Genomic DNA, 288,358 nt, shown 5'->3' on the forward strand with positions numbered 1-288,358 from the left:
AACAGAAAAAGAAAAAAGACCGACATCACATGAAAAAAGCACAAAACGTACAAGGAGCAAACAGAGATGCGTCCGGACGTCACTCGGACGTGCGCACAGACCCATTGACTTTCATTTGGTCGGTGCTGCGTGTTGCATGCTGAAAACGGACATGCTTCCGTGCAAAACGGAGACACAAACGTAGCACGCACACGGACACACGGACGTTATGAAATAATGCACGTGTTTCCTCAAGCATTGCATAACATTGGTGCACGTTTGGCCGTGTCTCCGGTATATACAGAAACGGACCAAACACGTACGTGTATCACGGACGTGTGAAGGGGGCCTAAAACAGATTATTTAGGAGTTTGGCAGAGCTTGGATTGGTAGAATACCCCCAATATTTGCAATAAGTTGCATTATTACCTGTAAGGTACATTTACAGGAAATAATGCAACATTTTCCAACTTTTTTACTTTCACAGTTGATTATCTCTGAACTGTGAAGTCAGTTGTTTCAAGAAATAGTACCAATCAATTTAGCTTCAATCCATAGCTAAGATGAATGAAAGAGATCCTTAGTCCTATATTCTAATCTCATACGAATCATTCATAGTTTCTGAGTTATCAAGGTCAATCACTTACATGGTGCTATAACACTAAATGCCCCCGTACATCAAATAAGTAAAGCCTTTTGAACTTGGTATCTAAATTTCCTGCTTCTAGTCAAGTGGGAGGTGCTGGATCCTGCAAAAGTCAAGCTTCAGCTACTGTAATCATGAGCATTGGAATTTGATTGAACACCATTCAACATCACTCTGCTTTGGTTTGAATTCTCCCATTAATCAAACCACAGTAGACATGATTATGGGTACTAAAGCTTGACTAGTCCAAGATCTAGCCCACCACACGTTTATGAAAGTCATTAATTTACATAGCAATGATGATGATTGGTTATGGAACATATTTCTTTGCTGGTTTATTATAGTTTTCCATTGCATTTCCTAAATTACCTTTATTTTTGGCCAATTGTTTTTATAGTCATACAGTTATAAAGGTCCATAAGTTCAAGCTTTCTCCACCAGTTATATATTCTCTATCACTAGAATACTTTAACCCAGAATGCCAAAAGTTCATATTGCCTTGGATCTGTGTTGTATCTGTCAAGTTTGCTGCCATTTCCATGCTAATTCAGCTGACAACTGGTTTTGACACAAGTAGGCCAATATTTGTATTGATGGCATAGCTATGACTCATTGTATGTGTTATTGTAATTTATTTATTCTGTGTGTTATTGCATTTCCAAAATTGAAAACAGTTTAATATTTATGTATGTTTTTGAATATTGGACCTTAAAAGACCCTAATTGATACATTGGTATAAAAAGGTAACACTCGAATGTTAATGTTTACATCTTCATGCTATATAATTTTGGAAAGTCAATTGCCATGGTTCCTATCATGAGATAATGTAAACAATATAATTAAAATTGTCATTAAAAAGTCTTATCTTAAACTTTGTATCTCTTATTCCTTCCCAAATTTCTATAAATTGCATGGCTAAACAATACAACCTTTTATATTTTTAAAAATCTTCTAAAAATCAGCTAGGTCCTGTTTTCATGGTGCTGACATTTATGCAATTCTTGTTACTTGTAATAATACCATAAAGTCATCTAAATAGAGAACATTTTAAGAATTTATCAAGCCATAATACACTTTGGGCTCTACAAAACTCACCTGTGTATCGCTGCTCATCGGTAATGCTTCTTTTAAACTTTCACTTCCCAGTCCAGAGTCATCCGCATCGATGAGGTTGTCAACGGGGACATTTTGATTTGGTTGGGTAACAACAAAGTCACTTTCAGATGGATCCAATGCCACACAGAGATTGTACGAATACGGGAGAGGTAATGTTCCATCACTATACATAGATAGCATCCTGGGATCAACTGGGGGATACAAATTTGTGCTCAAAGATCCAAAAGCCAATGAAGACTTGGACTTTCTACATTTTGAAATAACTACCAGTATTAAAGTTATAATGAACAACAATGAAATGAGAGACAGGGCAATTAATAAATACAACTGCAGACTATTTTGGGCAGAGTCATCACCAATATCACTGATAGGGTTGAGTTTAGGAACGACTTGTTGGAAATTGTCTGCAACAATGAGACTGAGAGTGACAGTGGCTGAGAGAGCTGGATCTCCATTGTCTTTTACCATTATAATAACTTTGTGCCTTAATATGTCCTTCTCTTGAAAAACATGGGCAGTTCTGATTTCTCCAGTGTGGTCATTGATAATAAAGTGAGATGGTTCTGAGGCTTGCATGAAATGATAGGAAAGCCAAGAATTATGTCCGGAGTCAGAATCAACTGCAACCACCTTAGTTATTAAAGAACCTGGTTCAGAAGCAAAAGGCACCATCTCAAAAATAGCTGTACCGCCAGTATCTACAGTTGGGTACAAGATCCTTGGTACATTGTCATTCTGATCTACTATACGGATTAGTAGTGTTGTATTACTGCTCAGAGGAGGGGATCCACCATCATAAGCTGTCACTTGAATTACAAATTCTTTTAGCTGCTCATAGTCAAATGTTCTCTGTGCATAGACAACTCCACTTTCTATATTAATGGAAAGATAGGATGAAAATGAAAGGTTTTCTGTACTGGAGGTAGAAATGGAGTAAATTATTTTAGCATTATCTCCGGTATCGGGATCGGATGCTTGTACAGTATATATTGAGGCTCCTGGTAAATTGTTCTCAGGTACATAGGTGACAAATTTGGGTTTAAGAAACATTGGTGGATTGTCATTAACATCTGAGATCTCCAATGTGAGGGTCCTTTTACTAGACAGCGGTGGAGATCCTCTGTCTGTAGCTACAATTGAAATATTATAAGAAGACATTCGCTCTCTGTCCATTTCGCTCGAAGTGACAATTCTATAGTAGCTGTCATCTGATAAGACAAAACTGAATGATGATTCTTCTATAAGTTTGCAGTCCACTTCTCCATTTTCCCCAGAATCTTGGTCATGAACTTCGATTAGCGCCACCACTGTACCTGGTGCAGCGTCCTCAGGTATAGGAGTAGATAATGATGTGATGGATATCTCTGGTGGATTATCATTTACATCCATAACTTCGATCAATACTTTACAATGTGCCACCAGACCTCCTCCATCCTTTGCTTGCAAGGACAGTTCATAATTTCTAACTAATTCAAAATCCAACTTATTGTTTGTTATAATGTTGCCACTTATAGGATGAATACTGAATGCTCCTGTATAATGTATATTGCCAGAGGTTTTACTGAAGGAATATGTAATTTCTGAATACAGACCTTCATCTTTATCATTTGCACCTATGGTAACTATAGTAGTATTTACCGGAATGTCCTCATTTACACTGACTTTATATACTGACTGTGTGAATATTGGGAAATTATCATTAACATCAGTGACAATGATCCTTATTAAGGCAGTTCCAGATCTCACAGGTTTGCCTCCATCCAGAGCTGTTAGTATGAGCTCATGGTGACTCTGTGTCTCTCTGTCTAATGGTTTCTCTAGAATGAGCTCTAGAAATGTACTTCCATCTGGATTTCTGTCCTCACTCAGAGTAAAATACTGATTATCACTGAGCTTATATGTCTGTACAGAATTAGAACCAATATCTGGATCTTCTGCATTTTGCAAAACAAATCTGGTCCCTGCTGATGTTAATTCAATTGTTTCCAATGTGAAAACATCAGGGACAAATAATGGAGCATTATCATTTATATCCTGAATTTCTACTCTAACCCTGAAAACAGTTAAAGGATTTTCAACCACAGCATCAAATGTTAAGTAGCAAGTGGCTTTTGCCCCACACAATGTCTCTCTGTCCATCCTGTCCTTAACATAGAGATTCCCATTATCTAAACTAACATAGAAATATTTCTCTGCTGATCTGGATACAATCTTTAGTTTTCTAGAAGAGAGCTGTTTAATATCTAATCCAAGGTCATCTGCAATATTTGCAATAACAGAGTCTTTCCTCATTTCTTCTACAATGGAATAATGAATCTGACCAGAGACTGAATGACATAGACAGGACAATAAGGTAAATATTACTTGCCATCTGAGTCCTTTGTCTTCATGTTTATGAGATTCCAAAACAGTCATTGCAGCATTTAAAATATCCTAGAAATTGTAAAGCTGCTAACAACAATAATCCACTGTCCAAGAGAAATATCCGGGATGAATCTTGTCTTTTTACTGAGAATATTGATATTAAGAAAGGTTAATTTGCTCAGGAGAGACAGAAGAAAATGGAGGTTCTTCCTCTTGCAGATATGGAGTGTATGAGAGTGATGAATATCCCTGTGTATTTCCAGTTCTTCACTTTTCTCGATACTGGTTAAACAGCGGCGCTGTGAGGTAGAACTGAGGAACTGCATGCTTGGATTTTATTTATATGTATAGTATATAAAAAGGGTTTACAATCACGTTATACAATCTATCATGTTTACCTACATGTCTATCTGTCTGTCCATCCATCCGTCCGTCTGTCTAATCATTGCATTTATATTGTAATTAGTATATATATATATATATATATATATATATATATATATATATATATATATATATATAGTAATTAGTTACAAAAAGGTTTTGTTAATTAGAAAATATTAAGTGGAATGACATTAAACATATGTGCTATTCTTTAAAATAGATTAACACTTTTTGTGCATGACAGCAAAGAATAGGTTTTCTTTATTAATACAGCCCAGTTGATTTTCCCTATTGAGGGCGTCCACTTCCAATCAGTCCCAGTTAACAATAATTTTAATTTTGATGGAAAATGCCCATCTATGAGTTATGTAAATGGGAATAAATTTATTTTGCATGTAGTGTGTTATTTCCTCTTCTGTTGCTGCATTAAAAAGGGGTTGCCAAGATGACTTTTAACTTTTACATTCTTTTCACATTTTGCTGAGAAATTCAGTATATAAAGTAGCCATTTTATAACTAAATTCTATATGTAGCATGTCTTTATTTATTAATGATATTTATAAAAGGCTATGCAAGGGAAGCAGTATTAGTTAAAGGGGTTGTACGTCTTTAATCATTTTTTTCAAAGAGGTAGTCTGTGCTCAATCACCAGGATTTTCGTATATAAACTAAAGCTGATTCTACTGTATACATACCTTTAGTTGTCAGCTCGGATGTATAGTTTTTTAAACACAAGCATGTAAAGTTTGGAAAATGTACAGACAGCTGTTTGATTGGCAGAAGCTGCTGAGTATCTGATAGCTGAGGTGGGTTTTGATAGTAATTCCCACCCCCCTGCCTGTTGTTCTTCCCCCTATCTTTTATTTATGCTAATTCTATTATAGAAGCTTTTTACTACTGGTTGTAGCTAAATCAAAGTGGCTAGAAGGACCTTGCTGATGTCATACGCATGTGACCAGGAGGGGCGGGGCCTCAGCTAAGATAGCTGATACCAGGAAGCAACATTATTTTTCTGTTGGCTTAAGCACCGTCCCTTCTGGAAACAAGGATATGATGCCAGTAAGGTCATTCTAGCCACTTTGATTTACCACAACCATTTAGTAAAAGCTTTTATAATGGAATTAGCATAAATACAAAGATAGGGAAAGTAACAACAGGTAAGGGGGCGGTAATCAAAACCCATCCCAGCTATTAGCTGATCGGCAGCTGCTGCCAATCAAAAAGCTGTACATTTCACAAACATTACTTGCTTGTATTTCAAAACCTATACATCCTAGCTGACAGCTAAAGGTATGTATAGAATCAGCATGATAGTGTGATGCCACTGGACTATCAGGTCGTCACAGGGTATTGCACAATCTGCGCTCCCATGCAGTATCCACCTCCTTCTTGATTTTGGGTCCCCAATCAAATGGTGTTACCTACATCAGCTAATCAAACCCTAGATACACCCCGCACCACACCCACCAAACACACCAGTGGACGGTTTGAGTGGAATAGAGTCACCCACCTGGGAGGGTTGGAGAAGGGAGGTGAGGGGTGTCAGTTGGAGAGTTCAGTATGAGAGGTGAAAGTGAGAGGAGGTCAGGAGCAGGGCTACTGGGAAACAATCTAGGTAGCAGACGATGGTCTGGCCCTAGAGTAGCTGGACCCCCGGTCACAGGGGGTCATGGCAAGGGGCACAGATTTGTCGAGGAGGACAGCCGGCGGCCTTGCACCATCACTGGGCTGAGACCAAGGCACAACGGGGTACGTGGACACTAGGTAGGGGAGTAGCTTCAGGCAACCTGATAATTTCCCCGAGGAGAACGGAGTCTTCAAGAGGCGTTCCCACATGCTCCAAAATCGGGGTACTAGCACAACGAGGGGGATAGGACTTTCCACTCAAAACGGTCCAGAAAATCCCAAGTGTGAACCCTGAGAGCAAGCCTTCACACTTAGCCATAGTGGGGAGCGGGACCCGGCAAGTTTCACACTATCGAAACCATCAAAGAAGTAAACTGAGTGCCAGGAGGCAGGTCACGGATCACCAGGCAGCACCATTTGGGACAGGACCTGAGCTAAGCTCCCCTCAGCAGCAGTGGTGTCCAGAGACTTGCTTGACCAGTTTCCAGTGTCAGCTTAATGGACTGAGTGAGTACCACAGTGACCCCCTTGCATCCGACGGCACTCCCCTACCATCACCAAGCCCCGGGGTATTCCCCCCTATCCATAGAGGGTCACAACACCTGACTGTCCCATTCCATCATCCCCGGGTACTCCCAACTGCAGCGGTGGTACAACTAAATTACCACATACCACGGGTAGCGTCACGAACTTTGAAAAATCCCTTGTACATATACCCCCTTCATTTGAGAGGCCGCACGACCCCCGGGTCCGGAGACCGTCGAGCCACTGTGAACCCGGATTTGAGCAGCTCAGCTGCTGGCACGAGGGCAGCACAATAGCGCCAGTATATCACTGGCTTTAGGTATATAGGAAAATCCTGGTGATTGGTGTGCTTTAATATTGATGACCTACCCTTTTAATATCTCATCAATAATACAGCAGTGTGGGTCCAAGACTTTACACCTCCTCTGATCAGCTTCAATAGTGTCTGGATTTAATCAGTTTACAGAGCCAGAAACAGCTCAGTGTTGCAGCTTTGCTTTTTTTCAATCCCGTAGGTAAATCTAAGTAATTTATGAGAGTATAAAGCGAAAATAAACTTATATAACCCTAATTGTTTTAAAAGTGATAATATATGGGTATTAGAAAAGTTTAAAAAAAATGAGAGACAAGTGCACATAGAGTGATACAGTACTGGGTAGAGATTGTTAGGGGGAAGTGAGGGGGTGGTTACCTGACCAGGTTGCTCAAGTCACAACCCAATTAAATGCAAATAGAGAATACAGCTGCTACTATTAGAAATAAAGTGAACAGATGTAGCTTATTTCTAACATCACTTTATTTCTAACATTACATTTTATTTACTCTATTTTTCCATTTGTTAATCATTTGTTTCCCAGCATAAGCATTAGTACATGATCAGCACCATACTTATTGAGTGCAGGGTGAGACACTTATCCAAACATCACCTGCAGGTAACTTTACATTTGAGTTTTCTCACAATGGATAGTGTGGTAGTCTCTAAATACTATTTTATTATCCCTTGCTTTCATTTGACAGGTGCTCACGTGGACCCTGTCCACTACCTGCAGCATCCTCATGATTCACGTTCTCCAGTTAATTAAATACATTTATTTGAATTTATTTATCCAATGTCACCTTTCTGTCCCTTTTTTGAGCACCAGTGTTTCACTTATATAGAAATAGCAGTCACATTTTGGCTTTGGTGCCTGACTGGGCCAAAAACACTATATGCTACATAGGAAGATACCAGAATTATAACTCGCACCTGGTTGCTTTATTACAGGTTTGTGTTATGTGGTGTTCGGGTTTCAACTTGCTGGGTGTCATTGCGGCGTCGGACTCTCTTCACACCGCAGAGCCTGACAAGCAACCTGAGATCTCTTAGTTGTTCAGCCTGACCTGGGCATGGGCTGTTTTTAGCTTCACTACTCTCCAGTCCTGCAGGAGGTAATTCCTGCTGGCATGTGAACTGTTGCTTGGAGCTCAGGCTGTTAATGACCACTCACAGCCACCTTCAGCTTTTATAAGACATTGGATTCAGTTGCTCATTGCTGAATATAGCTCCAGCATTGCTTCAGCGATAATGGTCCTATTGTAGTGATCCAGAGCCTGGTCATCTGTCGCGAAGTGATGAAATATACTGTTGTTAGTTACTTTCCTCAGTGTGTTTTATTTCAACCTGGGTTCGTATTGTCTCTCCCTTGTGGCTGATTGCAGTGTTCTTGTGTTTTGGTTCTCCCCCTGTCTGTGTTATTTTTGGGATTTGCTTCTCCAGTCCTGGCCCTCTCCTAGGGTGGGGGAGGGGGATTAGATTAGGATTCAGAGAGGAGTTAGCATTACCATGGCAGCCCAGGCCTAGCTACCATCAAGCTTACCTCTGGGATAAGAGATAGAGCAGGGTCCCTAGATTGAGGGCAAGTGTAGAGGTCATTTTCCCTGTGACAGTTTGACAGTTAGGCCCAGAAGCATCAAGTGACTGAAAATACTGTACGTTCTATTTTATTCAATCAGAAGATCCATGATTATGTCTTCCATTTTAATTTGCATATGGTTAATAGTTAATATAGAGAGTTAATAAACAAGAGGCACTCCCAGATAAATTGAAAACATGATTTTTTTTAAGGTACCTACCACACAGCGGCAAATACCACTTATTACAGATGGCCAGTAATGATGCTTAATCATTAGCATACCAACAGCTATCCCTGACTTGTGAAGCCAGAGCCAGATATCTTGTAAATTTGTTAATTTTATGTGTTAGTTACTGACGAAGGTCATACATTGAACGAAACTGCTCTGAATATGAAATAATAAAAAAATTCACGTTTTTCAATTTATCTGGGAGTGCCTTGTGCTTATTAACTGGAAACAGAGTTACAGCCATGCAGAGACCTTGCTCTAATCCCCCAATCCCTTTTACCATCACTTTGAAGGACCAGATTTGGGTCCCAATAGACTTATATTGGGACCAGCATCCGGCCAGATATCTGAGATTAATTCTGGGCCCGATCCATTTTTTTTTTACCAGGTTGGACTCACCAATCCTGGATATCTGCAAGTCCGCCCATCAGAAATAATAACACAAAATAGTGAGAAGAAAAAAATCTAGAAAATCACTGTTAGTCTAATAACTATACAATCAGTGAGGCATTAATGGGTCACCAATGCCTCTAGAATTTACATGTATAGATAGGTGAGTTTTTTAAATTTTGAATTATCTGAATTTTCCCTCAAATATCAATTTGGGGTGAATAAAGCCAGTAATTGCTCTCTTACTCTCCTATAAAATTTGTCCTAGGAGAAAAAGGGTACAGAAAAAGAAAGAGATTAAAATAGTGTTTTACAGACTGAGACTATCACTCCCATTTTTGCTACTAGTACTCCACCATCAAATTATTCCTTTATATCTCTAGGTGCAAAAAGATGGTCGCTCTGACCTCCGCCAATTCTGTCATAAGTTGTTGTAGATACCAACACATTAAAGGGCATGTGCTTCATACCTTGAAAGTCAACTCCATTTTCACTGGAGTCTTTATCATAATATTGCTTGCAATCTATTACAGAATCAGATTTTAAACCCTCAGTAACTGGTCAGGAAAATGAGGTGACAGATATCTTGGGAATAATGATTTACCAACTTTGTCAAATTTTCTTGCTCAATTCAACTTTACTACTTAACTCTCCAGCAACCCAACTACATGCTGCAAGCCATTTGGTCCTCTTTTTCCACTGTCACGCTCTGAATCTCTGCCATCTTTACTATAAGCGAGGGTTTACTCCTGATTACTATGCATTGTAAGGCTGTGCCACAAGTCATGACATTACAATGTTTCAGCCCTTAAGAAAGTTGTGATAAAAAGTAAAACTGGGAGCGCATGTGAAGAGTCTCAAGGTTAGCGGTGAGACCATTAATTAAAACTGGTCACCTGATGTGGTTGTGTAGCCCTCGCACAACCACGGTAAAAGACGAGAGTAAATTGTTCCACTGCCAGGGAGTTTGTCCGTGAGAACCTTCCAGGGAAACGGATTCTTGTGTGACTGATCTAGCAGCGGGTAAGTGGAGGGAGTAGGTGTCAATGGTCCTGGTTCTGAGTTAGCCTCCGTTCAAGCAGCTCTTGCCGTGAACCCCCAAAGGGGGAGAAAGTTAAATCAATAAAAGTGAATCACGGTCTAATAGAGCTCTAAGGAGGCCATAAGAATGTAATAATTTAGTAAATTTTATTTATTTTTCTCAAAGCCACAACGCGTTTCGATATACACAATATCTTCATCAGGTGTATATATCCACATGACAAAGATATTGTGTATATCGAAATGCGTTGTGGCTTTGAGAAAAGTAATTAAAATTTACTAAATTATTCCAACCTTATGGCCTCCTTAGCGCTCCATTAGACCGTGATTCCCTTTTATTGACAAGAAAGTTGTAACATCCAAGGCATGATTGTAGCCAGAAGTCCTGTCTTAGAGTGAAAAACATATGTGGCATGCGAAGGAGGAAAGGAAATGAGTGGTCAGCGGGCAGTGAGCTGCAGGGTTAACCAGAGAGGTGAGTGATGAGGTGGATATAAGGTTTATTTTAACATTTTCTTGCCTTAAATGACTATGATTTTGGCGACCTCGTATTTTTTAAAATTAAAAATCTAATTGCAAAGTGCATAACTTCACCATGGAACCATGAATTTTAGGAAATTCGACTGAAACTTCATCCTCTGTGCATCAAACCACTCATCTTTATTGAGGAACATTGTCATTCACATCTATCTAGAAGTTCCACTATTACATTGGAATTGATAATTATGTCTTCTTGCATGTACATTGATCATAAAGTATTCTACCCTCAAAATGTTTTGATTTTCTTTATCTCTATTGTCGTTGGATGAAGAGTATTGTCAATTATAATAAATATTCCCTAAGGTTTTGCTGAAATAATACATGATTTATTCATTGATATCATCCTCTTAGTTGGTTGTGTTTATGAAAATTATTGTAGAATTTATTGCAATATTCTCATTTACACTTATTTTATACATTTCTTGAGTGAATATAGAAAAATATCAATATCATCAACAATAATGATTCTTTTTTAGGTAATGCCTTATCAGATAAGATTTCCTCCAGCCATTGGTTTAAGAAATATTGCATGAATGTGTTGTTTTTTTGTTTAGAGGTTAAAATAAGACAGATCAAAACCCCTCAAAACTAAATTTAATAGAATCCAAAATTTTCAGAAAATTCATAAATAAAACCTGTAGAGTCTCAAAACTTCACATATTGGACATAACTTAATGATAAAGAACTTTTGTAAAATAAATTTGTATAAAAATGTTTTATTATTATATTGTTTTAGCAGAATTTATTTGTACAATTAATACCATTTATCATTAAATCTCAGTGCGTCCATTTTACACATAGAGACTAGCGATGATCGAATACCTCAAATATTCGGCTTCGCAAATATGTGTCGAATAAATCGCCACTATTCGCTAATATTTGATGTGCAATGTAAGTCTATGGGAAACCCCGAATAACAACTATTCGTAACTATTCGGGCTTCCCATAGACTTACATTGCACACCGAATATTCGCATAGCAGCGACCTATTCTGAAAATATTCGTGAAGCCGAATATTTGAGGTATTCGATCATCCCTAATAGAGACCTTTCTAGTTTTTACACAGTTTAATACATTAAAGTTTAACATACACAACAGTAACAAGACTCAAGATTAAGTCTCTACCAGGCAAAGATTTCAAAGCAGACAGGGTTTTGAAGACGTGCTGCTTAAATTCTTTAGAAGGAGCAACAAGAAAGGGGCAATATGAAGACCGTAGACGAAGTTTCCAGCCAAGGAAACTTCATGCAAGAGGAGAAGGACATCTCATGCTTACTTTCCTTCAAAATCAGAAGATGATCAGCAGTGCCATCAGCTCAGAACATTCAGCAACCACGGGACCCAGTTACATCCATCTACTGTTTGGAAATGTCTGGCAATTGGAAGAATTGTGGCAAAACCATACCTTCGTCATGGACACAAGACCAAGTGACTCAACTATGCACAAAAGCAAAGGAAATCAGGTGTAGAAAAATGGGAGTGGGTGCTCTGGACTGATGAGTTAAATTTTAAAATACTCTGTTGTAATAAAAAATACAGATTGTTTGCCAAATGCCTGGAGAGCGGTAAGACAATGAGTGTATCTAGAAGAAGTCATGCTGCTTAAAAGGCAAAGATGTGGTCACACTAAATATTGACCTGATTTTGTTCTCTCTTTATTTTATTTGATAAAAGCTATTAACACTTCTATTTTAAAAGCTTTCTTAATTTGCAGAATTTTTTTCACCTGCCTAAAACTTTGCCAAAATGCTGTATATATATATATATATATATATATATATATATATATATATATATATATATATATATATACATATATACAGTTAGGTCCAGAAATATTTGGACAGTGACACAATTTTCGCGAGTTGGGCTCTGCATGCCACCACATTGGATTTGAAATGAAACCTCTACAACAGAATTAAAGTGCAGATTGTAATGTTTAATTTGAAGGTTTGAACAAAAATATCTGATAGAAATTGTAGGAATTGTACACATTTCTTTACAAACACTCCACATTTTAGGAGGTCAAAAGTAATTGGACAAATAAACCAAACCCAAACAAAATATTTTTATTTTCAATATTTTGTTGTGAATCCTTTGGAGGCAATCACTGCCTTAAGTCTGGAACCCATGGACATCACCAAACGCTGGGTTTCCTCCTTCTTAATGCTTTTCCAGGCCTTTACAGCCACAGCCTTCAGGTCTTGCTTGTTTGTGGGTCTTTCCGTCTTAAGTCTGGATTTGAGCAAGTGAAATGCATGCTCAATTGGGTTAAGATCTGGTGATTGACTTGGCCATTGCAGAATGTTCCACTTTTTTGCACTCATGAACTCCTGGGTAGCTTTGGCTGTATGCTTGGGGTCATTGTCCATCTGTACTATGAAGCGCCGTCCGATCAACTTTGCGGCATTTGGCTGAATCTGGGCTGAAAGTATATCCCGGTACACTTCAGAATTCACCCGGCTACTCTTGTCTGCTGTTATGTTATCAATAAACACAAGTGACCCAGTGCCATGGAAAGCCATGCATGCCCATGCCATCACGTTGCCTCCACCATGTTTTACAGAGGATGTGGTGTGCCTTGGATCATGTGCCGTTCCCTTTCTTCTCCAAACTTTTTTCTTCCCATCATTCTGGTACAGGTTGATCTTTGTCTTATCTGTCCATAGAATACATTTCCAGAACTGAGCTGGCTTCATGAGGTGTTTTTCAGCAAATTTAACTCTGGCCTGTCTATTTTTGGAATTGATGAATGGTTTGCATCTAGATGTGAACCCTTTGTATTTACTTTCATGGAGTCTTCTCTTTACTGTTGACTTAGGGAAAGATACACCTACTTCACTGAGAGTGTTCTGGACTTCAGTTGATGTTGTGAACGGGTTCTTCTTCACCAAAGAAAGTATGCGGCGATCATCCACCACTGTTGTCATCCGTGGACGCCCAGGCCTTTTTGAGTTCCCAAGCTCACCAGTCAATTCCTTTTTTCTCAGAATGTACCCGACTGTTGATTTTGCTACTCCAAGCATGTCTGCTATCTCTCTGATGGATTTTTTCTTTTTTTCAGCCTCAGGATGTTCTGCTTCACCTCAGTTGAGAGTTCCTTAGACCGCATGTTGTCTGGTCACAGCAACAGCTTCCAAATGCAAAACCACACACCTGTAATCAACCCCAGACCTTTTAACTACTTCATTGATTACAGGTTAACGAGGGAGACGCCTTCAGTGTTAATTGCAGCCCTTAGAGTCCCTTGTCCAATTACTTTTGGTCCCTTGAAAAAGAGGAGGCTATGCATTACAGAGCTATGATTCCTAAACCCTTTCTTCGATTTGGATGTGAAAACTCTCATATTGCAGCTGGGAGTGTGCACTTTCAGCCCATATTATATATATAATTGTATTTCTGAACATGTTTTTGTAAACAGCTAAAATAACAAAACTTGTGTCACTGTCCAAATATTTTTGGACCTAACTGTATATATGTATATATATAGATATATAAATATATTAATTACTAATAGTCTTGTTTTTGCATCTCATTTGTGTTTTCTATATTTCCCAGGTAATAAGACACACATATATAAATGTAAAGTGAAAACCCAAGCTTCAAAGTTTATTAATGAAAACAAGAACTTCTCCAGGAATAACACAAAATTCAGGCCACTGGATTTCTCCGGGAGTTATGTCCTTCATTCAGTTATTGCAGAATTTCCAGAAAAAACATAATTACAAAATAATTTGGGTAGTATCACTGTTTTTTGCAACAGTTTTACAATAATTTATTTACATATAAAAATTCAGGAAAATTATATTGTGTAAATGTACCAATATGAACCAAATCCTGATGTTGTATAAGGAGATATTTCCATATTGAGCCACAATAAGAAATGAATGCTTGGCATATGATTTCATTTTGTGCCACCACCTCACCCAACATTATAGGGGTATTCCTATCTTCAAGATCCTTTAATTAGATATATAGTAAAGTTTTCCTGATTAGTTACGTTGTTTACCTAATGTGCTGGACATTACAGTAGCTTAAGTATCCATGGTTACAACCTTTAGCAACTAACAAACTAACTGTCACTATATGAGTGATCATTACCATGAATACCTAAGCTGCAATACCTGAACATGAGGTGAGAAACAAGTCTATATGAAGAGAACTATACTACATTTCTAATTGGAAGTATTTGCTAATATAATTATTATACCTGCCACATATTGGGATAGGATCTTGGAGCTTGGACAAACCCTTTAAGGAAAGGACTTTAATATTTGACTAATCAATTCTACATTTATTCTACAGCCAAAAAGGTTGCATTCACATGCATCTGCTGCAACTCACCCGAATCACAATGTTGGATCAAAACTTTAGTCATTTTCAAATTTTGAAATTGTATGCCCAGAAATTTGAGAGTTATGTCACACAAAATAGTTACTAAATTACATTTTCCACATGTCTACTTTACACCAATATAATTTTTTAGACAAAATTATTTTTTGTTAAGAAAGTTAGAAGGTTCAAAGTTTATCAGTAATTTCTCATTTTTCCAACAAAATTTACAAAACCATTTTTTTTAGGGACTACATCATATTTGAAGTGACTTTGAGAGGCCTATGTGACACAAAATACCTAAAATGACACCATTCCGAAAACTACACACCTCACACTGCTCAAAGCCACATCCAAGAAGTTTAATAACTCTTTAGGTTCTTCACAGGAACCAAAGCAATGTGGAAGGAAAGAATGAAAATTTTCCTTTTTTACACAAAAATGTTACTTTAGCCATAAAAGTTTTCATTTTCACAAGTGTATCAGGAAAAATGCACCATAAAATGTATTGTGCAATTTGTCCTGAGTAAGCCTATACCTCATATGTGGTAGAAAATATTTCAATTACAAATGTTTTGTTATACACGTTTATATTTTCTTTCTGTGTATTGGAACAACACAAAAAAGAATTGAGAAAACATTTGACATAATTTCACATAAAACCGCCAAAATGAGCAGGACAAAATTGTTGGCACTCTCAACATATTATTTAGTTGCACACCCTTTGCAATAAATAACTGCAATCAATCACTTCCTTCAACTATCAACAAGCTTCTTACACCTCTCAAGTGGAATTTTGGACTCTTCTTGATAAACTGCTCCAGGCTTTTCATATTTGAAGGTGCCTTCTCCCATCAGCAATTTTAAGATCTCTCCATAGTTGTTCAATGGGATTTAGATCCGGACTCATTGCTAGTCCCTTCAGAACTCTCCAGGACTTTGTTTCCATTAATTTCTTAGTGCTTCATGAAGTATGTTTGGGGTCCTTGTCTTGCTGGAAGATTCATGACCTAGGATGCAAAGACAGCTTTCTGACACTGGGTTCTTCATAGTGACCTAAAACACTTTGGTAATCTTTTGATTTCATGATGTCTTGCACACAGTCAAGGCACCCAGTGCTATAGGCATCAACATAACCTCAAAACATGTTTGAACAGCCACCATATTTCACTGTTGGTACTGTTTTTTTTGTAGGCCTCAATCCATTTATTTAGTTTACTTGCTTATTTAGCACCATTAAATCCACAGTGCTTTACAGAAATCACCATCACTGTCCCCACTGGGGATCAGAACCTACATTTCTTATTAGTCTGGCTTTGGAGTGTGGGAGGAAACTGAAGTAACCAGCAGAAACCCAAGCAAATATGGAGAGAATATACAAACTCCTTGAAGATGTTATCCTTGGTGTGACTCAAGACACCAGCACAGCAAACCAACAGTGCTAAGCACTGAGCCACCATGTTGCCCTCTATGCGCACACTAGGCCTGAATAACATCTTAAAAAGAAATGTATTTTTTTACCAACCATACCAACTAATATGTGTTCGGCTTTGATTTCATAACTCGTTTTGGAAGAATGAAAGCTGCAATGTGATTGGTTGCTATCACTGGTTTGATAAATCAGGGTAAATAAACATAGCAGTCAATTAAATTATAGTGGTAGTAAGTATAGTAGTAAGATAAAAAATATGGCATATAAAATCCTGTAGAGACCCAACTAATTTCAGAATGCTATTCAGTGTCTATCTACCAATCTATCTATCTAAAAACCACCAAAAAACTGAGCTGTGACAAATGTTCAATAAACATGCAACATTACAAGCATGTGAATTGCAGCCTCAAGACTAGAAAAAAAACAAGGAGAAAATTGTAGAAAAAATACCCTGACTATAAATAAATAAATTGCAAGTGCTTAATAAACAGGGTACTTAGTATATAGATTTTTGCAAAAAGGTAAGAAGCTGTCTCACCCCGTCACGGTGTACCCAATCTATCTATCTATCTATCTATCTATCTATCTGCCTATCTATTTGTTTCATATCTCTCAATTCTATCAAGCATTGTTACATTTACCATAACTGATAGTAACGAGAATTCATAAATTCATGATAAAAACACTTAAGGCTGCTTTACACGCAGCGACATCGCTAGCAATGTTGCTAGCGAAAGCACCTTCCCCCGTTGTTTGTGTGTCACGGGCAAATCGCTGCCCGTGACAAACAATCTCGCTCGTACAAATCACACTTACCTTCCTAGCGACGTCGCTGTGGGCAGCGAACAACCTCTTTTTTAAGGGGGAGGTTCGTGCGCCGTCACAGCGATGTCACACAGTGAGCCACCAATAGAAGTGGAGGGGCGGAGACCAGCCACATAAACGACATGCCCACCTCGTTGCCGAAGGACGCAGGAATGCTGTTGTTCGTCGTTCTCGGGGTGTCAAACGTAGCGATGTGTGCTGCCTCAGGAACGACGAACAACCTGCATCCAGCGCGAGCAATGACATTTTGAAAATGAACGACGTGTCAAGGATGAATGATTAGGTGAGTATTTCTGATCGTTAGCGGTCGTTCATTGGTGTCACACGCAACGACGACGTCGCTAATGAGGCCGAGTGTGCGTCACAAATTCCGTGACCCCAGCAATATCTCATTAACGATGTCGCTGCGTGTAAAGAGGCCTTTAGGCTTATAAAAGCAATTCAGAAAACACAACTCTGATAGATCAGTGGTGACATACTTTAGTTTATTTTTATAAGGTTGATTAGATTTTGACTCCTAATTTAAAAATAGAATAGACATAGGCCTTATCATTATTCCATTGAATTCTAAGAAAAACTTGATTATAGACTCCCCCTAATTTCCAGTAGAAGACAACTATCCAAAACCAAAATGACAATTTTTCACCTGTCGTCTTTAGTAGACTCTTAACCAAAAGAATTATGTTTATTGTCACAAATCTGGATAAATAAATATATAAAATAAATACTTAATAATAAATAATACAATTATTTTGACATCTCATTGGTTTCACTATAAACATACTTTATCTTTTATTATTTTTTATCAGATTATCTTTTTATTAAACATTATTTACATACAAATTTTAGATTCTATTTTATTTTTAGTATGTGACCAAATTAAACTTATATCCTACATTAAACAAAATCTTTGAAAAATTTCACTATATCATCGATTAAATTAAGGAAAATCTTTCCTACTTTGGTTCTTTTTACAAAGTACTAATAATGGCCAAACCTGACCACCATAGTACAAGAGTATTTTCCAGGAGTCTATGTTCTGACATAAAAGTGCACCCTAATATAACAGTGAAACAATCGAGGAGAGGACAACCATATATAAAAATTGGGTATATTTTTAAGATATGTTTTTTTGCCACTTTTAAACTATATACATATCCGCATATGGATGACATATAGAGGAATGATTTCTTTTTTGTTTTGCATTGACACTTAAATTAGTAATGTATGTAAAAGTAAGAATACACACTATTAAAATTAATTTAAATATAATGTGGAAATATTTTATAATATAATTTATAAAAAAGTACCTGATCAGTTGGTGATGGTTCATTTAGGCTTTTAGCTCTAAGTCCCGAATCATCAGCATCAATAGATTGTAAACAGGGACATTTTGTTGTGGTTTAACATGAGCAAAGTCATGTTCTGTTGAATCCAAGGCTACACAAACATTATATGAATAGGGAAGGGGTAAACTTCCATCACTATACATGGAGAGCATCCCGGAATCAACTTGAGGATATAGGTTTGTACTTACTGCTCGAAATGTTTGTAAAGATTTAGATCCTTTACACTTTGATGTGATAACTATCATGACAGTGGAGATAAATACCAAGGAAATCAATGACAGTGCAATCACTAGATATAACTGTAAACTTGATTGGGTGTCTTCATTTTCAGCAGGGTTACTGTGTTTTGGTGCAACTTGTTGAATATTATTTGCCACAAAAAGATTTAAGGTAACAGTAGCTGATAGACAAGGATCTCCATTGTCTTTTACCATCACCAGAACCTTGTGCTTCATTGCATCCTTTTCTTGAAATGCCTTGGATGTTCTGATTTCTCCTGTGTGCTCACCGGTAATAAAATATGGCTCTGACATATGAATGAAATGGTAAGAGAGACATGATTTATGTCAAGAGTCTGCATCCACTGCAAGCACTTTTGTTAGTAATGATTTTGGTTTAGATGTGATGGAGACCATTTCATATACATCTATCCCTCTGTTTTCTACTGATGGGTATAAAAATGTTGCACTATTATCATTCTGATCAATTATATGAATAATCAAGTTGCATTATTTTCCAATGAGGGAGATCCATTGTCTTTTGCATTTACTTCCATTTGAAACCCCTTATTCTGCTCATAATCAAATGATCGTTGGATGTAAAAGTACTCCCGTCTCTATATTAATGGAAAAATAAGATGACATAGATGGATCTGTATTTTTGGCTGAAATTGTATAAATAATTTTTGCATTGTCCCCTGTATCACGATCTATAGCTTTTACGCTGTATATAGATGCTCCAGGTAAATTGTTCTCTGGAATGTATGCAATGTATGTAGACTTAATAAACATTGGCCGGTTATCATTTACATCTGAAATCTCCAATCTTATTGTCCTTTTATTGGATAAAGAAAGAGATCCCTGGTCGGTTGCCATGATTGTGATGTTATACTGGTCCTGCTGCTCTTTGTCTAGAGATATACTTGTAGTTAATTTATAATAATTGTCAGATGACAACTTCAAATTGAAAGGTACAATTTCAATAATTTCACAGTCAATCTCGCCATTGACTCCGGTATCTTGGTCATGTACTTCAATCAGAGGTATCATTGTCCCTGGCTTGGCATCTTCAGAAATTGGAGATTGTCACAAATTAATAACTATCTCTGGGATATTGTCATTTATATCTCTAACTTCTATTAATACCTCACAGTGAGTTACAAAAACTCCATCCTTTGCATGCACAGATAATTCATAAATTTTTGTCACTTCAAAATCCAAATTTCCATTTGTTTTAATATCTCCATTTATAGGGTTAATTATAAATATACCAGTATGATGGATGTTATCTGCAGTTTTACTGAAGGAATATGTAATTTGAGTATTGAAACCTTCATCGTTAACTGTGGCATTAACATTGACTATAGTAGTGTTGATAGGTATATCTTCTTGTACGCTGACTTTGTAAATCTCAGTTCCAAACGGGAAATTATCATTAGCATCAATAACGATAACACTTATTAAAATGGTTCCAGATCTCATAGGAGTCCCTCCATCCACAGCTGTTAAAGTTAAAATGTGGGTTTTTTTCTATCTTTCGATCTAAGGGTTTCTCCAAAACCAGTTCTGGAAATTTACTGCCATCTGCTCTTATCCTTTCCCCTAATATGAAATACTGATTATCACTGAGTCTATATGTCTGCTCTGAATTAACACCAGTATCTGGATTTTCTGCATTTTGTAAAGCAAATTTGGTTCCTGGTAAAGTTGATTCTATAATTTCTATATAAAATATCTCAAGGTAAAATCTGGGGGAATTGCCATTAATATCCTGAATTTCAACTTTGATTTTAAATATATTAAAAGGATTTTCAATCACAGCATCAAATGTTAAGTGGCAGGAAGTTTCTGTCCCACAAATTGTCTCTCTGTCAATCCTGTCCTTGATAAACAGATTTCCAGTTGCCAGACTTATATAGAAATATCTCTCTGTAGCTCTGGATACAATCCTCAGTTATTTAGAAGAGAGCTGCTTAATATCTAATCAAAGGTCATCTGCAATATTTGCTATAACAGAGTCTTTCCTCATTTCTTCTACAATGCAATAATGAATCTGACCAGAGATTGAAGGTCAAAGCCAAGAAAATAAGATAGAAAATGTTACTTGCCATATGAGTCCATGGTTTGTCTGTCGACGAAGATTCATTTCTGTCAGCTTTTGTATTATCCAAAAGGTTTAATTTCAATAATTCATATAAAACCCTGAATAAATAGCAAAGGAATGTTGTGTTTTGCTGAAGAGAATATCCAGAAAATGGCTGTCTGTTTTTGCAGATCTGCTGTTTGTGATATCTGAAAGCACCAAGGATTTTCATGCCTTGTATTATTCTTCTTATTGGTCAAATAGCAGCGCTCAGAGGTAAAAATTAGGAACTACAATTGTGAGAATTTATTTTGAAAATATTGTTGAATTCTAATTTAAACAAATGTATGTCTGCTCTTATTAAAATGTTTTTAACATATATCATATTGCTTTCGATGACTAAAAACAGTTTTACTCATAACTGTATATTTATGTAAAGTATTGTTTTCAATTTGTTATATCTTTGACTTCTGCAATTTGTAATTTGTTTTAAAATTTAAAATGACAAACTAATTGTAACTCTGAAGCAGCTATAAAAATTAAAGTTAATGGAAAATATAGAGATTTAGATAGTAAAATTATTATTATTATTTATTATTATAGCGCCATTTATTCCATGGCGCTTTACAAGTGAGATAAGTATGAAAGTAGCTTACTAAAGATTTTAAATGAACAAAATATAAACACAATATATCACTCATTTTATTGCCTTGAAAACATATATTTTCACTAAGCATTTTAAATAATATTCTTGATTTTTTTTATAATAAAATGTGTTTATAAAGCAGAAACCTTTTTATAAGGATTTTTTCATAGTCAAAGTAATACTTTATATCAAGGGCCCAATAAAGTTATGCTTTAATTGAATTGAGGATTGAACATTTATGATTGATTTTAAAAATATGTATCTCTGTAATAGCTTTACATATATATATACTGTATATATATATATATATATATATATATATATATATATATATATATATATATAAAATTGTGCATATTAAGTAGATATACATTCCAATAGTCAAACATATATTTTCAAGGGTTCAAGTCAATTAAAGCATTAACTTTATTGGTCACTTTCTGTAAACTGTTATCCCTAGTATATGTGTAACAAATGAATTAATCTTTTGAAATTTTAACTTTGCCAGCCTTGCAATTTGTCCTAAAAAATAGATTTGTGGTGAATATATTCTCCATGAATATCAATACTGCAAAGCATCTAATTACTCAGAAAAGCCATGTATAACATTCAGAAGTGTACTAAGATCGTATTAGACCCATTTTGAGCCAATTAATGTAAAAACAGCCTTAGCAATGTCAAAGTGATCTCATCTTTTTTTGGCTTGAAGAAAATGGATGATAACCGATGATAACCAGCAGCCTATTTAACAACACAATGCACAATGCAAGAGACTTGGTAGACTATTTAAGTTGCAAATCTGCAACAGACCTTTACATATCGGTGGCATGTACTCGTGTAATATTGTGCTACTACAACAAGCCCCTGATGAAGGCTTTCATGCTGAAACACGTGTAGGGACGGACGACAGCACCAGCAGGAGGAGATGCCACTAGGTAACTTATCAATAGATCTAGTTTATTTATACCTTTAAATATTCTTCTGTCTATCTGCAATTTGTACTCTTTGTCCTGCTCTAATCCTGACAGAGTTTCTCAATGTACATTTGTGCTTTATACTTTAATACTCTCACTTAACCTCTGGCAGCATGGAGTAGGGCTATATACATTTTGTATAGCCAAGTCTTTCATTGTATTTCTACTCCCTGCTGTTTTTTGCTGGTCACTTGTTAGTCACCTTGCTTTTAAATCCTTTTAATTAACCTCAATAAAATTTATATTTTACTGACTATTTGCTTTGTATTTTGGTCATTTCAACAAGGAGATGTGCAGAAAAAATTAGATACACAGTTCTTATTACATTTCTTGATTATGGATATTTTTCTTTTGTCTTAAAAAAAAGAATGACTTGCCCAATCCAAACTAGGAAGAACTCTTTCTGTGAGAAGCAAGTCTTGTGTTCTTCATATATCAGTAGCAAAATTAGGACACAAGAAAATTTACCAGTTCACCACGTGGAAGTTTTCCAATTTTGTTTTTATTTTTTTCCTCCCCTTCTTCAAAGAGGCATAACTTTTTTTATCTTTCTGTCAACGAAGCCATAGGACTTGTTTTTTTACAAGACAAATTGTACTTTTAAATGAAATTATTCATTTTACCACATAATGTACTAGAAAACCGTATAAAAAAATCAAAGTGCAAAGAAATTGCAAAGGAAGTGCAATTCCACAATTGTTGTTTTTTTTTTATTTACCATGTTCACTATTTTGCAAAATTTAGCTGGCAGTGTGATTCTCCATGTAGGAACAAGCTCGTACGTACCAAACATACTGTATACAGTTTTCTTTTATTCAATGTTGAAAAAAAATCAGAAATTAATCCCCCTAAAATGGCGCATTTTCTGAGATCCTTAACGTTCTCAAGTTTATGGATCTTGGGCTGTGTGATAGCTGATTGTTTGTGCCCTTAGCTAATGTTTTTTATAACCTCTTATTGCATTTCATTGCAATGTTGCGGCAGCCAAAAAACAAAATTCTGCACTTCATAATATACGTGTATTTTTTATTTTTAGAATTTTATTTTCAATGGGGCAAAAGGTGTGTTATTTGAAGTTATGTTTTTTGTTTTTTTTTTCAGATTTTGTAAAATCTTTTCCCCTTTTTAATGTATTAACTAGTTTTCTTAGGGGAGATGAAGCTGAGATTTGCCGATTGCTTGTGCCATACAAATCAGGGCATCAGCACTGCTATTGTACAGCACAAATTCTGTCTCCCTTTTCTCAGCTGGCATTCACAGAAACTACATCATAACAGAAACAGAGGTCATCAGTTGACCCCCGGCTCTCATGACACTCCATCGACACCCTTGCCATCATATCACAGAACCACCAATTGTGGCAGGGAAAGGTGCTCTTCCCACCGGCGAATGTAAAGTTCCGCTGTCTGTCAGAGATTGACAGTGGGATTTAACTAATTAAGAGTCACATATCTGCTGATCAGATCAGCTGACAAGTGCAAGAACAGAACCAAACAAACAAAAACAAAGTAATCAGACATCCTCAATGCAAAAAATGATGTTTATTCATAAAAAAGGTGAAAGGGTGGGAACAGTGTAACATACACCAGTAGTCAAAGAAGAGCGCTCAATTCCCAGATGATTGAATAACAAAAACATATATGCATCATAAATCTATAATAAATATATTGCACAAAGTATAGTAAAAATACATACGATGCATACACATGCAATAACATCCTATATAGCAGGAAAAATCATCCCACCAGTACAGCCAAAAATTATTTCAACCACTAAGGCAAAAATCCAATGTTGATTGAAATAACAAAATGTGATAGTATAAGACAAATATATTGAGGATCTGATTCTCACTTGGGCTCCAAATGAAAAATTAAAAAAGTTTTAATTTGTGGGTGAAATAGAAAGAGAGTCGAGAATTATTTTCAAGGATTATCTCTAAAGTCTACATCCACTGTAACCACCTTAGTTATTAGAGAATCTGGTTTACATGCATGGTTAAAAGGTTTGGTTGTAATAATTTGGTACTAATTCTTTGATGAAAATATTAAATTATAGGTTCCACTTTCCATGACCTGGTGGATCAAAGTCCTAGATTTTTCTTAGGATTCAGAATTTATTATGTACTTTATTGCAGTATCTAAAGATTGTAAAGTTGGTGTGAATATATTTGCACAACTCAGTCCTTTGGCAATGACACAAATCTTTGTGTGCTGCACCAAAGCCATGAGAACCACTTCTTACCTGATGACATTAGCCTGCTTTGATTAACCTGCTTGGTACATCCATGTGTCAGGAATCAATTTGCAATAACTCTAAAATATTGTACTTTTTTAATTTACCTTTTTTGGTTTAATACATAGGAATTGAATACAGTGTTTTGCTAAGGAAAACTGCCTAATAAAGGTCATACAGGTAAAATATATCTTTGTACCATGTTAAGGTCCAGTCACACTAAGCAACTTACCAGCGATCCCAACAACGATAGGGATCGCTGGTAAGTTGCTAGGAGGTTGCTGGTGAGATGTCACACTGCGACGCTCCAGCGATCCCACCAGCAACCTGACCTGGCAGGGATCGCTGGAGCGTCGCTACACGAGTTGCTGGTGAGCTCACCAGCAACCAGTGACCAGCCCCCAGCGCCACGTGGCAGATGCTGCGCTTGGTAACTAAGGTAAATATCGGGTAACCAACCCGATATTTACCTTGGTTACCAGTGCACGCAGCTACACGTGCAGAGAGCAGGGAGCAGCGCACACTGAGCGCTGGCTCCCTGCTCTCCTAGTTACAGCACACATCGGGTTAATTACCTGATGTGTACTGCAGCTAAATGTGCACAGAGCAGGGAGCAGCGCACAATGCTTAGCGCTGGCTCCCTGCTCTCCTAGTTACAGCACACATCGGGTTAATTACCTGATGTGTACTGCAGCTAAATGTGCATGCACAGAGCAGGGAGCAGCGCACAATGCTTAGCGCTGGCTCCCTGCTCTCCTAGCTACAGCACACATCGGGTTAATTAACCCGATGTGTCCTGCAGCTACATGTGCACAGAGCAGGAGCCGGCACTGACAGTGAGAGCGGCGGAGGCTGGTAACAAAGGTAAATATCGGGTAACCAAGGACAGGGCTTCTTGGTTACCCGATGTTTACATTGGTTACCAGCCTCCGCAGAAGCCGGCTCCTGCTGCCTGCACATTTAGTTGTTGCTGTCTCGCTGTCACACACAGCGATCTGTGCTTCACAGCAGGACAGCAACAACTAAAAAATGGCCCAGGACATTCAGCAACAACCAACGACCTCACAGCAGGGGCCAGGTTGTTGCTGGATGTCACACACAGCGACATCACTAGCAACATCGCTGCTACGTCACAAAAGTTGTTCGTTAGCAGCGATGTTGCTAGCGATGTTGCTTAGTGTGACGGGGCCTTTAGCCAGTAGAGATAAAAAATTGTTTAAAAGAACTGAAGTCCTCAGTGGTTGATACCTTTTAATGGCTAACTGAAAAGATTGTAATAATAGCAAGCTTTCGAGACTACTCAGGTCTCTTCATCAGGCATGGTATAACACAAAATCTGAAGGGTCACATATTTATACACAACAGGACATAGAATAGTGTCTTCTATTCTATGTCCTGTTGTGTATAAATATGTGACCCTTCAGATTTTGTGTTATACCACGCCTGATAAAGAGACTTGAGTAGTCTCGAAAGCTTGCTATTATTACCATCTTTTCAGTTAGCCATTAAAAGGTATCAACCACTGAGGACTTCAGTTCTTTTAAACATTTTTTTAATAAAGGTCATGTAATCCTTTGTCTTTAGTTTGCAGAAAAAAGAGAAAATAGTAGAATTTCAATTTGGAATTCTTTTTATTGATCAAACAGTGACATCCAAAGTAAAATATAATTAAAATCCCTAGAAATGTGAACAACCCAGTCCATTGGCAATGACACAAAAATCTGTGTGCTGCATTAAAGCCATGAGAAACTCTTCTTACCTGATGACATTAGTGGCACTACGTTTGATTAGCCAGCTTGGTATATATATGTGTGTCACAAATCAATTTGCAACAACTTGCAACTTTGTCTTTTTTGGTAATACAGGATTTGAGTGTAAGGTTTTGCTAAAGAAAGCAACCTAATAAAAGTCATGTAATCCTTTGTCTTTAGTTTGCAAAAAAAAAGATAATACTAGAATTTGAATTTGGAATTCATTTTTTTGATCAAACAGTTACATCCAGAGTAAAACAAAATAAATCCCTAGAAATGATTTTCAGAATTGTACCTGTATCAGTTAGATATTCTAATCTCAACTGATATTTTTATGAATGTTTATAATAATGATAGTAATAATAGTAATATTAATAATAATAATAACAATAATTGTACATTTTTTCTTTGCTTTTCTGGTTAAATAATAGGAATTGAAAATAGAGTTTTGTTAAAGAAAACAACCTAATTATCATCACGTAATCTTTTGCAATTAGTTTGCAGAAAAAGGAAAATATTATAATTAGAATTTGAAATTATTTTTATTGATCAGTGACATCCAAAAAACAACAAAATAACTAAAATCCCTCGAAATTATTTTCAGAATTTTACCTCTATCATTTACATATTCTAATACTAAACTCATACTTTTATGAATGTTTATATTAACATTTTAATAATATTAAAATGCAAAATCTTAAAAATATTAAAATTATAAATAATTATTATTATTATTATTACTATTATTATTATTATTATTATTATTATTATTATTATTATATAAAATAAAATAGTTATAAGCAAAAAAGGATACTCATCAATTATATAAGAAAATTATAATTATAATAAAAATATTATTTTATGAATGTTTATATTTTAAACATTTTAGTAATATTAAAATGCAAAATGTTAAAAATATCAAAAATTATAAAATAATAATTACATAGTATTTAATAATAATAATAATAATAATAATAATAATAATAATAATAATAATAATAATAATAATAAATAGTTAAAAGTAATAAATTATACTCATCAATTATATAAGAAAAGTATAATTATAATAAAAATATTATTGTAAATAGAAAAATGCTGTAAATTGATGATAGGTAGATAAATAGATTGATAAGTCTTTTGGAAGAAATAAAAATACTTTTTAAAGTCAAAGTTCATGATAATTTCTGAAAAATCTGCTGTAAGATTCTAATTAAATAAACAAAAAGTTTTACTCCATCATTTTGATAATGTGAGTATTTCTGCTCTTCATTCCATTGACATCTATTTATATAAAACAACAAAGAAAACATGGAATTTGAATATGAATTTGGTAAAATCATTCATGGCCTCCAGAATAAGTGATACATTTTGCAGCCTTCCTTGAATGAAAGCAACTTCTAAATAAAGTCTGCACATTAAAAATCAGTTTTCTAAATTAGATAAATCTTAAAATATTGTTTACTTTAGAAGCTATGATAAAATCTATGTATAAAATAATTGAAATACTATGTCCCAAGAATGACAAAAGTATTTTAGGAGTGATACCTTTATAGGACAAAATACTTTTGTCATTCTTGGGATATCGTATTTAAATTGATTTTTCTGGCTAACACGGTACCATAATATTACCCTGTATTGCACATGTATAAAATAAAAAAGCTAAATAAATATGGTAGGATATATTGAGTTTTTCAAAGGATCATTTATTTTCTGCTAAAATAGAATCAATTTTAAAAACATAAAATGATAGTCCTGATGAATTACAGTCTATATCTTTTTCCGATGTTATGTACTTGGTAATGTGGAGCTGGAAAGTGACATTTTATATCATATGAAGAAAACAGATTAATACAATCTGAGAGCGCTGCTGTAGACTGATTGCCAACTTCAAGTGATAACATTAATTTTTATAAGCAAATGGATTTCAAGAACGGTTTGTCCCCTTCATCAAGTTACAACATTCAAAGCACGATTGCCAACTTATGAACTAGTGAGAAATGACACAATAGAAATTTCTCAAACATTTAACCATTTCATACAATATTATACTTAACTAATGCCAAAGAGGTGTCCCAGCCAGGGTGTTGCAAGTTATATTGAACACATAAACAAAAGATACTAATAAAAATGTACTCAACATTACTAATCAAAAAGTATGTATACATAATGAAATCCTGAATATCCACAATTAAAAAATAAAACCAAAAACAGTTAGATTTTTCTTGTGCTTTCTATACAATCATTTAAACTCTCTGATGCCAAAGTAGATAAGTGAAAGATCCAGAATAATTCACTATTACTAAGCTTTTGGAATCTGACAGATTTTTTCCCCAATATATGCTCCAGCAAAATTAGCCTCAGAATAACTGAGGTTTTTTTGTGTTCATAATAAAAGTGTCTGGAAAGACAATGGTTCATTATTCCATCTTAGATATTTTTTCCTATGCTTATTCATACTTTTGTGAACCAATTGTGTAGTGTGGCCTACATATTGTAGGTTAAAACTGGATTATAAAAGGTATAACACATATGGTGTATTGCAATTTAAAAAAACTCATTAAAGAAGTATTTTTTGCCAGTAGCCTTTGAAAAGAAAAACCTAGGACCATGTTTTAACTGCTTCTTCAGCCTTAGAGCTCATGGTCCTTGTGGCAGCTGATATTTATATCATACTGGTTGTGTGTCACACAACCATACAAAGTGAGCAGCTTCCTTTTTTCACCTTTCACTTCCAATTGAAACCCAGACTTTAAAATATTTATGAGACCACCAAAGTCTCAAAAAGGGCAAAAAGTCTACAATTAATCAATGTACAGTGGATCTTCAAATGATGAAAACATTCAATATTATAAAGTCATCCATGATAATACAATAATGGCTTCCTTTGCTGCTCATTATCCCATATGATCCTGGATGCCCCTATGCATGATTGTAGTAAGGTCATGATGTTGTGACATTATGAAGTCTGAGACCTAATGCCACAACCAGGCCCTGGACATCTCTGTGCATGCATGTCAAAAAGTCACGCCGTATCTTGTGACATCACAGTGTTGTGAATTTCTGAATCACATGCACAGAAACTTCTTAGGCCTACTGTGGCTTAAAGTCCAAGCTTAGCACTAAGAAGCCGAAGGAATAGCAAGATGTAGTAAGTACAATTGATGTGTAGAATTCAAATTTAGAGCAGAACTAATGGAACTGTGGCAAAATGCAAAAATACTGTAGTAAAAACATAAAATGAAATACTAAAAATATATACAAATTTAATTTTTCTGGTTTTTGCTATATGAAAAATATAGTAAGTTAGGTTAATACAATGAAGCCTAAACTGACATTAATTAAAATCACACACAATATTTCTATATATTGCTCTATATCCTGCTTATATGGTTTACATTTCTCAAGACAGAGCTTCCAAATTATTAAAATTTAGCTTAAACTCTATACCACCAACATACTGTGTATGTTAGGGATCTAAATGCTTAAGAACTCTAGCTTATACTGTAAGACTTCTTTTTGAACCTAAACAAAAAAAATGTTGTTTTTTTATCTTTCCTCTTTGCTCAATATATACTGAGATGAACAGCTTTCAATAAAACTGGAAATATTTTTAATATTTTTATTTATGTGTTGCTACCCTACTGAGGGTTTTGCTACCATGTCACAATAATATATTGAATTTTTGTCATAGCATGTTGGAAATTTTAAAATTTGTTTAAAGTTAAGGAGGACATGTCTGTAGTTAGATGCTAAATGAACACACTTCAATGCCATTGCTGGAAGTCAATAATTAATTCCTAGAGTCTGAATTAATATGAATATACATAAGAACATGTTGACTTATTATTTTTATAACTTCAGTTGAATCCAAGGGAACAACAAAAATAGTGTTAGTAAGGAATTTACAAAGTCAGATTACTATGCTGGTAGTAAATATATAACTTTACGATTTAATATATGTCGAGCTTTTGAAATGTTATATTTTGATATAAGGGCAATCGTTTTAAAAATTACAAACAGCAAAAATATCAATTCAAGGCCTACAATGAGATTTAGTTGTAAATTTAAAACATTGTACATTTTCAATATGATATTAAGTTTTGGAACTACTGGATTATAATTTCCAATAAGTTGTAAGGTTACAGAAGCTGAGAGAGAAGAGTGTCCATTGTCTATCATCATCATCATCATCATCATGATCATCATCATCATCACAACTTAGTCATCCTTTAATTCTTCTCTTCAAATATATCGAGGTTCTGAATTTCACTGGTGCACTTAATGACTAAGTAAGAAAGTTCTAATGTGTGGATGAAATAGAAATGGAGCCAAGATTTATTTTCAAAATGTATCTCTAAAGTCTATATCCACTGTAACCACCTTAGTTATTAGAGAACCTGGTTTATATGCATGGTTAAGAAGTTTCTTATAATGTTGAGACTACATGTTTTCTTTCTGTCTAGACTTCTTGTTGTAATAATTCTGTACTAACTCTTCAATGAAAATATTAAATTATAAAGTCCATTTTCCATGACCTGGTGGATCAAAGTCCTAGATTTATCTGAGGATTCAGATTTTAATAAGTACTTTATTGCAGTATCTATTGTAAAGTTGGTGTGAATATATTTGCACAACTCAGTCCATTGGCAATGACACAAATCTTTGTGTGCTGCACCAAAGCCATGAGAACCATGTATTACCTGATGACATTAGCCTGCTTTGATTAACCTGCTTGGTACATCCATGTGTCAGGAATCAATTTACAATAACTAAAATATTGTACTTTTTTAATTTGCCTTTTTTTGTTTAATACATAGGAATTGAATACAGTGTTTTGCTAAAGAAAACTGCCTAATAAAGGTCATGTAATCCTTTGTCTTTAGTTTGCAGAAAAAAAAGAAAATAGTAGAATTTCAATTTGGAATTCTTTTTATTGATCAAACAGTGACATCCAAAGTAAAATATAATTAAAATCCCTAGAAATTATTTTCAGATTTTTACCTGTATCTGATATTCTAATTCTAAACATACCTTTATGGCTGATAATTATAACGATAATAATAATATCATTACTTTTCTATATCTGTGTAAAACGTTTACATCTGGACTGAAGAAAAATATAAAATGAAATAGTTAGAAGAAAAAAAATATATACTTATCAATTATATAAGAAAAGTGTAATTATAATAACAAATATTATTGTAAATTTAAAAATGTAAATTGATGATTTATAGATAAATAGATTCATATGTATTTTGGAAGAAATAAAAATACCTTTTATTTCTAAGTTTATGAAAATCTGCTGAGAGATTCTAATTAAATAAACAACAAGTTTTACTCTATAATTTTGATAATGTAAAGATTTCTACTCTTCATTGCATTGGCAGCTATTTATAAAAAAATGAAAAAATCATGGAATTTGAATATGAATTTGGTAAAATCATTCATGGCCTCCAGAACAAGTGATACATTTTGCAGTTTTCCTTGACTTTGGCTAATAAATGCCGGTCCTAAAGATAGGACTATTGTAATTACTTAAACTTTGTACATTAAAAATCAGTTTTCTAAATTAGAAAAATCTTAAAATATTGTTCATTTTAGAAGCTGTGGTAAAATGTATTTAAGCATAAAATAAAAAATACCCAAATAAACATGGTAGGATATATTGAGATTTTAAAAGGATAATTTATTTTCTGCTCAATAAAATAAATTTTAAAAACATAAAATGCTAATCCTGTTGAATTAAAACCTATATCTCTTTCCAATGTTATGTAATTGGGAATGTGGAGCTGGAAATGGATACTTTATATAATAAGAAGAAAACAGATTAATACAATCTGAGGGTGCTGCTGTAGACTGAGGTCTGCCAACTTCAAGTGATATTATTTTTTCATAATCAAACAAGTTCAAAGCATGATTGTCAACTTATGAACTAGTCAAAGTTGGCACTACAGAAGTCTCTCAAACACTTAACCATTTCATTCAATTTTCCACTAAATTAATGCCAGGGAGGGGTTCCAACCAAGGTGTTACAAGTTATATTGAACACATAGAAAAAACATGCTTTTACAAATGCAGTCAACATTACAAATAAAATCCTAAATGTCTGCAATTGAAAAATAAATACAAAAACATTTATCTTTGTCATGTGCTTTCTATACATTCATTTAAACCATCTGGTGTCAAGTATATAATTGAAAGATCCAGAATAAATCACCATTAATAAGTTTTTGGAATCTGTCTGTTTTTTTTCCCTGATATATGCTCTAGCAAAGTTAGCTTCAGACTATAGAGGCTTTTTTTGGTGTTCATAATAAAAGTGTCTGGAAAGGCCATGGTTCATTATTCCATTCCTGATGTTTAACACCTATTCTAATTTATCTGGTATGCACCAATTGTGTAGTGCTGCTTACATATTGTAAGTTACAACCAACATTTCCTTTTCTCTGGCTTCAGGCAAATTCGCACATGGAAAACTCCTTTCCTCGTTCTTTGCATTATATAGCATTAGCTGTCTTAATACAGTTCTTAGCTCTGTGTGACATTCCATAGTGACATTCCATATAATGAACCCTTTGGATAATCCATTATCCTTATACAGCACATCAGAAGTTATAATTTAGAGCCAACTTGATATTGATTATGACACAAAATGTATAACTATCACATCTTATAAATCATATTACCCTTTCTACATGCCCTGCTATGCCAATTCAAATATTACATTCTCCTCTTAATTAAGCTTCCTGATTGTACTTGTTTGCTCAATATTTCCTTGATCATCTAGTTCATTTTACAATTTTCAAAATATATTTAAGAATTAAAATATGAAAATATTCATACAATTCATCATCCCCTTTATATACCTGACTGCAAAAAAAATCCTACCATGGAATCTATATAGTCTACAATGTTTTAATTTTAAGCCATGTGCCACTTCTAAACTTGCAAGTATTTTTCTGATATGAATGGTTAACTTTTATATTCTGTAAATTAGGAAGGTCATAATAGTTATCTAGGAAGGGATCCACCATATGAAACTCTTAACTTTGACAATTATTACCAGTGGCAATGATAGTGATTTCAGAAATGCGTGCATTTTAATCCACTTTTGGGCCAAAAACAATACACACAGAGGCATAGTTATCAAAACAGTATAAGTTTTAGTGAAAGGTTAGAAAAGGCAAAATGTGCCATATTTATTAAATTGGCTAATGCTTTTTGATAAATATGTTTAATTTTAAGATTGAATAATCCTACAAATAGAAATCATGTATGATCAAAGTCGGTCTAAAAATTGTTAACTTATTTAGCCTTAAGTATAATAGAGATTCCATAAAGATCATAAATATTCCTATAAATAGAAATTACTCTTTACATCATGAATAAGAAAACCAATTTATTTATTAAAACATCAATAAAAAATGGGGAAAGATTCTACAGAAATTAATTCCGGTGACAAATGTTTATGTTCTCAGGTCTACTTAGACCCCAGAGAATAATATGACACATTCTATTCACATAAACAAATGTGATGATATTTGAATTTTTAGGCCAAATTTGAATGATTCATCAATCATCCTTAGTGCTAGAATTTATTATCATAGAAGTTCAACTGGTTGATTCTTAACTGAATTTTGTAAGGTACTCTATTCTCTATGAATGGCAAAAAAGAATATCTTAATTCTAAAATGGAGAAAATATTTTTTTCTGCTGTAATAACTATTCCAAATTTTAAAAAAGTAAATAGTTGGGTTTCTTCTTTTTGGAAGACAAAAATGTTAATAGAATGATAGTAGCAAAATAAAGATAATACCTAAACGTTAAATGAACTTCATCACAAAATGACCCATTGTTTAAATTATATTTTCATAACAAATGTGGACTTACAAAAAATGATAATAATTTTTTAAAATTTTTCATATCCCTTTTTATAGTTGAAAAACAACACAGAACAAACCTGTTGCCATTTTCACACTGAACACAAGCCTAATATTCGACACATACTTTCTGTTCTTTTCAGCAGCCTCATGGAAATAAGCAGAAATGGGTTAACTCAGACCTTATGGAGCGGTATTTCAGTTTTAACTGCTCATGCCATAAACTAGGCAAAGTTCATTGTGAAAAGAAGAATAGGTAAATTGTGACTATCATCTATTGTGAACAGTTAGTGTCAAGGTTGGGAATTTTAGGGAAACCACAAATGGGGTCTCTCAGAGTCACAGAGGCTGATTTCAAATCGATCTGCGCAGATATAAATGAATCAGACAACAATGATCACGCCAAGACGTATTCATTGTTTGAGCAAAATAAGCTTCTGGCTCATGTATTGAAAATCTCATGATTATACAGTCTAACATTTGACCTTGAAACGAAAACAAGGAGTAAGAGATAAAGCCCCAGCTTCACATCCCAGCTGGTGAGAACCAACATGTTATGAATACAATCAGTGTGTTATGAATACTTCTTTGTTCATTGTACATTTTGGCTTATTTATCTTGGTTAACACTTTCCTGAGCGCACATCTTAAAATCATATTATGGCATGCGATTGTCATACAGACATACAGATAATTATACAATGACATCTGTGCTTTAATTATATACACACACACAGATTATCTTATTACATCTGGACAAACGGCCTACAGCCTAGGCCTTACCCCCACAGTAGCAATGAGGGAAGTTTTTGATACTTAGTAATAGATTTCTATATAATTCTCACATCTTGTCAGGCCCAATACAGCTTATTTTTGTGCCACTTCACTGGTTTAATTGCATAAGCCCTCTTGCAATGTCATGATGTTTGTTAACCCATGATGGCATGAATTTGTGAGGACATGCCAGAGGCAACCATGAGCTCATTAATGTGTGAATGTTTCTACTTGACTAGATTCAGTCAAGTTTTTTTTACATACTTTCTTAGACAAATATGAGAATTTTTTTGAGAAAAAAAATTGATTATATTTTAGGTGCATAACTGATATAGAGTATAAGTTATGAAACAGTTGTGAAAAGTATCGAACAAGCAAAATGTAGAAACTTAAAGCATTATTAAAAGTGATTTTTGAAAGGTATATAGAAATATAATGAATGAAATAATTATAAGTTACAGAATATGGATATATTTAGATGTTTTATAACACTAAAACCATGATTCATTTTTTAGATAACTGCCTGTTTCCAAAGCTAACAATGTTAAAATAATTCTACTGTATAATACAAATTTTTCCAATCCCTGAAGAAGCTGCCAAAAAAATGCATGGATTTTTTCATTATGAGACAGATTTTTCTTAATAAACAATGTTACAATTTTTTCACTAAAATGAAACTATTATACAGTTTAAATCAATTAATTATAACAAATAATATGCTAGAACCTTATTAAAAGGTAAAACCATAAAAAATCATACCTGCTCAGACGTTGAAAAATCATCTTTTAAACTTTCAGTTCCTTGTTCTGTATTTTCAGCATCAATCAGGTTTTCCACAGGAACATTTCCACTTGGATTCATGTATGTAAAGTCACCATCAGCAGGATCTAGCGCCACACACATATTATATGAGTAAGGTAAAGGTAACGATCCATCACTGTACATGGAGAATGTCCTGGGATCAATTGGAGGATACAGATTTGTAGCGAGAGAAGAGAAGGCTGGTAATGGTTTTGGCTGCTTACATTTGGATATAATCGCCACCATCACAGTTATTATAAAGAGCAAGGAAATAAGTGCAAGTCCAACCACTAAGTATAATTGTAATTTGTTTTGAGTTTCTTCTTCTTTCAGTTTGTTGCTGAGCTTAGGAACAAGCTGCTGAAAATCATTAGCAATAACAAAACTTAAGGTGGCTGTAGCAGAGAGTGCGGGATGTCCATTGTCCTTCACCATCACTACAACCTTATAATTCAATGTGTCCTTTTCGAGAAAGATGCGTGATGTTCTGATCTCCCCTGTGCGCTCAGTTATCACAAAATGATTTTGGTCTGACAGTTGTATAAAATGATAAGAGAGCCAGGAATTATGTCCAGAGTCTGCATCCACCACCACCACTTTAGTTATTAAAGAGCCAGGCTCAGAAACAAAAGGCACCATCTCAAACACAATTGACCCACCAGTATCTGGGGATGGGTATAAGATCTTTGGTGCATTATCATTTTAGTCCACTATATGGATAAATAATGTAACATTGCTGCTCAGAGAGGGGGATCCATTGTCTGAGGCTGTGACTTCTATTAGAAACTCCTTGTTCTGTTCAAAATCAAATGATCTTTGAGCATAAAGAACTCCAGTCTCTATATTGATGGAGAGATAGGACGTCGTTGATGGAGATTCTGTAATGGTGTTAGAAATTGAGTAAATTATTTTAGCATTATCTCCAGTGTCAGGATCTGAGGCTTGTATACTGAATATTGAAGCTCCTGGCAGATTGTTCTCTGGCACATAAGCTGCATAAGTAGATTTAGCAAATGTAGGTGGGTTGTCATTGATATCTAATATATCTAATGTGAGAACTCGTGTACTGGAAAGAGGTGGAGATCCCCTATCTGTAGCTATAATAGTGATATTGAAAGAAAGGGATTTTTCTCTGTCAATTGCAGTTTTTAAGACAATTTTGTAATAATTGTCTAATGATAACAAATTAAAGGGGACATTTTCAATAATTTGACAGTCAACATCTGCATTATCTCCAGAATCTTGGTCATGAATCTCAATCAGAGCAATCATTGTTCCAGGTGCAGAATCCTCAGGAATTGGAGAAGATAATGAGGTGATGGATATCTCAGGAGCATTGTCATTTACATCTATGACCTCCACCAGAACCTTACAATGAGCTACAAGGCCTCCTCCATCCTTGGCTTGTACAGACAATTCATAATTCTTTGCAATATCAAAATTCATATTTTCATTGATCTTTACTTCACCAGTAGTTGAATTTATGCTAAATTTCCCCATGTGATGGATGTTTCCAGATGTTTTCATAAATGAATATGTGATCTGTGCATTGATTCCTTCATCATTGTCTGTGGCATTTAATATGATCACTGTAGAATTAACTGGGATGTTTTCCTTTAGGCTGACTTTATACATATCTTGACTAAATATAGGGGCATTGTCATTAGCATCAATAACAATGATCTTTAATATTGTTGTACCAGACCGGATAGGATTTCCTCCATCCAAGGCTGTTAGTATTAATCTATGAATGTCTTGTTTTTCTCGATCTAATGGTTTCTCTAGTACAAGCTCTGGATATTTACTCCCATCTGTTCTGATATTCTCAGTGAGTGTAAAATACTGATTATCACTGAGCTTGTATGTCTGCACTGAATTACTACCAATGTCTGGATCTTCTGCACTTTGTAAAGCAAATCTTGCTCCTGGTGATGTCAATTCAACTATTTCTAAGGCAATTGTATTATGATAAAACTGTGGAGAATTATCATTTATATCCTGAATTTCAACTGTAACCTTAAAAATATTTAATGGATTTGCAACCACAGCATCGAACATTAAATGACAGGTAGTTTCTGCTCCACACAATGTCTCTCTGTCTATTCTATCTTTGATATGGAGATTTCCATTATCTAATTTGACATAAAAATATTTTTCAGAAGCTCTGGATACAATCCTCAGTTTTCTAGATGAGAGCTGCTTAATATCTAATCCAAGGTCATCTGCAACATTTGCTATAACAGAGTCTTTCCTCATTTCTTCTACAATGGAATAATGAATCTGACCAGAGACTGAATGACACAGCCAAGAAAATAATATAGAAATGGTTACTTGCCATCTGATTCCTGTGTAATCATGTATAGGAGGTTCCATCTTGTCCTTTTATTCTCCTAAAATATCCAGCAAGGTTTGGAATCCAATGTAAATATTAAACCGAGAAATGTTCATAATATCTGTTCATTTTCTTCTTTTTAATGTATCCTCCTTCTTTCTGTGTCCAGGAGAATCCAGACATTTGTGTGTGGTTCTTTCTGCAGATCAGCAATGAATGTGGCAGGAGAAAATAACATTGGATTTCCAGTTCTGCATTTTATTTCTTAGTGGTTAAACAGCGGCGCTCAGAGGTGAAAATATAAAATTGCAGTGTTCTTCATTTATTTTTTCTTTATAAACTCAAAATTATCAAAATACTTTTTAATGACTTTCTTGAGCAATGTTTTAATGATTTTGATGTGTTTTATTCCTAAGCAGATAAAATAGTTTTATAAAATCTTTAAACAAAGAGCAATATGCTGTATATTGTTTGTCCTTTTTATTAATAAAGAGCAACAAATATGTCAAAAAGGGACAACAAAACAAAGTATACTACACATTTTTAAATGCATAAGGTAAAATGTTACAGGTTGATAGTAAATTTCAAAATAACACGTGCTTGCCTAAACAATCATGTAACCTAATAGAATAGGAGAATATGCAAGAGTAAAGGCATTTAAAGGGAACCTGTCACCAGATTTGGGGACTATAAGCTGTGGCCACCAGCACTGAGCTCTTATGCACAGCATTCTAGAATACTGTATATAAGTGACCAGGCCCCACTGTATAACGTAAACAATGCTTTTGTAATACTCACCTAGGGGGTGCTTTGGTTAGATGGGTGTCGCTACTCTCCTCCTCTCCCCAGTCCAGAACCTCCTCTCTGCTGCAATCTCCATCCTCCTTCTATCCAGCCCAGGCCAGCATTACGGCCCTGTGCAGGCGCACTTTCATCTGCCCTTCTGAGGGCAGATCAAAGTACTGTAATGCTCAGGTGTGAGGAAAGGTTAAAGATCTCCTGCACATGCACTCTACAATACTCAGGGCAGATCAAAGTGTACCTGCGCAGAATCTCAATGCCGGCTAGTGTGCATGATATAGGATGCGTCATGCACAATGGCCTCAGAAGAAGGAAAACAGCAATCGCTGCAGAGATAGAGAAGGTGCTGGACCAGAGAGAGAAGGTGCCGGACCAGAGAGCAACAACACCCATCAGAACGGACTGCCCCCTAGGTGAGTATTATAAAAACGATTTTACATTATACAGTACGGCCTGGGTTCTTATATACAGAATTCTAGAATGCTGTATATAAGAGCTCAGTAGTGGTAGCTGCTGCTTATAGTCACCAAATTTGATGTCAAGTTGCCTTTAAACACCAAAGAGTTTTCCAAAGATAAAATATGCATATCTTTAATGGGTTAACATATCAGAGTCTGGCAGTAATCTGGTTGGTTTCTGTGTTGAGACTCCTAACAGAGGCTCCATGGACCTTTTTGATTTGCATATTTCCCAGGGAGCAATGTACCTAGGATTTCACTGTCTTGAGCACCCTCGCTGGCTGCTGGCAGTGTTTTCTCTGGCTGGTCTCCCCGAGATCAGTGATTGTTTTGTTTTGTATCTGGCTGGTTTCTGTGTTGAGACTCCTAACAGAGGCTCCACAGACCTTTTTGATTTGCATATTTCCCAGGGGGCAATGTACCTAGGATTTCACTGTCTTGAGCGCCCGCGCTGGCTGCCGGCAGTGTTTTCTCTGGCTGGTCTCCCCGAGATCAGTGATTGTTTTGTTTTGCATCTGGCTGGTTTCTGTGTTGAGACTCCTAACAGAGGCTCCACGGACCTTTTTGATTTTCATATTTCCCAGGGGGCAATGTACCTAGGATTTCACTGTCTTGAGCGCCCGCGCTGGCTGCCGGCAGTGTTTTCTCTGGCTGGTCTCCCCGAGATCAGTGATTGTTTTGTTTTGCATCTGGCTGGTTTCTGTGTTGAGACTCCTAACAGAGGCTCCACGGACCTTTTTGATTTTCATATTTCCCAGGGGGCAATGTACCTAGGATTTCACTGTCTTGAGCGCCCTCGCTGGCTGCTGGCAGGGTTTTCTCTGGCTGGTCTCCCCGAGATCAGTGATTGTTTTGTTTTGTTGGTCTACTAGGCATTGCTCCCACCCAGCCAGAATCCTACTCCACACTGATGAGGGGCAATACCCCGAAACAGCTGTCTGTGGATGGATACCTGGCCTTGGTATTTCCCTTGTCATATCTTTAAACTTGTCAAAAAGTTGGATATTGACTAAAAGGGCCACTTAATATGGTGGTTATGGTGGTCCCCTAAAAAGAGTCACCCCTTGGCTGGGCCCTTCCCGGAGGGATATCTGGCTGGTTTCTGTGTTGAGACTCTTAACAGAGGCTCCACGGACCTTTTTCATTTGCATATTTCCCAGGGGGCAATGTACCTAGGATTTCACTGTCTTGAGCGCCCGCGCTGGCTGCCGGCAGTGTTTTCTCTGGCTGGTCTCCCCGAGATCAGTGATTGTTTTGTTTTGCATCTGGCTGGTTTCTGTGTTGAGACTCCTAACAGAGGCTCCACGGACCTTTTTGATTTTCATATTTCCCAGGGGGCAATGTACCTAGGATTTCACTGTCTTGAGCGCCCTCGCTGGCTGCTGGCAGGGTTTTCTCTGGCTGGTCTCCCCGAGATCAGTGATTGTTTTGTTTTGTTGGTCTACTAGGCATTGCTCCCACCCAGCCAGAATCCTACTCCACACTGATGAGGGGCAATACCCCGAAACAGCTGTCTGTGGATGGATACCTGGCCTTGGTATTTCCCTTGTCATATCTTTAAACTTGTCAAAAAGTTGGATATTGACTAAAAGGGCCACTTAATATGGTGGTTATGGTGGTCCCCTAAAAAGAGTCACTCCTTGGCTGGGCCCTTCCCGGAGAGATATCTGGCTGGTTTCTGTGTTGAGACTCCTAACAGAGGCTCCACGGACCTTTTTGATTTAAACACCAAAGAGTTTTCCAAAGATAAAATATGCATATCTTTAATGAGTTAACATGTCAGAGTCTGGCAGTAGTAATACAGAATGTGAAATAAGGCTATGGCTTTAGATACTTAAGCACTGGATAACATTTCTATATTCATAGTATGAAAACTTTGGATGGTGCTGCTAATCATTGGAACCATCTAAAGAAATATGAGAAAACAGAGGCATTGTAGTCCCCAGTTTTCCAGCCCACCGTCTAATGGAAGAATAATGAGTAAACTCAACATGATAAAGGAACAAGTACCCACTAAGATTTTTATATGAAAGCTGAAAAAAAACAGCCTGTAGCAAAAAGGAATTACAGTGACAAGCTAAAGATTAATGTGGGCATCACACAAGACGATCTTTCGTGGGACGCATCGTCGGGGTCACGGTTTTCGTGACGCACATCCGGCATCATACACGATATTGTCTCGTGTGACACCTCCGAGCGACACAGTAACGCTCACAAATCGTGAGTCGTGTACTCGTCGTTTACTTTAAAAAATCATTTATTTTTACTGGTGCAGGTTGCTCATCGTTCCCGTGGCAGCACACGTCGCTCCGTGTGACACCACGGGAACGATGAACAGCAGCTTACCTGCGTCACGCGGCTCCTGCCGGCTATGCGGAAGGAAGGAGGTGGGTGGGATGTTTACATCCCGCTCATCTACGCCCCTCCGCTTCTATTGGCCGGCAGCTGTGTGATGTCGCTGTGACGCCGAACGTTGCTCCCCCTTCAGGAAGAGGATGTTCGTCGTCCACCGCAAGGTCGCTCAGCAGGTAAGTACGTGTGACGGTGATTGAACGACTTTGTGCGACATGGGCAGCGATTTACCCATGATGCACAAACAACGGTGTCGGGTACGATCGCTCATGCAATCGCACGATAGATCGTACCATGTGAAGCCCGCTTAACAGTTTTAAACTTTTGACTTTCAGGCTCCATATCACACCAGTCATGACAGCTTTGAGCGTGAGACAATCTTAATTTTTTAGACAATCATCTTGCCTGTTTCATACAAACATTTGACTTGCGACTATTATCAGATGATTAGTTATGCTGATTCAGTTGTAAGAATATGAAATTTAGTCTGTCTATCCATTCCTAAGCCAAGAGGTGGACATCCAGGCAAAATATAAGATTCAACAAGTGGGCTCATCACAAGGTCTATTAGATCTGGCCACAAAAACACGGTTGTAGAGGTGGCTCTTAGTATTCATAATAGTGATGTCACAGATATCCATGCAAGTACTGTACTATGCACATTAAACAAGTCAGGAATGGTAGCCTGAAAAAAGGTGAAGAAGCCTCGACTTCAATATCATCATAAGAAGCGTCGACTCACGTTTTCAAAGAAGTAGGAGAGGTGGATAGTAGAAGATTGGAAAGAGGTGATTTGTAGCAATGAGACAAAAGTCAATAAACTGAGCTCTGATGGGGCAAATGGGCCTGGAAGAAAGAAATGAAAAAAGGGCTAACAGATTGAGAAATTGAAGGAACTGTCAAGTTCAGTGGAGGAAGTCTGAAGATATGTTGTTGTTTCACAGCCAAAGTTGTTGAATACTTGACCAGGATTAATGTAGTTCACAAATCACAATGCTGAGATATTTGCAAGTATCCTACAAGAGGAGTTACTTCATACACTCAAGTACTATGGGTATGAAAAGGGTAACATATTGTTCCAGCAGGATAATGATCTGAACCATTTGTCAAGATTGGCGAAGAAATGGTTCAAAAACAATTAAGTAAAGGTGCTGGATTGGTCCCCACAGTCCCAGTACTTAAAACCAATTAAACACTTGTGGCTAGAGAGAAAGAAAAAGATGTATACATATCCAAGTGAGTAAACCAGTATGCACCAACATTGGGACCATATCGAAAAGATCTGGGATCCGTTTCAGTCAAGCTTTGCTTGAATCTGATCGAAAACATGACCAGAAGGATTTAGTGTTGAAAGCCAAAGGAAATATACAAAATACTAACAAAATAATACCAAGACATCAAAGAAAAATTGTCAACAGTACATTATCAAGGAGGATGAAAACACAGCCAAATATTTATCACAAGCTCAGAGCCAGCACGCCAATCTTACTGCAAAATAATTAGTGACTTCAACATTGTAGAGTTATGGTAAAAATCAGCAATTATGAATATCCAAGCAACAGTTTTTAGATAAATTTTAGTATTAAAAAAAACAAAGAAAGTTGCTTTACGAACTTGTGTACTAGTACTCATGGGGCTTTGCCCACTGCAGGTGACAGTTATGGGCTACTGAATTGCAGGTCTAGTAGTTAGCACCATATGAAATGAAAATTAAATTAAAGTGAGGAATTGATTGTATCACATAAATAATAGCTAAGAATAAGGACAGATCCAGTAATGTTTCAGAACCAAGAATCACGTATTTTGTTTTGTGTACCTAGTAATGATTAAGCTTTTATCTGTTTCCATACCATTATTACCTTACAAATGGAACTTATATTGGAAGATGATCTATACAAGATTTATCACTTGGTTGACTAGACTAAATCTGTCTATTTTCCAATTTTTGCCCATTGGTAAGTAACCAGTCACAAAATTTCATGAAATAATCATTTTCATCCTGTTTGGGAAGCCAAACAGTTCTATACACATAAGTTAAATTCTAGAAGTGTTTGCTGAACTTCTTCTACCACATTAGAAAGTGTGCTGCATAAATCCGAAAAAAAAAACTATTTTAAAACTTGTAAAATAATGTTAATCAATAATCCGTTTTAAGAACTATAGGTGATACACCAGATTGAGATTTATTCGATAAAAGAAGACCAATTTATTCGGTACATAGTCACATAAAATTCAATATTTTCATGACCCTGACAGATAAAGTTAATGCTTGCTGGGAATCCTCCCCTCAGAGGTTTTGTTCCCATTTTTGGTAGAAATAAAAAAAAACTACCATTTCACATAACACAAAAACGTAACTGTATATTTTTTTTTTATAAAATTGTGTTCAATGTTAGAGGATGTACTCCAAATTTTAGAGGATGTCCTAATAATACTCAAGTACTCTCTAACCCATTCTTTTTGCACTGCAACTTCTCTACACATTTTTCACTAAAAGGAGAATCGAGGAAGAAGCTGTTCTATCCTGAAATGCTATTTACAAACCGAATCTATGGCAATATGCAAAAACATAGCTTTAAATGCTATGTAGTTACATTACCAAACCAGCGTCTACAAGGAAAAAAATGAAGTAACATCCTCCCTGCAGCCGCTTGCTTCCAGTCATCGCAGGAGTGCAGAGAGTTTTAATCGACACCACATATAGTGAGTGCAGCTTTAATGTAAGTTGAAGAGAAAATAAAACTACTTTCTTCCTAAAACCACTGCTCTAGTAAGCCAGCCACACAGGACGTAAATGCTAATTACCTGTATTTTACCATTATATCAGCAGGTAAATAGCATTGTTGGATGTGACAGGCTCCCTTTAAAGAATTTGAAACACTTCTCAGTTTGAAAACTGAAAAAAAGATACACATATAACTAACAATATGCATGTCTATGGTTATAAAACAATTATTTCCAAAATACATCTCTCATTATTAAAATAATAAACTTTCAGACACTGTAGTTCAAAGCAAAACATTTGAATTTTCTAAAATGCGAGCATTCATTTTTATTTTTCTAGAAAAAGGTATAAAGAATTGTGCAGTCTTAATGCTACTAATCAATATTAATGTTTTTTTAAAAAAGTTGTCACTTATTAGGCTAATAATTTTAGGACTCAACGGACTGAATTAAACCAAGAATCAACCTTCAGAAATATTTGTAATTTAAATTGATAATCAGAAAATACATATGTTAGTTATTGACTCCAATGTCATGCCTAAATGTCAGATGTTTAGAGTTTCATTTTCCTGGAAACCCATTACCATAATAGAAATGAATCTTGTAATTTTTAAAGTTACAATATACTTTATAGAATAATCCACTTAGCATATAATGGTATAAACTATTACCTGGTCTGTGCTTAGATCAAGCACAGTTCCTTGTTCTGTATTTTCAGCATCAATCAGATTTTCCACAGGAACATTCCCACTTGGATTCATGTAAGTAAAGTCACCATCAGAAGGATCTAGCGCCACACACATATTATATGAGTATGGTAAAGGTAACGATCCATCACTGTACATGGAGAATGTCCTGGGATCAATTGGAGGATACAGATTTGTAGCGAGAGAAGAGAAGGCTGGTAATGGTTTTGGCTGCTTACATTTGGATATAATCGCCACCATCACAGTTATTATAAAGAGCAAGGAAATAAGTGCAAGTCCAACCACTAAGTATAATTGTAAGTTGCTTTGAGTTTCTTCATCTTTCAGTTTGTTGCTGAGCTTAGGAACAACCTGCTGAAAGTCATCTGCAATAATAAGACTTAAGGTGGCTGTAGCAGAGAGCGCAGGATGTCCATTATCCTTCACCATCACTACAACCTTGTATTTTAACATGTCTGTTTCCTGAAAAATGTGTGATGTTCTGATCTCCCCTGTACGCTCATTTATCACAAAAAAAAATTGGTCTGATACTTGAATAAAGTGATAAGAGAGCCAGGAATTATGTCCAGAGTCTGCATCCACAGCTATCACTTTAGTTATTAAAGAGCCAAGCTCAGAAACAAAAGGTACCATCTCAAACACACCTGACCCACCAGTATCTGGTAATGGGTATAAGATCTTTGGTGCATTATCATTCTGGTCCATTATATGGATAAATAATGTAACATTGCTGCTCAGAGAGGGGGATCCATTGTCTGAGGCTGTAACTTCTATTAGAAACTCCTTGTTCTGTTCATAATCAAATGATCTTTGAGCATAAAGAACTCCGGTCTCTATATTGATGGAGAGATAAGACGTTATTGATGGAGATTCTGTAATGGTGCTGGAAATGAAGTAAATTATTTTAGCATTATCTCCAGTGTCAGGATCTGAGGCTTGTATACTGAATATTGAAGCTCCTGGTAGATTGTTCTCTGGTACATAAGCCACATAAGAAGATTTAGAAAATATTGGTGGGTTGTCATTGACATCAGATACATCCAATGTGAGAAGTCGTGTACTGGAAAGAGGTGGAGATCCCCTATCTGTAGCTATAATAGTGATATTATAACAAGATGCCTTTCCTCTGTCTATAACGGTTTGTAAAACAAGTCTATAATAAGTGTCTGATGACAATAGATCAAAGTGACCATTTTCAAGAATTTGGCAGTCAACATCTGCATTATCTCCAGAATCTTGGTCATGGACTTCAATCAGAGCGATCATTGTTCCAGGTGCAGAATCCTCAGGAACTGGAGAAGATAATGAGATGATGGATATCTCAGGAGCATTGTCATTTACATCTATGACGTCCACCAGAACGTTACAATTAGAGATGAGCGAACCGGTCGCGGTTCGGCTCGAGGCGGTTCGCCGAACGGGGGGTCTGGCTCGAGTTCGGCTCGTCGAACGTTCGACGAACCGAACTAGAACCAATAGGCTATAATGGGAGGCAATCACAAACACATAAAAATGCATTATAAATGTACACAAACAGTTAATAAACATTGCCATAACACTTACCGGTCCTCGCGATCCCTTCTGCACTCTGTCTCCTGCCGCTATTCCATCCGATGATCGCTGAATCCTCCCGGTGACCTGCACTGCCAGCAGAGAAGCAGGACCTATCGTGACGTCAAAATAGCCATGTGACCAGTCACGTGGCTATTATCTCATTGGCTACAGACTGGTCACATGACTATGACACGTCATGTAGGACCTGCGAGTGCATCTCTCCGGTACACGGTGCACATATGTGTATCGCCGTGTACCGGCGACATGCTCTAGCACACGGTCGACTCCCCGTTCCGTTAGGGACCGGCTGACACAGCCGGTCATTAACGGAGATCACCGTTGCCATAGCAACGCAGTTAGCGGTGACGTCACCGCTAACCGCGGCTCCGAGAGCACCGTTGCTATGGTAACGCGTCTGTCAGCGTTACCGCTAGCAGCCAGCAGTGATCACTCACGGAGTGAAGGCTGCACGCTGCTTCCCGATTGTAGTGAGCATTGTAGTTAGGATGGAGGTTCCCCAGCCCCAAGTGATGAGCTGGTGAATCTCATCCTTCCTCACTACAATCGTCACTACTACTACACTAGAAAGAAAGAAGACAGAAGAGCAGGATCGTGGAGGGCTGACAGGGGTAATAAAGATGGAGTCTCTAATGTGTCTGTGTATTTATTTCTATTAAAGTATTTTTTCTCTGTGTGGTGTCTTTTTTTAACCCTTTATTGGAGATTCTTAATGGCCGGGTCAAACGTGCCTGACATTAAGAATCTCTGGCTTAATACTGGCTGGTAAAACAAAGCCAGTATTAACTCATGATTACCCAACAAGCCACCCGGCTCCAGGGCTGTTGGAAGAGTTGGATACAGCGCCAGATGATGGCGCTTCTATGAGAGCGCCATTTTCTGGGACGGCTGCGGACTGAAATCCGCAGCAGAGGCGCCCACAAACCTCGGGCTAACCTGTGCTGCGGATTCCAATCCCCAGCTGCCTAGTTGTACCCGGCTGGACACAAAAATAGGGCGAAGCCCACGTCATTTGTTTTTTAATTATTTCATGAAATAAGTGAAATAATTAAAAAAAACGGGCTTCCCTATATTTTTGGTTCCCAGCCGGGTACAAATAGGCAACTGGGGGTTGGAGGCAGCCCGTGGCTGCCAGCTGTACCTGGCTAGCATACAAAAATATGGCGAAGCCCACGTCATTTTTTTGGTGGGCAAAAAACTTCTGCATACAGTCCTGGATGGAGTATGCTGAGCCTTGTAGTTCTGCAGCTGCTGTCTGCTCTTCTCCATACAGACAGACAGCAGCTGCAGAACTATAAGGCTCAGCATACTCCATCCAGGACTGTATGCAGAAGTTTTTTGCCCCCTGAAAAAATTATGTGGCTTCGCCATATTTTTGTATGCTAGCCAGGTACAGCAGGCAGGTACGGCTGCCCCCAACCCCCAGTTGCCTATTTGTACCCGGCTGGGAACCAAAAATAAAGGGAAGCCCTTTTTTTATTATTTCATGAATTTCATGAAATAATTAGAAAACAAATGACGTAGGCTTTGCCCCATTTTTGTGTCCAGCCAGGTACAACTAGGCAGCTGGGGATTGGAATCCGCACCACCGGTTGGCCTGAGCTTTCTGGGCCCCACTGCTGCGAATTGCAGTCTGCAGCCACCTCAGAAAATGGCATTTTCATAGAAGCGCCATCTTCTGGCGCTGTATCCAACTCTTCCAGCACCTGCCTGCTATACCTGGCTAGCATACAAAAATATGGCGAAGCTCACGTCCTTTTTTTGTAGCTTTTTGGCAAAAAAAAAAAAAAAAAATGCTTCCCTGGATTTTCCATTGCCAGTGAAGGTAACACCAAGCAGTGGGGGTTAGCAGCCAGTAGCTGCTTGGATTACCCTTAGCTAGCAATACAAAAAATGCAGTGGGAGCTAACATATATTTTTTTTAATTATTTATTTAAATAACTAAAAATAAAATGGGCTTCCCTGTATTTTGATTGCTGGACATCACAGTGCTGTAAAAATAAATCTTTAAAAAAATGACGTAGCGCTCCGCGGTATTTTTGATTCTCAGCGCAGATAAAGCAGACAGCTATGGGTTGCCACCCCCATCTGCCTGCCGTTACCTTGGTTGGCAATCAAAATACAGGGAAGCCCATTAATTTTTTCTATTTAAAAAATAGTTAAAAAAAAAAAATTACGTTGGGTCCCCCCATTTTTGATAGCCAGCTAGGGTAAAGCAGACGGCTGTAGCCTGAAAACCACAGCTGGCAGCTTTACCGTGGTTGGGGATCCAATGTGGAGGTCCCCTCAGGCTCTTTTTTATAATTATTTTATAAATATTAATAATTACACAATAAAAGTAGGGGACCCCCCAAATTGGATCACCAGCCAAGGTAAAGCGGACAGCTGTGGTCTGGTATTCTCAGGGTGGGAAGGTCCATAGTTATTGGGCCTTCACAGCCTAAAAATAGCAGGCCGCAGGCACCCCAGACGTGGCGCATCCACTAGATGCGCCAATCCTGGCGCTTCACCCCAGCTCATCCCGTGCCCTGGTGCAGTGGCAAACGGGGTAATAAATCGGGTTGATACTAGCTGTAAAGTCACCTGAGATCAAGCCCAGCAGTTTGTGATGTCATGGCGTCTATTAGATACCCAACATCATAAACTGTCAGTACTAACAAAAACAAAAAATCGACAAAAGAAATTTATTTGAAAAAACAGTCCCAAAACATTTCCTCTTTCACCAATTTATTGTAAGAAAAAAAATAAAGGGGTCCCACGACGACTCTGGACCGTCTAGAATATGGGGGGGGAGACACTCAGGGAACGTATCCCCCATTTTCTAGGAGTGCGGACCCTTCATGTGAGGAGTGTGGGTGCAATGAATCTGCACTCACTCTCCCCGGGTCCACAGCAGCAGAGTCCATGTCGTAATGGTTGCTACCAAAGCTGCAATGCCCTGCTCATGAGGTAAGGGCATGCCTAATCAGGAGAACTACTGTAGAGGAAGCTCTGCTCACTGGTATATAGGTGCTCAGAGGTAATAATAGATAAAATTAGTGAGTAACCTCGGCACTCTATATCTCCCAGACTAAGTCAGTAAGTCACAATGGATAGTAATGCAAAATCACTCTTTATTGGTCCGTATTAAGAAAATTTTTTTTTCATAAGCATATATGTTTTTGTCCAAAACAAGTTACAAATGACGTTTCGGCCTGAGCCTTCGTCAGATTGGACTTATCTGCATGTAATCATGAAAAATGACAATAATCAGTATCACATAAGAGTGAGAGAACAATAACATAAACTCGAACAATGTAGAGGTACAATTGGGATGCAGCAAAAAAATTGCAACACAGCAAGAAATGAAACACATGATACAAATGTCATAATACAGTACAAGGACAATATAGTAATGACAAATATGGGGTCAGAGTAGACTTAGACAGCTCTGGTACGAAAGAGATGTCAATCATAAAGTAACATGTGCAGTAGGTGTAGAGCTACACTATGCATGGCAGAGCTAATGGGTAGACCGACCATAGAAAAAGTAGAGAAAAAGTGGAGAAAAAGTGGAGAATAAGTGGAACATAAGAGGAGAAAAAGTGGAGAAAAAGTGGAGAAAAAAGTGGAGAAAAAGTGGAGAAAAAGTGGAGAAAAAGTGGAGAAAAAGTGGAGATTAAGAGGAGAAAAAGTGGAGAAAAAAGTGGAGAAAAAAGTGGAGAAAAAGTGGAGCATAAGAGGAGAAAAAGTGGAGAAAAAGTGGAGAAAAAAGTGGAGAAAAAGTGGAGCATAAGAGGAGAAAAAGTGGAGATTAAGAGGAGAAAAAGTGGAGAAAAAGTGGAGAAAAAGTGGAGCATAAGAGGAGAAAAAGTGGAGAAAAAAGTGAAGAAAAAGTGGAGAAAAAGTGGAGCATAAGAGGAGAAAAAGTGGAGAAAAAGAGGAGAAAAAGTGGAGAAAAAGTGGAGAAAAAGTGGAGCATAAGAGGAGAAAAAGTGGAGAAAAAGTGGAGAAAAAGTGGAGAAAAAGTGGAGCATAAGAGGAGAAAAAGTGGAGAAAAAAGTGAAGAAAAAGTGGAGAAAAAGTGGAGCATAAGAGGAGAAAAAGTGGAGAAAAAGTGGAGAAAAAGTGGAGAAAAAGTGGAGAAAAAAGTGAAGAAAAAGTGGAGAAAAAGTGGAGCATAAGAGGAGAAAAAGTGGAGAAAAAGAGGAGAAAAAGTGGAGAAAAAGTGGAGAAAAAGTGGAGCATAAGAGGAGAAAAAGTGGAGAAAAAGTGGAGAAAAAGTGGAGAAAAAGTGGAGCATAAGAGGAGAAAAAGTGGAGAAAAAGTGGAGCATAAGAGGAGAAAAAGTGGAGAAAAAAGTGAAGAAAAAGTGGAGAAAAAGTGGAGCATAAGAGGAGAAAAAGTGGAGAAAAAGAGGAGAAAAAGTGGAGAAAAAGTGGAGAAAAAGTGGAGCATAAGAGGAGAAAAAGTGGAGAAAAAGTGGAGAAAAAGTGGAGAAAAAGTGGAGCATAAGAGGAGAAAAAGTGGAGAAAAAAGTGAAGAAAAAGTGGAGAAAAAGTGGAGCATAAGAGGAGAAAAAGTGGAGAAAAAGTGGAGAAAAAGTGGAGAAAAAGTGGAGAAAAAGTGGAGCATAAGAGGAGAAAAAGTGGAGAAAAAGTGGAGCATAAGAGGAGAAAAAGTGGAGAAAAAAGTGAAGAAAAAGTGGAGAAAAAGTGGAGCATAAGAGGAGAAAAAGTGGAGAAAAAGAGGAGAAAAAGTGGAGAAAAAGTGGAGAAAAAGTGGAGCATAAGAGGAGAAAAAGTGGAGAAAAAGTGGAGAAAAAGTGGAGAAAAAGTGGAGCATAAGAGGAGAAAAAGTGGAGAAAAAAGTGAAGAAAAAGTGGAGAAAAAGTGGAGCATAAGAGGAGAAAAAGTGGAGAAAAAGTGGAGAAAAAGTGGAGAAAAAGTGGAGAAAAAGTGGAGCATAAGAGGAGAAAAAGTGGAGAAAAAAGTGGAGAAAAAGTGGAGCATAAGAGGAGAAAAAGTGGAGAAAAAGAGGAGAAAAAGTGGAGAAAAAGTGGAGAAAAAGTGGAGCATAAGAGGAGAAAAAGTGGAGAAAAAGTGGAGAAAAAGTGGAGAAAAAGTGGAGCATAAGAGGAGAAAAAGTGGAGAAAAAAGTGAAGAAAAAGTGGAGAAAAAGTGGAGCATAAGAGGAGAAAAAGTGGAGAAAAAGTGGAGAAAAAGTGGAGAAAAAGTGGAGAAAAAGTGGAGCATAAGAGGAGAAAAAGTGGAGAAAAAAGTGAAGAAAAAGTGGAGAAAAAGTGGAGCATAAGAGGAGAAAAAGTGGAGAAAAAGTGGAGAAAAAGTGGAGAAAAAGTGGAGAAAAAGTGGAGCATAAGAGGAGAAAAAGTGGAGAAAAAAGTGGAGAAAAAGTGGAGAAAAAGTGGAGAAAAAGTGGAGCATAAGTGGAGAAAAAGTGGAGAAAAAGTGGAGAAAAAGTGGAGAAAAAGTGGAGCATAAGAGGAGAAAAAGTGGAGAAAAAAGTGGAGAGAACGTGGAGAAAAAGTGGAGAAAAAGTGGAGCATAAGAGGAGAAAAAGTGGAGAAAAAGTGGAGAAAAAGTGGAGCATAAGAGGAGAAAAAGTGGAGAAAAAAGTGGAGAAAAAGTGGAGAAAAAGTGGAGAAAAAGTGGAGCATAAGAGGAGAAAAAGTGGAGATTAAGAGGAGAAAAAGTGGAGAAAAAGTGGAGAAAAAGTGGAGAAAAAGTGGAGAAAAAGTGGAGAAAAAGTGGAGAAAAAAATGGAGAAAAAGTGGAGAAAAAGTGGAGAGAAAGTGGAGAAAAAAATGGAGAAAAAGTGGAACACCCTTTGGTACCTTTCATGTGGCACTAAGGGGTGCTTAGCTTTGTATTTAGCCAAAAAAATGAAAAAAAAATGACATAGGGTTCCCCCTAGTTTTGTAGCCAGCTAGGGTAAAGCAGACGGCTGCAGCCTGCAGACCACAGCTGGCAACCTCACCTTGGCTGGTAATCCAAAACTGAGGGCACCCCACGCTGTTATTTTAAATTAAATAAATAATTAAAAAAAAAAACACGTAGGGGTCCCCCAAAATTGGATCACCAGCCAAGGTAAAGCAGACAGCTGGGGCCTGATATTCTCAGACTAGGGAGGTCCATGGTTATTGGAATCTCCCCAGCCTAAAAATAGCAGGCCGCAGCCGCCCCAGAAGTGGCGCATCCATTAGATGCGCCAATCCTGGTGCTTCGCCCCAGCTCATCCCGCGCCCTGGTGCGGTGGCAAACGGGGTAATATTTGGGGTTAATACCAGATGTGTAATGTCACCTGGCATCAAGCCCTGGGGTTGGTGAGGTCAGGCGTCTATCAGATACCCGACATCACCAACCCAGTCAGTAATAAAAAAAAATAGACGACAAACACATTTTTATTTGAAAAAACACTCCCCAAAACATTCCCTCTTTAACCAATTTATTAGATTGAAAAACAAATCCAGGTCTGGTGTAATCCAAGGGGTTGCCATGACGATCCACACTGTCCCAGTCAATGAAGAGCAGGATGTTCCCCATTGACTGGGAGAGCAGTGCAGTGACCTGAGCTAACATCAATGGGTCAGCCCAGGTCACTGCAGGGGGGTGACAAGTGCTGCTGTCAGCGAGGTACATTACCTGCGCTGATCTCCAGCACACTGACAGCCCCTGTCACTGAGGTCAATGACCGGCGCCTTCACAGCAAGTATCGCGAGAGGTCCGTGACGTCACCGCTAGTCAGTCTCGGGTCGGAAGCGATAGGTGATGTGACAAGCGGCGGCCATGGAGGACAGTGACAGCGCTGAGGTCTGGATGGCGGGACTTCATCACCGCAGGTAAGCCGAGCGAGCGAGCGAGCGAGCGAGCGGGCGGGCGGGGGGGGATGGGGGGGGATGGGGGGGGGGATGTGTGTGTGTGTGTGTGTTTGTGTATGTATGTGTACATGCCGCGGGCAGGAGGGGGCGGAGCGAGCTGAGCGGGAAAGTGTGGGCTTCCTGCACGTAACTAAGATAAACATCGGGTTACTAACCAAAGCGCTTTGCTTGGATACCCGATGTTTATCTTGGTTACCAGCTTGTGGCAGGCTGCCAGCGATGGCTCCTGCACACTGTAGCTGTAAAAAGCCCTGCTTTTTGCTGCTAGAACCGTTCTCGAACGTATCTAGAACTATCGAGCTTTTGCAAAAAGCTCGAGTTCTAGTTCGATCTAGAACATGCCCCAAAATCACTCGAGCCGCGAACTGGAGAACCACGAACCACGAACCGCGCTCAACTCTAGTTACAATGTGCTACAAGGCCTCCTCCATCCTTGGCTTGTACAGACAATTCATAACTTTCATTGACTTCAAAATCCAAGTTTCCATTCGTTTTTATTTCACCAGTAATTGAATTAATGCTAAATATTCCTGGCTGATGAATATTTGCAGGTGTTTTAATGAAAGAATATGTGATCTGTGCATTGACTCCTTCATCATTGTCTGTAGCATTCAACATGATCACTGTAGAATTAACTGGGATGTTTTCCTTTTTGGTGACTTTATACATATCTTTACTAAATATAGGGGCATTGTCATTGCCATCTATAACAATGATCTTTAGTAATGTTGTACCAGACCTGATAGGATTCCCTCCATCCAAGGCTAATAAAAATAATTCATGGGTGCCTTGTGTCTCTCGATCTAATGGTTTCTCTAGTACAAGCTCTGGATATTTAGTCCCATCTGTTCGGATAGTCTCAGTAAGGGTGAAATACTGATTATCACTGAGCTTGTATGTCTGCACTGAATTACTACCAATATCTGGATCTTCTGCACTTTGTAAAGCAAATCTTGCTCCTGGTGATGTAAACTCAATTATCTCCAATATTAATTTATCATGATAGAACTGTGGAGCATTATCATTTATATCCTGAATTTCAACTTTAAATTTATAATTTTTAAAAGGATTTTCAACCACAGCATCAAAATTTAACAAACATGGAGCTGCTCTCTTACGCAATGTCTCTCTGTCTATCCTGTCCTTTATATACAGGTTTCCATTATCTACATTTACATAGAAATATTTCTCTGCAGCTCTGGATACAATACTCAGTTTTCTAGATGAGAGCTGCTTAATATCTAATTCAAGGTCATCTGCAATATTTGCTATAACAGAGTCTTTCCTCATTTCTTCTACAATGGAATAATGAATCCGTCCAGAGACTGAGCAACAAAGATAAGAAAATAAGACATATATTACTTGCCATCTGATTCCTTTGTTGTTTTGTATAGAAGATCGAAGCTTGTCCATCTTCAATGATTATTTACTTTCCATAAAATATTGTGTAAGGGTTTATCATCCAATGTAAATGTTAAGCAGAAAAATGTTCACGATATTAACAATTGTATTTTTAAATTAAAACCTTAGCCCTTCATCCAGGAGAATCGAGAAAATGTCTGTCTTTCTTTCTGCAGCTCAGCAAAGAATGTGGCAGAGAAAAACACCAGTGGATTTTCAGTTCTGCATTTTTCTTCTTACTGGTTAAACAGCGGCGCTCAGAGGTGAAAAAACAGAATTGCAGTGTTCTAAATGATTATTTTGTAAGTATAAACTCCAAATTCTCAGAATACTTTCTCCTGCTATTCTTGAAAGCACTTTTAATTTGTTTCAGTTATTTCAACCCTATGCTGGTATTAACACATCCAATATATATATATATATATATATATATATATATATATATATATATATATATATATATATATTGATGTGTTAATACCAGCATAGGGTTAAAATAACATATATATATGCATCTATATATATAGATAGATACATATATATACATATATATATATATAAAATATATATTTATTTTTTATTTTTATATATATATATATATATATAAATACAGAATTCTTTAATGCAAAGAGTTATATTTTCATTCATTCCCAATAATTATAATATTAATAATAATATATAGAAAATAGGAAATGCAACACAATAATATGCTACAAAATATATATATATATATATATATATATATATATATATATATATATACTGTATATATACATATACAAATACAATCAAATATATATATATATATATATTTATATCTAAAATATCTAAACAAAAAATTAAATAAATAAGTATATATATCAATTCAATAATTAAATAGTTTAAAGAATTCTTTAATGCAAAGATACATATTTTTTTTTCAAATAATAATAATACATAGAAAATGGGAAATGCAAGACATTAAATATGCTAAAAATATTTAAAAGCACAAAGTAAAATATTACAAGTTGCTGATTACCAGGATGAATATCATACCTTCACAAAAAAGGAGGATATGCAGAAGTAAAAGCAAATGCAAAGCACACAAGTGTTGCAATTACAGAATATGTATGTATCTTTAACTTGCTAAAAGGTTAGAGCGCTGCTGTAGAAACCTAGAATAAAATAATAAATTGATATGTTTAATATTCCTTAGCACTAAATAAAATTCACAGTTTAAGAAGATGAAATATTATGGTAATGGAAATATTTTACAGAAATATTATAGAAATATCTCTATACAAAAGTAATATATAGCGTTCCTGACCATGATCTAGAGTCGAGTATGCTAAAAATGTTTAGATGAAAAATGAGAAAAAGAGTCTCAAGGAAGGAGAAATAAAGTTCGCAACCAGCCAAAAAGTGTAAAGGTAGGTGCTATAACTTCTCATAGACAAGGCAATTAATCATTTTTGTTTCTTCCTCCCCTTTAGAGATGACAGAATCTAAGGTTTAGGTTCATAAACCAACTTCCCAAAAAATAAGTTCAGATTCGAAGGTTGAGTGGGTTATGAGTGCAAACGACTCAAGTGAGCAGCGCTGTGCTTGGGTTTAAGTGACACTCAACCCTATGCAAGCTGTGTGCAGTGGATGAATGGCTCACATTTGGGGTAAAATCAGCATGATCAGATGTAGTGTGCACACATATAGAACAAAAATTGAAAAACCCACCCCTGGAAGTGTTCTGCTTATAGCTGGCAGCATGTGGCAGAGACACAAACTGCCCAATTACTGACTTCCACTGAGGTTTGGTTAAAGTTGGAATCACAAACCAAGCCTTATCTAAGGATTGAATGTACCCTGTGAACCGAATCTCCAAAGATTCGCTCATCTCTACTCCCTGTATTCCATGAGTCAAAACCTTTTTTTTTACCTATCAATGTAACCAAGTGAGGTCTTGCTTTTTGAGGTACAAGTTGTACTTTTTATTCACACCATCCATTTTATCAAATTATGTAATGGTCCTGGACAGGAGGTAATAAATTTCACATTTGGTGACGAAATATAAAAAAGTGAAATTCTGCAATTGTTTACCAGATTTTTTATGTACAGCATTCATTTTATGGTAAAAGTGACCTGGCAAAATGATTGAGGCGATATCAAACATGCATAGTTTTAGTTAAGTAAAGAAAAAAATTCTTAAATTTGTAAATAAAAAAAAAAAATTGCCTGTATCATCACTTTCCAAGGGCCATAACGTTTTAATTTTGGAATATGAAGCTGTATTAACCCCTTCACGACCAGCCATTTTTGCGGTTTCTGTTTGTTTTTTTTTGCCACCCCTATTTCAGGAGTCGGAACGTTTTTTTTTCTGTCAATATAGGCATGTGAGGGCTAGTTTTTTGTGGTTATGCTTTTAAATGAAATCATTAGTTTTACCATATAGTGTACTGGAAAACGGCAACAAAAATCCAAATGTGGAAAAATTGCAAAAGAAGTGCAATTGCACAATTGTGTTTGAGATATTTTATTCACCGTGTTCACTATGTGGTAAGACTGATGTGTTGGTGTGATGCCTCAGGTCGGTGTGAGTTTGTAAACTCCAAACATGAATAGATTTACTTTTATCTAAGGGTTTAAAAAAATCAGGAGTTTGTCCGAAAAAAGTGGCGTACATTTTGCGGCATTTTCCGCAACCCATGGCGTTCTCATTTTTCGAGATCAATGGCTCAGTGACAGCTAATTTTTTGCGCCTCGAGCTGACGTTTTTAACGGCACCATTTCTGTGCAGATGCTAGATTTTGATCACCTTTTATTGCATTTTGCGCAAAATTTGTGGTGACCACAAAATGTAATTTGGCATTTGAAATTTTTTGCCGCTAAGCTGTTTACCGTTCAGATTAATTGATTTTATATTGATAGATTGGGCATTTCTGAATGCGGCGATACCAAATGTGTGTATTTTTTAAAAAATTTTAACCCTTTAATTTTCAATGGGGCGAAAGAGGCTTGATTTGAACTTTTAGGTTTTTTATTGTTTTAATTTTTCAAAACTTTTTTTTATTTTACTAGGTCCCCTAGGGGACTATAATTATCAGTAGTCTGATCACTCTTCCATATCTGCTGATCACAGCTATACAGCTGTGAACACCAGATACGCTCATCTCCTACCTCACACATCTCTCAGCTGTGTGAAACAGTAAGTGAGTCATGTGAGCTACAGGAGTCATCACAGGACCCTATGCTACCATGACATCCATCGGATCCATGTGACTATGTCATGTGACTTCCGGTGTTGGGCGGTGAGTAAACGTAAACCGCGACTGCTGTTATAATGCTGCTGTGACAGTTTCACAGCAGCATTTAAACGGTTAACAGGTACGGGCGGATCTGCTCGTACCTGGTAGGCACACATGTCAGCTGTACAAATCAGCTGATATGTGCGCGGATCCCCTCCGGTTGACCACTAGGACAACATTTTACGGCCAATGGTCGTTAAGGGGTTAATACATGTTTTTTGCAGCCTGAGTTGATGTTTTTATTAACATAATTTTGGGGTATATACAATGTTTTGTTGCCTGTTATTATATTTTTTTCTGTTTTTGCAAAGGGAAAAAAAATTGAAATTCTGACACTTTGACTTATTTTTCTTGTTATGCTGTTTAGTGATTCAACTAATATATATTTTGATGGATCGCACTTTTATGAATTCAGCAATACCAAATATGTGTGTTTTTTTAAATTTCTTAATTGTTAATGTCATAGAAGGGGGGTTGATTTGAGCATTTTTTTTTTACTTTTCCCTGCATTTGTTAGTTTCCTTAGGGTACTTGAACCTGTGATCATAGCAATATTTTATATAGCAGAAATCACAGTCTCCTATGAATGCCAGCCATGGGCATTTTTGACAGGAGTACATAAATGACAAACATAGGGGTCTTTAACTGACCCTTCTCTGTAATGGCGACGCATGTTCAACCCGTGACCATGTTGCCGGCTTGCTGATGAGGGAGTTAGAACTCTGTGCTTCCCTGTCACAGATTGACAGCAGAATTTAACAGGTTAACAGCAGCGGGTGGACCTCTGCTCCATTCATGGATATTAGAGGCAGATGGTGGCTGATTAAGTCATATAATTAGGAATGATAGATTCTGTCATACTGTGTATTTTGATGCAGTAAGCTGTAGGAAAAAAAAGCACAATCTGGGTTTTATCTGAGAAAGATGATTAAAAAAATGTTAGAAATGCTCACCTTGGCAGATTATGTGAGTCACAACCAAATGGAAATGACCAAAATGACGGCTTCATTAGCCCCACAATTGTAACAGCAAACACCAGAAGAAGAAGAATGGGTATGATTGCCACGCTGACATAGTCAGAGAAACATCCAGGAGTAGGTCAATAGTGATTTATTTCTACGCATTTCAGAGAGAACCCTCTCTTTCCTCAGGAAAATCCTATATCAATATGTAGCAATCATACCCATTCTTCTCCTGGTCTTATACTGTTTATTTTGGTAGAACCTCTGAGAAACGGGAGATACATGGTACCTAGCTGCATTGCCAATGTCCTCATGAAGATGCCTCTACACTGTAGAGAAGGCAGAAAGCTAGAAAGGAACACACAAATTGGTCACTTTTAGTTTTGCCCCTGATAAGTCACAAAGATCTGAAGCCATTGATCTTTGAATGTATAATTCATATTGTTTATGGGCAATGTAAGGACTGCAGACCTAAACAGCACAAGGCAGGCTGCCTTCTCTGCTGTAAAGCTTAAACAATATAGAAACAAGGCCATAATACTGCATAAATGACACCGGGGGACCACTAAGTAGTGGCCCCCGAGTGGGTATATTCTTCAATGGACATTATATAAAAAAGGAGAACGAGAAGAACAAAAACTACATTAAACAATATAGAAACAAGGCCATAATACTGCATAACTGACTGCTGTTAAGGTGCAGGCGATAGACATTGGCTACTAAAATATTTCTATATTAGGTAAACACCATGTGAGGAGGGGATTACATCTAATTAATTTATTTATATATTTAAGTTTACTCATATAGTGCAATTTAATTTTACAGTGCTTTACACAAATTATCAACAGTGTCCCCCTTCGGGTTCACAATCTAAATTACCTATCAGTACGTCTTTGGATGAAGGTAAATAATCCTGACAGCCTCAGTAATGTTGAAAACACTAATGTCTAGCTATCTCTCTTATTCTATTTTACTCTCTAAATTACTTACTGTACATGGATTATTGCATTTATATGAGGAGCTTACTTTGTTGATAATTACATAATTTAAAAATAGAATATTTCTTACAGAATTCTTAAGAAAATAAAGAAAAATCATGTTACGGTACATAGGTAGTATACTGTAAATTTGTAATGTCATTAAAAAAAAATGAAGCAAGTGACAGATGGAGCTCATAGATTTGATTGGTTACAACAAGACTTATCATCTTTTTCATTTAGATGGAAACAGGTAAAAATAATTTATTCATTTTTTCTACCTTATATTTTTATATTGGAAACAGATATTTGCAATGTTGTTTATATGATTGATTAGACCATGGTCTGTCAAATTGTTTTTATCAATTTTTTAAATTTGGTTAAGCGAGTAGTGATAAAGATCTTTAAAGAAATCATTTTCATCTTGTTTTAGAAAACAAAAAGTTTTATACCCAAAAAGGGAAAGTCTGTAGAGAGGGACGTAATTACTTCTATCAATGTAGTTGGAGGAGATATCGGTCCAAAACAGTTTTCAATTTGAATTAACGATTATTTTTGCAATAGATTAGGTTTGTTAAATACAATACTAAGTTAATAGATGCATAATAGCATGTATATTGTGTCTTACTTGCCGCTTTAGTATGGTCAATCGTAGAGATGAGTGGATCGATTGGAGGCTTGAGTTTGATTCAAATTTCCTAAAATTTACAGTTTCACATGAATGAAGCAGCTGAGAGCAGGTTAACATGAATTAAAAAAAAAAAAAAGAAAAGTTGGAAATCCAGCGCCTGCATAATAAATTTTAGAATTTTCTTGTAAAATTATAAAGCCATAATAATACTATACTAGGGCATCCACAGACCAAAGAAACGTCAATGCATTTCAAGCAGAAAAAGCTTCTTTCTTTGCCCTGTACATGCCCTAACATATTTTTATTATGGTTTTTTTAATTTTACAATAAAATTCTAGATTTTATTATGCTGGTGCTGGATTTCTAACTTTTCTTTTTGCTGTTTACTTGTGAGCCGAATCAGGTTGTTGGAGCACCACATCCCTTATTATCCTTCCGGTGAGCTGTGTTTTCCTTTTTCTATGATCAATTTACAATGTGGCATGTTCAGCTATAGTATTAAGTTCTGATCACTTAGTGATTTGTATCCAATCAATAGAACATATAAGCCCCTATTCATCAAGACCAGTGATATTCACATTGTTTGTTCACATTGTATCGATGAGGGAGAAGGTTAGAATGAGACACTCCTAGAATAAATTAGTACCATCTGATAAGTGGCACCTTCATGCTCTTCACCACAAATATTATTGCAGTTAGAGACTAAAGTAAGATCACTGGTATAAGATACCATAGTTTGTCATTGCATAGAAGAGCTGTGGCGTCGCACCCCTTTGGCCCCATCTCACCACAGCGCCGCCCAATTTTGGCGAAGCTGAGAAAAACTGGTATGAAAATTCCAAACGTTGCAAAAATTTTGTGCAACTCTACATTGCTGAAAAACATTGTGACTTTTCAAAGAGATTTATATCAGTATTCCTGTGTATTCACATTGATGAAGTGGAGCCATAGTATTTATTAATGTTTTTAAGAAACATGTTATTAAAATATTACTCAAACATATTTAATAACCTCTAGATGTTCTCCAATAAAAAGACAAGAAAGAAAAATATTGTAAACCATTTCTGTAATTTGGAAGACTTAACAAATACACATGTTTAGCCTATAAATTTTTTTTACACAATGATAGTTGTGACTTTAGCAACAAAACAATTGCTTACAGAAATAAAAAATGAAATAAAATATCTCATATAAGTAAATGGTGAAAAACCCTATCTAAATATAATCTTCACAAAAAGACATCTGTTAAAATAATGAGACATAAAAATCAACTTTGCTAATGCCTAATACTAAAAATTTGGAGTCTTGTCATCTCAGGAATAATTTAGTATGTTAGACCCTGAAATCAATGGAGGATTCTAAGATACTCTGTAAGGACCATCCTAGTCTGCTAATCTGTATAATTTCTAATTGTGGTTAAACAACAATGAAAGGATGGGTGAGCTTCCAATTGGAAGTAGTTGGGTAACACTGACAGTGGCCCAACACCACCCATTTAATTCACACAGAAAAAATAGACTTTAAGGTATATACATGTTGAACTAGGACTTCCAGCTGTCATGAGGACAAGGAGGGTTCTGTGCAAGCATACAGGAGCTCATAGTGTGTGCCATGAGCTTCAATGCACATGGTCATAATCTTGCAGGGCGTCGTTGAAGCCAGAAGTCCTGACTCAGTGGGAGAGGCCAGCAAGTGTAGATCAGGAACAAACAATGCGGTGAAAATTGGACAAGTGGCAGTCAGTAGCAGATATGCCAGACAAGTGGTCAATTATGGTTCATAAAAATGAATCAGCATGAAAAAGAAATACAAAAGATACACTTTTTATCAAAAGTGGATTTTTGTGAAATTTAGGTAGAATTCAATTCCACTCAAATGCATTCACTCATCTCTCTTTCTCACCCATCATGTAAATAGATACTTCAAAGTTTTGGAGTTTTTGTAGCTCCACTTCAGATCAGGGTGGTTGCATACATAAAATGTCCTATTATACCCTGCAGACACTATCAAGCCCTAGGGTAATTAATGACATCTGCCCTAACAAGGGCAGTCCACAGCAAACTCTTCATATACAAACCACTTAATGCGTTTTCTACTTAGCATATAAAGGAATAAACTGTTACCTGGTCTGTGCTTAGATCAAGTGGAGTCCCTTGTTCTGTATTTTCAGCATCAATCAGATTTTCCACAGGAACATTTCCACTAGGATTCATGTAAGTAAAGTCACCATCAGCAGGATCTAGTTCCACACACATATTATATGAGTATGGTAAAGGTAACGATCCATCACTATACATGGAGAATGTCCTGGGATCAATTGGAGGATACAGATTTGTAGCAAGAGAAGAGAAGGCTGGTAATGGTTTTGGCTGCTTACATTTAGATATTATTGCCACCATCACAGTTATTATAAAGAGGAATGAAATAAGTGCAAGTCCAACCACCAAGTATAATTGTAAGTTGCTTTGAGTTTCTTCATCTTTCAGTTTGTTGCTGAGCTTAGGAACAACCTGCTGAAAGTCATCTGCAATAATAAGACTTAAGGTGGCTGTTGCAGAGAGAATGGGATGTCCATTGTCTTTCACCATCACTACGACCTTGTAATTCAATAAGTCCTTTTCGTTAAAGATACGTGATGTTCTGATCTCCCCTGTGCGCTCACTTATCACAAAGTTATTTTGCTCTGACACATGAATAAAGTGGTAAGAGAGCCAGGAATTATGCCCAGAGTCTGCATCTACAGCTATCACTTTAGTAATTAAAGAGCCAGGCTCAGAAACAAAAGGCACCATCTCAAACACAACTGGCCCACTAGTATCTGGTGATGGGTATAAGACCTTTGGAGCATTATCATTCTGGTCCACTATGTGGATTAATAATGTAACATTGCTGCTCAGAGAGGGGGATCCATTGTCTGAGGCTGTGACTTCTATTATAAACTCCTTGCTCTGTTCATAATCAAATGATCTTTGTGCATAAAGAATTCCAGTCTCTACATTGATGGAGAGATAAGATGTCATTGATGAAGTTTCTGTAATGGTGCTGGAAATTGAGTAAATTATTTTAGCATTATCTTCAGTGTCAGGATCTGAGGCTTGTATACTGAATATTGAAGCTCCTGGTAGATTGTTCTCTGGAACATAAGCCACATAAGAAGACTTAGTAAATATAGGTGGGTTGTCATTGACATCTGAGATATTTAATCTGAGAACCCGTATACTGGAAAGAGGTGGAGATCCTCTATCTGTAGCTATAATGGTAATATTATAACTCGCTGTTCTTTCTCTGTCAATAGTACTTTGTAAAGTAAGTCTATAGTAAGTGTCTGATGACAATAAATTAAAGGGAACATCTTCAAGAATGTGGCAGTCAACATCTGCATTATCTCCAGAGTCTTGATCATGAATCTCAATCAGAGCGATCATTGTTCCAGGTGTTGAGTTCTCAGGAATCTGAGAAGATAATGAGGTGATGGATATCTCAGGAGCATTGTCATTTACATCTATGACGTCCACCAGAACCTTACAATGAGCTACAAGGCCTCCTCCATCCATGGCTTGTACAGTCAATTCATAATTTTTTGTTACTTCAAAATCTAAGTTTTTATTGATCTTGATTTCACCAGTATTTGGATTTATACTAAACGTTCCTGTATCATGGATGTTTCCAGAGCTTTTTCTGAAATAATATGCAATTTGTGCATTAACTCCTTCATCATTATCTGTTGCATTTAAAATGATCACTGTAGAATTAACTGGGATGTCTTCTTTTAATTTGACTTTATACATATCCTGATTAAATATAGGGGCATTGTCATTGGCATCTATAGCAATTATATTTAATAACGTTGTACCAGACCTGATAGGATTTCCTCCATCCAAGGCTGTTAGTATTATTTTGTGAAAATTTTGTTTTTCTCGATCTAATGGTTTCTCTAAGACAAGTTCTGGAAATTTACTTCCATCTGATCTGATATTCTCAGTGAGTGTAAAATACTGATTATCACTGAGCTTGTATGTCTGCACTGAATTACTACCAATATCTGGATCTTCTGCACTTTCTAAAGCAAATCTTGCTCCTGGTGATGTAAATTCAATTATTTCCAAAGTAATTGTATTATGGTAGAACTGTGGAGAATTATCATTTATATCCTGAATTTCAACTTTGATCTTAAAATTACTAAAAGGATTTTCAACCACAGCATCAAAGGTTAAGAATAGAGATGAGCGAACCGGTCCCGGTTCGGCTCGAGGCGGTTCGCCGAACGGGGGGTCTGGCTCGAGTTCGGCTCGTCGAACGTTCGACGAACCGAACTCGAGCCCATAGGAAACAATGGCAGGCAATCACAAACACAGTAAAACACCTAGAAAACACCCTCAAAGGTGTCCAAAAGGTGACAAACAACTCACAACACAACACAAACACATGGGAAAGTGACAAGGACATGTACTCATGCGAAAACAAAACAGCTGGACAAGGAAAAAGAGGAGGACACACAGATATAGGCATGGCACGCCCTTCTAAAGTCATGTAAAACACCGCAAGGTGACTCCAAGCGGAGTCTCCCTTTTTTCCAAAAATTGGGCCCCACACACCCACCCCTTCAGTGGCAGCAGTTGTGCCCCAGTTGTACACTTCACAGCTAGATTTGCATCAAGCACATTCAAAAATACGCCATTCTTATCCGTCCCCAGGATGACACCGGGGTAGGTAGCAAAGTCTTTCCTGATCCCAGCTCTGTTCATCTTGGCTTCTTTTAAAAACACAGCAAGCAAGGGTTACTCCAAGCGGAGTCTCCCTTTTTTCCAAAAATTGGGCCCCACACACACCCACCCCTTCAGTGGCAGCAGTTGTGCCCCAGTTGTACACTTCACAGCTAGATTTGCATCAAGCACATTCAAAAATACGCTATTCTTAACCGTCCCCAGGATGACACCGGGGTAGGTAGCAAAGTCTTTCCTGATCCCAGCTCTGTTCATCTTGGCTTCTTTTAAAAACACAGCAAGCAAGGGTTACTCCAAGCGGAGTCTCCCTTTTTTCCAAAAATTGGGCCACACAGACACCCACCCCATCAGTGGCAGCACTTGGGCCCTAGTTGCAAACAGGATGTTTTGATTTGCATCAAGCACATTCAAAAATACGCTATTCTTAGCCGTCCACAGGATGACACCGGGGTAGGTAGCAAAGTCTTTCCTGATCCCAGCTCTGTTCATCTTGGCTTCTTTTAAAAACACAGCAAGCAAGGGTTACTCCAAGCGGAGTCTCCCTTTTTTCCAAAAATTGGGCCACACAGACACCCACCCCATCAGTGGCAGCACTTGGGCCCTAGTTGCAAACAGGATGTTTTGATTTGCATCAAGCACATTCAAAAATACGCTATTCTTAGCCGTCCACAGGATGACACCGGGGTAGGTAGCAAAGTCTTTCCTGATCCCAGCTCTGTTCATCTTGGCTTCTTTTAAAAACACAGCAAGCAAGGGTTACTCCAAGCGGAGTCTCCCTTTTTTCCAAAAATTGGGCCACACAGACACCCACCCCATCAGTGGCAGCACTTGGGCCCTAGTTGCAAACAGGATGTTTTGATTTGCATCAAGCACATTCAAAAATACGCTATTCTTAGCCGTCCCCAGGATGACACTGGGGTAGGTAGCAAAGTCTTTGCTGACCCATGACTTGTTCATCTTGGCTTCTTTTAAAAACAATGTAAGCAAGGGTTACTCCAAGCGGAGTCTCCCTTTTTTCCAAAAATTGGGCCACACAGACACCCACCCCATCAGTGGCAGCACTTGGGCCCTAGTTGCAAACAGGATGTTTTGATTTGCATCAAGCACATTCAAAAATACGCTATTCTTAGCCGTCCCCAGGATGACACCGGGGTAGGTAGCAAAGTCTTTGCTGACCCATGACTTGTTCATCTTGGCTTCTTTTAAAAACAATGTAAGCAAGGGTTACTCCAAGCGGAGTCTCCCTTTTTTCCAAAAATTGGGCCACACAGACACCCACCCCATCAGTGGCAGCACTTGGGCCCTAGTTGCAAACAGGATGTTTTGATTTGCATCAAGCACATTCAAAAATACGCTATTCTTAGCCGTCCCCAGGATGACACCGGGGTAGGTAGCAAAGTCTTTCCTGATCCCAGCTCTGTTCATCTTGGCTTCTTTTAAAAACACAGCAAGCAAGGGTTACTCCAAGCGGAGTCTCCCTTTTTTCCAAAAATTGGGCCACACAGACACCCACCCCATCAGTGGCAGCACTTGGGCCCTAGTTGCAAACAGGATGTTTTGATTTGCATCAAGCACATTCAAAAATACGCTATTCTTAGCCGTCCACAGGATGACACCGGGGTAGGTAGCAAAGTCTTTCCTGATCCCAGCTCTGTTCATCTTGGCTTCTTTTAAAAACACAGCAAGCAAGGGTTACTCCAAGCGGAGTCTCCCTTTTTTCCAAAAATTGGGCCACACAGACACCCACCCCATCAGTGGCAGCACTTGGGCCCTAGTTGCAAACAGGATGTTTTGATTTGCATCAAGCACATTCAAAAATACGCTATTCTTAGCCGTCCCCAGGATGACACTGGGGTAGGTAGCAAAGTCTTTGCTGACCCATGACTTGTTCATCTTGGCTTCTTTTAAAAACAATGTAAGCAAGGGTTACTCCAAGCGGAGTCTCCCCTTTTTTCCAAAAATTGGGCCCCACACACACCCACCCATTCAGTGGCAGCAGTTGTGCCCCAGTTGTACACTTCACAGCTAGATTTGCATCAAGCACATTCAAAAATACGCCATTCTTATCCGTCCCCAGGATGACACCGGGGTAGGTAGCAAAGTCTTTCCTGATCCCAGCTCTGTTCATCTTGGCTTCTTTTAAAAACACAGCAAGCAAGGGTTACTCCAAGCGGAGTCTCCCTTTTTTTCCAAAAATTGGGCCCCACACACCCACCCATTCAGTGGCAGCAGTTGTGCCCCAGTTGTACACTTCACAGCTAGATTTGCATCAAGCACATTCCAAAATACGCCATTCTTATCCGTCCCCAGTATGACACCGGGGTAGGTAGATAAAGTCTTTCCTGATCCCAGCTCTGTTCATCTTGGCTTCTTTTAAAAACACAGCAAGCAAGGGTTACTCCAAGCGGAGTCTCCCTTTTTTTCCCAAAATTGGGCCCCACACACCCACCCATTCAGTGGCAGCAGTTGTGCCCCAGTTGGACACTTCACAGCTAGATTTGCATCAAGCACATTCCAAAATACGCCATTCTTATCCGTCCCCAGGATGACACCGGGGTAGGTAGCAAAGTCTTTCCTGATCCCAGCTCTGTTCATCTTGGCTTCTTTTAAAAACAATGTAAGCAAGGGTTACTCCAAGCAGAGTCTCCCTTTTTTTCCAAAAATTGGGCCACACAGACACCCACCCCATCAGTGGCAGCACTTGGGCCCTAGTTGCAAACAGGATGTTTTGATTTGCATCAAGCACATTCAAAAATACGCTATTCTTAGCCGTCCCCAGGATGACACTGGGGTAGGTAGCAAAGTCTTTGCTGACCCATGACTTGTTCATCTTGGCTTCTTTTAAAAACAATGTAAGCAAGGGTTACTCCAAGCGGAGTCTCCCCTTTTTTCCAAAAATTGGGCCCCACACACACCCACCCATTCAGTGGCAGCAGTTGTGCCCCAGTTGTACACTTCACAGCTAGATTTGCATCAAGCACATTCCAAAATACGCCATTCTTATCCGTCCCCAGTATGACACCGGGGTAGGTAGATAAAGTCTTTCCTGATCCCAGCTCTGTTCATCTTGGCTTCTTTTAAAAACACAGCAAGCAAGGGTTACTCCAAGCGGAGTCTCCCTTTTTTTCCCAAAATTGGGCCCCACACACCCACCCATTCAGTGGCAGCAGTTGTGCCCCAGTTGTACACTTCACAGCTAGATTTGCATCAAGCACATTCCAAAATACGCCATTCTTATCCGTCCCCAGGATGACACCGGGGTAGGTAGCAAAGTCTTTCCTGATCCCAGCTCTGTTCATCTTGGCTTCTTTGAAAAACACAGCAAGCAAGGGTTACTCCAAGCGGAGTCTCCCTTTTTTTCCAAAAATTGGGCCCCACACACCCACCCATTCAGTGGCAGCAGTTGTGCCCCAGTTGTACACTTCACAGCTAGATTTGCATCAAGCACATTCCAAAATACGCCATTCTTATCCGTCCCCAGTATGACACCGGGGTAGGTAGATAAAGTCTTTCCTGATCCCAGCTCTGTTCATCTTGGCTTCTTTTAAAAACACAGCAAGCAAGGGTTACTCCAAGCGGAGTCTCCCTTTTTTTCCCAAAATTGGGCCCCACACACCCACCCATTCAGTGGCAGCAGTTGTGCCCCAGTTGTACACTTCACAGCTAGATTTGCATCAAGCACATTCCAAAATACGCCATTCTTATCCGTCCCCAGGATGACACCGGGGTAGGTAGCAAAGTCTTTCCTGATCCCAGCTCTGTTCATCTTGGCTTCTTTTAAAAACAATGTAAGCAAGGGTTACTCCAAGCGGAGTCTCCCTTTTTTTCCAAAAATTGGGCCACACAGACACCCACCCCATCAGTGGCAGCACTTGGGCCCTAGTTGCAAACAGGATGTTTTGATTTGCATCAAGCACATTCAAAAATACGCTATTCTTAGCCGTCCCCAGGATGACACTGGGGTAGGTAGCAAAGTCTTTGCTGACCCATGACTTGTTCATCTTGGCTTCTTTTAAAAACAATGTAAGCAAGGGTTACTCCAAGCGGAGTCTCCCCTTTTTTCCAAAAATTGGGCCCCACACACACCCACCCATTCAGTGGCAGCAGTTGTGCCCCAGTTGTACACTTCACAGCTAGATTTGCATCAAGCACATTCAAAAATACGCCATTCTTATCCGTCCCCAGGATGACACCGGGGTAGGTAGCAAAGTCTTTCCTGATCCCAGCTCTGTTCATCTTGGCTTCTTTTAAAAACACAGCAAGCAAGGGTTACTCCAAGCGGAGTCTCCCTTTTTTCCAAAAATTGGGCCACACAGACACCCACCCCATCAGTGGCAGCACTTGGGCCCTAGTTGCAAACAGGATGTTTTGATTTGCATCAAGCACATTCAAAAATACGCTATTCTTAGCCGTCCCCAGGATGACACCGGGGTAGGTAGCAAAGTCTTTGCTGACCCATGACTTGTTCATCTTGGCTTCTTTTAAAAACAATGTAAGCAAGGGTTACTCCAAGCGGAGTCTCCCTTTTTTCCAAAAATTGGGCCACACAGACACCCACCCCATCAGTGGCAGCACTTGGGCCCTAGTTGCAAACAGGATGTTTTGATTTGCATCAAGCACATTCAAAAATACGCTATTCTTAGCCGTCCCCAGGATGACACCGGGGTAGGTAGCAAAGTCTTTCCTGATCCCAGCTCTGTTCATCTTGGCTTCTTTTAAAAACACAGCAAGCAAGGGTTACTCCAAGCGGAGTCTCCCTTTTTTCCAAAAATTGGGCCACACAGACACCCACCCCATCAGTGGCAGCACTTGGGCCCTAGTTGCAAACAGGATGTTTTGATTTGCATCAAGCACATTCCAAATCCACAAGCATTTACTCTCCCCAGGATGACACAGGGGTAGTAAATTCCTTCTGGATCCATGACTTGTTCATTTTGATGAACGTCAGTCTGTCCACATTGTCACTGGACAGACGCGTGCGCTTATCTGTCAGCACACACCCAGCAGCACTGAATACACGTTCAGAGACAACGCTGGCAGCTGGACACGACAAAATCTCCAAGGCGTAAGTTGCGAGCTCTGGCCATTTTTGTAGGTTTGAAGCCCAAAAGGAGCAAGGCTCCAGTTGCACAGTCATGGCATCGATGTTCATTTGGAGATACTCCTGTATCATCCTCTCCAGCCGTTGACTATGTGTCAGACTTGTTGTCTCTGGTGGCCTTGCAAAAGAGGGTCTAAAAAAATTATGAAAAGATTCCATAAAATTGCTGTTACCGGCACCAGAAAAGGTCCTACTGGTACGGGTAGACTGTTGAAGATGACGAGACCGTCCCATGTTTGTCAAGTTACAACTGGGAGATTCACTCCCTGCACCTGCACGGTTGTTTGGTGGAAAAGCCGAGCTAAGATCTAGTAACAGCTTCTGCTGATACTCCTGCATACGTGCGTCCCTTTCTATGGCTGGAATTATGTCACAAAATTTGGACTTGTACCGGGGATCTAATAGTGTGGCAATCCAGTAGTCATCATCACTTCTAATTTTGACAATACGACTGTCATGTTGGAGGTAGTGCAACAAAAAGGCACTCATGTGTCTTGCGCAGCCATGCGGACCAAGTCCATGCTGTGTTTGTGGCATAGAGGTGCTACCCGTTCTTTCTTCCTCTGACATCTGACCCCAACCTCTTTCAACTGAAATTTGACCAAGGTCTCCCTCATCCGCTGAGTCTTCCATGTCCATGGACAGTTCGTCCTCCATTTCTTCATGTTCTCCTGCACCTTGCTCAACATTTCGCCTGCTACTATGCGCCCTTGTCGATCCCTGTCCCCCATGGTCCCATGCCTGCTGCGTTGGTGATGATGAACGTCTGGACCTTCGTGATGTTGTTGTCCCTTGCGCATATGAATCCTCCTGTAGTTCCTCCCCTTCATGTTGTCCCACCCCCTGACTCCGAATAGTGTTTAGCGTGTGCTCCAGCATGTAAATGACTGGAATCGTCATGCTGATAATGGCATTGTCAGAGCTAAACATATTCGTCGCCATGTCGAAACTGTGCAGAAGGGTGCATAGGTCCTTGATCTGAGACCACTCCATCAGGGTGATCTGCCCCACCTCTGCATCTCGTTGGCCCAGGCTATACGTCATGACGTATTGCACCAGGGCTCTGCGGTGCTGCCACAGTCGCTGTAACATGTGGAGAGTTGAATTCCAGCGTGTCGCCACATCGCATTTCAGGCGATGAACCGGCAGGCCGAAAGACTTCTGGAGCGATGCAAGTCGCTCTGCTGCGGCGCTTGAACGGCGGAAGTGAGCTGACAGTTTTCGTGCCCTGTTCAGAAGGCCATCTAGGCCGGGATAGTGTGTTAAAAATTGCTGCACGACAAGGTTCAACACGTGAGCCATACAAGGTACGTGTGTCACCTTGCCCAGGCGAAGTGCCGCACCCAGGTTTGCAGCATTGTCGCACACGGCCTTACCAGGCTGCAGTTTGAGTGGAGACAACCATTTATTAAACTCGGACCGCAAAGCTGACCACAACTCCTCAGCTGTGTGACTCTTATTACCAAGACATGTCAAGCTAAAGACCGCCTGATGCCGTTGCGCTCTGCTGCCAGCATAGTAATGAGGGGTGCGTGATTCCTTCTGCGCAGTGAGAACGCTGGTGGCCTGACCAGGCAGGCTTGGGGCGGAGGTGGAGGACCCAGATGAGGTGGAGGATGCAGAAGCAGTGGCGGAACTTGGACAGACAGAGGATTGACACACAAGTCGTGGGGACGGCAAGACTTGTGCAGCAGACCCTTCACCATCTATCACCATAGTTACCCAGTGCCCAGTCAGCGACATGTAACGTCCCTGTCCATGCTTACTGGTCCAAGTATCGGTGGTGAAATGCACCCGTTCACACACAGAGTTTCTCAAGGAAGCGGTGATGTTGTGTGCGACATGCTGGTGTAGCGCGGGCACACCTTTCTTAGAGAAGTAGTGGCGACTAGGCATCTGGTACTGGGGCACAGCGACAGACATAAGGTCTCTAAAATCCTGTGTGTCCACTAGGCGGAAAGGCAGCATTTCGGTAGCCAACAGCTTACAGAGGGATAGAGTCAACCTCTTAGCTTTGTCATGGGTCGGAGGAAGTGGCCTTTTATTTGACCACATCTGAGGGACAGAGATCTGGCTGCTGTGTGTAGACGGTGTTGAGTAGGGTGTCCCTGGAAAAATGCAGGTTTGTGAGGAAAGTGCAGGCGGAGACATGATGTTGCCTTCATCCAACGTTGGTGCTATCGATGTCTGAGAGAGCTGTACACACTCACTTGTTTCCCCTTCCAAACCAACTGACGACCTTACAAGCAAACTGCCTGTTGCGGTTACAGTGGTGGAAGTTTTGCGTGGAAAAACAGGTGTGGCAGCTGTCCCCACAGTCCTAGAAGATGAAGAGCGCGCGGATGCAGTGGAAGGGGCGGGCGGTGGATGGTTCGCTCCGCTAGGCCGCATTGCAGCACGGTGAGCTTCCCACCGGGACTTATGATATTTATTCATGTGACGATTCATGGAAGAAGTTGTCAAACTGCTGAGCTTTTGACCTCTACTAAGAGAATCATGACAAATGTTACATATCACATGAGTTGGGCGATCTTTTTCGATGTGAAAAAAGGACCAGGCTAGGCAAGGCTTAGAGGCCATGCGACCTGTTGATCCACCCCGAATAATGCTCATAGGCAGAGTGGTGGCTGAGGATGCAGTTGTAGACGTGCTACCAGTGCTCCGACTCTGTCCAGGAAGGCGCAAGGTAACTTCGTCGTCGGTTGCATCCTCCTCCACCGCCTCTGTTGACCTCCTCGAGTGCCTGACTGGGGGTTGACAGTAGGTGGGATCTAGAACGTCATCATCAATTGTTGTGTTTGCACTCCCCTCCCCCTCAGACCGAGCCTCTTCTTGCCCTGACGGAATATTTAAGTTGTCATCCCAATCGGGTATCTGCGTCTCATCTTCATCAGTATGTTCCTCATTGTCTATAACCACAGGTGTTACAGTTTGTGACAAAGGGTCAACATTATGCTCAGAAACTTGGTCCTCACGGCCTGAATCTGAGTCACAAAGGTTCTGGGCATCACTGCAGACCATTTCCTGTTCTGTACTCACTGTAGCTTGGGAGCAGACCTCTGATTCCCAGGCTATAGTGTGACTGAACAGCTCTGCAGACTCAGCCATCTCAGTTCCACCATACTGTGCAGGGCTGATGGAGACTTCAGAGCTGGGAGAAATCAAGTGTGATTGGGATGACAACTCAGAGGACTGGTGTTTTTTGGATGCGGTACTTGAAGTGGCTGAGAGGGCACTTGTTGGACCACTTGAGATCCATTCAAGCATTTTCCTTTTTTGCCCATCATCTACCTTTCTTCCTGTTGTTCGTGTCCGTAAAAAAGGGAGCACATCGGATTGTCCACGGTAAGTAGTAGACATCTTACTTTTGCTGGTAGATGGTCTATCTTCAGCAGATGATAATGGAGCTTTGCCACCTTCCCCACGGACAAAACCTTTTTTGCCTTTTCCACCACGCCTCTTCCCCTTTCCACCAGCATCTGTCATTTTGCCACTCATGTTGATTGCGACAAGATTGTGGACTGAAAATGTGGTAGTAAAATATGAGAGGTGGTGAAGATTGCAGTGGTGGTCTAGCTTTATTAACAGCAGAATAATAAAGAATAAATATCCCTGACAATGCAACTTAGTTATAATTAGTTGGAGTGTGCAACGCAGGCAGACGTGCTGCAAATGTCTTTGCACTAGTGGGACTATAGCAAAGTCCAATAGCCACGTATAGGATGCCACTAGGTACACTGAGTGTTTGCTAGTATAATGGCTTGGTTAGAATGAGTTGTAGTGTGCAACGCAGGCAGACGCGCTCTGCAAATGTCTTTGCACTAGTGGGACTATAGCAAAGTCCAATAGCCACGTATAGGATGCCACTAGGTACACTGAGTGTTTGCTAGTATAATGGCTTGGTTAGAATGAGTTGTAGTGTGCAACGCAGGCAGACGCGCTCTGCAAATGTCTTTGCACTAGTGGGACTATAGCAAAGTCCAATAGCCACGTATAGGATGCCACTAGGTACACTGAGTGTTTGCTAGTATAATGGCTTGGTTAGAATGAGTTGTAGTGTGCAACGCAGGCAGACGCGCTCTGCAAATGTCTTTGCACTAGTGGGACTATAGCAAAGTCCAATAGCCACGTATAGGATGCCACTAGGTACACTGAGTGTTTGCTAGTATAATGGCTTGGTTAGAATGAGTTGTAGTGTGCAACGCAGGCAGACGCGCTCTGCAAATGTCTTTGCACTAGTGGGACTATAGCAAAGTCCAATAGCCACGTATAGGATGCCACTAGGTACACTGAGTGTTTGCTAGTATAATGGCTTGGTTAGAATGAGTTGTAGTGTGCAACGCAGGCAGACGCGCTCTGCAAATGTCTTTGCACTAGTGGGACTATAGCAAAGTCCAATAGCCACGTATAGGATGCCACTAGGTACACTGAGTGTTTGCTAGTATAATGGCTTGGTTAGAATGAGTTGTAGTGTGCAACGCAGGCAGACGCGCTCTGCAAATGTCTTTGCACTAGTGGGACTATAGCAAAGTCCAATAGCCACGTATAGGATGCCACTAGGTACACTGAGTGTTTGCTAGTATAATGGCTTGGTTAGAATGAGTTGTAGTGTGCAACGCAGGCAGACGCGCTCTGCAAATGTCTTTGCACTAGTGGGACTATAGCAAAGTCCAATAGCCACGTATAGGATGCCACTAGGTACACTGAGTGTTTGCTAGTATAATGGCTTAGTTATCAGTTGGAGTGTGCAGAGGACAAGAGGGTACAGTGGCAGGATTGTGGTGCTCTGGGTAGAGGAATGGAAGACTGCCTTTCTATTCCCTCCTAATGGTGAAATGCAGGTAGGAAATCCCTGACCTGGGCTACACAGACGCTGTTGCTGTTTGCAGGACCTGTCACCTATGGCTCTCTGACCCTGCCGGTTGGAGCCCTTAAAAGGACTGCTATAAAGTGCTCTCCCTAAGCTGTCTAACGCTGTGTATGCAGCGCATACAGCTGTATCGGCTATAGGACTCAGGAAGACGGAGCTGCGACAGTGATGTCTGACACCAAAGACGCAGAAGGCAGATAATGGCGTCCGTGAAGAAAATGTCCGGTTTTATAATGCAGGGACATGTGACATGCAGATCCTATCACACATGCCGTTGCTTCTCTGGCTCAAAGTCCACTTAGCTGTGTGTGTGTCTGGGATTGGCTGACATGCTGGCCCGCCCCACAAGACGCGCGCGCTTAGGGAAGGAAGACAAGAAAAAAAAAAAAAAAAAATGGCGATCGCCATTATAGAAACAGCAGTGATCTGAAGGCGCTGTTCACGCACACTATACACTGAAATGTGATAATAGTTTGATTCACAGAGTGACTTACACTATTACAGCAGAAACCAAGCTATGATTTAGCTGTTTTTTGGCTGCTAGAACCGTTCTCGAACGTTTCTAGAACTACCGAGCTTTTGCAAAAAGCTCGAGTTCTAGTTCGATCTAGAACATGCCCCAAAATCACTCGAGCCGCGAACTGGAGAACCACGAACCACGAACCGCGCTCAACTCTAGTTAAGAAACATAAAATCTCTGTACCACACAATGTCTCTCTGTCTATCCTGTCCTTTATATACAGGTTTCCACTGTTAGGATTTACATAGAAATATTTCTCTGCAGCTCTAGATACAATCCTCAGTTTTCTAGATGAGAGCTGCTTATCATCTAATCCAAGATCATCTGCAATATTTGCTATAACAGAGTCTTTCCTCATTTCTTCTACAATGGAATAATGAATCTGTCCAGAGACTGAGTAACAAAGATAAGAAAATAAGACATATATTACTTGCCATCGGATTCCGGTGCAGCCCTGTATAAGAAAATCCATCCTGTCCATCCTCAGGGATAAATTTTCTAATTATATCCAGAAATGTTTTATCATCCAATGCAAATGTTAAATAGAACAATATTCCTGATATCTGAAATTGTGTTATCAAATTGTATCCCTTTTCTCTGCTTCCACAAGAAGCCAGAAAATGTCTGTGGTTCTTTGTTCAGATCAGCAATGTATGTGACAAAGGAAAACACCAGTGGATTTTCAGTTCTGCATTTTTCTACTTTGTGGTTAAACAGCGGCGCTCAGAGGTGAAAATACAGAATTGCAGTATTGATAAAGTATACACTTTAAATCTTCAAATTATTTAGTTTTTATTGCAGTTTATATTCTAAAACCAGAAGGCAGTGAACACTTTTCTAGTTTTTGGAATTTTATTCTTAAACTGTTATTATATACAATTCATATATAAGGAATAAATAAGTTAAAGTTAAGTTAAAATACTCAAGAAAATGTACTTCTTTAAATTATATATTAACAAATTATAATTACATAAGTTTAATAAAAATATTATATAATAATATAGTTGCAAATTAAATAGTAATGCTGAAAAATGACTTATGTTTATCACATTCAACCAGGTAATAGGAAAGGAGTCAAGAATCTGTTAAAAGGAAATTTAAGTATATACATTTGTTTTTTGCAAATTGTTAACTAGGAGTAGTATTATTTAGCATTCATTCATGTTGGGAGAATGAACTGTTTTACACCGTGTCTGCAAATTGGGATTCTGATCTGGCTTATATATCCTGAGTCATATTGCAAAGGATTGTTGAAAATCCACTTATGACTTTTAGGATCGCTACTTCCAATAGGTGGCGCTGTGCTAGAGTTTGTCTCCTTTACTGGAGAGACAATTTAGATATATACAGAAACTATTATCTGCGGAATCACAGCACGGAGGACAGAGTAAAAAACTGACACAAGCAAAGTAAAGAACTTACATAGTTCACTTTTATGAAACACTAGCAATTAACTAAATCCAATTTTCCTGTTTGCTCAACACATTCCCTAAGGCATAAGCCTGCAGCTGTTGCTATTCCATCAATATCTTTGAACAAGTTAGCCTATACATCAGGCATTGGGAACCTTTATTCTGCAATACCTCAAGTGTCATTTGGATAGCATCATTTGTGGGTTGAACAAAACTATTAAATTAAAAATTATGCAGCTATATTTAGTAAAACATTTAATAGATTCACCCCAAAAGTGATTGCAACAATGTCTTTTCTTTGATGAGATTTGCAAAGCTAAGTCATATTGATTATGGTGGTACTAGTAACCTATTTTTCAGATTTCTGTCAGTCTGGGGTGCAGTAGACTCTTGATAATGCAATTTTTTTAAAGCACTATGGCAGTAAGTTTTTATGAAAACAGATGTATATACCATTGTATGTCTTCTCAAAGTGGGTAATTTATCACTAGACATGTGATTAATACTGCAGTGGGGATCTACAATATTACTCACATAGGAAACGCCGAGACTGACATACTGTGCGCATATATATATATATATATATATATATATATATAATATATATATATATATATATATACATAAATATATATATATATATATATATATATATATATATATATTTGTGTGTTATACATCATAGGATACACCAAGACTGATGTATACATCACATAGGGGACCTGTGTGCTTTACATAAGATATACTGATGAAAATAAAGAAAGGTTGGGCACTGCAGTACTCGGCTGTGTATTGGAGCCGTACTCACAGGTATCAGAGATCAGCTGTTCCAGGACTTCTTAGCTACTCGTTAAAGTGCTAGTTACAGCGCGAAATGGCTGTTGTCCGTCTGTCGCACCCGCATTCCTCTCTCCCCCATCTGTTGTTATCTGTATATACAGAATAAACATTGCAAATTCCCAGAGTGAGCTGCTGCTTTTCCTTCTTTACCTGGATAAGATATACTGAGTCTCCTATGTAGATCACATGGGATACACAGGTACTTTGCTGTATACATCACATTAAAGACACTGAAACTGCTGTATATATATCACGTTGCAGACTCTGAGACTGCTGTATACATCACATAGGATACATTGGGATTCTGTCGTATAGAGCTCATATGAGACACTGTGATTAATGTATACATCACATTATAGACACTGCTTAATAAACATCACAAAGGAGGTAGGATACATTGAGACTGGTGATAGACAGGATAGGGTGGATTGCACGTTATACTTACCACATTTCCCGTGCAGCTATAGCGCTACTTCCAGGGCTGCTCATTAACCTCATACATATGCACTGCTTCCCCCACCCACGCACCGGTAGTCCCTGCATCTCTGATTGGTTGCAGTCAGATGAGCCCTCACCCTGTTTGGCAGTATGTCTAACTGCAACCAATACAGTTGAAGACCCCAGACATGTGCTTATCTTGGCTGTGTAACAAAATAAGCAGGACTGTATGCGGCTTTTTAAAAAATATTTAAATAAATCATTTTAAAAAATGGCATGCCGCCCCCCAATTTTGATACCCAGCCATGATAAAGCTGACAACATGGGATATTCTCAGGCTGGAGAGACCCATGCTTATTGAGGCCCCCCAGCCTAAAATAGCAGCCTGCATCCACCCAAGATTGTTGCATCCATTAGATCCAACAATTCCAGAACTTTACCTAGCTCATTCCGATTGCCCTGGTGTAGTGGCAATCAGAGTAATAAGGGATTAATGACAGCTCACAGCTGCTAATAAGCCCTAAATTAGTAATGGGAGGCATCTATAAGACCCCCCCATTACTAATCTGTAAGTGAAAAGAAATAAAAACAAACGCTTAAAAAATCCTTTATTTGAAATAGAATAAAAAAACCTCTTCCTCCCTTTATTAACCGCTAAAACACCCAAGTCTGATGTAATCCATATGAGGTCCCACGATGATTTCATCTCTGCTACATCTGATGTGACAGCGTGCAGGCATAGAACATGACCACTCGCTGTGAGCTTGAGTCAGAGAATGAGCCGCAGTGATGTCACTTAGGTTGTTTGCAGTCAAAGCTGGAGGACTATGGGAACCTTGAGATGCGGACCCTATGCCAATTTATTTATTTTTACACCAATAGAGATGCATACACAGCGCCTCTGATTGAAAGCAATCAGCCACACTGTCACACATGGTGGGGGCGCGTCTGACTGCAACCAATCAGTGACGCAGGGACTGCTGGTTGACAAGGGAAGAAGTGGATATGCATGAAGGATAATGAGTGGCCTTGAAAGTAGTATAAGCAGACCCAGAAGCAGTGTACAGCCACTTGAGAGATTCAGTAAGTATAATGCACCTGCTTTCTTTTTCTTTATTTTGACATTATTATTTTAATTTCTTTATTTTGACTTTATTATTTTAATTTCCTAAGTTGATGGACCTGGAATACTACCCGGAGTTCCCTGAGAACTCCGGGCCTGGGGTCAGTGCTTGGGTAATTTTGAATGTGCACGGATCTGGACTTTTGCAGTTTGGGTCAGCCCATCATTAGTTGCCAGTCAAACGTTTGTATGAGATAGCCAAGATGATTGTCTCTAAAATGAAGGTACATAGGAAAAACAGACAGCATCCCGAGATATTTTTCAATTTTTCTTTAATCCACCAAGTCAGGCAATGTTTCACCCTACAATTGGGCTTTATCAAGCATATACCATACCATAAAGCCCAATAGTAGGGTGAAATGTTGCCTGACTTGGTGGATTTAAGAAAAATTGAAAAAAACCCAGGGTGCTGTCTGCTTTTCTTCTCTGACATGGCAACCATGAGGATCCCTTGGATTTGACTTGTGTCCCTTATCTTGGATATAAGATTTCCCCTAAGGTGCTGCAAACAATTTTTTTTATGCTATAAAATGAAGGTAGTCGCACATTCGAAGCTTTAGTGGATAGTGATACTTTTAACATGAAAGTCTAAAGTTAATTGTTACCCTTTTAACTATCCAAATATATCACATAGGCTGCTATTGGACTTGTATATATGTGTGAAGCCCACCTGCAGTAGTCGCCTCAGGGATATCACAAGGTCTTCTTTTGGGACGTTTGGCAACAGGTATGTAGTTTGTGTTTATATGTGTCGTGACGCCACTCATGGTTTGCGGTCAGGGATATGGGTGACCGCCACTGCAGTTTTAATGAGCGTCTGGGGCTGATGGAGTCTGCAGTCTGATTGTATGGCCTCCCGTGCGTGAGGCTGGCCCCAGGGGCTCTGGTGTTTGGAACAACAGGTCCCAGAATAACTCAGTCTCAGTCCAGAAAGTCTTTTAACTTGTTTTCTCACTTTGGTTGTTAACGTGAGGTAACCCGGGTGATGCTGAGATAACCAGGTGGAACCAGGAACTCCTTCAGGCCAATCTGAGGGTAACTGTCAACTTGCCTTCCTAGCACTTCTTGTTTCGGATAACCCCTGACGTGAAGTACCATGGGATTCATCCAAAGAAGTTGCTACTGCCTTTTCTCCCCTTTTTGGCCCATTTGCTGGCAGCGTGGACCAATGAGAGATGGCTCCAGGCTCGACCCCCCTTATGGGCCTTCTCGTTGCTGCTGAGGCTCAGACTCTGTGTGGTTGGTGAGGTACCTCTAGTACCCTCACCGGCAGGTTTAGCAGATCAATAAATGGACGTCTACTCTAGGGACCTGTGCCCTATGCGTGCCTAGTCTCCAGCAGTCCCCGTATTCGAGCACCTCTCTCTAGGCGTCTTTCAGACTGACTAACACGTAACCGTTCTCCCCCGCCAACAGCTACCACACGTGCAGGGTCTCACTAGTTTTGCGACTCTTTGCATCTCCTAGCAAACGCTGTGCTCCACTAGCAGACTGGCTCACTCCTCCTATTTTCCTGATAGCCTCTGCACCCCACCTTCCAGGCCCTCCACTACACCCCTTGCTGAGATGTGGAGGCAAGCTCCCTCTTGGGTCTGCCCAAGGGTCCCCTCTAGAGGTGTTGGAGACCTGGTTGCTATGTGTCTGTGCGTACACACCCCATTCTGGTCTTTGGAATTACCTGGAAGCACTTCCCCAGCATGGGTGCAGTACTCAGTGGTGCCTGACCAGGTCATGGGCGCCATAAGGATCACATAGCAGACACCTGGACTGATGTATTTACATCACATAGGATACATTGGGACTGATGTATATACAGTACATAGGAAACTCTTATACAGGTGTAGATACCTCACATAGGAGCCACTGGGATTGGTGAATCTGCCCGGGTGCTGGGAGAAGTGACGTCATGGGCTGCAGGTTCCCCTCACCTGTTATACGTAATGCAGGGCTGACAAATGCCATGCTTCAATTCTTCTGCTGGATGTTTTTGACGATATGTAAGTGTAAGAATTTGTTCCATTAATATAAGTATATTTTTAGAAAACACTAAACTCCTGCTATTAGTGGCTTCTAAAGTGCTGTAGTATTTTCTAAAGATTCACAGCTGCACTTGCAACATAAAAAACATGTTAATCAAGAGACTGAACATTTTTCTTCTCTAAAAATTGACAGCTCCTCAGAGATTTTACATGGAACAATATCATTTTAACATATTTTTTTGTAGGAGCCTAATTAATCATGTATTTCCCTCAAACATCTATTTTCAAAACTAAATAAATGTAGTTGTCTTTTTGCTCAAGACAGATTTTCCATGATAACTTTTAGTTTAGTTGCTTTTTCATATCTAATTAAACTCCAGAACCTCCACAAATTCCAAATTTGTGACTACAGATGAGCGGATAAAACTAAATTTTACATGTATTTTCCCAAGAAATGTGAGTCATGGAGACAATGTACACAGTACCATAGGAGGTGAGCAAAAAGGTGAGATTAAAGACTTTTTCAATTTTAACCCTCTTAAGGCCTTTAAGTTCAGAAAACTGGCTGCCATTGCTAAATCCACGTGGAAGAAAAATACCAAAAAAAAATATTATTTTTACTATTGCAGATTTTTGTCAAATTTGAGTAGAATAAAATTCCACTTAAATTTATTTTTTCATCTTTATTTAGGACATTACAGTCTTGGAAATACCTTTTATATGTTCTGCATACTTTATCTTCAGGTACAGAGGACGTTATCAAAACTGGCGTAGCTGCTTATAACCAATCAGAGCTCAGACTCCATTTCTCAAACTTATTTGTAAAAAAATAAATGTAATAATGAACGATAAGAATCATATTCAAAATAAGAAATGTTTTTGCTTATTTATTTTGCTGTAAGAAACAAAGTAAGTTTTTATTAAACAGTTTTAGTAAATAATGCTCAGATAATGTATGATTTATAAAAGCATATGATAAGTATTAAAACCCTCAAATGTTACAACATATTACCTTTAATTAGTTAATTAGTAACTGTTTGCCAATTATTTGAGAATATCTATTTTCTTTCTAGGACATATTACAATTCTAGATTTTTTGGACATACAAAATTTTGAATTTTTCAGCATTATTTCATTTGAGAAATATAGCACAATATTATTGTATTTTAGAATCTACAACCGTATGATATAACATGTCATTTCCTAATATAAAAAGATACAATAACCCATCTAGACAAGGAAAGATCCACAGGAAACCTAGATAGTAATCAATAAATTATAAAACAAACAACAACAAAAAACAAAAAAAACAAAAACTTTTTTTAATCTTGTGCAATATGGTTTTCATTTCTTAGATGTTTTCTGTTTTCAAACTAAGAAAAAAATCATGTAATTGTAATAAATTTCAAATATTATTATAGGGGTATTTTTTTTTTTAACTGTGCTTAGATTGTACATGAGATTTTAGAAACTTCGCTGCTCCAAAAAACTATATATATCTAGCGTGAATTTACCAAAGATTTGGATATGAAAATTATAGCACGTTAATTTTTCCTAGAAATGTTGTCACAAATTTCACCCTTTCCAATATACCATTACTATTTTGCTGCATTAGGTCTGTATTGACATACTAGATTATGACTAGGCCCACATTGTAAATTGTTAATTATATTGCAACGCTGGATGAGGGATCAATGTGCATACCCAAATTTAAAGTATTCCGCTTTTAACAATGCTTTTTTGTTGGGTCCCTTTCCAAAAAACTAAAACAAAACTATAATTTGCCCCTCAATTGGGACCCTTAGCAATTACCTATAATCTAAAGGAAATGATCTTTGTAAATACTCCATTTTCCTGAAGCGCTACCATAAAGAGCATTAAAGAGTTGTTTATATTTTTTTCATAAATGTATAGTAAAAGTAAAAATACAACTTTGTAATATATCTTATCAAAGAAATGAATTTCTATTAATTTTTAAAATGTTCAATTCCCATTTACAATCCGTCTTCAGTGAAAACAGATTTTTCTATTGCTGAGATAGAAGATGGTCTATGTAAAACTGTAGCTTTCATTTTAGGAGAACTAGCAGTAAAATGTCATTGTCTGCTTCCAGCTTTTTTCTCTATCTCTCTTTTCAATAGTTAACTCTATTAACCCCTTCATGACCTTGGACGGATCTATCCGTCCAGGATCGTGTCCCATTAAGCCCCGCCCCCTGCCGCGGGCAGGCGGTGTGGATCGGCACACATATCAGCTGTTTTCAACAGCTGACATGTTTGCCTGCTAGCCACGGGTGGAAGCGATTCCTTTAATTAACCCCTTAAATCTTGCTGCCAAAGTCTGGCAGCAAGATTTAAATGCGCGCGGCCATGTTTGTTACTTACCGCCGCCCCCACCGGAAGTCACGTGTGTTATCACGTGACTATCGGTGGTTGCCATCGCAGCACAGGGTCATGTGATGACGCCTGCTGCTATGATGTTTCACTTTCGTTTTCCCTCGGCCGAGAGCAGAGGGAAAACCAAAGTGACTGAATCTGCTGTTTACAGCTGTATTGCTGTGATCAGCAGATAGCGATCAGCGATTGGATTGCTGATTGCTATAGCCCCCTAGGGGGACTAGTAAAAAAAAAAAAAGTAAAAAAAAAGTTTTAGAAAATAAAAAAAAACAAAAAACCTAAAAGTTCAAATCACCCCCCTTTCCCCCCATTGAAAATTAAAGGGTTAAAAAATAAATAAATATACACATCGCCGCGTTCAAAAATGCCCGATCTATCAAAATATAAAATCAATTAATCTGATTGGTAAACGGCGTAGTGGCAAAAAAATTCCAAACGCCAAAATTACGTTTTTTGGTCGCCGCAAGTTTTACGCAAAATGCAATAACAGGCAATCAAAACGTAGCATCTGCGCAAAAATGATACCACTATAAACGTCAGCTCGAGACGCAAAAAATAAGCAGTCACTGAGCCATAGATGCCAAAAAATAAGAACGCTACGTGATTCGGAAAATGGCGCAAAATGTGCGCCACTTTTATTGGACAAACTTGTGAATTTTTTTAACCCCTTAGATACAAGTAAACCTATACCTGTTTGGTGTCTACAAACTCGCACCGACCTGAGGCATTACATAGATACATCAGTTTTATCATATAGTGAACATGGTGAATAAAATATCCCAAAAACTCTTGTACGATCCCACTTTTTTTGCAATTTTTCCGCACTTGGAATTTTTTTGTTGTTTTCCAGTACACTATATGGTAAAACTTATTATTTCATTTAAAAGTACAACTCGTCCCGCAAAAAACAAGCCCTCATATGGCAAGATTGACGGAATAATAAAAAAGTTACGGCTCTCGGAAGAAAAGGAGCAAAAAACAAAAAACGCAAAAACGGAAAGTGCCCGGTTGCTGAAGGGGTTAAAATTCTCTGTCAGTAATGCAAAAATCATTTGTTATTGAATACATATTTTACCCATAAATTCAGTGAATGATCAGTCCCAGTCGAGAAAAAAAGTACATTAACAGATATGTAACAAATTTGCCTGTTTTCTTGTGTATTATTGTATTATGAAATGCAAATTAACATAATAGATACTCTTTAAGCATTACACAGATTCTATTCAAATCAATATATTGTCTGTGTAATGTAGACTAGAGCTAATCCTCTAGAGAGAAAGATACAATGTATAACAGCTTTCCTTTTTGGCCAAAAAAAAAAATGTAAACAGGGAAACCCCCAAAAAGTTACATATTAATAGGTTTTTGCAGACAATCCCAACCATCTGCATCATAATAATAGTTACACAAATATAAAGAGTTAACAAGAAATTGTGACTATGCTTATTTTAGATTCTTTTAAAGGAAATTAAACTCTGGTAGCAAAGAATATTATAAAGAGCAGATGTTCCTCAAAAAGAAATAATTCTAGAAATCATATATAACTTGATACAGACCTTTATAAAACAAAGTGAAAACATCTTACCTGTTCTGTGCTTGGACATGTTTCTTTTAGATACTGAGTTCCTTGTTCTGTGTTATCAGCATCAATCAGGTTTTCCACAGGCACATTCCCACTTGGATTCATGTAAGTAAAGTCACCATCAGCAGGATCTAGTGCCACACACATATTATATGAGTATGGTAAAGGTAGTGATCCATCACTGTACATGGAGAATGTCCTGGGATCAATTGGAGGATACAGATTTGTAGCAAGAGAAGAGAAGGCTGGTAATGGTTTTGGCTGCTTACATTTGGATATAATCGCCACCATCACAGTTATTATAAAGAGCAAGGAAATCAGTGCAAGTCCAACCACTAAGTATAATTGTAAGTTGCTTTGAGTTTCTTCATCCTTCAGTTTGTTGCTGAGCTTGGGAACAACCTGCTGAAATTCATCTGCAATAATAAGACTTAAGGTGGCTGTAGCGGAGAGCGTGGGATGTCCATTGTCCTTCACCATCACTACAACCTTGTAATTCAGCATGTCCTTTTCGTTAAAGATACGTGATGTTCTGATCTCCCCCGTGCGCTCACTTATCAGAAAATGATTTTGGTCTGACACTTGAATAAAGTGATAAGAGAGCCAGGAATTATGCCCAGAGTCTGCATCCACAGCTATCACTTTAGTTACTAAAGAACCAGGCTCAGAAACAAAAGGCACCATCTCAAATACAACTGACCCAGCAGTATCTGGGGATGGGTATAAGATCTTTGGAACATTATCATTCTGGTCCACTATATGGATAAATAATGTAACATTGCTGCTCAGAGAGGGGGATCCATTGTCTGAGGCAGTGACTTCTATTATAAACTCCTTGTTCTGCTCATAATCAAATGATCTTTGAGCATAAAGAACTCCGGTCTCTACATTGATGGAGAAATAAGAAGTCATTGATGGAGTTTCTGTAATGGTGTTGGATATTGAGTAAATTATTTTAGCATTGTCTCCAGTGTCAGTATCTGAAGCTTGTATACGGAATATTGAAGCTCCTGGTAGATTGTTCTCTGGTACATAAGCCGTATAAGTAGATTTAAAAAATATTGGTGGGTTGTCATTGACATCTGAGATATCAAATGTGAGAACTCGTGTACTGGAAAGAGGTGGAGATCCTCTATCTGTAGCTATAATAGTGATATTATAGGAAGATGTTTTCTCGCGGTCTATACCAGCACTCAAGACAAGTCTATAATAAGTGTCCGATGACAACAAATTGAAGGGAACATCTTCAAGAATTTGGCAGTCAACATCGGCATTGTCTCCAGAATCTTGGTCATGAACTTCGATTAGAGCGATCATTGTTCCTGGTGCAGAATCCTCAGGAATCGGAGAAGATAATGAGGTGATGGATATCTCAGGAGCATTGTCATTTACATCTATGACCGCCACCAGAACCTTACAATGAGCTACAAGGCCTCCTCCATCTTTGGCTTGTACAGATAATTCATAATTCTTTGCTTCTTCAATGTCTAAGTTTTCATTGATCTTGATTTCACCAGTATTTGGATTAATACTAAATATTCCTGTATGATGGATGTTTCCAGATGTTTTAAGAAAAGAATATGTGATCTGTGCATTGACACCTTCATCATTGTCTGTAGCATTCAACATAATCACTGTAGAATTAACTGGGATATTTTCCTTTAAGTTGACTTTATACATATTTTGAGTAAATATAGGAGCATTGTCATTGGCATCTATAACAACAACTTTTAATAATGTTGTACCAGTCCTGATAGGATTTCCTCCATCCAAGGCTGTTAGTATTAATCTATGAATGTCCTGTTTCTCTCGATCTAATGGTTTCTCTAGCACAAGCTCTGGATATTTACTTCCATCTATTCTGATATTCTCAGTGAGTGTAAAATACTGATTATCACTGAGCTTGTATGTCTGCACTGAATTACTACCAATATCTGGATCTTCTGCACTTTGTAAAGCAAATCTTGCTCCTTGGGATGTCAATTCAATTATTTCCAAAGTAATTGTATTATGGTAGAATTGTGGAGAATTATCATTAATATCCTGAATTTCAACTTTGATCTTAAAATTACTAAAAGAATTTTCAACCACAGCATCAAAGGTTAAGAAACATAAAACCTCCATACCACACAATGTCTCTCTGTCTATCCTGTCCTTTATATACAGGTTTCCATTGTTAGGATTTACATAGAAATATTTCTCTGCAGATCTCGACACAATCCTCAGTTTTCTAGATGAGAGCTGCTTAATATCTAATCCAAGGTCATCTGCAATATTTGCTATAACAGAGTCTTTCCTCATTTCTTCTACAATGGAATAATGAATCTGTCCAGAGACTGAGTAACAAAGATAAGAAAATAAGACATATATTACTTGCCATCTGATTCCTGTGCAGCCCTGTGTAGGAGATTCCATCCTGACCATCATCAGGGATAAATATCCAAAATATATCCAGTAAAGCTCTATTATCCAATGCAAATGTTAAAAATAACAATTTATGATATCTGAAATTGTCTTATTAAATTGTATTCATATCTCGGTGTCCAAGAGAAGCCAGAAAATGTCTGTGGTTCTTTTTGCAGATGAGCAATGTGAATGATATAGGAAAACACCAGTGGATTTTCAGTTCTGTATTTTTCTACTTTGTGGTTAAACAGCGGCGCTCAGAGGTGAAAATACAGAATTGCAGTATTTATAAAGCATACATTTTAGATCTTCAAATTATTTAGTTTTTTATTGCAGTTTATATTCTAAAAAGAAAACATTCAGTGAACACTTTTCTAGTTTTTGGCATTTTATTTTTACAAAGGAATTATATCCAATTTGTATGTAAGGAATAAGTAGTTGTTAAAAATACTCAAGAAACTTTACTTGTTTAAAATACATTAACAAATTATAATTACACAGACTTAATAAGAATATAAGCATAGTTACAAAGCAAATAGTAATGCTGAAAAATGACATGTTTATTTGATTCATCCAGGGAAGAGGAAAGGAGGCAGCAATCTGTTAGAAAAGAAATTTAAATGTGTACATTTGGTTTGTTGCAAAATTTTAAGTTGGAGTGGCATTGTTTAGCATTCATACATGTTGGGAGTGTTAGAGCTGCGCTCTATTCCTTCTCAGGTAGATGTGATGGATCGGCCGATTCTGAGAGTAACGCTTAACACACCAAGACAAGACAAGTCCGTAGTGTATCAAATAACTCTGTTTAATAGAAAAAATGGGAAGGTTTTTATACCTTTCAAGCTGATTACGCAATATGAGACATGTGATATGGTTGCACAATTTTAGATAGATACCAAATATAGTCATTAGGCCATGATGCTTAGGCTCCAAAGAAATACTTGAAGATATCACCACATAAGGGAGTATAGTGTCTCAAGGCTATATTAGATATAGTTATCATAGCAAAAGCTTTTAAGGGATGTGAATTAATCAAACCTTGTAAAACAAGCAGCTTATTCCAAGAGGAGTACATACTTAAAAGCTATAACAATTCTAGGCGACTAAGTGATCACCACAGCAAATAGCAGATGTAATAGAACATCAATTACTCATTCCTGGTTGTGTAACTGGTCAGACAAAAACCTATATGTGCATGAATATAACGAATTTGTGGACTAACTGGTGAACTAGTGAACAAGACAAAATGGCTTCTCTAACAGGAGAATGAACTGTTTTACTAGAGATATATAGAAATTATTATCTGCAAAATAACAGCACTGAGGGTACAGTAAAAATTTGACACAAGCAAACCAAATGGTTACATAGTACACGTGTGATGCTTTAACACTAGGTGACACTAGATACACTAGTGGAGGAGTAGCAAAACAAGTCAAAGGTCTGTAGCCGGGAATTTGCATCCAATACAAGGGAGAGCATGGAGCCGAGGTCAGGATACAAGTCGGGAGTCTAGAAGCCAGGAAGACACGTCAGGTACAAAGGAAGAGAGCAGAGCCAAGGTCAGGATGCAAGGCGGAGGTCTGGAAACCAGGAAGACATGACAGGTACAAAGAGCAAGAATGAAGCCGAGGACACAGGGGTCTAGGAGTCAGGGAGTCAAGTCAGGGTAAGGGAAACAGGTGGAGGAGGGTACTAGGAATGAAGTAGTGTGACAAGATCAAAATTGTCACTTACAGCAGCGAGCAACAACTGCTGCAAAACAGGTGGCATTTCAGAAGAAGCAGCTCCAATATAAAACAGAGCAATCACCTGGAATGAGTTTCCAAAGAACAAGCCAATTCCACAGGGCCTGAGACCGTGAACAACCAGTCCACTGTATAATATTACAAAACCAAGCATCAGCTCGGCAGTAGAACAGACCACCACCAATCAGAGTCATGACAGCACATTTATGAAACTCTAACCATTAACTAATTGCAAATTTCCTGTTTGCTCAATACACTACCTAAGGCATAAGCCTTCAGCTGTTGCTATTTTATCAACGTCTTTGAACAAGTTAGCCTATACATCAGATATTGAGAATTTGTTTTCTGCCAAGGGTCATTTGGATATCTATAAGATCATTTGTGGGTTGAACAAACCAGCTATATTTAGTAAAACATTTAACAGATTCACCCCAAATGTGATTGCAGGAATGGCTTTTGTTTGGTGAGGTGTGTGATAATGGTGCGATTAGCATCTAATTTTTTTAGATTTGTGTTAGTCTGGAGTGTAGGTGACTCAGTAAGTTGTTATCAAAACAGATGTATATTTCAATGTATGTCTTTTCAAAGTGGGAAATGTATCACTACAGAGTGATGGCACTCCCAAAATGCAGTCTGAAAAGGTGCAAAACTGAACGTGACATGTAACAAAAAATGCCATCAGTCTTTTTGTCTAGATAACTGAGTCCTGCCAACTGACACTGCACCCCACTCCATTAGCCATAGGTGATTTTATTCTTTAGTAGCAGGTTCCTCTATGCCCATACACATGGAGGATTGTAACCCAGCGAGAGGCTTCAGTTTAGTGTAGGTTTCCAGTAATGAGATATGCCTTGACGTGGCTACTGGGCAGATATTAAAATGGCCATTTTTGTATGCTAAATATCTCATTTTTTCCTAGATTTCTTTAAGAAGTAGTGTATATCTGTATTCTTGCATTCATTGTTTGCATGTTTTAGCATTTCCGAGTGCAACTGTCTTTTTTTATTATATGTCATGTTCAGTTATGCACCTTTTCAGACTGCATTTTTGGAGTGCCATCATTCTTTTAGTCTAGATTATGGTGTCATGTCCTCTGACTGTGCACCCTTCCACCATTAGCCCCAGGTGAGTTTATTCTTCATTAACAGGTTCCTACATGCCCATACACATTGATGTTTGTAACCCAGAGATAGGCTCAGTTTAGTGTAGGTTTCCAGTAACGAGATATGAATTGTTGTGGCGACTGGGCAGATATTAAAATGACCATTTTTTTATGCTAAATATATTCTTCCATTCATTGTTTGCATGCGTTATCACTGGGGTGACACTGAGATGGCTGTGTACTCTACATAAAATATACCGAATCTGCTATGTAGATCACATAGGATACACTGGTACTCTGCTGTATACATCACAGTGAAGACACTGAGACTGCTGCATATATACTGCTCAAAAAAAATAAAGGTAACATTTAGACAACAAATTGGTATTTTAGTGTTCCCTTAATTTTTTTTTTTAGCATTATATATATCACGTTGCAGACTCTGAGACTGCTGTATACATCACATAGGATACACTGGGACTCTGATGTATATAACTCATATGAGACACTGAGATTCCTGTATACATCACATAGGAGACACTGAGACTGTTTAATATACATAAAATATGAGGTATTAAAATTGGTTTATACATAACATAGAATACATTAGGACTGGTTTACATACAAGATAAGAACAAAGAACCCTTTGGTCAATCTTGTTTTTTCATACTGGTCATGGTGTAAAAACAGAGCTGCAAGAAAATGGTTATACCCACATCAACTAGAGAAAAAGGCACAATCCACCAATTAAATTGTAAAAAAGGAGACAAAAAAGGTGGAGATGAATTTGTGCAAAGTAGCAATTTTTATTATTAATATTTTAGATTTCAAAATTGCAAGAACATTACAAATTGCTGGTGCAAAAAGTACAGTGACAGATGCTCATGCCACTATCTGTTACAATAATAATTTCTTCAAGTGAATCACAATTAGAAAGCTAATGGTAAGAAGCAGTACTTCTTTGTAAAGTACATATACATATGATGTTAATATAGCTATCATAAATAAAAGTGACTGCAGACTTACTAAAGGCAATAAAGCTGCCTCAGTACACAAAGCATTGTTGGTTATAAATGACAGTGACCAAATGTAGAACTGGTGGAGGAAGGTTGAACTAGATGGATCTAGGTCTTTTTTCAACCTTAGTAACTATGTAACTATGTATAACATAGACCCCCCACTACCCCGACGTATGTTTTGCTTGAAATGTCTAGTTTTTAATGTGTTAATTTTTCATTTCATATCTTACGCGTTTTTTTATTTACTTATAGAAGATGCTGAGACCGTTGCTCATACATTACACAGATAATAAATAAATTCACTGCACTCATAGATTGTGATGCAAAAAATGTTTTAAATTTATTGAGGCAACTGTGAAGTCATTCAACATTTCAACCTCGCCTGGGTCTTAGTCAAGAGTCGCTTAAAGATGGGTGCCTGGTATATGGAAATTTGAGTGGATTATCACCATATCACCAGCCCTAGCGCTGTTTTGCTGGCTAAACCCTGGACCTTTATCCTCAAGGTATTCCCTACCAATGTTATAATCCACTTTCCATAGCCCAGGCACCCATCGTTAAGCGACTCTTGACTAAGACCCAGGCGGGGTCAAAACCTCGAATCACTTCACAGTCTCCTCAAAAAATGTAAAAAAAAATGTTTGCATCACAACCTATGAGTGCAGTGAATTTATTTATTATCTAGGATTGCACCCATTTTTCACTTGCACTTGCACCACCACCCACTTGTCTGAGTGCAGACCAATTTTTTGGATCCATACATTACATAGGACATGCTAAGACTGCTGCCTTCATGATAGGATAGCCCAAAAAGAATGTCCTGTCAATGGCCCTGGCTAGCATCAGGATTGAATACAGCATTATGAGCATCCCAGCTTTCAGTAGTGAATGCTCCATGTGTGTACTTGTAGACTAAATAAGATTTAAAGGGCTGGTGGACAGCAAAACAGTGCTGGCAGCCAGATCATTGTGCTCCCAGAGAATCTTCTTGGGTGCTGCAGGAAGAGACGTTATGGGCTGGAGATTCCCCACACCTGTTACACATTATGTAAGGCTGACAAATGTCATGATTAAATTCTTCTATTGGATATTTAAGTGTAAGTCTTTGTTCCATTAATATAAGTATACTAGCTGTACTACCCGGCTTCACCCGGGTTAATAACTGCTGTTAACAAAATAGAATGTATTAACAAAAATGTATTCTGCACACAAAAAAGATAAAACAAATAGATTGAAATGTAATTATTAAAAGGCAAAAACTAAGCTAATAGATGCATTTCACAACATATATTTCAACACCACAGATATTCCACACAGATTTAACTAAATTGGCCAAGTAATGTGCTCCGTCTGTCTCTTTCCAGATCTGTCTCTTTCCCCGTCTGTTTCTGTCTGTCTCTTTCCTCGTCTGCCTCTTTCCTCATCTGCCTTTTTCCTCGTCTGCCTCTTTCCTCGTCTGCCTCTCTCCTCGTCTGCCTCTCTCCTCGTCTGCCTCTCTCCTCGTCTGCCTCTCTCCTCGTCTGCCTCTTTCCCTGTCTGCCTCTTTCCCCATCTGCCTCTTTCCCCATCTGTCTCTTTCCCCGTCTGTCTCTTTCACCGTCTGTCTCTTTCCCCGTCTGCCTGTCTGTCTGTCTCTTTTTTTGTCTGTCTTTATCTCTCTGTTTCTTTCACCAGTTGTCTCTTTCCAGGTCTGTCTCTTTCCAGGTCTGTCTTTTTACCAGGTCTGTCTCTTTCCCAGTCTGTCTCCTCGTCTCTTTGTCTGTCTCTATTTCTCTGTCTCTTTCCCCATCTGTCTCTATCAAGGTCTGTGTCTTTCTCCATCTATCTTTGTCTGTCTCTCTGGCTGTCACCTCTTTCCCTGTCTGCCTGTCTCTGTCCCTGTCTGCATGTATGTCTGTCTCTTTCTCCATCTGTCTCTATCCAGGTCTGTCTCTTTCACCGTTTGTCTCTGTCTGTCTCTTTCCCTGTCAGTCTCTATCTCTCTGTCTCTTTCCCTGTCTGTCTCTGTCTGTCTGTCTCTCTATATCTCTCTATCCGTCTCCCCACCGACACCTTATTACCTCACATATAAGCTTCTTATACTATGAATGTCTTTTGTTCCTTTAGCAACCACTCACAGCTCCTACTAATAACCTGTAGTTCCAGGCTCCATTTACTTTATTGAAGACATGTTTTTTGTAGAGTAACTGTAAAGCACGGGGTTAAATTTTCCTGTAAAACCATAGTCTATGACATTCCCTGGGTCACATGAGGTGTCTGTGCAAAATTTTGTGATTGTAAATGCGACGTTTCGTTTCACTTTTCCCCATTATGAAGATAGGGGCAGAATTGATTAATAAATTGGAACGTGCAGGGTTAAAATTTCGCCTTACAACATAGCCTATGACGCTCTCGGGGTCTAGACGTGCGAGTGTGCAAAAGTTTGTGATTGTACATGCGACGGTGCGGATACACTTTTTGTTTCACTTTTTCCCCATTATGTAGATAGGGGCAAAATTTATATATTAGATATCTCAGAAAACAATAAACTCCTTCTGCTATGAGTGGCTTCTAAAGTGCTGTAGTATTTCCTAAAGATTCACAGCTGCACTTGCAACCAAAAAAAAATGTTAATCAAGAGCTTGAACATTTTTGTTCTCTAGAAAATAACAGCACCTCATTACCCTTCAAGGAAATTTTACATGGAACAATATATTTTTAACACATTTTTTGTAGGAGGCTTATTAGTCATGTCCTTCACTTAAACATCTTTTCTCAAGACTAATCAAATGTAATTGTCTTTTTGCTCATGACTAAGATTCTCCATGATCCCTTTTAGTTTAGATGCTTTTTCATATCTATTTAAACTCTAGAACCTCCACAAAGGTTTGCTTTAGGACTACAGATTAGCGGATCAAACAAAATGTCACGGGTTTTTTTTAAGGAAATTTGAGTAATGGTGACATTGTGTGTAGTGCCATAGGAGGTGAGCAAAAAGGTGAGAATAAAGACTTTTTTAACTTTAAACTTCTTAAGGTCTTTAAGTTCAGAAAAATGTCTGCCATGTTCCTAAGTCCACATAGAAGCAAATTACAAAAAATATATCAGTTTGGCTATTACAGATTTTTTTCAAATTCGAGTAGAATTATATTCCACTTAAATTTATTGACTCATCTCTATTTAGGGCATTAAAGCCTTGTAAAAAATCTTTTAAATATTCAGCACACTTTACATTCAGGCACAGAGGACTTTATCAAAACCATCATAGTTGCTTCTAACAACCAACCATAGCTCAGACTCCATTTCTAAAACTGATTTGTAATAAACATTGCTATAATAATCATATTTAGAATAAGAAATGCTTTTATTTATATATTTTTGCTGTAGGTAACAAAGCAAGATTTTATTAGACAGTTTTAGTAAATAATGCTCAGACAATATATGGCTTACAAAAGGATATGATGAGTATTAAAACTTAAAACACTGAAAGTTTACAACATATTACCTTTAACTAGTTAATTAGTAACTGTTTGCCAATTATTTGAGAATATCTATTTTCTTTCTTGGACATATTACAATTCTAGATTTTATGAAAATACAAAATTTTTAATTTTTACAGCATTATTTCATTTTAAAAATATAGCACAATATTATTGTAATTTAGATTCTACATCTGTACTATACAACATGTCAGTTCCTAATATAAAGAGATACAATAACCTATCTAGACAAAAAAAAATCCATAGGAAACTTAGATAGTACTCAATAAATTGTATATACAAAAACACAATTTTTTTTAATCTTGTGCAATATTTTTCATTTATAGATGTTTTCTGTTTTGAAACTAAGAAAAAAAATCATGTTATTGTAACACAGTTCAAATGTTAGTATAGGATTATTATTTTTAACTGTGCTTAGATTGTACATATGACTTTAAGAACGTCACTGGTCTAATATATATATATATATATATATATATATATATATATATATATATATATATATATATATATTATTTTTTTTATTTATTTTTTTTTTGTAACGCAAATTTACCAATGATTTGGATGTCAAATCTGTAGCATGTTAATTTTTCCTAGAGAAGTTATCACATATTTCACCATTTGCAATACACCATACCAGAAAATACTGCTTTGTAGATCAATGTAGTATTTTTGCTGAATGAGGTCTGTAATTGACTTGCTACATTCCAACTTGCCTACATTGTAAGTTGTTAATTATATTGTAATGCTGGATGAGATATCAATGTGCATACCCAAGTTTCAAGTAGTCTGCTTTTAATTTCAACAAAATTTTATTGAACGGCCAAAAAAAATAAAGAAGGCAAGTACAATCTTCAGTGATCATTAATATCAAATAAATCCCCACGGCCCATATGGCCCAAAATAGTTCAAGACCGTCACCCCCAGTTGCCTCTATTTTTTCATAGAGTATTATAAGGTCAACCTGTTTTTTTACCATAGCTAGATACGGGGATGATGATTTCCACTGACTGGCAACATATATCTTAGCTGCTAACGTAACAAAGATAATGAGTTGGTGTAATTTGTTAGGAACCCATGCTGGCTTATCTCCTATCAGCAGAATCTCCTGGGAAAAGGGTATAGGATGATCAGTCAATGTATTCAGTAAGGCTATAACTTTCCTCGGAATCTTTGCCCCACAGGACAGGTCTACCATATGTGGGAGATATCCCCCATCTGTCCATACCCTTTAAAATATCGATGAGAAGACTTAGGGTAAATGGTGTGAAGGAACACAGGGACATAATATGCACAGTGAAAGAGCTTGATAGACGTTTCAGATAATGAAGTCTGATTGCTCCCCTTGGGCTCCCCTTGGAGCCTCATAACATCCGGTCCACCTCTCTAAAGTCATTGTGAACCCAAGGTCTGCCGCCCACTGGTCCAGTAGTCCGCTTTCAACAATTATTCCTTTATGTTGGGCCCCTTTACAAAAAAGAAAATAAAACCATAATTTTTCTCTCAATTAGTAACCTTAGCAATTATCTGTAATCTAAAGAAAATTGTCTGTGAATACTCCAGTTTCCTGACATGCCACCAAAAAGAGCTTTAAAGAGTAACTGCTGTTTCAAAAAATGTTCATCAATTTTCATCAAAGTGAAAATAAAAAAGCTTTTAATATATATTATCAAATAAATTAATTTATTTTCATTATCTAAATGTTCAATTCACAGGTATAATCTGTCTTCAGTGAAGACAGATTTTTCTATTGCTGAGATAAAAGATGACAGTTGGTCTATGAAAAACTGTAGCTGTCATTCTTGGAGAACTTGCAGTAAAATGTCATTGTCTGCCTCTAGCTTTTTCCTCTGTCTCCCTTCTTAATATGTAACACTTTAAATTTCCATCTTAGTAATGCAAAAATCTATCTTTTATTGAATACAGATTTTACCCAGAAATTCAGTGAATGATCAGACCCAGATGAGAAAAAAGTACATTAACAGATATATAACAAATTTGCCTTTTTTCTTGTGTATTATTGAATTATTAAATGCAAATTAAAATGATAGATAGTCTTTACGCATTACACAGATTCTATTCAAATCAATATATTGTCTGTGTAATACGGAATAGAGCTAATCCTCTACAATGTATAACAGCTTTCCTTAAGAATTTTAAACAGGGAAACCCCCAATAAATTACATAAAAAGAGTTTTTTCACAGACTAGCCCAACCATCTGCATCATAAAAACTTGTTACTGGAGATAACGAACATAAATGAGGCAAGCGTAAGGATATACTACTAGAGTCCTGTACAAAACTTATACCCTCTGGTAATAAAATGTCCAGGAATAACCACTGTGGATAAGTTTGTACAAAGTAAAATAACAAAAAGAAAGGGAATTCAATATCTTGAAGGCTAAGAAAACAGAAATAGGATTTCAGGAGTATAAAATATTAAATAGGAAATGTAAAAAATAAATCAAGCTAGCAAAATTAGCTACTGAAATTGCCAAAAACATTAAAATAAACCCCCAATTTTTTATAAAAACATCAATGCCAAAAGGAATAAAAGGATGATATCAGAACCATAAAAGAATATAACAGGATAATTATAGATGACAGGAAGTAAAGACTGAGGTATTAAACAGGCACTTTTCACCCGTATTCACCAAGGAACTGGCTGTTCCAGTGATCATTCAGAAAGACAAAAGTCAAAGTTCCCCTCCGGAAATAACTAATTTAACACAGGAAGAAGGAAGCCTGAGTCTGGGTAAATTAAACATTAATTTTACATAAAAAAACAGAATACCAAGAGTTATGGAAAAATCAGTGGTTAGCAGCATATACCTTATAAATTGAATATAAAAGATCAAATGTATTGGCTTATGATTAAAAATACCCTATACAAACACAACACATAAAAAGAAAGGAAAATCAAACATATGAGCTGAGCAGAATGAGCATCAATATAGCCAAGTAACTATTTAGAGGAAGAAGATAAATATTCTCCCTACTAATCAGATTTACATAAAAAAAACATGTCAATGCTGATAAACATATAGTTATAGAAAGTACACCAGGAAAAATATAGATAGTAGAGATTACTAATAAGAGAATGGTAGTATATCCATGTATATAAATATGACATTACAGGTGTGCATAATTAGCTTGTCCCTCAAAAACATCTGTCCCTATCTGTCAATGGAGTATAACACCCTAATTTGAGCGGTGCCCTCATTCCCCGGCAGCGCTCCCTCCATCTCTCTCTGTTCTCTCTACTTGAACGCCAGAATAGGTCAATAATAATATGAATATGTGTTAGAAGAATAACTGTATTGACAATGATAATGAAATATTAGGTTACTCATCTGACATCATCACACAAAAGAGGACAAACAACTGGTTAGAAATTTTTTTTTCTTTAAAGGGAACCTGTCATCAGAAATTTAGCTTGAAACCTAAAAGTTCCCCCCTCTGCAGCTCCTGGGCTGCATTCTAGCAAGGTTCCTGTACTTTTTGTGGCCCCTTTTAAACCAAATTAAATACTTTATAAACTTGTACCTTTTGCTATGTCAATTTTGTAAATCGTCCATGGGGGCGGGCTCTCTGCTGACCGTTGTTGTTCCTCCAGCAAATTGACGCCGTCCCCCCACGCTCCATTTCATCCATCAGGACGCCGCCCACTGCGCCCGAGGTGCCGCCCACGTCAGGATCACTGGTGACGTGTGTCACAAGCACGAGATTATGGGTGGCGCTGTGATTGCATCGCAAGTGCCCGCCCATAATCTCATGGACGCGCTTTCCCCCACTGCCTCCAGCGTTCTGCGCAAGTGCTCGCCGGCCAGATGACCTGAAGTCACCTACTTCCCAGCAGGGCAAGATGGGAAAGAGGTGACGTTGGGTCACCTGGCCAGCAAGCGCTTGCGCAGAACGCTGGAGGAAGAGGGGAAAGTGCGGTCACGAGGTTATGGGCGGCACTTGCTGATGACACTCACAGCGCCGCCCATAACCTCGTGCCTGCGCAAAATGTCACCAGTGGTCACACGTGCACAGTCCCGCTACAGTCGCACAGCACATGCGTGGGACCACGGGCGCTCAGGGGCGGCGTCCTGAGATATGAAATTCAGCGTTGGGGGCGGCGTAAATCTGCTGGAGGAACAGCAATGGTCAGCAGAGAGCCCGCCCCCATGGACAATTTACAAAATTTACATAGCAAAAGGTACAAGTTTATAAAGTATTTAATTTGGTTTAAAAGGGGCCACAAAAAGTACAGGAACCTTGCTAGAATGCAGCCCAGGAGCTGCAGAGGGGGAAACTTTTAGGTTTAAAGCAAAATTTCTGATGACAGGTTCCCTTTAACTCTATTTCTCTATGCATTTTCCTCTCCAAAAAATGATGATTGGAGTTCATCAGGAGTCAGAAGGGGCACAATGGCCTTAGTACAGATGCTGCAACTACAGTTTTGGAAAGCATCTGTACTAAGGCCATTGTGCCTCTTCTGGTCTCCTGATGAAAGGTGATTCCTGCACCTAAATAGTAAAGGGTTGTTTACAGTTCATTATAGTTAGAGTAATAAGATTATGGAATGCCCTATCATAACAAGTAGTGGCTGACACTATAACAAATTTTAAAAAAGGGCTGGATGATTTTCTCAGTACACAAGATGGTTACTTATAAGCTAGTGAGAAAATACATAATTAGTGGAGGAAAGTTAAACAAGTTGGAACTAGGTCTTTTTTCAACCCATGTAACTATGTAAATAATCGTTACACAAATATGAAAAATTAAGAAGAAATTGTGACTCTGCTTATTTTAGATTATACTAATAGAAACTAAACTCTGGTAGCAAAACAATATTATGAAGGGCAGTTATAAAACAGAGGTTTCTGAAGAAGAAAAAAATTCTAGAAATCACATATTACATAATACAGCCCTTTTCTAAAACAGAAAGTGAAAACATTTTACCTGTTCTGCGCTTGGACATGTCTCTTTAGGAAACTGAGTTCCTTGTTCTGTGTTATCAGCATCAATCAGGTTTTCTACAAGAACATTTCTACTTGGATTCATGTAAGAAAAGTCACCATCAGCGGGATCTAGTGCCACACACATATTATATGAGTATGGTAAAGGTAACGATCCATCACTGTACATGGAGAATGTCCTGGGATCAATTGGAGGATACAGATTTGTAGCGAGAGAAGAGAAGGCTGGTAATGGTTTTGGCTGCTTACATTTAGATATAATTGCCACCATCACAGTTATAATAAAGAGCAAGGAAATAAGTGCAAGTCCAACTACTAAGTATAATTGTAAGTTGTTTTGAGTTTCTTCATCTTTCAGTTTGTTGCTGAGCTTAGGAACAACCTGCTGAAAGTCATCTGCAATAATAAGACTTAAGGTGGCTGTAGCAGAGAGAATGGGATTTCCATTGTCCTTCACCATCACCACAACCTTGTAATTCAATAAGTCCTTTTCGTTAAAGATACGTGATGTTCTGATCTCCCCTGTGCGCTCACTAATCACAAAATGCTTTTGGTCTGACACTTGAATAAAGTGATAAGAGAGCCAGGAATTATGTCCAGAGTCTGCATCCACCGCCACAACTTTAGTTATTAAAGAGCCAGGCTCAGAAACAAAAGGAACCATCTCAAACACAACTGACCCACCAGTATCTGGTGTTGGGTATAAGATCTTTGGAGCATTATCATTCTGGTCCACTATATTGATAAATAATGTAACATTGCTGCTCAGAGAGGGGGATCCAGTGTCTGAGGCTGTGACTTCGATTATAAATTCCTTATTCTGCTCATAATCAAATGATCTTTGAGCATAAAGAACTCCGGTCTCTATATTGATGGAGAGATAAGATGTCACTGAAGGAGTTTCTGTAATGGTATTAGAAATTGAGTAAATTATTTTAGCATTGTCTCCAGTGTCAGGATCTGAGGCTTGTATACTGAATATTGAAGCTCCTGGTAAATTGTTCTCTGGTACATAAGCCATATAGGAAGATTTAGAAAAAGTCGGGGGGTTGTCATTGACATCTGAGATATCTAATCTCAGAACTCGTGTACTGGAAAGAGGTGGGGATCCCCTATCTGTAGCTATAATGGTGATATTATAGGAAGATGTTTTCTCTCTGTCTATAGTACCACTTAAAACAAGTCTATAGTAATTGTCTGATGATAATAAATTAAAGGGAACATCTTCAAGAATTTGGCAGTGAACATCTGCATTATCTCCAGAATCTTGGTCATTGATTTCAATCAGAGCGATCATTGTTCCAGGTGCGGAATCCTCAGGAATCGGAGAAGATAATGAGGTGATAGATATCTCAGGAGCATTGTCATTTACATCTATGACCTCCACCAGAACCGTACAATGCGCTACAAGGCCTCCTCCATCCTTGGCTTGTACGGACAATTCATAATTCTTTGTTTCTTCAATGTCTAGATTCCCATTGATCCTGATTTCACCAGTATTTGGATTAATACTAAATATTCCTGTATGGTGGATGTTTCCAGATGTTTTAATAAAAGAATATGTGATCTGTGCATTGACTCCTTCATCATTGTCTGTAGCATTCAACATGATTACTGTAGAATTAACTGAGATGTTTTCTTTTAAGTTGACTTTGTACATATTTGGTATAAATGTAGGGGCATTGTCATTGGCATCTATAACAGTAACTTTTAATAATGTTGTACCAGACCTGATAGGATTTCCTCCATCCAAGGCTGTTAGTATTAATCTATGAATGTCCTGTTTCTCTCGATCTAATGGTTTCTCTAGTACAAGCTCTGGATATTTACTTCCATCTATTCTGATATTCTCAGTAAGTGTAAAATACTGATTATCACTGAGCTTGTATGTCTGCACTGAATTACTACCAATATCTGGATCTTCTGCCCTCTGTAAAGCAAATCTTGCTCCTGGTGAGGTTAATTCAATTATTTCAAAAGTAATTGTATTATGGTAGAATTGTGGAGAATTATCATTTATATCCTGAATTTCAACTTTGATCTTAAAATTATTAAATGGATTTTCAACCACAGCATCAAAGGTTAGGAAACATAAAACCTCCGTACCACACAATGTCTCTCTGTCTATCCTGTCCTTTATAAACAGGTTTCCATTATTAAGATCTAGATAGAAATATTTTTCTGCAGCTCTGGATACAATCCTCAGTTTTCTAGATGAGAGCTGTTTATCATCAAATCCAAGGTCATCTGCAATATTTGCTATAACAGAGTCTTTCCTCATTTCTTCTACAATGGAATAATGAATCTGTCCAGAAACTGAGGAACAAAGATAATAAAATAAGACATATATTACTTGCCATCTGATTCCTGTGCAGCCTTGTGTAAGAGATTCCATCCTGACCATCCACAGGGAAAAAAATCCAAAATATATCCAGTAAACCTTTATCTCCCAATGCAAATGTTAAATAGAACAATATTCATTATATCTGTAATTGTTTTATCAAATTGTATCCTTATCTCTGTGTCCCGGAGAAGCCAGAAAATGTCTGTGGTTCTTTCTGCAGATCAGCAATGTATATGACAAAGGAAAACACCAGTGGATTTTCAGTACTGCATTTTTCACTTTCTGGTTAAACAGCGGCGCTCAGAGGTGAAAATACAGAATTGCAATGTCTTTATAAAGTATAAATTTGAAACATTCAAAATATTTACTTTTTAATTGCTGTTTTAATTCTAACAAAAAAAATAGATCCCTGCATTGTTTTCTAGTTTTCTGCATCTTATTAATAACCTATTATATTCAGTTTTCATAAACGAAGAATGAACGGTCATTAAAGAAAATTGACTTTCTTAAAAACAAATTAACAAATTATAACTATGAAGGCTTAATAAACAGATAATCATGATTTCATAATCAAATAGTACAGATGAAAGATTTTTTATGTTTTTCAAATCCACCAAAGGAATAAGAAAGAAGACAGAGGGTATATTTACAACAATCCAGTAAAAAGGTTTTTTTTAATGTATATGTTTTGTTGATGATTTCAACTTTTAGTGGTATCATTCAATATTTATTCCCCACACTTTGGGAGAACAAACTGTTGTACTTGAGTCATGCAGTAACTACTATCTGCAATATCACAACATGTAGGTTACATGAGAAAGCTGACACAAACGAACCAAAGAGCGCACACAATACGCTGTTAAGAAACTCTAACAACCTGAAGCCATTTCTTGTCTGCTCAACAGAGAATCCAACGCATAAGCCTGCAGCTGTTCCTATAAAATCAACATCTTTTAAAACAATTTTGCCTATGTCATGGACCACTGATAAATAGCATTCTTCAAGACATGTTGGATGTTGCTGACTATGTATCTTTAACAAAATATTTTTTTACATTTTTTAAGCATATATTTCAAAAACCAAAACCATTTTTTAAACAATCAACTGCTCCTACTATGACCAGCTCTTGAATTACTTTAAAATGATCTACAGATCTGTTACGAGGGGGACCCGGGGAAGCGTGCCAAGATGGGGAATGGACAGCTTCCGCCGGTCAAGGTCCACTGTGCGGTGTAAGGGACCGCTGCTATGGTGGGTGAAGAGTGAGCGGGTTGCTGCTAGCGATCGTCTGGAATGTCACAGACGATCTATGTACACCGGTCTGCTCTAACCCGTGTGAGTTGTATGGCAGGGATCACACGGCTCGGTGTACCTGTTGCACGGGGAAGCACAGAGGTGCCCACGCACGTGTGCCAGTGGAAGTCACGAGAATATGGCATGAGGGTAGCACAGAGGTGCCCACGCACGTGTGCTTTCAATAACCAGGTGAGTCCAGTGGAGACTCGAGGAGCTCACCTGGGACAGGAACACGGCCTGTAGAAGGAGCAGCCGGAGCAGCAAGGCAGGGACACGGCCTGCAAACCAGGGGCTGCCTAAGCAGCAAGGGCCAAGCCCACAGAGGAAGATAATGCCTGAGCAGTGGCGTGGCAGCACGCTGCCAGACATCCAAACATAGAAGGACGGTCGCGCGCCGCCATGATGGCAGGAGGAGCTTTTAAGGAGGTGTAGCTCCAGCCAAGGGCGGGCGCGAGGCGGAGATGACGGACTTGACCCAATCAGGATCCACGACATCCCAGCCTGGCCAGTCAGGATTCACCACGTCACCAGCCTTGTCATCAGGCCGTGTGACGTCAGTGGGCGAATCAGGATCCACCAAGCATAGCACATGCTCACCCTCCTGCCTCTGGGAAATAGAGGCGGGATCCTCGGTCTCACAATGTGTAGAGATAACGGGAGTCTCACTGCTTCCCTGAGCAGCAAACCTCTGCACATTGCGCAACCTCACAGACCTTCGAGGCTGCTGAGCAGGAGGAGCTGCGGCAGGAAAGGAATGGGAGACCGTCTCATTTCTTGCAACAGGAGTACCACTAGGTGTCACCCTTGTGCTGCCTCTCTGAGGAGGTTTCTCCTGCACTCTGCGCAGTCTGGCAGACCTTTGGCGCTGCTGAGGAGGAGCACTCATGGCAGGCAAGCAGACTGTCTCCTTCCTTGCCACAGGAGAGCCACGAGATGTAACATTACCCCCCCGTCTAGGCCCCCCCCCCTGCCCATGCTCAAAGGCCGCTATCAAACCCGGGGCGTGGATATGATCCTCCAATTCCCAGGATCTATGCTCCGGACCACGGCCGACCCACTCCACAAGGTAGTACCTCCTGCCCCGTATAACGTTTGTCTCCACAAGCTTCGCCACCTCAGAGTCGTCGGGCGGGGGGGTCAGTTTGAGGCGTCAGGGACCCCGAGAACTTATTAAGTCGTACGGGTTTCAGGAGGGACACGTGAAAGGTGTTGGCTATAGCCCAGCGTGGAGGGAGCTGGAGTCGGTATGCCACCGGGTTCACCTGCTCTAGCACTTTAAACGGACCCAGGTACCTGGGGGCGAACTTGGCTGCCTGTACCCGTAGGTTAACATTCTTAGAGGACAGCCACACTAGGTCACCAGGGGCGAAGGATGGTGCAGGGCGGCGGCGCTCATCAGCCGTTGTCACCATCCGGTCTTTAGCCCTCTTAAGGGCCTCTTGGGTGTTATCCCAGATCTCCCGGGCCTCGGTCGCCCAATCCTCCACTCTAGGATCGGGTGACGTTATGGGCATAGGAACCGGGATTCTGGGATGTTGTCCGTTATTGAGCAGGAACGGAGTCTGACCAGAGGATTCATGGACCGAATTATTAATGGCAAATTCGGCCCAAGGAAGGAGGTTAGCCCAGTTGTCGTGGTGCGCGGAGATAAAATGGCGGAGGTAAGTTACCAAGGTCTGATTGGTCCTCTCTACCAGTCCATTGGTTTCGGGATGGTATGCGGAGGAGATGTTCAGCTCTATCTGCAGGAGCTTACAGAGCTCCCTCCAGAAGCGAGACGCGAACTGGGGACCCCGGTCGCTCACCACCTTGTCAGGCATGCCATGCAGCCTAAATACATGCCTAATGAATAAGGTGGCGAGAGCACGTGACGTCGGGAGTCGTGGGAGAGGCACCAAGTGGACCATTTTAGAGAAGTGATCCGTGATGACCCATACGACCTTGTGACCTGCTGACTTGGGCAGATCTCCCAGGAAGTCCATTCCCACCACTTCCCAGGGACGATCCGGCACTGGCAGTGGGTGAAGAAGACCTGCCGGTCTCTGCCGGGACGGCTTATTCCGTGCACACGACATACAGGCTCCCACATACTCCTGTATGTCCTGGGGTAGTCTCGGCCACCAATAGTGCCTAGTCACAAGGTCTCTGGTCCTTTTGACCCCAAAGTGACCCCCGACCTTGGAGGCATGGGCCCACGATAGCACCTCATTCCGTAGTTCAGGGGGAACGAGGGTCTTGCCAGGTGGCACCTGGTCCAAAGAAGTGGGAGTGACCATCCTCAAGCTGTCCGGGGGTAGTATAAGACGAGGCTCCTCCTCGTCCTCCTCCAACACAACCATACAACGTGACAAGGCATCGGCCCGTACGTTCTTCTCACCGGCCAGGTGGCGGATAATAAAGCGGAACCGGGAGAAGAACAAGGACCAACGGGCCTGCCTTGGGTTCAGGCGTTGTGCTGTCTGGAGGTATGTGAGATTTTTATGGTCGGAAAATACTTCAAATGGATGCTTCGCACCCTCCAGGAGATGCCGCCATTCCTGGAATGCTAGTTTCATCGCCAGTAACTCCCTATCCCCTATGGAGTAGTTCCTCTCGGCCGGAGAAAAGGTTTTGGAGAAAAAGAAACATGGATGCTTCCTTCCTCGTTCGTCTTTCTGGTACAGGACTGCACCAGCACCGACCGAAGAGGCGTCTACCTCTAGTAGAAAGGGTTTGGAGACGTCTGGACGATGAAGGATGGGAGCTCTGGAGAAGTAAGTTTTGAGAGTGTGAAATGCCTCTACCGTTTCCCGTGTCCATGCTTTGGGATTAGCGCCCTTGCGGGTAAGGGCAATGATGGGTGCTGCCACCGTCGAGAAGTTGGGAATGAACTGGCGATAATAATTGATAAACCCCAAGAATCGCTGGATCGCTTTCAGCGAGCGGGGCTCAGGCCATTTCATCACTGTCTCCAACTTCCCCGGATCCATTGCTAACCCCTGACTGGACACGATATACCCCAGGAACGGCAAGGATTCACGTTCAAAAACGCACTTTTCTAGCTTAGCATATAACGAATGAGTGCGGAGCCTCTTAAGTACTCGGATGACATCCCTCCGATGGGTGGCAAGATCGGGGGAGAAGATAAGGATATCATCCAGGTATGCAACCACGGAAAGATACAAATCCCGGAAAACATCATTCACAAAGTCTTGAAATACGGCGGGGGCATTGCAGAGTCCGAAGGGCATTACGAGATACTCGTAGTGACCGTCCCTGGTGTTGAAGGCGGTCTTCCACTCATCGCCCTCTCGGACTCGCACTAGATTATACGCCCCGCGTAGATCCAGCTTCGTGAAGATCTTTGCCCCGCGGAATCGATCAAATAACTCCGTAACGAGGGGCAAAGGGTATTTGTTTTTGATCGTGATTGCATTTAATCCCCTGTAATCGATACAGGGGCGTAGATCCCCTTCCTTCTTTTGCACGAAGAAGAACCCCGCACCGGCCGGTGAAATAGACTTGCGAATGAACCCTTTTGCCAGGCTGTCCTGAATATATTTGGACATAGCCTCCGTCTCTGGAGCAGAGAGGGGATACACTCTGCCCCTAGGGGGCTCGGAGCCTGGCTTCAGGTCTATTCGGCAATCGTATGGCCGGTGGGGAGGAAGGGTATCTGTGGCCCTCTTGGAGAAGACGTCCCTGTAGGCCTCATAAGGTGTCGGTAAACCTGGCTCCCCTGTATTCCCTGAGGACCCAACCGACCTAATGGTAGCGGGTGGTTCGGTAGTCACGAGGTGCTCCCTACAGGATCCTGCCCATGATGAGATCTCCCCTGTTGCCCAGTTGAGTATAGGAGCATGCTGTCTCAACCAGGGGAGGCCCAGTAGGATCTCATCCGTCCCATCTGGAAGCACCAGGAAGGACACCTGCTCATGGTGTCCTGGTGATACTTCCATCCTGAGAGGGATGGTGATCTGGGTGATGGGATCGACTAGTATGGACCCGTTGACTACCCGAACCCTGAGTGGCTTGGGCAAGAGAACCAGGGGAACTGAGTATCGGGTTGCCAGGGAGGTCGAAATGAAATTGCCATCAGCGCCTGAGTCCAGGCAGGCCAGAGCAGAGAAGAGAGTAGTGCCAAACTGCAACTGGGCGCTGATAGTCAACCTAGAGGGAGAAGCAGCGTCTAGGAACCCCCCTCTGATGGAAACTAGACGCTGTCTTTTCCCGACGGTTTGGGACATCGGGTAGCTATGTGTCCCCTCTGCCCACAGGAAAAGCAGATGACACCAGACCGAGAACCTGGGGTAGAGGAGACCGCTTTGGACACCTCCATTGACTCCACGGAGTCGCCTACAGAGCTGGCTGGGAGACCTGTCTGGTGGAAGACGGGAGCCAGACGCTTTTTAGGCCGTGAGGACGTGGGTGCTGAAGAGACCTCGAGCCTCCGCTCCGCCTGGCGGTTGTCTATGCGAGAGGCAACCACAATCAAGGACTCTAAAGTAGCAGGCACCTCACGCGTGGCCAGTGCGTCTTTGACGAACCCTGCCAGGCCCTCCCAGAACACAGGGACAAGGACCTTATCGGGCCAGTCCAGCTCTGCGGCAAGTGTCCTAAAGTGTACGGCAAAGTCCCCGACTGAAGTGGACCCTTGCCGAAGTCGTAGGAGGCGCAGCGCGGAGTCGTGGGTGACTTGAGGCCCGAGGAACACCATTCTCATGGCCCCAAGATAAGATGCTAAGTTAGTCACCACCCGATCTCCGCGCTCCCACAACGGCGTAGACCACTTCAGCGCTCTCCCTGTGAGCAGGGACTGGACGAAGGCTACCTTCGCCTTCTCGGTAGCGTAAAGATTCGCGGACAGCTCTAAGTAGGTGGTAACTTGGTTTATAAACCCACGGCACTCGGAGCTGTCCCCGCTAAAGCGCTCTGGAAGCGCAAGGCGAGGAGACCTTCCGCCCAATAGCACAGCCTGGGTAGCCGCCTGGGTGGCGACTGTCGTCAGAGCAGTCTTGTCGGAGGGAGACTGCTCCACTGCTGCCAAACGTGATTCCAACTGCTGCACATAACGCAGCAACTGCTGCTGCTCTTCAGCCATAGCCAGACCTTTGGCGCGACCGTAATGTTACGAGGGGGACCCGGGGAAGCGTGCCAAGATGGGGAATGGACAGCTTCCGCCGGTCAAGGTCCACTGTGCGGTGTAAGGGACCGCTGCTATGGTGGGTGAAGAGTGAGCGGGTTGCTGCTAGCGATCGTCTGGAATGTCACAGACGATCTATGTACACCGGTCTGCTCTAACCCGTGTGGGTTGTATGGCAGGGATCACACGGCTCGGTGTACCTGTTGCACGGGGAAGCACAGAGGTGCCCACGCACGTGTGCCAGTGGAAGTCACGAGAATATGGCACGAGGGTAGCACAGAGGTGCCCACGCACGTGTGCTTTCAATAACCAGGTGAGTCCAGTGGAGACTCGAGGAGCTCACCTGGGACAGGAACACGGCCTGTAGAAGGAGCTACTGCCGGAGCAGCAAGGCAGGGACACGGCCTACAAACCAGGGGCTGCCTAAGCAGCAAGGGCCAAGCCCACAGAGGAAGATAATGCCTGAGCAGTGGCGTGGCAGCACGCTGCCAGACATCCAAACATAGAAGGACGGTCGCGCGCCGCCATGATGGCAGGAGGAGCTTTTAAGGAGGTGTAGCTCCAGCCAAGGGCGGGCGCGAGGCGGAGATGATGGACTTGACCCAATCAGGATCCACGACATCCCAGCCTGGCCAGTCAGGATTCACCACGTCACCAGCCTTGTCATCAGGCCGTGTGACGTCAGTGGGCGAATCAGGATCCACCAAGCATAGCACATGCTCACCCTCCTGCCTCTGGGAAATAGAGGCGGGATCCTCGGTCTCACAATGTGTAGAGATAACGGGAGTCTCACTGCTTCCCTGAGCAGCAAACCTCTGCACATTGCGCAACCTCACAGACCTTCGAGGCTGCTGAGCAGGAGGAGCTGCGGCAGGAAAGGAATGGGAGACCGTCTCATTTCTTGCAACAGGAGTACCACTAGGTGTCACCCTTGTGCTGCCTCTCTGAGGAGGTTTCTCCTGCACTCTGCGTAGTCTGGCAGACCTTCGGCGCTGCTGAGGAGGAGCACTCATGGCAGGCAAGCAGACTGTCTCATTCCTTGCCACAGGAGAGCCACGAGGTGTAACACAGATCCACTGCTTTTCTGGTAAAAACAAAAAGAAGACTACGCTAGAGATTGCATTTTAATATTTACCCGAATGGAACATCATCTCATTGTTTTTACAGGGAATTTTACAAGAAAGATTTTTTAAAATTATTTCTGTAGTTGTCAAATTAATCATGTTCTTCTACATAATATCTCTTTTCAAGACTAAAGCAGGCGTTACACGCTACGATATTTCTAGCAATTGCTAGCGATATCGTACGCAAAAGCACCCGCCCCAGTCGTTCATGTGATATCGTGTGATCGCTGCCACAGCGAACATTATCGCTACGGCAGCGTCACACGCACTTACCTGGTCGGCAGCGTCACTGTGACTGCCGAACAATCCCTCCCTCAAGGGGGAGGTGCGTTCGGCATCATGGCGATGTCACCGCGATGTCACTAAGCAGCCGGCCACTCAAAGCGGAGGGGCGGAGATGAGCGGGACGAACATCCCGCCCACCTGCTTCCTTCCTCATTGCGGGCAGGACGCAGGTAAGGTGAGGTTTCTTGCTCCTGCGGTGTCACACACAGCGATGTGTGCTGCCGCAGGAATGAGGAACAACATCTATAAACAACCATAAACAATTTTTGATTTTAGAATGACCTCTCCATGGTGAACGATTTTCACCACTTTGGAGGATGTTTAAGGTCGCTGGTAAGTATTACACGCTGTGATACCATTAATGATCCCGGATGTGCGTCACTAACAACGTGATCCCGACGATGAAACATTAACGATATCGTAGCGTGTAAAGCCCTCTTAAATACATTTAATTGTTTTTCTGCTTATAGCTTAGATTCTTTGCGCTCACAAATATTTTAGTTGGTTTTCTTTTATCATTTTTGAACTTGAGTACTTTTTCAGACTCTTGGAAATCATAGTCTTGGAAAACATATTTTAAATACAGAACACACTATATCTGTAGGCACAGAAATCTATATATGTTCGTGGAAAACTGGTGTTACTGCTTATAACAACCAGAGCTCAGGTTCCATATCTAAAATGTCTTTGGAATAATAAATGTTGATAAAATAATTACTAGCAATAATACATTTTTTTTTAATTAAGTTAACAAGCTTAGTTTAGTTTTTATTGCACAGTTTTAGTAAAGGATACTCATGGAATAAATGACTTACAAAGGTAGTACAATTTTAAGGATGAAAATGCAAAAATCCAAAATTCTAAAGCATATTACTGTTATATTAGCAAATATATGTCCTTTTTTAAATACCTATCTTCCTATTTTGGGCATATTAAAATTCTAGATTTTATGGACATAGGATATATACAACTTTCCCTGGGGTATCTTATACAGAAAATCTAGAACATTGATATTGAACTTAAGACTTTTAACCTCATGACACAGCATGTCAGTTTCTAAAATAAGGATATACAATACTCCACCTAAAAAAAAAGAAAATGATCCATAGGAAGACTTAATAGTAAATGATGAATCAAGTGTCCATGGCAAACAATCAACTTTTTTTTTAATCAAGCACAATGTGCACTGTCATTTATTAAATTTTTCCAAAGCAAAAAATAAAAGAAAATGCTGTCATTGTAAATGCGTTTAAAAGTTTGTATTAGACATTTTGTGTTTTAAAGTACTCACATTGCACAGATGATTTTAGGAAACTTCATCCCTCTTTTTCTAAAAACATATGTAAAGTAAATTGACCAATCCTTTGGCCTTGAAATCTGCATCATGTTGAATATGTTATTGCATATTTTACTGTTTGCAATGCACTATACCAGTAGAAACCACTTTGCAGATCAAAGTATTTTTGTATAGTATAGTATTTTTGCTGTATAAGGTTTGTAACTAACACGCTACATTGGAACTTAGCCTAATGGACCAAACTGATGTTCAGTATTTATAAGCCAAAATCAGGAGCGGAACAATCTGAGAAAAGTTATAACAGAAACATGGGCACCACTTCGGCATTTTTCACCCACTCCTGATTTTGGCTTACAAATACTGATGTAAAATACTAACCAAATATTGAACGGGAAAACATAGCCTTATAGTTGTTCATTAGTTGCAGTGCTAGTGAAATGCCCACGCCAGAGCCTGCAGGGCTTATACGGTCACCGGGCCGGTGGTGTTTGGGGTCAAGCTGTGAGTGGCCCGACCCAGCTTCCGTGACCCCAGCGGGTTTCATTAAAAGAGTTCGACAGTCTGGTGTAACCAGGGGGTAATGGAAAGAGGGTAACGGGGTTCCTAGGGAGCATGTCACCAGTTGTGGCGGCGACTGGGGTCTCGGCCTCCTCTGCCACGGATCCCCTCCATCTGCAACTCTTCTCTCCCCCAGGAGCGCTATGGGGTTGGAAGGGGGGTTGCTAGCAGCGCAACCCGTGGTATGCAGCCAGGTTATTAGCCGCCGCTGCACAGTCTCTCTCCAGGGCAGGTGTTACGTGCAGCCGAGATGGAATCGCTCCCCAAGGCGTAGAGCGGGGAAGCCCCGGGAGGTTAGTGACAAACAGGGGCAGAAGTCCACTTGAGCACTGGGGCACAGGGCGGAGGCATTTACTCACAAAAGTCCCTGGGTGCGGGTTCCAGATTCCTTTATTCACTGGTCTGTTCCAACATCGCAACCGGGTGCTGATCGTTGCCGTTGTAGCCTCCGGTCAGTCCCAGGCAGGTCAGAAGCAGGGTCTGGTAGGGTAATCCTTTCGTGTGCGTATTGTTGCGGTCCCCGTGGCATGGAGCTTTTTGGGTACTTACCCACCTTTCTGTCTCCCCCTTCTGTAGCAGCCTGGCCACTTCAGGCGATACCAGGTACATCCCCATGATCACTCGTACCAGTTCCTCTTCCTCCGGGTGTTACTAGCTTAGGTTTGCATAACACATCCTCTCACCTAAATGAGCAGGAAGCGTGTGGCTTCACACAGAAAACGTGATGATTTCTTGTGAGGGAGGGGGCCTGAGCTGGAATACAGTGCAGAGCAGACAGGAAGTCTAGTTATAACCATCTGAGATGTGAAAGAGCACAGACCTCTGCAGAGCTGTCCCTGCAGAGGTCTGTGCTCTTTCACATCTCAGATGGTTATAACTAGACTTCCTGTCTGCTCTGCACTGTATTCCAGCTCAGGCCCCCTCCCTCACAAGAAATCATCACGTTGTCTGTGTGAAGCCACCCGCTTCCTGCTCATTTAGGTGAGAGGATGTGTTATGCAAACCTAAGCTAAGTGCTGGAAAAGTATTAACTCCTTCCTGGTGGCTGCTGGTGTGCATGTGAAAACTTACCAGGGTGCCTCATCCTGCTCAGGAATGATATTGTTCAATACCCTGTAACGACCAAGCTACAGGGGCGTAACACTAGACTGGGGATCAATGTGCATATTCATTTTTCAAGTAGTTCTCTTTTAACAATGACTATTTTTTAGAAAGGTCCTTTAACAATAAACAGAACACAATTTGTTCCTCTGTTGGGACCTCAAGCTATTACCTATAATTTAAAATGAATGTTGGTTGTGAAGGCTACATTTTCCTGTAGCGCCACCTTAAGAAGCATTAAAGAATTGTAGTTGTTTAAAGTTTATTTTTTCTATAAAGCTATAGAACACAATACAATTATACATTTCGTAATATATATTATTATAAAAATGGCTTTCTTTCTCATCCTGGACTAACTATAAATTTTCAAAATTCGCAATGCAGAGGAATTACAATAATTTTGCAATTACTGAGATAGGAGATGACAGTTAGTGCTCAGTAAGCTCTTTGAACAACTCTAACTATTGGTTTAGTAGAATGGGCAGTAGATTCTGTGTCCGCCTCTAGCTCCTCCTCCCTCCTTCCCCTCTCCATAGGAAAGGACAGTTGGTACTTTTAATGGGAAAATCTGTCTTCATTCAATTCCTATTTTACTCATCAAAGGAGAGTGAATGATCAGTTTCTGTGTAGAAATAAGCAAAGTTCCCTATTAAGATATATCACAAAGTTTCCTATTTGCATGTGTACTATTGATTTAAGGAATAAAAATTAAAATTAGCGTTATCCTTTAAGAATTATACAGAGTCTATTTAAATAAATAAACTGCCTGTGTAATGCAAAGTAGTACAAGATCTCCAGACAGATATTTGTTATTTCTATCACCTTTACCTTACTGCCAAAAGAAAATAATCTTAACTTGGAACCTAATAGGTTACAAAATATCTTTTCCAGACTAGTGCAACCTTATAACAGCATCATGAAAACTTAGACACAGACTTTAATAAGTCAGCTCACCCGTCCACATTGTATGGAGTTCCTAAGATCAGCATGGCGTGGCCTGGATCCAGACTATGAAGCATTGAGAAAATAAACCATAGGTATCCAGCGATGCAAAGAAACCAGTGTTCTAGACATAAAAAAGCTTTAATAGATCAATGTAAAAATATCCAGACAGATCAAGGCATTAAAAATGCCCCCACCCCTTTTACAAGACTAACGCATTTTATCGATGCCTTATGGCTGTGCCTTAATCATGGTTAAGACACAGCCATAAGGCATTGCCAAAACACATTGGTTTTGGAAGGGGGTGCCCATGGGCATTCACCATTTTTAATGCCACAGTCTGTCAGGATATTAATGCATTGATCTATTAAAGGTGCTTTATGTCTGCAATACTGGTTTCTTTGTATCGTTGATATCTATGGTGCCTTTTCTCGATCTTGCATTATAAAAAACTGTTGCAATAATCAAACACAAAGGAAATATTATCAATAAATTGAGACTATGTATTTTAGATTCTGGAAAAAGTGGATAAACAATAGTGTCCAGACTGTGATGCTGGAACAAAGAGTCATGGCTGATATAGAGAAGGTTTTTTATTTATGTACATTTTCCAGCTTTAAAAAAAAACATTTTTGGCAAGAACAAAACACATAAATATTAGAGTCTACACATAAAAAGTAAACTTAACTAGCAAGGCATTAGCCTTGATGTTAGCTCTAAATAAAGTTGATACTGAGAAACAAATACCTCTAGAAATCATAATTTAGATGTCACAGATCTTAATACTATCAGTAGAAAATTAAAACATCTTACTTGGTCAGTACTTGGAGATGATTCATTGAGACATTCAGTTCCTTGTTCGGTATTATCAGCATCAATCAGATTTTCCACTGGAACATTTCCACTTGGATTCATGTAAGAAAAGTCCCCATCAGCAGGATCTAGCGCCACACACATATTATATGAGTATGGTAAAGGTAACGATCCATCACTGTACATGGAGAATGTTCTGGGATCAATTGGAGGATACAGATTTGTAGTGAGAGTAGAGAAGGCTGGTAATGGTTTTTGCTGCTTACATTTGGATATAATCGCCACCATCACAGTTATTATAAAGAGGAAAGAAATAAGACCAAGTGCAACCAATAAATATAATTGTAAGGTGCTTTGAGTTTCTTCCTCTTTCAGTTTGTTGCTAAGTTTAGGAACAACCTGCTGAAATTCATCTGCAATAATAAGACTTAAGGTGGCTGTAGCAGAGAGAATGGGATGTCCATTGTCCTTCACCATCACTACTACTTTGTAATTTAATAAGTCCTTTTCGTGAAAGATACGTGATGTTCTGATCTCCCCCGTGCGCTCACTTATCACAAAATGATTTTGGTCTGACGCGTGAATAAAGTGATAAGAGAGCCAGGAATTATGTCCAGAGTCTGCATCTACAGCTATCACTTTAGTAACTAAAGAACCAGGCTCAAAAACAAAAGGCACCATTTCAAACACAACTGTCCCACTAGTGTCCAATAATGGGTATAAGATCTTTGGAGCATTATCATTCTGGTCCACTATATGGATAAATAATGTAACATTGCTACTCAGAGAGGGGGATCCATTGTCTGAGGCTGTGACTTCTATTATAAACTCATTGTTCTGTTCATAATCAAATAATCGTTGAGCATAGAGAACTCCGGTCTCTACATTGATGGAGAGATAAGACGTTATTGACGGAGCTTCTTTAATGGTGTTGGATATTGAGTAAATTATTTTAGCATTATCTCCACTGTCAGGATCTGAGGCTTGTATACTGAATATTGAAGCTCCTGGTAGATTGTTCTCTGGCACATAAGCCACAAAAGAAGATTTTAAAAATAATGGCGGGTTGTCATTAACATCTGCTATATCTAATCTGAGAACTCGTGTACTGGAAAGAGGTGGAGATCCCCTATCTGTAGCTTTAATGGTGATATTATAGGAAGATCTTTTCTCTCTGTCTATAGCACCACTTAAAACAAGTCTATAGTAATTGTCTGATGATAATAAATTAAAGGGAACATCTTCAAGTATTTGGCAATCAACATCTGCATTATCTCCAGAATCTTGATCATGAACTTCGATCAGAGCAATCATTGTTCCAGATGTAGAATCTTCAGGAATCGGAGAAGATAATGAGGTGACAGATATCTCAGGAGCATTGTCATTTACATCTATGACCTCCACCAGAACCGTACAATGAGCTACAAGGCCTCCTCCATCCTTGGCTTGTACGGACAATTCATAATTTTTTGTTTTTTCAATGTCTAAGTTTCCATTGATCTTGATTTCACCAGTATTTGGGTTAATACTAAATATTCCTGTATGGTGGATGTTTCCAGATGTTTTAATAAAAGAATATGTGATCTGTGCATTGACTCCTTCATCATTGTCTGTTGCATTCAATATGATCACTGTAGAATTAACGGCAATGTTTTCCTTTAAGGTGACTTTATACATATCCTGAGTAAATATAGGGGCATTGTCATTGGCATCTATAACAATAACTTTTAATAATGTTGTACCAGTCCTGATAGGATTTCCTCCATCCAAGGCTGTTAGTATTAGTCTATGAATGTCTTGTTTCTCTCGATCTAATGGTTTCTCTAGTACAAGCTCTGGATATTTATTTCCATCTGTTCTGATATTCTCAGTAAGTGTAAAATACTGATTATCACTGAGCTTGTATGTCTGCACTGAATTACTACCAATATCTGGATCTTCTGCCCTCTGTAAAGCAAATCTTGCTCTTGGTGATGCAAATTCAATTATTTCCAAACTAATCGTATTATGGAAGAATTGTGGAGAATTATCATTTATATCCTGAATTTCAACCTTGATTTTAAACTTGTTAAATGGATTTTCAACCACAGCATCAAAGGTTAAGAAACATAAAGCCTCTGTCCCACACAGTGTCTCTCTGTCTATCCTGTCCTTTATATACAGGTTTCCATTGTTAGGATTTACATAGAAATATTTCTCTGAAGCTCTGGATACAATCCTCAGTTTTCTAGATGAGAGCTGCTTATCATCTAATCCAAGGTCATCTGCAATATTTGCTATAACAGAGTCTTTCCTCATTTCTTCTACAATGGAATAATGAATCTGTCCAGAGACTGAGTAACAAAGATAATAAAATAAGACATATATTACTTGCCATCGGATTCCGGTGCAGCCCTGTATAAGAGAATCCATCCTGACCATCCACAGGGAAAAAAAATCCAAAATATATTCAGTAAACCTTAATCATCCAATGCAAATGTTAAATAGAACAATATCCATGATATCTGAAATTGTTTTATCAAATTGTATCCTTATCTCTGTGTCCAGGAGAATCGAGAAAATGTCTGTGGTTCTTTCTGCAGCTCAGCAATGTGAATGACAAAGGAAAACACCAGTGGATTTTCAGTTCTGCATTTTTCACTTTCTGGTTCAACAGCGGCGCTCAGAGGTGAAAATTCAGAATTGCAATGTCCTTATAAAGTATATATTTGAAACATTCAACATATTTATTTTTTATTGCTGTTAATATACTAATAACAAATTATTTACTTAAGTATTTTCTAGTTTTATATATTTTATTATTAAACTGTTATATTCAGTTTTCATAAAAGAATAATAAAAGGTCATTAAAAGCACGAAAGATAATTGACTTCCTTAAAAATAAATTACCAAATTATAACTATACAGGCTTAATAAAGAGATAATCATAATTTCATAGTCCCATAGTACAGCTAAAAAAAATTACTTATGTTTATCATAAGCATCAAGGGAATAAGAAATGAGGCAGGAGCTTGATTTACAACAATCTGGTAAAAAAATTTTTTAATGTGAATGTTTTGTTGATGATTTCAACTTTCAGTTGTATCATTCCGGACTTACTCCCCACATTTTGGGAGAACAAACTGTTGTACTTGAGTCATGTAGTAACTATTATCTGCAATATCTTAACATTGAGGTTACATAGGAAAGCTGACACAAACAAACCAAAGAGCACACACAATACGCTATTAGAAAACTCTAACCACACAAAGACATTACTTGTCTGTTCAACAGAGAACCCAATGCATAACCCTGCAGCTGTTGCTATAATATCGACATCTTTGAAAACAATTTTGCATATACATCATGGAGCACTAACAAATGGCCTTCTTTATTACTAGTGATGGGTGAACTCATAGATATTCAGGATCGACGGGATTAACTAGACTTCGGCTCCAGCCCAAAATTGATCCTGGATATCTGGCCGAATGCTGGTCCCCATGTAAGTCTATGGAGACCATAATCTGGCACTTAAAAATGATAATAGAAGGGATAGGGGGAATAGAGAAAGCGCGCTATACTTACCGATTGTCCAGCACAGCAGTAACTGTTTTCAGACCCCCTCCTTCTTATTCCATGGCCGCTCTTCATTGTTCATACATATTCACTGCTTCCCCCACCCACCCGCAGTGCTGGCTTCTGTGATTGGTTGCAGTCAGACAGCACCCTCCCAGCCTGTGTGACAACGTCTGATTGCAACCTATTACAGACCCCGTCTGTGTGTCACTATCATGGTATAAAATAAATAAACAAATTTGCATAGGGTACACCCATATTATGATACCCAGCACAGATAAAGCATATGGCTACAGGCTGCAGCCCCCAGCTGTGTGCTTATCTTGGCTGTGTAACGACGTAAGAGGAACCGCCTGCGGCTATTTTTTTCATTATTTAAATAAATAATTTTAAAAAATGGCATGAGTTACTCCTCAATTTTAAAACCCAGCCATGATTAAGCCCAACAGTTGGGAAATGGTATTTTCAGGCTGTGGAGACCCATGCTTATTGGCCCCCCCCAGCCTAAAAATAGCAGCCTGCAAGCATCCAGGATTGTCACATCCATTAGATGTGACAATCCCAGAACTTTACCCTGCTCTTTCTGATTGCCCTGGTACGGTGGTAATTGGGGTAATAAGTAGAGTTGAGCGCGGTTCGTGGTTCGTGGTTCTCCAGTTCGCGGCTCGAGTGATTTTGGGGCATGTTCTAGATCGAACTAGAACTCGAGCTTTTTGCAAAAGCTCGGTAGTTCTAGAAACGTTCGAGAACGGTTCTAGCAGCCAAAAAACAGCTAAATCATAGCTTGGTTTCTGCTGTAATAGTGTAAGTCACTCTGTGAATCAAACTATTATCACATTTCAGTGTATAGTGTGCGTGAACAGCGCCTTCAGATCACTGCTGTTTCTATAATGGCGATCGCCATTTTTTTTTTTTTTTTTTCTTGTCTTCCTTCCCTAAGCGCGCGCGTCTTGTGGGGCGGGCCAGCATGTCAGCCAATCCCAGACACACACACAGCTAAGTAGACTTTGAGCCAGAGAAGCAACGGCATGTGTGATAGGATCTGCATGTCACATGTCCCTGCATTATAAAACCGGACATTTTCTTCACGGACGCCATTATCTGCCTTCTGCGTCTTTGGTGTCAGACATCACTGTCGCAGCTCCGTCTTCCTGAGTCCTATAGCCGATACAGCTGTATGCGCTGCATACACAGCGTTAGACAGCTTAGGGAGAGCACTTTATAGCAGTCCTTTTAAGGGCTCCAACCGGCAGGGTCAGAGAGCCATAGGTGACAGGTCCTGCAAACAGCAACAGCGTCTGTGTAGCCCAGGTCAGGGATTTCCTACCTGCATTTCACCATTAGGAGGGAATAGAAAGGCAGTCTTCCATTCCTCTACCCAGAGCACCACAATCCTGCCACTGTACCCTCTTGTCCTCTGCACACTCCAACTGATAACTAAGCCATTATACTAGCAAACACTCAGTGTACCTAGTGGCATCCTATACGTGGCTATTGGACTTTGCTATAGTCCCACTAGTGCAAAGACATTTGCAGAGCGCGTCTGCCTGCGTTGCACACTACAACTCATTCTAACCAAGCCATTATACTAGCAAACACTCAGTGTACCTAGTGGCATCCTATACGTGGCTATTGGACTTTGCTATAGTCCCACTAGTGCAAAGACATTTGCAGAGCGCGTCTGCCTGCGTTGCACACTACAACTCATTCTAACCAAGCCATTATACTAGCAAACACTCAGTGTACCTAGTGGCATCCTATACGTGGCTATTGGACTTTGCTATAGTCCCACTAGTGCAAAGACATTTGCAGAGCGCGTCTGCCTGCGTTGCACACTACAACTCATTCTAACCAAGCCATTATACTAGCAAACACTCAGTGTACCTAGTGGCATCCTATACGTGGCTATTGGACTTTGCTATAGTCCCACTAGTGCAAAGACATTTGCAGAGCGCGTCTGCCTGCGTTGCACACTACAACTCATTCTAACCAAGCCATTATACTAGCAAACACTCAGTGTACCTAGTGGCATCCTATACGTGGCTATTGGACTTTGCTATAGTCCCACTAGTGCAAAGACATTTGCAGAGCGCGTCTGCCTGCGTTGCACACTACAACTCATTCTAACCAAGCCATTATACTAGCAAACACTCAGTGTACCTAGTGGCATCCTATACGTGGCTATTGGACTTTGCTATAGTCCCACTAGTGCAAAGACATTTGCAGAGCGCGTCTGCCTGCGTTGCACACTACAACTCATTCTAACCAAGCCATTATACTAGCAAACACTCAGTGTACCTAGTGGCATCCTATACGTGGCTATTGGACTTTGCTATAGTCCCACTAGTGCAAAGACATTTGCAGAGCGCGTCTGCCTGCGTTGCACACTACAACTCATTCTAACCAAGCCATTATACTAGCAAACACTCAGTGTACCTAGTGGCATCCTATACGTGGCTATTGGACTTTGCTATAGTCCCACTAGTGCAAAGACATTTGCAGAGCGCGTCTGCCTGCGTTGCACACTACAACTCATTCTAACCAAGCCATTATACTAGCAAACACTCAGTGTACCTAGTGGCATCCTATACGTGGCTATTGGACTTTGCTATAGTCCCACTAGTGCAAAGACATTTGCAGAGCGCGTCTGCCTGCGTTGCACACTACAACTCATTCTAACCAAGCCATTATACTAGCAAACACTCAGTGTACCTAGTGGCATCCTATACGTGGCTATTGGACTTTGCTATAGTCCCACTAGTGCAAAGACATTTGCAGAGCGCGTCTGCCTGCGTTGCACACTACAACTCATTCTAACCAAGCCATTATACTAGCAAACACTCAGTGTACCTAGTGGCATCCTATACGTGGCTATTGGACTTTGCTATAGTCCCACTAGTGCAAAGACATTTGCAGAGCGCGTCTGCCTGCGTTGCACACTACAACTCATTCTAACCAAGCCATTATACTAGCAAACACTCAGTGTACCTAGTGGCATCCTATACGTGGCTATTGGACTTTGCTATAGTCCCACTAGTGCAAAGACATTTGCAGAGCGCGTCTGCCTGCGTTGCACACTACAACTCATTCTAACCAAGCCATTATACTAGCAAACACTCAGTGTACCTAGTGGCATCCTATACGTGGCTATTGGACTTTGCTATAGTCCCACTAGTGCAAAGACATTTGCAGAGCGCGTCTGCCTGCGTTGCACACTACAACTCATTCTAACCAAGCCATTATACTAGCAAACACTCAGTGTACCTAGTGGCATCCTATACGTGGCTATTGGACTTTGCTATAGTCCCACTAGTGCAAAGACATTTGCAGAGCGCGTCTGCCTGCGTTGCACACTACAACTCATTCTAACCAAGCCATTATACTAGCAAACACTCAGTGTACCTAGTGGCATCCTATACGTGGCTATTGGACTTTGCTATAGTCCCACTAGTGCAAAGACATTTGCAGAGCGCGTCTGCCTGCGTTGCACACTACAACTCATTCTAACCAAGCCATTATACTAGCAAACACTCAGTGTACCTAGTGGCATCCTATACGTGGCTATTGGACTTTGCTATAGTCCCACTAGTGCAAAGACATTTGCAGAGCGCGTCTGCCTGCGTTGCACACTACAACTCATTCTAACCAAGCCATTATACTAGCAAACACTCAGTGTACCTAGTGGCATCCTATACGTGGCTATTGGACTTTGCTATAGTCCCACTAGTGCAAAGACATTTGCAGAGCGCGTCTGCCTGCGTTGCACACTACAACTCATTCTAACCAAGCCATTATACTAGCAAACACTCAGTGTACCTAGTGACATCCTATACGTGGCTATTGGACTTTGCTATAGTCCCACTAGTGCAAAGACATTTGCAGAGCGCGTCTGCCTGCGTTGCACACTACAACTCATTCTAACCAAGCCATTATACTAGCAAACACTCAGTGTACCTAGTGGCATCCTATACGTGGCTATTGGACTTTGCTATAGTCCCACTAGTGCAAAGACATTTGCAGAGCGCGTCTGCCTGCGTTGCACACTACAACTCATTCTAACCAAGCCATTATACTAGCAAACACTCAGTGTACCTAGTGGCATCCTATACGTGGCTATTGGACTTTGCTATAGTCCCACTAGTGCAAAGACATTTGCAGAGCGCGTCTGCCTGCGTTGCACACTACAACTCATTCTAACCAAGCCATTATACTAGCAAACACTCAGTGTACCTAGTGGCATCCTATACGTGGCTATTGGACTTTGCTATAGTCCCACTAGTGCAAAGACATTTGCAGAGCGCGTCTGCCTGCGTTGCACACTACAACTCATTCTAACCAAGCCATTATACTAGCAAACACTCAGTGTACCTAGTGGCATCCTATACGTGGCTATTGGACTTTGCTATAGTCCCACTAGTGCAAAGACATTTGCAGAGCGCGTCTGCCTGCGTTGCACACTACAACTCATTCTAACCAAGCCATTATACTAGCAAACACTCAGTGTACCTAGTGGCATCCTATACGTGGCTATTGGACTTTGCTATAGTCCCACTAGTGCAAAGACATTTGCAGAGCGCGTCTGCCTGCGTTGCACACTACAACTCATTCTAACCAAGCCATTATACTAGCAAACACTCAGTGTACCTAGTGGCATCCTATACGTGGCTATTGGACTTTGCTATAGTCCCACTAGTGCAAAGACATTTGCAGAGCGCGTCTGCCTGCGTTGCACACTACAACTCATTCTAACCAAGCCATTATACTAGCAAACACTCAGTGTACCTAGTGGCATCCTATACGTGGCTATTGGACTTTGCTATAGTCCCACTAGTGCAAAGACATTTGCAGAGCGCGTCTGCCTGCGTTGCACACTACAACTCATTCTAACCAAGCCATTATACTAGCAAACACTCAGTGTACCTAGTGGCATCCTATACGTGGCTATTGGACTTTGCTATAGTCCCACTAGTGCAAAGACATTTGCAGAGCGCGTCTGCCTGCGTTGCACACTACAACTCATTCTAACCAAGCCATTATACTAGCAAACACTCAGTGTACCTAGTGGCATCCTATACGTGGCTATTGGACTTTGCTATAGTCCCACTAGTGCAAAGACATTTGCAGAGCGCGTCTGCCTGCGTTGCACACTACAACTCATTCTAACCAAGCCATTATACTAGCAAACACTCAGTGTACCTAGTGGCATCCTATACGTGGCTATTGGACTTTGCTATAGTCCCACTAGTGCAAAGACATTTGCAGAGCGCGTCTGCCTGCGTTGCACACTACAACTCATTCTAACCAAGCCATTATACTAGCAAACACTCAGTGTACCTAGTGGCATCCTATACGTGGCTATTGGACTTTGCTATAGTCCCACTAGTGCAAAGACATTTGCAGAGCGCGTCTGCCTGCGTTGCACACTACAACTCATTCTAACCAAGCCATTATACTAGCAAACACTCAGTGTACCTAGTGGCATCCTATACGTGGCTATTGGACTTTGCTATAGTCCCACTAGTGCAAAGACATTTGCAGAGCGCGTCTGCCTGCGTTGCACACTACAACTCATTCTAACCAAGCCATTATACTAGCAAACACTCAGTGTACCTAGTGGCATCCTATACGTGGCTATTGGACTTTGCTATAGTCCCACTAGTGCAAAGACATTTGCAGAGCGCGTCTGCCTGCGTTGCACACTACAACTCATTCTAACCAAGCCATTATACTAGCAAACACTCAGTGTACCTAGTGGCATCCTATACGTGGCTATTGGACTTTGCTATAGTCCCACTAGTGCAAAGACATTTGCAGAGCGCGTCTGCCTGCGTTGCACACTACAACTCATTCTAACCAAGCCATTATACTAGCAAACACTCAGTGTACCTAGTGGCATCCTATACGTGGCTATTGGACTTTGCTATAGTCCCACTAGTGCAAAGACATTTGCAGAGCGCGTCTGCCTGCGTTGCACACTACAACTCATTCTAACCAAGCCATTATACTAGCAAACACTCAGTGTACCTAGTGGCATCCTATACGTGGCTATTGGACTTTGCTATAGTCCCACTAGTGCAAAGACATTTGCAGAGCGCGTCTGCCTGCGTTGCACACTACAACTCATTCTAACCAAGCCATTATACTAGCAAACACTCAGTGTACCTAGTGGCATCCTATACGTGGCTATTGGACTTTGCTATAGTCCCACTAGTGCAAAGACATTTGCAGAGCGCGTCTGCCTGCGTTGCACACTACAACTCATTCTAACCAAGCCATTATACTAGCAAACACTCAGTGTACCTAGTGGCATCCTATACGTGGCTATTGGACTTTGCTATAGTCCCACTAGTGCAAAGACATTTGCAGAGCGCGTCTGCCTGCGTTGCACACTACAACTCATTCTAACCAAGCCATTATACTAGCAAACACTCAGTGTACCTAGTGGCATCCTATACGTGGCTATTGGACTTTGCTATAGTCCCACTAGTGCAAAGACATTTGCAGAGCGCGTCTGCCTGCGTTGCACACTACAACTCATTCTAACCAAGCCATTATACTAGCAAACACTCAGTGTACCTAGTGGCATCCTATACGTGGCTATTGGACTTTGCTATAGTCCCACTAGTGCAAAGACATTTGCAGAGCGCGTCTGCCTGCGTTGCACACTACAACTCATTCTAACCAAGCCATTATACTAGCAAACACTCAGTGTACCTAGTGGCATCCTATACGTGGCTATTGGACTTTGCTATAGTCCCACTAGTGCAAAGACATTTGCAGCACGTCTGCCTGCGTTGCACACTCCAACTAATTATAACTAAGTTGCATTGTCAGGGATATTTATTCTTTATTATTCTGCTGTTAATAAAGCTAGACCACCACTGCAATCTTCACCACCTCTCAATTTTTACTACCACATTTTCAGTCCACAATCTTGTCGCAATCAACATGAGTGGCAAAATGACAGATGCTGGTGGAAAGGGGAAGAGGCGTGGTGGAAAAGGCAAAAAAGGTTTTGTCCGTGGGGAAGGTGGCAAAGCTCCATTATCATCTGCTGAAGATAGACCATCTACCAGCAAAAGTAAGATGTCTACTACTTACCGTGGACAATCCGATGTGCTCCCTTTTTTACGGACACGAACAACAGGAAGAAAGGTAGATGATGGGCAAAAAAGGAAAATGCTTGAATGGATCTCAAGTGGTCCAACAAGTGCCCTCTCAGCCACTTCAAGTACCGCATCCAAAAAACACCAGTCCTCTGAGTTGTCATCCCAATCACACTTGATTTCTCCCAGCTCTGAAGTCTCCATCAGCCCTGCACAGTATGGTGGAACTGAGATGGCTGAGTCTGCAGAGCTGTTCAGTCACACTATAGCCTGGGAATCAGAGGTCTGCTCCCAAGCTACAGTGAGTACAGAACAGGAAATGGTCTGCAGTGATGCCCAGAACCTTTGTGACTCAGATTCAGGCCGTGAGGACCAAGTTTCTGAGCATAATGTTGACCCTTTGTCACAAACTGTAACACCTGTGGTTATAGACAATGAGGAACATACTGATGAAGATGAGACGCAGATACCCGATTGGGATGACAACTTAAATATTCCGTCAGGGCAAGAAGAGGCTCGGTCTGAGGGGGAGGGGAGTGCAAACACAACAATTGATGATGACGTTCTAGATCCCACCTACTGTCAACCCCCAGTCAGGCACTCGAGGAGGTCAACAGAGGCGGTGGAGGAGGATGCAACCGACGACGAAGTTACCTTGCGCCTTCCTGGACAGAGTCGGAGCACTGGTAGCACGTCTACAACTGCATCCTCAGCCACCACTCTGCCTATGAGCATTATTCGGGGTGGATCAACAGGTCGCATGGCCTCTAAGCCTTGCCTAGCCTGGTCCTTTTTTCACATCGAAAAAGATCGCCCAACTCATGTGATATGTAACATTTGTCATGATTCTCTTAGTAGAGGTCAAAAGCTCAGCAGTTTGACAACTTCTTCCATGAATCGTCACATGAATAAATATCATAAGTCCCGGTGGGAAGCTCACCGTGCTGCAATGCGGCCTAGCGGAGCGAACCATCCACCGCCCGCCCCTTCCACTGCATCCGCGCGCTCTTCATCTTCTAGGACTGTGGGGACAGCTGCCACACCTGTTTTTCCACGCAAAACTTCCACCACTGTAACCGCAACAGGCAGTTTGCTTGTAAGGTCGTCAGTTGGTTTGGAAGGGGAAACAAGTGAGTGTGTACAGCTCTCTCAGACATCGATAGCACCAACGTTGGATGAAGGCAACATCATGTCTCCGCCTGCACTTTCCTCACAAACCTGCATTTTTCCAGGGACACCCTACTCAACACCGTCTACACACAGCAGCCAGATCTCTGTCCCTCAGATGTGGTCAAATAAAAGGCCACTTCCTCCGACCCATGACAAAGCTAAGAGGTTGACTCTATCCCTCTGTAAGCTGTTGGCTACCGAAATGCTGCCTTTCCGCCTAGTGGACACACAGGATTTTAGAGACCTTATGTCTGTCGCTGTGCCCCAGTACCAGATGCCTAGTCGCCACTACTTCTCTAAGAAAGGTGTGCCCGCGCTACACCAGCATGTCGCACACAACATCACCGCTTCCTTGAGAAACTCTGTGTGTGAACGGGTGCATTTCACCACCGATACTTGGACCAGTAAGCATGGACAGGGACGTTACATGTCGCTGACTGGGCACTGGGTAACTATGGTGATAGATGGTGAAGGGTCTGCTGCACAAGTCTTGCCGTCCCCACGACTTGTGTGTCAATCCTCTGTCTGTCCAAGTTCCGCCACTGCTTCTGCATCCTCCACCTCATCTGGGTCCTCCACCTCCGCCCCAAGCCTGCCTGGTCAGGCCACCAGCGTTCTCACTGCGCAGAAGGAATCACGCACCCCTCATTACTATGCTGGCAGCAGAGCGCAACGGCATCAGGCGGTCTTTAGCTTGACATGTCTTGGTAATAAGAGTCACACAGCTGAGGAGTTGTGGTCAGCTTTGCGGTCCGAGTTTAATAAATGGTTGTCTCCACTCAAACTGCAGCCTGGTAAGGCCGTGTGCGACAATGCTGCAAACCTGGGTGCGGCACTTCGCCTGGGCAAGGTGACACACGTACCTTGTATGGCTCACGTGTTGAACCTTGTCGTGCAGCAATTTTTAACACACTATCCCGGCCTAGATGGCCTTCTGAACAGGGCACGAAAACTGTCAGCTCACTTCCGCCGTTCAAGCGCCGCAGCAGAGCGACTTGCATCGCTCCAGAAGTCTTTCGGCCTGCCGGTTCATCGCCTGAAATGCGATGTGGCGACACGCTGGAATTCAACTCTCCACATGTTACAGCGACTGTGGCAGCACCGCAGAGCCCTGGTGCAATACGTCATGACGTATAGCCTGGGCCAACGAGATGCAGAGGTGGGGCAGATCACCCTGATGGAGTGGTCTCAGATCAAGGACCTATGCACCCTTCTGCACAGTTTCGACATGGCGACGAATATGTTTAGCTCTGACAATGCCATTATCAGCATGACGATTCCAGTCATTTACATGCTGGAGCACACGCTAAACACTATTCGGAGTCAGGGGGTGGGACAACATGAAGGGGAGGAACTACAGGAGGATTCATATGCGCAAGGGACAACAACATCACGAAGGTCCAGACGTTCATCATCACCAACGCAGCAGGCATGGGACCATGGGGGACAGGGATCGACAAGGGCGCATAGTAGCAGGCGAAATGTTGAGCAAGGTGCAGGAGAACATGAAGAAATGGAGGACGAACTGTCCATGGACATGGAAGACTCAGCGGATGAGGGAGACCTTGGTCAAATTTCAGTTGAAAGAGGTTGGGGTCAGATGTCAGAGGAAGAAAGAACGGGTAGCACCTCTATGCCACAAACACAGCATGGACTTGGTCCGCATGGCTGCGCAAGACACATGAGTGCCTTTTTGTTGCACTACCTCCAACATGACAGTCGTATTGTCAAAATTAGAAGTGATGATGACTACTGGATTGCCACACTATTAGATCCCCGGTACAAGTCCAAATTTTGTGACATAATTCCAGCCATAGAAAGGGACGCACGTATGCAGGAGTATCAGCAGAAGCTGTTACTAGATCTTAGCTCGGCTTTTCCACCAAACAACCGTGCAGGTGCAGGGAGTGAATCTCCCAGTTGTAACTTGACAAACATGGGACGGTCTCGTCATCTTCAACAGTCTACCCGTACCAGTAGGACCTTTTCTGGTGCCGGTAACAGCAATTTTATGGAATCTTTTCATAATTTTTTTAGACCCTCTTTTGCAAGGCCACCAGAGACAACAAGTCTGACACATAGTCAACGGCTGGAGAGGATGATACAGGAGTATCTCCAAATGAACATCGATGCCATGACTGTGCAACTGGAGCCTTGCTCCTTTTGGGCTTCAAACCTACAAAAATGGCCAGAGCTCGCAACTTACGCCTTGGAGATTTTGTCGTGTCCAGCTGCCAGCGTTGTCTCTGAACGTGTATTCAGTGCTGCTGGGTGTGTGCTGACAGATAAGCGCACGCGTCTGTCCAGTGACAATGTGGACAGACTGACGTTCATCAAAATGAACAAGTCATGGATCCAGAAGGAATTTACTACCCCTGTGTCATCCTGGGGAGAGTAAATGCTTGTGGATTTGGAATGTGCTTGATGCAAATCAAAACATCCTGTTTGCAACTAGGGCCCAAGTGCTGCCACTGATGGGGTGGGTGTCTGTGTGGCCCAATTTTTGGAAAAAAGGGAGACTCCGCTTGGAGTAACCCTTGCTTGCTGTGTTTTTAAAAGAAGCCAAGATGAACAGAGCTGGGATCAGGAAAGACTTTGCTACCTACCCCGGTGTCATCCTGGGGACGGCTAAGAATAGCGTATTTTTGAATGTGCTTGATGCAAATCAAAACATCCTGTTTGCAACTAGGGCCCAAGTGCTGCCACTGATGGGGTGGGTGTCTGTGTGGCCCAATTTTTGGAAAAAAGGGAGACTCCGCTTGGAGTAACCCTTGCTTACATTGTTTTTAAAAGAAGCCAAGATGAACAAGTCATGGGTCAGCAAAGACTTTGCTACCTACCCCGGTGTCATCCTGGGGACGGCTAAGAATAGCGTATTTTTGAATGTGCTTGATGCAAATCAAAACATCCTGTTTGCAACTAGGGCCCAAGTGCTGCCACTGATGGGGTGGGTGTCTGTGTGGCCCAATTTTTGGAAAAAAGGGAGACTCCGCTTGGAGTAACCCTTGCTTGCTGTGTTTTTAAAAGAAGCCAAGATGAACAGAGCTGGGATCAGGAAAGACTTTGCTACCTACCCCGGTGTCATCCTGGGGACGGATAAGAATGGCGTATTTTTGAATGTGCTTGATGCAAATCTAGCTGTGAAGTGTAGAACTGGGGCACAACTGCTGCCACTGAATGGGTGGGTGTGTGTGGGGCCCAATTTTTGGAAAAAAGGGGAGACTCCGCTTGGAGTAACCCTTGCTTACATTGTTTTTAAAAGAAGCCAAGATGAACAAGTCATGGGTCAGCAAAGACTTTGCTACCTACCCCAGTGTCATCCTGGGGACGGCTAAGAATAGCGTATTTTTGAATGTGCTTGATGCAAATCAAAACATCCTGTTTGCAACTAGGGCCCAAGTGCTGCCACTGATGGGGTGGGTGTCTGTGTGGCCCAATTTTTGGAAAAAAAGGGAGACTCCGCTTGGAGTAACCCTTGCTTACATTGTTTTTAAAAGAAGCCAAGATGAACAGAGCTGGGATCAGGAAAGACTTTGCTACCTACCCCGGTGTCATCCTGGGGACGGATAAGAATGGCGTATTTTGGAATGTGCTTGATGCAAATCTAGCTGTGAAGTGTACAACTGGGGCACAACTGCTGCCACTGAATGGGTGGGTGTGTGGGGCCCAATTTTGGGAAAAAAAGGGAGACTCCGCTTGGAGTAACCCTTGCTTGCTGTGTTTTTAAAAGAAGCCAAGATGAACAGAGCTGGGATCAGGAAAGACTTTATCTACCTACCCCGGTGTCATACTGGGGACGGATAAGAATGGCGTATTTTGGAATGTGCTTGATGCAAATCTAGCTGTGAAGTGTACAACTGGGGCACAACTGCTGCCACTGAATGGGTGGGTGTGTGGGGCCCAATTTTTGGAAAAAAAGGGAGACTCCGCTTGGAGTAACCCTTGCTTGCTGTGTTTTTAAAAGAAGCCAAGATGAACAGAGCTGGGATCAGGAAAGACTTTGCTACCTACCCCGGTGTCATCCTGGGGACGGATAAGAATGGCGTATTTTGGAATGTGCTTGATGCAAATCTAGCTGTGAAGTGTACAACTGGGGCACAACTGCTGCCACTGAATGGGTGGGTGTGTGGGGCCCAATTTTTGGAAAAAAGGGAGACTCCGCTTGGAGTAACCCTTGCTTGCTGTGTTTTTAAAAGAAGCCAAGATGAACAGAGCTGGGATCAGGAAAGACTTTGCTACCTACCCCGGTGTCATCCTGGGGACGGATAAGAATGGCGTATTTTTGAATGTGCTTGATGCAAATCTAGCTGTGAAGTGTACAACTGGGGCACAACTGCTGCCACTGAATGGGTGGGTGTGTGTGGGGCCCAATTTTTGGAAAAAAGGGGAGACTCCGCTTGGAGTAACCCTTGCTTACATTGTTTTTAAAAGAAGCCAAGATGAACAAGTCATGGGTCAGCAAAGACTTTGCTACCTACCCCGGTGTCATCCTGTGGACGGCTAAGAATAGCGTATTTTTGAATGTGCTTGATGCAAATCAAAACATCCTGTTTGCAACTAGGGCCCAAGTGCTGCCACTGATGGGGTGGGTGTCTGTGTGGCCCAATTTTTGGAAAAAAGGGAGACTCCGCTTGGAGTAACCCTTGCTTGCTGTGTTTTTAAAAGAAGCCAAGATGAACAGAGCTGGGATCAGGAAAGACTTTGCTAACTACCCCGGTGTCATCCTGGGGACGGCTAAGAATAGCGTATTTTTGAATGTGCTTGATGCAAATCAAAACATCCTGTTTGCAACTAGGGCCCAAGTGCTGCCACTGATGGGGTGGGTGTCTGTGTGGCCCAATTTTTGGAAAAAAGGGAGACTCCGCTTGGAGTAACCCTTGCTTACATTGTTTTTAAAAGAAGCCAAGATGAACAAGTCATGGGTCAGCAAAGACTTTGCTACCTACCCCGGTGTCATCCTGGGGACGGCTAAGAATAGCGTATTTTTGAATGTGCTTGATGCAAATCAAAACATCCTGTTTGCAACTAGGGCCCAAGTGCTGCCACTGATGGGGTGGGTGTCTGTGTGGCCCAATTTTTGGAAAAAAGGGAGACTCCGCTTGGAGTAACCCTTGCTTACATTGTTTTTAAAAGAAGCCAAGATGAACAAGTCATGGGTCAGCAAAGACTTTGCTACCTACCCCGGTGTCATCCTGGGGACGGCTAAGAATAGCGTATTTTTGAATGTGCTTGATGCAAATCAAAACATCCTGTTTGCAACTAGGGCCCAAGTGCTGCCACTGATGGGGTGGGTGTCTGTGTGGCCCAATTTTTGGAAAAAAGGGAGACTCCGCTTGGAGTAACCCTTGCTTACATTGTTTTTAAAAGAAGCCAAGATGAACAAGTCATGGGTCAGCAAAGACTTTGCTACCTACCCCAGTGTCATCCTGGGGACGGCTAAGAATAGCGTATTTTTGAATGTATCATAGTATCATAGTTTTTAAGGTTGAAGGGAGACTCTAAGTCCATCTAGTTCAACCTGTAGGCTAACATGTTGATCCAGAGGAAGGCAAAAAAACCCCAATGTGGCAAACAAGTTCCAATGGGGAAAAAATTTCCTTCCTGACTCCACATCCGGCAATCAGACTAGTTCCCTGGATCAATACCCTGTCATAAAATCTAATATACATAACTGGTAATATTACATTTTTCAAGAAAGGCGTCCAGGCTCTGCTTAAATGTTAGTAGTGAATCACTCATTACAACATCATGTGGCAGAGAGTTCCATAGTCTCACTGCTCGTACAGTAAAGAATCCTCGTCTGTGATTATGATTAAACCTTCTTTCCTCAAGACGTAGTGGATGCCCCCGTGTTCCAGTCGCAGGCCTTGGTGTAAAAAGATCTTTGGAAAGGTCTCTGTACTGTCCCCTCATATATTTATACATTGTGATTAGATCCCCCCTAAGCCTTCGTTTTTCCAAACTAAATAACCCCAAGTTTAATAACCTGTCTTGGTATTGCAGCCCACCCATTCCTCTAATAATCTTGGTGGCTCTTCTCTGCACCCTCTCCAGTTCAGCTATGTCCTTCTTATATATCGGTGACCAGAATTGTACACAGTATTCTACGTGCGGTCGCACTAGTGACTTGTACAGAGGTAGAACTATATTTTTTTCATGAACACTTATACCTCTTTTAATACATCCCATTATTTTATTAGCCCTGGCAGCAGCTGCCTGACACTGTCCACTAAAGTGAAGTTTACCATCCACCAATACACCCAAGTCTTTTTCTGTGTCTGTTTTACCCAGTGTTCTACGATTAAGTACATAATCATAAATGTTATTTCCTCTACCCAAGTGCATGACCTTACATTTATCTACATTAAACTTCAATTGCCACTTCTCAGCCCAATCCTCCAATTTACATAAATCTCCCTGTAATATAAAATTATCCTCCTCTGTATTGATTACCCTGCAGAGTTTAGTATCATCTGCAAATATTGAAATTCTACTCCGCATGCCCCCAACAAGGTCATTTATAAATATGTTGAAAAGAAGTGGGCCCAATACTGACCCCTGTGGTACCCCACTATGAACTGAGACCCAGTCCGAGTACGTACCATTAATAACCACCCTTTGTTTCCTATCACTTAGCCAGTTTTTAACCCAGTTACACATATTTTCCCCTATCCCCATTATTCTCATTTTATGTACCAACCTTTTGTGTGGCACCGTATCAAAAGCTTTTGAAAAGTCCATATACACAACATCCACTGCATTTCCCTGGTCCAGACTTGAACTTACCTCTTCATAGAAGCTGATCAAATTAGTTTGACAGGATCGATCCCTCATAAACCCATGTTGATACTCTGTCATAAGGTTATTTTTCTTGAGATACTCCAATATAGCATCTCTCAAGAAACCCTCAAGGATTTTACCAACCGTAGAGGTTAAACTTACTGGCCTATAATTTCCCGGCTCAGTTTTTGTCCCCTTTTTGAATATTGGCACCACATTTGCTATGCGCCAGTCCTGCGGTACCGACCCTGTTATTAAGGAATCTGAGAAGATTAAAAATAATGGTCTATCTATCACAGAACTCAATTCCTGTAGTACTCTGGGGTGTATGCCATCCGGGCCCGGAGATTTGTCAACCTTAGTGATTTCGAGGCGGCGGCGTACTTCCTGCTGGGTTAAGCAGGTAATATTCAAGTGTGAATTTATGGTATCACTGGTCATGTCATCTGCCATGGCATTTTCTTGTATAAAAACCGTAGAAAAAAAGTCATTCAGCAGGTTGGCTTTACCCTCATCCCCTTCCACCATTTCACCAAGACTATTTTTAAGGGGGCCAACACTATCGCTTTTCAGTTTTTTACTGTTTATGTAGTTAAAGAATATTTTAGGATTATTTTTACTTTCTCTCGCAATGAGTCTCTCTGTCTCAAACTTAGCTAACTTAATTTGCTTTTTACATATTTTATTTAATTTTCTATAATTATATAATGCCTCATCACTACCTACCCTCTTTAATTCTTTTAAGGCTTTCTGTTTTTCTTTTATTGCTTCCCTTACAGCTCTATTTAGCCATAGGGGTTTCCTCCTATTTCTAGCATGTTTGTTCCCATAGGGTATATTTTCTGCACAAGCCCTATTCAGGATGCTCATAAAAGTCTCCCATTTGCTTTGTGTACTTTTATTACTTAGTACATCATCCCAGTTTATTGCACTAAGATCATCTCTCAACCGTTTAAAATTTGCTTTCCTGAAGTTTAGTGTCCTTGTAGCCCCTCTACTAGACATCTTACTAAAGAATACATGAAAACTTATTATTTTGTGATCACTATTCCCCAAGTAACCCCCAACTTCAGAAGTCTTCAGAAGAAGACTGAAGAAGACTTCAGAAGTCTTCCTTCCGGCTGTAACGGCCAAAACCCGGTTCTCCTTGAGCTCGCGGTGACTCTTCACTTATCCCAGAAGGCACTGGGAATATGCAAATTATCCTCGCAAGACTCCTTCCCTGGCTTTCAGAAGTCTTCCTTCCGGCTGTAACGGCCAAAACCCGGTTCTCCTTGAGCTCGCGGTGACTCTTCACTTATCCCAGAAGGCACTGGGAATATGCAAATTATCCTCGCAAGACTCCTTCCCTGGCTTTCAGAAGTCTTCCTTCCGGCTGTAACGGCCAAAACCCGGTTCTCCTTGAGCTCGCGGTGACTCTTCACTTATCCCAGAAGGCACTGGGAATATGCAAATTATCCTCGCAAGACTCCTTCCCTGGCTTTCAGAAGTCTTCCTTCCGGCTGTAACGGCCAAAACCCGGTTCTCCTTGAGCTCGCGGTGACTCTTCACTTATCCCAGAAGGCACTGGGAATATGCAAATTATCCTCGCAAGACTCCTTCCCTGGCTTTCAGAAGTCTTCCTTCCGGCTGTAACGGCCAAAACCCGGTTCTCCTTGAGCTCGCGGTGACTCTTCACTTATCCCAGAAGGCACTGGGAATATACAAATTATCCTCGCAAGACTCCTTCCCTGGCTTTCAGAAGTCTTCCTTCCGGCTGTAACGGCCAAAACCCGGTTCTCCTTGAGCTCGCGGTGACTCTTCACTTATCCCAGAAGGCACTGGGAATATGCAAATTATCCTCGCAAGACTCCTTCCCTGGCTTAGATGTGCTTGATGCAAATCAAAACATCCTGTTTGCAACTAGGGCCCAAGTGCTGCCACTGATGGGGTGGGTGTCTGTGTGGCCCAATTTTTGGAAAAAAGGGAGACTCCGCTTGGAGTAACCCTTGCTTGCTGTGTTTTTAAAAGAAGCCAAGATGAACAGAGCTGGGATCAGGAAAGACTTTGCTACCTACCCCGGTGTCATCCTGTGGACGGCTAAGAATAGCGTATTTTTGAATGTGCTTGATGCAAATCAAAACATCCTGTTTGCAACTAGGGCCCAAGTGCTGCCACTGATGGGGTGGGTGTCTGTGTGGCCCAATTTTTGGAAAAAAGGGAGACTCCGCTTGGAGTAACCCTTGCTTGCTGTGTTTTTAAAAGAAGCCAAGATGAACAGAGCTGGGATCAGGAAAGACTTTGCTACCTACCCCGGTGTCATCCTGTGGACGGCTAAGAATAGCGTATTTTTGAATGTGCTTGATGCAAATCAAAACATCCTGTTTGCAACTAGGGCCCAAGTGCTGCCACTGATGGGGTGGGTGTCTGTGTGGCCCAATTTTTGGAAAAAAGGGAGACTCCGCTTGGAGTAACCCTTGCTTGCTGTGTTTTTAAAAGAAGCCAAGATGAACAGAGCTGGGATCAGGAAAGACTTTGCTACCTACCCCGGTGTCATCCTGGGGACGGTTAAGAATAGCGTATTTTTGAATGTGCTTGATGCAAATCTAGCTGTGAAGTGTACAACTGGGGCACAACTGCTGCCACTGAAGGGGTGGGTGTGTGTGGGGCCCAATTTTTGGAAAAAAGGGAGACTCCGCTTGGAGTAACCCTTGCTTGCTGTGTTTTTAAAAGAAGCCAAGATGAACAGAGCTGGGATCAGGAAAGACTTTGCTACCTACCCCGGTGTCATCCTGGGGACGGCTAAGAATAGCGTATTTTTGAATGTGCTTGATGCAAATCAAAACATCCTGTTTGCAACTAGGGCCCAAGTGCTGCCACTGATGGGGTGGGTGTCTGTGTGGCCCAATTTTTGGAAAAAAGGGAGACTCCGCTTGGAGTAACCCTTGCTTGCTGTGTTTTTAAAAGAAGCCAAGATGAACAGAGCTGGGATCAGGAAAGACTTTGCTACCTACCCCGGTGTCATCCTGTGGACGGCTAAGAATAGCGTATTTTTGAATGTGCTTGATGCAAATCAAAACATCCTGTTTGCAACTAGGGCCCAAGTGCTGCCACTGATGGGGTGGGTGTCTGTGTGGCCCAATTTTTGGAAAAAAGGGAGACTCCGCTTGGAGTAACCCTTGCTTGCTGTGTTTTTAAAAGAAGCCAAGATGAACAGAGCTGGGATCAGGAAAGACTTTGCTACCTACCCCGGTGTCATCCTGGGGACGGATAAGAATAGCGTATTTTTGAATGTGCTTGATGCAAATCAAAACATCCTGTTTGCAACTAGGGCCCAAGTGCTGCCACTGATGGGGTGGGTGTCTGTGTGGCCCAATTTTTGGAAAAAAGGGAGACTCCGCTTGGAGTAACCCTTGCTTACATTGTTTTTAAAAGAAGCCAAGATGAACAAGTCATGGGTCAGCAAAGACTTTGCTACCTACCCCGGTGTCATCCTGGGGACGGCTAAGAATAGCGTATTTTTGAATGTGCTTGATGCAAATCAAAACATCCTGTTTGCAACTAGGGCCCAAGTGCTGCCACTGATGGGGTGGGTGTCTGTGTGGCCCAATTTTTGGAAAAAAGGGAGACTCCGCTTGGAGTAACCCTTGCTTACATTGTTTTTAAAAGAAGCCAAGATGAACAAGTCATGGGTCAGCAAAGACTTTGCTACCTACCCCGGTGTCATCCTGGGGACGGCTAAGAATAGCGTATTTTTGAATGTGCTTGATGCAAATCAAAACATCCTGTTTGCAACTAGGGCCCAAGTGCTGCCACTGATGGGGTGGGTGTCTGTGTGGCCCAATTTTTGGAAAAAAGGGAGACTCCGCTTGGAGTAACCCTTGCTTACATTGTTTTTAAAAGAAGCCAAGATGAACAAGTCATGGGTCAGCAAAGACTTTGCTACCTACCCCAGTGTCATCCTGGGGACGGCTAAGAATAGCGTATTTTTGAATGTGCTTGATGCAAATCAAAACATCCTGTTTGCAACTAGGGCCCAAGTGCTGCCACTGATGGGGTGGGTGTCTGTGTGGCCCAATTTTTGGAAAAAAGGGAGACTCCGCTTGGAGTAACCCTTGCTTGCTGTGTTTTTAAAAGAAGCCAAGATGAACAGAGCTGGGATCAGGAAAGACTTTGCTACCTACCCCGGTGTCATCCTGTGGACGGCTAAGAATAGCGTATTTTTGAATGTGCTTGATGCAAATCAAAACATCCTGTTTGCAACTAGGGCCCAAGTGCTGCCACTGATGGGGTGGGTGTCTGTGTGGCCCAATTTTTGGAAAAAAGGGAGACTCCGCTTGGAGTAACCCTTGCTTGCTGTGTTTTTAAAAGAAGCCAAGATGAACAGAGCTGGGATCAGGAAAGACTTTGCTACCTACCCCGGTGTCATCCTGTGGACGGCTAAGAATAGCGTATTTTTGAATGTGCTTGATGCAAATCAAAACATCCTGTTTGCAACTAGGGCCCAAGTGCTGCCACTGATGGGGTGGGTGTCTGTGTGGCCCAATTTTTGGAAAAAAGGGAGACTCCGCTTGGAGTAACCCTTGCTTGCTGTGTTTTTAAAAGAAGCCAAGATGAACAGAGCTGGGATCAGGAAAGACTTTGCTACCTACCCCGGTGTCATCCTGGGGACGGTTAAGAATAGCGTATTTTTGAATGTGCTTGATGCAAATCTAGCTGTGAAGTGTACAACTGGGGCACAACTGCTGCCACTGAAGGGGTGGGTGTGTGTGGGGCCCAATTTTTGGAAAAAAGGGAGACTCCGCTTGGAGTAACCCTTGCTTGCTGTGTTTTTAAAAGAAGCCAAGATGAACAGAGCTGGGATCAGGAAAGACTTTGCTACCTACCCCGGTGTCATCCTGGGGACGGATAAGAATGGCGTATTTTTGAATGTGCTTGATGCAAATCTAGCTGTGAAGTGTACAACTGGGGCACAACTGCTGCCACTGAAGGGGTGGGTGTGTGGGGCCCAATTTTTGGAAAAAAGGGAGACTCCGCTTGGAGTCACCTTGCGGTGTTTTACATGACTTTAGAAGGGCGTGCCATGCCTATATCTGTGTGTCCTCCTCTTTTTCCTTGTCCAGCTGTTTTGTTTTCGCATGAGTACATGTCCTTGTCACTTTCCCATGTGTTTGTGTTGTGTTGTGAGTTGTTTGTCACCTTTTGGACACCTTTGAGGGTGTTTTCTAGGTGTTTTACTGTGTTTGTGATTGCCTGCCATTGTTTCCTATGGGCTCGAGTTCGGTTCGTCGAACGTTCGACGAGCCGAACTCGAGCCAGACCCCCCGTTCGGCGAACCGCCTCGAGCCGAACCGGGACCGGTTCGCTCATCTCTAGTAATAAGGGGTTAATAGCAGCCCACCGCTGCTACTAAGCCCTAGATTAGTAATGGGAGGTATCTATGAGACCCCCCCATTACTAATCTGTAAGTGAAAGTAAATAAACACAAACGCCGAAAAATCCTTTATTTGAAATAAAAGACAAAAAGCACCCTCTTTCCCCAATTTATTAACCTCCAAACACCCAGGTCTGACGTAATCCACACGAGGTCCCATGATTATTCCAGCTTTGCTATTTTTGAAGGCAAAGCGAGTGTGGCTATAGAATAATGATCACCCACTTTGGGCTTCAGGCAGAGACTGAGCCCCGCGATGACGCAATGAGTTGTGACATCACTCAGGTTATTTGCGGTCACAACTCGAGGTTCCCATGGTCCTTCACCTGTGATTACAGGGAACCTGATGTGAGGTGACATCAATTTTTTTACATTTATTTATTTTATACCATGATAGTGAACAGCAGACATAATCTGTGATTGCAAGCAGTCAGACACTTTCACACAGGCTGTGGGCGCATCTGACTGCAACCAATCACAGACACTAGGACTTCCAGTGGGCAGGGGAAGCAGTGAATATGGATGATCAATAATGAGCAGCCCCGGAAGAAGAGTGAGCAGCTTGGAAGCAGTTACAGTCCCCCGGAGACTCAATATGTATAGCACACTTTCTTGATTCTTATTTTTCCTATCCTTTTTTTAAATTCCCGAGTTGCCAGAAGCCAATTATTAGCCAGAGTTCTCTGAGATTTCCGGGCCCAGGATCAGCACCATGATACTTTTCAAACTGTGCTGATCTGGACTTTTACAGTCCGGGTCAGCCCATCACTATTCAAGACTTATGTTGGATATTTCTGGCTATGTATATTTTACAATTTTTTAAAAAAATTTTAAGCATATATTTCAGAAAACAAAACCATTTTGTAAACAATCAACTGCTCCTTCTATGAATTACTGTAAGACTATGTACAGATTCACAGCTGATCTGGCCAAAAAAGAAGGCTACTCTAGAGATTGAATTTTAATAATTACCAGATTAAGACATCAACTTATTGTCTTTAAAGGGAATATTACAAGAAACATATATTTTTCAATTATTTTTTGTAGCTGTCATAATTATTCATGTTCTTCCATGAAATATCTCTTCTTAAAACAAGATACATTTAATTGTCTTTTGGCTCATAACTAAGATTCTTTATGCTCCCAAATATTTAGTTACTTTTCTTTAATAATATTTGAACTCCTGTACTTTCTCAAACTCTTGGAAATTATAGTCTTGGAAAACATACTTTAAATGCATTACACACTATATCTGTAAGCACAGAAAGCCTTATATGTTAATAGCATCTACCTGGAACACTGGTGTTGTTGCTTATCTGAGAAAAGGTGAAGGATGGACCCGGCAACAAAATAATCGGAAATATTAAAATATAAAAATTTTATTGGACATCTAAAATTGCAAAAGATCCAAAATTGAGAGAACACGCAGAAGGGCACGTTACGCATTTCGGACAATAAGTAAAAACAAGTCCTTAATCATTGTTGGTTATAACAACCAGGGCTCATTTTCCATCTCTAATACTTCTTTGGAATAATAAATGTTGATTTAATAAATAATAAAAGTAATAATACATATTTTTTGATGAAGGTAAAAGGATATTTTTTATTAGACAGTTTTAGTAACGGAAACTCAAGGAATGCATGACTTACCAAAGGTCGTACAATTTGAAGGCTGAAAATTGAAAACCCTTAAATTCTACAACATATAACTATTATATATTTTAATTATCTGTTTCCCTATCTAGGGCATAATATAATTCTAGATTTTATGGACATAAGAAATTTACAATCTTCCCTTCGGTATCATATATAGAAAGTCTAGCACACTGATACTGAGCTTGACAATTTGAACCTCATAATACAGCATATCAGTTCCTCATATACAGTAAGTATATACAATGCTTTACCTAAAAAAAAGAAAATGATCCATAGAAAGCTTTAATAGTAAATGATGAATCAATTGTCCATAGGAAACAACTTTTCTTTTTTCGTTTTGTTTTTTTTTTTTTTAAATCAAGTGGCATGTGCAATGTCATTTATTAGATTCTTCCAAATCAAAAACTAAAAGAAAATTATGTCATTTTAATAGTATTTAAAATTTGGTGTAAGGCACTTTGTGTTTTATAATACTCATATTGCACAGATGATTTTAGGAAGCTTCATCCTTCTTTTTAAAAAAATATATGCAGTGTAAATTGACCAATGCTTTAGATTTGAAATATGCATCATGTTAATTTTTCGTGAATATGCATATTTTATGCATATTTTACCTTTTGCAATGCACCATAGCGGTAGATACTACTAGATACCACTATAGAGAAAGTTTTTTTTATTTTTGTAAACTTTTCAGCTTCAAAACAGCACCTTTAGCAAGACTAAAACCTCTACATTTTAGATTCTACACATAGAAAGTAAACACAACTAGCAAGTGATTAGCTTTGAAGTTAGCTCTAAATAAAATTCATATGGAAGAACAAATAGCTCTAGAAATCATAATGTAGATATCCCAGAACTTAATACCATAAGCAGAAAATTAAAACATCTTACTTGTTCAGTAGTTGGAGATGTTTCATTGAAACATTCAGTTCCTTGTTCTGTGTTATCAGCATCAATCAGATTTTCCACAGGAATATTTCCAGTTGGATTCATGTAAGTAAAGTCACCATCAGCGGGATCTAGCGCCACACACATATTATATGAATATGGTAAAGGTAACGATCCATCACTGTACATGGAGAATGTCCTGGGATCAATTGGAGGATACAGATTTGTAGCAAGAGAAGAGAAGGCTGGTAATGGTTTTGGCTGCTTACATTTGGATATAATCGCCACCATCACAGTTATTATAAAGAGTAGTGAAATAAGTGCAAGTCCAACCACTAAGTATAACTGTAAGTTGCTTTGAGTTTCTTCATCTTTCAGTTTGTTGCTGAGCTTAGGAACAACCTGCTGAAAGTCATCTGCAATAATAAGACTTAAGGTGGCTGTAGCAGAGAGAATGGGATGTCCATTGTCCTTCACCATCACTACAACCTTGTAATTCAGCATGTCCTTTTCGTTAAAGATACGTGATGTTCTGATCTCCCCTGTGCGCTCACTAATCACAAAATGATTTTGATCTGACACGTGAATAAAGTGATAAGAGAGCCAGGAATTATGTCCAGAGTCTGCATCCACTGCTACCACTTTAGTTATTAAAGAACCAGGCTCAGAAACAAAAGGCACCATCTCAAACACAACTGACCCACCAGTGTCTGGTGATGATGGGTATAAGATCTTTGGTGCATTATCATTCTGGTCCACTATGTGGATTAATAATGTAACATTGCTGCTCAGAGAGGGGGATCCATTGTCTGAGGCTGTGACTTCCATTATAAACTCCTTGTTCTGTTCATAATCAAATGATCTTTGAGCATAAAGAACTCCAGTCTCTATATTGATGGAGAGAAAAGACGTCATTGATGGAGTTTCTAAAATAGTGTTGGAGATTGAATAAATTATTTTGGCATTGTCTTCAGTGTCGGAATCTGAGGCTTGTATACTGAATATTGAAGCTCCTGGTAGATTGTTCTCTGTCACATAAGCCACATAAGAATATTTAGCAAATATTGGTGGGTTGTCATTGACATCTGAGATATCTAATCTGAGAACTCGTGTACTGGAAAGTGGGGGCAATCCTCTATCTGTAGCAATAATGGTGATATTATAGGAAGATGTTTTCTCTCTATCTATAGCACCACTTAAAACAAGTCTATAGTAATTGTTTGATGACAATAAATTAAAAGGAACATCTTCGACAATTTGGCAGTCAACATTGCCATTATCTCCAGAATCTTGATCATGAACTTCGATCAGAGCGATCATTGTTCCAGATGTAGAATCTTCAGGAATTGGAGAAGATAATGAGGTGATGGATATCTCAGGAGTATTGTCATTTACATCTATGATGTCCACCAGAACCTTACAATGAGCTACAAGGCCTCCTCCATCCTTGGCTTGTATTGACAATTCATAATTCTTTGTCACTTCTAAATCCAAGTTTCCATTGATCTTGATTTCACCACTAGTTGGATTAATGCTGAATATTCCTGTATGATGGATTTTACCAAATGTTTTAATGAAAGAATATGTGATCTGTGCATTGACTCCTTCATCATTGTCTGTAGCATTCAACATGATCACTGTAGAATTAACTGGGCTGTTTTCCTTTAAGGTGACTTTATACATATCTTGACTAAATATAGGGGCATTGTCATTGGCATCAATAACAATGATCTTTAATAATGTTGTACCAGACCTGATAGGATTTCCTCCATCTAAAGCTGTTAGTATTAATCTATGAATGTCTTGTTTCTCTCGATCTAATGGTTTCTCTAGTACAAGCTCTGGATATTTACTCCCATCTGTTTTAATAGTCTCAGTAAGTGTAAAATACTGATTATCACTGAGCTTGTATGTCTGCACTGAATTACTACCAATATCTGGATCTTCTGCACTTTGTAAAGCAAATCTTGCTCCTGGTGATGTAAATTCAATTATTTCCAAAGTAATTGTGTTATGATAGAACTGTGGAGAATTATCATTTATATCCTGAATTTGAACTTTAATGTTGAAATCATTGAAAGGATTTTCAACCACAGCATCAAAGGTTAGGAAACATGAAGCCTCCGTACCACACAATGTCTCTTTGTCTATCCTGTCCTTTATATACAGATTTCCATTGTCCAAATTTATATAGAAATATCTCTCTGAAGCTCTGGATACAATCCTCAGTTTTCTAGATGAGAGATGATTAATATCTAATCCAAGGTCATCTACAATATTTGCTATAACAGAGTCTTTCCTCATTTCTTCTACAATAGAATAATGAATCTGACCAGAGACTGAGTAACAAAGGTAAGAAAACAAGACATATATTACTTGCCATCTGATTCCTGTACAGTGCACTATAGGAGAATCCATCTTGTCCATCTTCAGAGATATTTTTCCCCAAAAAATATCCAGTAATACATAATCATCCAATGCAATTGTGAAACAGAAACATCTTCATCATATTTTTATATTTTCAAATTGTATCTGTGTCCAGGAGAATCCAGAAAATGTCTGTGTTTCTTTCTGCAGATCAGCAATGTATGTGACAAAGGAAAATACCGGTATGTTTCTTGTTGAGCATTTTTCTCCTTTATGGTTAAACAGCGGCGCTCAGAGGCGAAAATTTAGAATTGCAATCTCTTTCTAAATTGTAAATTAGAATTACTAAACACATTTATTTTTGTCTTTTCTATTATAAAAACATATATTAAATATTTCTAAAATTGTCTTTATTTTATCCTTTAACTGATACAGCGTGCAGTTTTAATAAAACTGGAAAAACTAGCCATTGAAAACACCAAAGAAAAGTTATTTCTTTAAAAGTTTATAAAAAATATATCCTTACAGGTATAAAAAAAGTTAAACATAGCTGCATTGATACAAAGAATAAATGAGAAATTACATTTTCATCAAGTTTAAACATGGCATAAAAGAGGGATTTAAAAGCATGATTAACTGCAATCGAAAAAGTTTAAATGTATATTTTTTTATCTTGCAGATTTCAAATTATATCAGAATCATTCATCCTTCACACTATGAAAGAATAAATTGTTTTATGTGGAACATGCAGCAACTATTATTTTCATTATCACAATATAGAGAACACAGGAAACATCTGACACAACCAAGCCAACAAGGCTCACACTGTGCAGGTTTAAAAAACAAAATATTAAAATAGTGCCATCTGCTGACTGCTGAAAAAAAGTACCTGCAGCTTTGCAATTCCTCCAAAATTTGAAAATAGTAGCCTGTTTGCATCAGAAGATTCAGGCATCCATTGGATGTTTGTATCACCAAGCATTTGAAGGACCAATTGGCCACAGCCCCACAGAGTCTATAGGCTCTGTCCAGGATTTGAACCCAGGACATCTCGCAGCACAAGCGAAAAGCCTACCACTGGACCAATGAGGAGAAACAGGTATTACCGAGTATTGGAAGGACTGAATGGCCGCAGCCAACAGAGTCTTTGGGCCCTGTCCGGGATTCAAACCCAGGACAGTTTGCACCCCAAGCGAGAAGCCTACCAACAGACCAATGAGGAGAAAAAGGTCCATTGGATATTTCTTAGAATGTGTATCTGTAAGGATTATGTACATCTATACAAACATATATTTTGTCCAAAAAGAGATATTGTCTCATTGGCTTTTAAACCCTTAGTGACAGAGCTAATTTTCACCTTAACCCCTTCAGCCCCCGGGCACTTTCCGTTTTTGCGTTTTTGTTTTTTGCTCCCCTTCTTCCGAGAGGCGTAACTTTTTTATTTTTCCATCAATCTTGCCATATGAGGGCTTGCTTTTTGCGGGACGAGTTGTACTTTTAAATTAAACCATAAGTTTTACCATATAGTGTACTGGAAAACGGCAAAAAAATTCCAAGTGCGGAAAAATTGCATAAAAAGTGGGATTGTACAATCGTTTTTGGGATATTTTATTCACCGTGTTCACTATATGGTAAAACTGATGTGTGAGTATGATGCCTCAGGTCAGTGCGAGTTTGTAGACACCAAACATGTATAGGTTTACTTGTATCTAAGGGGTTAAAAAAAATTCACAAGCTTGTCCAAAAAACGTGGCGCACGTTTTGCGCCATTTTCCAAAACCCGTAGCGTTCTCATTTTTCAGGATCTGAGGCTCAGTGATGGCTTATTTTTTGCGTCTCGACCTGACGTTCTTAACGGTACCATTTTTGCGCAGATGCTACATTTTGATCGCCTGTTATTGCATTTTGCACAAAATTTGCGGCGACCAAAAAACGTAATTTTGGCGTTTGGAATTTTTTTGCCGCTATGCCGTTTACTGATCAGATTCATTGATTTTATGTTTTGATAGATCGGGCATTTCTGAACGTGGCGATACCAAATATGTGTGTATTTTTTTATTTTTTTAACCCTTTAATTTTCAATGGGGTGAAAGGGGGGTGATTTGAACTTTTAGGTTTTTTTATTTTTTTTTAATTTTTTAAAACTTTTTTTTTACTTCTTTTTTTATTTTACTAGTCCCCCTAGGGGGCTATTGCGATCAGCAATCCGATCGCTCTGCACTATCTGCAGATCTCAGCTACAGAGCTGAGAACTGCAGATTTGCTGCTTCACTTTCAATGCCGGCTGTATTCCGGCATTGAGAGGAAGTGACTCATGTTAGCTACAGGCGTCATCACATGACCCTGTGCTACCATGGCAACCGCCGAAAGTCACGTGATCATGTCACGTGACTTCCGGTGGGGGCGGGGTAAGTCACTGTCATGGCAGCGCCCATATACATATCGCTGCCAAGACTTTGGCAGTGAAATGTAAGGGGTTAATGGCCGCGGGTGGAAGCGATTCCACCCGCGGCTAGCAGGCACACATATCAGCTGTTGATAACAGCTGATATGTGCACGTCTCGCCGCCGCCTGCCGGCGGCAGGGGGCGGGGCTTGCTGGCACACGATCCATGATGTATCTAGTACGTCATGGGTCGTTAAGGGGTTAATGACCAGACCAAATTTTGCAATTTTGACCAGTGTCCCTTCATGAGGTTATAACTCTGGAACGCTTCAACGGATCCCAGTGATTCTGAGATTGTTTTTTTGTCACATATTGGACTTCATGTTAGTACCAAATGTAGGACAATATCTTTTGCATTTATTTGTGAAAAAAAATGAATTTTGGCAACATTTTTGAAAAATTTGAAATTTTCAAGTTTTGAATTTTTTTACCGTTAAACCAGAGAGTTCTGTGACACAAAATACTTAATAAATAACATTTCCCACTTGTCTAGTTTACATCAGCACAATTTTGGAAAAAAAAAAAAAATTGTTAGGAAGTTAGAAGGGTTCAAAGTTCATCAGCAATTTCTCATTTTTACATCAAAATTTTCAAAACCTTTTTTTTAGGGACCACATCACATTTGAAGTGATTTTGAGAGGCCTAGGTGACCGAAAATACCCAAAAGTGACCCCATTCTAAAAACTGCACCCCTCAAGGTACTCAAAACCACATTGAAGAAGTTTATTAACCCTTTAGGTGCTTCACAGGAACTAAAGCAATATGGAATTAAAAAAGCAAAAAATAAAATTTTACCTAAAAATGTTGCTCTACCCCAAATATAATCACTTTTATAAGAAATAACACAACAAAATGGACTGCAAAACTTTTTACCCACTTTCTTATGAGCGCGGTGATACCCCACATGTGGTAAGAAACCTCTGTTTGGACAAATGGGAGGGCTTGGAACAGAAGGAGCAATATTTGAATTTTGGAAAGCAAATTTGGCTGAAATAGATTGCGGGCACCATGTTGCATTTACAGGTCCGATAAGGTACCTAAACAGCAGAAACCCCTCACAAGTGATGCCATTCTGGAAACTAGACCCCTAAAAATGTTTTGATTTCCGGGACACTTGTGGGGATCCAGGACCGGGAATGGACAGATGTTGGCTTTTGGGCAATATATTGGCGGGCGTATAAGTTGGTGTGGTGGGTGATGAGCTCAAGTACTTGTTGGGTAACAAAAATTTGGAAAAAATCCAGTGGGGCAAAATTGGTGACATTTATTTTGATGCCAGGGTCTCCTATGAAAGGGGGAATTTGTGGGGTAAAGGACGGGTCGGGGTACCAGAGAGCATGGGGGACTGCAGAACTAGGTCCTGCCCCTGATGCTTCAGCAGTGGCGACTGGCGGGGTGTGGAACCCCGTGGAAGAAGCCGAATCGTCACCGCTATCCGAAAACTCTCTTTCTGAGGCCGATTCGGTCTCTGACCCAGAACTGCCGGAGGCAAGCAGTGAGTACGCTTGCTCTGCCGTAAACATTCTGCGGGCCATGGTTTTTGTTTTTATCCCTGGCTAACAATAATAAACCTAAACCTAACACTAGTATTTTTTTCTTTTTTTTTTTTTTTATATAAACCCTAAATATTTTTATAAAGATTATAAAAAAAAATATTTAGGGGAATGACGCAGCGAGGGATGACGGAATGATGGAGGGGGGGATGATCACAGGGGGGTGATCAGAAAAATTGGGAATTGATTATGATGATCTTTGTGAATTTATAACTTTTTCTCTCTATATGGCAGCACGTAGTCTCTCTCTCTTCTCTCCCAGATCAACTACAGGGGAGAGAGGAGAAAGGCAGACCTAAGTGCTGCCATATTTTCAAATATTGGCATTTTGACTACTGTGATAGGATCTATCGCAGTATTCAAATCAAAAACGGCCAATCAGAATTTTTTTTTTGTTGCCGGGTGCAGGAGGCAGATTATGCCAAGCACACTGCGCATGCGCCCGCCATTTTCCCGGAGAAGAGAAGAAGGGGGGCCGCGGAGGGCCGCGGGGGACCGGGGGACCGGTGATTTTTTTTTATTGAGGTACAGGGGAGGGGATTGGGGGAACGGGGGATCCCAGATCGGGTGGGAGAGAGACTGGGAACGGTGGTGAGAACTCCAGTTCTCCAGATCCCTCTCTTTGGTCCCCCAAAGGGGGCTCCGGGGACCCAGAGAGCTCCGGTGGACCGGAGGAGAGGTCAGGGGGAGGACATTTCCCTCCGATCTGAAATGTTTGATCATTTCAGATCGGAGGGAAATGAATGCAGAGCCGGCGGCGGGAGTTTTCAGCGCGCGTCGGCGCCATCTTCGATTTTCCAGAGGGGGGGTTGGATGGATTTCTCCGGTACCGGGGGCCTTGGGGGCACTAAGGGCTCATATTTATTTCTCATCTGACATGTTTGATCACGTCAGATGAGAAATAAATCAATTTTACCAGCCATTAATTTTTTTTTAATGTTGACGCCGGTATACATCGCAATAACGGGGTCCAGAAAAAACACCCCGATTCATAATCTGGGGGGTCTCAGCTACCCCCGGTAGCTGAAACCCCCGAGATTTTCGGTCGCTGGGGGGCGCTACAGGTTTTTTTCGGGCCGCCACTTTAAAGTGGCGGAACAGAATAAGTACCCTGTTTTGCCGCCGCTTTAAGTCGTACGGCCGTCGTTATGAGGTTAAATGAAAATTAATTTCACATAGAACTTTCTTTTTATTTCTGTAGGATCCAAATTATTATGTTCTTCCTGAAGACATTTCTTCTGAAAACTAAAGAACTTTTCAATTATTTGCTCTTAACTAAAATTCTTCATGACCTCTTGTAATATAGCTTTTTTCTTTACACCTTTTTTTTAACCCCAAGACATTCTTTCCCTCTTGGTTAAGGACATTAAATACTTTCAAAACCTCCTTGAATACAGATCACACTTCATAGGCACACAGGGCTTTATTTATATCAAAACGAGCCTTGTTGCTCATTTAAGCCAATCATTGCTCAGATATCATGTCTAATGGTGCTCTGGAATAATAAAACCTGGAATTTTATTTGTTTGCAGTAGTTAACAAAAGTAATTATTATTATTAGACAATTTTAGTAAATGAGGCGAATATTTTATATGACATAAAGAGGTAAGAATAAAAACTGAGTGCCCCAAAATTCTACATTTTTATTTAACTAGCAAATGTATGACTTTTTTAATTATGTTTTTTTTCATCTAGAATGTTTCACAATTACAGAGTGTGTGGAGAAAAAACATTTTTGAACTTTCCCCACAATATTCTGTACAGAAGACATAGCACAAAAGTAGTATCCTTTAGCCCCCCAATAATTACATAATTCAGCCTTTGAATTCTTCGGATAAGGACTAGAGATGAGCGAACCCGAGGTTTGGTTTTCGAACCGAACACCAGCTTTAAAAAACAGAGCTTGGGTTTGGAGTTTGGATGCTTTACGTGTGAACTTAACTTGCTTGAGCATCGCTGTGCTTGGTGCTCAGCTCAGTGCGAGCCACTTGCAGTGTTTGAATGACTTACACTGGGGGTAACAAAAGTGTAATCGGATGTAGTGAACAACAAAAAAGGGTTGAAAAAGCCCGCCCACCCTCCACTGGAAGTGATCTGCTTATGGCAGGCTGTATGTGGGCGGAGACTCAAACTGTCAATCAGGGATTCCGAACCTCTTCGGGCCGTTTGGACCAATGGAGATTTGGTTCGTTTTTTGCCAGCGAACCGAAGCTCAAAGGTTTGCTCATCTCTAACAAGGACCTACAATGCTCCATCCCACAAAAATAGAAAATGATCCACAGAAAAGTAATAGCAATCAATGAATCAGTTGCGTATTGGTACTTTCAAACGTGTTAAAAAATCTGGGTTGATTACATTCCTGAAAATTTGAAATAGTATAATACATATGGGTAATCTTTTGTCATGTGAGTGATATGGAAGTGTGTGATTTCTTTTCGCCTAAAACCCGTATGTCATGTGTTTTTTTTCTCAGTAGCTATTATTCTACGATCATTTGCAGGACCATTTACAGTGTTCTACACTACAGAATGGTAATGTATCTGTAAAAAGTGGATGACATATGGATGGTCCATATGGAATCCGATATTTTCTCACAATCCCATTGACATGCGTTGACAAGTCATGTCCGATAGATGAGTCCACTCATAGCATGCTGCAATTTTTTTTCCTCAGTCCAATTTAAGCTAAGGGAAAACTCGCAGATCTGCGCTTCCTCATTGACTAACATTGGTCAGAGTGCAATGCAATTTTTTTTCCCATTGCACTCGTCCGTTTTATACTCCAGTGTGAGAAGACCGTAAAGGAAACAATCAACGGCTTTTAATATAATGCAATGGGAGGTTTCATTATATGGATTTATTTTTTTCTTTACTAAGAAAAAATTGGATCTTAGTAGTTATGCTGCAAAAAGTCAATATAAGGGTCCTGTGTCTTACAGTATCCAGTTAATGCTTCAGATTTTCTGTAATAACACATACAAAATATTTCCAATTCTTTGCATTTGATATCCTCTGATGGTCACTTTTTCCTGGAGATGTCATTGACGCTCCATGAAGGAGGACGACGAAAAGCACTTCAGGGCCAATGACGTGGGATCAGCCATTCAGCAAACAACACAATTGCTAATTTACCCTTTATAGAACGTTTTTATTTTATAGCTAGTAATGCCACTTGGTTAGGCAATACTACAGGAAGTCTGCATAGTGCTCATTGCAGACATTATACTTTGTTCTGAGTAATAGTTCATGCAGTTATACGCTGACTGTTATCATTTTCAGTTTTGAATTACCCATAGTTTAAGCAGCCTTTTGTTGTAACTATAGTTTAAATAACCTAGCTTAATTTTTGTCCTAATGTAGGGTTATATAGCCATATAGCCTTTCTTTAGATTTTGTGCAGCCATTGTACTTAATGTTTGCGTCTCAGTTATTGTACAGTATATATAGTCATTTTGCTATATTTATTAGAACCATTATACATTAATATATATACATTCCTTGAACCTTAGGGTCATAATAAATATAATGGATTATATATAATACTTTTTAGGCTATTGATGTTGTTCTAAAAATGTTTGCATGCTTGATCTCAGTAAATTAGGCTGAACCACCAGTCCTCCACATTGGAAGCACCCTTTTATTGTTATTTTAACCCTTTAGTGACGGAGCTAATTTTCACCTTAATGACCAGACCAAATTTTGCAATTCTGACCAGTGTCACTTCATGAGGTTATAACTCTGGAACGCTTCAACGGATCCCGGTGATTCTGAGATTGTTTTTTCTTCACATATTGGACTTCATGTTAGTACCAAATTTAGGACAATATTTTTTGCGTTTATTTATGAAAAAAATTGAATATTGGCAAAAATTTTGAAAATTTAGCAATTTTCAACTTTTGAATTTTTATACCGTTAAACCAGAGATTTCTGTGACACAAAATAGTTAATAAATAACATTTCCCACATGTCTACTTTACATCAGCACAATTTTGGAAACAAAATTTTTTTTTGTTAGGAAGTTAGAGGGGTTCAAAGTTTATCAGCAATTTCTCATTTTTACATCAAAATTTACAAAACCATTTTTTTAGGGACCACATCACATTTGAAGTGACTTCAATAGGCCTAGATGACAGAAAATACCCAAAAGTGACACCATTCTAAAAACTGCACCCCCCAAAGTACTCAAAACCACATTCAAGAAGTTTATTAACCCTTCAGGTGCTTCACATGAACAAAAGCAATGTGGAATGAAAAAAAGCAAAAATTAAATTTTACCTAAAAATGTTGCTCTAACCCAAATTTATTCACTTTTAGAAGAAATAACACAACAAAATGGATCCCAAAACTTGTTCCCCACTTTCTTATGAGTGCGCCGATACCCCACATGTGGTCAGAAACCTCTGTTTGGACAAATGGGAGAGCTCGGAACAGAAGGAGCAATATTTGAATTTTGGAAAGCAAATTTGGCTGAAATAGATTGCGGGCACCATGTTGCATTTACAGGTCCGCTAAGGTACCTAAACAGAAGAAACCCCTCACAAGTGACACCATTTTGGAAACTAGACCCCTCAAGGCTTGGATCTAGGGGTATAGTGAGCATTTTAGATCCACAGGTACTTCACAGATTTTGTTAACGTTACGTTGTCATATTGAAAATTTTAATAATTTTCTCAAAAATGTTGCTTTAGCATCAATTTTCTCACTTTTACAAGAGGTAATTCCAAAAATTTGACCTCAAGGTTTGTTAACCACTTTTTTATGAGCGCGGTGATACCTCACATGTGGTCTGAAACCTTTGTTTGGAGAAATGGGAGGGCTTGGAACGAAAGGAGCAATATTTGAATTTTGGAAAGGAAATTTGGCTGAAAAAGATTGCAGGCACCATGTCGCATTTGGAGGTCCCCTAAGGTACCTAAACAGCAGAAACCCCACACAAGTGACCCCATTTTGGAAACTAGGCCCCTCAAGGAATTTATCTAGATGTTTGGTGAGTACCCTGAACCCCCAGGTGCTTCACAGAAGTTTATAACGTTGAGCCATGAAAAAAAAAAATAAAAATTTTACCACAAAATTGTTATTTCAACCAGGTAGCTTTTTTTTTTACAAGAGTAAAAGGAAAAAATTCAGCATAACATTTATTGTGCAATTTCTCCTGAGTTGGGCGATACCTTATATGTGGTGGAAATCAACTGTTTGGGCGCATGGCAGGGCTCGGAAGGGAAGGAGTGCCATTTGACTGCAAAATTGGCTGGAATCAATAGCGGACGCCAGGTTGCATTTGGAGAGCCCCTGAGGTGCCTAAACAGTGGCGGTCCCCCACAAGTGACTCCATTCTGGAAACAAGACACCTCAAGGCTTTTATCTAGGTGTATATTGAGCAGTTTGAATCCACGAGTACTTCACAGAATTTGATAAGCTTAGGTTGCCATATTGAAAATTTTCATTTTTTTCACAAAAATGTTGCTTTAGCATCAAATTTCTCACTTTTTCAAGAGACAAAAACAAACCGTGGACCCCACAGGTTGTTATCCAATGTCTTATGAGCACAGGGATACCCCACATGTGGCCAAAAACCTCTGTTTGGATAAATGGGAGGGCTTGGAATGGAGGGAGCACCATTTGAATTCTGGAAAAGTTAAAATAAATTGCGGGCACCATGTCACATTTGCAGGGCCCCTTGGGTACCTATACAGCAGAAACCCCCCACAAGTGACTCCATTTTGGAAACTGGATTTTATTCAGGAGTATAGTAAGCATTTTGAATCCACAGGTACTTCACAAAAATGTTGCTGTAGCAACAAATGTCTCACTGTTAGGCTATGTGGCCATGATCCAGCGACACGGCGTCCAGTACACAGTGTCAGCCTTCCTGCAGAGATGTGAGTGTTGTCCACGGGAGAACGCAGCTGCCCATGCCCACGATTTGGGTTCAGGCCGCTGTGGAGCTCTATGCTACCTGCAGAGAACACTCTTGTCTCCGCAGCATAAATTGACATGCTGAGGCTCAGGAAGCTGCGCCACAGGTCAGTGTTTGCTGCGGAGAAAAGAAGCACATTGGGCACGGGATTTCTAAAAATCCTTCCACTGTGCTTCTACTGCACAATGCAGCGTTATGGATGCAGGGAAAACACTCTGCGCCCAAAACGCTGCAAACCCTGATTGTGGGCACACAGCCTAAAATGCTACAAAGGATGAATGGATAGATGTCAAACATATATAACGTCCCACCCCCTGCATATTCTAAGCTGGCGCCCTTTAGTGCCTTTCATGTTGCAGTAAAGGGTGCCTAGCCTTGTATTTAGCCCCCCAAAAAATTAATAATTAAAATAAACGACGTGGGGTCCCCCCTATTTTTGATAGCCAGCTAGGGTAAAGCAGACAGCTGTAGCCTGCAAACCACAGCTGACAGCTTCACCTTGGCTGGTGATCAATTTGGAGGCCTCCCCAGGCGTTTTTTTTAAAAAAAAACGTGGGGTCCCCCCCAAATTAGATCACCAGCCAAGGTGAAGCGGACAGCTGGGGTCTGGTATTCTCAGGGTGGGAAGAGCCATGGTTATTGGACTCTTCCCAGCCTAAAAATAGCAGGCCGCAGCCGCTCCAGAAGTGGCGCATCCATTAGATGCGCCAATCCTGGCGCTTCGCCCCAGCTCATCCCGCGCCCTGGTGCGGTGGCAGACGGGGTAATATATGGGGTTGATACCAGCTGTAATGTCACCTGGCATCAAGCCCTGGGGTTAGTGATGTCACGGCATCTGAACAGATACCCGACATTACTAACCCAGTCAAGTAATAGAAAAAAAAAGACAAAAAAAAAATGTATTTGAAAAAAAAACTCCCCGAAACATTCCTCTTTTACCAATTTATTGAAAATAAAGAAATTCCGGTCGCTGTAATCCATTTTGGAGGTCCCACGCTGACTCTGGATCTTCTAGAATATGGGGGGCACGTTCAGGGAACGTATCCCCCATTTTCTGGAAGAGCAAGCTGTAATACTTATTGTATGTTCTGAGGATTTCGATAGCGTTAGGGCAATGACAACCAGAGACGAGTTCTGGGTACAAGATGTTTATAATATGTAACCACGGTAGATACACAACGGAACAAACACAGTAGAACAAACACACAAAATACCTTCCCGAAACAGAGCGAAGGGAATTCCCGGGGCCACGCACCGGACTCCCCCAGGGAGACCACCAGAGCGAACCCCTATACAGGGACTGTCCAGCAATCACCCCGGAAGGCCTAAATGCGCAGCAGCCGGGACACAAGGCGCAAGTGGTAAAGTCCAGAAGTGTCCGTACGGGATGATAGTCCAGAGTGGTTACGAACCGGAGGGAAACCGGGCAGAGTGCTGACCGAAGATGGCAGACGGAATCCGGGCACAGCTTGAAGAAACCGGGTATGGTCCAAAGTCGGTCGGTAGTCTTTCAGGAGGATCCAAAGGCAATCAGGATTTGGAAGCAGCAAAGCAGGAGCACACAGCAAGCAGTATACTCAGGCACTGGACTAAGCTTAGAGGCGGCCTTTTAAGCAGCTGGACAGGAAGTAGGGCAACAGAACAGTAAACTCCATGTTAACTGAGGGCAAGCTCATTCAAAAGAGAACTGGAAAACCCGGAAACCTGACATTACTCCCCCCCCCAGAGACGGCCTCAGGACGGATCAGGGCCTGGCTTGTCCGGGTACCGTCGATGAAACTGAGCAATCTTCCGGGGTGCCCGAATGTTACCCACCGGTTCCCAGGAATCGTCCTCGGGGGCGTACCCCTGCCAACGTACCAGATACTGAAGCCGACGACGATGGAGCCGGGAGTCAATAATGTCCTCAACCACGAACTGCTCCTCGCCGTCGACCATCACAGGCGGAGGAGGAGGCACGACACGACCATGAAATGTATTGGGAGAAACGGGCTTGAGGAGAGAAACATGAAAGACCGGGTGTACCTTTAGATGGTGCGGTAACCGCAGCCGACAGGCCACAGGGCTCACGATCCCGGTGATCTTAAACGGACCGATGAATTTTTGTCCCAGCTTCTGCGAAGGAACACCCAATCTCAGGTTTTTGGTGGATAACCATACAGAGTCCCCTACCTTATACATGGGTGCCGGTTTCCTGTGAGTGTCTGCCGACCTCTTGTAACGCTCCTGAGCCGTAGCCACAGTGTCCTTTAGAACCTCCAGATTTTGTCGTAGCTCTGTCACTCTGTCCTCCACCGCTGGCACTGAAACCGCAACCGGTGACCTAGGCAAGACATTCGGATGGTAACCCAAGTTAGCGAAAAAGGGCGTTACCTTAGTGGAGCTGCTCTGAGTGTTGTTATACGAGAACTCCGCCAACGGAAGCATCTTCAACCAATCATCCTGCAGATGGCTGACATAACATCGAAGGTATTGTTCCAGGGTTTGATTAGTCCGTTCGGTTTGCCCATTTGTCTGAGGATGGTATGCAGAAGACAAACAGACATCAATCTGGAGTGCCGTACAAAACCCCTTCCAGAACCTAGACGTGAACTGCACGCCCCGGTCAGAGATGATCTCGTCTGGTACCCCATGCAATCGAAATACATTCTGGATAACCAAATCCACTGTCTCTGCGGCTGAGGGAAGACCGGTACACGGAATAAAGTGAGCAGCTTTGGTCAACCGATCCACCACCACTAAAATGGTATTGTGACCGCCTGAGACCGGCAACTCCACAATAAAATCCATTGATATAGACCCCCAAGGGCGAGATGGCACGGGTAATGGTTGAAGGAGTCCCGTAGGAGCCACACGAGGGACCTTGCACCGGGCACAAACCACACATGAGTGGACATAGTCCTTTACATCCTTTAAGCAGGTAGGCCACCAGAAAAAACGGCTCAGAAATTCCTGCGTCTTCTGTACCCCCCTATGACCAGCCAACACGGAGTCATGGACCAACTTGAGAACCCGAAGTCTTACGGCCTCCGGGACATAAATGCGTCACTCTCTCAACCACACACCATTCCGAAGAACAAGAGTTACATCATTCGGGGGGGCAGCAAGGAATACGTCACCATCATAGGCCAGCTTGATGTCCTTCCACAAGTCCTGGTCCTGGATTACTCCAATGAAATTGGCATCCGATAACACGGTCTGAGACGGGGTTCCAGGCACGGAGTCCACGGCGTGGATTCGGGACAAGGCATCGGCTTTCCCATTACGTGAACCTGGACGGTATGTAACAATAAAATTGAATTGGTTAAGGTATAAGCTCCAACGGGCTTGCCGTGGAGACAGGCACCTGGCAGACTTAAGAAATTCCAGATTACGATGATCTGTGAGTACTATCACTTGCTGCGCGGCTCCCTGTAAGTGGTGTCTACATTCCTTGAAAGCGGAAATAATCGCCAACAATTCCTTGTCCGCAATGTCATAGTTCCTTTCTGCAGGGGACAACCGGCGGGAAAAGAAAGCACACGGATGCAAGAGACTCTTGTCCCCAGTCCTTTGAGAAAGGATGGCCCCTAATGCGTAGTCGGAAGCGTCGACTTCCACGATAAAGGGAAGTGCGGGATTCGGATGTACCAATATTGGCGCTGAGGTAAAACAAACCTTGAGACGATGGAATGCTTCCTGGGCCTGGGCGGACCACACAAACTTCTGTCCTTTCTTGGTTAACAGAGTGATGGGACGAACGATCTCTGAAAAATTACGGATAAAGCGCCGGTAAAAGTTGGCAAAACCGACAAAGCGTTGTACCTCTTTGATGTTTCCCGGTTCCGGCCAGTCTAGAATTGCTTGTATCTTGCCAGACTCCATGTTCAATCCCTGAGGAGAGATGACATAACCTAAGAATTGTATTTGTGAGGAATGGAATTCGCATTTCTCCAGTTTGATGTACAGGTGGTTTTCCCTCAGTCGGGTAAGTACGGTCTTGACGTGCTCCTGGTGTTCCTGTAGGGAATCAGAAAAGATTAGGATATCGTCCAGATAAATCACCATGAATTGGTCCATGATATCCCTAAAAATGTCATTAACTAGATGTTGGAAAGCCGCGGGAGCGTTACAAAGTCCAAAAGGCATCACTAGGTACTCAAAATGTCCATACCGACATCGGAACGCGGTCTTCCACTCGTCTCCGGGACGTATATGAAGTAGATTATATGCCCCACGGAGATCCAATTTGGTGAATATTTTTGCTTGTTGGACCCTCTCCAATAGCTCAGGAATCAACGGTAACGGATACCGGTTCCGGATGGTTATTTTATTCAGTTCCCGGTAGTCAATACAGGGTCTCAGAGTCCCCTCTTTCTTTTTCACGAAAAAGATGGGTGCCCCTGCTGGTGAGGTAGACGGGCGAATAAATCCCTTGGCTAGACTTTCATCAATGTACTCTTTTAGTGCTTCCAGCTCAGGTGCCGCCAACGGGTAGACATGACCAAACGGAATCTCCGCCCCTGGGAGTAAGTCTATGGGGCAATCATACGGTCTATGCGGGGGAAGCCGATCGGCCTTTCTTTTGTCGCATATATCAGCGAAGTCACGATAAACCGGGGGTAAAACAGGTACCTGTACAGTGTCCTCCGCATTTGGTGTTACTGGAACCGGAACAGTTGGACTAATGGTCGGACCACTCTGGGGTGGGAAGGATATTTCCTTAGTCTCCCAATCGATGACAGGATTTGTAGACCGTAGCCACGGAATACCTAAAATAATCGGAAAATGAGGAGAAGAAATTATCATGAAAACAAGGGTCTCCTGCTGACCTGGCTTCATCACGCATTCTAGTGGAACTGTTTCCCGATCAACTGGTCCAGAGATTAACGGAGACCCGTCTACCGTCTCCATGGTAACCGGTGAGGATCTTTGCTGAGTCCGGATACCGTGTTTCCTGGCAAAAGAAGAGTCCATGAAATTTCCCCCTGCCCCAGAGTCTATCATTGCAGAGGTAGGTATTAGCTGTCCCTGCCACCGGATCTGAATAGGAAGTGAGCAATGGGTATATTTCCCTTCTGAGTCCTTCGGTGAGGTTGACATTACAGTCAAGGGAAATACCGCATCCAAGTGTCCACTTGCCTCGGAGATATCGGACTCTGCGTCCGTGTGGTCACACTCTGCCATGGCTGCCAATACCTTATTTGGGCGATTTGGACGTTTCGGGCAGTCGATCAAGAAATGGTCCGATTGACCGCAATAGAAACACAAACGCTCACGGAGCCGGTGTTCACGACGTTCGTTGGTCTCTCGTTTTTGCAGAGAGTCCACTTGCATAGGAACGTCCTCGGCCTCCCGTGGCGTCCTGAGAGCGGGTTCTCTAGAAGGAAACGCAAAATTGTTTATACGGTTTACAGCTGCCCATTTTTCCTGTCTACGTTCCGTCAAGCGGGTATCAATGCGCACACAGTGCTGGAGAAACAGTTCAAAATCCCCTGGAGATTCGGAACGAACTAACTCGTCCTTGATGGTACCGGACAAACCTTTTCTGAAAACAGACAATAATGCATTGTTTCCCCAGTCGGTGTCTACCACTAACCTCTTGAACTCAGTGGCGTATTCAACGACAGAACGCTTTCCCTGACGTAAGGAAAGGAGAGCCGATTCAGCGGTAGCACGGCGATTCGGATCATCAAACATTTGCGCCATTGCGGTCAGAAAGTTATCCAGGTTATTTAAACGGATATCCCGATTCTCTATCATAGGATTAGCCCAAGCCAGTGCTCGTGAGGTTAATAACATGATGATACATAACACCTTTGACCGGTCAGAACGGTAATAATCAGCATGTACATCAAAAAACAGTATACATTGGTTAACAAATCCACGAAACTGACTACGATCACCATTGAAACGGAATGGGGGTAACCTAGGCATACCGGCAGCTGATACGGACGTAGTGGGGACGGCTTCCTGAGCCTCCACTCTGACTTGCAAGTCCTGTATAGCCGGACCCAGTACCTGGTGATCATGGCCCAGCTGTGCCTCCACATCTCTAAGTTTAGTTTGCACCGCCTCCATCTCCTGCTGCAAGGAGTTAATCATGGAAAAGAGCTGATCTACTCGTGTCTCAGTCATTGCCCCAGCGAAATCCTCTTATTGGCCTGAGTATAATGTAATACTTATTGTATGTTCTGAGGATTTCGATAGCGTTAGGGCAATGACAACCAGAGACGAGTTCTGGGTACAAGATGTTTATAATATGTAACCACGGTAGATACACAACGGAACAAACACAGTAGAACAAACACACAAAATACCTTCCCGAAACAGAGCGAAGGGAATTCCCGGGGCCACGCACCGGACTCCCCCAGGGAGACCACCAGAGCGAACCCCTATAGAGGGACTGTCCAGCAATCACCCCGGAAGGCCTAAATGCGCAGCAGCCGGGACACAAGGGGCAAGTGGTAAAGTCCAGAAGTGTCCGTACGGGATGATAGTCCAGAGTGGTTACGAACCGGAGGGAAACCGGGCAGAGTGCTGACCGAAGATGGCAGACGGAATCCGGGCACAGCTTGAAGAAACCGGGTATGGTCCAAAGTCGGTCGGTAGTCTTTCAGGAGGATCCAAAGGCAATCAGGATTTGGAAGCAGCAAAGCAGGAGCACACAGCAAGCAGTATACTCAGGCACTGGACTAAGCTTAGAGGCGGCCTTTTAAGCAGCTGGACAGGAAGTAGGGCAACAGAACAGTAAACTCCATGTTAACTGAGGGCAAGCTCATTCAAAAGAGAACTGGAAAACCCGGAAACCTGACACAAGCTCTCCATGAGCAGTGTGGGTGCAGTAATCTGAGAATACTGCACTCACACTGCCCCGGTCCAACCTAGGGCAGAGTGACCTGCAGTAACCTCATTCCAGAATATGAGGGGCACGCTCACAGAACGTACCCCCCATTTTCTGGAACAGCAGTCTCTCCATGTGAGGAGTGTGACTGCAGATTACCGCACTCACCCTCCCCCGGTCCACAGTGGAGCCTGTGCAGCAGCGACGTCAGGGTCCAGCTGACAGCCGCTGTCTGCGCATGCGCCGCCAGCATTGAAGAAGAAGAAGAAGGAGGCGGCGTGATCGCGGGACGGATCACCAGCAGACAGGTAACGTATGACCGGGGGCTGGGGGGGGTGACGGGGGGTGACCTAGCGGGACCTGGGGACACCTTTCTGTCGCATGTGACGTGTCACATGCGGCAGAAAGAGCAGAATGAATGCGGCCGCGCGCTGTGCGCCGCCATCTTCCACGCTCCGGAGGGGGGAGGGGGGTGGTGGCTCTGGAGAACCGGAGGGGGCTCCGGTGACCAGAGGGCTCCGGTGGACCGGAGGAGGGGTCAGGGGGAGGACATTTCCCTCCGATCTGAAATGTTTGATCATTTCAGATCGGAGGGAAATGAATGCAGAGCCGGCGCCGGCGGCAGTTTTCTGTGCGCTTCGGCGCCATTTTGAGTGCTCCGGAGGGGGGGTAGGGGTGGTGGGGGGACTCTCCGGTACCGGGGGCTTTGGGGGCACTAGGGGTTTAGATTTCTTTATCATCTGACATGTTTGATCATGTCAGATGAAAAAGAAATCAGTTTTACCGGCCATTTCTTTTTTTTTCATATGTTCGTCGGTATACAGTGTATACCGCCGATCACATGATCGGGGTCCAAAAAAAACACCCCGATTCATAATCTGGGGGGTCTCAGCTACCCCCGGTAGCTGAAACCCCCGAGATTTTCGGTCGCTGGGGGGCGCTACAGGGTTTTTTCGGGCCGCCGCTTTAAAGCGGCGGAACAGAATAAGTACCCTGTTTTGCCGCCGCTTTAAGTCGTACGGCCGTCGTTATGAGGTTAATTATATTTTTTCAATAAAGAATTATTTTGTCTATTATTCTTTTGGGGGACTCAACCTTGCAGCATGGGTGTTGTGAGGCACCAGGTCACCCGCCCTGCTGGTGCACCCTCGCCGCAATGATGGATGGCACTTGACACCACAACTTTAAGGCTTAACAAAGTTAGGAACCCACAGAGAGGTTCATCGTGACGTGGCAGTGGGCTTCATACAGTCATATCAGAATCTTAAACTAAGAACCTTATGATCAGTTGCATAAATTTTTGCCTAGCAGCATTAGATCAACTTATGATTTTTAGATGTGTGGTCCATGTCTCTTACTATAGCTATGGCACATATTATAAGTCACTGTATTATTATTATTTATATTATAGCACCAATTATTCCATGGTGTTTTACATGTGAAATGGGGTTTACATAATAAAAACAAATACAATAGTCATGAATAGAGCTGATCGAACGCCCGAAAAACCGGGGACGGCGGATCACTGACAGACTTAAAAATAAGTCTGATCCGCTCCGGAATCCGATGCCCATATAAGTCAATGGGGACCGGAATCTGGAGATTAAAAACGTTTGTGGAGGGGATGGGAGGTAGGAGCGCGCGTGTTTTACTCACTGACATGGCGGCACACTTCTTCCGGGTCACGTTTTTCTCTTCCGGAGCCCACAATTCAATATTCATTGTTTTGCCCGCCCACCGGCACGTATCATTGGTTGCAGTTAGACACGCCCCCACCCTGAGTGGCAGCGTGTCAGCTGACTGCAACCAATCACAGGCGGCAGGACGGCCGGTGGGTGGGGAAAGCAGTGTATCTGTCGCAAGTGTGACTCCGGCTTTTTTTTTTATATTTAAATAAAAAATTTAAAAAACCCGACGTGCGGTCCCCTCTAATTTTCATCCCTAGCCCTGATAATGCTGGCTGGGAGCTGGTATTTCAGCCTGCAGCCGCCCGGTATTGCCGCATCCATTAGATGTGGCAATCCCGGTACATTTACGGCTCTTCCTGGAGGCGTTATGCGGTGCCAGTCGGGGTAATAGGTTTGTGATCGCATGGGCATCTGTGAGATACCCGCATCACAAACCTGTAAATGAATGTAAATAAACACACACAGAGCAAAATTCCTTTATTTAGAATAAATTACAAACACGTCCTTGTTCACCACTTTATTACCCAACACCCTGCGGCTCCTGCGAAATCCACACGTCCCACGGCGACACATCTGGCTCTGCTACATGTCACAGCTAGCAGCCGTAAAGCACGGCTGCCACCTCTGAGTGTAGACACTGAGCAGAGGCTGTGACAGGCTGGGCTGTGACATTTTCTCCTCCACAGATCCAGCCCTTCCCCTCCTCAGTGTCGGCTCGCACCCCACAGCAGAGGTCCGCTCTCACTGACCTCTAGCAGGGACACTCGCATGACACTCAGCTCTGCTGTACTGCCAGCGTGAGCCGTGTGTCATGCGAGGAAATTGCACCGGTGCACGCAGAGACAGACAGCGGAGGAGATGGGGAGAATGTGCTCCCCCTCTTCTCCGCTCCTGTGATGCGATTGCAAGATCTCATCACAGTCGCATGACCCTCGGCTGACACACACAGCAGAGGGTCATTTGCATATCGCTTATGATGCTGTCACATCAGAAGCGGTACGCAAGTGTACAAGAGCCCTCAGAAGTGTGCGAGTGATGATATGTCAGACTCGTGCGGGTCTGACATGACATCACCCGTCACAGTCTGCCACTGTCTGAACATGAGTGTGCATGTACCTAGAAACACATGCACGCTCCTGTCACAAGTGTGTGCGGATGATGCAATGTCAGACACGTGCGGGTCTGACATGACATCACACGGCACAGTCTGCCACTGTCTGAACATGAGCGTGCATGTACCTAGAACACACATGCACGCTCCTGTCAGATGTGTGTGCGGCTATGCTGCGATGTCAGACTTGTGGGAGTCCCTCGCAAGTGTGACTGCTGCCTAAGATAAACCACATGCGTTTTGTTTTTTTCAACTTAAATAAATAATTTAAAAAAAAAAACCCGAAGTGCGGTCTCCCCCAATTTTCATCCCCAGCCATGATAATGCTGGCTGGAGGGCTGGTATATTCTCAGCCCGCAGCCGCCCGGTATTGCCGCATCTATTAGATATGACAATTCCGGTGCAATATCGGCTCATCTTGATTGCCCTGGTCCGGTGGCAATCAAGGTAATAGCAGGGGTTAATAACAGTGCACGGGTGCTACTAAACCCTAGGTTTGTGATTGCAGGGGCGTCTGTGAGATACCCGCATCACAAACCTGTAAATTACAGTAAATAAACAAGACACAGAGAAATCCTTTATTTGGAATAAAGTACAAACGCAGCCTCCTCCTTCACAACACCCCAAAACACCCCTCCAGCTCTGGTGTAATCCACACGAGATCCAGCGAAGACACATCCAGCTCTGCTACATGTCAGAGCGAGCAGCCATAGAGCACGACCGCCCGCTCTGAGTGCAGCCTATTACTGAGCCGCGATAAGAGATGACTGCAGGGCAGAGCTGCCACAGGCTGGAGGGCGCATCAGCCAGGAACCAATCACAGATGAGAGGATGGCCGGTGGGCCGGGAAAACACGGAAAGCTGTGTGTATGCGATGGAAAGTACAGGAAGTCAAAGCGCGACCCGGAAACAGTGTGCCGCCATGACACAGAGTCTCGGTAAGTATGAAACGCTCATTTATTTCTGATTTTGTTCATTTTTATTAATTGCCAAATCCGGATCGTGCTCCCGGAATCCCGAGCCCAGGTGCGGTACAGATATAGTGCTGAAACCACGCGGATCCGGACTTATACAGTCCGGATCCGCTCAGCACTAGTCATGAACAAAACAAGACACAGTTTGGTACAGAAGGAGAGGACTCTGCCCCCGAGGGCTCACAGTCTACAGGGGATGGTTGAGGATACAGTAGGTGAGGGTAGAGCTGATCATCAATCGGTATATTATCTTCTGAACAATATATATACTATAGTCTGGGAGAAACTGGGATTTGTTTTGGCTAATGGAATGGCACTATATACTTATTTGGGATTTTTTTTTTAATCTAATTTATCTCCTCCAGAGAAAAATTTATAATTATATCAACCTTCTCACCTGGCCCAAAGATGAGGATCCTGAACAAGGTATCCACCACGACAGTATGTAAAAAAAGTTTACTAAGCTAGTTAATCCCTCTTAATAAATCATAACTGTTGTGATAACTACAGACACAGGAAAATTATCATTAGGTTTACATTAACTATCATTTTTAAACATAAAATGTAGACCCTAAAGCTTGCTTTACATGTTGCAATTTTGCATACGATCTCGTATGCGATTTGCAACGACCCCATCGTATGTGCGGCACGTTCAATTTATTGAACGTGCCGCACATACGAGTAACCCCCCGTCACAAGTACTTACCCATCCATACGACCACGATGTGGGCGGCGAACGTCCACTTTCTGGAGTGGGAGGGACGTTCGGCGTCACATCGACGTCAAGCGGCAGCCGGCCAATAGATGCGGAGGGGCAGAGCTGAGCGGGACGTAAACATCCCGCCCACCTCCTTCCTTCCGCATTGTGGGCCAGGAGCCGCAGGACGCAGGTGAGATCTGTTCATCGCTCCCGGGGTGTCACACACTGCGATGTGTGCTACCCCGGGTACGATGAACTATCTGACGTGCAATTCCAGAGAAAGGTACGATGTGTTTGCGATGAACATTTAACCGTTCAATCGCAATCGCACGTACCTGTCATACACTGCAATGTACCTTACAATCCCGGATGTGCGTCACTTACGACGTGACCCCGCCGACACATTGTAAGATATATTGCAGCGTGTAAAGCGGACTTAACAGCAAGTGATTAGCTCCAGAAAAAGTAGTTCCTGAAGGACAAATACATTTAGAATAAACAAGGTACATATTACCGACCTTTACACAAAAGGCAAACATCTTACCTGTTCTGTGCTTGGACATGGTTCTTTGAGAAAAAAAGTTCCTTGTTCTGTGTTATCAGCATCAAGCAAATTTTCCACAGGAATATCTCCACTTCGATTCATATAAGAAAAGTCACCATGAGCAGGGTCTAGGGTCACACACATATTATATGAGTATGGTAAAGGTAACGATCCATCACTGTACATGGAGAATGTCCTGGGATCAATTGGAGGATACAGATTTGTAGCGAGAGAAGAGAAGGCTGGCAATGGTTTTGGCTGCTTACATTTGGATATAATCGCCACCATCACAGTTATTATAAAGAGGAATGAAATAAGTGCAAGTCCAACCACTAAGTATAACTGTAAGTTGCTTTGAGTTTCTTCATCTTTCAGTTTGTTGCTGAGCTTAGGAACAACCTGCTGAAAGTCATCTGCAATAATAAGACTTAAGGTGGCTGTAGCTGAGAGAATGGGATGTCCATTGTCCTTCACCATCACTACTACTTTGTAATTCAAAATGTCCTTTTCTTGAAAGATGCGTGATGTTCTGATCTCCCCTGTGCGCTCACTTATCACAAAATGATTTTGGTCTGACACTTGAATAAAATGGTAAGAGAGCCAGGAATTATGTCCAGAGTCTTCATCCATCGCAACTACTTTAGTTACTAAAGAACCAGGCTCAGAAACAAATGGAACCATCTCAAACACAACTGACCCACCAGTATCTGGTGATGGGTATAAGATCTTTGGAGCATTGTCATTCTGGTCCACTATATGGATAAATAATGTAACATTGCTGCTCAGAGAAGGGGATCCATTGTCTGAGGCTGTGACTTCTATTATAAACTCCTTGTTCTGTTCATAATCAAATGATCTTTGTGCATAAAGAACTCCGGTCTCTATATTGATGGAGAGATAAGACGTCATTGATGGAGTTTCTGTAATGGTGTTAGAAATTGAGTAAATTATTTTAGCATTGTTTCCAGTGTCAGGATCTGAGGCTTGTATACTGAATATTGAAGCTCCCGGTAGATTGTTCTCTGGCACATGAGCCACATAAGAAGATTTAAAAAATAGTGGTGGATTGTCATTGACATCTGATACATCCAATGTGAGAACTCGTGTACTGGAAAGAGGTGGCGTTCCTCTATCTGTAGCTATAATAGTGACATTATAAGAAAATGTTTTCTCTCGGTCAATACCAGCACTTAACACAAGTCTGTAGTAAGTGTTTGATGACAATAAACTAAAGGGAACATCTTCAATAATTTGGCAGTCAACATCTGCATTATCTCCTGAATCTTGGTCTTGGACTTCGATCAGAGCGATCATTGTTCCAGGTGCAGAATCCTCAGGAATCGGAGAAGATAATGAGGAGATGGATATCTCAGGAGCATTGTCATTTACATCTATGACCTCCACCAGAACTGTACAATGAGCTACAAGGCCTCCTCCATCCTTGGCTTGTACGGACAATTCATAATTCTTTGTTTCTTCAACATCTAAGTTACCATTGATCTTGATTTCACCACTATTTGGATTAATGCTGAATATTCCTGTATGGTGGATGTTTCCAGATGTTTTAATAAAGGAATATGTGATATGTGCGTTGACTCCTTCATCATTGTCTGTTGCATGTAACATGATTACTGTAACATTAACTGGGATGTTTTCCTTTAAGGTGACTTTATACATATTTTGATTAAATATAGGGGCATTGTCATTGGCATCTATAATAATAACTTTTAGTAATGTTGTACCAGTCCTGATAGGATTTCCTCCATCCAAGGCTGTTAGTATTAGTCTATGAATGTCTTGTTTCTCTCGATCTAATGGATTCTCTAGTACAAGCTCTGGAAATTTACTTCCATCTATTCTGATATTCTCAGTGAGTGTAAAATACTGATTATCACTGAGCTTATATGTCTGCACTGAATTACTACCAATATCTGGATCTTCTGCCCTTTGTAAGGCAAATCTAGCTCCTGGTGATGCAAATTCAAATATTTCCAAAGTAATTGTATTATGGTAGAATTGTGGAGAATTATCATTTATATCCTGAATTTCTACTTTTATGTTAAAATTATTGAAAGGCTTTTCAACCACAGCATCAAAAGTTAAGAAACATGAATCTTCTGTCCCACACAATGCCTCTCTGTCTATCCTGTCTTTAATATACAGGTTTCCATTATTAAGATCTAAATAGAAATATTTCTCTGAAGCTTTGGATACAATCCTCAGTTTTCTAGATGAGAGCTGTTTATCATCTAATCCAAGGTCATCTGCAATATTTGCAATAACAGAATCTTTCCTCATTTCTTCTACAATGGAATAATGAATCTGACCAGAGACTGAGTAACAAAGATAAGAAAATAAGACACATATTACTTGCCATCGGATTCCTGTGCTGCTTTGTATAAGAAATTCCATCTTGTCCATCCACAGTGATGATGTTTCATAAATATCCAGTAATATTTTATCATCCAATGCAAATGATAAATAGAAAAATGTTAATAATATCTGTATTTGTCTTTTTCAAGTTATATCCTTATCTCTGTGTCCAGGAGAATCCAGAAAATGTCTGTGTTTCTTTCTTAAAATCTGCAATGTGCTTGACACAGGAAAATTCCAGTCGTTTCCTAGTTTTGCAGTTTTCTCCTTTATGGTTAAACAGCGGCGCTCAGAGGTGAAAATACTGAATTACAGTATTTTTCAATTATTTTTTCATGTGTAAAATTGAAGTTTTAAAGATTATTTTAATGCCCATTACATTCTAAAAACATATTTTCTAAGTTTCTGAATTTGATCATTTAATTGCTTCTATATTTCGATTTTATAAAACAGGAAAAAACAGTCATTACACATACCCAGTAAAAGATTTATCTTTAAAAGTAGTTAAACATTTTTTTAATCTTGCAGGTGTAAAAATAAGATTATTATAGTTACAAAGTACAGTTGATAAAAGATATGTGGTCATCACGATGAATCAGGGAATAAAAGAGGACACAGATTTGCAACAATCCAGTAACAAACAGAGCTCAGATTCCGTATCTAAAAGTGTTTTAGAATAATAAAAGCTAAACTTTAATTTTTGCGGTAGGTATAACAAGTAAACATTTTTTTATTAGGCAGTTTTAGAAAATGAAATTCAGATTATGTATATCCTAAAAAAGGATGTACAATTGATAAAGATGACGACTGAATGTCCCAAAATTATACAACATATTTTTTATCTTTAATTTGTAAATTTATGAACATTTTTGAAAATGTGTATTTTTACATGTAAGATGTATCAGAAGTTTAGACATGAAATGTAAGATTTTCCCTGCAGTATTCTGTATGGAAAATATAGCACAAAAGTACTATCCTTTAAATTTAAGCTTGGTATAGAACTGTTTCTTCTATCAAATGTACAATTTTAGAAATCTTATTTGAAGTTAAAATATATCACTGGTGGACCTATGTTGGTATAAATATATCTCTAATTAATATTAGGTAATATAATATTTAGAACTGTTTAAACAGATTAATGATTTGAGAAAAGGAACTATATTTACAACTATGTTTTTTTCCCAGTTTTGCCTATCCCCATTTACACTTCTAAGTTTCCCTCTTCCTTTTAAGTTTTTTCTTTTCCTCCTTGTCCTCCCCCTTCCTATCCCTACCATCTTTATAAATATGTTTTAAGTATTGTAAAATATTAAAATTAGTTATACTCAAAAGATAAAAGTGATATAATACTGTTAAAGGGACTGTCAGGGGCCATTATAGCCATGGCAAAGTCTGCTGTTCGCTGCAGTGCAGCCCTGTGTTCTTCCTCTGCACCCTGATTACCCCTTTATTGCAATGCAGTAATAAGTATACTTTTTCTTCATGCAACACAAGCACTGACACAGTCACAGGTTCTTTCAAGCAAACTTCTTTACTTGTCAACTTTAAACCTAGCTTCTTATCTCGCCTGAGGCAGGTATAATCTTGTTCTCCAAAGGGGTTAACATTAGTAATGGATAATTTGTACATTTTACTGGCCGACCGTTTCCGTGGTACTCGGGCTCCTGATTGGGTCCCTAAGCTCCTCATCCTCTCTTTCAGCTTCCTTATTCATGGCAGAATCAACTGTCTTTCTGGTCAGTCAAGACCTACTCTTCTCTTCAGAGCCCACTGACCTTCCACTGATTGAGGAACTCGTTAGGTATCCGCCAAGGAATGGCCAAAACCCTGCCCTTACCACACTGTGTGTCTGGCACCTGAATTCGACCTAGAAGGTCACACGAATTAAAATTATTGGGGTTTTTCCTTCACCACGTCTCTCACAGATGCAGAATCTTACTCTTCCTTTGACTTCCCTCATTCTAACTAACTTCTTAATCGTTATTTTTGCCTAAGCTCCTCCTCCCTTTTAACTCCCTCTAGCCCGGGAGTATCAGGTAAACAGCTTACACATTGTTACCACCTAATGTTTGTATGAACACATTACAACATGAACTTCAAACATTACATTTTATACATAGTGGAATCGCACGTCTGGGGCGGCCAAGCCTTACACCCCCTTACAATACCACATTAACATGTTGTATGTTTTTTGTGGTATAAATATTGTTCTTTTGCATTTTTGAAAAGTAAATAAAAGAAAAACGTACCATCCATTAAACTCCCTATAGCTACCACACCAAACAAAAAATAGGAAATATTACAATTAATGAAGCAATTATTTTAAATAAAGGATCAACTGCTTTTAATCTAGTATAATGTGAGCTTTCATTGATCATTTTTTCTTATTCTCTACTGAGAGAAAATCAGGTCATTATAGTCGTGTTACAAAAAGTCAATACAAAGGTAGTGTATTTTACAGTACCCAGAATTGTGCATAAAATCCTCTGTGATATATTCTGCACACTTAAAATATGCAGTGTTGATTGGCCAATGCTTTGCATTTGCAATCCACAGCAAGTCAATTTATCCTGGAGATGTAATTGACATTGCACATTTCACTTATTTCAGCGGACCACATCATGAAGCCCATTTTTTGCAAAGTTATCAGCAGTGGTAAATACCTCTACAAATATTGATTTGGTATTTCTGCTGTGCGAGCTTTACAGCAGACATGCTACACATGTTCTTGCCATAACAGGTTTAATTATGTTGCAGTGCTGGACAAGGATCCTTACATACATTCATTATTCAAGGAGTTTTATCAATCTCCACTTGTTAAAAGACTCCCTTTCCAATAAAAAGATCACAACTATTGATGAGCATACTAGCAGACGTTTGGGTTAACCGAATTTGGCCAGACTTTAGTTTAATGTTTTGTTTGAGACCCAGAGTTGACCCAAGTTCGACCCGAAATCTGAACCCTATAGAGTGCTATGGGTACCTGAACTTATGTGATGTAAAATGACTATAAAATGGTTGCATTAAGGGCAGGCTAGGGTGCTGTAAAAAGGAGCAAAATTAGGGTGATTGCCCTGCAAATGTGGATTTGGAATAAATTGGTGAATGAGGTGGTGTGGGGGAGTCTTTATTCAATTCAACTTTTTTTCCTGTGAGTATCTTTAACTCTATACTTGATGGGTTAGTAATGGAGTTGTATGACAGATGCCTATCCATTATTAACCCCTGGGCTTGATGACAGCTGTCAATTCACAACTGACATCAACCCAAAAGTACTACCCTGATTGCCACTGCACCACAGCAATGGGAAAGAGCTGGGTAAAGCTCCAGAATTGGCACATCTAATGAATGCACCACTTCTAAGGTGGCTGTGGGCTGCTATTTTTAGACTGGGAGGGGTCAAATAATCATGGCCTTTCTCACCCTGATAGTACTGGCCCCATCTGACTGCTTTATTTTGGATGGTTATTTTTGATAACCAGCCAAGGTAAAGCAGACAGCTTAAGGTTGCAGCCTCTAACTTTCTGTTTTACCTGCGATGGTTATCAAAAATATGCTTGGCTCATGTCATTTTTATATATATATATATATATATATATATATATATATATATATATATACAGTGCTACAGTGCAGACCAAAAGTTTGGACACACCTTCTCATTCAAAGAGTTTTCTCTATTTTCATGACTCTGAAAATTGTAGATTCACATTGAAGGCATCAAAATTATGAATTAAAACATGTGGAATGAAATACTTAAAAAAGTGTGAAATAACTGAAATTATGTCTTATATTCTAGGTTCTTCAAAAGTAGCCACCTTTTGCTTTGATTACTGCTTTGCACACTCTTGGCATTCTCTTGATGAGCTTCAAGACGTAGCCACCGGAAATGGTTTTCCAACAGTCTTGAAGGAGTTCCCAGAGATACTTAGCACTTGTTGGCCCTTTTGCCTTCACTCTATGGTCGAGCTCACCCCAAACCATCTCAATTGGGTTCAGGTCTGATGACTGTGGAGACCAGGTCATCTGGCGTAGAACCCCATCAATCTCCTTCTTAGTCAAATAGCCCTTACACAGCCTAGAGGTGTGTTTGGGGTCACTGTCCTGTTGAAAAATAAATGATGGTCCAACTAAACGCAAACTGGATGGAATAACACGCTGCTGCAAGATGCTGTGGTAGGCATGCTGGCTCTGTATGCCTTCAATTTTGAATAAATCCCCAACAGTGTCACCAGCAAAGCACCCCCACACCATTACACCTCTTCCTCCATGCTTCACGGTGGGAACCAGCCATGTAGGGTCCATCCGCTCACCTTTTCTACAAAGACATGGTAGTTGGATCCAAAGATCTCAAATTTGGACTCATCAGACCAAAGCACAGATTTCCACTGGTCTAATATTCATTACTTGTGTTCTTTAGCCCAAACAAGTCTCTTCTGCTTGTTGCCTGTCCTTAGCAGTGTTTTCCTAGCAGCTATTTTACCATGAAGGCCTGCTGCACAAAGTCTCCTCTTAACAGTTGTTCTAGAGATGAGAAGGTGTGTCCAAAATTTTGGTCTGTACTGTATATATTTATCGTTCATTAACATATGAACAGTACCCAAACACTGAATTAGGACACAATCCTTTTTTTGTAGGATGTGCTCGAGTTTGAGCCCTGAGCGTCCAGTACAAACCCCCAACTTTAGTTTGGATTTTCCCATCCTTAGTCACAAATCATCTTTGCTGTAGGCCCACCAAGAAAATACATGTAATCTATGAGGAATTCTGAGTGAAAATGTTACATTTTTCTGCAGTGTCTCAACTGAAATAATAAAGCATTACACAGTAATGAGCTGTTACTTATATCAATCTTCTCTTCTAGAGAAAAGAGGAGGATCCTCTACAAGGAATCCACCAGTGGTGTATGTAAAAAAAAAGTATCCTCGACTAGATAATTACTCTAAAGCCTGCTTTACATGCTGCAATGTATCTTACAATGTGCCGGCGGGGTCACGTCGTAAGTGACGCACATCCGGCATTGTAAGGTACATTGCAGTGTGTGACAGGTACGTGCGATTGCGATTCAACGGTAAAACGTTCATTGCAAACACATCATACCTGTCTCTAGAATTGCACGTCAGATTGTTCATCGTACCCGGGGTAGCACACATCGCAGCGTGTGACACCCCGGGAATGATGAACAGATCTTACCTGTGTCCTGCGGCTCCCGGCCCACAATGCGGAAGGAAGAAGGTGGGCGGGATGTTTACGTCCCGCTCAGCTCCTCCCCTTCGCATCTATTGGCTGACTGCTGCGTGATGTCGATGTGATGCCGAACGTCCCTCCCACTCCAGGAAGTGGACGCTCGCCGCCCACATCGAGGTTGTATGGAAGGTAAGTATGTGTGACGGGGGTTACTCGTATGTGTGGCACGTTCAACAAATTGAACGTGCCTCACATACGACGGGGGCGTTGCAAATCGCATACGAAATCGTATGCAAAATTACAACGTGTAAAGCAGGCTTAAGACATAACGTTTGTGAAAATTACAGACACAGGTAAGTTATAAGTAAGTTTACATTATTCGTTTTGTACTTTATTCATATAAAGTACATCCTAATAGCAAGTGATTTGCTCCAAAATTGCTGCTAAAGGACAAATAATTCTAGAAATCACACAGTACATATTACAGGCTTTTATACAACAATCAAAAAGTGAAAAGATCTTACCTGTTCTGCGCTTGGAGAGGCTTCTTTGAGACTTTCAGTGCCTTGTTCTGTATTTTCAGCATCAATCAGATTTTCCACAGGAAAATTTCCACTTGGATTCATGTAAGTAAAGTGTCCATCAGCAGGATCTAGCGCCACACACATATTATATGAGTATGGTAAAGGTAACGATCCATCACTGTACATGGAGAATGTCCTGGGATCAATTGGAGGATACAGATTTGTAGCGAGAGAAGAGAAGGCTGGTAATGGTTTTGACTGCTTACATTTGAATATAATTGCCACCATCACAGTTATTATAAAGAGCAAGGAAATAAGTGCAAGTCCTACCACTAAGTATAATTGTAAGTTGCTGTGAGTTTCTTCATCTTTCAGCTTGTTGCTGAGCTTAGGAACAACCTGCTGAAAGTCATCTGCAATAATAAGACTTAAGGTGGATGTAGAAGAGAGCGCTGGATGTCCATTGTCCTTCACCATCACTACTACTTTGTAATTTAACATGTCCTTTTCTTGAAAGATGCGTGATGTTCTGATCTCCCCTGTGCGCTCACTTATCACAAAATGAGTTGAGTCTGAAACATGTATAAAGTGGTAAGAGAGCCAGGAATTATGTCCAGAGTCTGCATCCACCGCCACCACTTTAGTAATTAGAGAGCCAGGCTCAGAACCAAAAGGAATTATCTCAAACACAACTGACCCACCAGTATCTGGTGAAGGGCATAGGATCTTTGGTGCATTATCATTCTGGTCCACTATATGGATAAATAATGTAACATTACTGCTCAGAGAGGGGGATCCATTGTCTGAAGCTGTAACTTCTATTATAAACTCCTTGTTCTGCTCATAATCAAATGATCTTTGTGCATAAAGAACTCCGGTCTCTATATTGATGGAGAGGTAAGATGTCATTGATGGAGTTTCTGTAATGGTGTTGGATATTGAGTAAATTATTTTAGCATTATCTCCAGCGTCAGGATCTGAGGCTTGTATATGGAATATGGAAGCTCCTGGTAAATTGTTCTCTGGCACATAAGCCACATAAGAAGATTTAGCAAATATTGGTGGGTTGTCATTGATATCTGATACATCCAAGGTAAGGTCTCGTGTACTGGAAAGAGGTGGAGATCCCCTATCTGTAGCTATAATGGTGATATTGTAAGAATATGTTTTCTCTCGGTCTATAGCAGCACTTAACACAAGTCTGTAGTAAGTGTTTGATGATAATAAATTAAAGGGAACGTCTTCAAGAATGTGGCAGTCAATATCTCCATTATCTCCAGAATCTTGGTCCTGGACTTCAATCAGAGCGATCATTGTTCCTGGTGCAGAATCCTCAGGAATTGGAGAAGATAATGAAGTGATGGATATCTCAGGAGCATTGTCATTTACATCTATGACCTCCACCAGAAGCTTACAATGTGCTTCAAGGCCTCCTCCATCCTTGGCTTGTACGGACAATTCATAACTCTTTGTTGCTTCAACATCTAAATCCCCATTGATCTTGACTTCACCTGTAGTTGGATTAATGCTGAATTTTCCTGTATGATGGATGTTTCCAGATGTTTTCAGAAAAGAATATGTGATCTGTGCGTTTACTCCTTCATCATTGTCTGTTGCATTCAATATGATCACTGTAGAATTAACTGGGATGTTTTCCTTTAAGGTGACTTTATACATATTTTGTATAAACATAGGGGCATTGTCATTGGCATCTATAACAATTACTTTTAATAATGTTGTACCAGACCTGATAGGATTTCCTCCATCCAAGGCTGTTAGTATTAATCTATGAATGTCTTGTTTCTCTCGATCTAATGGTTTCTCTAGTACAAGCTCTGGAAATTTACTCCCATCTATTCTGACATTCTCAGTAAGTGTAAAATACTGATTATCACTGAGCTTGTATGTCTGCACTGAATTACTACCAATATCTGGATCTTCTGCACTTTGTAAAGCAAATCTTGCTCCTGGTGATGTAAATTCAATAATTTCCAAAGTAATTGTATTATGGTAGAATTGTGGAGAATTATCATTTATGTCCTGAATTTCAACTTTAATGTTAAAATTATTGAAAGGCTTTTCAACCACAGCATCAAAGGTTAAGAAACATAAAATCTCTGAACTACACAATGTCTCTCTGTCTATCCTGTCTTTAATATACAGGTTTCCATTATTAAGATCTAGATAGAAATATTTCTCTGCTGTTTTTGATACAATCCTCAGTTTTCTAGATGAGAGGTGCTTATTATCTAATTCAAGGTCATCTGCAATATTTGCTATAACAGAGTCTTTCCTCATTTCTTCTACAATGGAATAATGAATCTGACCATAGACTGAGGAATAAAGATAAGAAAATAAGACACATATTACTTGCCATCTGATTCCTGTGCAGCCCTGTGTAGGAGATTCCATCTTGTCCATCTACTGTGATGATTTTTCCATAAAATATCCAGTAAGATTTAATCATCCAATGCAAAAAGTAAATAGAAACGTTAATAATATCTGTAATTGTCTTTTCAAGTTATATCCTTAGCTCTGTGTCCAGGAGAATCCAGTAAGTGTCTTTGACTCTTTCTAAAAAATCTGCAATATGTCTGACACAGGAAAATTCCAGTCGTTTCCTAGTTTTGCAGATTTCTCCTTTATGGTTAAAGAGCGGCGCTCAGAGGTGAAAATACAGAATTGCAATGATTTTTCAATTACTTTTTGACGTGTAAATTTAAAGTTTTAAAAATAATAATTTCTAATGCACTTTACATTCCAAGAACATAAAATAAGTTAATTTTCTAAGTTTCTGAATTTTATCATTTAACTTCTACTATGTTTAGATTTTATAAAACAGGAAAAAAACAGCTATTACATATACCCAATAAAGTTTTATCTTTACAAGTATTTATAGAAATTTAATCTTGCAGGTGTAAAAAGAAGATTATTATAGTATACAAAGTCACCAGTTGATAAAATACATGTGATCATCACATTCAACCAGGGAATAAAAAGGACACAGATTTACAACAATCTAGTAAGATCATATTCTATATCTAAAAGTGTTTTAGAATAAAAAAAGCTTAACTTTAATTTTTGCGGTAGGTAACAAGTAAATATTTTTTATTAGGCAGTTTTAGAAAGTGAAATTCAGATAATGTATATCCTAAAAAAAAACAATTTGTAAGGATGACAACTGAATGTCCCAAAATTATACAACATATATTTTATCTTTAATTTGTAAATTTATGAACATTTTTGATAATGTCAATTTATACATGTAGGATGTATCAGAAGTTTAGACATGAAATGTAAGATTTTCCATGAAGTATTTTGTATGGAAAATATAGCACAAAAGTACTATCCTGTAAATGTAAGGTTGGAATAAAAGAGTTTGTTTTATAAAATGCACATTTTTAAGAATCTCATTTAAAGTTATAATATATCACTGGTGGATATAAAGTTAGTATAATATATCTCTCTTTAGTTATACTAATCTAATAGAATGCTTACAACTGTTTAAACAGATTAATTGTCACGCATGCGAGACCTTATTGGGAGAGTGATTGAAAGGGGGTGCACCTGCTGTGTACCCTCAAGCTAGGGAGGTACCCTGGGCTGACCCTCAACCCAGAGTTATGCTTGAAGGTAGTGATGTCTGAGCCCCAACCTCTCCCTATCTCCTGTCCTGGACTTGATGGTAATGTCCGCTCCTTGTCCAACACCCAAGGGGACAGACCAGGACGGAGAACCCCAAAAAGACCCTCCTAAATGAGCAACAGAAAAGGGGAGTAATAAAAACTCAAACACCAAAGGGAAAACACACGGGGATGTACAGGTACTGGGAAGGGAAAAGGGAAAGTATCAATACCAGGTAAACACTTCCACACAACAAAGCACAGACCACAGCAGCAGCAAGAGACACGTTCTTCTACCTCCGAGCCCAGCTCGAGAATGAATAACCGGCACCTCCTGCTGGAAGCAGGAGGCTTTTATCCAGGTCGTAGATATTGGAAGTAGAACTGGTGGAGAAAGGTTGAAGTAGATGGACCTAGGTCTTTTTTCAACCTATGTAACTATGTAACTAAGTGGACATCAGCAGGAACAGTTGAGCTACCTAGCAGAGTCTGCTGCAACAAAACTGAAAGTAACCCCTTGTGTGCCAAAAGAAACAAAACCCGTTTAAAGTGTGTGGCCTGAGCCTGTCAAAAACTCTCAAACAGAAAAGAATGTGACATTAATGTTTTGAAAAAAAGAACTATATTTACTCCTATATTTTAATCCCAGTTTTGCCTATCTCCATTTAACTTTCTAACTTTCCCTGCTCCTTAAATAAAGATTTTTCTTGTCCTTCCCCTTTCTATCCCTACCATCCCTATAAATAAGTCTTAAATATTGTAACAGATTAAGATTAGATATAAAAAAGATAGAAGTGATACAATACCACATGCACGTTTATGTTTTTGTGGTATAAAATATTGTTTTTTGCATTTTTGAAAAGTAAATAAAATAAAAAAGTACTATCTATTAAACTTCCTATAGTTACATAATTCAGCTCATCACTTCTTCAGATAACAATTCACAATACCACACACCCCCAAAATAGGAAATGTAACAATCAATGAAGCACTTATTTATAGGAAAGAATCAACTACTTTTACTCTAGTACAATATGAGCTTTCATTAATCATTTTTTCTTATTCTCTGCCAAGAGCAAATCAGGTCAGTATAGTCGTGTTTCAAATAGTCAATATGAAGGTGACATATTTTACAGTACCTAGATTGTGTGGAGGATCTTCTGTGATATAATGTGCACACAGAATATATGCAGTGTTGAGTGGCCAATGCTTTGCATTTGCAATCCACAGCAGGTCAATTTATCCTGGAGGTGTAATTGACATTGCGTATTTCACTTACTTCAGTGGACCATATCATATAGCCCATTTTTTTCAAAGTTATCAGCAGTGGTAAATACCTCTACAAATATTGATGTGGTATTTCTGCTGTGTGAGCTTTACAGCAGACATGCTACACAGGATATTGCCATGACAGATTTAATTATGCTGCAGTACTGGACTAGGATCCATATGTATATCCATTCTTCAAGGAGTTGTCCACTTTCATCAATCGCCACTTGTAAAAAGACTCCCTTTGTAATAAAAGATCACATATATTGATGAGCGTACCAGTGGAAGTTCGGGTCAACTGAATTTGGCCACACTTTAGTTAAAAGTTTAGTTTGGGACCAGGAGTTGACCCAAGCTTGACCTGAAATCCGAGCCCCCATATAGGTCTATGGTACCCGAACTTCTGTGCTGTAAAATGACTGTAGAATGGTTGTAGTAAGGGTTATGGTGCTGCAAAAGGGAGGGAAATGGGGTGATTGCCATGAAAATGGGGATGTAGAATAAATTAGTAAATGATGTGGTCTTATTCAAATACATTTTTTTCCTGTCAGTGTCTTTTTAAACTCTATACTTGCTGGGTTAGTAATGGGGGTGTATGATAGATGCCTATCCATTACCATCCTCTGGGCATGATGCCAACTATCAATTCACAACTGACATTTACCCCAAAAGTATTACCCTGAGTGCTACTGTACCTCAGCAATCAGGAAGAGCCGGGTAAAGCTCTAGAATTGGCTTATCTAATGAATGCGCTACTTCTGGGGCATCTGCTGGCTGCTACGTTTGGGGTGGGAGGGATCAAATAACCACGGCCTTAATTAAAAGTAGGTGTTCGAGCTTGAGCCCTGAGTGTCCAGTACGAACCCCCAACTTTACAGTTTGGATTTTCCCATTCTTAATCAAAAATCATCTTTCTATTAGGACAACCAAGAAATAACATGTAGTCTCTGAGGAATGCTGAATGAGAATGTTAAATTTTCCTGCAGTGTCTCAACTGAAATAATAAAGCATTACACAGTAATGAGCTGTTACTTATATCGACTTTCTCTTCTAGACAAAAGATGATGATCCTCTACAAGGAATCCACTAGTGGAGTATATAAAAAAGTATCCTACACCATGTGCAGAATTAGTTGTATTTTAGAGAATTTTGTTATTATTGATCAATAACTATCAACCCAAAAGACTCATAAATATCAAAGCTTAATATTTTTGGAAGTTGGAGTGGTTTTTTTTTAGAGTTGGCTATCTTAGGAGGATATCTGCTTGTGCAGGTAACAATTACTGTGCAGAATTATTAGGGAACTTAAAAACCAAAAAAAATTCCCATCTGACTTGTTTATTTTCACCAGGTATACCAATATAACTGCACAAAATTAGAAATAAACATTTCTGACATGCAAAAACAAAACCCCAAACAATTAGTGACCAATATAGCCACCTTTCTTTATGATGACACTCAACAGCCTACCATCCATAGATTCTGTCAGTTGCTTGATCTGTTTACAATCAACATTGTGTGCAGCAGCCAGGTGTACTGTTTTCCCTCCCTGTAGTTCTCACATTTTATGAGGGACCACAGGTTCTCTATGGGGATCAGATCAGGTGAACAAGGGGGCCATGTCATTATTTTTTCATCTTTTAGACCTTTAATTGCCAGCCACACTGTGGAGTAGTTGGATGCATGTGATGGAGTATTGTCCTGCCTGAAAATCAAGTTTTTCTTGAACGATACCAACTTCTTCCTTTACCACTGCTTGAAGAAGTTGTCTTCCAGAAACTGGCAGTAGGTCTGGGAGTTGAGCTTCACTCCATTCTCAATCCAAAAAGGTCCCACAAGTTCATCTTTGATGATACCAGCCCTTACCAGTACCCCACCTCCACCTTGCTGGGGTCTGAATCGTAGTGGAGCTCTCTGCCCTTTACTGATCCAACCTCTAGCCCATCCATCTGGCCCATCAAGAGTCACTCTCATTTCATCAGTCCATAAAACCTTTGAAAAATTAGTCTTAAGATATTTCTTGGCCCAGTCTTGACGTTTTATCTTATGTTTCTAATTCAAAGGTGGTAGTTTTTCAACCTTCCTTACCTTGGCCATGTCCCTGAGTAGGGCACACTTTGTGCTTTTTTGATACTCCAGTAACATTGCAGCTCTAAAATATGGCCAAACTGGTGGCAAATGGCATCTTGGCAGGTTCACGCTTGATTTTCCTCAATTCATCGGCAATTATTTTGCGCCTTTTTTACCCAACACGCTTCTTGCGACCCTGTTGGTTATTTGCCATGAAACGCTTGATTGTTCAGTGATCATGCTTCAAAAGTTTGGAAATTTCAACACTGCTGCATCCCTCTGCAAGACGTATCACAATTTTGGACTTTTCAGAGCCCGTCAAATCTCTCTTCTGACCCATTTTGCCAAACGAAAGGAAGTTGCCTAATAATTAAGCACACCTTATATAGGATGTTGATGTCATTACACCACACACCTCATCATTACAGAGATGCACAACACCTGATTTACTTAATTGGTAGTTGGCTCTCAAGCCTATACAGCTTGGAGTAGAACAACATGTATAAAAATTATCATGTGATCAAAAAACTCATTTGCCTAATAATTCTGCACACGGTGTAGACTGGATAATTATTCTTACTAAGTCATAACGTGTGTGAAAATTACAGACACAGGTAAATTATAAGTAAGTTTACATTATTCATTTTGTACTTTATTCATATAAAGTAGATCCTAATAGCAAATGATTTGCTCTAAAGTTGACAACGAAAGACAAATAATTCTAGAAATCATAAAGTACATATTACAAACTTGTATACAACAAGCAGAATGTTGAAACATCTTACCTGTTCTGCGCTTGGAGAGGTTTCTTTGAGACATTCAGTCCCTTGTTCTGTATTATCAGCATCAATCAGGTTTTCCACAGGAAAATTTCCACTTGGATTCATGTAAGTAAAGTCACCATCAGCGGGATCTAGTGCCACACACATATTATATGAGTATGGTAAAGGTAGTGATCCATCACTGTACATGGAGAATGTCCTGGGATCAATTGGAGGATACAGATTTGTAGTGAGAGAAGAGAAGGCTGGTAATGGTTTTGGCTGCTTACATTTGGATATAATTGCCACCATCACAGTTATTATAAAGAGCAAGGAAATAAGTGCAAGTCCAATCACTAAGTAAAATTGTAAGTTGCTTTGAGTTTCTTCCTGTCTCAAATTGTTACTGAGCTTAGGAACAAGCTGCTGAAAGTCATCTACAATAATAAGACTTAAGGTGGCTGTAGCTGAGAGAGTGAGATGTCCATTGTCCTTCACCATCACTACAACCTTGTAATTCAATAAGTCCTTTTCATGAAATATACGTGATGTTCTGATCTCCCCTGTGCGCTCACTTATCACAAAATTATTTTGGTCTGACACTTGTAGAAAGTGATAAGATAGCCAGGAATTATGTCCTGAGTCTGCATCCACTGCCACTACTTTAGTTACTAAAGAACCAGGCTCAGAAACAAAAGGCACCATCTCAAACACAACTGATCCACCAGTATCTGATGATGGGTATAAGATCTTTGGTGTATTATCATTCTGGTCCACTATATGGATAAATAATGTAACATGGCTGCTCAGAGAAGGGGATCCATTGTCTGAGGCTGTGACTTCTATTATAAACTCCTTGTTCTGCTCATAATCAAATGATCTTTGAGCATAAAGAACTCCGGTCTCTATATTGATGGAGAGATAAGACGTCATTGATGGAGTTTCTGTATTGGTGTTAGAAATTGAGTAAATTATTTTAGCATTGTCTCCAGTGTCAGGATCTGAGGCTTGTATTCTGAATATTGAAGCTCCCGGTAAATTGTTCTCTGGCACATAAGCCACATAAAAAGATTTAGAAAATATTGGTGGATTGTCATTGACATCTGATACATCCAATGTGAGAACTCGTGTGCTGGAAAGAGGTGGAGATCCCCTATCTGTAGCAATAATGGTGATATTATAAGAAGATGTTTTCTCTCTGTCTATAGAAGCACTTAACACAAGTCTATAGTAAGTGTTTGATGATAATAAACTAAAGGGAACATCTTCAATAATTTGGCAGTCAACGTCGGCATTATTTCCAGAATCTTGGTCTTGGACTTCAATCAGAGCAATCATTGTTCCGGGTGTTGAGTCCTCAGAAATCGGAGAAGATAATGAGGTGATGGATATCTCAGGAGCATTATCATTTACATCTATGACCTCCACCAGAACTGTACAATGAGCTAGAAGGCCTCCTCCATCCTTGGCTTGTACAGACAATTCATAACTCTTTGTTGCTTCAACATTTAAGTTTCCATTGACTTTGATTTCCCCACTAGTTGGATTAATGCTGAATATTCCTGTATGATGGATGTTTCCAGATGTTTTAATAAAATAATATGTTATCTGTGCATTAACTCCTTCATCATTGTCTGTAGCATTCAATATGATCACTGTAGAATTAACTGGGATGTTTTCCTTTAAGTTGACTTTATACATATCCTGAGTAAATATAGGGGCATTGTCATTGGCATCTAAAACAATAACATTTAATAATGTTGTACCAGATCTGATAGGATTTCCTCCATCCAAGGCTGTTAGTATTAGTCTATGAATGTCTTGTTTCTCTCGATCTAATGGTTTCTGTAGTACAAGCTCTGGATATTTACTACCATCTGTTCTCATATTTTCAGTGAGTGCAAAATACTGATTATCACTGAGCTTGTATGTCTGCACTGAATTACTACCAATATCTGGATCTTCTGCCCTTTGCAAACCAAATCTTGCTCCTGGTGATGTCAATTCAATTATTTCCAGAGTAATTGTGTTATGATAAAACTGTGGAGAATTATCATTTATATCCTGAATTTCAACCTTTATGTTAAAATTATTAAAAGGATTTTCAACCACAGCATCAAAGGTTAAGAAACATGAAGCCTCTGTACCACACAATGTCTCTCTGTCTATCCTGTCCTTTATATACAGGTTTCCATTATTAAAATCTAGATAGAAATATTTCTCTGAAGCTTTGGATACAATCCTCAGTTTTCTAGATGAGAGCTGCTTAATATCTAATTCAAGGTCATCTGCAATATTTGCAATAACAGAGTCTTTCCTCATTTCTTCTACAATGGAATAATGAATCTGACCGGAGACTGAGTAACAAAGATAATAAAATAAGACATATATTACTTGCCATCTGATTCCTGTGCAGCCCTGTGTAAGAGATTCCATCTTGTCCATCCACAGTGATGATTTTTCATAAAATATCCAGTAAGATTTAATCATCCAATGCAAATGGTACACAAAAACTAGTAAATAATGTCTGTGTTTGTCTTTTCTAATTGTATCCTTAGCTCTGTGTCCAGGAGAATCCGATAAATGTCTGTAGTTCTTTCTGAAAATCTGCAATGTGTCTGACAAAGGAAAATTCCAGTGGTTTCCTAGTTTTGCAGATTTCTCCTTTATGGTTAAACAGCGGCGCTCAGAGGTGAAAATACAAAATTACAATGTTCTTCAATTAATTTTTGATGTGTAAAATTGAAGTTTTAAAAATTATTTTAATGCCCTTTACATTCTAAAAACATATTTTCTAAGTTTCTAAATTTGATCATTTAATTGCTCTTATGTTTAGATTTTATAAAACCAGGAAAAAAAACAGCCATTACACATACCCAGTAAGTTTTATCTATAAAAGTAGTTAAACATTTTTTAACCTTGCAGGTGTAAAAAGAAGATAATTATATTATACAAAGTCATAAACTAAAAACTACAGTTGATAAAAGACATGTGGTCATCACGATGAACCAGGAAATAAAAGTGGACACAGATTTACAACAATCCTGTAAGAAACAGAGCTCTCACACTATATCTAAAAGTGATTTTGAATAATAAAAGTTTAGATTTATCTTTTGAAGTAGGTAACAAGTAAACATTTAATATTAGGCAGTTTTAGGAAATGAAGTTAAGATTATGTATATCCTAAAAAAGGTACAATTGGTAAGGAACAATGAAAAATGAATGCCTCAAAGTTCTACACTATATTTTTTTCTCTTTAATTTGTAAATTTATGAACGTTTTTGAAAATGTCTATTTTTACATGTAGGATGTATCAGATGTTTAGACATGACTTAAAGTTATAATATATCACTGATGGACATAATGTTGGTATAAAGATATCTCTCTTTAGTTATATCAATATAATATTTACAACTATTCAAACAGATTATTTATCACACAGACATGACCAGACTGGGAGAGTGAGTGGAAGGGGGGTCTCTGCTGCTTACACTCAAGCTATTGAGATACCCCTGGCTGACCCTGAACCCAGAGTTATTCTTGAACGTAGCAATATCTGAGCTCCCAACTTCTCCCTATCTCCTGTCCTGGCCCATATGGTAATGTTTCCTCCTTGCCCACCACCCAAGGGGACAGACTGGGACAGAAATTCCCCCAAAAAACTCCTACATAAACAACAGATAAGCTGGTAATAATAACAACTCACCAACCACAGGGAAAACACACAGGGATGTACAGGTGCCGGGAAGGGAAAAGGGAAAGTATAAACACTAGGGAAACACTTCCACACAACAAAGCACAGACCACAGCAGCAGCAAGAAACACGTTTCTCCACGTCAGAGCCCAGGTCCAGAATGAATAACCGGCACCACCTGCTGGAAGCAGGGTTTTTTTTTATCCAGGCCGGTTATGGACATCAGCAGGAACAGCTGAGCGGCCTAGCAGAGTCTGCTGCTGCAACAAAACTGAAAGTAACCCTTTGTGAAGCAAAATAAATGAAACCCATTTAAAGTGTGAGGCTTGAACCTCTCAAAAACTCTCAAGCAGAGAAGACCGTGACATTATTGTTTTGAGAAAATGAACTATATTTACTCCTATATTTTAATCCCAATTTTGCCTATCGCCATTTAACTTTCTAACTTTCCCTTCTCCTTAAATAAAGATTTTTCTTGTCCTTCCCCTTTCTATCCCTACCATCTCTATAAATAAGTCTTAAGTATTGTAACAGATTAAGATTTTCTATACTTGAAAGATAGAAGTGATATAATACCACATGTACGTTTACATTTTTGTTGCATAAAATATTGTTTTTTGCATTTTTTAAAAGTAAATAAAAGACAAAAAGTACTATCCATTAAACTCCTTATAGTTACATAATTCAGCTTGTTACTTCTTCAGATAACAACTCACAATACCACACCCCCCAAAATAGGAAATGTAACAATCAATGAAGCAATTGTTTATAGGAAAGAATCAACTGCTTTTACTCTAGTACAATATGAGCTTTCGTTAAATCATTTTTTCTTATTCTGTGCCAAAAGAAAATCAGGTCATTGTAGTCCTGTTACAAATAGTTCATATGAATGTGGTATATTTTACAGTACCCAGATTGTACAGCAGATTTTCTGTAATATAATATGCACACAGAATATATTCAGGGTCGATTGGTCAATGCTTTGCATTTACAATCCCCAGCAAGACAATTTATCCTGGAGATGTCATTGACATTGCGCATTTGACATATTTCAGTGGACCACACCATATAGTCCCTTTTTTACAAAGCTATCCGCAGCCGTAAATACCTCTACAAATATTGATGTGGTATTTCTGCTGTGTAAGCTTTACAGCAGACATGCTACAAAGGATATTCCCATAACAGATTTAATTATGCTGCAGTGCTGGATTAGGATCCTTATTCACATCCATTTTTCAAGGAGTTGTTTGCTTTTATCAATCTCCACTTGTTAAAAGACTCCCTTTCCAATATAAGACGACAAATATTGATGAGCATACCAGTGGAAGTTTGGGTTAACTGAAGTTGGCCACACCTTAGTTAAAAGCTTAGTTCGGGACTCGGAGTTAACCCAAGCTTGACCCCGGAATCCGAACCCTGTATAGGTATAGGGGTACCTGATCTTCTGTGCTGTAAAATGACTGTAAAATGGTTGTAGTAAGAGCTAGGGTGCTGAAAAAGGGAGTAAAATGGGGCGATTGCCCTGCAAATGGGGATATGGAATAAATTTGTGATTGAGGTGGAATGAGGGATTCTTTATTCAAATAAACTATTTTTCCTTTCAGTGTCTTTTTAAACTCTATAATTAATAGGTTAGAAATGTGGGTGTATCACAGATGCCTATCTATTGCCATCAACGGGGCTTGATTTCAGCTGTCAATTTACAGCTGTCATCAATCCCAAAAGTATTATTCTGATTACTACTGGTCCACAGCAATCGGCAATAGCCAGGTAAAGCTCCTGAATTGGCGCATCTAATGAATGTGCTACTTCTGAGACACCTGCGGGCTGCTATTTCTAGACTGGGAGGGATCAAATAACCATGGCCTTTCTCACATTAATAGTACTGGCTCCCAGCTGTCTGATTTACCATTGTTGGTTATCAAAATTAATTCACAGCACATTGAGTATTTAAAAATTATTTTTGATAACCAGCCAAGAAAAAGCAAACAGCTTAGAGTTGCAGCACCTAACTGTCTGTTTTATCTGCAATGGTTATCAAAAATATGCGGGGCTCATGTCATTTTTTTATATATATATTTATTGTTCATTAACATATGAACAGTACCCAAACACTGAACTCGGACACAAACTTATTTAAAAGTATGTTTTCGAGTTTGAGCCATGAGTGTCCAGTAGGTACCCCGAACGTTACAGTTTGGATTTTCCCATCCTTAATCAAAAGTCATCTTTCCATTAGGATCACCAAGAAATAACATGTAGTCTATGAGGAATGCTGAATAAGAATGTTACATTTTCCTGCCGTGTCTCAACTGAAATAATAAAGCATTACACAGTAATGAGCTGTTACTTATATCGACTTTCTCTTCTAGACAAAAGATGAGGATCCTCTACAAAGAATTCATTAGTGGAGTATATAAAAAAAGCATCCTAGACTGGATAATTACTAAGTTATAACGTTTGAAAATATTACAGACACAGGTAAATTATAAGTAAGTTTATATTATTCGTTTTATACTTTATTCATATAAAGTGGATCCTAACAGCAAGTTATTTGCTCCAAAGTTGATATTGAAGGACAAATAATTCTAGAAATCACACAGTACATATTACAGACTTTTATACAACAAGCAGAATGTGGAAACATCTTACCTGTTCTGCGCTTTTAGAGGCTTCTTTGAGACATTCAGTCCCTTGTTCTGTATTTTCAGCATCAATCAGATTTTCCACAGGAACATTTCCACTTGGATTCATGTAAGTAAAGTCACCATCAGCAGGATCTAGCGCCACACACATATTATATGAGTATGGTAAAGGTAAAGATCCATCACTGTACATGGAGAATGTCCTGGGATCAATTGGAGGATACAGATTTGTAGCGAGAGAAGAGAAGGCTGGTAATGGTTTTGGCTGCTTACATTTGGATATAATCGCCACCATCACAGTTATTATAAAGAGCAAGGAAATAAGTGCAAGTCCAATCACTAAGTAAAATTGTAAGTTGCTTTGAGTTTCTTCATCTTTCAGTTTGCTACTGAGCTTAGGAACAACCTGCTGAAAGTCTTCTGCAATAATAAGACTTAAGGTGGTTGTGGCAGAGAGTGTGGGATGTCCATTGTCCTTCACCATCACTACTACTTTGTAATTCAACATGTCCTTTTCGTGAAAGATACGTGATGTTCTGATCTCCCCTGTGTGCTCACTTATCACAAAATGAGTTGAGTCAGACACATGTATAAAGTGATAAGAGAGCCAGGAATTATGTCCAGAGTCTGCATCCACTGCCACCACTTTAGTTATTAACGAGCCTGGCTCAGACTCAAAAGGAACCATCTCAAACACAACTGACCCACCAGTGTCTGGTGATGATGGGTATAATATCTTTGGTGCATTATCATTCTGGTCCACTATATGGATAAATAATGTAACATTGCTACTCAGAGAGGGGGATCCATTGTCTGAGGCTGTGACCTCTATTATACACTCCTTGTTCTGCTCATAATCAAATGATCTTTGTGCATAAAGAACTCCGGTCTCTATATTGATGGCGAGATAAGACGTCATTGATGGATTTTCTGTGGTGGTGCTGGATATTGAGTAAATTATTTTAGCATTATCTCCAGTGTCAGGATCTGAGGCTTGTATACTGAATATTGAAGCTCCTGGTAAATTGTTCTCTGGCACATAAGCCACATAAGAAGATTTGGCAAAAATTGGTGGGTTGTCATTGACATCTGAAATATCCAACCTAAGTAGTTGTGAACTGGAAAGAGGTGGCGTTCCTCTATCTGTAGCTATAATGGTGATATTGTAAGAAGATGTTTTCTCTCTGTCTATAGGAGAACTTAAAACAAGTCTATAGTAAGTGTTTAATGATAACAAATTAAAGGGAACATCTTCAAGAATTTGGCAGTCAACATCTGCATTATCTCCTGAATCTTGGTCATGGACTTCAATCAGAGCAATCATTGTTCCAGGTGTTGAGTCCTCAGGAATTGGAGAGGATAATGAGGTGATGCATATCTCAGGAGCCTTGTCATTTACGTCTATGATGTCCACCAGAACTTTACAACGGGCTACAAGGCCTCCTCCATCCTTGGCTTGTACAGATAATTCATAATCCTTTGTTACTTCAAAGTCTAAGTTTCCATTGATCTTGATTTCTCCAGAATTTGGGTTAATACTAAAAATTCCTGTATGATGGATGTTTCCAGATGTTTTAATGAAAGAGTATGTGATCTGTGCATTGACTCCTTCATCATTGTCTGTGGCATTCAACATAATCACTGTAGAATTAACTGGGATGTTTTCCTTTAAGCTGACTTTATACATATTTTGAGTAAACATAGGGGCATTGTCATTGCCATCTATAACAATGATCTTTAGTAAGGTTGTACCAGATCTGATAGGATTTCCTCCATCAAAGGCTGTTAGTATTAATCTATAAATGTCTTGTTTCTCTCGATCTAATGGTTTCTCTAGCACAAGCTCTGGATATTTACTCCCATCTGTTCTGATATCCCCAATAAGTGTAAAATACTGATTATCACTGAGCTTGTATGTCTGCACTGAATTACTAACAATATCTGGATCTTCTGCACTTTGCAAAGCAAATCTAGCTCCTGGTGATGTCAATTCAACTATTTCCAAAGTAATTGTATTATGGAAGAACTGTGGAGAATTATCATTCATATCCTGAATTTCTACTTTTATGTTAAAATTATTGAAAGGATTTTCTACCACAACATCAAAGATTAATACACATAAGGTTTCTCTCCCACACAATGTCTCTCTGTCTATCCTGTCCTTTATATACAGGTTTCCATTGTTAGGATTTACATAGAAATATTTCTCTGCAGCTCTGGATACAATCCTCAGTTTTCTAGATAAGAGCTGCTTAATATCTAATTCAAGGTCATCTGCAATATTTGCAATAACAGAGTCTTTCCTCATTTCTTCTACAATGGAATAATGAATCTGACCAGAGACTGAGTGACAAAGATAAGAAAATAAGACATATATTACTTGCCATCTGATTCCTGTGCAGCCCTGTGTAAGAGATTCCATCTTGTTTATTCTCAGTGATGATTTAGAAAATTTCCTGGTTTTATCATCCAATGTAAATGTTAAACATAAAACATGTTCATGATATCTGTTGTTCTCTTTAGATGTTGTATCTTTAGCTTATCGTCCAGGAAAATCTAGAAAATGTCTGTGGTTCTTTCTGCAGATCAGCAATGTGAGTAACAAAGGAAATTTCCATCGGATTTCTAGTTGCATTTTTCTTCTTACTGGTTAAACAGCGGCGCTCAGAGGTGAAAATACAGAATTGCAATGTCTTTTGATTTTCTTTTTACAAATCTAAATTTTAAATTGTTTAAACACATTAACTTTCATTGCTATCTTATTTATCAAACATATAGTAATCATTTCTATTTTTACTTATCTGTTTGTAATTTAAGTGTTCCTATGTTTAGTTTTTATGAAATGTGAACCAAAGGCATTTAATTTTAGAAACCCAAGAAACAGATTTTAAATGAAAAAAATAAAATATTTTTTTTAGATCCCAATTGGTTGAAATACAATGTTACAAATTATTACTTTACAGTTGAAATATATAAGATATATGCTTAAAAGTCGAACATAAAAATGCATCTATTAAAGTGCACAGAATTTGTAATTGAAAACAAAGATGTATTAGATCATCATCCTTATGTATCACTCTTTAGAATAGTCTTAAAGAGGTGGTCTGGAGGCTGAAGAAGTTTCAACCTAAATTTGTATCTATTTATTGACCCAATCTGAACTAACTTCTAATATGGCTGCATTAAAAATTCCATACGCTTCCCTAACTATACTTAATTGATATTGATTTTTTTCCCCTACTTCCTGGCTGATAACACTTCCTTTAAGACCAAAATGCATGCTGGATATTCAATTGAAGCACCATCAGGGGACAGAGGCTGCTATTACTGTCACAGCCTCTGCCCCATGCCTGAAACATTGCGTCATCAGTGATGCTTGTTTCATCAGCTGGGCTGGACCCTGTGCACTGTCATTGAGCGATTTACATAGACACAGCCTTTGCCCATCAGTGACGCTTGTTTTCAGTGGCTGGGCTGGTCGCTGTGCACTGTCATTGTGTGATTTACATAGACACAGCCTCTGCCCCTCAGTGATGCTTGTTTAAGGGGCTGGCCTGGTCCCAGTGCACTGTCATTGTGCGATTTACATAGACAGACAAAGCCTCTGCCCATCAGTGACGCTTGTTTCAGGGGCTGGTCTGGCCCCTGTGCACTGTCATTGAGCGGTTTAGATAGACACAGCCTCTGCCCATCAGTGACGATTGTTTAAGGGACTGGTCTGATCCCAGTGCACTGTCATTGTGTCATTTACGTAGACACAGCCTCTTCCAATCAGTGATACTTGTTTAAAGGGCTGGTCTGGTCCCAGTGCACTGTTATTGTATGATCTACATTGACACAGCCTCTGCCCCTCAGTGATGTTTGTTTTAGGGGCTGGTCTGCTCCCTGTGTATTACCAATGGCCCCAAAGAGACTTTTGTATATTTAGCTCCATTTGGACCCCCTGTGGAAACCCCTGAGGAAACCCCTGAGGATGCTACATACACAAAATGCCCATAAAGGAGACTGGCCGGCAAGTCCTTGGCAAGCATGTAATGGACAAGGTTACTCTAAATACTATTATATAGGGATTATGATCTCATATACTTGTAAATTGTGTACTACAGAGTCTATGTGCATCCCTATATGCAATTTGAGCTTTTTAGTTCTATAACAAATTTCGCTATCAGTGGTTTTTTTTTCTGGAGGGTGCAATGCTATCACTAAATTTACATAAATATATAACAGCTTTTGAACAATACATAAGAAAGTGAGCCATGATTTGGAGAACTGCTCTGGAAACAGCTGATAGTGGAGGCTAATGATTTAGCAAAATTTGAAACAGCAGCTTATCAGGAGCTGAGAGGGAGGAGAAGATACGTGAGGTGCTAACTTCTGTATATAAATCAATGGGCTGGAGAAAGGTGGCTGGAATATTTGGAGTTAACGCCTGTACCGGAATGAAGTTAATACACACACTCAGCCAGGCACTGGTGACTGAGCTCCGTGAAAACAAGTTTTACACTGCAAGGGACTATCAGCAGATAGAATAAGCAAGTCAATTGCAAATTTGCTTATTTTCTTGCTGTCTAACTAGATCAAGTTAATACCATGAGTATCCCATTTTAAGCAACTGTTCTGGCTTTCCGTGTTATAATTTATAATATTGTATGAATAACATATATAACCACATATAGTGGCATGTAAACGTTTGGGCACCCCTGGTCAAAATTACTGTTATTGTGAACAGTTAAGCAAGTAGAAAATGAAATGATCTTGAAAAGGCATAAAGTTAAAAATGACACATTTCCTTTCTACTTTAGAGAAAAAAATATTTAAATTTAATTTTTTACATTTTAAAATTAACAAAAAAGGCAAATGGGTCAATGCAAAGTTTGGGCACCCTGCATGGTTAGTATCTAGTAGGACCACCTTTGGCAAGTATCACAGCTTGTAAATGCTTTTTGCAGGCAGCCAAGAGTCTTTCAATTCTTATTTGAGGCATTTTCATCCATTCTTTCTTGTAAAAGTCTTCCAGTTATGTGAGATTCCTGGCTTGTTTTGCATGCACTGCTCTTTTGAGGTCTTGCCACAGATTTTCAACATTGTTCAGATCAGCACTGTGAGAAAAATTGTACAACCTTCAGCTTGCGGCTTTTGAGGTAGCTATTGTGGGTTTTGACGTGTGTTTAGCTTCATTATCTATTTCTAGAAGCCATCAACTTCAGCTTTTTTACAGATGTTGTTATGTTTGCATTAAGAATTTGTTGAAATTAAATTTATTCCATTCTTCCCTCTACCTGAAAACTGACCCCTGTGCCTTTGTCTATAACACAACTCCAAAGCATGATTGCTCCACTGTCTTGCCTAATAGTTGGCGACATGTTCATTTCATGAATATTTGTGCCCGTTTTTCACCACACATACCTCTGATCATTGTGGCTAAAGAGGTCTACTTTAACATCATTGGTCCACAAGACTTAGGCGGGCTTTGCACATTGCGACATTGCAAGCCGATGCTGCGATGTCGCACGCGATAGTCCCCGCCCCGTCGCAGGTACAATATCTTGTGAAAGCTGGCTATGCCGGCTTCACATGCACTCACCTGCCCTGCGACCGTCGCTCTGGCCGGCGACCTGCCTCCTTATTAAGGGGGCGGGTCATGCGGCGTCACTACGACGTCACACGGCAGTCGGCCAATCGGAGCGGAGGGGCGAAAATGAGTGGGATGTAAACATCCCGCCCACCTCCTTCCTTCCGCATATTCTACGGAAGCTGCGGTGACGCTGGTAGGAGATGTTCCTTGCTCCTGCGGCTTCACACACAGCGATGTGTGCTGCCGCAGGAGCGAGGAACAACATCGGACCGTCGCGTCAGCGTAATTATGGATTACGCCGACGCTGCACCGATGATACGATTACGACGCTTTTGCGCTCGTTAATCGTATCATCGAGCCTTTACACACTACGATGTCGCATGCGATGCCGGAAGTACGTCATTTTCAATTTGACCCCACCGACATCGCACCTGCGATGTCGTAGTGTGCAAAGCCCGCCTAATTTCCCAAATACATCAGGCTTGTTTAGATGTTTTTTGTATACTTCTAAAGCTGAATTTTATGTTGAGGACGCAGGAGAGGTTTTTTTCTAATGACTCTTCCATGAAAGGCCATATTTTTGCAGGTGTCTCTGTACAGTAGAACAATGTACCACAACTCCAGAGTCTGCTAAACATTCCTGAAGGGTTTTCGCAGGCAGCAGGGGTTCTGATTTGCCTCTGTAGCAATCCTAGAGTCTAGAATCTAGTAATAGCAACTCTCACACAAATTTAGCTTGGTCTTTAACTTGCTTAGCTTTTTACAACAACAGTAATTTTCACCAGGGGTGCCAAACTTTTACCACTATAATAATATATTTAATTAAATCTAGTTTTTCTATTTTTGAGTAATTGGTTTATTGGAGATTCCAAAATTTTATGCGTTGTTCTCTGCTATTTGAAGGATTGATATATGATAACATGTGCCTAGCTTTTAATTTAGACAAGCACTGTTTGAGTTACATTTGCTTAATTTGCTAAGCATTTAACTAGTAATTGATTTTAGAATACTTTTTCTTTTTTTAAGAAATTAACTGTTCCAGTTATGGCCAGCTACTGGGGTTTGCAGGTTTTGTCACAGATTTAATGCTCTAGTAATAAAGAAGACAAGAGCTTGATTTTTTTTTTTTCTATAGTGCCACATTGTCTTCTAAGGAGGAGTTTAAACACTATTCCCTGTAGGACCCATTTATATACTCATATACACTCAATTTGTCCATATCCTCCCTTTGTACAACTTCTCAAGATGAAAACAAGTTATTTGTTTTACTTTTGTTACCTTAAAAGCTCTTGTGTCCTTTGAATGGAAAGTATAATTTAACAACAGACCCATAGGGCTTGATTTCTTTAAAATATTGCCTTGTTGCCTAATGGGTTCAAATTTTAATTCTAAAACTGCTCTAGAAAAAAAAAAATCTGAGACGGATTTTTCTTTTTTTTTTCCTTTTTTGACGTTAAATAAATCAAACTCATAGTGCGGTACGAATAGCATGAATAAAAATGGTATAGACAAATGGTACTATTTAAGAAATCTGTAAGCTACCAATATTGTAGGGACATCGTAAGTTAATATAGATATGCACACCATAGTAACAACTTGTAAATACGTTTGGATATAATAAAGACTTGTCCTATCTAGGGCTATAGCCTGCTAAACCTTTGGAATGATAAACATTTCCCCCATCATTTTAGCAATGTGTGATTCATTTATATGGGATAATATGTTTCATTTCTTGGCTTTTCTATAAGATATATGAGACATACTTTAAGAAATACTAAATATATGTATTTATGTGTGTGTGATGTTGTATGTAAATACTATTGGCTTAAGGATAATGTTACATACATTCTTGTCTATAAGCCCTTGGACATATAATGTGATATATTAAATTTCCTTACTTCCACTGTTATCACCAGATTACTTTACATTTTGTATTACATTTTGTATATTTTGACTTTGTTAAAATAAAAGCTATTGTTTTAATGAACATATGGTCATTTTTGTAGGTTACATATTCCATGCTGGTAATGAACTACCAGTGCATGATTAGTACTATTCCTCTGGTCTGTAGACTTGCTATCTCCGCAGGTTTTTAGAGCTGGTAGAAATTCGTAAAAGTGGACGTAACTAATCAGCGTCCAATATATGTAATAGAATCTATATATTTCATTTTCTTGCACATGGAGAACAAAAAAAATTGCTTGAAACTTAATGTTTTTTTCTGGCACTTACCTGACACTAAGTGTTCAATTTTCTTGTAGCTCCACCACAGGTGAAATGAAACATTTCATATTTTATTTAGTAGACTAAAGGTCCAGTCACACTAAACAACTTACCAGCGATCCCAACAACGATAGGGATCGCTGGTAAGTTGCTAGGAGGTTGCTGGTGAGATGTCACACTGCGACGCTCCAGCGATCCCACCAGCAACCTGACCTGGCAGGGATCGCTGGAGCGTCGCTACACGAGTTGCTGGTGAGCTCACCAGCAACCAGTGACCAGCCCCAGCACCGCGTTGAAGATGCTGCGCTTGGTAACTAAGGTAAATATCGGGTAACCAACCCGATATTTACCTTGGTTACCAGCGCACGCAGCTACACGTGCAGAGAGCAGGGAGCAGCGCACACTGAGCGCTGGCTCCCTGCTCTCCTAGTTACAGCACACATCGGGTTAATTACCCGATGTGTGCTGCAGCTAAATGTGCACAGAGCAGGGAGCAGCGCACACCGGGTGCTGCTGCACAGGGTACATATATAGGGTATAGAGTACAGGGTGCAGCTGCACAGAGCAGGGAGCAGCGCACACCGGGTGCAGCTGCACAGGGTACACATATAGGGTATAGAGTACAGGGTGCAGCTGCACAGAGGAGGGAGCAGCGCACACCGCTTAGCGCTGGCTCCTTGCTCTCCTAGTTACAGCACACATCGGGTTAATTACCCGATCTGTACTGCAGCTAAATGTGCACAGAGCAGGGAGCAGCGCACAATGCTTAGCGCTGGCTCCCTGCTCTCCTAGCTACAGGACACATCGAGTTAATTAACCCGATGTGTCCTGCAGCTACATGTGCACAGAGCAGGAGACGGCACTGACAGTGAGAGCGGCGGAGGCTGGTAACAAAGGTAAATATCGGGTAACCAAGGACAGGGCTTCTTGGTTACCCGATGTTTACTGTGGCTACCAGCCTCCGCAGAAGCCGGCTCCTGCTGCCTGCACATTTAGTTGTTGCTGTCTCGCTGTCACACACAGCGATCTGTGCTTCACAGCGGGACAGCAACAACTAAAAGATGGCCCAGGACATTCAGCAACAACCAACGACCTCACAGCAGGGGCCAGGTTGTTGCTGAATGTCACACACAGCAACATCGCTAGCAACATCGCTGTTACGTCACAAAAGTTGTTCGTTAGCAGCGATGTTGCTAGCGATGTTGCTTAGTGTGACGGGGCCTTTAGTAATGTACAGTATATAAATAAATGTAAGCAGGAGATGCTCTTTGAATTAGTTTTTCACATTGGCCATACGGTGAAGAACTTAAAATTGGAACTCCTATTTCCCAGTAGTAAATGAAACAATGTTCTAAACTGAACATTACCTATTATAGCTTATTAAAAACTGGAATTATAATTAATAATCTTATTATAATTAGGATTCATTTACATTATTATTTATAAATCTACCAATAAGAAACAAACCATAAATACAAATGACCGTCTCTAACCCGAAATGGGTTGCTTCTACTAGGTCATTGATTCTATAAATTACATTATAGAAATTCATAAAGCTGTCAGAAAGTTACAGCATCTTACCTGTTCAGCACTTAGAGAAGCTTCTGGAAAACATTCAGTTCCTTGTTCTGTGTTATCAGCATCAATCAGATTTTCCACTGGAATGTTTCCACTTGGATTCATGTAAGCAAAGTCACCATCAGCAGGATCTAGTGCCACACACATATTATATGAGTATGGTAAAGGTAACGAACCATCACTGTACATGGAGAATGTCCTGGGATCAATTGGAGGATACAGATTTGTAGTGAGAGAAGAGAAGGCTGGTAATGGTTTTGGCTGCTTACATTTGAATATAATCGCCACCATCACAGTTATTATAAAAAGCAAGGAAATAATTGCAAGTCCAATCACTAAGTATAATTGTAAGTTGCTTTGCATTTCTACATCTTTCTGTTTGTTGCTGAGCTTAGGAACAACCTGCTGAAAGTCATCTGCAATAATAAGACTTAAGGTGGCTGTAGCAGAGAGTGCGGGATGTCCATTGTCCTTCACCATCACCACAATTTTGTAATTCAACATGTCCTTTTCCTGAAAGATACGTGATGTTCTGATCTCCCCTGTGCGCTCACTTATCACAAAATGATTTTGGTCTGAAACTTGAGCAAAATGATAAGAGAGCCAGGAATTATGTCCAGAGTCTGCATCCACCGCTACCACTTTAGTAAGTAAAGAGCCAGGCTCAGAAACAAAAGGCACCATCTCAAACACAACTGATCCACTAGTGTCTGGTGATGGGTATAAGATCTTTGGAGCATTATCATTCTGGTCCACTATGTGGATAAATAATGTAACATTGCTGCTCAGAGAGGGGGATCCATTGTCTGACGCTGTGACTTCTATTATAAACTCCTTGTTCTGCTCATAATCAAATGATCTTTGAGCATAAAGAACTCCGGTCTCTATATTGATGGAGAGATAAGATGTCGTTGATGGAGTTTCTGTAATAGTGCTGGATATTGAGTAAATTATTTTAGCATTGTCTCCAGTGTCAGGATCTGAGGCTTGTATACTGAATACTGAAGCTCCTGGTAGATTGTTCTCTGGCACATGAGCGACATAAGACGATTTAGCAAATATTGGTGGGTTGTCATTGACATCTGAAATATCTAATGTAAGAACTCTTGTAGCAGACAGAGGTGGAGATCCTCGATCTGTAGCTATTATTGTGATATTGTAGGAGGGAGCTTTTTCTCTGTCTACACCAGTTTTTAAAACAAGCCTATAGTAAGTATCTAAAGACAATAAAGCAAATGCAACATCCTGAAGAATAATGCAGTCAACATCTGCATTATCTCCAGAATCTTGGTCATGAACTTCGATCAGAGCAATCATTGTTCCAGGTGCAGAATCCTCTGGAATCGGAGAAGATAATGAGGTGATGGATATCTCAGGAGCATTGTCATTAACATCTATAACCTCCACCAGAACCTTACAATGAGCTACAAGGCCTCCTCCATCCTTGGCTTCTACAGATAATTCATAATTCTTTCTTATTTCGAAATCCAAGTTTCTATTGACCTTTATTTCACCAGAATTTGGGTTAATTTGGAATATTCCTGTATGATTGATGTTTCCAGATGTTTTCATTAAAGAATATGTGATCTGGGCATTAACTCCATCATCATTGTCTGTCGCATTAATCATAATCACTGTAGAATTAACTTGGATATTTTCCTTTAATGTGACTTTATACATATCTTGAGTAAAGATAGGGGCATTGTCATTGGCATCAATAACAATTATACATAGTAATGTTGTACCAGACCTGATAGGATTTCCTCCATCCAAGGCTGTTAGTATTAATTCATGAATATCTTGTGTTTCTCGATCTAATGGTTTTTCTAGTACAAGCTCTGGATATTTACTTCCATCTATTCTGATATTCTCAGTGAGTGTAAAATGCTGATTATCACTGAGCTTGTATGTCTGCACTGAATTACTACCAATATCTGGATCTTCTGCACTTTGCAAGGCAAATTTTGTTCCTTTTCCTGTAAATTCAATTATTTCGAAAACAGTTTTATCCTTAAAAAACAGTGGAGCATTATCATTAATATCCTGAATTTCAATTTTAATTTTAAAATTATTAAAAGGATTTTCAACCACAGCATCAAAGGTTAGAAGACAAGATGCTTCTGCTCCACATAATGCCTCTCTGTCTATCCTGTCTTTTACATGCAGATTTCCATTATTCTTGTTTATATAGAAATATCTTTCTGCAGCTCTGGATACAATCCTCAGTTTTCTAGATGAGAGCTGCTTATTATCTAATCCAAGGTCATCTGCAATATTTGCTATAGCAGAGTCTTTCCTAATTTCTTCTAGAATAGAATAATGAATCTGACCAGAGACTGAATGATACAGCCAAAAATATAACATAAATATTGTTACTTGCCATCTGATTATTTTGCAGTCCTTTGTAGAAGATTCCATCTTGTCTATTCTTAGTGAATATTTCCAATATTTTTTCTGATAAAGCTTTATCATACAATTCAAATCCTAGGCAAGAAATTGTTCATGATATCTGTAAATTCTTTACAAAATATATTCTTAGCTCAATCCGGGAGTATCTGGAAAATGTGTATGCTTCTTTGTACAGCAATGCTTGTGGCAGAGGAAAATATCATTGAATTTCTGGTTCTGCATTTATTTTTTCTTTATGGTTAAACAGCGGCGCTCAGAGGTGAAAATACGGAATTGCACGCTTCTTAAATGATCTTATACAGTACAATTTGAAATCATCAAATTACTTTATTTTAAAATCATTTATATTTAAAAATGAAATTACATTCAACATTTTTTGTAGTTTTTGATTTTGAAAATTTACTTAGTGGAAGAAGTGGGTATCCAGCAATCCAAAATATAAAAAAATCTTTATTTCTTAATTTTAAAATCCAGTATGAAAAAGAAAGAAAAAAATAAAAAATCCATGCGATAACGCGTTTTGGATCGTGCAGAATCTTTAGAGAGAGGATATGGATTTTTAACTTTTTTCTTCATTTTCCATGCTGGATTTTAAATGGTGAAATAAAGACTTTTTTATCTTTTGGATTGCTGAATATCCACTTCCTTTACTAATCGCATTTCCTCCAGAGGCCAGCTGGAGTTTTCTTCCGGCAATCTTCCGTTTGGACTTGGATACAGATGGTGGATCGGCTGATAAGTACCTTTTATTACAATTTGTAAATTTACTGCTGTTATTTTTAGATTTTAAAAAGGAAGAAGCAAACCCAAGAAAATGGGTTTCTTAATTTGTAAATATATATAGAGTTCCATAATACAGTAAAAAAACCCCCTCATATGTAGAGAAAGTTTCACTCAGGGGAAAAGATAAAAAGTGGAGTCATCAGTCACATCAAGCCTCTAAAAAAGTATGTGCTCAGATTTAATGAGATATGGTTTCTCTGCTGTTCACTACAAAGATTTGCCCACACTCTCTTACTGGGGCTGATCAGTTGAGAAAATAACATAGCTTGACTGTGCACCCTAGAAGTAGAAAGGGGAGGAAGCTTAGGTGTGAGGTAAATTCAGTAGACAGAGTTGATGTAGGTGTGAAGTTAAGTTTGTTGTGTAATATCGTAACTGTTAAAACCTGCTCTAGATTGTGAGCCCCAATGGGGACAGTATTGCCAATGTATGTAAAGCGCTGTGGAATTAATAGCGCTATATAAATGAACAAAATTATTATTATTATTATTAACCTCTGGAAGGGTCAGCTACAAATTGGCAGGGAATCAGTCCCTAGGCCACCAGGACCTTCAAGGTCAGTGGCAAAGTAAGAGACTGCTATTAGCTTTTTTCTCAGAAGCAGTGAATTGCCTGGGAGCACAGTGACACGTTTGAGTCTCAAAACTTCTAGAAGAAATAGTGGGTTTCTCTTCAGGATTTAAGCTGCCTTCTCACTTGAAGTGATTAAAGATCCAGACCTCTTTTGTCTTGGAAATCTCAGGATAACAAGATACCTATTCCCAGGTAGGGAAGCAGTAGAAGGAAGAATACACTACCACTGTACAGCAGAGAAGCAAAACTCTCATTTAGGCAGGAAGAACCACCATCATTGGGAAATCTTAGAGAAATGTTTTGATATGTTGTGCAGAGTTCCAGTAAAATGGAAAAGCTCCTTGTCCTGTCTCTGGCTGAATTATTCTTTGCTGCCCTATCCCTACCTCAACATCACCAGGAATCAGGCTTAATTAGGGGGCGAGGGGACAACGCTCTGACAGTGTGCATCACCACCTAACTCCTGGGAACCTCCAGCAGTGCCCGACCATGTCAAAGCTGAACATCCCAACTGGTGTCACAAAACCTTTATTTGTTTATTTTATTTTTCTCTGACCCCTTTTTAATATTATTTTTAAAAACCCATTACAAAAGCCTGTGGCACACGTCCGGTACAGCCAAATTGCCACTCGGACCCATAACCGTGACATCAGAGGTCTAACGGGGGCGGCATACTTATGCTTTTTTTTTTAAACATTAGAGCCTATAGGTAATGGAGGGATTTCAAATGAGAACCATCAATTCATCTGTCAGATGTTTCTTTGGTTTTTCATTCAAAAGGATTCTAAATATTTTTTTAAACAACTGCGTCAGAAATCTAAAAAATATTGTCAAGCAATTAACTATTCCCATTGTATCCCTTTCATAATGTACAGTAGGTTTTTTTCTACACATTAACAACTCCATTCGTTAAAAAGGTCTATAGTCGACGGAAACTATTTTTTTTCTCCAGATAAAGGCAATATCTCATTGTTTTTTAAGCAAATTTTACATAGAACAGTTTTGTTTTTTTTACATATTTTTTGTAGTAGCCATTTATATACTTATAGGATTTTTATGCTTTTTTATACTATCTTCAGAACATAATTAAATACATGTACACACATAGTTTTTGAGAAATATATCAAAATTGTCCACCAGAAAAACCTAGAATTAATTTCTAAATATATTTTAATTTATCAGAAGTTTTCATTTTCAAAACTAATCTAGAAAACTAAAACATTTCCTGTGATTTTTCTTTGCAATGGGCAACAAGGCTAATTTCTTTATTACCCAAATTTTTTAAATGAGTTTCAAAGTGATGAACTAACTGTATGAAAGACTTAATAAAGGTAGTATTGTCACATGGTAAGAATTTCATCAAATTTTCAAATAATTTCTATTTATTTTGCTGATTCGTGTAACTTTCATAAATATCTTCATATCTATATATTACACTTTACAATTAATCCAATGATGTAATTTCTGGATATAAAATATGTGTAATAATATTCCATGCACTATTCAAAAAAGAGAATGTAAAAGAATTATGTCACTCTATTATACTATAGACTCTCTATAATTATATAGTACAACATATCATTTTTCCTATTAGAACAAATCATACTGAAGAAGAAACGTTCAAACTGATGGACAATTTACAAAAATGATATTCCCTATTGTTATTGTTTATTGCAACAAAACGAGTTTTGATATTTGTATTTCCATTAAGAGAATAGCATGATGTAAGAGTGGTATGAATTCTTATAATGATAACATAATTTTTAACTAAGTTCTAGTATTGAACAGTAAATCCGTGTGCACAATTATTTAAAGTGTAGGTCCATGGTTTTCGATTCCTACTTGTTAAAACATTCTCATTAAAATAACTAGATTGCAAATTGATCTGTCATCAGGCTCCCAAGCAGTCTTCTCTAATTTATTGGGGAAATCTGGTAATAACCCCTTCACGACCAATGACGTACTGGTACGTCATTGGTGACATTTGTCACTTTAATGGGAGCACATGAGCCCACATTTTTCATCTCACATGTCAGCTAATCTGATCAGCCAACATGTGGAGTTAGGAAAAAGCTGTGGATATAAGGAGCGCAATAGGGTCTTACCAGTGTAAAATATGATGACTTTATTTTTTATCAATAAATTGTTGTCGTTTTTGCAATGTGCAGGTTGGTTCCTCTGCAATGCCACATAGGTAACATATGTGATCCCTTGAACTTTGACCTTATCATGTGCCTGTTGGGTTGGTTCCTTTTTTCCCATATATCAATGTATCACTATCTCTGTTATGTTTATCGGTGGATTTTCCTGAGAAGAGGAGATATCTCATCGAAACGCGTAGAATAAACCATCACCATTACTTTAATTATTTGGAGTGATTCTTTGTACAGCAGCGCGGAGTATACCACAATTATCCTGGTTTTTGTATAACGTGGAGTTAACAAGAGCGTGACAATCTCTGATCTAACTAGTCTAACTAGTTAAATCCTGGTGTCAATCTCTGATAGTTGGATTTAACGCACACTGGGGGTGAGTGCATCATCCCCACCCTCATTGACAGCAACGTGACGTGATCACAGGGTTATGATGGGTAGTCATAACAGCCGGAGTCATCTGATGACCCAGGTCACCGCAATTACGTAGTCCCTGTGAACACCGACTGAGCGCCGGCGTTCACAGGAGATCAGCATATCTGCTGAAGCACCGCTCTGTACAGCAGAAGCAATCACACTATATCAGCTTTAAGTCCCCTTAGGGGACTAGTAGTAAAAAAAAGAAAAATTGTAAAAAAAAGTTTTAAAAAATTTGAAGAAATAAAAAACAAAAGTTCAATCACCCTGATATGCCTCATTGAAAGTAAAATAATAATAATAATAATAATAATAATAAAATACACATGCGGAGCGTGCTTAAAGTATGGAACTGGAAGTGTGTGCGGTTAATATTTGCTTGTACAGCAAAGCTTGCTCGTAAACTGAGTTACAAATTTACAGCAGGTTTTGCTCGTATAGCGAAATGCTCGCAAACCGGATTACTCATAAACCTAGTATATATCACACATAATGAACATGGTAAAAAAAATCCCTTAAAACATTAGTGGAATTGTACTTTTTTGCAATTTCATCGCACTTGGATTTTTTTACATGAAGCCAAATTAAAAGTGTCATTCAAAAAGTACAATTCGTCTGGCAAAAAAAAAGCCCCATATGTCTATATTGACGGAAAAATAAAAAACGTATGCCTCTTGGAAAAAGGGGAGGAAAAAACAAAATTGCTGGTTGTGAACTGGCTAAAATAAATAAGATTACCTGAAGTGTCAACAGGTAGGAAAAGAAGCATTTCACAGTGTTCACACAAATCAAAAGGTTGTCTGAGTAAAGTAGGATGCAGGTTCTCCAGACTGAGCAATGTTATGGATGAGAATACTATCCAAGGAAACCCTATGTTACCCAATAAGATATCTCTTTTTTTTTAATTAGAACAAACCCACTAATTGCATAAAAACTGCACGTAAGGGACAGATAGTATTTCATTATTAAATTTAGATGACTGTGTCCAAACGCAGATCACAATAAAGCAGCTGCTGATCAACAAATTATTCTAAAAGTTGCAAAAAAGTGTTATTCTACTTCCCCATTATTCTACTTCACCAAAAAGGCAAAAAGTTACATCTTACCTGTTGAGGATTTGGTAAAACTTCTGGGAAACGTTCAGCCCCTTGTTCTGTATTATCAGCATCAATCAGGTTTTCCACAGGCACATTCCCACTTGGATTCATGTAAGAAAAGTCACCATCAGCAGGATCTAGCGCCACACACATATTATATGAGTATGGTAAAGGTAACGATCCATCACTGTACATGGAGAATGTCCTGGGATCAATTGGAGGATACAGATTTGTAGCAAGAGAAGAGAAGGCTGGTAATGGTTTTGGCTGCTTACATTTAGATATTATCACCACCATCACAGTTATTATAAAAAGCAAAGAAATAAGGGCAAGTCCAACCACTAAGTATAATTGTAAGTTGCTTTTAGTTTCTTCATCTTTCAGTTTGTTGCTGAGTTTAGGAACAACCTGCTGAAAGTCATCTGCAATAATTAGACTTAAGGTGGCTGTAGCAGAGAGAATGGGATGCCCATTGTCCTTCACCATCACTATTACTTTGTAATTCAACACATCCTTTTCGTGAAAGATACGTGATGTTCTGATCTCCCCTGTGCGCTCACTTATCACAAAATGAGTTGAATCTGAAACAAGTATAAAGTGATAAGAGAGCCAGGAATTATGTCCAGAGTCTGCATCCACCGCCACCACTTTAGTTACTAAAGAACCCGGCTCAGAAACAAAAGGAACCATCTCAAACACAACTGACCCACCAGTATCTGGGGATGGGTATAAAATCTTTGGAGCATTATCATTCTGGTCCACTATGTGGATAAATAATGTAACATTGCTGCTCAGAGAGGGGGATCCAGTGTCTGAGGCTGTGACTTCTATTATAAACTCCTTGTTCTGCTCATAATCAAATGATCTTTGAGCATAAAGAACTCCGGTCTCTATATTGATGGAGAGATAAGACGTCATTGATGGAGTTTCTGTATTGGTGTTAGAAATTGAGTAAATTATTTTAGCATTGTCTCCAGTGTCAGGATCTGAGGCTTGTATACTGAATATTGACGCTCCTGGTAGATTGTTCTCTGGCACATACGTGACATAAGTAGATTTAGCAAATATTGGAGGGTTGTCATTGATATCTAATATTTCCAATCTGAGAATTTGTGTACTGGAAAGAGGTGGAGATCCTCGATCTGTAGCTATAATAGTAATATTGAAAAACTCAGTTTTTTCTCTATCAATATACATTTTTAAGACAAGTTTATAGTAATTTTCCAATGCTAATAAATTAAATGGAACATCTTCAAGAATTTGGCAGTCAACATCTGCATTATCTCCAGAATCTTGGTCATGGACTTCGATCAGAGCGATCATTGTTCCAGGTTCCGAGTCCTCAGGAATTGGAGAAGATAATGAGGTGATGGATATCTCAGGAGCATTGTCATTTACATCTATGACCTCCAGTAGGACCTTACAATGAGCTACAAGGCCTCCTCCATCCTTGGCTTGTACGGACAATTCATAATCCTTTGTTTCTTCAAAATCCAAGTTTCCATTGATCTTGATTTCACCAGTATTTGGGCTAATACTAAATATTTCTGTATGATGGATTTTTCCAGATGTTTTCATAAAGGAATATGTGATCTGTGCGTTGACTCCGTCATCATTGTCTGTAGCATTCAATATGATCACTGTAGAATTAACTGGGATGTTTTCCTTTAAGGTGACTTTATACATATCCTGAGTAAATATAGGCGCATTGTCGTTACCGTCTATAACAATAACTTTTAATAATGTTGTAGCAGACTTGATAGGATTTCCTCCATCCAAGGCTGTTAGTATTAGTCTATGAATGTCTTGTTTCTCTCGATCTAATGGTTTCTCTAGTACGAGCTCTGGATATTTACTCCCATCTGTTCTGATATTCTCAGAGATTGTGAAATACTGATTTTCACTGAGCTTGTATGTCTGCACTGAATTACTACCAATATCTGGATCTTCTGCACTTTGTAAAGCAAATCTAGCTCCTGGTGATGTAAATTCAATTATTTCCAAAGTATTTTTGTTGTTAAAAAAATATGGGGGATTATCATTAATATCCAGAATTTCAACTTTGATCTTAAAAATATTCAGTGGATTTTCAACCACAGCATCAAAGGTTATGGAGCAAGTACTTGCTCTCCCACACAATGTCTCTCTGTCTATCCTGTCTCTTATATATAGATTTCCATTTTCTTGCTTGACATAAAAATACTTCTCTGCAGATTTAGATACAATCCTCAGTTTTCTAGATGAGAGCTGCTTAATATCTAATCCAAGGTCATCTGCAATATTTGCTATAACAGAGTCTTTCCTCATTTCTTCTACAATGGAATAATGAATCTGACCAGAGACTGAATAATACAGATAACAAAATAAAACATATATTACTTGCCATCGGATTCCTGTACAACCCTGTATGGGAGATTCCATCATGTCCATCCTCAAGGAAAATATTCCATAAAATATCCAGTAAATCTTTTTCATCCAATGCACATGCTAAATAGGAAAATATTTATGATTCCTGGAATTGTCTTTTTGATATATATCCTTAGCTGTTTCCAGTAGAATCTAAAATATGTCTGTGGTTCTTTCTGCAGATCAGCAATGTATGTGACAAAGGAAAACACCAGTGGATTTCTGATTCTGTGTTTTTCTCCTTACTGGTTAAACAGCGGCGCTCAGAGGTGGAAATACAGAATTACAAGACACTAAGATTATGTTATAAATCTTGAAATTATCAAAATATTTAAAAAATGTACAGTCGTCACTTTTAAAGTTTTCTCGACTTTAACATTTTATTGTTTTTGCATTCAGTATTTATTAAACAGGAATCAATGGCCTTTAATATTGTATATTCTTTCATAAAACACAATGGACCTAAATAGACATGGTTACATGCAACCGAAGCAAAAATACATTGTTCAGATATATAAACCTATACCAACATATCAATAAACCACCAGAATAGTATACATTAAATTATGATTTTATTAATTTTATCAAAAAAGTTGTGCAAGCATTACAAATATGGAAAGTTAGATACAAATACCAGACAGACTGGTCCGGAAAACCAGATCCTCTGCAACGGGTAAGAGGCACTGAAACTCTAATGAGTGAAAAATACCATCCACGAATAATTATTATGTCCTCAATCCATATGATCTATCTGGATAAATTTGATCAAAAGAGCACAGGGTATGGAACTCTTCTGGTAAGAAAAGCTGTTTAGATAATTAACCACTATGAAAAATTCATATGTCGTGCCCCGGGGCAGCTGAGCTGCTCGGATCCGGGCGGTCCGTGGCTCGAGGGGTCCCGGACCCGGGGGCACCATCGAACAGTTTTAAATGAAAAATAAAAGTAATAAAAATAAAGTCCGACTACGCCCCTCGCGGTTTGCGGCCAGGCATGGAAAGGCCGCCGCTGCGGGTTCCCACTGGGGATGATGGATGGGCCAGCGTGGATGGTGGAGCTCTCCACGAGCAGGGCTTTTCCTCAGGGGTAGGTGAAGGGTTAATGTAGAGGTGCGCGGCAATGAAGCAGTCCAGACAAAGAGGGCAGTTTCTTGGTTTTTACTCACTGGATTCACGCCCTGGGGATGTACTGGATGCCAGGTGCGCCCGTGTCCCTGATGACTGTGCCTGCCAACCTGGTGCCACTCTCCTCCTGTGCACTCTGTTGTACGTTGGTCCTCCCTGACGTGGAACACTTGGAGGTCCTCCTGATGTCTTTGTCCTGCCGCAGGCAGCTTAGACTATTTATGGGAATATGTCTCGGTCCCCTCTTTGCTGCTGATGCCTTGGACGTTGGTGGCAGATGAGTCCTGTAAACCCACCCACCTGGCAGAGTTAACAGAGGACTTGAAGCCCATGTCTGTTCTGGGATCTGCAACCCGTGTGTGCAAAGTACTGTGAGCCCTGGATGTCCACCCCACAGGGTCCCTCTGTCCTTGGGGCTTGCTCTCTTGCTCTGCTGCTACTCTCCTCCTCTGAATGGCTGATCTTTCTCCTCAGGTCTTTGCAGTGTCTTTTCTACCATTCCGCTGACTTTCTTACTCCTCACTTTCCTTTCTAGTTCCTTCCACTTTCTCTCTGTGTCTCAAGAGTCTCTGGTCTGTCTTGACACCTTTCTTACTACTCTTCTCCTCACAACCTTCTACTTCCTCCTCCTAAACTCTTCTGACTGTCCCACTGTCTTCCCATACTCCCCAGGTCACTTTCTTCTCCCCCAGGTCTGGTCTCTTCCTTCCAGTTGCCTTCCTGTTATCTAACAGTGCCCAGCCCTGTCATCTAGCTAGGTGGGGCTCCCAGCTGGGTACAGCGAGTGTAAATGTCCTGGTGTGCTAGTGTGTGTGTAGTGGCTGGCATAGTTATGTTGGACCTGTTTTTTTTTGGGACACCTAGTTACCGCAGGGGCATCACACATACATAGCAAAACAGAAAAAGTGCTGCATGCTAAGATCAATAGTATTAAATGAATATCATGCAATTGCTATAATAAGCTAAGCATGAAGTTAATCATAACTATACCTTGAGCCATAGTTGTTGGTAATGAAAGTCTCGCTTCCTGATGAAGCCCAGTATGCCAAAACACGCGCCGAGGCCTCCTCCTAAGCCCTCTGTGCATACTTTCATTACCAACGACTATGGCTCAAGGTATGGTTATGATTAACTTCATGCTTAGCTTATTATAGCATATGCATATTCTTCATTTAATACTATTGATAGCACTCAGCACTTTTACTGGCTTGCGATGTATGAACGTTTCACAGTTGTTAATTGTCTAAATAGTTTTTCTTACCTGAAGCTTTCCATACCCTGTGCTCTTTAAATCCAATGTATCCAGATAGCTCATATACCATATGGATTATGGATATAAGCATTATTTGTGGATATCATCTTTCACACATTATTGTCTCAGTGCCTCTTACCCATTTATATATCTGAGCAACATATTTTTGCCTTGGTTCCAAAATGTTTTGCTTCTTACCACCATTTTACCTTATAGGTGGATATCTTTGTAGGTTATAATAAGACATAATAATAATTTTATTCATTTATATAGTGCTGTTAATTCCACAGCGCTTTACATACATTGGCAACACTGTCCCCATTGGGGCTCACAATCTAGAGTCCCTATCTGTATGTCTTTCGAGTGTGGGAGGAAACCGGAGTACTTGGAGGAAACCCACGCAAACACGGGGAGAACATACAAACTCCTTGCAGATGGTGTCCTTCATGGGATATGAACCCAGGACCCCAGCGCTGCAAGACTGCAGTGCTAACCACTGAGCCACCGTGCCTCCCAAGATATGGCTACATATTCACCTACCACTGTTGAAGAACAATATATGTAAAATATATCCTACCAAATGAGAAGATAGGACAATAGAAGAATTGAAGAAGATGCCTAGGCAGGCACCCATTACAGCATTTTAAAGAAAAAGAAATTTTAAGTTAATGTGTTGTATACTTTGTTTTCAACATAGGAGCCTATAGGTGATGGAGAGCTAAGCAATAGCATCAGTAAAGAAATCCATTTCATATGTCTCAATGTATGTCAACTTTAAAATGTTAACTTCATGTTAACTAAGGACAATAAAGCATTATTTAAAGGGAACTTGTCACCAGTTTTTTTGCTTTATAAGCCATGCCCATCACCTTTAAGATCATGTGAAAGGAGTTTCTGCAACCCCTCAATTGTGCCCCTGCATACCTCAGAAGAAGAGTTTTATTTTTGTCCCTTGCTGTATGTAAATTGAGAGGTCAGGTCCACCAAGTGTCTACAGATTGTAATCATTGCCACCCTGCTTTCTTCAAACACTGCCTCTTCTAATTGCTTACAAATGAATGAGATCTCTACATCATCCACATGCTGGCCAAAGTCTCATATCTGTGGAGTGGAGTAGGGGACCTTATAGAATCATAAAATGGTAGCGTTGGAAAGGACCTCAAGAGCCATCGGGTCTAACCCCCTGTGAGTGCAGGCTTTCCTAAATCATGCCAGCTATATGTTTATCCAGTTTCCGCTTGAAGATTTCCATTGATGAAGAGCTCACCACCTCCCGTGGTAGCCTGTTCCACTTTCTGACTGCCCTCTCTGTCAGAAGGTTTTTCCTAATGTCTAATCTAAATCTCCTTCCTTTTAGTTTCATCCCATTGCTTCTTGTACTTCCTTGTGCTAATGAGAATAGGGTAGTTCACTCTGCTCTGTGAATACCTTTCAGATATATGTAGACCACTATTAAGTCTCCTCTCAGCCTTCTCTTTTTTCAAACAAAACATATCTAGTTCTTTTAGCCATTCTTCATAGGACATGGTTTGCAGACCTTCTACCAGCTTGGTTGCTCTTCTCTGGACTTGCTCCAATATATCAATGTCTTTCTTGAATTGAGGCGCCCAGAACTGTACCCAGTATTCCAGGTGGGGTCTGACCAGGGCAGAGTATAGGGGAATAATTACCTCTTTTGATCTAGATTCAATGCGCCTTCCTGTGCTCTATTGGACAGCCAGTGATTTCAATGCACAGGTGCAAAATTTTAGGCACTGTTTTGATGCTGTACAGACCAAAGTCTGTGTAATCAGAAACCTGCGCAGGCGTGCCTCACTGTACATTATTGGAAAGCCAGTGTTTACACTACACAGGTCAAGACTTCGGGCAGTGTGTGGCTGACATAGAGACTTTATCCACTTATATTCAATTAAAAGAGCCTACTCCACAAAATCACAGCAATAATTGTAAAGAAATCTTATTACTGTATATTAAACTTTTCTTTTGAGATTTTGTATAGGAAAAAAAAGTTGGGAGGGAAAGATAAGCAGCACATATGGTGATTTTGAGAGGTACTGATGTGAAGGGAGCTATGGAGTTATGGTACGTCAATCTTTCTTCTCTATTAATCTTCAAAAATGTGGCAGTTAACATCAGCATTGTCTCCAGGATCTAGATATTGAATCATAGTTCCAGGTGCAGAATTTTCAGGAATATGAGGAGATAAGTAGATAATTTCTATATGTTTCCTACAATGATCTACAAGGTCTCCTGCATCCTAGAGGTATACAGAAAATTCAGAATTGTTTTCGTTGCTTCAAAATCCAAGTTTAATCTTGAATTCCCCAATGTTCTTGTTAATGCTGAAAATTTCCATTATGATGACTATTTCTACATTTTTTGGTTAAGCAATATGTGATCTGTAAATTTACTCCATCATTGTCTCCGGCATTTAAAATGATCACTGAGAATTATTTGGGATCTGTTTCATTGAGGCCAGCATCATAAATATATTGATGAAATAAGTTGACATTTTCATTTCCTTTGATAACACTTGTTTTAAGCAATGTTTTACCATACTTGATAGGATTTCCTCCATCCAAGCCTCTCAGTATTCATGAGTGTATTTTTTTCTGTCTAATGGTTTCTTTACTACAAGATCTTGGTATGTCTTCCCATCTTCTATGATATTCTAAGTGAGTGTAAATATTGATTATCACTGAGGTTCTATGTCGACACTGAAGGTTAGAAGACAAGTACTGTATTTTCCAGATTATAAGATCAACTCCCCCCCCCAAACTGGGAGTAAAATGGAGGTGTGTCTTATAATCCGGATATGGCTTACTGGATTAGCGGTGGTGTTGCTGAGTCAGTTATACTGAGGGCTCGGAGGACGGGGGGTCTCACTGCAGTAGAGCAGCTCAGTAGGGTCACTTGACTGAGGGTTGGCGATACTGCGGGCTTGTGGGGTGTCATGGCGGTGAGTGCCATTGATCTGTCTGCGAGCTGCTTTGAATCACCAGCAGTTGACTCAATGGACGTCAAGAAAATGGCTGCGGAGGCCATTCTGCACACGCACTGCCTCCTCCGCCATTTTTTTAAGTCCATCTGGTCAAGATTCAATGGAGCCCACATCCAGTCAGCAGATCAATGGTGTTTGGTACCGCGACACCCCACGAGCTTACAGTATTGCCCATCCTCCATCCACTGACCCTCCTGAGCTGAGACACCCCCTCTTCTGAACCCGCAGCATTGCCAACCATGCCTAAATTTTTTCCTATTTTCCTTCTTCAAATTTGGGGTGTGTCTTATGTAGCGCCCCTGAGGCTTCAGTCGCCACAAGGTACTGCATCTCTTTTGAGATGTGGTGCTCGTTCCGGGTGAGAGGAGATTAATCACTGGTGTTTGCTTCACTTACACAACATCCAGTTGGTGAGTCAGTCCATTACACAGCTCAGAAATCTAGGCTGGGAAATTCCCGGTTACCAAGGCAACAGCCACTATGAGTCATCAAGAAGGTGGGGGCTGACTGAGGGAGTAGGAACACACAAACAGTTTCAGTTTAGAATAGTCTGAGACTGTGAACAACACAGTCCCTAGAAGGAGTGCTTCAGAGCTCTTCTAGGTGGAACTGGCCAGACTGGAAGAGGGCGAGAAGCAACCGGTGGAGATGGTGAGACAGAGGAGAACTTGATAGCTGGAGGTTGAGCCTAACCATTCCCACAATGTCAGCGCTGACAGGGTGCAGAAGCCCTAGGGCAGATCATACTCTATGTTGTCTGACAGAATCTGCAGGGGATGCGGATTTCAAGTCCCAACGCCCACCACCCATTTTCCCAGAGCACAGTGACACATAGGATCCAGGGTCGGGATTGCAGCCAGGCCCCACGGCGAGGATCCGCACCACCTGCATACGGGACGGGACACTAACAGAGACACTGGGGTCCCCAAGCAGCTTCAAGCCATGGGGATTCACAACCAAGCGCAAGGAAGGGAGGTCTCACACTCCACAGACACCTTTGATTTCCTCTGATTTACCCAGGACTGGCTGAGGCCCATCACAGCAGAGACCGGCACCTCTGGGGCATCTTATGAACTGTGAGTAAAGAGAAGTTTGGACTGCAGCCCCCTGTGTTGTCCCTGTCTTTGCCGGCGCCATCGTAACGTAAACTACTACCCTCGTCATCCACCCGGGGCCCACTCTGCCTGTGGGGAGCGACAACATCCCGGCTGCCATAGCACCTGCCCCGGTGAGGATTTCTGCAGCGGAGGCTACTCCATGGCTGCATACCACAGGTGGCGTCACGACAAACTTTCCCAATCACCCCACTTTTCCTTCATTTGCTGTACGCCTCGGGGCAACGGAATCGGGCAAGGCCACCCATGACATCACCTGACCCGACCCTCAATGGCCCGGCAATGAGTAGGTTAACCACCTGCCCCATGGGGCGCTACATGTCTTATAATCCAATGCGTCTTAGAAAATGAAAAATACTATAGATGCTGCTCCACAAATTACTTCTCTATCCTGTCCATTGCTATGGAAATTTCCCTCTGAAGCTCTGGATACAATTCTTAATTTTAATCAAATAATCAATAGCTTTCTGCAATATTTGCTATAACAGAGTCTTTCCTCTTTTCTTCTACAATTGAATAATGAATCTGACCTAAGACTGAAAAACAGAGATAAGAAAGAATGACATAATTTCATATGTGATTCCTGTGCAGCCCTGTATAGGAGATTGCATCCTATCCATTAAGTATTTTTTATCCCATACAAATGATAAACAGAAAAATACTCACAATATCATTTTCCTTAGCTCTCAGCGCATGAGAATCTAGAGAAAGCTTGCTGTTCATTCTGCAGTTCATCAATGTATGTGACAAAGGAAACACCAGTGGATTTCCCATTTTTCATATTTCTCCTTACTGGTTAAACAGTGGCACCCAGAGGTGAAAATACAGAACTGCAATTACTTAAAATTATTTTTAAAATGGCTTTATATGATGAATTTGGTATTCTTAATGCTAATTGAAGCTAAACTATGTACGATGCCTTGAGAAAGTATTCATGCTCTGTAAACTTTTACACATTTTTTCACTTAACACGCACAAACGTAAATTTATTTTATTGCGATTTTATGTTATATACCAACTCAAAGTAGCAAGAATGTGTCTATGAGGTTTGCACAACTAGTCAAGCTCTGTCAGTATGTTTAGGGTTGTTGTCCTACGGGAAGGTGAACTTATGCTTCAGTCTGTTGTCTTTTGCAGCCTCTAAAAGGTTTTCCTCCAGGATTACCCAGTACTTAGCTCCATCCATCTTCCCAACAACTCTGACGAGCTTCCCTGTCCCTTTTGAAGAAAAGCCTCCGCACCATGTTAAATGGTTGAGATGGTGTTAGTTTTCAGGGTGATATGCAGTTAGCGTTTCGCTACACGTAACATTTTTAATTTAGCCCCAAAAATTCTACTTTGGTCTCATCTTACGAGGCCACCTTCTTGCACATGACTATTTGAAAACTGCAAACATGACTTCTAATGGCTTGCTTGAAAAAATTTCCTTTTTCTTGCCACTCTTCCATAAAGGGCAGATTTGTGGAGTATATGGCTAATAATTGTCCCGGGACAGATTCTCCCACCTGAGCTTTGGATCTCTACATCTTCTCGAGAGTGACCATGGGCTTATTAGCTTCTCTAATTAGTGCTCTCCTTCCTTGTGATGTCAGTTTAGGTGGACGGCCATGTCTTGGTAGGTTTGCAGTTGTGACAGAGTTCTATTTTTGGATGGTGGATTGAGCAATGCTCCATGAGATGTTGAGAGCTTGGACTGTATTTTGTTATAACCTAACCCTGCTTTACTCTTCTCCAAAACTTTATCCCTTACCTGTCTGATGTGTCCTTTTGTTTTCATAATGTTGTTTGATCCCTAATTTTCTAAGAAAAAAAACATCTGAGGCCTTCACAGAGCAGCTCTAGTTATACTGAGAATATATTACACACAGATGGACTCAATTTACTAATTAGGTGACATCTGGAGGAAATGTATCACTCAGAATTTTATTTAGGGGTATCAGATTATTGGGTGTTGAATATAAATGCACACCACAGTTTTCTGATTTATATTTTTATAATATTTAGAAAATAATGGATTTTCTTTAACCTTCACAAAGACTTACTGCTTTGTGTTGGTGTATCACATAAAATTCCAATTAAATACATTTAGGTTTGTAGACGTAATATGAAAAAATGGGTAAATGTTCACGAGGTATGAATACGTTTTTCAAGGCATTGTAAGCACATATCTAAATAATTTTATCTATTTAACTCTTAAATTAAATACTTTTATAATTAGTTATTATATAACATTGAAAGTTTAGATGAGAGGATTGTTCTGCGGAGGATCACGTGTGAGTTGGATTTTCTAAAACAGTTTGTGATTCAATTTGCTGTTTGAAAAAAAGCTTGCCTGACACCATTTCCCACACTGAAGCTTCAGAGAGTGGAGTTATGTTATCATAACTTGTAGAGTGGTAGTCATTAGTACTTGCATGATAACTGGTCAGTTGTTCCCAGTTAAACACAGTTTATATGAGTCTTTTTCCATCTCCAGAGTTACTTGGTAAGTCTTTCTCTTCTTTATTGTGTAAGCTCTTATGGTAAGCAGCATTGGTCTTCTCTCTTCTCTCCTGTAGAGTGTAAGCTCTTATTATCAGCAGAGTCTTCATTCTCCTGTACAGTGTAAGCTCTTATGGTCAGCAATGTCTTCACAATCTCTCTCTCCTGTAGAGTTTAATCTCGTATGGTCAGAGGGGTCCTCTCTCCCTCTCTTCTGTACAGTATAAGTTCTGATGGTAAGCAGGGTCTGTCTTCTCTCTTCTATCCTGTGGAGTGTAGGATCTTATAGTCAGCAGGGTCCTCTGTGTCCTGTAGGGTCTAATCTCTTATGATCAGAGAGGTCTTCTCTATTTGTCTCTTCTGTACAGTTTAGGTTCTTATAGTCAGCAGGGTCTTCTCTGTCCTGTAGAGTGTAAGCTCTTATGGTCAGCAGAGTCTTCTCTCTCCTGTAGAGTGTAAGGTCTTATGGTCAGCATGGTCCTCTCTGTCCTGTAGAGTATAAGTTCTTATGGTCAGTGGGGTCCTCTCTCTCTCTCTCTTCTGTACAGTATAAATTCTTATGGTAGCAGAGTCGGTCTTCTCTCTTCTCTCCTGTAGAGTGTAAGTTCATATAGTTAGCAGGGTACTCTGTTTCCTGTAGAGTGTGTTTTTATGGTCAGCGGGGTCTTTTCTATCTCTCTCCTGTAGAGTGTAAATTCTTATAGTCAGCAGGGTCCTCTCTCTTCTGTAGAGTGTAAGATCTTATGATCAGCGAGTTTCTCTCTACTTCTCTTCTGTAGAGTGTAAACCATTGTAGTAGGTTTGGTTCTCATTCGCTCCTCTCTGAGCAATTACATACTTTCCAATATTGAGATTTGCATTAATTTATTCACTATGATTTGCTTTATGAGGAAAATTCAGCAAAGTTGTCAAATACAAATTTCTAAAGATCTGCTCATCTTTCATTATGATTAAATAAGGGGACATTATCATTCACATCACTATCAATTGTTTTAAGTAATATTTTAACAAAGTTAATCCTGTTTTCCCCAATCAAGTCTGTTGGTATTAATGAGTGTCTTTTTTCTGTCTAAAGGCCCAGTCACATTAAACAACTTACCAGCGATCCCAACAACGATACAACCTGATAAGGATCGCTGGTAAGTTGCTAGGAGGTCGCTGGTGAGATGTCACACTAAGCGACGCTCCAGCGATCCCACCAGCAACCTGACCTGGCAGGGATCGCTGGAGCGTTGTTACAGGTGGAAGCATGCTGCGCTTGGTAACTATGGTAAATATCGGGTAACCAACCCGATATTTACCTTGGTTACCAGCGCACACCGCTTAGCGCTGGATCTCTGCACTCCTAGCCACAGTACACATCGGGTTAATTAGCTGATGTGTACTCTGCTACGTGTGCAGGCAGCAGGGAGGCGGATTTTGCGGACGCTGGTAACCACGGTAAACATCGGGTAACCAAGAAGCCCTTCCCTTGGTTACCCGATAGTTACCAGCGTCTGCCGCTCTCACGCTGCCAGTGCCGGCTCCCTGTTCCCTGCACTCCTAGCCACAGTACACATCGGGTTAATTACCCGATGTGTACTCCAGCTACGTGTGCAGGGAGCAGGGAGCCGGCACTGACAACTGAGAGCGGCGGACGCTGGTAACGAAGGTAAATATCGGGTAACCAAGGAAAGGGCTTCTTGGTTACCCAATATTTATATTGGTTACCATCGTCCGCAGAAGCCGGCTGCCTGCTCACTGCACATTTAGTTGTTGCTCTGTCGCTGTCACACACAGCGATGTGCGCTTCACAGCGGGAGAGCAACAACTAAAAAATGGTCCAGGACATTCAGCAACAACCAATGACCTCACAGCAGGGGCCAGGTTGTTGCTGGATGTCACACACAGCAACATCGCTAGCAAGTTGTGCCTCAGCAGCGATGTTGCTAGCGATGTTGCTTAGTGTGACGGTACCTTAATGGTTTCTCTAGAACAAGCTCTGGATATTTACTCTGATCTGATATTTTCACTCAGTGTAAAATTCTGATTATCACTGAGCTTCTATAGCTGCAATGAATTACTACCGATATCTGGTTATTCTACACTTTGCAAGACAAGTTTTGTCCCTACCACTTGATATTTAATTATTTGTACAACAGGTTTATTATGAAAGAACTGTGGTGAATTATTACTCATATTTAGTGTTGAGCGAGCACTACAGTGCTCGGTGCTTGGTACTTGTAATGAGTGAAACCTATGATGATTGAGTTCTCTTTACACGAGTTAAGCAAGCCAGATGCTCAGACAAGCTTGACTTCGAGTAATGAGTATAATGGAAGTCAATGATTGGGCAGCCACATACAGCTAGCCGTAAACAGAGCAAGGGTGTTTTTTTGGTGGAAGACACTACATCCAAAAATGATTTTACCACCAGTGCAAGCCATTCAGAGACTGCAAGTGGGTCTTACTGGGGTGCCGTATCACATCATCTGCTTTGTGTTGATGTTACACGAATAAGCGGCAGGATACAGAAACCGGGTGTATGCCGCGCTGTCACCAGGAAGTTCAGATGTTAATTATTTCAAACTTCTTTTATTCAAGTCAAAGTGTTTCAGAGAACTCAGTATCCTTCATCAGGACATTCAAGAAAAAACAACAATCTAATACAGAGGAGGCCCCTATGTATATAAAAACAAGTATGTCAGAGAACCGCCTACTGTATTTTAAAAAAAGGCAGGCAATCAACTGACTTATTAACAGTAAACAGAATTAAATTACTGTGTGAGCAATACAAAATAAAGTCCTAGATAGTCCTTTCTAGTGACAGTGCGGCATACACCCAGTTTCTCTACCTTGTCTGCGGGCTGCGGTGGTTGCCATCTCTGATACGTATTTCGGAGTTGTGACTGGCACAACTCTAATAGGTGAGTGCATTTGCCTTGTTTTATCTGTTACCTTACCTGGTAAGACCCTATTCTGTGCTTTCATCTGCAGTTTTTGTATATCGTGATGTTACACGAATGACACATCTGACCACCCGTGATTCTCAGCTGAGCACCAAGCGTACCTGAGCACCCCAATGCTTGATTAAGACCGAGAAGTTCTCATCATTACTCATATCTTGAAATTCACTTTTAATTTTAAAATTCTTAAACCCTCATCATCAAATTGTCTCCCTGTTTACAGATACAGAAATATGTCTATATACAATCCTCAGTTTTTTAGCTGAGAGCTGCTTAATACCTAATAAATAGTCATATGCAATATTTGTGATAGCAGAGTCTTCTATAATAGAATCAGGAATCTGACCAGAGACTAAATAACAATGAAAATAAAATATATATATAAACCGAAAAAATACTCACAATATCTCTTTTTCCTTAGCTCTCAGCACAGGAGAATCTAGAAAATGGTTGCTTTTCTGTCTGCAGAGCTGCAATGTATGTGACAAAGGAAACACTAGTGGATTTCCCATTCTGCGTTTTTCTCCTTTCTGGTTAAACAGTGGCGCCCAGAGGTGAAAATACAAAATTGCAATGACTTAAAAATATTTTATAGGTGGGTTTATATGATGAATTGCTCTAAGCACTTCTCTAAATTGCTTCCTTTTTTTCTATCACTAAAATTATATTTTTAATATTTATTTTTATATAGCTTTGAAAATACAAAAACAGTTGAATGCAGAAAATATTTTACATTTTTATTTTATTAAAATTAACATAAAATACAAGCCGCTCCAGTCAATACCTCAGTTTTTATATTTTAAACTGTTTTGGAAGAATGAAAGCTCAATAGAAATTGGTTATATTAATTTATTTTAGGTATTTATTATCTTATATATTACTAATTACAATTACCTGTGTGGCTTTTTGACATGTATCTAAGCTTTGATTAGAGGAGAAAAGGCAAATGCATTTTACCCGTGAAAAATAGCAAAATAATCCATCACCTTCTTTTATTTTAAATCAACTTTTTATTTGACCCAGAATGACAATTCTTCCCATTCACGTTTTTACAATATAATGCAAGGTTTCCAAGCTCTTTACATTGTTATTAATTTATAAACCAAACTCTAAACTTTCCCTAAGTTATTATGACTTTTAGTTCAGTGTTTGTTGGGCAATTTCTTTTCTTCTACATCATCTGAGTACATCTTATAAGACACCTATGAACTTCATGAAGATTCTATTGGCAAAAGCAACCACCTACATAAAGCAAAAATTGCAATTGTTATCCGTCTGTTTCATTTCATGGTGGGTCTGTGTTAATAAAATTGTTAGTCATTTTGCTGTGTCTCCCAGCACAGTCTCCAGAGCATGCATTAGATAGCAGGAGATGACAAGCTATAAATTGGAAAAGGTAATGCTGACCGCTGGTGAAGGTGGCAAGCGGTAGTGACCCACTGGACCACAGCGGGAACCCAGCCTTACCCTTAAATAGGAGGAGATTAACACTAGAAGTCCCAGAAGTTTCAAGCTCCCCCCTGAAGTCCCGAAAGATGGTCAAATGACCCTAAAGGCCCAGTCACACACAACGACTTACCAGCGATCCCGAAAACGATGCGACCTGATAGGGATCGCAGGTAAGTCGCTGGGAGGTCGCTGGTGAGATGTCACACAATCAGATCTTACCAGCGATGCAGGAACAATACAGGTCGCAGTAGCGACCTGTATAACGATCTCAGCAGTCCCAGTGACCCTGTCACACAGTGTCAAACACAACGATGTGTCCTGCCCAGCAAGACATCGCCTTTGAAGAAAATGGCCTGGACCATTCTGCCACGACCGGCGACCTCACAGTAGGGGCCTGATCGCTGGTAGATGTCACACATAACGAGATCGCTAACGGGATCGCTACTGCGTCACCAAAACCGTGACTCAGCAGCGATCTTGCTAGCGATCTCGTTATGTGTGACGGTACCTTTAGTCCAAACTGAATAGAACTAACTAGAAACTAAATGGCTAAACTCAATGGAAAACAACAACCTCCTGTGGTGCAGCAGTAATGGCCTTAATTACAGAACAAAAGACGGTGATTATAGGATGTTAGCTAAAATCCTTCAGGTCATTCGACCTGTCTCTGGGTTCCAAAGGTAGAAATGTTAAATTACCCCTCTCTGGGACTTCTAGTGTTAACTAGGCAAAATTAACATGAGGCAAAATGCCAGATGCCACTCACAGGGCAGTAATCGGACTTTGGCAGCTGAGCGGAGCAGGGAGACAGCATGACCAAGGTCAGGTAATGGACAGGACAGACAGGACGGGTAGGTCAGGCATAGGTAGGACAAATGAAGCTGGCAGGACAAACAGGGCTGGCACAACAAACAGGGCTGAACAGGAATATAGTCTAGATGGGGAACATATAGAACAGGTACAGGCAGGTGCAGCATGTCTGGCATATGTCATCAAGCCCAGGTCACCAGGCAAGGGACATCAGGCACAGGACATAAGACACAGGTACAGACAGTACACGACTTCTGGAGGAACTCTGGTTATCAGGGTCCAGGTTATTAGGCAGAGATATCCGGTCATCAGGGTCCAGGTCATCAGGCATGGATCACCAGGCATGGGACATTAGGCACAGCATAGGATGACAGGTGCAGGCAGGTACGGACACTGGTATAGGATACAGGCAGGTATGGACTCAGGTGCAGGATACAGGCAGTACGGATTCAGGTACAGAATACAGGCAGGTACAGACACAGGTACAGTATACAGGCTGGTACCATGGAATAGATGAGACAGGTCCAGTGTAAGGCAGGACAAACACAGCAGAGCAGTTCTGGTAGCATGCAAGACTGATGCTGGAGGGTGGGAGATCAGAGCAGACAGGCAAGACCAACAAACAGCTAGGATCTGAATCCTATTGTATTGCTTTGGCCTCTCCCATCAAGGGGAGGAGCCTTAAGTACCTTGTGCCCCCAGTGATAAGCTGGGGCCTAGGAAGGAGCTGAGGACCAACACACATGTCACATGTGGGCATCTGCAGGGAGATGATTCGGGGACCGTATGACACATGGACGGCAATGAAAGAACTCAGAGGACCATGCAACACTTGGATGACCATGGGGTGCGAGCCAAGATCCTCACAACACTAGGATGACCATGTGGGAGTGGAAAGGACTATGCAATACGTGGGCGGCCACGCAGATAAGCAGTGCACTGCGCAGTATGAGGATGGCCATGCAGGAAAGAGAAGGGAGCAGGGACATGGCGCTAAGACACCACATAGGGTGTATGGCGCTACAACGACATATAATGGTATCAACCTAACAATAGGACCAACATCTGCTCTTTAGTAAGAGGAGGAACAGGCACTGTCAGCACTCTTCAAAAGGACCTCCATCAGGTGTCGATGTCCATGTTTATGACAAAACATTCAGTAACTGATTTCTTGAGGATGCAATGTTGACATAATCATAATTTTGTGGGACCACTACTCACAATCCAGCACTATGCAGCTCAATTGACCTTCATGCAGAGAAAACCAGAATTGGCAGGTTCACCACAGAGACCCTGAGATGAAAACAGCTTTGCACTGAGTACATTTGACAGATGTAGAGTGAATATTCTGCTGCCTACAATATCATCCAGCATGATCAGTTTGGTGGGTCAGGTAATCAAGGATGTGGGAAGTCATGTTCATTAAGGGTCAAACAAATACTCTATATGATAGGCAACAGCATCAGTCTGCTATTAGGTGTTGGGTTGAAATCCTCAGAGCCAATTTCAAACTTACTCAAATGTAGTGGATCCTCTATTCCTTCTGGAGTAGGGCTGTGACTGGTCTCTCATGGTCAGATTTTCCTGAAGGCATTTATACTACTGAATGTCCATTAGGTCCTCTAAACCAAAATCTAATTAAGAACCCTGGGACTTTATGTGTCAGTGCATTTGATGCCACCAAGTAGTGGTACAGACTGTTCAAGAAGTTTTTAATGCCCTGATTAAGGTCTGGTAGAAGAACCTCTAGGATACCATCCGCCAACTTATAAGGAGTATGTCTTGAGTTAATGCAGGCATGTGGAGATCATAAAAAACTAATGAGTCACATTATAAGTTGACATGATGAAATTTATGCAAATTGGATCTAACTGTGATTTCAGTTCTTGACTTTACTTTACCCCTTCACCCCAGGGTGATTTTAAATTTTTCATTTTCATTTTTTGCTCTCCTTCCAAAAGCCGTAAACATTTTATTTTTCTGTCAATCTTGCTAAATGAGGGCTTATTTTTTTGCGGGACAAGTTGTACTTTTGAATGAAACCATTAGTTTTACCGCATAGTGTACTGGAAAATGGGAAAAAAATCCAAGTGCAGTGAAATTGCATAAAAAGTTCAATTGCACAATTGTTTTTCGGATATTTTATTCACTTTGTTCAATATATGGTAAAACTGATGTATTAATATGATGGCTCAGGTTGGTACGAGTTAGTAGATATCAAACATGTATACTTTTACTTTTATCTAAGGGATTAAAACAATTTCAGAAGTTTGTCCAAAAAAAGAATCGCGCTTTTTACGCCATTTTCTGAAACCTGTAGCATTCTCATTTTTCAGTATCTGGGGCTCAGTGATCACTTTTTTTGCATCTTGAGCTGACATTTTTAATTATTTCATCTTTGTGTGGATGCTACATTTTGATCGCCCATTATTCCACTTGAAAAAAAAATTGCGATAACCAAAAAAATAATTTTAGCATCTGGATTTTTTCTCGCCATGCTGTGTACCGATCAGATTGTTTGATTTTATATTCTGATAGATCGGGCATTTCTGAAATCGGTGATACCAAATATGTGTACTTGTTTTATTTTTTTACTGTTTTACTTTAAATGGGTCAAATAGGGGGTGATTTGAACTTTTAGTTTTTCTTCCAATTTTTAAAAACTTTTTTTTACAATTTTTTTAATTTATTTTACTTGTCCTCCTAGGGGACTTTATGAATCAGCAGTCGTATTGCTTGTGCATTTCTGTTGATCAGAGCTGCACAGCTCTGATCAGCAAAAATGCACTGTTCCTTTAAGATCCGCTGCTCTTTCGACTCTTACAAGAAATACGTCATGATAGCGACAGGGGTCATCACATTTTCCGTTGCTACCATGGCAACTATTGGCTTCCATTGATCGTGTCACAGGGCCTCGATGGCGGCAGGGATCAGCACTATCCCCCCCGCTGCCATTTAAATCGCACTGTCACATTTTGACAGCACGATCTAAATGGCAAGCAGGCGTGGGTGGTTTGTGGATCCACCTGCACCTGTTAACCCCACATGTCTGCTGTTCAAATCAGTAATTACTGTGACATGGCCAAGAACGTATTGGTACATCCTTGTTCATAAAGGGGTTAATGGGTAAATTAAGAATCCAGCCCTCAATTGCTTGATAGTTTTGGCTTCCATTACTACTGGTAAGTCATTTTGTTTTTAACAAATTATACAATTTATGCATTTGTCATTTGTGTTAACTTAATTTTTTTGATCAGTGTGTAATATACAAGAGCAATAACACATCATGAGAGAGAGTTTCAATAGAATAGCCTCACACTTAACAAATCATTGCCAAACGAAGAGTATATCTAATGTTTTAAAAAATCGCGTGACCAAATATTTCAGGATCTTGTTGAATTTTTCTGATCTGACAATTAATGCTTCTATCATCGATATATTGAATGAAACATGAGAGCTGAAACCTGCTGCCCGATCGATGGGCAGCATGTATCCTACACAGACACCATAAGACAATAATCCAGCAGCAGGGAAAAAAGGCTTCATCATAAAATAAAATTTTACTTTTATTGGATCCCATATTAAAATCCATAGACAGATATATTAAAATTCTAGGAAACCTGACATGTTTCGTATCTAACAAATTTGATCCTTACTCATTTGACCTATGAGTAGGGCACCAATTTTTTAGATCCGAAACATGTCAGGTTTCCTAGAATTTCAATATATCTGTCTATGGATTTTAATATGAGATCCAATAAAAGTTACATTTTATTTTATGATGAAGCCTTTTGTCTGTTTTCAAGCTTCATGTTTCAATAAAGATGTAATTGGGTCTTATTTCTTGGCTATTTACGCTATTATTTTTGTAGGATTTCTTTGTACCCTTAGACTTAGCCACTACATATTTTTGGTCATTTATTGGTCTTTTTTGTATTATTTAAGCCAGGTATGTTTGAGAAAAACTCTGTGGCAATTGAGAGAAAAACATACTTTAAATCACGGCTGCTCCCCATCTGCTCCTCTGGGATGACTGGTCTCTCCTTATAGTGAATTTATACACACGGCACTTCTGGGGTGGTGCTCAAGTAGGGTCCAAAACTGTCTCAAGTAGATGTAGAAGCTTGGCATTCAAGATAAATGTGAATAGTGGTCTTTTATTTAGAAGAACTTCTAGGACCAGCACTAGAACAGACGTTTCGGTTAAAGACATTCATCAATGTGCGTGCAGGGGTCCTCAGAAGTGTAGCAACTTGGCAACTGGCTTAGTCAGGTATGACACGGTATCCACCGCTGTCTATGTGGCTATGTGCAGGTCTTTCCCTATAAACGCACATCGGAACTTTCCAGACCAGAGCAAAACATACCTGACTGAAATCATATAGCCAGGGTCTCTGATCCATGCTGCCTGTGGTTAGGCAGCATGTATCAGCTGTCAGGTTCCCTTAAAAATCATGTTGCATAACGGGGCATTTCCAAAGCTTAGGAGATGATCACAGAGTTGCTGACAATTTTTTTTTAAATATAGAATTGTTCAGATAAATTTGCAGCAGATTATACAAATAATAGATACAGTTTTGGAAATATCATCCCCATATGGTAAACACTGTAGGCTTTTCCACATGGAAACAGATATGGATTTTTAAATTGGAACCATGGTTTCCAAGTTCATATCAAAATCTGCACTAAAATTTGCTTTTAACATACAATATGCAGATTTTGCTGCAGACTTGTACCTGATCTGCAGTATCTGGGACCAGCCACTACATCGTGTAGGAAGTGGTGCTGTTCCGCTCAGTCAGTACACACTTTACATACATTCACTTGCTGGCAGATGATTGGTTGGGGTGCTTAGTGTTCGCACCTATTAATTATTGATGACTGTTGTGAATGTTCGTTATGTTTTGGCTGCTGGTAGGCTCCCTCTGGTGGCCAGGAATGGTTTGGACTTGGACCAGGTGTGTTGTGCAATGGGTGTTTCCTTTGCTAACTCTCTGCTTATTTAAATCCTGGTCTAATTGCAGGCTGTTGCCGGATGTCAGTTGTTTTTTTAACTCCAGCCTGCTTCATCCTGCTTTGCACCACATCTATCCCAGATAAGTGCTTGCTCTTTATTTATTGTCTGGTTCTTTTGCTTATCTGGGTTTGTCATTTGCTGTGGTTGGTTTCAGTTTATATGCATGCAGGGATTTTCCCCCTCAGAGGTTTGTTGGGGAACTCCCTGCAGTTCTGTGTGGAGTATAGCTCCGATGAGTCCATGTGTTTGTGGCTTGTTGAATTTGTTATGATTCTTGTTTTCTGTTCATTGGTATGACAGAGGCACCTGGTATAGGACGGAGTTCAGATCGTGCGATCTGAGGGCCTTTTTGTACTATCAGGAAGTTGGTATTTTGCATGGTTTTTCTCTGGCCACCATCAGTCCCTTTCCTGTTCTTTCCTATTTTAGTCAGCGGGGGCCTCACCTTTTGCTAATTCTGTCATCTATCTGTGTATTGTGTTTTTCCTATATCACCGCAGTCTTTTAATGTGGGGGGCTTGCTATTCTTGCCTATTTTCTGAGGCAGAGAGTTATTCATCTTTCCTACCTTTACGATAGTTAGTTCTCCGGCTGGGTTCGCGGTGCACAGGATGTTAGTTCACCCCTCGGCTTCTTCTAGTTGTGATGGTTAGTAAGGGGATGGCGGCCAGATTAGTTGCCAATGCTCTTGTCACCTTTTGCCAATGATTTGTGGTGGTCTTCCATGGTTCTGGATCATAACAGATGACCTTACTTAGGGATTGATTACAATTTACATAGTAGTGGACAACTGTTTAATATAAAGATTTATATTTTCTAGATTTGTGGTATATCGAAAAAGTGACAAAAAGCACATAATAGGGCATCGTCTGGGCAATAAATGATGTAGATATTGTCGTATGGTCCAGATACTAACTGCTTCTGTTCTGTATGCAGGAGTAAAATCAGCAGTAAATGCAATAGTTGAAAGAAATATCTGGATTATTCTGCTCTGTTGCTGGTCTATAAGATATCCAATGGAGATTTCTTTGAACAAAAGAGCTGTTTTATTAACCTATCATTTTCATAGATGAACAAACTACTTCATCAGGATCAAAAATCGCAATGAGGGCACAGAGAGAGATGGTGTTTAAACAGTTAAAAAACCTGGAGCCAAGGGGCATAAAAACACTGCCTGGAGGTGTGTATAGATAGTTTCCATTTATCTTTGATTGTACTCATTAAAGCAAGGTGCAAAAAAACAATGAAGAGAAATGATTGTAATATAATTGTGAGTGAAATACACTCCTTCTATGCCTCGAACTCCAAATTAATAAGATTTGTGTTACGAGCGCTCAGGAAGTCAATACAGTGCGCACATGCTTTGTGGTGTACTCAAAGAATTCTCCTTTATTAGTATATGTGACCAGTTTATAGAAGGTCATAGACAAAGGAAAAGTTCCCTCTAAACTATGCACCAATAAGAGCAGTAGGGGCGTGAACGGAAATGTGAAACTTCCCCACCCATCAGTGTTAGCCAAACCCTATAACATCATTACTGTAAGACAAAATGGACATTATAGGAACAAAATCAATTGTGTTCTTTCGCATAATCAAGAAAAAACAAACAGCAGTAAATGGATATTAAGATAGTCAAATTGGTTTGTTAAAGGAAAATATATTAAAAGAAGAAAAAAATTATCAATTGAAGAAGTATATACAAAAACTTCGACCGAGGACCAATTATAAAAGAGAGTGAATGTGGTATGTCTATGTGAGGATAGTCTCAATCTCATGAGATTACGCATTTGCACACTATCCTTACATAGGCAAACTGTCTGTGCACACCTCCAACTGGTGTGTTTATGACCCTTGGCTTCAGTTTTTAGATTATTCAAACCCCAACATCTCTCTCTCTCTGTTTTTGGATTTTTTTAATGAAATTTATGCAACTGTGAAGCGCTAATATTGCTAAACCTGCTCTTTGTTTAAAACCATCATCTCCATTGAAAATCTTTCTGTCCAGCGATAAAGTAGAATTATCCGTATATCCCTTTCTATATTTTCTAGAGTGACATAAAAATATTTTTTTTGGAATCTCTGATTGCATTTTTAAATAAGAGCAGCTTAATAGTTAATAGAAGCTTATCTGCAATATTTTGTCATTATTTTCTCACTTTTTCTACAATTAAACAGCATCAAAGTTGAGATTGAATGACAGACAAAATAAACCAATAAAGAAATAGTTATTTACCATCTACCATGTTTTTCATTTTATAATGGACCGGATTATAAGATGCACCCCAAATTTGAAGGAGGAAAATAGGAAAAAAAATATTTTTTACTGATAAAATGAGGGTCCAGCATATAATCCTAGTGTCTCTTATATTAGATCACCAGGGGGGAGCAGCGGTGGTGGAGCGGCTGAGGAAGGTCACAGGAGCCAGGGTAGGCAATGCTGCAGGCCAGAGGAGGGGGAGCGGCTCAAAAGGGTCAGCGTGCAGAAGGTTGGCGATGCTGCGGGCTTGTAGGGTGTCACTGCGGCAGCTGCCATTGATCTGTCAGTGGGCTCAGAAAAAAGATCTGTGGTGCCTCTGTTAGGAGTCTCGAGACTCCTAACAGAGGCTCCACGGACCTTTTTTTTATTTGCATACTTCCCGGGGGGCAATGCACCTAGGATTTGACTGTTTTGAGCGCCTTTGTTGGCTGCCGAAAGTGTTTTCTCTGGCTGGTCTCCCCAAGATCAGTGATTGTTTTGTCTTAGTGGGCTTAGAGGTGGAGATGCCGTGACTCCAGAAGGTCAGTGTGCAGCAGCGGAGGGTCGACGATACTGCAGGATCGTGGGGTGTCGCAGTGGCAAGCACCATTGATTTGCCAGTGGACAGCGGGCTCCATTGAATCACCGGCGGATGTCAAGAAAATGGTAGCGGAGGCGGCACGTGTGCAGATTAATGCAATGGACTTCAAGAAAATAGCCTATCTGCGCACGCACTGCCTCCGCAGCCATTTTCTTGAAGTCCAGCTCGTCAACTGCGGGCGATGCAAAGCAGCCCGCAGATCAATGGCACCTGCCACCGCAACACCCCATGAGCCTGCAGAATCACCAATCATCCGCTACCGCACACTGACCCTCTTGAGCTGCGACAATCCCTCCTCCGAGCAAGCTGGCAGATCACTGGCGCCCACCGCTGCAGTATCACCGACCATATGCCACCACTTCCGCCCTGGTAAGCTATATGTGGTTTGTAAGACCACCTTCATTTTTCCCCACAATTTTGGGGGACAAAAGTGCGTCTAACAAACCAGAAAATACGATAATTCATTGCAGTCAGTCTCAACTCCTTAGAAAATTGTTATAATCTAGTACTAAATATATGAATCTAAAATAACATTTCTCAAAATGTATGAAGAAATAATTTATAAAATATCTCTTTCATCCCCAAATGTGCAGTGTAGAAGAGATAGAAGAGAATAGATCCTTCGTACTATGCTAAATTTCTTATTGGTTAAACATCAGCGTTCTGAGGTAAAGGTAAGGAACTGCAATTACTTATTTATAGTAAATTTTACTTTTTAAATTGTATTTTTTTAATATGTTTTGTTAAGTATTTAAGCTGTAATAATATAATAGATATATATTTTTATTTAATTTTTCATGGATAAAGCAATTTTTTACCATGATCCCAAATAACAGAATTTCTATCAGCCACTGTGTGAATATAAGATATTTTTATATTTTGATTATTTTATATTTGTAATTGTCAGAAATTTTAAAGCTTAGCTTTATAAGAATAATTAACATATTTTACACAGCAGTGCAACTACTTTTACGTTCACATACTGTTTTGCATGTAATTAAGTAAGCAGCAAAATGATATCTACATAATGAAATACTATTTCTATTTAGAAAAGTTGATGTTTAGAAATAAGACTTAAGAGATGAACTTTTATTGAACAGTTTGCAAATAGTCATCATCCATGTGTCTAGCAGAAATCATGTACACGATAAGTTAATTGGAAAAATTGGTAAATAATTGCGTAACAATACAATCATGACAAAAAGTTTTGAGACTTAAACAAATTTTGTTTTTTTACAGTTTTGTCACTATCTTCTATCTGTTGAGAGTTCAGTGTCAAGTTCTAGTTCAGAGTTTCAATTTGCCTTGTGAGACTTTGCTGATTAAATTGATTCCCTTTCCTCTGGGGAGGAGAGGGTTAATGTCAGTTTACCTTCCAGCAGCTCCTGACTCCTGGTCAGGTATTTCCGGTTTGGACCATGCCCAGGTCCTATATATACCCTTTAGTTCCAGCAGAGGGTGCTGGTTATTTTCATTCATTTGGAAGCTTGGCCAGGAGGAGAAAGGAGCAGGAGAAACCCTCTCTCTGTTTTGTTTTGTTGGCTGCAGAATTGGTGCAAGCTGCAGCAGTTTGTGGTGGGCTGGTTGTAAGGTTTGGAAGTTACCCTGTAGTCTGTTTACTTCCCACTTTAATGTTGTTTCCCCTTGTGCACTTTTAGTGGCTCCTTTGTTTGTGGTTCCGTAAGTTCGAGTTGTTGTTGTTACCCCTGTTAGTCTTTATTTGTCATTGGGGTTGTTGACTTCTGTTCTGGTGGTGGGTTGTGGAGGGGAGTTTTATCATCAGAGACAAGGACAGGAGATAGGGCCAGGTTGGGGGCCCAGACATCTCTACTTTCAAGGATACCTCCGGGTGTGAGGGTGAGCGCAAGGGCCCCAGCCTTAGGGCCAGCATAAGTTACCCTGTGTTCCCTTGGCACCCATGATAAGTTTTCTGTTTTACTTTTTATAGGGGCAATTTGCATTAACTCTAAATTGTGATGAAGAGGTATCAGATGAATAGCAAAATAATGAAAATGAACAAAATCAGAATATCATTTCGACAGAGTTTCAACTCAGTCACAAAATGATCTTCCTACACCATTTAAGTCATGTTATTATTAGCTCAGGAGAAAATGTTAATGAGGACAAGAAAACTTATATCAGTCTGTAATGCGGAATTAAAAGAGTAGACTGGTTGCTTTAATCCCTTAATGATGAGCTATTTTTGAACATGATGACTAGGCAATCTGACTTATATAAATTTATGTGTTAATAACTATCAAATGCTTCAAGGAATACCAAAGATTCTAAGATTGCTTTTTGTTACATATAGTACTTTGATGGGGGTAAATATAGGTCAATATTTTTTGCATTTATTTGTGAAAATTTTGGAATTTCGTCAAACATTTTCAACATGTTGCAATTTTTAAATTCTCAATTTTTATATCCTTAAACTAGTAAATCACATAAAACAAAATAATTAGTAAATAACATTTCCCATATGTCTACTTGACATCTGCATAATTTTCAAATGTTACTTTATTTTGTTAGGAAGTTCGAAAGGTATTTCTCATCCTTTCAAGAAATGTACAAAACCTGTTTCTTTAGGGACCTATTTAGATTTAAATGGACCTTGAGGGGCTTATATATTGGAAAATCCCCAAAAGTTATACCATTTTAAAAACTGCACTCCTCAAATGCTTGAAAACTGCTGTATTTTTTAACCCTTCAGTTGCTTCACAGGAATTAATGCAAAGTGGAATGAGCAGAAAACTGTATTTTTCTCTCTAAAATGTTGTTTTAGCACCAATATTTTTTGCTTTTACAGAAGATGGCATGAGAAAAAGGACTCCAAAATTTGCCACCCAATTTCTTCTGAACGCACTGATACCGCACATGTGGTCAGAATCCTCTAATTGGACAACGAGCAGGACTTGGGAGGAAAGGAAGGAGCACCTTTTGAATTTTTGAACACAAATTTTACTGAAACGGGTCATGCATTTGCAGACCCCCTACGGTACCTAAACAGTAGAAACGCCCCCCAATTGACCACATTTTGGAAACTGCACCCCTCAAGAATCATTGTTTTCTTCTTTTAATCACAGTTATCTTCAGGGAAACGTGTGCATTCATCGTTGCTTTGCATCAAGAGGGTTTTATAGGAAAATACATTGCAGCTTGTAAGATTTTCCCCTAAATCAAGCATTTATCGGATCAGCAAGAAGTTAAAAGAGAGAGGTTTAATTGCTGTGAAGAAGGCTTCATGGTGGCCAAGAAACTACAGCAAGTTGCTAGGACAGTTTCCTAAAGAGGATTCAGCTATAGGAGCAGTTCAACACTAATCCAATGTTGCTCAGTAATGGCAACAGGCAAAAATGTCAGTGCATCTGAATGCACAATGAGATGAAGGCTTTGGAAATTGGCTTCATATCAAGAAGGACAACACTTCTCTCCAGGATAAACATCAAGGACAGACTAACATTCTGGAGGAAGCACAGGGATTTGACTTGGGTAAAGTTATTTTTTTCTGACGAAGCACCCTTTAGACAATTGGGACATCTAAAAGAAAGATTGGAGAAGAAAAGGTGAGTGCTACCATGAGACCTGTGTCATTCTAAGGGGTACTTTGCATGCTGCGACATCGCTAGCTGATGATAGCGATGCCGAGCGCGATAGTACCCGCCCCCGTCTCACATGCGATATCTTGTGATAGCTGCCGTAGCGAACATTATCGCTACGGCAGCTTCACACGCACTTACCTGCCCGGCGACGTCACTCTGGCCGGCGACCCGCCTCCTTCCAAGGGGGCGGGTTGTGCGGCGTCACAGTGACGTCCCATGGCAGGCGGCCAATAGAAGCGGAGGGGCGGAGTTGAGCGGGACGTAAACATCCCGCCCACCTCCTTCCTTCCGCATAGCCGGTGGAGGCAGGTAAGGAGATGTTCCTCACTCCTGCGGCTTCACACACAGCGATGTGTGCTGCCGCAGGAATGAGGAACAACATCGTATCTCCTATTGGTGCGACATTATGGAAATGTCAGACACTACACAGATCACCGATTTACGACGCTTTTGCGATCATTTATCGGCGCATCTAGGCTTTACACATTGCGACATCGTTACCGGCACCGGATGTGCGTCACTTTCAATTTGACCCTGACGATATCGCAGTAGCGATGTCGCAACGTGCAAAGTACCCCTAACAGTCAGAACTATAGAAAAACTGCATAAGACACTTGAAGTTTCTTAAATTTTCATTTATCAGAATTCAAGTTTTATTTTCAGCATTCTAAAAATACTTTTCTCTGGAATAAAATACTATTAAAGATATTCAATCACCATATTCAGCACAATGGGTTCAATTCAGCAGATTCAGTGCAGACAATCATGATCTCTTTGCTCCAACAAGCAGAGACGTTGTTCAGATGATGAGAGGGTCTGCATCTGTGTCGACATTTCGGGAATCCTCCCTTTTCTCAAGCACCTGCTTGTTGGAGCGAAGAGATCTTGATTGTCTACACTAGAATCTGCTAAATTAAGAATTTTAAGAATGCTGGAAATGTGAGTTGAATTCTGTTAAAAGAAACTTGAATGAACTTCAAGTGTGTTATGCAATTTTTCTATAGTTTACGATGTCTGCCAGTATAAAGGGGACAACTGCATTTTGGCATTATTCGCACAAGGTGTAGCATTATCTAAATTTCAAGATAAGGGTTGGCTTCTTTTTATATGTAATGCTAACATTAGAGATACATTGAGAACATTCATATGTGGGGTTGCTTTCCATCCATGGAAGGGGCTCACTAATAAAGATGAGCAAATCCTAGGTTCGGTTTTCGAACCGAACACCAACTTAAAAAAACAGAGCTCGGGGTTTGGAGTATGGATGCTTTACGTGCAAACTTAACTCGCGCGATGATCACTGTGCTCAGGTACGCTTGGTGTTCAGTCCTGTGCGAGCCTCTTGCAGTGTTTGAATGGCTAACACTAGGAATAACAGCATGATCAAATGCAGTGTATAACCAAAAAAAAAAAAATTAAAAAAGCCTGCCCACCCTTCCTCGGAAATCTGCTTATGGCTGGCTGTATGTGGGCAGAGAATCAAGCTGCCAATCGGTGTTTAGAACCAGGCATGGGCACGTTTGGACCAGTGGAGGTTTGGTTCGATTGCGGCTAGTGAATCCAACCTCCAAAAGTTTGCTCATCTTTACTCACTAACAATTATTCCTATGAACACTGCCATAAATAAAAATAGTAAACATTCTCCAAAAGCAACTGCTCCCAATGATACAGGAGCAATTTGGTCATGAAAAACGCTTTTTCCCAGCATGATGCAGACCATGTCACAAGTCAAGAGTGATAACTAAGTGGCTCAGGGAACAAATATTGAAATTTTTTGTCCATGGCCAGGAACCTCCCCAGATCTCAATCCTGGTGAGAACTTGTGTTTAATCCTCAGAAAGTCTCAAAACTATTGGCAATGACTGTACGTATAGTACACATAAATAAAAAAAATACACAATAAAATGTGTGAGATAAAAGAATAGTCTTCTCAAAATGAAAACAATGTTATTATTCTTTAAGTCAGTGTGAAATAAATCCATGAATGAATAATAAAGCAGGAAAGTAAAATAAAATAAAAAAGAAAGCCACACAAAGTCAATGTTTTTAATCCTGCCCAAGTTAAAAGACATCTCTTCCCCACATGTCCGATATATTAAAACATATTACGGAAGTTTTAATAAAGTTTAAAATGCATTTTAGTAGTCTTTTGTGCTCATAAAAAAAATGCTAAAAGAAATAAATATTTCCTTTTTATCATTATCTTTTCCACTGACATTGGTTAAAAAAAGATTTTACAAATTAAGTAAGCCCCACAATTAATACATGTAAACACATTTTTTAGAACTCTTACAACTGCATGTATGTACAAAAACAATTAACATGTGTCTGTTATGAAGCAGAGAAAAGGTCCAGAATTGAAATAGTTAATTAGTTAATATTAAATTCATAAAAAGGGCAAGACCTCTTTTGAACTTTCATTTCTAGCTTGAAAGTTATAGATTTTTAACAGGGACATAGCTTTAACTCTTAGAATACAGCAATGCAAAAATGTTTTTCTTTTTCTATAAAATAGTTTTTATGGAGTAAAAGCAGCAACCCACCCCTCAAAAAAAATATAAGTGTGGTATCACTGCAATCATACTAACCTGAAAACTACAGTTGTCTTATCACTTTTACAATACGGTGAACAGCGTAAAAACAAAAATCAATCCCTGGACTGCAGTTTTTTCTGGATTCTGCCTCACAAAAAGTGGAAGAGAAAGTGATCAAAAAATATTATATAGCTTAAAATTGTTCAAATAAAATCTCCAATTTATCCTGCAAAAAACAAGCCCTCACATGACTCTGTAGGCAGAAAAATGAAAAAAACTATAACCTTCAAAATGAATTGATGCAAAAAACCTTTATTTTTTAAAAAATAATTTTTAATGTGATAGTAGCCAAATCTAAAAAACTATATAAGTCTGGTATCGCTGTACTGTTACTGACCAGACAAATAAAGTAGCCTAATCACTTATACTGCAAGGTGAAGGGCGTAAATAATAAATAAATAAAGCCAATTCTTCATTTGCTGTTGATTTGTTCACTCTGTCTCCCAAAAATCACAGTATGGCCCAGCTCAAATTTATGCTGTGCTCTACACTGAGCACTTACACCAGGGGTTATGTGCAAGGGTGCATACCCATGACCAGGAATAGCAGTGTTTTCCCTGCATCCAGAAACTGTGTTGTCCAGTACAACCAAAGAGGATGGAATTTATAGAAATCTCATGCCCATTGTGCTTCTTTTCTGCACAGCATAAACTGACATTTCGTGCAGCTTCCCCAGCCGCAGCATGTCAATTTATGCTTACAGAGACGCAAGTGTTCTATGCAGGGAGAACAGAGCAAAAGTCTACAGCACTCTGAACCCTGATTGTTGGCACAAGCAGCTACAGTCTTCTGCGAAGAACACTTGTGTCACCGCAGAAGACACTGTGCATCCAAGACACAGTGTGTGCAGATCGTTAGCACATATACTAAATCTCTAAAAAATGTGATTCATACAAAATTCCCAAAGGAAAATTCACTGTAATGAGGTAGGGGTAGTCACTTTGAACTCCTATCTGGCCTGTGGTCTGGCAGTGTCCATCTTTTTATTTGTCTTTACTTGCACAAAATTACGATCATAGACAGTTTTGTTCACCTTTGAAAAGATGGACACCGCTGAACAGAGGCCAAATCAAGTCCGGAGTAATTATGCTGTCTCATTAGTGAATGGATCCATCGGGAGTTTCACCTGAATCATGTATTTCAGAGATGATTATGGAAACCCCGACGTAAGTGCTCAACATAGAGCACAGGATAAACATGAACTGATCCAACATGTTCTGTACCAAAATCGCCCCAAAAAGCATTCAACTCAACCCACAAAAACACCAGTCCCTACTCAGGTGTGTCATTTGTTAATTGAAATATAGGGGATTTCCACGTTACTGGTAACACAAAGGCTCTGGAAAAACACTATGGCTCCCCACTCAAAAAAGAAATACAGCAAAATCTGCTCTCCCAGATGCAACTGCTCCCTTCCCTTCTAAGCGCCACAATGGGAATAAACCACAGTTAGTGACCCCTTATTTGGCATTGTTGTAGTGTAATTTATGGGGTGTGTGTCTCCAGAAGCATGAGCAGGGCACAGTGTATGGGCACTACAATGTGCTGGGCATGACAAGGACTTATTTGGAATTTTTAATTATGCAACATTCACTGTGTTTGACAACATGGATGTTTTCCAGAGACTAAATCATCACTACACCAATAGACGAATTCCCAGGGGGGCATAATTTCCAAAATGTGGTCATGTGAGGGGATTTATTTTGTTCTGGCACTTAGGGGCTCTGCAAATGGAGTGCATAAATTATTCTAGGATAATCTGTGCTCCAAAAATCCAATGGCACTCTTATCCTCCCGAGCCCTGTGGTGCAGCCAAATAGTACTGTAGAATCATCACAGATGTGGTATTGCCACATTCAGGAGAAATTGTCACACATTTTGGGGGCCTTTTTTTTTACTTATTCTCCTTGTGAAAATTGGAATTCTGGAGTTAAAATAACATTTTAGTGGTAAAAAAGTCATTATTTTTTGTTCACCACCCAATAGTATAAACGTTTGTGACACACCTGTTTTGATTCAATGACCGAGGAGGATCAAAAAATGCGGAAATCCAAAAAGTAACCAGAGTGGCTGGAACCTTAACGGACTGCAGACCTAATACTGACACACAACTAGAAGTAGCCGTGGGATGAGCCTATGATGACCTAGTCGCCTCGAAACAGCAGTAGAACTAAACATTCTTACAGAGAGAAATATAAGAAAAGCTAATCTGCCTCAGAGCCAAAGATATAAATACTCCCCCCACATGTAAAGACTACGGTGATATCGGAAAACACAATACATAGCTAGAAAACAGATTCAGCAAAGATGAGGCCCAAACTATCTGTATAGGAAAGAATAGGAAAGAGCCCTGTCTGCAGCCGTAAAAACCCTAATAAATCTCAGCATGCCTGATATGGAAAAACCCTGAGCCCACACAGGCTCTCACCCACTATATCAGTAATCTGGTGTTACTGGGATCCAAAAAACACTAATATAGATGAGGGACTGAATTTAATACCAGGCATGACAAAACACAATACATAGCAGAACATGAAGTTAGGTATACAGACACTTCCAGCAGGGAATGATCCACTTCCAACAAGAACTCCATACAGGCAAACTCAGGAATCAAGCATTAGTATCAAGACAGAAAAAACTACAAGAAAGTGGAAACAATAAGCAGAGGTGCAAATACCAACTTATCTGAGAGGAGTTCTGGTAGAGAGAAGGGCTGGTTTCAAAATGTCCTTAGCACACAGGAGATCCATTGAGCACCGGCAAGTAACAGGAGAAAACGACTCAGTTATACAGGCCCAATCTGAATGACCTGATTGCCAGTCCTCCACAGGTGTCTGGCTCCCATTCAACAAGTCAACTGCACTGCCAGCACTGACCACAAGAGGGAGCCCCAAACTGGAAAATGTATTCACAACACACACCTGTGGTGTCAATATGCTCACTGCAACCCTGGATAAATTAATTGAGGAGTGCAGTTTGTAAAATCTTGTCACTTGTGGGGGGTTTCTGCTGTTCTTGCACCCCAGGGGCTCTGCCAATGTGACATGGCACCCGCAAACCATTCCAACTAAATCTGAACTCAAATATGGCACTCCTTCCCTTCTTCACTTTGTACTGTGCCTCAAAAGTAGCTTTCAATCACATATGGGATATTGGCTTATTCAGAAGAAATTGCACAACAAACTGTATGATCCATTATCTCCTGTTACCCTTGTGAAAATTAAAACTTTATGGTTAAACATTATTTTTGTAGTAAAAATGTATTTTTTTTTCATTCACAGTTCAACGTTATAAAATTCTGTGAAGCAGAGATTCAAGGTGCTCACCAGATATCTAGATAAATTCCTTGAGGGGTCTAGTTTCCAAAATGGAGTCACTTGTGGAAGAGCTCTACTGTTTAGGCACTTCAGGTTCTCTCCAAACACGACATGGAGTCCGCTAACGACTGCAGCTAATTTAGTGTTCAAAAAGTCAAATGGTGCTCTTTCCCTTCCTATTCCTGCCATGCGCCCAAACAGTACATTTCTACCACATATGAGGTATTGGCATACTAAGAAGAAATTGCATAAAAAACTGTATCATGCATTTTTTCCTGTCTCTCCTGTAAATATAAAAGATTTCAGGTTAAAGTAGCAAGTTTGTGGTAAAAATGTATTTTTTATTTTCATGGCTCAACTTTAAAAAATTCTGTGAATCACCTGGTGGTTTAAGGTGTTCACCAACCATCTAGATAAATTCCTTGAGGGGTCTAGCTTCCAAAATGGAGTCATTTGGGGAGCTCCAATATTTAGGCACATCAGGGGCTCCCCAAACAACATGTCATGCAATCTCTTACACACAATTTTGAGCTCTAAAATGGTGCTTCTTCCCTTCCAAGCCCTGTTGTGCACCCATACAGTACATTTCCACCACACATGGGGTATCAGCATATGCAGTAGAAACTGCGCAACAAATTGTATGGTGCATTTTTTCCTGTTACTCTTGTGAAAATAAAAGATTTTGGGTTGAAGTAACATTTTTGTGGGAAAAGGTAACATTTTCACTTTTTCTTCCACATTTCTTTAGTAGAGAAGCTCCTAAATAATTAATGAACTTCTTTGATGTAATTTTGAGTACTTTGAGGGGAGCGGTTTTTAGAATGGTATCATGTTTGGGTATTTTCTGTCACTCTGAAAGTTACTTCAAATAGGATGTGGTCCCTAAAAAAGTGGTTTTGTAAATTTTGTTGGAAAAATTGTTGGAAACATGTTGGAAAACGCGATAAAATTTGAACCCTTCTAACTCCCTAAAAAAATTCTTATATAGTGCTGGTGTAAATTAGACATGTGGGAAATGTTATTTATTAATTATTTTGTGTGAAATAACTCTCTTGTGTAAGAAAATAAGAATTCTTGTGTAAAAATGATATGTTCACAATAAAAATGCAAAAAATATTGTTATAAATTTACCAATATCATGAAGGACGATATGTCATGAAAATATAATCACTAGTGATGAGCGAGTACTAAAAAGCTCGGGTGCTCGAGGCTCGGGCCGAGCATCCCAAGATACTCGTGTACTCGGCCCGAGCACCGAGCCCAATGTTATCCTATGGGAGACCCGAGTATTTTTGTGAAATGACCACCGGCAGCATGTAGAAACCCTAAAAATGGCACAAAAGTCTCAGAAGAGTGCTCAAATGACATGGCAACAGCATGGGGAAGATCCCTTGAAGCATTTATCACTCAAAAGTCACAGCTGTGAACAATTCTGCAAAGAATGGGCGAAAAAATTTACCACTGGGGGTATACCTGAAACAAAGGCCTAACTATTGTAACGGTCATCATGGTGGCGCATGAGGAGAAGGAGGAGCAGTCCAGCGATTATCCAAAGTCCAGAAGTGTGTACCCATGGGTGACTGGAGGTACATGGCAAATTCCCGTTACAAACTTTAAATTCCGCTCTCATTTGCTGGTGGTGTGGTGAAGTCTGGCCCAATCCAACCCTTGTTCATCTTGATCAGAGTCAGCCTGTCAGCATTTTCAGTTAACAGGCGGGTGTGTTTATCTGTAATGATTCCACCTGCGGCACTAAAAACACGCTCTGACAAAACGCTAGCGGCAGGGCAGGCCAGGACTTCCAAGGCGTAGAGAGCCAATTCATGCCACGTGTTCACCTTGGATACCCAATAATTGTAAGGCACAGAGGAATGTCGGTGTACAGTTGTTCGATCTGCAAGGTACTCCTTGAGCATCTGGGCAAACTTAGGATTTCTTGTGGCACTACCCCGCACCTCAGGGGCTGTGGTACGTGAGGGGCTGAGAAAACTGTCCCACATCTTAAAGACTGTTCCCCTACCTCTGGCGGATTAGACTTGTGCCTCTCTCGGCTGTACGCCTTGGTTGTCCACTGATTCCTGACCTATGCCGCTAGCGTTTTGTGAGGGGAATGCTTTGCCTACTTCCGTGACTATGGCCTTCCGGAACTGCTGCATTTTGGTTGACCTCTGCGCCTCGGGAATAAGAGACATAAAGTTCTTCTTGTAGCGTGGGTCTAACAGTGTTACTAACCAGTAATGATTGTCGGCCAAGATGTTCTTAACGCGAGGGTCACGAGACAGGCAGCTTACCATAAAGTCAGCCATGTGCGCCAGACTCTTAACAGCCAGGACTTCAGTAGCCTGACCAACACGATGACTGAACATGCTGTCCTCATCCTCCTCCTCCTCCTCCTCCTCATCTACCCTGTCCTCTGGCCAGCCACGCTGAACTGAGGATATGACTGGTGTGCATGTCATATCCTCAATTTGCCCGGAGAGTTGCTCCATGTCTTCATCCTCCTCCTCGTCATAGTCCTCCACTGCACGTTGTGATGAGAGGAGGCTGGGCTGTGTGTTATCACCCACACCCACTGCTGTTTCTTGCTGCAACTCATCGCGCTCCGCCTGCAATGCATCATGTTTGTTTTTGAGCAGAGACCGTTTTAGAAGGCAGAGTAGCGGTATGGTCACGCTAATAATGGCGTCATCACCACTCACCATCTTGGTGGAGTCCTCAAAGTTTTGGAGGATGGTACATAGGTCTGACATCCATCTCCACTCCTCAGGTGTTATGTGTGGAGTTTGACCCATTTCCCGACGGCTTAGGTGATGCAGGTACTCAACAACTGCCCTCTTCTGCTCACATATCCTGACCAACATGTGCAGAGTTGAATTCCAACGCGTGGGGACATCACACACCAGTCTGTGAGCCGGAAGATGCAAACGGCGCTGAAAGCCGGCAAGGCCGGCTGAAGCAGTAGGTGACTTTCGAAAATGTGCAGACAGGCGGCGAACTTTTACCAGCAGATCAGACAGCTCTGGGTATGACTTTAGAAACCGCTGAACCACGAGGTTGAGCACATGGGCCACGCATGGAACATGTGTCAGCTGGCCTCGCCTCAAAGCCGCCACCAGGTTCCGGCCATTGTCACACACAACCTTTCCTGGCTTTAGGTTCAGAGGTGTGAGCCAGTGATCTGCCTGCTGTTTCAGAGCTGTCCACACCTCTTCTGCATTGTGTGGTTTGTCACCTATGCAGATTAGCTTCAGCACAGCCTGTTGCCGCTTCGCCGAGGCAGTGCTGCAGTGATTCCAGCTTGGGACTGGTGTGGAGGGTAAAGTGGATGAGGATGCGCAGGAGGAGGAGGAGGCTGAAGAGCATGACATTCCGGAGCTGTAGAGTGTGGGTGAAACCCTGACTGAGGTAGGGCCTGCAAACCTTGGTGTGGGAAGGACGTGTTCCGTCCCTCGCTCAGACTGGGTCCCAGCTTCCACAATATTAACCCAGTGTACCGTCAACGAGATGTAGCGGCCTTGCCCACAAGCACTTGTCCACGTGTCTGTGGTTAGGTGGACTTTGGGTGAAACAGCGTTGTTCAGGGCACGTGTGATGTTTTGTGACACGTGGTTATGCAACGCGGGGACGACACACCGGGAGAAATAGTGGCGGCTGGGGACCGAGTAACATGGGACAGCTGCCGCCATCAGGTCGCGGAATGCTTCTGTCTCCACCAGTCTAAAAGGCAACATTTCCAGCGCAAGCAGTCGCGAAATGTTAGCATTTAGAACTGTGGCATGTGGGGCGTTGGCAGTGTATTTGCGCCTGCGTTCAAAGGTTTGCTGAATGGATAACTGAACGCTGCGCTGGGACAAGGACGTGCTTGATGATGGTGTTATTTCTGCGTAGGCAATTGCAGGTGCAGGACCGGAGGAGGCTTGTTCGCAGGCAGCATGGACAGGGGATTGGCTCGTATGCACAACCAGCAAAGACGTAGCAGTGACATCAGCAAGCACTGCTCCTCGACTCTGTTGTACTTCCCACAAAGTCGGGTGCTTGGCTGACATGTGCCTGATCATGCTGGTGGTGGTCAGGCTGCTAGTTTTGGTACCCCTGCTGATGCTGGCACGGCAGGTGTTGCAAATGGCCTTTTTAGAATCATCTGGAGCCAACTTAAAAAACTGCCAGACTCGGGAAGACCTAACATTTGTACAGGCACCTTGTGTCGTGTTGTTGTTCCGGGGAACGGTTGCCTGACTTCTGCCTGGAGCCACCACCCTGCTTCTTACTGCCTGTTGTGATGCTACACCTCCCTCCCCCTGGGCACTGCTGTCCTCGCTCTGCATATCCTCCTGCCAGGTTGGGTCAGTTACTGGATCATCCACCACGTCGTCTTCCTCTTCCGCACCCTGCTCCTCCTCCTGACTTCCTGACAATTGTGTCTCATCATCGTCCACCCCTTGTTGAGACACGTTGCCAACTTCGTGAGAACGTGGCTGCTCAAATATTTGGCCATCTGTACATACGATCTCCTCATGACCCACTTCAACATGAGCTGGCGAGAGGCCAGAATGTGCGAATTGAAACGTGAACAGCTCTTCCGAGTGTCCAAGTGTGGGATCATTAATGTCCGAGGACGTGTACTCAGCCTTGTGGTAGGAAGGAGGATCAGGTTCTGAAATGTGCGGTGCAGTATCACGGCTACTGACACTTGACCGTGTGGAAGACAGAGTGTTTGTGGTGGTGCCAATCTGACTGGAAGCATTATCCGCTATCCAACTAACAACCTGTTGACACTGGTCTTGGTTCAAGAGCGGTGTACTGCTGCGGTCCCCAAGAATTTGGGACAGGACGTGCGAGCGACTAGATGTGGCCCTTTGTTGTGGCGAAATTAGAGCTTGCCCACGACCTCGGCCTCTGCCTGCACCACCATCACGTCCACTTCCTTGTTCCTTGCCAACGCCCTTGCGCATTTTGCAATGCTGTGCTGACGTGTATTCACTACACTTGTGCGTTATATAAGAAATAGAATAGTTTGTGGAAAAACGCACACAAGTGCACCTGTACGCTGCCACCGACAGGCACACACGTGCGGTTTTTAAATGCAAGCACGGACGCACTAAGAACCTAACAGGTTTTTAGCAGAAAAAATTACTGAGAAGTCTGACACTATCAGCCACTGCTGACTGACGTGTATTATACACTAGACTTGTGCGTTATTTAATAATAGTTTGTGAAAAACGCACACAAGTGCACCTGTATGCTGCCACCGACAGGCACACACGTGCGGTTTTTAAATGCAAGCACGGACGCACTAAGAACCTAACAGGTTTTTAGCAGAAAAAATTACTGAGAAGTCTGACACTATCAGCCACTGCTGACTGACGTGTATTATACACTAGACTTGTGCGTTATATAATAATAGTTTGTGAAAAACGCACACAAGTGCACCTGTACGCTGCCACCGACAGGCACACACGTGCGGTTTTTAAATGCAAGCACGGACGCACTAAGAACCTAACAGGTTTTAGCAGAAAAAATTACTGAGAAGTCTGACACTATCAGCCACTGCTTACTGACGTGTATTATACACTAGACTTGTGCGTTATATAATAATAGTTTGTGAAAAACGCACACAAGTGCACCTGTACGCTGCCACCGACAGGCACACATGTGCGGTTTTTAAATGCAAGCACGGATGCACTAAGAACCTAACAGGTTTTTAGCAGAAAAAAATTACTGAGAAGTCTGACACTATCAGCCACTGCTGACTGACGTGTATTATACACTTGACTTGTGCGTTATATAATAAAAGTTTGTGAAAAACGCACACAAGTGCACCTGTACGCTGCCACCGACAGGCACACACGTGCGGTTTTTAAATGCAAGCACGGACGCACTAAGAACCTAACAGGTTTTTAGCAGAAAAAATTACTGAGAAGTCTGACACTATCAGCCACTGCTGACTGACGTGTATTATACACTAGACTTGTGCGTTATATAATAATAGTTTGTGAAAAACGCACACAAGTGCACCTATACGCTGCCACCGACAGGCACACACGTGCGGTTTTTAAATGCAAGCACGGACGCACTAAGAACCTAACAGGTTTTTAGGAGCGACAATTACTGAGAAGTCTGACACTATCTGGACTGTTTTAGACTGTGTACACCAGCCCCAGATATGATAAAGGCTGGTATACGGTCACCACTAGGAATGGCTATATACCCAGCCTGCCTGCCTGCCTGCCTGTATACTGCTACAATAGTCCTGACAAGGACTCTTCTGGTCACTACTAGCCTGTATTCCGACCTAGCTATACCCTGCCTGTATATAGCAACAATAGTCCTGATAAGGACTCGGCTACTGTACTCCGACCTGGCTATACCCTGCCTGCCTGTATACAACTAGAATAGTCCTGAGAAGGACTTCTGGTCACACTGTTTGCAGCCCTGCTACGGAAATAGCTATAAAGGGCCGCAACCCTTGCCCTGAAGAAGCAACACTCTAACTGCACTGACTGTCTGGATGGCTGTGAGCAGAGCACAGCGTGCCCGCCGGTATAAAGGCTCGGTCACGCTGTGCGGGCCGGCCAATCACTGCAATTCCACAAATAACAGGGCTGTGGCATTGCAGTGGTCTGCCAGCCAATCCCTGCATGAGGGCTGGCTCTCAAAAGAGCGCCAACATGCAGGGATGAAGACCACGAGTTCAGCACGAGTATCGCGAGATTACTCGGTCCCCGCCAAGTAGCTCGAGTACAGTGATACTCGTGCGAGTACCGAGTAGTAACAAGCATACTCGCTCATCACTAATAATCACAGAATCACCAGTCTCCGTTAGGGTTATAAGCTGTCAGGGTGACACTGGTCAGAGTTGAAAAAAATGACCTGATCATGAAGGTAAACAGGCTTGGAGGTGAAGGGGTTAATGACATAACCACTATTACTCTTTAAGTAATTAAAAATGTTTTGCCTTTTCACATCATTCATCTTTTTCAGTTATTTATATATTTTATTGGTGATAATTATAAAAGTTGTCAATTTAAATGTAGAGCAATTATCCATACTATTGGTTAATATGATGCTTATTAAAGGGAACCTGTCACCACTTTTTTGACCTATAAGCTGCGGTCATCACCACCGGGCTCTTATATACAGCATTCTAACATACTGTATATAAGAGCCCAGGCCGCTGTGACTACATAAAAAACATTTTATAATACTTACCTAGCTGTCGCTCGGTTGGCCAGATGGGCGTCTCCGTTGTCCGGTGCCGGTGCCTCCTCTTTCGGCCATCTTCATCCTTTGTCTGAAGCCTGTGTGCATCATACGTCTACGTCACACACACTCGCCGGCCCTGCGCCTGCTCATGACCTAAATGCCGGCGAGTGTGGATGATGTCGGACGCGTCATGCACCGAGGCTAGAGAAGAAGGAGGACGAAGATGGCCAAAAGAGGCGGTGCCGGCATTGGAGAACGTAAACGCCCATCTGGACAACCGAGCGACCATTAGGTAAGTATTATAAAGTGTTTTTTATGTTCTCACAGTGGCCTGGGCTCTTATATACAGCATGTTAGAATGCTGTATATAAAAGCCCGGTGGTGCTGGCCACAGCTTACGGTATACGCCAAAAAAATGGTGACAGGTTACCTTTAAAAGGATTGCAGCATTATGATTTTTAAAACCAGTGGAAAAAGCTAACATTGCCTGATATCTTATTCCATCAGAGTAAGAATTGTTCTTCAAAATAGATAATGGAGTATATTAATATAGAATATGGAGGAATCAGTCAATTACTGTTGTGTACAATGGAACTGTTTATCTCACCTTCGTAGGTAGATTTTGAGATGATTATTTTAATATTTAGATACAGTGCTCAAATTTCTAGAACTAAATGTAGAACTTTTGAGAAATATTTAATATCTAATCCAAGCAATATTTGCCATAGCAGATGCTTATATAGTGGGATAATGACTCTATCTAGAGACTGAATACACAGCCAAGAAAATAGGATAAAATTGTTACTTGCATTTGATTGCTTCACAATGACTTTGTTCTTTCTTATTGCAGACATCCTGGACATCTGTAATTTTCTTTACAACCAATGGTTTGTTTTTTTAAATTAAAATAATTGCGCTAAATATTGATACAAAATAAGGTAAAATAAATAATCCTCTACAGGAAAATGTTGAAAAAAAAGATTATTTCTTTCCATACAAATATTCAGTGTGTGCATTTGTACATTGATAAAAAATACCAACTGTTATGGCTGAACAGTGACTCTCAGAGGTAAAGTAGCTGAACTGCAGGTCTGAGAAAGTGTTTACATCAGCAAGTGTAAAATGTATTTACATTTGTAGCTATCGTCAAATATAAGAAAAGGAAAATGTAACATTTTTTTTATTAATATTCAACAAATGTTTTTTGAAAAATGTTATATTTAATTTCATAATCATATGCAATTTGCATCAATTAGCAACAAATTAGCATTACTATTTATTAGTTTATTTACTTGCTGTAGGTTATATGCTCATTTGTTACTCTTGGCTTTTGTCAGGGAAATTGCCACAATGTAAATGTGCTTTTACCCTTCGCATGTTTACCAGTTTATAGTCTGGCTCCTCTTTTTGTATTTGCAATCAAATATTTTACATCTAGTCAATTAACCTTGCTTAAGTCCAATTTGTGTTACCAGGTAGATTTCACTGGGGGTATGCTATCCTCATATACATTAACACTAGAGATGAGCAAACCTCCCATAGTTCGATTCTGTTCGTGTTTGCCAACTTCACCTGTGTTCGATGAACGGTTTAGCAAAGATATCCAAACCCATGGAAGTTAATGGGAGGCAAAAATAAAGGTACAGTGGAACCTTGGATTACGAACTTAATTGGTTCCGGGAGTGTGCTCTTAAACCAAGTTACTCTTATATCAAAGCGAAGTTTCCCATAGGAAATAATTGAAACACAGACAATTCGTTCCACAGCCCAAAAATATTTACAGTATTTATACAAACTTATTACAGTAATACAATATAATGTACTGAATTCATATAAAATTATTACGGTACACTAATACTGTATTAGTTTTTACTGTACAGTACAGTAAAAAACATGGAAAACAAATTAAACTGCACATTAGCTTTCAATAAAATTGTTGGTGTGTGAGAGGTACAGTATAAGCAATGGGCTGCACTGCTTAGCCAAAAGAGAGTACAATACTATATCCACAAATGAAAAATTGATAGATATGCTTTATAGTATATACTGTACTGTGCAATGGTATACTGTATACTGTAAACAGTACATATGGACAGAAAAGTACCTCCAGAGCGGGTCAGAGCATGGTGAAAGGATAGAATCGGAAGTGTACACGGTGGGAATTTGCTCTTATTGCAAAGCATTGCTCTTAAACCAAGTTACACACTTTTAAAAAACTTTGCTTGTTTTGCAAAACGCTCTCAAACCAAGTTACTCTTAAATAGAGATAAGCGAACCGGTCGCGGTTCGGCTCGAGGTTGGTTCGCCGAACGGACCTCCCGTTCGAGTTCGGTTCGTCGAACGTTCGACGAACCGAACTCGAACTGCATAGGAAACAATGGCAGGCAATCACAAACACAGAAAAACACCTAGAAAACACCCTCAAAGGTGTCCTAAAGGTGACAAACAACTCAAACACATTGGAAAGTGACAAGGACATATACTCATGCGAAAACAAAACAGCTGGACAAGGAAAAAGAGGAGGACACACAGATATAGGCATGGCACGCCCTTCTAAAATCATGTAAAACACCGCAAGGTGACTCCAAGCGGAGTCTCCCTTTTTTCCAAAAATTGGGCCACACACACACCCACCCCTTCAGTGGTAGCACTTGTGCCCCAGTTGCACACTTCACAGCTAGATTTGCATCAAGCACATTCAAAAATACGCCATAATTAACCGTCCCCAGGATGACACCAGGGTAGGTAGCTAAGTCTTTCCTGATCCCAGCTCTGTGCAGCTTGGATCATTTATAAAAACACAGCAATCAAGGGTTACTCCAAGCGGAGTCTCCCTTTTTTCCAAAAATTGGGCCCCACACACACCCACCCCTTCAGTGGCAGCAGTTGTGCCCTAGTTGTACACTTCACAGCTACATTTGCATCAAGCACATTCAAAAATACGCCATTCTTATCCGTCCCCAGGATGACACCGGGGTAGGTAGCAAAGTCTTTCCTGATCCCAGCTCCGTTCATCTTGGCTTCTTTTAAAAACAATGTAAGCAAGGGTTACTCCAAGCGGAGTCTCACTTTTTTCCAAAAATTGGGCCCCACACACACCCACCCCTTCAGTGGCAGCAGTTGTGCCCTAGTTGTACACTTCACAGCTAGATTTGCATCAAGCACATTCAAAAATACGTCATTCTTATCCGTCCCCAGGATGACACCGGGGTAGGTAGCAAAGTCTTTCCTGATCCCAGCTCTGTTCATCTTGGCTTCTTTTAAAAACACATCAAGCAAGGGTTACTCCAAGCGGAGTCTCCCTTTTTTCCAAAAATTGGGCCCCACACACACCCACCCCTTCAGTGGCAGCAGTTGTGCCCTAGTTGTACACTTCACAGCTACATTTGCATCAAGCACATTCAAAAATACGCCATTCTTATCCGTCCCCAGGATGACACCGGGGTAGGTAGCAAAGTCTTTCCTGATCCCAGCTCTGTTCATCTTGGCTTCTTTTAAAAACAATGTAAGCAAGGGTTACTCCAAGCGGAGTCTCCCTTTTTTCCAAAAATTGGGCCCCACACACACCCACCCCTTCAGTGGCAGCAGTTGTGCCCCAGTTGTACACTTCACAGCTAGATTTGCATCAAGCACATTCAAAAATACGTCATTCTTATCCGTCCCCAGGATGACACCGGGGTAGGTAGCAAAGTCTTTCCTGATCCCAGCTCTGTTCATCTTGGCTTCTTTTAAAAACACAGCAAGCAAGGGTTACTCCAAGCGGAGTCTCCCTTTTTTTCCAAAAATTGGGCCCCACACACCCACCCATTCAGTGGCAGCAGTTGTGCCCCAGTTGTACACTTCACAGCTAGATTTGCATCAAGCACATTCAAAAATACGCCATAATTAACCGTCCCCAGGATGACACCAGGGTAGGTAGCAAAGTCTTTCCTGATCCCAGCTCTGTTCATCTTGGCTTCTTTTAAAAACAATGTAAGCAAGGGTTACTCCAAGCGGAGTCTCCCTTTTTTTCCAAAAATTGGGCCCCACACACCCACCCATTCAGTGGCAGCACTTGTGCCCTAGTTGCAAACAGGATGTTTTGATTTGCATCAAGCACATTCCAAATCAACAAGCATTTACTCTCCCCAGGATGACACAGGGGTAGTAAATTCCTTCTGGATCCATGACTTGTTCATTTTGATGAACGTCAGTCTGTCCACATTGTCACTGGACAGACGCGTGCGCTTATCTGTCAGCACACAGCCAGCAGCACTAAATACACGTTCAGAGACAACGCTGGCAGCTGGACACGACAAAATCTCCAAGGCGTAAGTTGCGAGCTCTGGCCATTTTTCTAGGTTTGAAGCCCAAAAGGAGCAAGGCTCCAGTTGCACAGTCATGGCATCGATGTTCATTTGGAGATACTCCTGTATCATCCTCTCCAGCCGTTGACTATGTGTCAGACTTGTTGTCTCTGGTGGCCTTGCAAAAGAGGGTCTAAAAAAATTATGAAAAGATTCCATAAAATTGCTGTTACCGGCACCAGATACGGTCCTACTGGTATGGGTAGACTGTTGAAGATGACGAGACCGTCCCATGTTTGTCAAGTTACAACTGGGAGATTCACTCCCTGCACCTGCACGGTTGTTTGGTGGAAAAGCCGAGCTAAGATCTAGTAACAGCTTCTGCTGATACTCCTGCATACGTGCGTCCCTTTCTATGGCTGGAATTATGTCACAAAATTTGGACTTGTACCGGGGATCTAATAGTGTGGCAATCCAGTAGTCATCATCACTTCTAATTTTGACAATACGACTGTCATGTTGGAGGTAGTGCAACAAAAAGGCACTCATGTGTCTTGCGCAGCCATGCGGACCAAGTCCACGCTGTGTTTGTGGCATAGAGGTGCTACCCGTTCTTTCTTCCTCTGACATCTGACCCCAACCTCTTTCAACTGAAATTTGACCAAGGTCTCCCTCATCCGCTGAGTCTTCCATGTCCATGGACAGTTCGTCCTCCATTTCTTCATGTTCTCCTGCACCTTGCTCAACATTTCGCCTGCTACTATGCGCCCTTGTCGATCCCTGTCCCCCTTGGTCCCATGCCTGCTGCGTTGGTGATGATGAACGTCTGGACCTTGGTGATGTTGTTGTCCCTTGCGCATATGAATCCTCCTGTAGTTCCTCCCCTTCATGTTGTCCCACCCCCTGACTCCGAATAGTGTTTAGCATGTGCTCCAGCATGTAAATGACTGGAATCGTCATGCTGATAATGGCATTGTCAGCGCTAAACATATTCGTCGCCATGTCGAAACTGTGCAGAAGGGTGCATAGGTCCTTGATCTGAGACCACTCCATCAGGGTGATCTGCCCCACCTCTGCATCTCGTTGGCCCAGGCTATACGTCATGACGTATTGCACCAGGGCTCTGCGGTGCTGCCACAGTCGCTGTAACATGTGGAGAGTTGAATTCCAGCGTGTCGCCACATCGCATTTCAGGCGATGAACCGGCAGGCCGAAAGACTTCTGGAGTGATGCAAGTCGCTCAGCTGCGGCGCTTGAACGGCGGAAGTGAGCAGACAGTTTTCGTGCCCTGTTCAGAAGGCCATCTAGGCCGGGATAGTGTGTTAAAAATTGCTGCACGACAAGGTTCAACACGTGAGCCATACAAGGTACGTGTGTCACCTTGCCCAGGCGAAGGGCCGCACCCAGGTTTGCAGCATTGTCGCACACGGCCTTACCAGGCTGCAGGTTGAGTGGAGACAACCATTTATTAAACTCGGACCGCAGAGCTGACCACAACTCCTCAGCTGTGTGACTCTTATTACCAAGACATGTCAAGCTAAAGACCGCCTGATGCCGTTGCGCTCTGCTGCCAGCATAGTAATGAGGGGTGCGTGATTCCTTCTGCGCAGTGAGAACGCTGGTGGCCTGACCAGGCAGGCTTGGGGCGGAGGTGGAGGACCCAGATGAGGTGGAGGATGCAGAAGCAGTGGCGGAACTTGGACAGACAGAGGATTGACACACAAGTCGTGGGGACGGCAAGACTTGTGCAGCAGACCCTTCACCATCTATCACCATAGTTACCCAGTGCCCAGTCAGCAACATGTAACGTCCCTGTCCATGCTTACTGGTCCAAGTATCGGTGGTGAAATGCACCCGTTCACACACAGAGTTTCTCAAGGAAGCGGTGATGTTGTGTGCGACATGCTGGTGTAGCGCGGGCACACCTTTCTTAGAGAAGTAGTGGCGACTAGGCATCTGGTACTGGGGCACAGCGACAGACATAAGGTCTCTAAAATCCTGTGTGTCCACTAGGCGGAAAGGCAGCATTTCGGTAGCCAACAGCTTACAGAGGGATAGAGTCAACCTCTTAGTTTTGTCATGGGTCGGAGGAAGTGGCCTTTTATTTGACCACATCTGAGGGACAGAGATCTGGCTGCTGTGTGTAGACGGTGTTGAGTAGGGTGTCCCTGGAAAAATGCAGGTTTGTGAGGAAAGTGCAGGCGGAGACATGATGTTGCCTTCATCCAACGTTGGTGCTATCGATGTCTGAGAGAGCTGTACACACTCACTTGTTTCCCCTTCCAAACCAACTGACGACCTTACAAGCAAACTGCCTGTTGCGGTTACAGTGGTGGAAGTTTTGCGTGGAAAAACAGGTGTGACAGCTGTCCCCACAGTCCTAGAAGATGAAGAGCGCGCGGATGCACTGGAAGGGGCGGGCGGTGGATGGTTCGCTCCGCTAGGCCGCATTGCAGCACGGTGAGCTTCCCACCGGGACTTATGATATTTAGTCATGTGACGATTCATGGAAGAAGTTGTCAAACTGCTGAGGTTTTGACCTCTACTAACAGAATCATGACAAATGTTACATATCACATGAGTTGGGCGATCTTTTTCGATGTGAAAAAAGGACCAGGCTAGGCAAGGCTTAGAGGCCATGCGACCTGTTGATCCACCCCGAATAATGCTCATAGGCAGAGTGGTGGCTGAGGATGCAGTTGTAGACGTGCTACCAGTGCTCCGACTCTGTCCAAGAAGGCGCAAGGTAACTTCGTCGTCGGTTGCATCCTCCTCCACCGCCTCTGTTGACCTCCTCGAGTGCCTGACTGGGGGTTGACAGTAGGTGGGATCTAGAACGTCATCATCAATTGTTGTGTTTGCACTCCCCTCCCCCTCAGACCGAGCCTCTTCTTGCCCTGACCGAATATTTAAGTTGTCATCCCAATTGGGTATCTGCGTCTCATCTTCATCAGTATGTTCCTCATTGTCTATAACCACAGGTGTTACAGTTTGTGACAAAGGGTCAACATTATGCTCAGAAACTTGGTCCTCACGGCCTGAATCAGAGTCACAAAGGTTCTGGGCATCACTGCAGACCATTTCCTGTTCTGTACTCACTGTAGCTTGGGAGCAGACCTCTGATTCCCAGGCTATAGTGTGACTGAACAGCTCTGCAGACTCAGCCATCTCAGTTCCACCATACTGTGCAGGGCTGATGGAGACTTCAGAGCTGGGAGAAATCAAGTGTGATTGGGATGACAACTCAGAGGACTGGTGTTTTTTGGATGCGGTACTTGAAGTGGCTGAGAGGGCACTTGTTGGACCACTTGAGATCCATTCAAGCATTTTCCTTTTTTGCCCATCATCTACCTTTGTTCCTCTTGTTCGTGTCCGTAAAAAAGGGAGCACATCGGATTGTCCACAATAAGTAGTAGACATCTTACTTTTGCTAGTAGATGGTCTATCTGCAGCAGATGATAATGGAGCTTTGCCACCTTCCCCACTGACAAAACCTTTTTTGCCTTTTCCACCACGCCTCTTCCCCTTTCCACCAGCATCTGTCATTTTGCCACTCATGTTGATTGCGACAAGATTGTGGACTGAAAATGTGGTAGTAAAAATTGAGAGGTGGTGAAGATTGCAGTGGTGGTCTAGCTTTATTAACAGCAGAATAATAAAGAATAAATATCCCTGACAATGTAACTTAGTTATAATTAGTTGGAGTGTGCAACGCAGGCAGACGTGCTGCAAATGTCTTGGCACTAGTGGGACTAAAGCAAAGTCCAATAGCCACGTATAGGATGCCACTAGGTACACTGAGTGTTTGCTAGTATAATGGCTTAGTTATAATTAGTTGGAGTGTGCAACGCAGGCAGATGCGCTCTGCAAATGTCTTGGCACTAGTGGGACTATAGCAAAGTCCAATAGCCACGTATAGGATGCCACTAGGTACACTAAGTGTTTGCTAGTATAATGGCTTAGTTATAATTAGTTGGAGTGTGCAACGCAGGCAGATGCGCTCTGCAAATGTCTTGGCACTAGTGGGACTATAGCAAAGTCCAATAGCCACGTATAGGATGCCACTAGGTACACTGAGTGTGTGCTAGTATAATGGCTTAGTTATAATTAGTTGGAGTGTGCAACGCAGGCAGATGCGCTCTGCAAATGTCTTGGCACTAGTGGGACTATAGCAAAGTCCAATAGCCACGTATAGGATGCCACTAGGTACACTGAGTGTTTGCTAGTATAATGGCTTAGTTATAATTAGTTGGAGTGTGCAACGCAGGCAGATGCGCTCTGCAAATGTCTTGGCACTAGTGGGACTATAGCAAAGTCCAATAGCCACGTATAGGATGCCACTAGGTACACTGAGTGTGTGCTAGTATAATGGCTTAGTTATAATTAGTTGGAGTGTGCAACGCAGGCAGATGCGCTCTGCAAATGTCTTGGCACTAGTGGGACTATAGCAAAGTCCAATAGCCACGTATAGGATGCCACTAGGTACACTGAGTGTGTGCTAGTATAATGGCTTAGTTATAATTAGTTGGAGTGTGCAACGCAGGCAGATGCGCTCTGCAAATGTCTTGGCACTAGTGGGACTATAGCAAAGTCCAATAGCCACGTATAGGATGCCACTAGGTACACTAAGTGTTTGCTAGTATAATGGCTTAGTTATAATTAGTTGGAGTGTGCAACGCAGGCAGATGCGCTCTGCAAATGTCTTGGCACTAGTGGGACTATAGAAAAGTCAAATAGCCACGTATAGGATGCCACTAGGTACACTGAGTGTGTGCTAGTATAATGGCTTAGTTATAATTAGTTGGAGTGTGCAACGCAGGCAGATGCGCTCTGCAAATGTCTTGGCACTAGTGGGACTATAGCAAAGTCCAATAGCCACGTATAGGATGCCACTAGGTACACTAAGTGTTTGCTAGTATAATGGCTTAGTTATAATTAGTTGGAGTGTGCAACGCAGGCAGATGCGCTCTGCAAATGTCTTGGCACTAGTGGGACTATAGCAAAGTCCAATAGCCACGTATAGGATGCCACTAGGTACACTGAGTGTGTGCTAGTATAATGGCTTAGTTATAATTAGTTGGAGTGTGCAACGCAGGCAGATGTGCTCTGCAAATGTCTTGGCACTAGTGGGACTATAGCAAAGTCCAATAGCCACGTATAGGATGCCACTAGGTACACTAAGTGTTTGCTAGTATAATGGCTTAGTTATAATTAGTTGGAGTGTGCAACGCAGGCAGATGCGCTCTGCAAATGTCTTGGCACTAGTGGGACTATAGCAAAGTCCAATAGCCACGTATAGGATGCCACTAGGTACACTGAGTGTGTGCTAGTATAATGGCTTAGTTATAATTAGTTGGAGTGTGCAACGCAGGCAGATGCGCTCTGCAAATGTCTTGGCACTAGTGGGACTATAGCAAAGTCCAATAGCCACGTATAGGATGCCACTAGGTACACTGAGTGTGTGCTAGTATAATGGCTTAGTTATAATTAGTTGGAGTGTGCAACGCAGGCAGATGCGCTCTGCAAATGTCTTGGCACTAGTGGGACTATAGCAAAGTCCAATAGCCACGTATAGGATGCCACTAGGTACACTGAGTGTGTGCTAGTATAATGGCTTAGTTATAATTAGTTGGAGTGTGCAACGCAGGCAGATGCGCTCTGCAAATGTCTTGGCACTAGTGGGACTATAGCAAAGTCCAATAGCCACGTATAGGATGCCACTAGGTACACTAAGTGTTTGCTAGTATAATGGCTTAGTTATAATTAGTTGGAGTGTGCAACGCAGGCAGATGCGCTCTGCAAATGTCTTGGCACTAGTGGGACTATAGCAAAGTCCAATAGCCACGTATAGGATGCCACTAGGTACACTGAGTGTGTGCTAGTATAATGGCTTAGTTATAATTAGTTGGAGTGTGCAACGCAGGCAGATGCGCTCTGCAAATGTCTTGGCACTAGTGGGACTATAGCAAAGTCCAATAGCCACGTATAGGATGCCACTAGGTACACTAAGTGTTTGCTAGTATAATGGCTTAGTTATAATTAGTTGGAGTGTGCAACGCAGGCAGATGCGCTCTGCAAATGTCTTGGCACTAGTGGGACTATAGCAAAGTCCAATAGCCACGTATAGGATGCCACTAGGTACACTGAGTGTGTGCTAGTATAATGGCTTAGTTATAATTAGTTGGAGTGTGCAACGCAGGCAGATGCGCTCTGCAAATGTCTTGGCACTAGTGGGACTATAGCAAAGTCCAATAGCCACGTATAGGATGCCACTAGGTACACTAAGTGTTTGCTAGTATAATGGCTTAGTTATAATTAGTTGGAGTGTGCAACGCAGGCAGATGCGCTCTGCAAATGTCTTGGCACTAGTGGGACTATAGCAAAGTCCAATAGCCACGTATAGGATGCCACTAGGTACACTGAGTGTGTGCTAGTATAATGGCTTAGTTATAATTAGTTGGAGTGTGCAACGCAGGCAGATGCGCTCTGCAAATGTCTTGGCACTAGTGGGACTATAGCAAAGTCCAATAGCCACGTATAGGATGCCACTAGGTACACTGAGTGTGTGCTAGTATAATGGCTTAGTTATAATTAGTTGGAGTGTGCAACGCAGGCAGATGCGTTCTGCAAATGTCTTGGCACTAGTGGGACTAAAGCAAAGTCCAATAGCCACGTATAGGATGCCACTAGGTACACTAAGTGTTTGCTAGTATAATGGCTTAGTTATAATTAGTTGGAGTGTGCAACGCAGGCAGATGCGCTCTGCAAATGTCTTGGCACTAGTGGGACTATAGCAAAGTCCAATAGCCACGTATAGGATGCCACTAGGTACACTGAGTGTTTGCTAGTATAATGGCTTAGTTATAATTAGTTGGAGTGTGCAACGCAGGCAGATGCGCTCTGCAAATGTCTTGGCACTAGTGGGACTATAGCAAAGTCCAATAGCCACGTATAGGATGCCACTAGGTACACTGAGTGTGTGCTAGTATAATGGCTTAGTTATAATTAGTTGGAGTGTGCAACGCAGGCAGATGCGCTCTGCAAATGTCTTGGCACTAGTGGGACTATAGCAAAGTCCAATAGCCACGTATAGGATGCCACTAGGTACACTAAGTGTTTGCTAGTATAATGGCTTAGTTATAATTAGTTGGAGTGTGCAACGCAGGCAGATGCGCTCTGCAAATGTCTTGGCACTAGTGGGACTATAGCAAAGTCCAATAGCCACGTATAGGATGCCACTAGGTACACTGAGTGTGTGCTAGTATAATGGCTTAGTTATAATTAGTTGGAGTGTGCAACGCAGGCAGATGCGCTCTGCAAATGTCTTGGCACTAGTGGGACTATAGCAAAGTCCAATAGCCACGTATAGGATGCCACTAGGTACACTAAGTGTTTGCTAGTATAATGGCTTAGTTATAATTAGTTGGAGTGTGCAACGCAGGCAGATGCGCTCTGCAAATGTCTTGGCACTAGTGGGACTATAGCAAAGTCCAATAGCCACGTATAGGATGCCACTAGGTACACTGAGTGTGTGCTAGTATAATGGCTTAGTTATAATTAGTTGGAGTGTGCAACGCAGGCAGATGCGCTCTGCAAATGTCTTGGCACTAGTGGGACTATAGCAAAGTCCAATAGCCACGTATAGGATGCCACTAGGTACACTGAGTGTGTGCTAGTATAATGGCTTAGTTATAATTAGTTGGAGTGTGCAACGCAGGCAGATGCGTTCTGCAAATGTCTTGGCACTAGTGGGACTAAAGCAAAGTCCAATAGCCACGTATAGGATGCCACTAGGTACACTAAGTGTTTGCTAGTATAATGGCTTAGTTATAATTAGTTGGAGTGTGCAACGCAGGCAGATGCGCTCTGCAAATGTCTTGGCACTAGTGGGACTATAGCAAAGTCCAATAGCCACGTATAGGATGCCACTAGGTACACTGAGTGTTTGCTAGTATAATGGCTTAGTTATAATTAGTTGGAGTGTGCAACGCAGGCAGATGCGCTCTGCAAATGTCTTGGCACTAGTGGGACTATAGCAAAGTCCAATAGCCACGTATAGGATGCCACTAGGTACACTGAGAGTTTGCTAGTATAATGGCTTAGTTATAATTAGTTGGAGTGTGCAACGCAGGCAGATGCGCTCTGCAAATGTCTTGGCACTAGTGGGACTATAGCAAAGTCCAATAGCCACGTATAGGATGCCACTAGGTACACTGAGTGTTTGCTAGTATAATGGCTTAGTTATAATTAGTTGGAGTGTGCAACGCAGGCAGATGCGCTCTGCAAATGTCTTGGCACTAGTGGGACTATAGCAAAGTCCAATAGCCACGTATAGGATGCCACTAGGTACACTGAGTGTTTGCTAGTATAATGGCTTAGTTATAATTAGTTGTAGTGTGCAATGCAGGCAGACGTGCTCTGCAAATGTCTTTGCACTAGTGGGACTATAGCAAAGTCCAATAGCCACAGATAGGATGCCACTAGGTACACTGAGTGTTTGCTAGTATAATGGCTTAGTTATGAGTTGGAGTGTGCAGAGGACAAGAGGGTACAGTGGCAGGATTGTGGTGCTCTGGGTAGAGGAATGGAAGCCTGCCTTTCTATTCCCTCCTAATGGTGAAATGCAGGGAGGAAATCCCTGACCTTGGCTGCACAGACGCTGGCGCTGTTTTCAGGACCTGTCACCTTAACTCTGACCCTGCCGGTTTGAGCCCTTAAAAGGACTGCTATAAAGTGCTCTCCCTATGCTGTCTAGCGCTGTGTATGCAGCGCATACAGCTGTATCAGCGATAGGACTCAAGACGGAGCTGCGACAGTGATGTCTGACACCAAAGACGCAGAAGGCAGATAATGGCGTCCGTGAAGAAAATGTCCGGTTTTATAATGCAGGGACATGTGACATGCAGATCCTATCACACATGCCGTTGCTTCTCTGGCTCAAAGTCCACTTAGCTGTGTGTGTGTCTGTGATTGGCTGACATGCTGGCCCGCCCCACAAGACGCGCGCGCTTAGGGAAGGAAGACAAGAAAAAAAAAAAAAAAAATGGCGATCGCCATTATAGAAACAGCAGTGATCTGAAGGCGCTGTTCACGCACACTATACACTGAAATGTGATAATAGTTTGATTCACAGAGTGACTTACACTATTACAGCAGAAACCAAGCTATGATTTAGCTGTTTTTTGGCTGCTAGAACCGTTCTCGAACGTTTCTAGAACTATCGAGCTTTTGCAAAAAGCTCGAGTTCTAGTTCGATCTAGAACATGCCCCAAAATCACTCGAGCCTAGAACTGGAGAACCACGAACCACGAACCGCGCTCAACTCTGCTCTTAAACCATGGTTCCACTGTATAGACAACCCCTTTATGGCTCAAAAGCTGCCAAACCAGCTGAAACCATTTTACAGAGGAGCAAAACTGCTGTGGCACAGCCAAAAATGTCCTAGACTATAAACATAATATTGTATGGGTGTCAGGAATAGGCCATAAACTTCCTAGACTATTAACATAAGAAAAATTAGATGAGTGATAGGAATAGGCCTATTGCTCTGAGTACCCTGCCACGACAGCCAAAATACCACTTGGAGTCTCCAAATTTCCAAAAATTAAAGGCAATATAGGCTTATAATTAATACAAATAACTCTTGCAAGTGCTTTACACATATATTTTTTTTGGTGATTCATTTTCTTAATGATCTTTAAGTCACACCCACCAGCTTTATGCCATTGTGCTTCACATACCACGTCTGATATAAGGTTTCTATATTAGGTTCACACCACTGCACATTTAAACAGGACATCACACACCAATAATTTATTGATTAAAATATTTGTGTATTTATTAATTTGTCTATTACTATTTATTATCATTATTTTTATTATATTTTTTTTAGATTTTTTTCATCATCATTTTTCCTTTTTCCGTTTTTCTTTTTCTTTTCCACCAAAAAACTTCAGTTTCATGTCTGTGTTCATTTTTAACACTCCTGTTTTAAACACCTTCAACATCACATCAACTCTTATTTTTCCTTTTTCATCCTGATTCTCTCCTTAGCGTCTTGGATACATTCTTGCCACTTTTTGTTTTTGTCTTTCAGGGTACACTGACAATTTGTCTATGTTTTTATGCAGAAGATATGACTGTTCACAGTTTTAATGTATTGATCTCCAACAGATCAGTATTATGAATGTCCATAGACAATATATTTTTTTAACTTAAGATATCTTTATTATCTACCAGGGCAGTCACCACTTGTTTACCCTACACTCCTTTTCCCAGAATGGTAAACTCAAATTATGAGGAGAGGGTTACCATTATTCCACCTACTGCTTATATCTGGTCTCTGGTTGTCATATCACAAACACTATTTAGATTTTTAAGTCACTTTCATTCTACTTATATGTTTGATGTACCCTTTATTTTAGCACAATAAGGTTCACAGACTAACGCTGATTGGCTCTCCTTGTTATATGTTGCCTATAGCAGGAGGGATTCCAGATTAACAGCTAACTTTCACTCATCCACCTCTCTTACTATTCTTAAATGTCTAGCAAAAACAGTCTATGAAGCTAATATTGCTGCCACCTGGTTGGGGCTGAGCAGAAACACACTTTTAGCTGTTGCACGAGGTATGAGGCTTCCCAGCACAGTAGGCCTAAACCGGTCACTCACCCACCCATCTGTTCATTTTAACCTAATTTGGAAGCTGTAAATTCTGGGCCAGACCCTGTCTGGTGTATGGCTCATGTCTCACTGCTGTGCCAAAATACTATAGTACTCTGGTGCAATTGGGGCCACTGTTCTGGTGTCTGCCCCCAATATTTTGAAATGTGTAGACTTCAAGTTTGGTGTCCAAGTTGTCTTGCCTGAAGTGGCTGGAGTCTTAGAGGAACAGGCCCACTCCTGTTGCTCAACCACCTCTTCATTTGAAAGCTGTAAATTCTGGGCCACACCCTTGTCTCGTGCATGGCCCATGCCTCACTACTGGGCCAAAACACTATGGTTATTCTGGGGCAATTGATGAAACTGTCCTGGTGTCTGCCTCTATTTTTTGGAAATGTGGAGACTACAAGTTGGGTGTCCAAGTTGTGTCTTGTATGTAGTGGCTGGAGTTTCAGGGGAACACACCTACTCTTGTAACTCATCCAGCTCTTCATTTGAAAGCTGTAAATTCTGGGCCAGACCATGTCTGGTGCATGGCCCATGCCTCACTGCTCAGCCAAAACACTATGGGTAGGCTTTTGATGAAACAGTCCTGGTGTCTGCCGATAACTTTTGGAAATAGGGATGGGAACTCCTAGTTGGGTGTCCCTGTTGTGTGTTGCCTGTAGCAGTAGGGATCCCAGACTGGCAGGCATGCAGCTATCTTTCACTCATTTACCTCTCTTACTATCCTTAAATGTGTCTAGCAATAACAGTCTATGAAGCTAATATTGCAGCCACCTGAGTGTGCCTGGGCCGAAAAGCAGTTTAAGCTGTGCATGAGTTTTGAGGGTTTTCAGGTCACTGGTCCTATACCTGTCACTTATCCATCTCAATATTTCTTATGTTAATAGTCTAGGAGGCAAATGGCATTGCCACACCAGTGTGGCTCAACTGTAAATGGTTTGAGATCTTTAAGTAGCTTTTGGGCCCCCTTAAGGTGCTGTCTTTGTTTTTGCCTTCCATTGAATTCAAACAGGTTCAGATATGTTCGTCGAGCCGCTCGAAGTTGTCAAACAAGAACCAAAATGAACTATGGGCGGTTCACTCTTCTCTAATCAGCAGCCTGTTTATACAAAAAAAATTATCATGAAATAAGTGTTCTTAAAAATGTTTGTTCACAAGAATGTTTCAGTGTAAATGCACTAAAGTACTCAAAATTGCACAGTCCAGGTATTAGAGTTCAGGGACCCGGTGGCTCTCTGCGCCGCAGTGCATTTCAGCGGAATGTGCATTCTTGTCCCCTCCTGATGCTGAATGGTTAGGCTCCTGAGTTTAAGTTTTCAGGTAAACTCTTTAAAAAGTCTTCCAAAGTAATAGTATTACATTCATACAAAGTGAACAATCTGTGTTAAAGGGAACCTGTCAGGTGCAATATGCACTCAGATCCACAAGCAGTTCTGGGGGCATATTGCTAATCTCTGCCTAACCGTCTCTGTATACACTAACATAGATAGAGGGATATTTAGAAAAACATATTTTTAAAGATCTTTTATCTTATGCTAATGAGCGTGGGACTAGTCCCAAGGGTATTATATCCCCCGGCTAGTCTGCTCTCTTAGCATGGCAGCATGCCCACAGGGGTGTACAAACATGTTATTCAATTCAGCATCACCAGCAGTGACGCACGTACCTGTGTTCGCTGTGACCACTCTTCTGAACGCCAGGCACTTCCAGTCAAGTGCACTAGACCTCTCTGAAGCCGGGATGTGTACACCCAGCTTCATACGGCGCATGACCAGAAGTGTCCGGCATTCAGAAGCACGGTCACAGCGAACACAGGTACGTGCATCACCGCTGGTGATGCTGAATTGAATAGCATGTTAGTACACCCCTGTGGGCATACTAACATGCTAAGAGGGTGGACTAGTCGAGGGATATAACGTCCTTGGGACTAGTTTTCATGCTCTGTAGCATAAGATAAAAGATCTTTAGAATTGCTTTTTCTAAAGATCTCTATATCTATGCTAGTGTATACAGGGACAGTTAGGCAGGGATTAGCAATATACAGCCAGAACTGGTCATGGACCTGGGTGCATATTGCATCTGACAGGTTCCCTTTAATGTGATTTTGCTTTCTATTCAGCCATATTGTCTGATTTTTAACTGATCATTTAGAACCATGAGTGGAGTGGTAATCAGCACAGTTCCTCTACAAAGCTCATATTGGTGCTGTAATAACTGTATTACCGAAATGGCTGCTATGTTAGATCATGTGGAAGAACAAAGTGACTGATGCTTTACCTTATAAGTACATTCATTATATTATGAAATCTTTACCTAAAGTGATTAAAGTGATTTTTTTCCCTTCCCATTAAAGTGACTTTATAGGCCAAGTAAGGGTATGTGCGCACGTTGCTTTTTACCTGCTTTTTACCTGCTTTTTTGCTGCTTTTTCTTCTGCGCTGTTTAATGCCAAAATGGATGTGTTCTTCTATTCAAGCAAAGTCTATGGGAATTTGGGTTTCTTGTTCACACTATGTTGTTCAAAATGCTGCCTTTTTGTGGCAGAACTTTGGTCAAAAACTCAGCTTTTCAAAGAAGCAACATGTCAATTGTTTTTGCCATTTGGGTTTTGCACTGCAAAGCTGAGTTTTTGACCAAAGTTCTGCCACAAAAAGGCAGCATTTTGAACAACATAGTGTGAACAAGAAACCCAAATTCCCATAGACTTTGCTTGAATAGAAGAACACATCCATTTTGGCATTAAACAGCGCAGAAGAAAAAGCAGCAAAAAAGCAGGTAAAAAGCAGGTAAAAAGCAACGTGCGCACATACCCTAAAATGAGATGATTCCAACAAAACTGTGCTTTAAAGATGCCATTATATTAGAATAAAAATGGTAATCATTTAGTAAGAAGAAATTAAAGTAAAATGATATGTAACTCCATCCCCTTAAGGAGATTAATTTAAAAGAAACAAATAAGGTTTTACTACCTAATTTGTCAGCTGCAGATAGCTAAATGCAACTGGGAATCGATACCTTATTGACATTCACACTTAAAGCACAGACTGCAACCTTTATAAAACCTATTACCGTCCCAGACTGAACAATGCTGATCTCACAATTAGTATGGACAATATTTTTTTTATTGTGTGTCCAGGTTGAACAGTCACAGTAAAAGGCTTAAGGCCCCGTTAAACGCAACAGCGTATCTAACGATATATCGCCGGGGTCAGAGATTCCGTGAAGCACAACCGGCATCGTTAGCGACGTCGTTGCATGTGACAGCAAGGAACGACCGTTAACGATGGAAAATACTCACCTTATCGTCCATCATTGACACGTCATTCCTTTCCAAAAAATCGTTGATAGTTGAGCACGCAGGTTGTTCGTTGTTCCCGAGGCAACACACATCACTATGTGTGACACCTCGGGAGCAACGAAGTACAGCTTACTTGCGGCCGTCGGCAATGCGGAAGGAAGGAGGTGTGCTACAGCTTACCTGCGGCCGCCAGCAATGCGGAAGGAAGGAGGTGGGCGGGATGTTACATCTCGCTCATCCCGCCCCTCCGCTTCTATTGGGCAGTTCGCTTAGTGACACCGCTATGACGCCGCATGAACCGCCCCCTTAGAAAGGAGGCGGTTTGCCGGACACAGCAACGTCGCTAGGAAGGTAAGTACGTTTGATGGCTCCTAACGATTTTGTACGCCACGGGCAGCGATTTGCCCGTGACACACAAACGACGGGGGTGGGTGCTTTCACCAGCGATATCGCTAGCGATATCACTGCATGTAAAGCGCCCTTTATTCTTTTCATCCAATTATTTCAGGCAAAACCCCTTTTATGGAGGGGGACAATTTGAGCTGAAAATAAGGACAACTCAAACATCATCCAAGGTCCACTGAGCAGAGGGAGAAGCTACAGACGGACTGACGGACTACCACAACCATGGCTGCTATTACCTCACAGAGGGTATAACAAAAATGACCTCTGTTACCTCACAGAGGGAATAAGATAAAGCCCCTGTTACCTCACAGAGGTTAATGTATAACATACAGTATGGAGAAGGATCACGTGCAACTGCACGGAGAGGGAGGAAACCCTGGGAAGGCACCAAGGGACTTTCACTGCCTACCCGGCTATGTCTATCCCTAATAAGAGTCAGGGACAACGTCTGATGTGCCCCTGGACCACCCACTGTGGTAACCACACACCAGTTCTAGATATGACCCTAACCGCCTGTCCCTGACCACACTTATAAAATAAAATATGACACTCGCGCAGCCATGAGTGTCGTCCAAGTTCCTTTAAAAGCTAAGCCAAGCCCCAAACACCGATACCAGATGGCAATGGCGCTGGCAGCGGCCACTCAGGGACCGCCACATCACCAATGACATCATTGATGACCAATCAGCGGCCGCCACATCACCGCTGACGTTATCGACGGCCAATTGGTGGCCATCATTGATGTCATTAGAAGCCAATCAGCGGCTGCCACGTCACTGGTGATGTCACACGCATGCGCAATAGCACGATTCCCACTCATAGAGCCTTAAAGGATGGCGGGAACCTGCGCATGCCCGGTAGGGCAATTCAGGGACTTAGCCTCAAGAGACACACAGACCCTGCACACTTGATGCCTTGCTGCTCTAGAGTGATGGACTGGTGGTACAGGAGAACCAGCAGGCACCATGGGAGGAGCTGAAGATGGGACAGGAGCGGTTCAGGACCCGGGAGAACTTCAAACCGTGACAGCACCTTGATTATAATATAATTTATTTAAAGATGAGTGGATTTTTGAAATTTTGCCAAATTTTCTCCTAAGGCTGAATTCATAATGAATAAATCGAACCACTCGGATCTGGGGGTAGTGTCCGTTCGTGGCTCGAGGGTCTCCGGACCCGGGGGCTTAGGGGCCACACTCTAAAGTAAAAGGGGGGATATTTACAAGGGAGTTATAGTTTGTGACGCCATCCGTGGTGTGCAGTAACTGGGAGTACCGCCGCTGCCGTTGGGAGTACCCGGGGTGATGGAGCGGGGCAGCAAGGTGTCGTTGCCCTCCACTGGTAGGGGTAGGCCCCGGGAATCTGGATGGTGCTACTGGGTGCTGTGAAGGGGAAATAACTCAGGTACTCACTCAGCCAATAATCAGACGCTGACAACCGGGTAAACCAAGTCTCTGGGTGCTGCTGCCTCTCAAAGGGGAGCTCGTCCGGGTCCCGTCCCCTGCAGTGCTGCCTGGTGATCCATGACCTGCCTCCTGGCACAAAGTTTAAATTCACCGTAGTGGCCCAGTAGTCTGCAACTTGCTGGACCCCAATCCCCATTGTAGCTAAGTGTGGGAGCCTTCTCTCAGGCCTTGCGCTTGGGATTTTAGTGGGCTGCTTGTATGGAAGGCCCTATCCCCCTCATTGCGCTAGTGCCCCAATTCTGGAGTTAGTGGGAACAGTCCATAAAGGCTCCGCTTTCCGCAGGTTAATTGCTGTGTTGCCTGAAGCTTCTCCCAGACCTAGGGTCCGTGTACCCCACCGTGCCTTTGGTCCCGGACCGGTGATAGGACCAGGCTGCTGACCTTCCTCTTTAATAGTTCCAGGCACCTAGCCTCAATCCCTGCGACCGGGGGTCTGACTCCTCTAGGTCCAGACCACCGTCTGCAACCTAGTCAGCTTTTCCTGGGAGCCACTACTCCCAGCCTCCTCTGAGCTTCTCTCATCCCGAGGGCTACCTCAATTCACCTTACTACTCTTCTTCACTTTACTTCACTCCTCACCTCCCCTTCCTAACCCATAGGTGGGCGACCCGATTCCGCTCAAGCCGCCCACTGGTGTGCCTGGTGGGTGTGGTGCAGGGTGTATCTAGGATTTGGTTTGTTGTCGGATGCAGCACTGTAAGATGGGGACTCAGAACCATGAGGGATTTGAATACTGCACTAAGGAGAAAGAGCGTGCAGTACCCTGTGACGACCTGATAGTCCAAGGGCGTCACATGTCTATATTGCAAAGCTTCTAATTGCTTGGAACATACATGTGGAAATTAGGAGTGAGAGTATCCCACTGACCATAAGCTCTTACCCTCTTCAGGAGAGAGAAGATCCCACTGACTATAAGAGCGTACACTCTACAGGAGAGCGAGAGAGAGAGAGGACTCTGCTGACCATAAGAGCTTACACTCTACAGAAGAGAGAGAGGACCCTGCTGACCATGAGAGCTTACACACTACAGAGGCGAGAGATTTACTCATTGACTCTGAAGATGGAAAATAACTCTACTATATAAACTGTGTTCCACTGGGAACTGCTGATCTGTGATGGCTCAGGTAGGGACCACCACCGTACAAGGTTTAAAAAAGACATTTTTGATGAATATGCCCTATTATTCTAAAGTAAAAACAATAATTATGTTAATTTTTTATAAAATACAGTGAGGTATGAGAATATATGGTCCAGACATTGACTAGGTTAGAAATAATGATTTTTTCTTGAAATAATTTCTCCTTCAAACTTTGCTTTCGTCAAAGAATGCTCCCTTTGCAATTCCAGCTTTGCAGACCTTTAGCATTCTAGCTGTTAATTTGCTGAGGTAATCTGGAGATATTTCACCCCATGATTCAAGAAGCCCCTCCCACAAATTGGATTGGCTTGATGGGCACTTTTTGCGTACCATACGGTCAAGCTGCTCCCACAACAACTCAATAGGGTTGAGATCTGGTGACTGGGCTGGCCACTCCATTACAGATAGAATACCAGCTGCCTGCTTCTTCCCTAAATAGTTCATGCATAATTTGGAGGTGTGCTTTGGGTCATTGTCCTGTTGTAGCATGAAATTGGCTCCAATTAAGCACTGTCTACAGGGTATGGCATGGTGTTGCAAAATGGAGTGATAGCCTTCCTTATTCAAAATCCCTTTTACCTTGTACAAATCTCCCACTTTACCAGCACCAAAGCAACCCCAGACCATCACCACTGCGACCAGGCCCGGGGTTCAGGGGGCCTGCCGGCCCCAGCCCCTGCTACAGGACATCCAGCTTAAATACAGCACAGTAGCCGGTCGGGACCCTACATTGCAAACTGCAGCATGCGGGGTTCCTGGAGGCAGCAGCGGGCTGTGAGGCTGACAGTGTCCCAGTTACTTAAAAAATGCATATTCACTGCTCCCCACCACCTCTTGCCACTGAAGACGTGCTGAGAAGTAAGCGGGATTATTGGAGTGGAGAGCTATCAGCACACTGATAACTAGAGATGAGCCACCCCCCTGGAGTTCGAGTTCGGTTCGGTTCGTCGAACGGTGCCCCATTCGACGAGCCGTTCGACGAGCCGTTCGACGAACCTCTCGAACCCCATTGAAAACAATGGGAGGCAATCACAAACACATAAAAACACATTCTAAATGTGCACATACAGTTAATAAACATTGCCATAATACTTACCGGTCCCCGCGATCCGTCCTGCACTCTGTCTCCCGCCGCTTTTCCATTGGTAATCGCTGCGTCCTCCCGGTAACCAGCAGTGATGCAGGACCTATTGTGACGTTAAAATAGCCATGTGACCAGTCATGTGTCTATTATCTCATTGGCTACAGACTGGTCACTGGTCACATGGCTTTGACGTCATATTCTGTCCTAGGTCCTGTCATTGCACTCTCCAGTACACGGTGCACGTTTGTGTATCACCGTGTACCGGCGACATGCTCTGGCACATGGTCGACTCCCCGTTCTGCTTCCCTGTTCTATTATTGACCGGCTGACACAGCCGGTAAATAACGGAGATCACCGTTGCCATAGCAACGCGCCTGTTAGTGGTGACGTCACCGCTAGCAACGGCACCGGGAATCACGTGATCAGAGCACCAATGCTATAGCAACCCGTCTGACGGTACCGCTAACAGCCAGCAGCACTGATCACTCACAGAGTGAAAAGCCTGCACGGGGAGCAGCGTCTTTCTCCGATGCAGCGCTGCTGATGGAGCAGAGCTGCATGTGTTGCAGGAGAAAGAAGACAAAAGACCATGGATTGTGGAGGGATAAGAGGGAGTAATAAACATGGAGTCTCTAAGTGTGTCTGTATTTATTTCTATTAAAGTATTTTTTTCTCTGTGTGGTGTCTTTTTTTTAACCCTTTATTGGAGATTCTTAATGGCTGGGTCAAACTTGCCTGACATTAAGAATCTCTGGCTTAATACTAGCTAGTAAAACAAAGCTAGTATTAACTCATAATTACCCAGCGAGCTACCGTCACCAGGGCAGCAGAAAGAGTTGGATACAGCGCCAGATGATGGCGCTTCTATGAGAGCGCCATTTTCTGGGGTGGCTGCGGACTGCAATTCGCAGCAGGGGGGCCCAGAAAGCTCGGGCTAACCTGTGCTGCGGATTCCAATCCCCAGCTGCCTACTTGTACTCGGCTGGACACAAAAATGGGGCAAAGCCCAGGTGTTTTTTTTTTTTTTTTTTAATCATTTCATGAAATTCATGAAATAATTAAAAAAAGGGCTTCCCTATATTTTTATTTCCCAGCCGGGTACAAATAGGCAGCTGGGAGTTGGGGCAGCCCGTACCTGCCTGCTGTACCTGGCTAGCATACAAAAATATGGCGAAACTCACGTCATTTTTTTTTAAAATTTTTTGGGAAAAAAAAATAAAAAATGCTTCCCTGGATTTTCCATTGCCAGTGAAGGTAACACCAAGCAGTGGGGATTAGCAGCCAGTAGCTGTTTGGATTACCCTTAGCTAGCAATACAAAAAATGCAGCGGGAGCCCATAAATTTTATTTTTAATATTTATTTAAATAACTAAAAAAATGGGCTTCCCTGTATTTTGATTGCCTGACATGACAGTGCTGTAAAAATAAATCATTAAAAAAAATGACGTAGCGCCCCGCGGTATTTTTGATTTTCAACACAGTTAAAGCAGACAGCTACAGGTTGCCACCCCCATCTGCCTGGCGTTACCTTGGTTGGCAATCAAAATACAGGGAAGCCCATTAATTTTTTTTATTTAAAAAAATAGTTAAAAAAAAAATGACGTGGGGTCCCCCCATTTTGATAACCAGCTAGGGTAAAGCAGACGGCTGTAGCCTGAAAACCACAGCTGGCAGCTTTACCGTGGTTGGGGGTCCAATGTGGAGGTCACCCCAGGCTCTTTTTTATAATTATTTTATAAATAATAATCATTACAAAAAAAAGTAGGGTCCCCCCCAAATTGGATCACCAGCCAAGGTAAAGCGGACAGCTGTGGTCTGGTATTCTCAGGGTGGGAAGGTCCATAGTTATTAGCCCTTCACAGCCTAAAAAAAGCAGGCCGCAGGTGCCCCAGAAGTGGCGCATCCACTAGATGCGCCAATCCTGGTGCTTCACCCCAGCTCATCCCGTGCCCTGGTGCAGTGGCAAACGGGGTAATAAATCGGGTTGATACTAGCTGTAAGGTCCCCTGACATCAAGCCCAGCAGTTTGTGATGTCATGGCGTCTATCAGATACCCGACATCACAAACTGTCAGTACTAACAAAAAAAATAGACAAAAAAAAATGTATTTGAAAAAACACTCCCCAAAACATTCCCTATTTCACCAATTTTTTGTAAGGAAAAAAAATAAGGGGGTCCCACGATGACTCTGGACCGACTAGAATATGGGGGGACACGCTCAGGGAACGTATCCCCTATTTTCTAGGAGTGCAGACTCTCCATGTGAGGAGTGTTGGTGCAATGAATCTGCACCCACTCTCCCCGTGTCCACAGCAGCAGAGTCCATTCCATGTCGTAAGTGTTGCTACCATAGCTGCAATGCCCTGCTCATGAGGTAAGGGCATGCCTAATCAGGAGAACTATTCTACATTTCCAAATATTGGTATTTGCTGATATTATTGCTATTCCACCTACTATATATTGGGGATAGGATCTTGGAGATGGAATACCCCTTTAAGTCCAGTTATCCAGCTGAATGAATACTAAACAACAGAGCTCGCTATTTAGATGTGTTTTCTTGTGGCGTATAATGGACTCTCATGTTTGGTAGTCATTCAGCAGGGCAACTATAAAATCAAATACCTCCATTTGGAAATATAGTATAGCTCTCCTGATCAACTATGTTCCTTACCTCATGAGCAGGGCATTGCAGTTGCTTACAGATGCATGGTTACCGCTACTCACTGTGTCTGAACACAGGAAGCTGAGCTGACAGCCGCTCAGTGCATGCGGCAGCATCTATTGTGAAGGAGGGGGCCGCGGGGGATCAACGTTGCACAGGTACCGTGGGACACCGGGGAACACCAGTGGAGTTATAGGGGGTGACCTGGCAGGGCCTGGCGAGGAGTTTTCTGTCGCATGTGTCATGGCACATGCGACAGAAATCAGAGGAGTAGGGTGAATGCGTCCGACGCGCTGCTGTGCGCGTGGCCATCTTGGATTTCCGGGAGGGGGTCAGGGGGGGCACTTTGGCGACACCGGGGGACCGAAGGGGACCGGAGGGGACTGGGGAGGAGATTTATCTCCCATCTGACATGTTTGTTCATGCCAGATGGGAAATAAATAATTTTTTACCGGCACTGTCATTTACTGTAATGTGATCATCAGTATACGGTGTATACCGGTGATCGCGTGAGCGGGGACCAGAAAAACCGGCCTGAATCATGATCTCCAGGGTCTCAGCTACCCCCTGAAACCCAGGAGATTTTCTGACGCTGGGGGGCGCTATTCACTTATTTCTACCTGCTGTTTATAAACGGCAGATTAGAATAAGGCTACATTCACACGACCGATCCGTTTTTGCGGTCCGCAAAAAATGGTCCTTTTTTTTCACGGGTGCATCCGTGTGGCATCCATTTCCATTCCGTAGACGGTCCGTATGTCATCTGTTTGTCATCCGTGTGCCTTTCGGGTTTTTTTTGCGTACTGCAAAAAAACTGAAGGAGGGAAAATACATAAATTTACCCAGGATCCATAGCTTCAACCTACATGAGGCGGTCACATATTCACTCCAGGGCCATTTTTTACTGCTTTTCACAGCATTGAGCGCTCTGGTAATTTTCCTGTGCTTGTACACTTCATATCAGTCTTTTCTGTCATTATAATGGCAGAAAGACACATAATGTCCCACTCTCCTGAATTTTGTAATTTTGCACCCTTTGGTGCCTTTCATGTGGCACTAAGGGGTGCTTAGCCTTGTATTTACCAAAAAAAAATACATTTTTTAAAAAAATGACGTGGGGTTCCCCCTATTTTTGTAGCCAGCTATGGTAAAGCAGACGGCTGCAGCCTGCATACCACAGCTGGCAGCTTCACTTTGGCTGGTAATCCAAAACTGAGGGCACCCCACGCTGTTATTTTAAATTAAATAAATAATTAAAAAAAAAAAACACGTGGGGGTCCCCCCAAAATTGGATCACCAGCCAAGGTAAAGCAGACAGCTGGGGTCTGATATTCTCAGACTAGGGAGGTCGATGGTTATTGGACTCTCCCCAGCCAAAAAATAGCAGGCCGCAGCCGCGCCAGAAGTGGCGCATCCATTAGACGTGCCAATCCTGGTGCTTCGCCCCAGCTCATCCCGTGCCGTGGTGTGGTGGCAAACAGGGTAATATATGGGGTTAATACCAGATGTGTAATGTCACCTGGTATCAAGCTCTGGGGTTCGTGAGGTCATGGCGTCTATCAGATACCCAACATCACCAACCAGGTCAGTAAGAAAAAAAAAGAGATGACAAACACATTTTTATTTGAAAAAACACTCCCCAAAACATTCCCTCTTTCACCAATTTATTAGAAAGAAAAACAAATCCAGGTCTCCTGTAATCCAAGGGGTTCCCACGATGATCCATACCATAGTCACTGTCCCAGTCAATGAAGAACAGAATGTTCCCCATTGGCTGGTAGAGCAATGCAGTGACCTGAGCTAACATCAATAGGTCAGCCCAGGTCACTGCAGGGCATGACAAGTGCTGCTGTCAGGAGCGAGGTACATTACCTGCAGTGACAATCTCCTGCACTGCTGACAGCAGACCTGTCACTGCCTTCAATGACCACCGCCTTCACAGCCAATTATCGCGGGAGCCTGTGACGTCACCTCTAGTCACAGTCTCGGGTCGGCAGCGAGAGAAGGGGATGTGACAAGCGGCAGCCATGGAGGACAGTGACAGTGCTGAGGGCGGGAGGGCGGGACTTCATCACCGCAGGTAAGCCGAGCAAGGTAATGTGTGTGGAGTTCGAGGTGGGTGGAGCCAAGCGGGGTAATGTGTGCAGAGTTCCAGGTGGGTGGAGCCAAGTGGGGTAATGTGTGCAGAATGCGAGGTGGGTGGAGCCAAGCGGGGTAATGTGTGCAGAGTTCCAGGTGGGTGGAGCCAAGTGGGGTAATGTGTGCAGAGTACGAGGTGGGTGGAGCCAAGTTGGGTAATGTGTGCAGAGTGCCAGGTGGGTGGAGCCAAGCGGAATAATGTGTGCAGATTGCAAGGTGGGTGGAGTTAAACGGGGTAATGTGTGCGGAGTGCAAAGTGTGTGGAGCCTAGCGGGGCCATGTGTGCGGGCGGCGGAGTGCAAAGTGGGTGGAGCCTAGCGGGGCCATGTGTGCAGGTGGCAGAGTGCGAAGTGGGTGAAGCCTAGCGGGGCCATGTGGCGCTGAGGTTGTCAGTGCCGGGGACTGCATGGCTGGGGACAGGTGAGTGTGAGTTTGTGTGTGTGTGTGTGTACATGCCTAGTGCAGGAGGGGGCGGAGCCCAGCGGGAAAGTGTCGGCTCCCTGCACACGCAAATAGGGTAAATATCGAGTTACCAAGCAAAGCGCTTTGCTTGGATACCCGATATTTATCTTGGTTACCAGCTTACCACAGGCTGCCAGCGATGGATCTCTGCACACTGTAGCTGTAAAAAGCCCTGCTTTTGGTGATCGAACCGTTCTCGAACGTAACTCGAACTGTCGAGCTTTTAGCAAAAAGCTCGAGTTCGAGTTCGATCTCAAGCACCCCCAAAATCACTCGAACATGAAATTTATGAACCTCGAACATCGCTCAACTCTACTTGTGACCCTCTTTAAGAGATAAATGTGGCTCTTAAAATAAAAAATGCTTTGAACCTCTGGCATATACAATGCTATTGCTGACACTGATGCTCTCTTTTAGACATTTGGATAATTCTGCCAGTGCTCCTGACAACCTTGGGAGTCCATAGATAATGCTATTTCCAGCACTCATCCTGTCTTTAATGCACCAAACAGTTTGCTGTGGAATTTTTACTGAGTATGCCAATACTCCATATGTGGTGGAAAACTACTGCTTGGGTGCATGGCAGGGCTCGGAAAGCAAGGACTACCATATGGCCTTTGGAATGCAAAACTGTCTGGAATCATTAGCGAGTGCCATGTCGTGCTTGTATAACCTTGACGTGCCTAAACAGTATAAATTCCCCTCAAATAAAAACATTTTGGAAACTAGACCCCTCAACGAAATATGTGTGGTGGGCACCTTGAACCCACAGGTGTTAAACATAATTTTATAAAATTGAGCCATGAAAATGAAAACATACATTTTTACCACAAAAAAAAGTTGCTTTAATCCAAAATGTTTTTATTTTTACAAGCGTAACAATATACAATGGACCATACAATTTGTTGTGCAATATCTCCTGACTATACAGATACTCTATATGTGGTAGAAAACTACTGATTGGGCGCACAACAGGGCTTGGAAAGGAAAGAGCACTATTTCAATTTTGGAGCACAAAATTGTCTGGAATAAATCAGCGAATGCTATTTAATTAAAAATTTCCAGTTCCAGGCCTCTCAGATACTCTTAAGAATGATCTGCCTCTGCATATTTCCCCTTGTTCCTTGGGAGAGGTTATGACTCAGGTTACTCGTATGAATCATAGAATTTATGAGAGATGTGGTGAATGGCAGGGGGTCTCTGTCTTTTTCCAGGACTGATCTACTTTCCTGAGGTGGAACCTATGGAGATGGGAGTAGCTAGCTCAAGGGCCGATGAATAGAAGAGACAATGGGATTTCAGAATCTGCCTCTAGTGTGGTCACGCTAGATATTTCCTTAAAGGGGTTGTTGGATCTAAAAAGTCTGCAGTCACTCTATGAATCTTCCCAGCACACACAAATTGTGCACTGCAGGGATTTGCCGGTTTCTGAGCTAGGAGGTGACCAATATGCATTTGCTCAGCCAGAAAGTGACTAGTGGGCATGGTCTCACCCAATATTAATATATTGAGCCCACTATACAACTGCGCCTACTAGTCAGACATGCCCACATTTGTTGAACGAGGCTGAGCCTACTTGTCGGGTTCTATAATACGTGTAGACCTGGCTCACTATGAATGTGGGTGCTCAAGGGAAACAGTCAATAGTCCAAAAATACAAAATTATCCCCGGCACTCCAAGAGAAAAAGGAAACAATGTTTGGGTATTTTTGATGTTTTTTATTGTGAATAGTCTTCTCTCGACGTTTTGGTCATACCTTGACCTTTATCAAGAGAATCAATCAGACTATGAAGTAGAGAAATCAGTATGTACATAATACTCGAGGGAGGGAGCACTACGAGTCACCACTCGTACGAGGAGGAACCTATCAGGTGCGTATGAGCACTGTGACTAAATAATAGACAATCGGGATCAGCCAGTCAATAGTCTATGAGGTAATCATGTAGTGGTATTCCACCGGGGTAGAAAGTCGTATGTCGTGACTGTCCAATAATTGGCTACTGTATAGATTCCATGCCAGTTTTGTTAGTGAGCAGAGGACCTATCAAATGGTGTGCAGGAGATAATGTATCTCTGGAAAATCGTGCCCCACTGACACAAAACCACCACCACAGCGACCACCACTCTACACCAGTACTCTGTAAAAGGATCTGAACACTCTCACTTTCCACAAGCTCCCAGTGTGTGAACTGGGAGCAAAAATGGCAGAACCCCTCTATTCAGTCTTCTGCTAATTAAAAACGCCTGTGCCAAATGGGAGGAGTGCTGATTCAAATAAAAAACAGAGGGTGATAGAATGCAAAATAGCACACCTGGAGAAAAACACCTGCATCGCAAATCCCAAAATCATACTTTGATATAAAGTCTCTAGGAAAAAATTAAATACTTAAATATCAGGTTCTTAGTTTGACATTCTGATCAGACTGTATGAAGCCCACTGCCACGTCACGGCGAACCTCTGAGTGGGTCCCTAATCTATGTCTTAAAAGTACGGTACTGCGCGCCAACCGCTGCAGCAGCGACAATGCACCAATGTGTGAACTGGGTGCAAAAATGGCAAAATACACCTCTATTTTTTACTTGAATCAGCACTTTGTTATTTAAATATGCTACTCAATTATTCAGAGAACTTGACAAGATTGTTTGGAGGCATAAAGTATTTATTTATAACTTTAGATGTAACAGTATTGTGAACGAATATTGACCATGACAAGGGGTTGGAAACTATTGATTATTTATCTACATATCCCCATCTGCCCAATAACCAAAAATATTTTTTTCTGAGGGTCTTAGAATTTACTTCGAAACAAAATCTGTTTTCTTTTCAGGAGAGGTGGTTTTTACAGCGCCTTTGGACCGCGATGGGGTTTTGGATCACTCTTGTTTCTCAAATCTTTTTATGGGGTGATTTGAGTCTCTCTCGCTGATCACTGTGCCTTAATACAGGCCCCACATTTTATTTTATCGTCGCTTCATCGATGCGTTGCTCATCATGGAATGGTAGGTAGAATTTGTTGCTCAATTGAATGACAGCATGTGGGATCTTAAATTGACAGCCAACATAGAGCCAAATAAAATCACGTTTTTAGATTTGAATCTATCCCAAACAAAAGAATCTATACATGCGAAAACTCATTTTAAAGAGGTCAGTGGGAATGGGCATCTAAACTTTAGAATTGACGTTATCTGAAATGGATTAGAAACATCCATTCCAGTTCCACCGAATAAGGAGAAATTGTATTTCCACTCAAAATTACATTGAGCAATTGGAGTCCCTTGTTCAAAGGTTCTCTGAGAAAAAATATCCAGACCCTATTATTAAATCAGCCTTTTCAGCAAATGCAATTTGACACAGGAAGAGTGTTTAAACCATTCAACTGACACACAAAAGGAACAAGAAAAATCCACCACTAGTAAAAAATGGAAATATAATTTTATTACAGCATATAATAGGGGCAACTTAACTATACGCAATATTTTCAATAATTACTGGAATCTATTAAAAAGGATCCTGTAACCAAAGGAATTCTGCCACATAGACCAAATATAACCTTCCATAGTGGGATGGCAGTGGAGAATATATCCATGTTAATATCTGTTAATATCTATACATGCAACGTTAAGCTATAATAATTATATATATATATATATATATATATATATATATATATATATATATATATATATATATATATATATATATATATATATATGTATATATATATATATATATATATATACATATATATATATATATATATATATATATATATATATATATATATATACACAGTACAGACCAAAGGTTTGGTCACACCTTCTCTTCTCTAGAACAACTGTTAAGAGGAGACTGTGTGCAGCAGGCCTTCATGGTAAAATAGCTGCTAGGAAACCACTGCTAAGGACAGGCAACAAGCAGAAGAGACTTGTTTGGGCTAAAGAACACGAGGATTGGACATTACACCAGTGGAAATCTGTGCTTTGGTCTGATGAGTCCAAATTTGAGATCTTTGGATCCAACCACCGTGTCTTTGTAGAAAAGGTGAACAGATGGACTCTACATGGCTGGTTCCCACCGTGAAGCATGGAGGAGGAGGTGTGATGGTGCGGGGGTGCTTTGCTGGTGACACTGTTGGGGATTTATTCAAAATTGAAGGCATACCAGCATGCCTACCACAGCATCTTGCAGCAGCGTGCTATTCCATACGGTTTGCGTTTAGTTGGACCATCATTTATTTTTCAACAGGACAATGACCCCAAACACACCTCCAGGCTTTGTAAGGGCTATTTGACTAAAAAGGAGAGTGATGGGGTGCTACACCAGATGACCTGGTCTCCACAGTCACCAGACCTTAACCCAATCGAGATGGTTTGGGGTGAGCTGGACCGCAGAGTGAAGGCAAAAGGGCCAAGTGCTAAGCATCTCTTGGAACTCCTTCAAGACTGTTGGAAAACCATTTCCGGTGACTACCTCTTGAAGCTCATCAAGAGAATGTCAAGAGTGTGCAAAGTAGTAATAAAAGCAAAAGGTGGCTACTTTGAAGAACCTAGAATATAAGACATATTTTCAGTTGTTTCACACTTTTTTAAGTATTTCATTCCACATGTTTTAATTCATAGTTTTGATGCCCTCAATGTGAATCTACAATTTTCAGAGTCCTGAAAATAAAGAACACTCTTTGAATGAGAAGGTGTGTCCAAACGTTTGGTCCGTACTGTGTGTATATATATATATATATATATATATATATATATATATATATATATATATATATTTATGAAGAATATGATCTTCCAACCTGCTAGCTTTTTATGCAATTTCTAAATACAGATATGCAAAGTTAATAAGTAATGTTATCGGCACACAAATTAATGAATATTTGATGTATTTCCAATTGGTGCACTGCATTTGGCCAGAAAATGGGGCTTTTTTTTTCCTTAGAACACAATTTAGTTATATCAGCTGAAAGGGTTTTTGGAACTAATCTTACCTGGCTTCTGTTGGCCAAAGATGAGAGAGAGTTCCATATATGAACCAGATCTGTACCATGGGAACAAGTAAGATGCAAGTGAGGAAAGCTGTACTAGCCGAAACATGTTGTACTTTTATATTTAATTTGGGATCACCATTTTTCCAAGCCATCCACTTATGTCAATCTACAAGTGGCGTGAATTCTGACCCTCCCACATCATTCAAACCTGCAACTTATGAGTAGTGATAGGTGAACACGCAGATATCTGGGATCGGTGGGTCATATCAGACTTTAAAAAAATCCATTCTGACCCAGAATTGATCCTGGATTTTTGGCCAGAATGTCAGTCCCTATATGTTTATGGGGACCAGAATCAAGTACTTAAATTGTGGTAGAAGGGATAGGAGAATTAGAGCAAGTGTTCTATACTTATCGAGTCTCCAGTGAGGCTGTAACTGCTTTTAGGCCATTCACTCTTCTACTGGGGCCACTCATTTACCTTTATGCATATTCACTGCTTCCCCTGCCTACTCACAGTCCTGGCATCTGTGATTGGTTGCAGTCAGACGTGCTCCCACCCTGTGTGACAGCGTCTGACTGCTTGCGATCACAGATACTGTCTGTGTGTCACTATGGTGGTATAAAAATAAATAAACTAATTGGAGTAGGACCCCCCTGTATTTTGATACAGTGAATTGTCTGTTCCCCACTGCATTGGCTGAATATGTGTTCTGGTATATAACTCTGCTTCCTGTCAAGTGAATTGTCTGTTCCCCACTGCATTGGCTGAATATGTGTTCTGGTATATAACTCTGCTTCCTGTGATGTATGCTCTGTCATTTTCATAATCTATGTAATACTCACTGATGTATGACTGTATATTCCTCTTTGTAAATGTTATCTGATGGTGGATGGTGTAAATCTGTGTAGACTGGAAGTCCGGGTGGGTGTCAAATGTCCTGTTCCCTTTGATTCCTTAATCATCCCCTGGTGTGAGCAGCATTTGTTGATTTCCCTTAACAAGCTGAGCTCCCATAATCCCCCTCACCTACCCCTCTAGTCAGCCCTATATATTTGTGTCTTTCTTAAGGGGTGCATGCATGCGGGGTGTTGCATGCATGCCATCTCTTGCTAAGTGCCATCATTGCGAAGTGCTGGGCAGTTACCTCAATGGCAGTTAGTCAGGGCAGGAGTCTGCAGGTAAATTACTCTTTGACGCCATCTGTTTTAACCTTAACTATTATCTCACTCTCTATCATCCTATATGCTTTTTCTGTTCACTTTCACCGCCCTGTCCCCCCTCCATCACCACTCATCCACATCAGCCCCTCTCTCCTCCCCTCTCCTATGTACAGCTCCCAGGCTCTTTTCACCTATCTTAATAATCTGACTCAATCAAGCTCCAGGGACTTCCAAAAAAAGCCATGCCACAAGTCCAAAAACCATCTGACCTTTCTCCTTCTACTCCTACTTCTTTCAGGTGATATCTCTCCTAATCCCGGTCCACCCCAGGCTAACTTTACCCCCTCCCCCACCTCCCATAGAAACCCTGATAATATTATTAACATTCCCTGTACACCCTCGCTTCCCTCTTTTAATTGTGCTCTATGGAATCCACGGTCCGTATGTAACAAGCTTCCTTACATCCACAACCTCTTTCTCAATAACTCTCTTAACTTACTAGGCCTAACTGAAACCTGGATTCAGGATTCTGATACTACTTCCCCTGCTGCCATCTCTCATGGTGGCTTACACTTTTCCCATTCACCAAGACCTGGAAACAGACATGGTGGTGGAGTCGGCTTACTCCTGTCCCCACAGTGCACCTTCCAGGTCATCCCCCCAGCTCCATCACTCTCATTCCCATCCTTTGAGGTTCACACCATCAGGCTCTTCCATCCCGTTCCCCTCAGAGTAGCTGTCATATACCGTCCACCAGGCTCACCCACCCAGTTCCTTGACCACTTTTCAGCCTGGCTGTCACACTTCATGTCCTCAGAGTTACCAACCCTGATCCTAGGAGACTTTAACATCCCCATGAACAGCCCCTCCTCCCCTTCTGCATCCCAGCTTCTATCTCTCACCACGTCCCTTGGCCTCTCACAGCTCTCATCCTCTGAGACACATGAAGATGGTAACACCCTTGACCTGGTCTTTATCCGCCTCTGCTCAATCTCTGACTTTGACAACTCACCTCTTCCCCTCTCTGACCACAACATCCTCTCCTTCAAGCTCACAAACCCTCGTCCGCCCCAGCACACTCCCACCAATCACACATTCAGAAACCTACAGGCCATCGATTCTCAGACACTTTCAGACTCTTTACACACATCACTGTCCCCTATATCCTCACTTTCCTGTCCTGATCTGGCTGTAAAGCACTACAATGACACACTCAGGACTACGCTAGACCAAGTAGCGCCCCTCACCCTCAGAAAGACCAAACACAGAGTAAAACAGCCCTGGCTCACATCACAAACTCGATTTCTCCAGCGATGCTCCAGGAGCGCCGAACGCCTATGGAGGAAAACCCGCACACCAGAAAACTTCATCCACTACAAGTTCATGTTAAGGACCTATAACTATTCCCTTCACCTCGCCAAACAGACCTACTTCACCAACCTTGTTTCCTCACTTGCCAACAATCCAAAAAAACTCTTTGACACCTTTCACTCCCTCCTCAGTCCCAAAGTACAGACCCCTGTCACAGCCCTTCATGCTGATGACCTGGCCTCGTATTTCACAGAGAAAATAGAAAACATCCGCCAAGAGATCAGCTCCCAGCCACCAAGCCCTGTGAATCCCATCCCTCCCCATATTCCATCCAGCTCACTTTCCACATTTGACCCAGTCACAGAGGAGGAAGTCTCCAGGCTCCTATCCTCCTCTCGTCCTACAACTTGCCCTACTGATCCCTTCCCCACACCTCTACTCCAGTCCCTCTCTCCGGTTGTCGCCACTCACCTAACTAAAATCTTCAATCTCTCTCTCTCTTCGGGTATCTTCCCCTCCTCCCTCAAACACTCTATCATTACTCCATTATTAAAAAAACCTTCTCTTGATCCGTCCTGCACAAGCAACTACAGACCAGTCTCCAATCTCTCCTTCATCTCTAAACTCTTGGAGCGCCTGGTCTACTCTCGCCTCACCCGCTACCTCTCCTCTCACTCTCTTCTAGATCCTTTACAGTCTGGCTTCCGCCCTTTACACTCAACAGAAACTGCCCTTGTCAAAGTGACCAATGACCTATTGACAGCAAAACGTAACGGTGACCACTCTCTGCTTATTCTTCTTGACCTTTCTGCTGCCTTTGACACTGTTGACCACCATCTCCTTCTCTCTATGCTCCACTCTATCGGCCTAAAGGACACTGTTCTTTCCTGGTTCTCTTCCTATCTTTCTGGCCGCTCATTCAGTGTATCATTTGCTGGCTCCACATCTTCTCCTCTTCCTCTCACTGTTGGGGTCCCTCAAGGCTCAGTCCTTGGCCCTCTTCTTTTCTCCCTCTACACTGCCCCAATTGGTCAGACCATCAGCAGATTTGGCTTTCAGTACCATCTTTATGCTGATGACACACAGCTATACACCTCCTCCCCTGAGCTCACCCCCGCTGTACTACAGAACACCAGTGACTGCCTGACTGCAGTTTGCAATGTCATGTCTGCTCTCTATCTGAAACTTAACCTTTCCAAAACTGAACTTCTTCTTTTCCCTCCATCTTCCAACTTTCCTCAACCTGACATCTCCCTCTCTGTGTGTGGCACAACGATAAGTCCTAGGCCGCAAGCCCGCTGCCTGGGGGTTATACTTGACACTGATCTCTCCTTCACCTCCCACATACAATCTCTTGCCCGCACCTGCCGCTTGCACCTCAAGAACATCTCTAGAATCCGCCCCTTTCTCACAATGGAAACGACAAAAACCCTCACCGTGGCCCTGATCCACTCTCGCTTGGACTACTGTAACTCTCTATTAATTGGTCTCCCCCTAACTAGACTCTCTCCTCTACAGTCAATCCTTAATGCAGCAGCCCGGGTCACCTATCTGGCTAACCGCTACTCGGATGCCTCTGCTCTGTGCCAGTCATTGCACTGGCTGCCCATATATCATAGGATCCAATTCAAACTGCTTGTTCTCACCCACAAAGCTCTCCACAGTGCAGCACCCCCCTACATCTCCACCCTCCTCTCTGTCTATCAGTCCACCCGTTCTCTACGCTCTGCAAGCGACTTTCGACTAACATCCACACTAATTCGAACCTCCCACTCCCGGATCCAAGACTTCTTCCGAGCTGCACCAACCCTCTGGAACGCTCTACCCCAAGAAGTTAGGACAAATCACAACTTACTCAGCTTCAGACGCACCCTAAAGACGCATCTTTTTAGGGCGGCCTATCACACTCCCTAATCAGATTCGATTCACATAGTCCCTCTACAACCTCTCACAACATAGCTCCACATCAAACTCCATGGCACCCAAAGGCATCTCAAGGCTCGGGCCCACTGGTCCAGGAAGCCATTATCCAGCCCCATTTCCGTGAGATGGTTGGATTGTCATTGTAAATAAGCACTTGAACCTTGCCTCTCCCCCCATCTCATTGTAGATTGTAAGCTCTCACGAGCAGGGTTGTATTTTTTTTTTCCCCTCTAAATATTGTATTTCTATAACTGTTACTTGTTTGTATATGATCCTCCTGAATTGTAAAGCGCTACGGAATATGTTGGCGCTATAGAAATAAAGATTATTATTATTATTATTATTATAACCAGCACAGATAGAGCATATGGCTAATGGCTTCATCCCCCAGCTATGCATTTATCTTGGCTGTGTATCAAAATAAGAGGAACGATATGCATGTTTTTTATTATGATTTAAATAAATAATTTAAAAATAATGATGTGCAATCTCCCCCAACTTTGATACCCAGCCATGATAATGCCCAACAACTGGGGGCTGATATTCTAAGGTTGGGGAGACCCATGGTTATTGGGCCCCCTCAGCCTAAAATAGATTGTCCTGGTGTGATTGCAATTGGGTTAATAAGGGGTTAATAACAGCCCACAGCTGCCATTAAGCCCTAGATTAGTAATGGAAGGCATCTATGAGAAACCCCATTACTAATCTGTAAGTGAAAACAAACACAAACACCCAAAAAATCCTTTATTTGAAATAAAATACAAAAAACCCACCCTCTTTCACCAATTTATTAAACCCAAAAGCACCCAGGTCTGATGTAATCCACATGAGGTCCCACAATTATTCCAGCTCTGCTACATCTGAAGGCACAGTGATCAGACATAGAACACATTGTGAGCTTCAGGCAGAGACCGAGCCGCGCGATGACGTCATCAAATTTGCACCTCCTGGAAGTAAACCACACTAAAACGGAGTGAAATCCCTTTTTTTTGCATTTTTGGGACAAGAGATGCAAATTTGGTGATGACATTTTTACCATATTGCTGCACCCAATTTACACCTCCAGACAAAAAAAACAACACTACCGCATCATACCGCATACCATAGTAATGCATTTTTTTGCTAGAAGGTGTAGATTGGGTGCAGGAATATGCTGTTGAAATTTCAGCACCAAATCTGCATCTCGGCAAAACAACCTGCGGTTTTCTGCCAGGAGATGCAGGTCTGTGAGCTCAGTGACCTCACCTAAGGTGAGGTCACTGAATTTACTGAGATCACCTGAGGTTAGGTTATCTGGGATCACAAGTGGAGGACTGGGGGAACCTCCAGCTGTGACCACAAATAACCTGAGTGAATTCACCAACCATCACATGGCTTAGTCATTCTCTGCCTGAAGATCACAGCAGGCAGTCATGTTCTATAGCCTCCCCCTGTGATTTCATATGTATCAGAGCTGGAATTGTCATGGAACCTCGTGTAGATTAAGTCAGACCTGAGTGTTTTGGGGGTTAATAAACTGGTGAAATTTTGTATTTTATTTCAAATAAAGAATTTTTTGGGTGTTTAGGTTTATTTCTTTTCACCTACAGATTAGCAATGGAGGGGTCTCATAGATGCCTCCCATTAATAATCTAGGGCTTAATGACAACAGTGAGCTGTTATAACCACTTATTACCCCGATTACCACTGCACCAGGGCAATTGGTATGGTAAAGTTCCTGGATTTTGACATCTAATGGATGCAACAATCGTAGATGGCTGTAGGCTGCTATTTTTAGGCTGGAAGGCCCAATAGTCATGGGTCTCTACAGCCTGAGCATACCAACCCCCAAGTGTTGGGCTTTATCATGGCTGGGTATCAAAATTGGGGGGGACCGTAAGCCAGTTTTTTTAAAATATTTATTTAAATAATAATAAAAAAGTTACATGTGGTTCCTCTTATTTTGATACACAGGCAAGATAAGTGCACGGCTGGGGGCTGTAGCCTGTAGCTGTATGCTTTATCTGTGCTAGGTATCATAATATGAGGAGACCCTACTCCAATTTATTTATTTATGTATTTATTTTTATACCACCATAGTTACATGCAGACAAGATCTGTAATCGCAAGTAGTCAAACGCTCTCACACAGGCTGGGGGTGAGTCTGACTGCGCCCAATCACAGATGCCAGGACTTCTGGTGGACGAGGGAAGCAGTGAATATGTATGAGGCTAATAAGTGGCCCAGCTGCACTGGAGACTCGGTAGGTATAGCGCATTTGCTTTATATTTATTTTTCCTTTATTTTTTTTTTTAAGTTGCAAGATCCCGATCACTAGCCAAAGATCCCTGAAAACTCCAAATCCGGGTCCAGCATCAGGATACTTTGGAAACTGAGTGGATCCACAGTTAACAGTCCGAGTGCGCCCATCACTGCTTATGAAGTTTTAAGACTGAAAAAGAAAAATAAAATATGGCCCTTGGAAGAAAGGGAAGAAAAAAAATGAAAGCTTTTAAACAAAAAATCCTTAGGAAAAGGTAAACTGTGGATGATTTTGTTTTGTTATCTAAAGTACTTTTGGGTAAAACATATTTTTAATTTTACTTTGGTAGTTATTTTATATTTGCAACATAAGAGTGAAGAATATTAAAATATTGAATGTTAGTATCATGTATTTTACTAACAGATTCAATGCTTTCTTGTGATTCAATGATTATATAACTATTAAGCAAAGCAGTTTTAAAGTCAATGCTTTATGTTTAAATGTAGAATTTACCCTAAAGCACTTCAATTAGCAATGCTAACCGCCTATAAAAGCATAATTAATTAACTTGGGTTTCCCCAACTGACCCTGCAGCTTACATTTAAATGGTTACTTTCCAAATCAATAGTAATCTGATGCTCATGAAAGAGGTCTGTGTCAATTTAGCTGTTATATACATAATATGAAAATCAGACCCAGTATTTCTTTATTATGATAAAAATAAAATATAAAAGTTGCATTAATAATAATTCTCAAAATAATAGTGCACAAGTAGAGGGGGCAAAGTTTTCTAGGATTTCCAATCTAATTTATATCCATGGTTAAAAAAAACAAATCAGATACTTTTTGCCCCCCACCCCTAAACCATTACCTCTACTAAATTGTTCCATGTTTTTTTTTCTAAAATGTACCTTTTTACCCCAAGTTGTTGTTGCTCAAGCTTGATAGACATCCCTGAAGATAAGACTCGAGATTAGGGATGATCAAAACCAAACAGTAAAGCTCAGTGTCCATACCGAACACCTTGTGTCCGTTGCTAAACACCGATCACAGACTTTTGCCTATACGTCTGCTTCCTCTTTGTGCTTGTCACCTGAATAAAGCTTGTTGAAAGGTTGCAGAGCAGCCAATCAGCTAGCTGTTAGGCTGTGAGCACTTCTGGACCTATCACAGCCATGGCAAAATTATACCAAAATATGGCATGGCTTTGATTGGCCAGCGCACCCCGTGAATCGGCCTATACGAAGGCAGGATCACGAGCCGTGGTGGCATTTTGCCTTCACTAGATTAAGGAGCGTACGCTGTTGGAGTTAAGGACAGTTATAGATGCAGATAGGAAAAAACAGATACATTGTAGGGATAGGACGCTAGAGGAGTGATAGGTGCATTTATAAATCACATACAGTTCGACATCCCGTAGCTTTGTGTAGCGATCTAAAAGAGCAGTGTACAGGCAGTGTAATCTATTAGCTCAATCTAGCCAAAAACAGAGTTTTTCACAGTGGGCCTTGCTGTGCCAATAGCTCTGCAACCCTATACTGTGTTGCATCCTGTAGCTTTGCGTAGCGGTGCAAAACAGCTGCATGCAGGCTTTGTTATAATCATTCTCTATATAGAGGTCATGTATTAATCTGAAATTGTTTTTGTGCCAAACAATGAGAGAACCTGTAGAAGGGGACATGACCGTGGTGGGGATGCTGGTGGTGTTGCTGCTTCAGGACATAAACATGGTAGATGTGTGCCTGTTATGCTCAAACAGAAAGACCTTCCTCCTCTGCATGTAGGCCGCAGGTTGTTCTTCATCATTTCTTAGGTCCGAGTACCGCTACACGAACGGTGAGGCCAGAACATGTTGAGGTGGTTTTAGATTATAAAGCTACCAGTGCATCTAGTTGGTTTGCATTACATTCCACCCAGTCTACACCTAAAAACTCAGAGTCGAGTACCCATCAGTACCCCCTGATGGTTATATGTGATCTATGTTTAGGGTTATAGTGGCTTTATACTTGGCAGTGCAATATAGGGGTGAATACAATTGTCATGGAAGCATAATAGATATGGATAACATATATATTTAATTTATAATTTATTCTTATTTATATTTTTGTACTCTATATCTAAATTTAATAATCTCATCACTAGAGTTGAGCGCGGTTCGCGGTTCTCCAGTTCGCGGTTCGAGTGATTTTGGGGGCTGTTCTAGATCGAACTAGAACTCGAGCTTTTTGCTAAAGTTCGATAGTTCTAGATACGTTCGAGAACGGTTCTAGCAGCAAAAAACAGGGCTTTTTACAGCTACAGTGTGCAGGAGCCATCGCTGGCAGCCTGCCAGAAGCTGGTAACCAAGATAAACATCGGGTATCCAACCAAAGCGCTTTGGTTAGTAACCCGATGTTTATCCTAGTTACGTGCAGGAAGCCAACACTTCCCCGCTCAGCTCACTCCGCCCCCTCCTGCACGCGGCATGTACGTGTACACACACACTCACACACTCACACACACACACACACACTCTGCACACTGCACTCTGCACACATGGTCCCGCTCGGCTTACCTGCGGTGATGAAGTCCCGACCTCAGCGCTGTCACTGTCCTCCATGGCCGCCGCTTGTCACATCACCTTCTCTCGCTTCCGACCCGA

General features: G+C 40.9%; 6 protein-coding genes across 11 annotated transcripts; all 6 read right to left on the reverse strand.

Annotated features, from left to right (window-relative positions):
* Positions 1–15,897: 15,897 nt before the first annotated feature.
* LOC142303207 (protocadherin gamma-B1-like) lies at positions 15,898–200,468 on the reverse strand. 6 transcript variants are annotated; one of them, XM_075344405.1, is made up of 2 exons: positions 197,900–200,468; positions 15,898–16,074 (listed from the first exon to the last, which is right to left on the reverse strand). In XM_075344405.1, the coding sequence occupies exons 1-2, from the start codon at positions 200,366–200,368 to the stop codon at positions 16,021–16,023; spliced, it is 2,523 nt and encodes an 840-aa protein (XP_075200520.1). In that variant the 5' UTR covers positions 200,369–200,468; the 3' UTR covers positions 15,898–16,020. The 6 variants fall into 6 exon arrangements, with proteins under 6 accessions (XP_075200520.1, XP_075200525.1, XP_075200524.1 ...); XM_075344410.1 differs by lacking the exon at positions 197,900–200,468 and adding an exon at positions 188,528–191,098; XM_075344409.1 differs by lacking the exon at positions 197,900–200,468 and adding an exon at positions 166,375–168,950.
* LOC142303211 (protocadherin gamma-A3-like) lies at positions 36,631–38,558 on the reverse strand. The gene has a single exon (XM_075344413.1). The coding sequence runs from the start codon at positions 38,399–38,401 to the stop codon at positions 36,731–36,733; it is 1,671 nt and encodes a 556-aa protein (XP_075200528.1). The 5' UTR covers positions 38,402–38,558; the 3' UTR covers positions 36,631–36,730.
* LOC142300905 (protocadherin gamma-B2-like) lies at positions 38,973–55,417 on the reverse strand. Its single transcript, XM_075341915.1, has 3 exons — positions 54,259–55,417; positions 45,367–46,745; positions 38,973–38,981 (listed from the first exon to the last, which is right to left on the reverse strand). The coding sequence occupies exons 1-3, from the start codon at positions 55,262–55,264 to the stop codon at positions 38,973–38,975; spliced, it is 2,394 nt and encodes a 797-aa protein (XP_075198030.1). The 5' UTR covers positions 55,265–55,417.
* LOC142300906 (protocadherin gamma-B1-like) lies at positions 56,386–76,942 on the reverse strand. The gene is made up of 5 exons (XM_075341916.1): positions 76,482–76,942; positions 63,224–65,317; positions 60,483–60,566; positions 59,714–59,821; positions 56,386–56,406 (listed from the first exon to the last, which is right to left on the reverse strand). Exons 1-5 carry the CDS (start codon positions 76,794–76,796, stop codon positions 56,386–56,388), a joined length of 2,622 nt encoding a protein of 873 aa, XP_075198031.1. The 5' UTR covers positions 76,797–76,942.
* LOC142303209 (protocadherin gamma-B1-like) lies at positions 96,405–103,361 on the reverse strand. The gene is made up of 2 exons (XM_075344411.1): positions 100,787–103,361; positions 96,405–97,303 (listed from the first exon to the last, which is right to left on the reverse strand). Exons 1-2 carry the CDS (start codon positions 103,205–103,207, stop codon positions 97,283–97,285), a joined length of 2,442 nt encoding a protein of 813 aa, XP_075200526.1. The 5' UTR covers positions 103,208–103,361; the 3' UTR covers positions 96,405–97,282.
* Positions 200,469–203,085: 2,617 nt separating the features above from the next.
* LOC142302316 (protocadherin gamma-B1-like) lies at positions 203,086–210,201 on the reverse strand. The gene is made up of 3 exons (XM_075343380.1): positions 210,120–210,201; positions 205,338–207,670; positions 203,086–203,160 (listed from the first exon to the last, which is right to left on the reverse strand). The coding sequence occupies exons 1-3, from the start codon at positions 210,199–210,201 to the stop codon at positions 203,086–203,088; spliced, it is 2,490 nt and encodes an 829-aa protein (XP_075199495.1).
* Positions 210,202–288,358: the final 78,157 nt, after the last annotated feature.

Source organism: Anomaloglossus baeobatrachus, chromosome 4 (assembly GCF_048569485.1).
Source record: "Anomaloglossus baeobatrachus isolate aAnoBae1 chromosome 4, aAnoBae1.hap1, whole genome shotgun sequence".
NCBI classification, from domain to species: domain Eukaryota; kingdom Metazoa; phylum Chordata; class Amphibia; order Anura; family Aromobatidae; genus Anomaloglossus; species Anomaloglossus baeobatrachus.

Coding starts and splice junctions, on each gene's coding strand:
- LOC142303211 (XM_075344413.1), bottom strand. CDS start 38,401: ATGGAACCTCCTATACATGATTACACAGGAATCAGATGGCAAGTAACC.
- LOC142300905 (XM_075341915.1), bottom strand. CDS start 55,264: ATGGACAAGCTTCGATCTTCTATACAAAACAACAAAGGAATCAGATGG. Junction 46,746..54,258: donor AGGAGGCCTTGTAGCACATT/GTAACTAGAGTT, acceptor TGGACGTCATAG/ATGTAAATGACAATGCTCCT.
- LOC142300906 (XM_075341916.1), bottom strand. CDS start 76,796: ATGGACAGGATGGATTTTCTTATACAGGGCTGCACCGGAATCCGATGG. Junction 65,318..76,481: donor GTGGTACAGAGATTTTATGT/TTCTTAACTAGA, acceptor CGCTCATCTCTA/TTCTTAACCTTTGATGCTGT. Junction 59,822..60,482: donor AATGCAATAATCCATGTACA/GTAAGTAATTTA, acceptor CCTTCTCTACAG/TGTAGAGGCATCTTCATGAG.
- LOC142303209 (XM_075344411.1), bottom strand. CDS start 103,207: ATGGTCAGGATGGAATCTCTTACACAAGGCTGCACAGGAATCAGATGG. Junction 97,304..100,786: donor CATGTCCAAGCGCAGAACAG/GTAAAATGTTTT, acceptor TTTTTTGTAAAG/GGGCCCAACATAAAGGAATA.
- LOC142303207 (XM_075344405.1), bottom strand. CDS start 200,368: ATGATAAAGCTTTATCAGAAAAAATATTGGAAATATTCACTAAGAATA. Junction 16,075..197,899: donor CTTCTCTAAGTGCTGAACAG/GTAAGATGCTGT, acceptor TTTGCATCCTAG/GTCATGAATCTTCCAGCAAG.
- LOC142302316 (XM_075343380.1), bottom strand. CDS start 210,201: ATGCTTATATCCATAATCCATATGGTATATGAGCTATCTGGATACATT. Junction 207,671..210,119: donor CAGGGTATGGAAAGCTTCAG/GTAAGAAAAACT, acceptor TGTATTATTCAG/TCTCTGGTCAGATTCATTAT. Junction 203,161..205,337: donor TTTTACCAAATCCTCAACAG/GTAAGATGTAAC, acceptor TTTTTTGAATAG/TGCATGGAATATTATTACAC.